At 37.9% G+C, this 288,358-nt stretch overlaps 1 long non-coding RNA gene across 1 annotated transcript; it reads right to left on the reverse strand.

The window, feature by feature from the left end:
* Positions 1-20,285: 20,285 nt before the first annotated feature.
* LOC119089003 lies at positions 20,286-177,283 on the reverse strand. The gene is made up of 5 exons (XR_005092779.1): positions 177,175-177,283; positions 171,034-171,164; positions 103,942-104,055; positions 48,307-48,425; positions 20,286-20,578 (listed from the first exon to the last, which is right to left on the reverse strand). It is a non-coding gene; the product is annotated as an uncharacterized LOC119089003 (long non-coding RNA).
* Positions 177,284-288,358: the final 111,075 nt, after the last annotated feature.

The following is a 288,358-nucleotide window of genomic DNA, read 5'->3' on the forward strand; positions in this document are numbered from 1 at the left end:
TGCAATACCCAAGGGGTAAGAGGAGAGAGATGAAGAAGAGTCTTTCACTTGGAATAGGAACATGTGTGCATGACTACGTTTAGCATGCATCAGGACATCCAGATCAGGTGTGAAATAGGCCCCAAGGTGTGAAGACATTATACAGATAACTGAGCTAGATGTAGGAACAGTCCATAGAGACAGCACTCACTAATACAGGAAAAGAATCTCAATTTTACTCAAAAAGAACAATATGAATTAAACTCACACTAAAATACCATTTTCATATTTCTGATTGGCAATGGTCTAAGAATTTTATAAAACACCATATTGGCCGGGTGGTGGTGGCGCACGCCTTTAATCCCAGCACTCGGAAGGCAGAGGCAGGCAGATCTCTGTGAGTTCGAGGCCAGCCTGGGCTACCAAGTGAGTTCCAGGAAAGGCGCAAAGCTACACGGAGAAACCCTGTCTCGAAAAACAAAAAAAAAAAAAAAAAAAAAACACGATATTGATGAGGTTTTGTGAATACATCAGATAATGCTATGGATGCAACCTCATAGAAAAGAATAAAAATATGTAGTGAAATGGTGTACAGTTATTCTTTTTTATGGTTTAGACAGATGTCTTCAAAGAGGCTGATGTATTGAACATTTGGTCCCCAGCTGGTGAGGGCAGTTTTAGAGGTTCTGGAAACTTTAAGAGATGGGGCCTAGATAGAGGAAGTAGGCAAGTAAAGTCGTGTCCTTTGGGACTGTTCCTTGTCCAGAAATATCTTTCATTGCCTTCCAAATCCTCTTTCCTCTTCTTTTCATGTCTCTTTTTTCTCTTCTCCCTCCTTCCCCTAACATCTATTTTAAGTTGAACAGCCTCATCCTGCACACAGTCCCTCTGCTGTGACATTCTGTCTTACTGTGAGCCTGGAATCAGCAGAACTAAAGACTCTGGGTTGAAACTCGTGAGCCAAAATAAATAACTCCTCCATTAGGTCATTCTGTCAGTTATTTCCTCATGACCAGAAAACTACACACTACCTTTTGACCTTCTGTTCCTTTTACCTCTCGGCAAACACTGCTAAGAACCTTGGTAAAATGCAGACAAATCTTTGTAGTTCACATGTGGGAGAGTCTAGCGCATCAACTCCTGGTTGGAAATGGCTTTTAAAAAGAGAAATTAAAATGTTAAAATTTCTTTCTGTTCTTTACAAATTATCGGCATTATTAAGTAGCTGATACCTTGCAGCATACCTGTTTAAAGTAACAAAGGCTCAGATCAATTAGAGTAAGTTAGAATGAAGTCATCAGGAAAAGGGCCATGCAAGAGAATGTGGTGTACACACCAGCTTGCACATTACTGCACAACTTTCTCCCACATGTAACCAGTCTTTCAGGGTTTATTTCCAAAGCAACTACTGATTTTCCCGTGAATTCTTCTTTTTCTGCTTTTCTGTTTTGATTCCCAGGTGATACCACATCCCGCTCACCTTCTACAAAGGAAAGCATTCTAATCTGTGGTTTTCTCTCCTTAGCATAGATTCCTTCTAATCCTCAACTATCTTCCATGCACTGCCTATCTTACCATAGCAATTTCTCAAAGGCAGATTCCAACCCACTTCCTTTTCTCAGCCCTGCATTTAAAGCAGACAATAAGGGTCCCATTCCTGGGCTTGATATATGGGGCTCTCCCGAGGGTTTTGTCTGGAGATATAGATATATAATTATATCTCTATCATCTATATCTATACCTATATTTATATATCTCTATATCTCTATTTATACCCATACCTATATTTATCTTTATTTCTCTCTATCTACATCTATATCAATCTGTCTATCTATGCTTTGTATGGACATTTACTAAAATGTGAGGGAATTTGCCCATTTGAAGTTCCTCTTTCCCTGCTGAGCCAGGGTTCCCAGTGCTGCTTTGCCCCTCATGGCTTCTATTCTATATCTCTCAGTTGCCTTCACAAAGACAGACTCTGCCACTTGACTTTGGCAGTTGGTAGAAGCAGTGAATACAGACAAGGTCTCCCACCTCTCGTTGCTTAAGAGGTGCTAGGCATGGAGTCTGAGTCAAAGGAAAACGGAAGCCTTTAAGAGACAAGAATCATTTGATTGAACTCTAGTTCTCAATCCGAAATGTTGGTAGCAAGTCCAACCAATACCTAATAGCTACTTGTATTTCCATGAACGACTATAGTACTTTTAAGACCAGCCACTCTTCAATAGAAATTTCATTTCACTTTTCTAGAGGTCTTGATTTCAAGAATGAACAACAGAAGAATGACCCCAAGTCTGAAGTAGCATCTGTGAGGTGTGGGTGAGAACATTCATGTGTCAGTCTTGCTGGTGATCTTTCTGCATGCTGATGTGTATAGCACAGTACTTTTTTGCAGCATACTATGGTACTGTGGTTACACTATTATTGGTAAGGTTTACATCTAGCCATTCATCTGATTCTCTGTGCTTCACTGCGGCTTAAAATATTAAACACTGCCTTTGCATTTATTGGTGAAGAGACATTATTATGCACACATGAGTTTTCCAGGCTAATCGTAAGCTATCTCCATAATATATTGATAGTTAAAGGTTGGCAAATTGTGTGTACAATTGTAGCTGAAGTTTTCCTGGTCCTGCCCGGCTCCCACAGCCCCATGGTCCTGCAGCCACTCAGACCCAAATGAACACACAGAGGTTTATATTAATTACTAACTGTATGGCCTAATGGCTCAGGCTTCTTGCTAGCTAGCTCTTACATCTTAAATTAACCCATTTCTATAAATCTATGCTTTGCCACGTGGCTCGTAGCTTACTGGTACCTTTTTTTTTCCTTCTCATGGTGATGGCTGGCAGTGTCTCCTCTGCTCTCTTTCTTTCTCTCTCTCTCTCTTTAGAATGTCCCACCTAACCTTATTCTGCCTCACCATTGGCCAAACAGCTTTATTTTCAACCAGTCAGAGCAACACAAATTCACAGCATACAGAATGACATCACCCATCTCAACAATGTACCCAGTTGTTAGGCTTTTCTGGCTGGATAGTTGTAGAGCTCAATTTTGGAAAAGCAGTCACAGACAGTATGTAAATAAGATGGCAGGTGGTTATGCTCTAGTAAAACAGGATTTTGTCTAAAGTTTCAGTTTTGTGTTTGTTTTTTTGTTTTGTTTTGTTTTATGATCTTTTGTTCTTTGTTAACTTCTGAGCTAAATTTCTTCTTTTTCACAAATACCTTCTAGTTATTCATGTTTTTCCCTCAGTTTCTGCATAAACACTTCTGAGTCATGTTCATTTATGAAAGTTAGCTCTTTCAATAATCTTCCCTGGGCATCCTAGTAAGGGATACTTTCAATATGTGATACATTGTCTGATATTTCTCTGTAGCTTGTCTTTTAATTATGTATTTCATCATTTCTTCATTTTAATAGCCTAAAGATAAGGATGCCTCTGTTTACCTTACAGCATCAGGTTATTTTTGGCTTAGTTTATTTTGTTTGAGATAGGTCTCACTATATAGCTCAGGCAGACCATGAGTGCACTGTGAAACCTAGCCTAGGCTTGAGCTCATGGTCCTCCAGTTTTAATCTCCTGAGTGTTGAGTTTGCCTGTACAAGTTACTATGGCCATTGCCTTTGCTTATTGAAAACTCTGGACAGAGGGCATAGTAGACACATACTACACAGGCCCATTGGGGGATACTCCATTGGCCATTCCACTGAAGGACCAAACCTCCCCTCAGCTAACCCCTATGTTTCAGAGTATCACTCCATTGATATAGTGGTGGATGGCTAACAGCTTGGCAATCTCTGTTTTTTTTTTATACTCAGAGATGGTCAGATAGAGAGAATGCATTATTTGATCAAATTCTTGAGCATTCACTTCGAACCACATCAAAGACTTATGCCCTTAGAGACGCTGGAGAAATTAAAGAAATGTATCTTATCAATCATTTCTAGCCTCAACAGTGTGTGACTTATTTCCTAGAATGTTCTGTCTTGGGTGAAAGTGATTATTTGGTATTCTTGACAAGCTCTTATGAAAATAAAACTTAGGTTTTGTTGTTGTTGATTTGGCCATCCATCCATTTGTTTGTGAGACAGAGTCTCATCTTTTCCAAGGTGGCGAAGAATTTTCTATGTAGTCAAGAATAACCTTGAAGTTATGATCCAGTTTTCATATCCATAGTGCTGGGATTGTAGGTATACACTACCATGTCCAGTTTTTATTCAAGTATTGAACCTAGGACTTCATATGTATTAGGCAAGCACCCTCAAGCTACACCCTCAACTTGACCTCTATTTTAAACTAACAAAAAAGGAAGGCAAATTATTTAATGAGTAGAAGCCAGAAAAATGACAAAATGCTAGTATACAAAAGACAGCAACTGTCTTAGACATCCCCTGACCCTAAGAAAACACACAATGAAGCTGTTTTTTTTTTTTTTTTTTTTTTTTTTTTTTTTTTTTTTTTTTTTTTTTTTTTTTTTTTTTAGTTGTTACTTTTAGCAGGATAAAAAGTGATATTTGTCCTTGTTCATTTTGGAATGGTTCATGTCTAAGAAAACTGTCTTACCATAAAAATCACCACCAAAATGGGAAGGTTGATACTGGCCAAATCATGAAACAATAGACATTTTTTAAAGTTATTTATCAGTATAAATGACCTTGTATATCTGACTTAGGCTTATGCAGAAAGTGCTGCAGTGATAGACCCTCAGATTTTGTAACATAGTACCTCCAAGCTCATGAATGTTCCAAAGTAGCTTTACATTTTAAGTGTTTGTGTAAAGTAGATAGTGCTTTTAAATGACAAATGGTCATTCAAAAAGTAAATGCCTAAATAAAAGGTGAGTTTTGTATGATAAATTTTTTTACATTGCTAATGAGAGACTAACACTCTTAAAATTTGAGGAGGTATTATTCTCTGAACAATATTGGATCCTAAAGCTTTTTCCTTTACTCGGTGATCTGTTTGTGAAGCTTCTAAGGGGCATCTCAAATGCTTTGCAGTCTTTTGTTGCTTATATTTGTATTCACTCATGGTTCTTTAACTATGAATACTGAAAGGTGAATCTAAATGGATAGTTCGTTAAGTTGAATTGACATTGATATCTCTAGTCATCTCTCTTTGCTTTTAAGAGCTTAAATGATTTGAACATAAATTTTATGCAGAAGAAACTTTTACTGAAGCAAATAAAACTTTTTTAAATCAAGAGTGACTTAAAAAAAAACATGGGGATAATTCCATTGTATACAAAAGAACAGAGAGAGAGAGAGAGAGAGAGAGAGAGAGAGAGAGAGAGAGAGAGAGAGAGAGAAAGAAGCAGAGAACCTTGTCACAGGGGATAGGATATAGGTCTTGGAACCCATACGTAGAATCAAGGCTTCTATTACGGTTCTGAAATGTACAGGATAGACCACAAACACACACACACACACACACACACACACACACACACACACACACACAAAACCCAGTTAACAATCTAATCTAAAATTTCTATGGTGCTGACCAAGCGTTGCCAAAGAGGAATTTAAAAATTCAACTTAATGAAAATTGCTGATTTCATTTTCTCACTTATGCTCAGCATGATTCTTTGTTCTTTATGAAGCATTAGCAGTTCTGGTAATGAAGCCTGGCCTTCCTTTCAGCCCTCCCAGCCTGACACACAGTTCCACTTGCTCCTCAACCATTACACTGCTTACTCAGTAGTTTGTCACTGCAGTTCAGACTGTAGAATTTATGAAGTCGTCAGACATGCTAATAGAGTCAGCTGCAGATACAGTATTTCAGCATCGAGATTACTTCCTTCCCAATCAGGATTGGAGCAACTTTCCTCTCTCTCTCTCTCTCTCTCTCTCTCTCTCTCTCTCTCTCTCTCTCTCTCTCTCTCTCTCTGTGTGTGTGTGTGTGTGTGGTGTGTCCATGCATTTAGGTAGACATACACTCATATGTATGTGGTATACCTGTGTGTATGTACATGTGTGTGCATGTAGTAGAATGAGATAAATGTTTGGGCTCTGCCTTGCTTGCTACTTGACCTTTTTCACTGAGGCAAGGTTTCTCAGTCAGTTTCAGAGCTTATAGTTCAGGCTGTTCTGCTTGCTCTGGGGAACTTTGGTATCCAGCTCTGTAGGGCCACCACATTCACTTGTACGTATTTAGGTTCTGGGGATCATAATTCCTACTCCCCTTGCTTGTGGGAACCAACAACTTTAACCATTTATCCATCCCAATGCCTGAAGTTCGTTCTCATATTCCTGAAATATGGAAACAATATCTATAAGCTGGAACATAGGATGAAGAGTATAGAAGATTACAATTTAAAAGTCTCTTCATGGCTTTACAGCAGTGTGTTCTGTGTGAAGATAACTATTATATGAAAAAGTGAGAAGCAATTTCCAGTTTGTTTCTGAGCTATATTGATGCTACCTGAATAGGGAGAAGAATATTTTATGGGATGTAGTAACAAAATGGCAGTTACTTTGAGGCCTAAAATATGATTTCAGTACTTGGCTCAAAGAGTAGCTAAATGTGCCATTTTACACTGGCTGACACCTCTGTGCAGGGTTCCAGAACAGCACCATTCTGTCACGGCTTTGGCAGATGGCTATCACCCAGAGACCTTTTTAAATAAGACTGAAGTTGAACAGTGCAATGTGAAACTCACCACATTATTGGATCACGTAGCTGTACCCAGTGGTCTGGAGCATTACAAAGTAAAACCCACTTCCAAGTTTAAATTGCTGCCACCCTGAGGTGAATGGCAAATGACCAACTAAGATTTTTCCAAGCTTAGAATGACCCTGTCTTATTGCAGAAGAATCAAAATGCATGCGATGTATTGTTGAGACTCAAAAAGAGTGCACAAGATATGATTGTGTAAGCAATAAAGAAAGCAAACCACCTTGATGTCAGTTTAAATTTGCATATTCCTGAGCGTCATCTTTCTGGAGAAACCACATTCCCAGAAGTCAATGGACCAAAAGGGAATCCATCAGTAGGATATTCAACTGTGAAAAAGAAGCTTTTACTCTACTGCAAGGATGCTAAGAGCCTAGAATTCACACAAACATTGCCCTTTGAACAAGACCTGAAAACACTAAGGTCTGAAGAGTGATGTGCCTGTTCTGAGTTAGTAGGTTATTTGAAACACTGTAGCATCTTTGTAGAGGAATTGAATATGTTTTAAACCCTACTTTGGCTTGTTGAATGTTGATTTTGAGTAAGAACCAACATAGTAAGATTCTTTCTTGAAAATCATGATTCACTCTTAATAGAAATGCAAAAGGAGCATGGAAGGAGATAGAAAATTTTGAAATGAAGGATTGATATATGAAGTTCTACATTTGAGCCATCTTGTGATGTTTTAGTCCCTAAACTTCCATAAATGCTGTGTCCATCATTTAGTGACTCAAACATCACTTAATTTTGGTCTCTTTTATCATAAAATATAACAGTGTTGGTTGTATTGTATGACAAAACTTTTTCAAACCATTTCCAGAAAAACAGGGTCTAGGCAGATTTTTTCTTTCCTGCTTGCCAGTTCCCAAATAATAGACACAGAGACTCAATATTAATTATAAATATTTGGCCAATAGCTTAGGCTTATTACTAACTAACTCTTACAACTTAAATTAACCCATTTCTATTCATCTACATGCTGCCACCTGGCTCCTGGTGACCTGTCCTCCAGCACGCCTTGCTCCATCAGCATCTCCTGGTGAGTCCTATGACTCCACCCTCCTTCTTCCCATCATTCTCTCTGACTCCAAATTCCTGCCTAACCATCAGCCAATCATTTTTTTTTTAAATTAACAATGAGATCAATACATATTTACAGTGTATAAAGATTGTTCCACTGCAACAAGGGGACTATTTACCTTAATTTTAGGGACTTTGAAGATAAACATTATTTCCCTGAAATCACTTTTCTTTCATATTAAAATCTGCTCTGTTTGTTTTTTGCTTCTACTTTCCCTGAAAACTTAAAATGATAATTATTGTCAGATCCAAAGCTCTCCAACTCCCATGCCTATGCTTGTGACATTGTCCTAAACAGAGGGACTTTGGTCAGGTAAACAAAAGAATTGTAATTGGGTAAATAAGCATAAAACTCACTTTTGTTGTTTGCTAGGAATCATCTCCAGGAACCACCGTATTCTTCCCCAAATGGTCAGCTGAGGGGAATGGATGCACATCCGCAGACAGCCTATAATCTGCTCAGATGTTCCACCTGATGACTGTCATATAAAAACTGTTTGCTTTGCTGCCATTTTGTTATTCTCTTTGCCTCCCCCTGCCCTCCCCCACTCCCAAGATAGCCTTGTCAGTTTGGTCTGCAATACACCTTTCTTTCTACCCACATCTGGCTCAGTAGTTCCTCTGCACCACTCATTCCAATTGCCATCCACATATTCCTCGTGTCTTTATTTAAAACCTGTATTTGGTGCTTGTGTCTTATATGTTAGATTTCTATCAGATGTAATTCATGATCTTGTATTTCCTCTGCCTTTTTAGCTGGAGATTAGAACAACTATGAGAGAAATAAATTTTAAACAGTAAAAATAGGTTCATGAACAATTCTGTTTCATATTAGAATTAACTATTCATCTCGAGTCTCTAACCCTGGTCCTGAAGTGTGAAATCCTATATACAAATGAAAGCAAAATAAGCCATTGCATGTATTTATTTATTCATTCATTTATTTGTTTACTTAAAAATATTATTAGTATTTGAAATATTAAAACACTGAAATTTGTATGAGGAATAATTCAAGTAGCAGTGATCATATAAACTGAAATGTATGAGTTACAGCCCTTGCAAACATTATGAGTAGGCCATATTTCTTTAGGGAATGTGAAATACCTAAATAAAATCAAAGAAAATAATGGAAAGGATAGAATAAGAAACAGAAGAAAAGGAAGGTAATGCAATAAAATGCCACATATGAAATATCAACTTATATTTTGTTTTCAATCTGATTTGTAGGAAAATTTATTGTCATTATTATTAATGTGCTGAGATTTAGACTCAGGGCTTCAAACATGCTAAGAATACACTGTGCAACAGAACTATAGTTCCAAGTCTCATGAATATATTTAATTTTTAATTAAAATACAATTATATCACTTCTCTCCTTGCTTTCCTCCCTCTAACCCTCCCATGTCCTCTACTTCTAAACTTTCCCATGTTCCCCACTTCCTCTCATATTTATGGGCTCTTTTTCTTCATTATTGTCACATATATACTGTTTTGTCCAGATTGTGGGGACCCCTAAAAGGCCACCATGGAGACCAAATCCCGTATGTAAAAGCAAAGAGCCTTTATTTTCAAGCTCAGAGCTTGGACTCTATCTGATGCACCAGTGAGAGCAGAGAGCCCAGAGCCCAGGTGGGGTTTTTATCATAGCAGAGGTTGGGGTGAGGGGATTTGGGAGTATAGGGAGTGTTTGGAATGTCAGGTATTTCCCCTTAGATGTAGGCCTCCCTGGGTAGGGTCAGCTTATGGCTTTTCCTGGGTCCAGGTGTTGCCTGCCAGAAGCTGTGTGGTCAGGCTCTCTTGGGCGCCCCCACAGTACATATGCATAAGTCTAAACACACAATCTGCTGAGTCCATTTAGTGAGGCTTCTATATGTATGATTTCAGAATTGACTACTTGATATTAGATAATCAACTTAGAGACTCATCCATAAGAGAGGCTAATTTTCCTTCTTTTAACAGTCACTAATTGCCTGTAGGTCTTTGTCTTTGGTTGGGAATCATATGAGATTTCCCCTTACATATTAGTATGTCTGTTGATATTGTCATTTCTTAGTTCTTTTATGGGCAGCCCTATTGTTGAGGTATCATAGGTGTAGCATTCTGTGTGGTGATATATTGTGTCCCCCAGTATATTATGCACCCTAATAAGCTTATCTGAGGATCAGAGGAAAAAGCCAGCCACTATATTAAACATAGAAGTCAGGCAATGGTAGCACACACCTTTAATCCTAGCATTCGGAAGGCAGAGATCCATGTGGATCTCTGTGAGTTCAAGGCCACACTGGGGAACAGAGCCAGGCATGGTGACACACATCTTTAATCCCAGCACTAACCATAGAGGTCTGTAGGTCTGTACAGACAGACAAAAAGTGATGTAGCTGGGCAGAGAGAGGAAGTGAAATGCACTACAAAAAGGCACATAGGCGTGGATGTACAGGAAGTAGGTCTCTTTGGATGAGGATCTCCAAGTAGTGAGAACGTGGCTGGCTTCTTTCTGCTTTTCTGATCTCTCAGTTTTTACCTTGTTATCTGGCTCCAGATTTTTGTTAATAAGACCATTTAGTAATTTGTTTTCTAATTCTGGTCATTTCTAGGACATAAAATCCCACAGACAACTTCAAGTTTTCTTTTATAATCTTTCTATGCCTCTTCTGTGATGTTTTCTGGGCCTTGGTTGCAGAAGTTGTGATTTAGATGCATATATTTTGGCTGAGCTCTCCACAATCCATTAATCTCTGTATTATGACCAATTGTGGTCTTCTAACTTCACCCTGAAAATCATCCTTATACCTACAGATAAATGTAGTTCTCACCTCTCATCAAAAAAAACTTCTGTTTTTAATTTTCTATACATTTATTTAGTGGGTTGTTTAGTGTGTGTAACAAGTCATGGGATGCAATGTGGAAGTCATAGGAAAACTTGTGGGAGTCTTTTCTCTCCTCTTGACATGTGAGGCCCTGGATCAAATTCTGATCTAATGGTTTAGTCTCAACCACCTTTACCCACTGATTTAGTCAATGTTCTGTTGTTCTGAAGAGACACCATTACCAAGGCAACACATATAAAGGAGATTATTCAGTCAGGGGCTTGTTTACAGCTTTAGAGGTTTAGTCCATTATCATCATGGCAGGAAGTAGAGAGCATGACAGCATGCAGGCAGGCATGGTGCTGGAGAAGTAGTAGAGAGCTATATCCTGATCCAGAGAGAGGAGAGAGAGAGAGAGAGAGAGAGAGAGAGAGAGAGAGAGAGAGAGAGAGAGAGAGAGAGAGAGAGACTTGGAGACTGGGGCTGGCAGGGGCTTTGGAAGCCCCAAAGCCTATCTCCCACAGTGACACATTTTCTTCAAAATAGCCATACCTACTCCAACAAGGCCACACTTTCTAATCCTTCTCAAACAGTGCCACTCCCTGGAGACTAAGCATTCAAATGTATGAGCCTATGGGGGCCATTCTTAATTCAAACCTTCATACCCACTGAGCCAGCCTTCAGGCCCATAAACACAGTTTTGATTTAAATATCTCCCAGTTATAACTTGGGAGAGCAGACTCTACACCTTGCCTGGACAGCACAATAGAGCTGACCCTGTTGGTGGAAGTGTGGGTGAGCCAGTGGTGATATGTGAGCATGGGAAAGCATCCTCATTACTCATTTGTCTTGTGGCAGCATGGGCCAGGGAGAGATGCCCGCCCCATTCAATGCCAGAGGCAGGTGGGAGAGCTGGCCCTGAGGTCAGAAGGAGGAAGAGCTGTCCCTGCATCCACCAGCTGCAACACTTGGGAGAGCAGGCTCTGTACTTTGCCTAGGTAACCCAAGAGAGCCAACCCTGTTGGCAGAAGTGTGGGTGAGACAGCCCTGAAGAGCCTGGGTGAGCTGTCCTCATTACTCATCTGTCTTGAGGTGGAATGGTCTGGGAGAGATGTCCCTGCCCCCCATCAATGCTGAGGCAGGTGGGAGAGCAAGCTCTGGAATCATAAGACCTGAGAGTTGTTCTGCCCCTCATCAGCTGCAGCACTCAAGAAAGTAGCCTCTACACTTTGCCTGGGCAACATAGTAGAGCTGTCCCTGAAGGTGTCAGTTTGGGAGAATCAACCCTCAGAACTCAGAAGCCAGAGAACTGGCCCTGCATCTTTCTCATCACTATAGGGTGAACTGTCCAGGATGGTCCTAGAGGGTCCACCCTGGTGGTGAAGGTAGGGCTGTGTATGGCAGAGCTGACCATTCTGTAGGTACCCAGACTCAGAGCCAGGGCTGTGTGTTTGCTCACCCCAATATCCACCCTATCTGTGACCTGCTGGAGAATGGGTAGTGGGTGTGTGTGTGTGTCAGTACTATAAAGTCAGGACTGCAGGATCTTGATGACACAGGGCAGCAATGGAATATCCAGAAAGAGCCTGGCATTGATGGTGCAGCAGAGACAAGGGACCTTGAACCAGACCAATGATTCTTTTCAATAAATGCCTGCATCTAAAAATATATGAATAAAGGGTTTTACTGTGTGACTCACTGGGTCACACTGCAGCTTCTGTGATGAGATTTCCCCTTTTCCTTTTTTCCTTTTCTTTTCTTCTTTCTTTTTTTATCTTAAATTTTATTTTGTTTGGCATGGGGAGGGAGATGGATTGGATCAGGAGGCATTATGTGAAAGACATAAAGAATAAATAAAAATAAATAAATAAAAATATTCCAATTGTAATACTATCAATCTGAAGATTACTATTTATTTAACCAATCATAGAATTAAAAAAGTATTAGAAATAGAAAGGCCTTAACCATGATTTCTTACCCAAATACCTTGAAGAAATGAGCCTGAGATTCAGTTAGCTCAGCCTTTACCACTAACAGGGTTTGGAATGATTCAGCTGAAAGCCAGAGTTGATGTTTTCCTCCAAATGAGTTACGCAATTTAGGAATGAGGAAACAGTGCAATGGGAAAAATGGGATATGTTGCTTGAGAGGTGGCTTGGTGGTGAAGAACGCATACCACTCCTGTAGAGGACCTACTTCGATTCCCAGCATTTAAATGAAGTGCCTTATAAGTACCTATAACTCTGTCTCCAGGAGAATCAGGTACCTCTAGCCTGTGTGGGCAACTGTGTGTGTGTGTGTGTGCGCGCACACACACACACACACACACACACACACACAAAGCCCCATTGTTAACTGAGGGTAACTGTAGACATTGAATGGCTTCTGGAAGAAGGAAAGCTAAAATTTTACTTTAAGGGTGTTGTTATAGTACACAGCCTTATCAAAATGTATATGGGAAGCACAAATGATTCCAGGGATTATTAAAGCATAAATAAATAAAAACAAGAAATACAAATAAAAGAGAAAATGAAGTTGGGCAGGTGGAAGTAGGGAAGTATGGTGGGTGTGTGGGAGGAGTCAGGAATGAAGATGATCAAAATACATTGTACAGCCTTCTCAAAGACTTGGTTTTGTTTAAAAAGAAAACTGAATAATCTACATGTGCTTGTGGCAAAGTAGGGATGAAAACCGTGGTGTACTGGGTATCGAAGATTATTTTTTTTATTTTTTATCTTTTAAAATTATTCTCTTACAATTTTATACATGTATATAATGAATTATGATGATATACACTCCTTTATCTCTCTCCCTAGTAATCTTCAATATGCCCCCTTCCAAGTTCAGGTGCATTATATACTTATTTATTCATTACATTTTATTTTATTCCACTGTACCTGATTTTATCCACATTGCCTCCACATTCATGGGCATGGAGTCATTCATTAGAACATGGACAATGTGCTAGAGGCCACATACTCAAAAATTTAAAAAATGACGATGACATTCCTTCCCTAACCCACCACCAACTGTCAATAGCTCCTTGGCTAATGGACAATAATTTAAAATGTAAAAGAATAAATTTTGCCTAAATAAAAGTATCATCAGAGTTTCTAGGCACTAATATCATAGCATGAATGATTATTGAGTATATTTATAAGGTGAGGAGTTTGAATTAGTTGAATGGCATTCACTGAGATGGAACTGGATTGGTGCTATCATCAAGAAAAGATGCTGCCTTCGCCACTATACAAAGAAGACAAACAGTAGGAAATAGTTCCAATACATCTATTTATAATGGCATTTGGCATTTGAAACAAACTTATTCAGATCAGCTGCAGTCATAACAATGATTCATTTCCCAACTTGCTAATAATTCATGCACTTTGGTCCAGAAAAATAAAATTTGTCTTTTGTAAAGAAATAATAAAGATGAAAACTGCTTTTGATTCCAGAGTGAGCAAGCATTGTGACAAATAGTTTTAAAAGAAATCCTCATGCCCGAACAAGACTCTGCATATCCCAGGCATGTGGAATAGAAAGGCTTTATTTACTAAGATACAAGCTGTACCTCAAAAATCAATATTTGATGTATAGCTATAATTTAAATGAGGAAACACAAATTTTCACTTAATCCGATATTTAGCACAATTCAAACAAAAATATCTCAGAAGCAAAGTTTCTCCAAACTTTGGAAATGATGACAGTTGGTTTATATCAATTCAGAAATAAATCTGTTTTACTCCAATCTAGGACAGGTACTCTTGGTTAACAACTGAATTACATCAGTAGTCCCAGTTAAGGTTACCAGAAATACCTGGGACCTACTCAAGCACCCAGATAATATTAGAAAATTAATCAGGATCTGAACCTGCAAGTATCTTGGTGACCCAATCTCAAGTGTAACTTTAAACAAAGTAACATTTCAGATAGACAATGACTCAATTATATTTTTGTAATATGAAATACACAATTTTTTGATGTGATTGTGAACTTGGTACCTTAGGGTTTCTATTGCCATCAAGACACACCATGACCACAGCAACTCTTATAAAAGAAAACATTTAATTGGGTGGCTCATTTACACTTCAGAGGGTTTAGTCCATGATCATCATGGCAAAAAACAAGGCAACATGCAGGCAGTCAAGATGCTGGAGAAGGAGCTGAGGGTTCTTACATCTTGACCTGCAGGTGACAGGAAGTAGTCTGGAGCAAAGTCATCCTGACACACAGGCATCGGGAAGTGGTCTAGGTCACTGGACATGGCTTGAGCATATATGAGACCACAAAAAGCATCTCCATAGTGACATACTTCACCCAACGAGGCCATACACACTCCAACAATGTCATACCTCCTAATAGTGCTACTACATTTGGGGGACAGTTTTTTTTTTTCAAACCAGCATATTCCATTTCCTGGCCCCCAATGGCTTGTAGCCATATCATCATGTAAAAATGCATTTAGTCCAAATTCAAAAGTCCCCATAGTCTATCACAGTCTCAACAATGTTTTAAAGTCCAAAGTTCAAAATCTCTTCTGCGATTCATGTAATCTCTTAACTGTAATCCCTTAAAAAATAAAAATAAAAAAACTAGATCACAAACTTCCAACATATAATGGCACATGATATGAATTTTGTTTTAAAAACATAGAAAAGGAAGCATACTGAGGAAATACTGGACCAAATTAAGACCAAAACCAGCTAGGCAAACTCCAGATTCTGTATCTCTCTATCTAATGTCACATGCTCTTCAGATCTCCAACTCCTTTCAGTTTTGTTGAGTGTTAACATACTTCTTTCTCTTGGGCTGATTCCACTCCCTGTTAGTAGCTTTCTTCAGCAAGTAGCCCATGACTCTGGCATCTCTAACATTTTGAAGTCTCCAAGGCAATTTATACTTCTCCTTCACAGCTTCACACCATGGCCTCTCTAGGCCTCCATTTGGGGACACCTCTGACACATGTCTGGCATCAGAGGCTTTCTTTAGTTATGGAGGCAAATTCCATAGCCCCTTTCTTCTATCCTTAATTCCAGACCATACATCTGGAATTGCCAAGTTCTGCTGCTGTGGCTGGAACATGGCCCCCTTGTTCAATTATGTTTTCATCATTTTTCAGTTTTCCATTGTTACATTCACTGCCTAAGCCTGACTGTCCTGAACCTGGATGTGTAGACCAGGGTGGCCTCAAACTCAGAGATCCACCAGCCCCTGACTCTGGAATGCTGAGATTAAAGGATTATATCAGGACACCTGGCTCTAAACTTTTCTTTAATTGCTTTTCACAAGTTGGGCACTTACCTAGGTGAGATCTTGCCCTGAAGTCACCATTTCCTTTCTTCCATTTCTTAATCTGTCTATCTCCTTCAACACAGGATATAACTCCATTCCACTTCCTGGTGCTCCTTTTCTCTTCAAATTGTTCTTTTTCATTATAAATCTTTATAAGCATGAACTCTTGTAACTACAGGATAGAGTCTATACTAGGTTGTTTTAGCAATGGAATTAATCCAAATCTCTTCATGTTAGCCTCAGGCAGACTCTGGACAAGGGCAAAAAAGCAGCCAATTTCTTCACCAAAACATCACAAGAACAATTTATGGGCAACATACTAAAATTCTTCTTTAGTGAAACCTCTTGATCCAGCTGCCCACAGTAATCAAATCACATTCAGCCCACTCTCCTCCATGTTCCTTCTAGTATGTGTAGTGGCTACCTGTTCCAGCTTTGACCTGGAATTACTACTCCCATTGAGGTTTCTGGCAACTGTCATGCCTACCTATGGCCTGCCCCTGAGGTGGGGCCAAGAGGGGAGCCTTTAAGACCCAGCATATGGATGTGCCACTCTCTTGGTTCCTGGTAATCCTGGATGTTGGATGGTACACCAAGCAGAGTTCTCCAGAAAACACCACTGGACTGCACTTCACCTCTCTGTTCCTGTAACCTATCCCTTTACTTGTTGTAAGTAAAACTCCCAAATAAATCTCCCTTTAACTATGTGGAGTTGCCTTAATACTTCCACCAATAAGTATGGCCCATTAAGCAGCACTTAATGCATTCAACTGCTTTTCTAATCCACAGCTCCAAGGTCCATATTCCTTCAAACAGAAGCATGCTCAGGTCTATCACAGCAATACCCCACTCCTGGTACTGACTTCTGTCTTAAGAGTTTTTTTATTGCTGGGAAGAGATACCATGACCACAGCATCTTTTATAAAGGAAAACAATTTGGGGTGGCTGTGGTGGTATTGTGTTCCCCAAAATATCGTGTACCCTAATAAACTTATCTGGGGGTCAGAGAACAGAAAAGCCACTAGATACTTAGGATAGGCTGTGGTAGAACACGCCTTTAATCCTAGCATTCCAGAGGCAGAAATCCATCTGTTCAAGGATACAGGCAAGCATGGTGACTCACGCCTTTAATCCCAGGGAGTGATGATAGAAAGCAGAAAGGTATATAAGGCATGAGGACCAGAAACTAGAAGCATTTGGCTGGTTAAGCTTTCAGGCTTTCAAGCAGCAGTTCAGCTGATAGCCATTGGGATGAGGATACAGAAACTTCCAGTCTGGGGAAACAGAATTAACTGAGGAACTGACAGGGTGAGGTGGCTGTGGCTTGTTCTGTCTCTCTGATCTTCCAGCATTCATCCCAATAACTGGCCTCAGGTTTGATTTTTATTAATAAGAACTTTTAAGATTCCTGCTACAGGTGGCTTAAATTTCAGAGGTTCAGATCATTATCATCCTGGTGGTACATGGTAGTATGCAAGAAGACATGGTACTGGAGAAGTAGCTGAGAGTCCTACATCCATGACTTACAGGCAACAAGAAGTGGTCTGTCTCACTGAGTGTGGCTTGAGTGCTGTGGGATGGTCCTTCTGTATGCTATCAATATGTATTTCTCTCATGGGTTGATAATATAGTTGTTTTGGCCTATGGCAAGACAAAATAAGGTTAGGCAGAAGAATCAAACTAGGACTCAGAGGAAGAGGGGTGAGGTAGAGACATGCTGCAAGCCACCTAAGAAGCAGGATGCTGGAGAACTGTTAAGTCAAGGACCATGTGGCAATAAATAGATTAATAGGATGGGTTAATTTAGGTGTAAGAGCTAGTTAATAATAAGCCTGAGCTGTAATGAAAGCTGAGCCTCAAAGGTCTCCCCCCCCTCTATCTATCTATCTATCTATCTATATATTGAGGGGTTCCATGGGGAAAACAGACTCACTGATATGATATAGGGTAAGGTAAATCCAGCTGGAAAGCTGGGGACCAATCACACACTGCCTAATCCAGTCTTTACCACCCAAAGGCTTGACCACCTTCTCCTCAGGCATCGAGCTGTCTCTGTCTTTTTTTTTTTTTTTTTTTTTTTTTTTTGCATTTTTTCAGAAGTTGCTTGCTTGCACTTCCTGTTTACTCGGGTAATATTATTTTCCTTCTCAGGATTTTGATGGGGTTGAAGACTAGATAGTTTCATTTACAATCCTTTCATGTCTCATCAGGTACTAGATTTAGAATCTTCAGAATAGGACAGCTATTGGAGTAATCTCTGCAATTTGCCATTTACCTATGGTCTGGACATTTAGTATGCGTTTCTTGCTTGATGTTGTTCTTGTTGGTTGTAGTTCCACTTTTGTTTATGTTATTACCCTTTCTTTCTCCTGGACAATACTTGATAATTTTTCTTATTGTATATAGTTTTGAATTCGGTTTAGAACCTTCTTATTTTGACAAAAGGGTCTCGGTCTCTTGGGTGATAAAAACCGGGTCAGGTGGAGTGAAGTAGTATGTGATCGGTCCCTAGCTTTCCAAGGACTGTGTAACTGGATTTACCTTATCCTGTATCAGTGAGTCTGTTTTCCTCATAATTTATTTCCCTCTAAATTCATTAGGTGCATAGAGTGGGAGATTTCTACTAGATAGATGCTTTCTTTATTTGCATCATCTCTTAAAAAACAGTGAAGAGTCCCACTTCTCAGTGAAGAAGGCATAATATTATGTGAAGTCAAACTGCAATTCTGTTGAATCCTCATCCTCCATAGCCTTGCCAGGTGACATAAGTTGTATTTGTTTCAGCATTCCATGAACTCTCTTTTACCAGTTCAGACACTAAACCTTTCCCTGCTTCTGTCTTTATGACTGATTTGTTTATATCCAGGAATTTAACAAATGAATAATTGTTCTATATGTAAGGTGACTTTGAAAAGAATTCATTTAATAAACATGTTTTAGGAGAGTAATTTGTGCCAGAACCTGATTTGTCCCATAAGTTGAATTTCTTTTATTAGTTCGTCATCCATTAAAGGTACCACAAATCACTTATTGATTTTTTTATGGACGTATAAGAAGTATCAGCTACCAAAATACAGGAAATGGGATGGTTCAATTATTTAGTATGAAATAGGAAAGATGTATTGTTGGCTGTTCACTCTGCCTTTTGCTGAGTTTACTTTCTGAATTGATGTGATATTCAAGTTAAAGAAAGGAGAAAGAGATAACTTAGTGGTTAAGAGCACTGACTGATGTTCCAGAGGACCTAGGTTCAATTCCCAGGTCATATGGTATCCAGTCACACCAGGCTAATTTTTTTTTTTTTTTTAAAGAAGCAGTAAGCAGGAAAGGGACTACGTGACCCCTCTTTCCTCTTCTTTTAAGAGGTCATGTACAAGAAGCACCACTGCCTCCCGTGGGCCCTGTAGCACAAGATCATGGGTGGAAGAAATACCACTCCAGCAGGACCTGCAAAAGTTCAAGCATTCTGTTTGTTTACAGTATAAAGTAAAATTGCCAAGAGCCCGAAGAGCTGGCATTCACTTGTGTCTCTTCAGAATATCACAAACCATCCATAGCTTTAGCAACTAGAAAAGTGGGGGAGGGGAAATTTGGTAACAGAAAGAGAAAAGAATTCTCAATGGGGTGGAGGGAAGAATAGCATATAAGAAAATAACGATGCTTGGTACTGTGTAAATGTGGAGAACCTCAGAATAGTATTTTAGACAGTGTGTTTACATGCTTTTTAGAGATACCCTTGAATTTTGTCAGAACTGATTGTTACATTTAAAAACTTAGCTTGCACATTTACATATATATTGAGGTCAGAGCTCTTGTTATGCCTCCATCCTATTGATGGAACCAGCTTTTAATAATGATTTTTGTACTACCTTGATAAGTATTTTTTTTTTTTGCTGATGAAGATTCAATTTGATTTAAACCATTCTAATTGTACAGCTATTGTTCCAGAGCAAGACTTTAATGTTGGTGAATATAATTCATAACTTCTTAGTGTTTTATGCAGATTTAATTTTTTTAGTGTCAATTGAAGAAAAGAAGCAAAGGCTTATGTATTCAGACCCTTAAGCTGTTTTCACTTATTAAGAAAATGTTTTTCTAAGTCAGGCATGATGATGTTTATCTGTAATCCCCATACTTAGGGTGTAAAGACATGAGGATCAAGAATTCAAAGCTGGATATCTCAAAATTATTAATAATAATTTTGTAGCTTGAGATAGTCTTTGATGCTATCATTGATTTTACTATGGCCAAATATAAAATTTACTTTCCAGGGATCTGGAGAGATGTTTCAGTAGTTAAAAAGATGCACAGCTCTTACAGAAGACCTAAGTTTAGTTACCAGTAGCCAGCCATGTCCTGAGGCTCACAACCATCTGTATCTTCAACTCTGGGCTGTTTGACAAGCTCTTCTGGACTCAGTGGGCACATCAATCAAGTCCACATGCACATAATTAAAATTTTTAAATATATTTAAAATCCACATTTCCTATAAAGGGGGACCCCTGGTCCTGGAGAAACAGACTGTCCCACGCTGAAGAGAAACTCCTTTATCATTGTGATCTTCAGGTGTCATTGTGGAGTGATTGTGGTTATAATCCAGTGGTTGTGATCTCAAATATCTCTGGCTTCCTTGTGCCTCAGCCTTTACATGTACTTGCTCTAAGTTGTGCATTATTGCTCTAACTTGAAAGTCAACACATTCTTTTCAAAATCCGTGACAGCAAAATATAGATCATTTCACCTGAAAACCAACAACAAAAAAGGACTTCAGCAACTCAAAACATCTGTGAATAAAGGAAGTTTCACCAAATCTTTATGGAGGAAGGGAGCTGACTCTTATCCTTACCTCCCCAGATTCTTGTGCATATTCTCTCTTCTTCTATATCCCTTGTGTGTGTATGGGGAATCAGCTTCTCACCTGGTATATGGCTTTTGCCCTCCTGCTTTCAGTGAGTTGTGGAATGACCTGTCTGGATGCTGATGAAGCTTAAGGAAACCTATACAGATTGCTTATTTATTTTTCTTGCTGGGTTTCAACCAGGAAGCTTCTAGAAGCCATGTCAAGAATGTGAAGATAGAAAACTAACTCTAAAGAAGACTCAAAAACTATATCCTGTGCACCATTCCAGAATGTCTAAAATCTGCCTATTGGATGAAGCAGTTAATTTCAGTTTTTTTTTATTGTGTTTTCTCTGAGAATCAGAATCCATACACACATAAACACACACACACACACACACACACACACACACACACACACACACACACACACACATACACATGAAAATGCCATCAACTGTGTGAGCTATAGTCCCATATATAGAATTAATAGCAAGATGCCCTGGAAGCAGTCTGAGGCAGAGGAAATGCTCCTTTCATGTTCAGCTTATTCTTCCTTAATTAAGGTAACTTGAACTAGGTGATACTCTATATTTCACTTCCCTCTTGGTTACCATAATTAAAGCCATAACTTAATCCTGTACCCTATTGCAATAAACATCTTTGCCTGAGTGGGAGTACAGTCATCCATCTACAATCTTATTTCCTCTGTCACTATATTCTGTCTTCATTTTATTTTATTTTGTTCCCACTGGGTCAATATTTTTTTTCACAGAAAACCATGTGAATGGAAAAAATTTAATTGTTCAAAATAAAAAGTAATAAATATTCAAGATTTACCTATTGTTGATAAAGAAACCCTGCTTTGGAAGTGCTATTTGCAATAATATCAAACTTCACACTGAATAATGAGTGTCTTAAATCAGTAAAATAAACACTAGCATAGAGGTAAAGTATATTACTGTGATTTTTTTCAAGATATTTGGAATTATGGAAAGGGTATCAATAAATGACTGTGTATAAAATTAGCTTATAAGTTTGAGTGAGTGAATCATTAATGGAAATAAGTTACCTAAATTAATGACCCCTTAAAATGTTATTAAAAATCTAATAATACAGCACACACTCTCTCATCCTCTCTCTATCTCTCTCTCTCTCTCTCCTCTCTCTCTCTCTCTCTCTCTCTCTCTCTCTCTCTCACACACACACACACACACACATATACACACATGCAGATACAGAATTATACACATTTAAATTGTTATATGTATGTTCATATCCACATAGGTAAATAGTTTTTATTTTTCAACCAATGAAAGAATAAGAACATAAATTAGGGAACAGAGAAGCTTAAAAGAATGTCTTATATCTCCACTGTGAGGGCTGTGCATAAAATCTTAAATTGAAGATGGATATGATTAAAACAACAGAAATAGTTTAAATAAATTTAGCACAAATGTACTGAATAGATGCTCACTGAACCAAAAGTCAGTCAGAACTTCATCAAAGCTGGGTTATGAAGACCAAGTAATAGAAGTGAATGGACACTAGGTTCGCTTGCAGATCTGCTGAAGGAATGAATGAGTGTCATTGACCTTCACACATGACCCTTGCATGTAAACTGATAATTCCAGACATAGTGATACCTGAATTTTTCTCACAACTGGGTATCAATATAAAATATAAAAGGAAAGGTGGTAAGGAGCTGGCCAGAAGAAGGGAAACGTAAAGTCAACTCAGGTCAAATGAAAGCTATCAATTCAAAGAAAACAATCAGCAATGCTTTATGTGCTCTTCTCCAGAAACACATCCTGAATTACCTTTTGTGATTGCATGTTTGTAGGGAGCAATTTCTAATTTGAGAACTAAGAGAAATTCTCTAAGTACTCATTCATCTTGTCCAGATTTGACAGACAGAATGCAGCCAGTGTCTTAAAACACACAGAGTACCACTGCGCTTCCTTCTTCTACCCCAATGGGCAAGCCAACACCTCTTTCTATGTCTAGATTCATGTCACTGTATCCTTCTCTTTTTAATCTGTATTTTATAAGGTATGGATTACTTCCACATCAAATTGTACAGATAAGGATATACATCTGATATCCAGTTAATTCTGTGAGAATAAAAATTACTTCAAAAATTTAATATAAACTGTTGTCTAAAAATCCATACTAATTAAATGGGAATGTAATATTCCAATGGAGGCTTGCAAAAAAAAAATGGATTTTAGAATTTATTTGAAGAAAGTACCAGAACCAAAAGTGTGTAGCCATGCCCACAAAGAGGACATTCCAGAAATATGAAGATCTATCCAACACAATTACTATTGGCAGATAAACAAAGAACATTAATCAATTAAGTAATGGATTTTTTCAGCTGCTATAGTGGCTCACATCTCTGATTCCAGCCTTCATGAGTTTGAAGCTGGAAGAATGTTATGATTTCAAGGCCATAATACATTATACCTTAAGTTTTATCCTGGTCAGTGTAGCATGAATCTTAAATGGTCTTATTAATAAGAACAAACCTGAGGACCAGTTATTGGGGTGAATGCTGGAAGATCAGAGAAGCAGAACAAGCCTCAACTGTCTCACCTTCCCAATTCCTCAGCTGATCCTGTTTCTTCAGACTGGAAGCCTCTGACTCCTTACCCAAATGAATCTCAGCTGAACTGCTTCTAGAACGCCTGAATGCTTAACCAGTCTAGTTCCTGGTTTTCGTGCCTTGTATACCTTTGTGCTTTCTGACTTCACTTCCTGAGATTAAAGGAGTGAGTCACCATGCCTAGCTGTTTCCAGTGTAGCCTTGAACTCACAGAGATCCAGGTGGATCTCTGCCTCTGGAATGCTAGGATTAAAGGCGTGAGTGCCAACATTTTCTAGCCTCTGTATCTAGTGGCTGTTCTGTTCTCTGACCCCAGATAAGTTTATAAGGGTGCACAATATTTTGGGGGAATGCAATGTCACCACAGGTCAGGGCTACAGAATGAGATCTTCTCTCAAGAAAGGAATTGTTTTAAATGGACTTTAATTTTGTATTCATCACAAGGGACAGAGGACTACCACAGTATCTGTTTAAAAGTCTTCCTAAAAGCAATATCAACCTCTTTAAAACATTGGAAGATGACCACAGGTCTATCACAAGCTAATAAGCATTTATTCAACAAAAATACTTGAATTTCAACAGAAACAGAGAGCTCTGTAGTAGTCCAACCTATTTCCCTTCTGCTCTCTCTACTTTCATGGTACTAGTAAAGCTAAAATCTCAACATCATGATAGTCACACAAAGTGCAGCCTAGATGTGACTACAAGGTCAAGGATGGGTTTAATGGTCCCCATAAGCCCAACCAGAGAGAACTACCATTTTCTAATATATTCAGCTGCTTCCTGGAAACCCTCACTAAACATGCATGCACATTAAAATTCACACAAACATAAAGGTGCATCATTACTCATAGGAAGTACAAATCTTGCCCATTCCAAAGTAACTATTTATAAAGTAAAAGCAGATAATGAAAAGCATTGTGGATGATACTGAGAAAACCAATCCCTTGTGCACCACTGGAAGAATGTAAAACAGCACACATGCTTTTGGGAACACTTTGGAATTTTCACTTTGTCATATCAACCTTGTCACTAAAAGCTTATAAACTTAGTATTCATAAATTGACGCTTTGACAAATAAAATAATGCTTTAGCATTATTTATTATTTATAATAATAAAATAATGTTCAGCTCTACAAGTGGAGAACCCACACATGACATGCACGGACTTGAAAAGTATATTAAGTAAGAGAGACTAGTTATAAAACTCCCATATTTTATGACTTCAGTTATAATTCTGAACAGACTCAACAATCCAGTTCTAGTTAATCCTAATTAAGAGAACTAGAAAATACAGTGAACCTTGCTAGGAGCTGGGCAAAGAAACCAGTCCATGGTTCTAAAGGAACTGTTAATATGTTCAGGGCCTCATTTTAAATTAATAGAAATATTCTAATTATAATCGGAAAAGAAGGAAGAAATGTTGAACACAACTATAGAAGATTTCCATGAAATGAGCCCAAGTAGATATTTGACAGCTCTTTTTATTGATTTTATTTAAATTACAAGTGTTTTTAATTCCTGTTCATATGTAATTATCATAGATGAATGATTCTCTTTATGGCTCTGGGGGAAAATCATGTACAATTATATAGTTAAGGACTTAAGCTTCAAATTTTGAATACAAATTCTCCATTTTATGCATAGTATCTAAATAATTAGAATTTTACTAAATAATGCAAACAGCATTGGGCATATGTCTGATTGCTTTACATAAGCATTCATTGAATTTAAAGATAATTCCCACTAACTGTGCTTCAGCAATAGATGTACATCAAACACAGTCTTCATTATTTCAGCAGGTTCCAATGAATGGTGAAAGAAAAGAGGATGTGAATGGTCTACGGATTTAATATTGTCTCAATGTGGCTTTCAAAGAGCTTCTTATTTACAGTCAGCACTTTGATCCTCATCTTATAAACATATGTCCAAAATGAGTAGGCGGCTTCCCGGAAAAGCACTCACATTCCTAACATCATAGCTTAACTATCAACATTTGTAAACTACTCTGAGATGCCCCAGCAAGAACTACAGAAGGTGTTTTCTGCAATCTTCACACTACGGTGGGAAAAAGCTTTATTTTAAGGCAGATTCTTAGAAATCGCAGTTTGTAATTTGTTTGGATTAAAAGTTCTACAAAAAGTTTAGAATGTTAAGATATCCCTCAGAACTTTCTGGGCTTTGTACTATGTTTTACCATCTGTCAAAAGTCCACTATCCTTACTCTTTTCCTGTCTCATTGTACTACTACTTGTCATTGTTAATAAATATTGTATGAAGCCTTTCAAAGCATTCTGGGTCTACTTACGAATTTTCCACATGGAGCCAAATGAAACCAGAACTCCATTGTTTGTTTAGAACAAGATATCATGTGGCACAAGCGAGCCTTGTGCTTGCTCTCCAACCTCCCCTGACCTTGAACTCTTGGACCTCCTGCCCCATCTCATCAGTGCTGTGATCCTGAGTGGGTACCACCACACCAAGCTTTGAACTTTTCTCTTGCTAAACAAAGATGCTTTTCTTAGCCTAAGACTAGTTACTTTCTATATTAAAACAATAGCAATTACTACCTCTTCACACACCTCCTTGCAGCCTTGGTAAATTATTTAATTCCTTTGTGTGTAGTTTCCAAGAATGCTAAACAAAATTAGTGCTAAATAGGAAAAAGCTGATGTTTTAAAAATAATCATAGAAGTTAATTATGGAAGGAAAGAGTAGCTTAACTTAGAGGCTGTAATGTGGATATTGAGTCATCAACCAGAGAAGGCTAACAGGAAGTCAGAGGGTAAGGGGAAATACCAGAAATCGATATATATTTATATAAATACATATTTATTTATAATATATCCACATATTTTTTCAACAGTATCTAGAGTGACTTTTCTTCTCTAAGGTGCCATTTTCAGGTGCATTTGGTCTAATTTTGATGGTCTCATAGGAGGGTCGACCCTGAAGAAATTGGCTCTAAAGACAAGCTCTGTTGGAAGATGCATCCTCCAATCCAGAGAAAAGAGTGGTAGGCAGTAGACTGGTCCCACCATACCAACAGCCTATAAAGCAGCAGTTCTCAAACAAAAGATCAAATGACCCTTTCATAGGTGCCATCTAACATCATCAGAAAGCACGGATATTTACAGTACAATTCATAACATTAGCAAAATTACAGTTATGAAGTAGCAACAAAAACAATGTTATGGTTGGGAGTCATCACAGCATGAGGAACTGTTTTAAACAGTTGCAGCATTAGCAAAGTTGAAAACCACTCCTTTAAAGAAAGGTTGAGAAAAGAGTCCCAGAGGGTGGCCTACCCATCAACCAAACAGACTATGGGGACCTTGAATCCAGAAATATAATGCTACATTGTAGATAAGGTTTCTGGTTGGTAAGCATTATCCTCTCTAACTTACTAGCTCTATGATTTTGGCTGAGGCTCACATTTTCTCATATAGAAAATGGAATATGTGCAATCAACTCATGAGGATTATTGTGAGCTTTTACTGGTAGTATATATGGAGATTATTTATCACAGTGGCAGGCACTCTATAAACACACATTGTTTATTGACATAGTAATAAACTATTACTATAAAGATTACTATGCATACACAGACTGCTAATAATGTATCTACAGGAAATAACCTTTGAAATACACCACAAAACTTGTTAAAGTATTTTCACGCTGAGATTAATTAAATGTTTGTTGCATCTATCTATAATTCCAAAATGTTTATGATTTAGACACATGTGAATTTATGTATCTTACATAAAGTATGTCGAGAGCAAAGTTCTGTTAAGTATTTATACTCTAGAACACATATTAAGAAGTAACTTTTAGCAAAGGCCAGAAATTTGTATTCAAATATATCTATGAACCATATGAACTCAGGGCTGAGGAGATGACTCAGAGGTTAAGAGCACTCATAATCACGAGAACCAAAGCTCAAGTCCCAACATTACACACATCAAGCTAGCTTCCCACAAACTCTGGTAATGACCACTATAAGAAATCTGATGTGTCTTCTGTTCTCCGTGTATACAGAAGCATATGAACTTGCATACACATGTGTGCATTTTCTTGCACATACATACATATACTCACACATGAAAAATAAAATTCTATTTTATTTAATAAATAAATAAAATCACTCTTTGCAAGTAGAGTTTCATAGAAAACATAATTAGATCCTACTTCACAAAAGCTGCCACAGTGACAAGGTAAATTAGGAAACTAAATGGCTGAAAAGCAGCTTGACATACCCATGCTTTCAGTAGGTGATAGCAGGTGACAGACTGAAATTAGGCAGAGCTGTCTAGTGTGTTCCACATTCTGCTCACAGTTGGTAAAGAAGTGTAGAGCAGTTTGATGCACAGATATACAGATTGAGATTAGTAACCTTTATTAAAGGCAGAATGAAGACCATATAAGTTTTAGAAGGAATTGCTAAGGGCTCATACATAAGTGATGAGACAGTTGATATGGTTCAGAGAAGGTTCTAGGGTGTCCTCCAAAGGAAGCAGTAAATGTATTAGTAGCATAGTTCCCAGGGTGATGATGCTGATAGGTGAGGCAATGTGGTGTGTGTATGTGTGTGTACTTGTGTGGCCCTCAGTGCACACTGGAGCAGATAACAGATTCAGGTGTCAGGCCTCATCTTTCACCTTGTTTAAAGAAAGATTTCATTGCTACTGTGCATACTCGGCTATGAGACCAGCAACCTGATGAGGATTCTGCTGTTACTGTGCCCAGCCCCCCATCTTGCCATAGAGCATTGGGTCATAGATGCCTACCACTATAAAATGCACTTATCCACTGCTCTTGGACCTTGTATGGATGACTGCTTTCTCCTCTGCCATGCTATGAGGCCATCAAGGGACCTTTATAGAAAATCAATTTCATGCCCTTGAGACTCCAGAACTAAGAACTAAGTATGATTCGACTTTTATAAAGAAACAGTATATTCAATTTGATTTCTATATTTCACCAGAGTAACAAAGAATGGACTACCACATGATCAGATCTGAAATCGGAAATAATTCTGATTTGGAACACACATATTTATAAATACATTTTGCATGTGCTGTGTATTTCTAACCTGTGCAGTCAGGAAAGAGCTCACTAGGTAAAATAAAGGCTGTTTAGGTAGACTTTAATTATTAATTAATAATGAACAGCTGTTATTCATAAGCTCTAATCAATATTTGAGACATATTCATAAAAATATTTTAATGCAAATTTGAAATTCAGATTTACTTGGTCATCTTTTGTTTTTAATTTGCTTAAACTAGCAACCCAGATATGTGGGTCATATTGACTTATGAAAGTTACAAATTATGACAAAATAAGGAAGTAATCCATTAATGTTAGGTTCCTCTTAAAAATTACTGATATCATTACATTTTTGTGAAGATATATACTTTATATGGAATTAGATATGGCATCATTTTCCATGTTTGATGGCATGATGTTCACAACTGGATAGGATAAAGACTATAACCACAGAAGAAATAACAAAATAAGCAACCCTGAAGGCATTTTCCCAAAGTAACCCAGTGATCTGATGCAGACCTTGGCAACAGAGAGCATGTGCCTACCCTTCTTGGCGTCAAACTTAATGCCTCTCCTATGAGAAATGATGGAGGAGAAACTGCCCACATGGGTTAGGATTTCTTCCCAAAGAGGAAATGCAGGAATTGCTGAGCAATCATGCAGAACAAAGAGTTTAGATGAGGAGAAATCTGTATATTACAGATGAAATGTATTATATTTCTCATCTCTCCTCCAGAACCCTGATATACATAAGGACTGAAAAAGTATGTATGCCTTTAATAATTATGGAGGTACTCTGAGTACTGCTAATATCAAACATGTGTCTAATAAATTTATAAGAAGGCATAAGTGAATGTCTAAGTGGATATATGTAAATGTTTATGCAGAATTTAACAGGAACATTGATTGAGCCCCAGTATGTCACAGGCATGGTACTTGGAATTTATAAATGTATTTTATTTGCTGTCAGCCATAATCTAAGAGATTTTTGTTTTACAAGTATTAAGCCTGAAGCTCAAAGGCACTAAGTAATTTGAACAATTCTTAGAAACTTGCAAATGGTAAGAGATGGATTTAAATGAGAGCCGCTCACTTCAAAGGAAAAGCTCCTTGTGATATCAGAGCACAACCTTTTCCCTGCTAAGCATCATCTGTTTTAAATCTCTGTTGGACTTAACCCTGGGCAGCCCACATAGATCTTATATGGACTTTCCAGTCGCTGCCATTTATATTTCATGAATGTAAGGCCAGCACTATTTCCTTAGAGTTAGTTTCTGCTTGCTTCAACAGCTTTGGGACAAAGAATATTGGCATAAATAATTTTTAACTTTCCACCTGGAATTGTAGATGCATAACATACATAAATATTTTATTCGCTGATGTAAAGGGTAAGATCTAGTGGGTTCTTACAAAAGCACGGGATTAGCAAAACCATCACTGGCAAAATGTCCCAGGAAGTGTCACTCACTGGATTCCTAGAAATGCATGTTTCTCCCATTGAAAGCAGAGAAATGAAAAATGTCTTTGAAAGTGGCGTTAAAGGGAAGCTCTATGGTATCCTCCCCTTTTCAAGTCCAAGAGATGTTGCCTAGTGTATAACTTTGCTATATCTGACTTAGTTCTGGCTAAATGTCCTATCTTTGAGGTATATTTCAGAATGTCTGTTAACTCTTGTGTTTTGATAGCAGGCTATTGCTCCAAATCTTGTAGAAAAGTAACAATGCCCAGGAATTATTTTCATTAGTTTTAGATATGTAGGGGATTTTGTACTACCCTTCTTTAGATAATTTCCTGGACATGTCATTGTGAACTTTGAAGGGAACATCTCTGACATTTTAGCTCATTGCATTTGTTTTCTGCAACTTTCACAGCTATTACCTTGTACTCTGCATTGAATGTTTCACTGCAAGTGCATTTCTTAATTAGCTCATGAGAACAGACATTCATTTTAAGAAATATTTGCCCAGAGAACATTATTTTAGGCTCATCGTTGCATATGAAAGTACAAAGCTCCCTACAGAATTGAAAAGAAAGAGTCTCTAAGATTATCATTTCAGTTAAGCATGGCTTGACAAGACAGATTAAACTAAATTGCTTACATTAAAGGAGCTCTCCCTTTGAGACTGAGGCTGAGAAATGGATCAATCTAGATGTACTGGTATAATAGCCACAAAATATAAATTTTATTGTGAGAAGCACAAAATCTTTATCATAAATTGAAATAATAATCTATGTTTCACATATTGCCTTGAAGGTATTTATGTATAATCTGTCTTGAAGCTGTATTGTCATGGATCTAGGAAAGTTCCAGAACACTAAAAAAAATACATTTTGTCTACAATAATTGTATATTTTAAATTAAAAGTTAGGGTGGGATACAAGATTGAAGGCACAATTCACTTGAGAAAAAGCTCATAAACTAGATTTCATTAAAAACTGACAATGTCTGTTCTATGAAAGGCACTGACAAGAGACTAGAAGAATGATCCACAGACCAGGAGAACCTTTTAGAAAGACGTATGTGATAAAACATTTTCATAAAAATTTTACAAGAGCATTTCAAAATCAAAAATAAGAACACAACTATCAGGGTTGGGTATTTAGCTCAGTGGTAGAGTGCTTGCCTAGCAAGCACAAGGCCCTGGGTTTGGTCCTCATCTCTGGAAAACAAAAAACAAAACAAAACAAAAGAAACCACAACTATCCTGAAGATAATCTGGACCAAAGGTCATGTCAAGCACCATATATATATATATATATATATATATATGAAAGCTCCTTGTGATATCAGAGCACAACTTTTTCCCTGCTATATATTATATATATGGTGAATGAGCATAAAAATAATACTATACATCAATGACATCAGACAAATGTAAATTAAAACAACAAAGGAGATAATGCTATGTAGCTTTAGGATGGCCAAAACCCAGAACACAGATCACACTAAATGCTGAAGGGGATACTCAGCAGCAAAAATTCCACTCATAGCTGGTAAAGAAACAGAGTGATACAGAATCTCTGGAATACTGATAGTTTCTTACAAAAGTACATATAATTTTATCAAACAACACAGGGACCATTATCTTTGGCATTTACCCGAAGATGTTGGAAAGTATGGCTCCCTAGAAACATTCTTATAGATTGCTACAGCATCTTTAGTCCCAATTGCTAAAATTATAGAGATAACCAATAAGTCATTCAGTAAGCAAGTTAATTAACTGTGGTATATGTTAAAAATAGAACATTGTTCAGTACTTAAATGGAATGAGCTACCAAGCCTTGAAAAGACATGAAGGAAACCTACATGCAAGAGAAAAAAGTAATTCTGGTAAGGTTTGACAGTGTATGTGGTGCTTTGAATGAGAATGGATCTCAAAGACTCCTAAGTTGATAACTTAGTCCCCATCTGTTTGGAAAGGATTAGAAAGTGTGGACATGGAGGAGGTGTGTCACTAAGGGTGGACTCTAAGGTTTCAGAAGACCCTCACCATTTTGAATCAGCTTCCTCTGCCTCCTGCTTGCAGTTTAAGATGTGAGCTCTCATCTGTTCCTGCCTTAGGTTCACCATCACAGGATCTGACCCTCTAGAACTACAAGCCCAATTACATCCTTTCTTTTATGAGTTGCCTTGGTTATGGTATTTTATCATAGTAATAGGAATACAACTGATATAATGTATAACCCTAACTATATAATATTCTGGGAATAAAAAGCAATGGATATAGTAAAAAGATTAATCGTTGTCAAAGATTAGTATGGAAGAAAAAAGGAAAACATACAACACAGAAAAATATTTAACCCAATAAAACTATTCTAACACTTTAGGGAGAGATATATGTCATTACACATTTGTCTAAGTCCGTGAAACATATTCTACCAATGTAACTCTAATGTAATCTGTGGATTTTAGATAATTATGGTATGTCAAGGTACACACATGGACTGGATATACGTATATATACATATATATATACATTACAACTCTGGAGCAGAATTTTGATGGTGGAACTGGGGAAGTGAAAGGAGAAATAGGAATTTTCTGTACCATCCTTTTAAATATGTCATATATTTTCTATGAAACATGAAAGTGTTTGCAATCCATCACATACTGGGAAAGAAATTGGAGGTGTCCTACTTCAAAGTCTAGATGTATCTTATCTCCTCTATTTAGAGTTTCTGTGGTTTTACTATAATCACTGCAGTGAGAAACACCTGAGAGATCAAATCGAAAGGAAGAAAGTTTTATTTGATTCACAGCTTGACCACAGAAGTTCAAGGTCAATTCCACTTCAGCTTGAGCCACAGTCCTGGGCCTTGGAAAGAAGGAACAGCTTGGCAGCAGAACCCATGGAAGAGGCTGCTCACTTTACTGCAGCCAGGAAATCAAGAGAGTATCAGGAAGGGCTAAAGAACCTGTTGCGCTCTTAAAGGCTACACCACAGGGACTTTTCCTTTAACTAGGCTTCCATTTCCACAATTTTACCACTTCTCAATAATCTATTAAGTTCTGAATCCATGAATGAAATAAAATTTACAGTCCCTTTGAGACTTGTGTCTGAAAACGCTATCCCAGACTACCATTCTGAGTCAGTGTGTGTATGTGTTTGTGTGTGTGTGTAGATTACTTTTATTTGTTTTATTAAGTTTGTTCTTTGAAAACATCATATGTGTATGAAACACATTATGATTAGTCTCTCCTTCTGCCCTCTTTTTATCTCCCATCTCAATGAGCCCTCCCTCCTCCCTATATGTCCCTTTTCTAGATTCATGACTTTTGAGTTTGTTTGGAAACCTATTTTATTTATTTATTTGTTTTTTTCGACCTTCCTTTTCCTCCATCTAAATACTCCTATACACCCTTCCCTACTCACCTTCAAATTCATGACCTCTTTACACACACACACACACACACACACACACACACACACACACACACACACACATTAAGCTCAGGGCTGTCTGTGTGACCATTGGGTTGATCTATTAAAGTGGGTACACAATTGAAGGCAATGACTCCCTTCTCCCTGAATGTACTGGGAACAAATATTTTAACCATGATGGATGGGGGCCCTGAGCCCCTTCTCCCTCCATACCTGACTGCTGATGTGTCACACTTTTGTGCAGACCCAACATTGGCATCTGCCAATCTGTGATTGTGATGGCTACTGCTCAAGACCTGAGATTCTGCCCTTCTCCCTGTCTTATAGCTCTTATGTTCTTTCCCTCACCTCTTCTACAGTGTTCTCTGAGCCTTAGTGGGAATGGTATAAATGCCTTATTTAGGAGGAAGTATTAATCTGTCACTTAATAACAGAGTCTTGTGCAGCCATGAGTCTATGCTTTTACTACTGTTTGTTGAAATGGCAGGCTTCTCTGATTAAGTCTGAGAGTGGCTTTTGTCTATGAACATAAAAACTTTTACACAGACTTTTGATGCTATGTCAATTTAGCTGAAAAACAAGATTTTCTTTACTCTCAGGGCCTATAGCCTCCATGGGTTTTTGACGAGGCTTTCAGGACCAGCCATCTATGTCCTTCCTGTGGAGTAGTCCTCACTTTCATAGAGTGGTTGGTTATCCTAATAGCAGGAGTACCACTATTACACAAGTGGACTCATCTTGCCTGGCAGGGTGGTCTCTTAGTTTACAGGGTTCACAGCTGGGTAAGACCATTGATGCTTTTTCTCCCACAACAGCCTGGGTGGCACCTTCTGGGACTATGGATGTTAGCTGCCTTCTTTCTAGTTCAGGATCCAACTCAGGGGGTCATGCTTAGGATGGGTTTTCCAACTCCAATGAACATAACCAGTATAATCCCTCATAGCTGTTCATGAAGGCTGTGTCCCAGGTGACTATAAGGTCTGTCAACTTGACAGTCCACACTAAAAATCAGTTTTCTTTCCCACATTATTGGTTTTCTGGTGATCTGTTCTCCTAAAGATGTTTTGTTTTTCTGCTTCCCTGAGTGCACAAAGGAGCACTAACCTTTCCTTTGTTGTTAAGCTTATTTTAAGAATTCATAGAAGTTATGAAATTTTATTCAAATTAACACATTGTACTCAAAGTAATTAAAGCACTTTCATTTTCAACAATACAACTTTAATAGCAAGATAATTGCTTTTGAGGTAAACATAATGTATTACAATTTAAGTAATTTAATTTCATCCCAACCACAACCTTGATATTCTTACTCATTAAGAAAATAATGTTTTTTTTTATTCCATTAAAATTATATTCTTGTTTTCAAAAGCTAAAAACAAAGATGTTGGTGTCTATAATAAGTTAATCTAAGAAATAATTTATCTTACACCCAGGATGGAAACACAAAGAGAATTTGGACATTCTGAAACAAGTTCAAGGAGCTAGCAGTGGGAAACCACATGAAAATGCACAGGGCACCTTGAAAAAATGTTGCTCTAGACTTTCATGGTAATCATAAAGAAATATAGTTCATATCATTCAAGATTTAGCTAGAATTATTTCGGTAGGGACCATGTCTTTATTGTACTAAAATTACCATTTCTTTTTTTATTAATTACAAAAATATATTTGACACCAGTGATTGGAAAGACATGGAAAGGTACCTCCATTTCAGTATAATCCTGACTAATATCTATGAGGTTCCATAGGAAAAGTCTAATATTAGAGGGAAAATAAAATTGTATGTTCCTGGCATAGGTTATGTTAAAAAGCAATGACACAGAAACTGTATGTTTTCAGTCGGATGTCTTCCAAATAATCAAACAATGTTAGGTGAATGCAGTCTGTACTTTCAACAGTAAATGCCTGGCAAATCAATCTATTATGAGTTAGTAACTGATGGATCATCTCCCTTAAAACATTAGTAGATAGACCAGTATCTGTCACTTTGAATTATTAACCATGCAGTTAGCATATTATATTACAAGTTCAAAAGTTGAGGGGTAAATATCAGCAAATACAGACCCAGCATTTGATATCTGAGATCTTGTGGTGAAAACCAGATAAAACAAAAATACCATGAAGAGAAAATTTAATAGAGTGTCCAGGAATTAAATGATTGGTTTGTAGACATATGAGTGTCTTTCTCACTTTTACCTTTAACTGGCTGTTAACATAGAAAAGTCATGCCCAAAGTGTTAGTTGGTGTCTAAGGCAACTTGTCTAGTCCTGTGGTACCCACAGAGGGCAGCAAAATTGGATGAACTGTCAAAAATAATTTCAAAAGCGAGAGTAGACTATAAGCTGTTTCAGGAAGACGTAAAATTCTATGACCCAGCTTGAACTCCACATGCTATGTTGTCATGAACTAAACTTACTCCTAAGTACTCGCTTAATGAAAATGTGGAGCAGTTCGTATTTTAGGGATGTCCTCCATCACAGGCCCACAGCTGTAAGAGAAAGGAAGAAAACAAACATAACAGCAGTATTTAGAGAAAAGAAATAATTCCTCTCTTAAACATACTATTCTGAGCATTAAATATCATGTATGTATAAGTATATGCACTTACATATACCTATAATATGTTTAAATGTTAGTCATTCTGTCTCTTGTGTCTTGTACATAAAAATATCCATTTGGGTTTTAATGGTAAAGAGTATATTTTATCAGATTGGTTCTAGTGTATCATTAAAAATTAACAGTGTTCCTCAAAGTTAACAGAAAGTTCTGTGATTGGATCAATGTGTATGAATGCACCTGAGTGTATCAGACTTAGTATGCGCATTGCTACTGCTTTTGATACTTTGATATTTTAAGTATATACAAATATGTACTTTTAAATCTTTAATTAGTTAAGACTTTCATAAAAACTTCTGGACTGATTGCTTTTAACCATGCAAACTTATCTTCTCGTGTTTCTGGAGACTACACACTGCTGTCTCAGCTTGGTTAGGGTATGGCAGAGACTCCCTTCCTTCTTTTCAAACAGTTGCCTTATTGATGGCTCACTCACATAAAAGAGAGAGTGGACTTTCAGATGCCTCTTATGAAAATGTTTATTGTTATCAGATCAGGACCTTCACCTTATGAAGACCTCATTTAATCTTAGTCATGCCATTAATGACCCCTTATCTAAATAGGTCATCTTAATGGCAAAGGCTTAAGCATAAGAAGTGATTAGAGAAACATTCAGTTCATAATAGTTATGGTAATTTTTGTCTTATTATGTAATGGATACAAAGTAAACGAAATAAAAGAATATGGAAAAAAAAAACATAGATGAGGGCTGGGAAAATGGCTCAGTAGGTAAAGTGCTCATTGCAAAAGTGTTGAGTACCTGAGTTCAGATCCCTAGAACCACATAAAGCTAGACTAAGTGGTGGGTATCCACCATCCCAGTCTTCCTAGGGCATATGGAACTAGAAGGCTCCCTAGCACTCCAGGGCCAGCTTTGTATCATATCTGCCAACAAAAGTCTGTGTCTCCACCAAAGTGGAAAATAAGAACCAACACTTAGTTTGTCCTCTGACTTTCACACATGCTCTTTGATATGAAGTTTTTACAATCACATGCAGGAATACAGACATGCACACACACACACACACATACACACACACACACACACACACACACACACATCATAGATGAGGCTAACCAGATGCTTAAATGAAGAATTATCTCAAGGAAATTGTTGATGGAGAATGCAGCGTCACATACCAATGGTAGACAAGTACTAAGCATCTATTTTCCACACTGGGGTGGTTTTAGAATAAACAGCATCATGAATAACAGCAGAATGTGCTGTGTGTGCAGACACATCAGGTATCTACCAGTCCTATGGAGTCATCAGTCATCTTGAAGAACACAGGTCTTAAGAATATGACAGAGAGGACTCCTTTGCGTGGAAAGCAAGGGGTCTGGAATCATACTGAAAATCCTGGAAGCTAGGTTGACTTCCCTGAACAGAAATGTCGTGTTCAAAGCCAGGCTTCAGTATGACAGATGGGGAAGGTGCAGAAGAGGAGTGGACATAGATGGTGATAGCAAAGACATAAGAGTTGATAGGAAAACGACAAGGAGAAAAAGGGAATGGATGCAGTCTGATGGCTGTGCAAGCAGATGGCTTAGTTCAAGAGGTGCTGTTTGCCTCTCTTCCTCAACACTATTGGTGCTTTATTTTTTTCTCTAGACTTAGAACTAAATATTTAAAACCCGCCCTTTACCATGAAGAAGGAGGTTTTCCATTCCACACCTCAGGAATTACTGTTGCCCGCCTGGAATTTTGTGTGGGCGAGCAGTTGGCTCAGATGTCCTCTCAGGGGTAATATTTTCTTATGCCGTGACAGCATATCTAGTGTGTAAAAAGGGGTACTATATTAAACACTGTTCTGCTTGAGAGGGCTTCCAAAAGTCTCCTGATATTTCCTAGCTGAGATCTCTCCATTCCTCAAAATTAAGGTAAAAAGGCAACACAGCCTGGGAATTGAAAGTGTTCCAAGATTTCATATGCTGCCCTTTAAGAGGAGAGTTAGGCAAGTTTTAGATAAGAAGTAATGAAAGGATATTGGTATAAAACCTAAACCATATGATTAAAAATAGCCTTCGTATTAACAGAAAGGTGATTGACTCCCTACCCTTCAGCTGCTATCCCCACTCTTCTCCAGAAGAAAAATAAAGTTTCAAAACTTATCCAATTACCTAGAAAATATTCAGTGTTGCATTTTTAGTTAGGAGAGAAAATCACATTGCCGATAACTTTACTGCCTAATCAGACCAAGGGTTATCTTTTGTTCATTTGTTTAGAGTAGCTGTGAAGTACTCATTCTCAGCCTTTCCATGAACTAGAATATATACTAGGTGTTTTTTTAAAATTTACTGCATGCCAGAAATATGCTTATTAATGATTTGTTTGGGTGATTAAGTTTATCCATAGACCTGCAAACAAAATCTCTTCTTCAAGAAAGAGCCTTTGCACTAACCATTTGTAGATTTTTCATAAGTTAGTATTTCTTTGTTAAAATCACAAGCTTCAGAACAATGTGTGGAGTTATTACTTAATTTTAACAATTTATGACAGTCATTTGCTACTGAGTCTATTGCTGTCCCCCAGTTATGCCCAGGAGTCATTAATTCTAAGCCTGTTGAAAGCTGCCTGACATTCTGCCAGAGACAGAATAAGTATGTCTCTTTGTTCTAGACTATGAATACAGCTTTCAGGCAATACAAGTGGGAAACATAGATAGGAAGAGAAAATAACTCGAGTGTAAGTCAACAAATTACCAAGAGCTGGAGAAAAACCTAAGTACTCGAAAAATTTCAGATCTTGCCATGAGACAAAATGCATATATTTAGAATATTCTGGGGATATTTGAATTTCAAATTTAATCACATAGCCATTAATTTCTTTTTAGAATATGCCCAGACAAACTTAGAGATCAAAGATCCAGAAACATTATAAAGTGATATAGGGAACTTTTAAAAAGCTGGAAATATAGTATTGATTCATATAAATATGATTCAGGATAACATTTTAGAGAGTTTTAGATTAAAAACTTTAAAATAATTAACATTTGCAAGGATGGGGAATCTTCTGGAATACAGGCTACCTTCTGTAAGATTTAGTATAATTAATTAGATGGAAGATCCAGTAGACACAGGACAAGTTAGGAATGGAACCACTTTTAAAATTCCAGGCAAGATGAACCAAGAGAAGAGAGAAGAGTGACCAGAATTTCCCTCTGAGAACAATTACAGCTCATGTCTAGTATCAAACCTCAGCTGGGAGTCTTAGAAGAGAAAGAGAATGGCAAAGACATTATGGGAACAAATAAAGATTTGTTTTCTGCATTCCTGAGACCCTGTTGTATGCCCATTTCATGTTCTTTGGAGTTGGATAAAGAAGTAAAGAGAGAAAAAAAAAATTCCCTTCTGCTTCAACTTACGGTATGCAAATCATTAAAGGAGGGGGTTCAGTGAGGAAGATGGTGGAAGACAGTGATGGTAGAAAGTAGTTTTCTTTACCGAACTCTAGTCAACCTACTATGAACTCTTAGGGTTTCTTTCTTCATGTCCACATTGTCCAATGGGATCAAGACTCTCACTAAATCAGTTTCATCCCATTAAGTTCTCATTCTCCATCGTTTCCATCGGAGCACCATGGCCTGACTCTATCAAGAATATTGTAAGGTCTCCTAGACCAGAAACACCCTACCTAAGATCCATCTGGAATGTGTCTTCCCTTAACTCACCCCTACCATCTCGCCATTACAGTAGCTGTCCTTTTGAAGAAAATCCAGCTTTCTGTTCTTTAAAAAACATCATAAATATATTTTTTGCTAATAAAACATACTACTGCATTTGGCAAGCTTTATCAGCAGGGTTTTTAAGAGCAGACAGAGGAAAGGCTAGGAAGCATAAAAGAAATATTGTGTAAGGCCAAGTTAAGAATCTCTAAACATCCCTTTGCACAGAAGATCTACCTGTACTATTTGCTAATTTAGCACATTTTATACTACCTGCACATTTACAGGCGTCACCTCAGAGATTCTAATTCAAGTGAAGGAATGAGATTAGCTTGAATCTGCTGTTTTTTTTTTTTTTAACAGTGCCACCCTTTTATATTGATGCAATTATTTTCCCAACAAATTTTTAGAAAATTTTGAAAATGAGTGGTGAAATAGTAAATGTATACAGTTTTTTTTTGGTGAAATCAAAAAGCATTCAGTCAATTCTTAAATGCCTTATGATAGATTATAATGTAATCCCAAAATGTTAAGGGGTTTGGAGACACATACCACACCCACCTGAAAAAGCAATGATTCACTGAAAGGCAGATTCAATTTTGAAAAAAAAAAAAAAGGCATCTATGGGATTAAAGTCAATGCCCATAATCCATTTCCGGCATTAAGATGGCAAGTTCTAGGCTAGCCTTGGCTATATACATATTGAGTTTCACGATAGTTTGGGTTGTATAGAGTGATATTATCCAAGAAGAAACCCTATAAAACCAAAACCAAATTATCTAAGGGGTTTATCTAAAATGTGGGTTCCTGGGCCTTAGTCCATATCTACTAATTAACAATTTCATTGGCTAGATGATAAATATCTTCTAAAAAACCTCTTCAGGGTACCCTTATCTACCCACCTAAGACTGTAAACTAACATTTCACTTATTTTTGAGGTGTCTCAATGTTGTAAACTGACAGTCCTTCAGAAAGCAAAGATCAGGTCTAACCAATAAATAAAATAGACAAATATACCAATAAAATTGGTAAATAACAGCTTCTATGATCACCCCATTTTGAGTATGAGTGTCATTATTCAAGCAACTACCCTGGTCTCCCCAGATCCTACCCTATGTAATATCTACCTCACCATATTGAGCAAATAAAACATAACACCCAGGAGAGCCCAGACTTAGGACCACATCCAGAGTCAAATCTGCTTTCTGATTGAACAGTGAACATGTCCTATGGCATGTTACCTTTTACAGCATCTTGGATGTGGTGAATTTCACGTGAGGAAGCTTTCAAAGGTAACAATTGCTAGACTCTTCTTTGGTGGAGGGTCTAATTAAGCACATCTGGCACATTACCACAAATTTATATTTTCCCTCCAAATTCCAAGAGGCTTTGGAGATGTCCTGGGTCAGAAATCCATACAACCTTCATTCTTCAAGTATAGTCTGGGACTAGCAGCAACAGAAGCTGAGGGCTCCCTAGGAATATCAGATCTGAGGCTTGAGCCCAGAGAAGCAGACTTCAGAAATATGCCCAGGTTATTGATGTTTGAAAAGGTCTGAGATCCTGTATTTCACAAATGTGTTGAACTAGGTCAGTCATGCCCACATAAGGACTTAATTGAAAAAGAAAAACAAGAAGCAAGAATTGAGCTAAGGACTGGGCCTATAGCTTGATGGAAAACAAGAGAAAGAAGGCCTGAAATGGCCTGCAGGGAACAATGTATTTTAGGTATAATAATTTCCTTTAAGATAGACTCTGGTCTCTGAAGGGCCTGTGGAAGGAAGGTTTATTTTGATTATACTGGGGTTGAGCTCCCACACATCATATTCTCCACTTGCAGTAAGGCATGAGTGCATGCCATCAAGCAGCTATAGATGGTTACCACTGCTTTACGGTCCTGCTGGAACATTCTTTGTATTTCTCTCCTGTTGTCTTTTTGCTGAATTGCAATGCATAGCTGGAAGCAGCCAAATGAAAATATGTTCATTCCTTATTTCTCTTTTTAGATGCAATCGGCTGGGAAGAAAGATTTATAAAATATAAAGCAGAAAGAGAAAAACACAGATGAACTTTTCAGCATCATCTTCACACTCCCAATATGTTCAGCTTCTAATTTTTGCACTTCAATTCAGTCTAGAAAGAGAATTGTTACTGCCTCTGGGGAAGATAGGTAAATGGTAAATAAGCACAGGGAATGTGAGGATTACCCTCCGTGCGTTAGTAGATTCATGACCTATGAGCACATGAAGGCATTCCAAACTATAAACTTAATCTATGTGTATTTTACTTTATGTAAACTATTAGAGCATGCATGCTGTAACTATAATTTGAAAATTGATACAATATCAATAAAATTATTCTTCAACAAAGCTGTTTTATAAAAATGAATAAAGAACACTTGAGTTGTTATTTTACTTTGTACATTTTCTTAAAAGTTTAATAAGGTTCATTACTTACTAGGTCGCATAACATATTTTGTATGAAATGAATTTAGTTGGCTTAATAAATAATTAAATTTCATATATGTGTACACACATATTAGTTTACTGATGTTTCAGTTATACTGTTGATTTCTTCTGACCACAAATAAAAAAACAAGAACACAAGCTGAGACCAAATTAGCCACACAGAGGTGGGATGAAAGAGAATTCAGCCACTTTAGCAAACTTAGAAATGTATTTTAATTATCGTACAAAACCAAGAGAAATTGGGTAATATTTCTAGCTTATGTAAATCATTCATCACTACTTATTTCATAATAGATACAACATGAATTATATTTTTAAAATTTGAATTTACTTTCTAGTTAAAACCAATTAAAAATTAATGTTCACCAGCTAAAAGCACTATAGTTAATTGTCCAAATTCACTTGCATTGTTTCTAATAAGTGTAAAAATGATCAAACAATAGTTTTATTTCAAGTGATTATCTGTGATGTCTTATAAAAACAGTTAATTTTAATGTCATACATCATTATGACTTATTTAATAACTTTATACCATATTAGTACAATTTTCTGCCATATTTTATTCAACCACAGATACCAGTGGTTGAAAGTACAAGTTTACTGTATAAAAATAGTTTTCAGTGGAAATCGGTTGCTCTAATTTGCACTTAAATATGACTTAGAGCTGTCAATTGCCCACCTATCTACTCTTCTTATGTCTGTTGATTAAAATTGTAGATACTAGGTATTGATACAACTGTTTCTTAAAGCAGTTGGAAAATACATATAAGTATTAGAAGTGTAGAAGCAGGCGAACAAGGCACCTGAGCAGTAAATACAGGCTTATCAGTAGTTCAAAGCCATCCTTGGCTACATAGCAGGCTCAAGGTTACCTTGGCCAATAAGACCCATTATCAAAAATACAAGAAAAGGAAAGAAAAAGAAAGAAAGGAAAGGGGGGAGAAAGTAAACTAAAAATGAAATTACATGGAATATGGAATTTACATGTAAATAATGTCTGGGTGATAGAACATAGATGATCATATAAATGTTGTGAGAATGACCATAAATGTATAAGTGGAGTAATGGACACACACGAAATTGGTATGTTGTTTGTTTGTTTTGCATATGCTTGAAGGTCATGTACTATAAACTGTTACATATACTTGTGTTTAAGTGCAAAGGTTGGTAAAAAGACTGAAGATAATCTTTAAGAACTGATGTATTGGGAGAAATTCTATTGAGAACAAAACTTATGAATCTATCTCATTAACAAAATATGGCACTGATATAAGGATAGAAACACATCAAGAAATAGTCCTGGAGCAATGGCTCAGTAGTTAAGAGCACCAGCTACTCTTGCCAAGGACCCAGGTTCAGTTCCCATCACCTGCATGGTATTCACAACCCTCTGAAACTACAGTTCCAGGACATCTGATACCCTCTTCTGATTTCCTCAGACACTAGGCACATAAACGCTGTACACACACACACACACACACACACACACACACACACACATACACACACACCCATATGCAGGAAAAATACCATACACATAAAATAAAGATATTTTTAAAAGTAATAGTACCAGCATGTACAGGCAATTAACACATGACAAAAATAATAGCACTGTACAGATGTGAGGTAGCACTCTGTTTTTCAATAATTGGTATCTAGCACGGTTTACTTAGATTTTCACATAGAAAAATTCAGATTTTACTCCTCTTCTACAGCAGACACAAAAATCAGTTCTAGAGAAAGAGAAATGGAAAAACTAAAAATAAAGATTGCAAAATAGAATATAAGAGGACAATATCTCCACAATCTTTAGGTGGATAATGATTTTTAATGGGTCACAAAAGTATTAGCACAAATGAGAAAAGCAGTAAGTCAGATGATTAAGGACATCTGTACATCAAAATCTACAACTAATGTATTGACTAATCAGACCTTGAGCAGTTAATCATACACAACACATAAATCAAAACTGGGCCCATAATAGGGCATATAAAAATCCAAAGAAAATAGCTAATGTAATAAAAGAATGAGCAAGATATTAAAACAGGAAGTTCAAAATCAAGATACTCTGATACAAGATCTATAAAAGCTGTTTGACACACATTAAAACCTCAATAACATGCTGGAGAAAGTTTGCTTGGTGGTTAAGAGCAGTTGTTGCCACTACAGAGGATCAGGTTTTGGTTTCCAGAACCCACATTGAGTGTCAAACAACAACCAGCAACTCCAGTTCCTGGGTATCTTAACCTCTCTTTATGCCTCAACTGGCACTGAATATGTGTGGTTCTCATTTAGGCGATCAGACACACATATCACAAAACATAAATAATTATGAAATCATCAATAAAACACCTTGACCTAGCTGCTGGAGTGATTAAAACAAAAACAACTAACCCAGTATTATGAAGTAAAGCGAATTTTAATATAATGTTAGTGAAACAGTTCATTGCTTTGTCCACTTTGAAGAAGACTATAAGAATCTACTGTGAGTGGATCTATACCCCCTTTCACTCATAGTCAAACACTCAAATAAAATATGAGCGTTAATTTATATATCCAAGTGTATATAAATGTTCATACCACGTTGAATAAAACATCTGAAGTTAAATAGGAGCTCGAATGCCCATCAGAATGAGCGCACATAAATGATCCAAAGAGTGGGCAGCAATAAAATTAATTCATTGCTTCAAACAACCACAGAGTCTCATGCTTACAGCTCAGATAAGTAGAGGCAGAAACTGTAGAGTGCATCCTGTTAAGGACTCCAGTTTGCACGCTGCTGAAACCCAGCAAGTGAAATGCAGAGATCTAGAAATGAGAACATTACAGCCATTAGAGAAGATGAGAGAGGAATTACTGGTTAGAAAGGGCCCCGACTTCCTGTGTACCAATAGTGTTCTAGTCCATGAGGGGAGGGGCAGTTACATGGAAACTTGTGACATGCTTGCTTTATGAAAATCTACTGCATTCTATGTTTGATGAGTTACTCAGCGTATTCTGTATTTTAAAGAAAAAAATATGCTTCATATAAACACACACACACACACACACACATTCATCCAAAATTCCAATCCTTTTCTCTTTCAATTTCAGGAAGTAAATACTCTTCTGGAGGAAGTGACAAAGATTGCCACTCTTCCGAATTTCAGACCCCCCAAAACAGAGCAAGTAGTTTGGGGAGGGTGAATACCCTACAGTAGATATTATATATTAAGCTATGGCAATTTGTATGTAATCCCCCTATTTTAAATGTAAATGTAATGCTCATTATCAAGTAGATCTGCTGGGCCCTAAGTCAAATAAGTCCAAAAAGGTCATGATCATAAAAGCAAGAGCTGATCAAGCAACAGTTGTATTTCTCTGTCCCTTTAAGTTCTCTCCCTGATACACTGCCTACCACCAGAATCCTTTAGGTATCTAAGAGGGAGAAGTTTGAGAAGCAAATGCATAGAATTATCCCCACACCAGGTAAACTGAGCACATGGAAACAGTTTTCTAAGCATGGAGCTGTTCTAACATTTCCCTTTGTGCAGGAGGAGGAGACCACATCCGGTTGGAGCAAGCAGGTCATTAAGCCCAAGCAAAATAATGCACTGAAGCAGAGGTGCCTGTTGTTTATCTCACAAAATAACTGGAGGGGTTTTCAAAAGGAGTGGAGCAAAGGGTACATTACCTAGTGGAAATGTCAGCAGGACAGGGCTGCACACTGGGGTCTTTTTCATGTACAATTCACAACAGCTAAAAATAAATTGAACCTGGCAATGGCTTCCCCTGTTCCTGCAGCTCCAGGGTGCTACTTTCATTTTAATAAATGATTGAACAAAGTGTTTAACTTCTTTCTGTTTTCAGACAGATATTTGGGGGCATAAGAAATGCATTATTGAATATTTTCCTCGCTCTGCCTTGGCTTCAGGTAGAAGGCCCCTCTTAACAAGTAGAACTAAAGAATTGGTCAGCTCAACACTAAGAGAACAGGAAATTTGCCTTATGTTACTATTGGAAATGAAGGCTTGTCTTGTGTGCTGTCAGTCTGTTTTAGCTTCTTGGGGACAGAAGTGAGGATAAGTCTTCTGGCTGAGGGAGAGTTTTATAGATTGTAATAATAAAATGAAATTAAAAATAAACAACACCTATGAGAAGTGGTTTTTGTGATGCTGCCAAACAGACATGAACTGGAAAAGAAATGGAAAGGAGAAATGAATTAATATTGAAAGATAATATTTTCTTAATGAGAAGCTGAAATAAAAAATGAATGTCAAATGCTCATGGGGTCTATTAAAAAAAGGAAAGCATCAGGACAATACAAACACAATTGATTTATGTTCCTTAAAGATAATGTCCATTCATTTTATTTGCATTTCCTTCCCATGGTGCTTTGCAAATTTATATCTTATGGTATTGGATAGAATCAATGCTTTATTATTTGATAAGCATTTTTATTATATTTTACTTAATTCTAGTATTGAGGCATACAAAAACTGGTATTTCTCACTTTATTAACAAAAGCTATGACCAAGACTTTATGGGAATACCTCAATTCCTACAATAATTCTGAAAATAGTACTATTCTTCAACACATGTTATAAGTAAGAAAAGAAAGTCAGAAACAGAAAATGACATTTTGAAGTTGTACAAGTGGTCAAAGGAAAAGCTGGCATATCGACCAGATCTCTTCAAAGACTCATCAAACACACACTCAATAGGTTCAAGTCTCTTGTTCTAACTGGGACAAGACACAGGGGCAACTCAACTGAACATGTCTGTTAATTCCTTTAGAACTTTTAACCAACATTCATCATAGAAACTGACCTGAGACCACTCGAATGCTGAGTTGAATACTTGGAGGAATCTAGCCAATCTTCTTCCTACATTTTAGATACAACAATTCCCCAAGAAAATACTAAATTGACATAATGGGGACAAGCTTTAAGTACTAGATTTGCAGTTACTTAATTTGCCATAACAATTTAGCATGGCTAATGGGGTCATTGTGTGTTCCTACAAAACTACCTGTGCTAAGCAATGAAGGGAGTTCAGATACAAAGTGTTCCTATGTTTACTATAGAGAGTCTTCAGACTGTACAACCCATAGGAACTTGGGCAACAGATAAAGTGAGAAATCCAGCTAATGTTGAAGTGCAGGTTTGCCTATTAATAATTTGTGTTTGATTTGGAAGGATATTTGAGTGAAGAAATACAAAAGACTCACTTAGGAAAGGAAAGCAACAAGTGTACAAACAGAAAATTAAATTTAGGAATTATTTTTAACCACAAAACCCTGCACAGTAAATAATTTGTGAGTGAGTTTTAGAGTTGGGCTTCTGTAATGTCTACCTGATTATAACATATTGTGGTTCCATATTTTGATCCAGAAAGTAACCCTGGATAGGAATGAAGAGTCCCAGAGTGGTAAAGCAGTATTAATTTAGGAAGTAGAGGACAGAATACTCATACATATATATACACATACACATACTATATATATATAGTATGTGGCTGATTATGTGGGTTGGATAGATGGCTCAGTAAAGTATTCACCATGCAAGTTTGATCTCCAATACTCATGTAAAAAGCCAAATGTGGTGGTGTGCACTTGCAATCCTAGTATTTGGGGGATAGAAACAGAAGGGTTCAACGCCTCACTGGCTGGCTAACCTAGACTAATTTGGCAATTCTTAGCTCCAGGTAGAAATGTCACCTTAAACAACAAGATAGACTGTGCCTAGAAATGATATTTGAGGCTAACTTATAGCCTACACACACACACACACACACACACACACACACACACACACACACACACACACACACACCTGGTTTGTGGATGAAAACAGAAATACACAGGAAAACCTTTGATTTCATTAAAAACTATGGGTTCTGTCATCTCACTTGCTAGTTGTACCTTTTGGCTAATTGTTTGGCTTTTCTGGACTTCTTTTTTCATATGTCAAATGGGAGTGGGTTTTTTTTTGAGTAATTTATATGACTCTTTTCAATTCATTCACACATACACAGGAGTAGCCAACAGAATTAAATGTTCTGAACAAGAGAAAGGAATCACTGAATTAGGAAACAAAGTCATAACATCTTCAAAACTTTCATTGAATTATAAGCATTTGGGATCATCTCTGAACTACAGTAGAGACCAAATCCATTGATAGGTCAGGGTGAAATCACAATCTAAGTCAAGAAGATAACCCAGATGCTAAGAATAAATATAATCATAGTCTAAAGAAACAAACTATGGATAATGAAGGCCAAGGGGGTAGGGAGATAGATGGAAAGGAATCCAACAGAGGAGCAAGGTATTTACTTGTTAGACCACAGCATAGGAACAGTCACATACTTGCACTCATGGCTTCATAAGAAGGACAGCTACTTCCCAAGACAGGCTTCTGGCTTAGCTAGCAAGTCTCTCAAGCATGCATTATTTGTCTTCTTACACAGCTTTCTTTTGCAGACAGCCTGAAACATAAAGAGAAACAGTTGACTACCAAGTAGAAAATGTTCAACTAGAAAGAAGGTAAGTTCTCAGCAGTGTGTTTAGTAGTGCATGAGGAAATGCAGATGATATTGTCAATGCTTTGCACCTGATAGCTTGTGGAAACCATAACAATAAGCCATGGGAAACATTATGTCTGTATAGAATCTTACTTATCCATCATGGCATGGCCCATAGAAAACAAGTACATTGAAGAACCACTAGATGACAAACCACTGTATCTAACTTTAAACATTGGCATCATCTCCTGCAAAATATACTGTAAACTAAATCCTCCCAGGATAGAAAACAGACATGTACATGTTAAATAGAAATACTAAATGATGTATCCCAATTCCTTAAGACAGAATAATGCAACAAATCTACTCTGGGAACAAACGGTATTAAGGTCATATTTTGGAAATGTTCACACTAAATTCATTTGTGGCCTGTAAATTATATTTAAGAAAGCAAACTTAATTTAGAAATTCTTTTAAGAATGTTCATTATTTTAAAAATCCATAAGGGAATGACCTTCAAATATCTGAAAATCAAATTATGTGCAACATATTATGATGAGCAAATACGATGGTGTCCATAAGATATGTCTTTCATGGTATAAAAATGCGATTTCTAAAAATATCACACACAAATTCACCTGGATTTCTTCACCCACAGATAAGTATATTGTTGAAAGCTAACCCGGTGCCTTCTTGGGTATTTTCTAATTATTATGCAGCTTTTTCTCTGCCTTCTGTGATAGTAATTCACAGGCTATTGCATACCGATTTCCATACGCATTTTTCCTGCTTTAGACCAATGAAGCAATAAATAAGGGGGGGGGGGAGGTAAGTCCTCTAAACAGCAACCGAGCAGTGGTGCAGGAAATAGAAAGGAACTCCCTGAAGGAGCAAATGCATGCATAGCAAATTCCACCAGCAACTGCCCTGGTATCATCCAGCTAATTATATGTAATTGTCCCCTATATTGAAACAATAAATAAAGAGAGAGGCTACTGCTTCTTGTTGGAGATTACAACTCCACATAAGCAGGAGGAAAATAAATGAAGAGAATCTGAAAATAGATAGCAAATACTAAAATTGTTGTCAGGGTGTTTTATACTACTATATTCCAGCGATAAATTTTCTACATGTTAAAAAAAAAAAAAGATAACGCACATAGGTATGCTCAAATCAGAAGGAGGGCTAGAGCAACTCTAAGTGTGATAACCTAATACGTGTAAACAGCCTAAACCAGTTAACAGCGTGGGGTTATTAACTTGAAAAACTTAATCAAGAGCAGCAAGATATGAAAATTTTGTAAGATACCTATATTATCTTAAAACTTTTTGAAATTATCATTGACCACTATCTCTCCACGATTATCACCAGAACATTCATTCCCTAGCTGGTGGCAGGTCATTGATACAGGCTAAAAAATATTTTTTTTTTTTTTTAAAAAATCACTGTTGATTTAGGGAAAAAAAGAGAAAGAAACAAACTTCCAAATGATAACAGCAAAGCCACTAGTTCAATGTCATTGCAGCAGTACTGATTATAAAGCACCAACCTTCCCCTATAATTTACCCCATAATGCCTAAGTCGATGTCTTTATGCACAGAGGAGGAGTTCTTCGTTGTCCTAAATTTTCAATTTATGCATAGGCATGTCTTTGCCTATTCATCTTATATCCACTTTTTTTTTTCACTTTGCTTAAGGCAAAAATTCAAGTCCTTTCTACCTGCTTAGAATCCCACCAGAATAAGGCTGAGATTATAACCTCACAGCTATTGACAGTTGTCCCCTCTCACAGCAGATAGAAAGTACAAAGAATTAAACTCTGCATGGTTTCATCAGTCTAGGCTTCCTGAAATTTTCACATTCACTTATCTATTTCTTTTTATAACTATTCTAATATGGTAGGTAGCACTAGGCTACACATAATTATTCATAGCAACACACATCTATCTACTCACTCTTGTATTTTCATTTTCATTCATAGATGATGCATTAAGTATCTCTTGGTACTAGATCTATGATAGGTTCTGGAGACAGAGAAATGAGTAAAACATGACACCTCTGCTGAAGCAGCTTTAGAAGAGTGAAAATGAGCAATGAGCCTCCTCCCCCCAGTAAAAATCCCAGTTGTCTAATGACAACTGAGAATTTGGAGGTAAGTAGAGGGTGTCAGTCAAAAGACAGATAAACCAAGTTCTGCATATTCTAAGTTCAGTTGTTGGTTGCATTGATGATAGAAGATAGCAAAGGAAACTATGGCATTGTGTAATAACGCATTTGTTAAATAAAATAAACTGAATGCTATTTTTGGTTGTTACCGGAAAACCTTTAAATTTTCAGTTTCACTTGAAATAATTGCAGGCATTGGGAGCGAGTCCTATTGCAAACATCAGTTCAGTGGAAGAAGCCACACTGTCCATGGGAAAGAACTTTGGGGATTTGTTTTCTAAGCCTTGATCTCTTACAAGCACAGCCTGGTTAGCTATTTCTCTTCTGAAAGCCTGCCCAGTAGTGATCACCCCTCCCCATGTGTATATCAACATATTGTCACTCAGTGCCTTAAAGATGTTAGTTCAAAATCTAGGCATACTTTCCTAGAATTTTCTTTGTTGTCAAATCAGCACCCTTCATTTCTAGAAATATTCTCTTCTTAGCATTGTTATGATAAGGCCTTGTCTCTTTGCCAAATTCTTCCTTTGTAACTAACACACTCAAAAGAGGTTGTGTGTGTGTGTGTGTGTGTGTGTGTGTGTATGTTTGTTTGTTTTATCATGTGCCTATGTGAATGTGCATGTGTCTGTGTGTGCATGTGTGAGTGTGCATGTGCCTGTGTGTGTGTGCATGTGCTTGTGTGTGTGCATATGTGTGAGGGTGCACATGCCTGTGTGTGTGTACATGTGCCTATGTGTGTGCATTTGCCTGTGTGTATGTGCATGTAAGTGTGCATGTGCCTGTGTGTGTGTGCCTGTGTGTGTGCATGTGCCTGTGTGTGTGTGCATGGGTGTGTGAGTGTGCATGTGCCTGTGTGTATGTGCATGTAAGTGTGCATGTGTGCCTGTGTGTGTGCATGTGCCTGTGTGTATGTGTGCATGTGTGTGTGAGTGTGCATGTGCCTGTGTGTATGTGCATGTAAGTGTACATGTGCCTCTGTGTGTGTGTGTGCCTGTGTGTGTGCATGTGCCTGTGTGTATGTGTGCATGTGTGTGTGAGTGTGCACATGCCTGTGTATGTATGCATATGTGTGTGAGTGTGCATGTGCCTGTGTGTGTAAGTGTGTAAGTGTGCACATGCCTGTGAGAGTGTGCATGTGCCTGTGTGTGTGTGTGCATGCATGTGCCTATGTGTAAGGGTGCATGTGTGTGTGTGTGTGTGTGTGCATGTGCCTATGTTTTTGTTTTGCTTTTTGTTTGTTTGTTTGCTTTTGTTTTTAGAGACAGATTTCTCTGTGTGAAAGTCCTTGCTGTCCTGTAACTCACTTGTATACCAGGCTGGCCTCAAACTCACAGAGATCCACCTGCCTCTGCTTCCTGAGTGCTGGGATTACAGGCTCGTGCCACCACCAACTGGCAGTGAAGAGTTGTGTTTTGTTTGCTCTGAGGGGCTGGGGCATTGTTTGAGAAGGATTTGAGGTCTGACAATGTAATTACATGTTTTTTTTCTAATTAAACAAAAATTTAAAAATAATTTTAAAAAAGATCTATGCAAGGGGAGACAGAGAGTAGGTAAAGAAGTATAAACATCAATTATGAGTAACAATCCAAAGCCTGTAATTCTATGAACAGTTAGATATAAATTATATTGGCATAAATTTCTGGAGGGGTCTTCTTCCAAACCTAAGCCCTTCCACACACACAATGCATATCTGCCCAATATTTACTTATTTATGTGTTTAACTCGTTTTATTTCCTTGTTATTTGTTCTCAAGAATATTTAGTTATAGAATGAAAACGAGGACCTATCTGTTTAAATGTGACTGTTTTTGAAGCCAATGACCTTGCTCCACTACCAGTTTATTTAGCCAAACCCTTTACGTGAGATCTAACAATAGAGTAACAAATAAAGCATACAGCTTAAGGATGGATGGTGAGAGGTCCAAAAAAATGACAGCAATAAACAAGACAGAAGAAAGAAAGCACGCCCAGTAGATATACACAAGGTCCTAGATTAGTTACATGGAAGGTACACAAAATACCATAGGCAGCAGGGTTATCCTTAGGAAATATTTCTATAGAAGATAGATTTGGTGTGTATTTTTGAAAGCCTGGGGAAACACGAAATGGTAGAAAGCAAAGCATGGGCTTTGCCCCATGGTGTTTTCTTTTGACACATGAGTACCTTTAAAAATAGCCTGATGGCCCCAAGCCGCAGGAACTAGCTGTTCATGGCTAATTATCCAAAGACTTGGAGAAGCCAAGCTGTGCAAAGTCAATTCAACTTTGCCTAGTGCAGCCGGAAGCTACTTTAGTTAAACCTTAGTCATGGTGTTTCTAATGAAAGAGGCAAAACACAATAAAAATTGCAAGGCCAGTTCAGTATAAGTGTATAAAAGTGTAACAGAGAAAAGGCAAACATCAGCCAATTACTAGACCACCAATGCGATCCCTTCTCTTGAAGCCCAGGCTACAAAAGGGACCAATTCTTCATATTTTTTCAAAGATAAAACTTGTTTAATTAGTATTCACATCTCCAGTTTATTGAAACTATTATTCTCCTTTGCTCATAGTAAAAACATGTTATTTTAAAGTAGGGGAGAATTAAAATAAAAACCTAAATGTCCACTGGCAGTAATGTGCTCCATCGTTTTATTTCTGGTTTTATTTATTGTGATCTGGAAAAATGCTTACAATAGACCACTAAGCAAAAATATTATAAAAAGGTTAAAAAAAAAAAACCTATACATTTGGCTGTTTTCTCTGCTGCAGGACTGTTCATCCAGCAGTGGTATTACCCATGAGCCACCAGGTGGTAAGATGATGGCCAGAGTCTTTCCTTGTTAAGATAGTAGTGGTTTCTCTATTTGTTTACCTTATTTGCACATAATCTTTATGTAGCTTATTTTTATTCTCCTCATTATGATACCATTTACAATATTCCTTCCAACCCAGGAAACTCACAGTCAACAAGGAAACAAGTTTGACAAGACACTGTCATAGAACTCATCACCTAAAAGCAGATGAGCAGAAACGACATGAAATGACCTGGAGAAGACCAGAGTCAACACCACTAAAGAAGAAGTGACCAGTTATGTGGATATGGAACTGGACACATGGCTATGAGCTCATGCTAAAGACATGGAGAACTTTGTAACATCAGTCAAGAGTCTTCTGTAGATCCATGTGTCTTCAAGGAAGGTTGTTTGCTGTGGAATAATGCTCTTGTACACTGTAAATATTTGTCACCTGAAATGGTTTAATAAAACATTGATTGGTCAGTAACCAGGCAGGAAGTATAGGTAGGGTGACCAGACTAGGAGAATTCTGGGAAGAAAAAGGACAGAGTCAGGGAGTCGACAGCCAGACGCAGAGGAAGCAAGATGAGAATGCTGCACTGAGAAATAGTACCAAGCCATCTGGCTAAACATAGATAAGAATTATGGGTTAAGTGTAAGAACTAGTTAGTAATAAGCCTGAGCTACCAGCTGAACATTTATAAGTAATATTAAGCCTCCCAGTCAATTATTTGGGAAGTGGCTGCTGGGTATTTGGGAACAAGCAGGCAGGAGAGAAGATTCTTCCTACAATTGTTCCTGTCTTCTGTCTATGTAGTGGGTATTTCTCAGGTGAGACTCTTACATTTCCTCTTTCATCTCTCCTCTCCGCATCTCCCTGTCCCTACCCATCTCCTTTGTAACCTCTGCCCTCTGTATTCCACTTTCCATATCACATGTGTTTTATTATCCCCTCTACCCTTCTCTCTTAATATCTCTTTAGTTGTCTTAGCACTCGGGCCCCTTTCTAGTTTCTTGGCTCTGCCCACACTTACTCCCACCTGGATGCACATATTTAAAACTCTGAAGCTATGATCTGCATATTGTAAAGTGCATGTGGTATTTGTCTCTCTGAGCCTAGGTTACATCCCACTTATTTTTTCTGTAATTTCATAATTTTATTTTGATTTACAGCTAGAGAAGATCTTGTTTCCTAGTTTAGGAGAGTGTAAAAAGGAACTCTTCTCTACATTTTAAGGCCAGTTTCAAGAGAGAAGGGATACTAGGTATTAAGAGTGATCCCTTCCTGTTTCTACTATCTTCTTAAGTTGCAAAGTGCTATATTTGGGTCAATGTGTCCAGAGTTGTGTAGTCAGCATTTGCTTATTCAGATACATTGTGCATGATGGGTCAAGGTGAAAATAAAGTAAAATATACTTGGTTTGAGTTACAGTGAACACACTGTACAATGTGAACAGATTATGGCACTTGGTCAGATTATTGCTGTGACAAAATGCCTGAGAAAAATCAGCTTAAGTGGAGGAAGGAGTAATCTTAGCTCATGGTTTGACAAGCATTAGCATATGATTTTTTGACCCTGTCAATTTTGGTCTAATTGAGGCAGACTATCATGGGAGTGACCATGTATAACAGAGCTACTTATGTCATGGCAGCTGGTAAGCAACATAATAAGGAATCAGGGCCCCGATGTCGACTGTCAGGACATACCCAGTGACATAACTCCCTCTTAATAGTTGGATTAACTGACTTTTCATTCTGTATCTCACTATTACTTGGGTTAAACCATACTATTCTTTGCATTTTTAAGTGCCTCTCAAGGACTCACGTGTTAAAGGGTTGGTCCACATCTTATGGCAACATAAGTATGTAGTGGAAACTTTAAGAGGGAATAAGGTCTGCTTATAGGAAGCTGGGTCATGGCAGTATGCTGTCAAAGACAATGTTGAAAATTGAGCTTTCCTTCTCTGTATACCTAACGGTTATAAATATTATTTATTATTATTATTGTATATGTATGATATTTGTATGTGATGTTTGTTTAGACATCCACATCATCACACATGTGTCGAGGTCAGAGGACAACTTTAGGGTGTCAGTTCTCTCGCTCCTCATTCAGGTAGGTTGTGGGACTGAGCTCAAGTTGTCAGGCTGTGTGTGAGCATTTTTAGACACAAAGCCATCTCACTGATCCTCTTCTTTTATCTCTTCATTTCCCAGATGCCAGGAGATGAACAGAATCCTGTGCCACATGCTCACTGCAATGATGTGAGGACCTCTGACATCCCAAAAGCAATGAAGCCAGTTAACTCTGGGCTGAAACCTCCAAAACTATGAGGGAAAATTTCATAACCTGATCATTATAGATATTTCTTTACAATGTGAAAAGTTGATTAACACATACAATAGCACATTTGGGGAGGTAGAATCAGATGCTGCATTTTATTTCAGTTTTATTAATGTAGAAACAATATACTTGTGAAATAAAGTATCTATTAGAATAAGTTATTCATTAAATCACTTATCCAAACTAAATTTTGACAGCCCAATGTGTGTTAGGCACTATATCACATACAGAAGGAATTATAGTAGGAAGAAGGACATTGCTCCTGCTTTAGGAGTGCTCACATTAGCTGCATAAAAATAACCAAAGATTGCTTTTTAGCGTGGTGTGGCCTGCTTAAAGTCCCTCATTTGAAATGGATCATAGAGCAGAATAATTTTTCATAGACAATTTAAAATGACAGATCACTGGCAATCTAATGTAAATTAAGCTGGTATTAGTAATTAATTCACACGTGTCACTTTTTATATACCAGAATGTATTTCACGCATTAACATGTTGCAAGTTTCCAAGAACTGTCTAGGTCTGCACACACTGTTTCCTCTGAGCTGCATCCTACCTTCATGGATACATTTCTTCATTCCTGGGAAAAACGGAAGGCAAAGAATAAACAAATTTATACTGGGCCGCTCAGAACACAGCATGCCTAAGCCCTATGCACTTTCTATTTGCAAAGTATTTCAATGCCTTTGCAAGAAAAGTGGTAAGGAGGAAGGACTGCCAGCGTCACTCTGTGCTTCCTGTTCAGCTGGTCAACCGAAAATCAATTTCCTATTTTAAAAGCAGACTCATCAAAGGCAAGTGTCCAATTTGGAGCTAAATTCGACAGTACTCTTTTGATAAAATGTCTCTCGGCCTCTTTCGCTTTTCTCATTTCAATGTCCTGTTACATATTTCCAGAAGCTTTGCTTTCAGACTTGCTGGATGCTACAATGGCATGGAATAAAAAGCCGTGAAAGGCCACAAAGAAGTGTCACTTGCTTCCATCTCTTGAGGACAGGGCCCTTTGAATTGTTGGTTCCGCCTGTGAAGCTTGATTGAGCCTGATTTCATCATGACTTGGTGTTGTGGGTTCGCTTGCTTTGTTTCCCTCAAATTCTTCTACATTTCAGGATGCATTGTGGGCCATTATCCGATTTTCATAGCAGCATGAGTGATTACCAAAAGGCTTTGAAAGAGAAACTAAAGCCTTAAAAAGACATATTCACTCAGGGCTCCAGGAAATCACACACCAATATCCTTTGCTGATTGTTAGGATTCAAAGCCACATGTTGGAACCATCCAAAGAATTTAACTTTACACAGTCTTATTTTTCTCCCCTTAAATACTTAGAGCCTTTGAGACAAAGTGTTTTCATTCATCTTACATTTTTACCATTGGTATTCTCTAATTATATCTGGAATGTGTTGTAGCAAACAGACCAGACAAAGACATTGGGTTTCATATAAACAACTTCTCTTAACATTGTAAATCACATTGCCCTTCACCCTAAGCATGTGTAAAAAGTGTAACTGAGAAAGCTATGAAGAAAGAAAACTGACAATGGTTAAGATCAGCTGAAAAAGGAAGGGAAGAAAATGGGAAGCAGGTGAAAAAGCACAAGGATGCTGTTGTCTGTGTAGAGGCCACATGGACAAGTATCAATACAGTTCTGGCAGCACCTGCTGGCTGGGTCCTGAAAACAGTACACTCTAAGTGATGCTCATGAAACACCTACAGTTTTCCAGACCCAGGGATGGGTAAGTGTAGACCCATGAACCAGACAATTAGACATGCTTCCTTCTCTGCTAGCAACTAGGAGATAATTACCTACATAAAATGGACATATGCAATAATAGAAAGGAAACAGTTTCTGAACTGTACAATAGGATAGAAGAGTCAACACACATGCTCAGGGGAGAAACCACACATGAAAGACCAGCTATTGTATAACTATGTTTATGTGCTATAACCAGAAAAGGTAGGTACGATGAAATAGAAAGGTGATCCACTTCCATTGGGTGTTGGGTTGGGATGTAGAGTAACTCTAAATACTGGGCAGTAGTGAGAGATGTCCAAATGTGATTTATGGCAATGGTTTATGGTGTCTAGTAAATGTACAAAAACCCACTGAATTGGAGACTTACTATGGTCAATTTTATGGTGTATAAATTTTACCTCAGTGAGGTTGCTTATAACAAATACCATGTGAGAAGGATATAGAAGATAGAAGAAGGGGAGGTATCTGGGAAGAACTTTGCATTGCTTTCCTGTGGTGGCTGAACGGAATTATGACAATCTTGTGTCTCAAAAATAACACAATTTTATAATTCATTTAGTTATGGAAAGCCACAGTATGAATCAACCAGTTCACCTCTATTGTCATGGTTTCCAGAAAATGAATGGTTCTTTTAATTTTTAAAATTAAATAACATATTCTATATACATATGCACACATATATACATATACTTATACATAAATGGGTGTTTGTATATACAAACAAGTAAAATGGGCCAGTGAGAGGGCTCAGTGGGTGATAGTATTTATTTGCTGACAAACCTGATGACCTGAGATTGATCTCTGACACCCACACTGTGACAGTTTGAAAGAAAATGGCCCCCAAAGGGAGTGGCATTATTTGGAGGTGTGGCCTTGTAAGAGTAGGTGTGGCCTTATTGGAGGAAGTATGTCACTGTGGAGGTGGGCTTTGAGGGTTCATATATGACCAATCAATGCCCAGTGAGACAGACTACTTCCTGTTGCCTGCATAAGATGTGTAGAATTCTGTTACCTCTCCAGCACCAATTCTGCCTGCACACCACTATGTCCCACCTGATTATAATAGACTGAACCTCTGAACTGTAAGCCTACCAATTAAATGCTTTCCTTTTTAAGAGTTGCCATGACCATGGTGTCTCTTGACAGCAATAGGAACCCTAACTAAGACAGAAACTGGGGTACCAGGGACTGGGGTATTGTTGGGATGGGCCTGACCATGCTTTTGTTTGAAGGAATATTGTCCTTGGGACTGTGGATTAAAAATGCAGTTGAATGCTTGAAGTGCTGCTAAATAAAGCTCCACCCTAGTAGAAGCACGGAAGACAGTGGTACTGTGTATGATTTGAACTATTGGTGCCTGGGTCAAGAGGTTTCAGTGGATAAGAACGGTAGTATGTGGTCTAGAGACCACCTTTTGATATATTGGTTAAGAATGTGGCTGCCTTTTGCTCTTGTCTGAAGAGTCTACCTGAGGCTCAAGTGAAGAGTTTTAAATTAATTCTGTTGGCAGAGAAAAACCCCTAAAAATTCCTAGTATAGATTTTGTATTGTGGTTATTAGTGGTAATGCTAATGAAGATTTATAACAAAAAGGAGCAAGCTGAGCAAGGTAAATAACAAAATGTAAAATTTGAGGAGAAAAGGAACACCAGGAATTGGAATGGAGCTAAATCCTATGTTCAACGAAATAAACAGATTAAGAAATGGAATAAAGTGAGTGGTGACCTCAGGGCAAGATACCATTCAGCTAAATTTCCAACTTGTGAAAAGGAGTTAAAGAAAAGCTTAGAGCTGGGTTGGTAGTACATGCCTTTAATCTCAGCAAAGAAAGGGAGAAGCTGGCAGATCTCTGAGGTTGAGGCCAGTCTGATCTACAGAGCCAGTTCGTGGACAGCCAAGTTTTGGCAGTGAAGGAAACCATGGAAAACAGAAGACTGGTGAAAATGTAATTGAACAAGGGATCATGTTCCAGCCCCAGTAAGCCACAGAACTTGGAAGCTTAAGTCACCTGGTTCTGGAATTAAGGATAGAAGAAATGGGCTGTGGAACCTGCCTCCTCAACTAAGGAAAACCATTGAGGGCAGGCATGTGTCAGGGGTGTCCCTGAATGGAGGCCTAAAGAGACCATTGCAAGAAGCTGTGAAGTTGAAGCATGGATTTCCTTGGAGACCCCAAGATGCTGGAGATGCCAGAACAATTGAATATCTGCTGAGGAAAGCTGATAACAGTGAGTGGAAACAGCCTAAGAGAGAGAAGTGTGTAACAGTCAACAAAGATGAAAGGAGTTGGAGATCTGAAGAGCATTTGACATCAGACATGGAGATGGAGAATTTGGAATTTGCCCAGCTGGTTTTCAGCATTTCTTTAGTCCAGTATTTCTTTAGTCCAGTATTTTCTCAGTCTACTCCCTTTCCTACATTTTGGAATGGCAATGTACACCTTGTGCCATTATATGTTGGAAGTATATGATCTGCTTTTTGATTTTGATTTTACAGTATATTACAGTTAAGAGATTGCTTGAATCTGAGAAGAAAGTTTGAACTTTAGACTTTTAAATGAGTTATGAGATCATGGGGATCTTTGAAGTTGTACTGAAATGAATTTTTGCATTATAATATGGCTACAAGCCTTTGCTGTCCAGGGAGTAGAATGTGGTGGTTTAAAAGAAAAAAGCCCCCAAAGCAGTAACATTATTAGGTGTGGCCTTGTTGGAATAGTTGTGACCTTCTTGAAGTAAGTATGTCACTGTGGAGGTGGGCTTTGAGGACTCATATATGTTCAAGCCACACCCAGTGAGACAGACCACTTCCTGTTACCTGTGCAAGATTTATAGAACTCGTTAATTAGATGTTTTCCTTTATAAGAATTGTGGTGGTCATGTGTCTCTTCCCAGCAATTGAAACGCTACTAAGACCCACATGGCAGAAGGAGATAAAAGACTACCACACTTTGTTCTCTGACCTCCACACATGTGCTGTGATATGCACTCAGACACGAGACACACACACACACACACACACACACACACACACACACACGCACACGCACACGCACACGCACACACAAACAAATGAATAAATGTAAACAAGAGAAGGAAGAATGAATCTGTTGGAATAGGATGTCAGCCATTAGCCTCACGTGTGTGACTCGAATCTTGCCTAGCTATGGCCATGTTCCCAAGATGGAAATGCCACCCAGTATCTGTCATTCACATATTTCATATTCATAGTGCTTTGTGTTTGCTGCCAAAAAGACTTATCTTCATTAATTGCATTTCTACAGACCTATGGTTGGTCTCTAAAAATGCATGTGAGGGGCATGGCATCCGAGGATGCCACCAAAGGCTGACATGCATATCCATGCACTTCACACATGCACACACACACACACATTAAATAAAACGAATGTGATTTTTTTCCATTTCACCAAATGTTCACCAAGCCTTATAATATAAACATTACTCATTTTCATGATACATGTTCTTATGCCAAAATTTATCATGAACAACTGAAGACAGAAAAATGCATAAAGAAAACTTATAGTCATAGTAAGTTTTCTTATAGAAATGACTTTTACTATAATATTTTAAAAGTTAAATAATCAGGCACTGTGATTCTATTTAACTCAAATTGCACATGCCATATTTTCTCGGAGTTTAATGATTTCATTTAAATTTTCTAATCACTGGCTCATGTGTAGACATTTAGATAATAGTAGTGAATAACTTAAGAATAAACACAGAGAAATGTATCAAATATTCCTACCACATCTCAATATGCAAACTTCTCTGACATTTCCAATCATAGCATTTTCAAGTCCTCATTAACTTGCTCTTTCAATATACATATAAGGCATTGTGTGTGTTATAACAAGATATAATTTCAGATCGAATTTTTGATCAATACAAAAAAAGATACTAAATATACTTCAGATAACTATATTTCAAAGTAAATGGTTCTCTATGACCAATGAATAGCCATAAACAAGTATTGTCAGAGGAAAAATGGATAACTTGCAGGTGAGGAGGGCTGGAAAGTATTAGTTTTTTTTTTTTCCTGTAGCATAGCTAGGTTCCACAGTCACTTCAGCATCATGCAGTGGAGTCTATTTTAACTACCCAAGCTTTCTGTAATGGGGAGATATGTTAAAATAGACTGGGGACAAATGCAGCTTAGCATTTCCCCTAGGAAGAGCTGGCTCAAGCTCAGGTCTGCCTAAATTGAAGCATTTTGATCTTTGTTCCACATTAGGTGGTGATCAATTATACACAAAAATCTAATAAGGTTAAGTGCCCAAGGTTTTACACAAATATAGTAAAGGTAGATAATATTGAGCACCTATTCTGGACAAGGTAACTATAGGCTAGACAAACTTGGGAATATACTCCCAATATTCTTAGACTTTACCCTGTAAGTGTGGGCTAATATAAAAAGAAAGGCTTACTGACATATGATGTTATCACAACCAAGTGAAGTTGAGTGTTAATGAGAATTACACCTAGGATGATCTCTCTGATTGGTAACTGAAAATTTCCAGAGAACTTCCTAAGAGAATTGAATTAGACATGAAGGGAATGATTGTTCAAGCAAAGACTAACTTGTTTATGCATAAAATAACACATAAATCTATTACTCGAATGTAGAATGAGGTTCTGAAAAAAGTGGATAACATCCTGAAGAGAATGGTCATTTTCAGACAATAGACTGTAACTATAAATCAAAATCAAGTAATTAAAATATTGAGAGAGATTACAGGGAGTCCCAGCATTTACTGATTAGAAGGTAAGCATAAAGCAGTAGGAAACAGAGTGGTACCTCCAGCTAAAATGTGCTCTCAAGGAGAGCAGGATGCTGGCTGCTAATGAAGGGCATGGAAAGCTTTCAGGGAGACAGTAACAAGACATTTGAAACATAAACAAGCTCTGTCTCTGGGTTTTGTTGTTTCAGGAAAGAGTTCCATTTACAGTGTCTTTGACCTTATGAGAACATTGTCAGTGGCCTCGGAGTAAAAGGAGCAATGCTCCCTTCTGATAAAAAGCCAAGAATCATGTTTCTGTGGGGAATTATAAAGCAAATGTCTGCCAAGGTTACATCCCAGAGAAATGGTTATTCAGCCACATTAGCCTCAGAGAAATATCTCTAGATGGACCCGTGAAACTGAGCTTCAAAGCTCCAGTATCCCCAAGGTAGGAAGACCTCGCTCCTCTTAAATCAACATATTTAGTAAAACTATCACTGCTTGTCAACCCTTTTGTTGTGAACTAAGAAGCTACAAGCAAACATGAAGGTGTTGAAGGAGATAAATTTTAATACACACTATAGGTCAGTGATTTTCCTTACAACTTCAAACATACACTCATATTTTATCTTGTTCCTCCTTTATGTCCCTTCTATGTGCACACACACAGAGACACAGACACAGACACAGACACAGACACACACACACACACACTGACATACAATCTACCCTTCTCCCATGATTCTTAAGCCTGTTTTTGTTCCTGAAGGCTTTGTAACTGATGTCTGTTAGCTCTATCCAAGCATCTTTATTTCTCTCAAAATGTTTACTAAATACATACATTTTCAAGTGCTGTTTAACAATGAAGATGTAGTCTGAAACACTGTTAGGCAATTTTGTTGCTCTGAGACTATCACAAGTTCAAAGCTACAGTAGAATGGCACATAACTGACCAATGAGCAGAATAGCAATCATTACTGATTCTCTAACCTTGGTTTCACTGATCATTTTCTATTTCACATGAAGATCAATCACATGGTATTGTCTTCTACTGAAACATTAGTAGGGAATTTTTGTACACTTAGCAGCCATTCTGAGTCACACAGCCCAAGATTAAATGAAGCACAGGAGAAAATGGTGTGACCAAGAAGCACATAATCAAAAGATGAATGAGGCTACTGCTGACACAACATGTCACAGTGTTCAGTAACATCTTTTGTATGACTGGACTACACTCCAAAATAACACTAATAGTCATATTATGGTAAATATAAAAGCCAGTAACACAGTGGGTTATTATTATTAGGTTATGCGCTACACATAATTAAATGTCATACTTTATGTGGCTGTCAGCACAGTAGGTTTGTTCACATCAGTGTCATCACAAACACATGTTAATGCATTTCACTACAAAGTGGTAGCATGGTTAAGATGCCACCAGGCCATTGAGATGCCTATTTCAACCTTGCAGGGCCACTGTCACATATATAGTCTGTCATTAATCAAAAGCTATGTATGCCTATGTCTTTATCTCTTAGTTTAATTTCTGCCTTTCATAGGCTTTTACTCCAGGAAAGATGAGCTCATGTCTCCCTTATATATTGCTGCATGTCAAGTGCCTGGCAAAGCAAGTACCCACAAAAACCACTTAATAGCTATTTGCTGAGTGATCAAATAAATGAGGAGTTAAATATTTCTTGCAGTTGTCTTATGAGTCACTCCCTGGATATTAAACAGATATTAGTCTCCTAAACTGAAGGCAAAGTAGGCTCAAAGAGACTTTAGAGATCTGATTTTGTCTTAGCTGCTTAATCTGGTTTTCTTCTCCTCTCGGGAAAAAGAACCCAGAATATCATTATACATGGAAATGAGTATCTGAAGTTCTTCTGCTGTTTTTGTAACATAGTGAGTAATGCTATTAAAGGAAGGTCTCCACAGTCCAGTATCACACACACACACACACACACACACACACACACAAAAAAAAAAAAAAAAAAAAAACCAGCTTTGGATATATACACGACTGGCATTATTGATTGCATATTTATTTGAATGAATAAATGTGTGTATGAATAAATGTAGAGTTATGGCTGACAGAACAATGCACAGTATCGGATGTCCTTTCTCTGGATGATGAATCAAACAACCAAAATGGAAATATGGAGATGATTCTTGCTTTGAATCTGGCAGGCACTAATTAATATTTATTAGATAGGGAGTGTAGTTTCTGGGTGGGGACTTAAATCAGCAAGCCAATGTTGTGTCTGTTGCTAAAAGTATAGGTAGGCATTGCTTAGTGCCGTTAGCAACAGTCAACTGCACTACTCTGTACTCTACTCGTGCTGTGTACATGTAACTGGGATGTTTTCCAAGAAGCTCTATCTGGAGAGGCAGGTTTGGGGAAGCATTATCCCATTTCTGGGGAGAAATAACCTGCAGTGACTCATCACAGCCTGGAGATATTTGAATGTTAGTTGTTATATTGACATGCAGGAAATCTCTGCTCTAAAAACTCATTTGTGGACATCACCATTTTAATCTCTATTATAAAGTAATGTGGTAGATGAATGAGCCTCCATTATGATTCAGTAGGGCTCATTAAGGCCTCCCAGGAAGACAAATGCACCGTGCTCCATTTTCTTTTTCTTTCTTTCTTTTTTTGGTGTTGTTATTGAGACAGGGTCTCTCAATATGGCCCTGGTTGTCCTGGAATTCATTATGAAGACCAGACTGGCCTTGAACTCACAGAGGTTCACCTGACTCTGCCTCCCAAGTGCTTGGATTAAAGGTATTTGCTATTATGCTTGGCATCATGCTCTATGTTCAATTTAGAATTAAAAAAAATATCTGATTATGTCTTCGATCCTTTGGCAGGCAGTAAAAATTTTATGTCTATTTTGATTGCATTATATACATAATACATTTTCATATACTATATAAAATATATAGTAAGCATTTAACAAATGTGCATTTCTATTTAAAATTCTTGAAAAATATAATTCACTCACAAACTAAAAATTATGTGTGCATCACTCATTATATTTGGGGTGTTATATAGGTGTTTTCATGCATTCTTTTGATTAACTTTCTCATCCTCACCTCATGACGTAGAAATGATGATTATGCCCATTCTTTAGTGTATAAGTCATTCCTTCAAGGTTACCACTAGTAATTTAAGTCCATCTTGTTTCAAATTCCATGCTAGCATTTACCTTAATGATTAAGTTCACTGTCTAAGAAGAATCAGTCTCTTTAAAGCATTATTCAGTGACACTCTGTTGTGACATACATATCTGAGCAAATGCATTTTTTAGGTAGTGGTGCACTCTGTATGAATAGCTGTTTTATTCCTGTATTTATTTTCGTATCCTGAGTCTTCATAGTCTTGAGCTATTACCAGGCTTGGTAAATGTTTGGGGTGAATGATACAGAATGACTTGCAAAGCATGATGCATCATAGCAGTGTTCCAGCAGAAGTAGGGTAGCCACCTCTTAAGGGTAGTCTTAGGGATAATTACAAAATCACCAGAGAAACTGTCCTTTGGAAGTCTCAATGATTCATACAAACTCCACAGTTTTTAATGTGTTTCAACCATGTCAGAGTTCTAAATCTTATTTTTCTCATCCAGTAGTTACTGTTGTTGTCATAAAAATTATGCATCAAATGGTAAGAGAAAAAAGAAACATTCTATTTCACCATCACTGCTCTAAAACTTAAGGGAATTCTTCATTTTTCTGATTGGTGTACATTAGTACACTTCCTCTGTGATCTTGAGATGTTTCACTCTACAGCCACTGTTTATAAGTGAGTTATAGACAAGAGTGTTGGGACAATCTCACGTTGCTTGGTAGAAGGATGCTCATGACATAGAAATTCAGAGGCCTGGACATCATTCCATCACCATGTTGTCTTAACGATCAATACACTCTGAAAATTACTGTGCCCAGATGACCTGACATAAGAGTTAAAAAATGAGGCTATATGTACACCCCACACAGAAGATCTCATACAATTGCAATCCTTCTGCTCAAGGTTTTCCAGTGAAACAGAACCAACAAGGAATAAAGAAGAGAGGAATAGGAAAAGGGGATAGTAGAAGGGAAGAGGGAAGAGAAGGGAGAGCTGAGAGAAGAAACCAGGAAAAGGAGATCAGTAACAGAGGAGACAAAGGAGAGGAGTGGGGAGAAAACGGCTTTGTTTATCAAGATTATGCTATTAAAGAATTTTATTTTATTTTATTTTTGTTTCCAGCATCCTTTTTAACAACAACAAAAAGTTGAGAGGACAGAAATACTGGCAATGGTAGAGGTAAAAGCCAAGGTTGGATAAAGCACAGGGACAAACAACCAAATGAATGGAAGCACAGGATCTATGAACCAAAGGCTGAAGGGCCCCCAACTGGATCAGGCCCCCTGAATGGATGAGACAGTCATTTGGCTTGATCTGTTTGGGAGGCAGCTGTGCGTTGGTGCCGGGTCCTGGGCTCGATGCATGAGTTGGCTGTTTGAATCCTGGGACTTATGCAGGGACGCTTGGCTCGGTCTAGAAGGGGGGGACTGGACCTGCCTGGACTGAGTCTACCAGGTCGACCCCGGTCCTCAGGGGAGACCTTGATCTGGAGGAGGTGGGAATGGGGGGTAGGCTGGGGGGAGGGGGGGGGGGCGAGAGGGGGAGAACAGGGTAATCTGTGGCTATTATGTTGAACTGAATGGTGTTGTAAAATAAATTAATATATATATATAAATTTACTTATTTTATATTCCAGCTGCAATTTCCCCTCCCTCTTCTACTCCCTGTCCCTCCACCCATCCCCCCATCTCCTACCCTCCACCCCCACCCTCCCCACCTCCCCATACTCCCACCCCCCAGCCCCCTTCTCTACCTCCTAATCCACTCTTCCATTTCTGTTTAGGAATGGCAGGTCTCCTATGAGTATCAACAAAAACATATCAAGTTGCAGTAAGACCAAGCACCTCCCCTTGTATTAAGGCTGGGCACGGAGACTCATTATGAGGAGCAGGGTCCTAAAAGTCAGTAAAAGAGTTGGAGATAGCTCCTGCTCCGACTGTTAAACAGTCCCACAAGAGGACCAAGTTACATAACTATAACATATATGCAGAGTGTTAGCATTCAGGCATCTACACTGGCCTGCCCTCAGGGTTCTCTACTGCAGCCACTAAGAGCACTGGCTATGAGCATGCACTTGTTAGTACTCAGGCATCTACACTGGCCTGCTCAGGGTCCTGACAGAATATGCCATCAGCTGTGGCCACTCACTGTACGCATGCACCACATCCCCTTATAAAAGGCAACCCCCTCCTGCCTTCCATCCTCTTTTTCTGCCACTTCTCAGAGGCTGGTCTCTGCCCCCCCCCCCAAGTAAACCTCCTACATGAGTTTTGTTGTATGGTGTGAGTTCCATTTCTGCCACCTGTGGTGATATTTTGTTTATGCTCTAACAAATAAAGCTTGCCTGAAGATCAGAATGTGGAGCTAGCCATTAGCTAACCATAGAGGTCTGGAAGTCTGTATAGACAAGACAGGAAGTGACATGGCTGGGCACAGAGAGCAAGTGATAAGGCAGAGTGGAGACAGGAGTTCACCCCCTTTCAGTCTGAGGATTGCTAGAGGTTAGAAGTCTCTCTAGGGGCTGGCTGCTCTGCTGCTCTGATCTTTCAGCATTCACCCTGATATCTGACTCCAGGTTTTTATTATTAAGACCAGTTAGAATTTGCACTACAGCCACTGTTAAACTAGAACCCAAGAGGGCCTAGGTCAGTCCCATGCTGGCTCCCTGGTTGTCGGTTCAGTCTCTCTGAGCCCCTATGAGCCCAGGTTAGCTGATTTTGAGTTTTCTTGTGGTGTCCTTGATTCCTCTGAATCCCACAATCCTTTCTCCCCCTCTTCTGTAGGATTCCCAGAATCCTGGCCACCTAATGTTCAGTTGTAGGTATGCAAGTGTTTTCATTGCTGGATGAAACCTCTCTGATGAAAACTGGGCTAGACGACAATCTGTTCACAGGAGATGGGTCAGTTCAGGCTAGTATCCACTATTGCTAGGAATCTTACCTGGGGTCATTCTTGTAGATTCCTGGGAGATTCCCTTGCACCAGGTTTTTTACCTGACCCTGAAATGCACCCCGCTTTCCAGTAGTCCCTTTCAGTATTCTTCCCCTCTGTACTCTACTCAGCCTGATCACTTGTGTTCCCATACCCACCTGCCCTCAGTCCACTCACAAAATCTCTTCTATTTCCCCTTCACAGTGAGATTCAGTTGCCCCTGCCCCACTGAATTCCCCTTGTTACTTAGTTTCTCTGGGTCCATGGATTGTAGTTATCTTTATTTTATAGCTAATATCCACTTAAGAGTGAGTACATACCATGTTGTCTTTCTTGGTCTGGATTACCTCACTCAGGATGATTTTTTTTTTCTAGTTCCATCCATTTGCCTTTAAATTTCCTGGCATCCTTGTTTTTACCAGCTGAATAATACTCCATTGGATGAATGTACCACATTTTTTTTATCCATTCCTGGATTGAGGGATATCTAGGTTGTTTCATGTTTCTGGTTATTACAAATAAAGATGCTATCAGCATAGTTGAGCAAGTGTCCTCGTGACATGATTGAGTACCTATAGGGCTGGAAAGATGGCTCAGCCATTAAAGGCTAGGCTCACAACCAAAAATATAAGGGTAATATATCTAAACAAATTAATTTCAAACTTACGAGAATCTAAACTTGTTCCTCAAGTCACTTGAACATGGTGAGTCTTTTTTCCCTCTTGTTCTGGGCAGTCACCATTACTGACAAACTAGAAATATGCAATAAAGAGATATGCTAAAAAAAAAAAAAAGTAGTCATTCCTCTCATAGATTGGCAATGGCAATCCTCTCGTATTAAAACATAGATCTAGGCTCTTTGACTTACTGAATAAAAGAATGATGTGTCCAGCACACATGTAGCCCACAAAAAAAAAATTGTTTGGGAATGACAAAAGCCAGAAAAAATCCACTCCATACTCATCCTGATTGCCATGACAGTTCTGTTACACAGTTACACAGCCAACTTCATTACCATGAAAGCCTCATTCCACACTCAACCTCATTGACAAGACATCCCTACCCTACACTCAGCCTCCTTGCCATGCCATGATAACACCCATCCATACTCAACCTCATTCCCATGATATTTTTTGTTCACTAGGTCCACATTGCACAGAAACTTTTATCCTGCCATTTACTCAGAGAAGAAATTAAGTGGCACTAAAATTCTGTTTCCTATAACACATGAAACTCTCCTTAATTGGCCTTTAGTGGAAAGCTATCAAATTTCCTTAACATATTAATGTTAAAGTGGAAATTTTTAAAACACATTTAAATCTTCATTAATATTTTGCATGTATTTGTCAGGTATCACAATTTTATCCCTTGCAATATTTTTTTCAAAACTAACCCAAATGAATTTTCATTTATGATAATTATTCCTTGGGGCATTATTTGATGCCTAATGTTTCCATGGAATTCTTTTTAGCCTAGAGCCTTGCTGTAGATGTGGGAAAACAATGTATGGAATTAGATTGTAGCTCCCTTGGCTGAACTGGATCAGTGGCTAAGAGCTATTGCTACTCAAGCATGAGCTTCAGATCCACAGCACATATGTAAAAGCCAAGAATGATCATGTGCCTCTATAACCTCAGTCTAAGGGGATGGAAGCAGCTTGATCCTAAGGATTCACTAGTCAGTCAGCCTAGCCAAATAGTGAGCTGCAAGTTCAGAAAAAATAATTTGAAGGGAATAAGGTGAAGAGTGAAGGACACCCAAAATCCTCCTCTGACCTCAGCAATCAAGTTTTCAAGTGCATACATCCCCCCCCACATGTGTATAACAGACACACACACACACACACACACACACACACACACACCTTTCAAATTGCTCTTTGTTGGTTTTGCCATATGCTTTCAAACTTACACATGCTTTGAGTGTTCAAATTATTTGCATATTCAAAGGTGATTCAAACAAAAAATGCACTTAAATTATGTCTGGAGGCTTGCAGGTAGAACTAGAGCTTCAATGTGGTAAGGATGGGATCTTATTTTCTGTTTTGAAAAGTTATAAACGCTAATGTCACTAAGTAAGAAAGACTCATGGCATGTTTGGTGATCATTTTCCAGTCCAGGTTACCTGATCATATAGAGTTCCTTTCCTGTCTCTCATGACAATTCAACTAAAGATATCCTGAATTAATCTGATGATTTTAGTATTGTTGCTATTATAAATAACACATCTCTAATTGTGCTAATATTCTTTCTATGATTCTGCTCACTGTTGGAAAACTCAGCAGGCATTGGACATATATCTTGGTGATCTTTCGTTACTAGGTTTTGTATATAAATTTAGTTCAGAATTGCTACCAATGAGTATAGACATTACAGTTGTTGGTGGTAAATAACAGTCACCTTCAGAATGTTCTGGAACTACTTTCATTCATAAAGCAAGTTGAAATTATTGAAAATTTAGAAAAGTTGCAATCTGTTGCCATTGGCTAAGCATGCTTTGCTTGATTTGGATGAGAATTACACATAGGCAAAGTGTAACTCTCTTGCCATCAGCATCTCTGGAGACACAGTGTCAGCACCCTTAATTCTAAGTAATCCAGCTGTGTTCTTAAGAAAGTGGCCAGGTACCTGACAGCTAATGTTAGAACTCTGAGCTTAGAGTGTCAGGATCCTCAGCTCTTTTTTTTTTAATTTATTATATAATTTAATTGAATTTTACATATCCGCCAGGGATTCTCCTGTCCTCCCTTCTCCAGCATCCCCTCCCTAACCCTCTCCCCAGCCCAACCCCATTCCCATCTCTTCCAGGGTAAGAACTCCCTTGGGGATTCAGCTCAGCCTGGTACATTCAATGGAGGCAGGTCCAGTCCCCTCCTCCCTTCACCCAGGCTGAGCAAAGTGTCCCTGCATAGGCCCCAGGTTCCAAACAGCTAGCTCATGCACTAAGGACAGGTCCCAGTCAAACTGCCTGGGGAACCCCCAAACTGTTCAAGTTAACCAACTGTCTTACTTATCCAGAGAGCCTGATCTAGTTGGGGGTTCCTCAGCTATTGGTTCATAGTCCTCAACTCTTAATGCTAAAGCACCTCGACAGCAAGAGCTAGTACTTCTCAGGGGCTTTCAGTAACTGGGTCCTGGACTAACTGTAGTTCTCATCCTTTATAGCCTCTCACTCTCAGCTCTTCAGTCTCGGCTCCTGGCTGCTCTCTCGAGCTCTTCAGACACTTTGATCATTCAACCAGTTACCTTAGAGACAGTGGTCCAGTATGAGTGAATTATGATACCTGTCAATCATACAGCAAAACTGATTGTGCCTGAGAGAGCATCAGTAGTTTAGAAGAAAAAAACAGTAAAAGGTGGTTGCTACAGACACATGTAATGGAAGCAATACTCCTTTGGGGAACTTTTATAACATTACTTCATCCCTAAGAAACTACCCTGAGAAGATTGAAGTCCCTAAACTCTTCAAATTATTATAATTTTAATTTTATTGTATCTCATATATGAGAAAAATGTTGAGTCAGTGATTTGTAGGTTTGTAAATACTGCAAATTCATAGCCATCATTTGTATTTTTGTTAGTATTTGTTATCTATGACTTGGAATGGTCTTCCCAAAATGTACAATGAAGTTGTGAGGAAATAGAAATACATTCATTATTTTTGCCAAAGCTCATATGTGGCAAAAATATACTCATCAGTAGTAGAAGGGACCAGCCAGTAGATGCTATTATAGAAGCACAATTCCAAAGCAAAGAAAGAACTCAATTACCTCACATGCTCATTTTGTCAGACACACTGGGATAAAGTTCACATTTCCTATGAAATATCATTGAATTGGATTTGAGAATTTTGCCATAAAAATATTTTTAATATAATATATTCTGATTATGGTTTCCCCTCTCCCAACTCTTCCCAGATCTTTCTCACCTCCCACACACTCAAATCCACACCCCTTTATCTCTCTCTCTCTCTCTACTAGAAAACAAACAGTCATTAATAATAATAATAATAATAATAATAATAATAATAATAGTAAAATAAAAACAAAGAATCCTGAATAAGAGAAAACAAATGAACAGAAAAAAGAGACAAATAAAATGAACAAGAAACACATATAAACATAGAGACACAAATTTGCACACGCACAAGACATGCCACAAAAGACACAAAATCACAAACCATAATATGTAAGAAAAAGACCTGTAGGATTTCTTAAAAAAAAAAAAAACTCAGACAAAGCATTATGAGATGTCGCCTATAAAACAAACAACAACAAAAAAAAAAAACAAAGATACAAACAAAAATACCCCCCCAAACAAAACCAACCAAACAAACAAAAAGCAGAAATATAACTCTCTTCAAAAAGTCCTCAAAAAAGGCCATTTTGTTGGCTATCTACTGATGTGCTTGAAGCCTGCACTTAAGTGCGGTTCATATACCCATTGAAACTCCCTTGGAGAAAACTTTTTTTTTTTTTTTTTTTTTTTTTTTTTGCTGTGGGATGGCTTCCTGTACGCTGTGAATATGTGTGGCTCCCATTGCATAATAAATAAAGCTACTTTGGCCTATGGCAAGAAAGCTTACAGCCAGGTGGGAAATCCAAGCAGAGATACAGAGAGAGGAAGAGCAGAGTGGAGAGAGACACCAGCCCCACTAAAGGACCAACAAGATGACAGCAGACTGGTAACACCATGCTATGTGGCATCATATAGACTTATAGAAATGGGTTTATTTGAGACAAAAGAGCTAGCTAGCAAGAAGCTAAAGCCATAGACCTTACAGTTTGTAGTTAATATAAGCCTCTGAGTATTATTTTATAAGCAGTTGCGGGACCATGGGTGGAAGAGATTCGTCTGGACCTTGGGGCTGGGCAGGACCAGAAAAACTTTTGGCTACAACTTCTTTTTTTCTTTTCAAGAAGTTATCAAAGTTATCAATTGGAGATAGCTTCTAAATTGGAGATGGGGGCTTGTGTCCACTTCCCCTCTCAGTGCTAGGACCCCATCTGGCTCAGACCTGTGCAGAGATTGTGCATGCTGTCATCCTCTCTGTGAGTTCATACATGCATCAGTTTTGTGTTTAGAAGGCCTTGCTTCCTTGGTGTCTTCCATCCATGTTGGCTCTTACAATCTTTCTGCTTCCTCTACTGCATAGTTCCACGAACCCTGAGAGAAGAGATTTGATGAGGACATCCCATTTAGGGCTGAGTGTTCTATGGTCTCTTACTCTGCAATTTGTCCAGGATGCTGCCTGTTAAGCCTGATAAACAAGTTACAATCCATACAATCAGAGGTTAGGTATAGAATAAGGGACTAGTGGGGAAAGAAGGGTCACCCTGAGGGGAAGAAATAGAACATCTATGGATTATGGGGGTATGGAGAGGGAAGACTGTAACTGGAGTAGCAAAAGGAGAGGGAGGGCTGTGAGAGGGAAGGTATTGAATACGGAGAGGGACAGCTAAACTAAGGCCCATTTGGGGGATCATGGAAACCTACTACAGCAGAAGTTTTAAAAATATATACATATATCAAAGAAGTCTAAATAGAATTGTTAAATAATGGGAGACACAAAGCCCCAACCAGACATCTCTCACCACCAAATGAAACCTCCAGTGGCAGGAATGGGCTATATCTAATTAAACTGTTGTGAAAGGGGCCCCATGGAAACCCCCAAACAACTCAGGCCTGATGATACACACTGGTGACCTGCCTGCAAGTTATGCTGCTGAAATAGTGGCCCAAAAGTTGTGGGAGAAACCAGCCTCTATCTGGTTGGATTTGAGGCTCACTCCATGAGATAGAACCCATGCTGGACACTGCTTAGGTGGCCAAGAACCTGACACTATAGACCATGGACCTAGGGAAAAACCAAACACTACTGTTCTGCTAAAGAAAAGGTGTAATAAAATGTATGATAATGACATTCGGCTATACTCAAAGATTAGTGTCTTGCTCAGCTATTATCAGAGAAGCATTCTTCTAGAATAAATGGAAACAAATACAGAGATTAATAACTGGACTTGAGACTTAATATAAGGATTTTACCTTGGAGCCTTATTTTTCCCCCTTTGATGTAAGGGTTACCCATTAGGAACAAGGAAAATCTAGATCAAAGTAGATCTTTTCCTCCTTCTAATATGCATACTTTCAGAGCCAATCCTTTCAAATAGAATAATTCCTTTCACTTTTGCAATGGGCTTCTGTTTTCCCCATCCTGGTAAAAACTGTGTAACATTTTGGGGAACTTGGGGTGTTGCTATTAGAACAAACAGTAACTACTGCATCTTAAAAGCAAGGTTGGCTGTTACAAAGAGTTAAAAATGAACCAACTTTTAAATAGAAATTCTAGGTGTTTTTCTAGTTCAATGCCAATGATTCTGCCTGGAAAAATTCTTTATTAAAATCTCTTCAGCTATTTAGATCATTGAGAAAAGCCACAGGGTATGTGAACAGTAAACATACTTCTGGCTAACAAACTCATCATCTTATTCTTAGATAAGTTTACCAAAAGTAGGTCAATACCCTGCTTTCAGAGAACATTTTTCCTTACTTAATATAAATTACAAGCGACCTTCCTAGAAAGTGCAATGACAAAATTTGGTGATATTTTTTTCCTTAAGAAATAGTGTTGATGCTTAAGCCTTCAACTGTGATAGGTAAGGCACTGTATTACTATACAGTTTTCATCCATGCAGGAACTTACTCTCTGGAACAAACCCACATGATCCCCAGATGCTGAGGTCATAGACTATAGAGGGTAGCAAGGCAGTGCTCACAAACCATGCTATTGCAGAAAGGTTAGGTCTGACCCAGAGAGGAGAATAAAAGATTGAGATCATTATTCTAAGGGAAATACTGAAATTAAGAATGTCTTCTTTTACTCTGTGCCTATTTCTAGATATAAGAGTTTCTGCAAACAGATTCAATTTAAACATTTAAATTTTCTAGTGTTCTAATTAATAAATTATTATTATTTTCTGTGTTTTCTACCTCTTCAAAGTGATTCAAAACAGTTTTTTTCTCAATGCTTATATAAAGCAATCTGAAAAGTTATCTGTTCGGGAGAGAAAAATGAAACATATGTGGTCTTTAAATGTGAACTCAATCCGTTTCTCTGGCTTTTCAAATAAAAATGAAATGAAAATTTCCATATTCTTTTTTCTTCATTCCATTTCTTAGTAATTTTCATATTATGAAATTATTCCTGGAAGATGTTGACTCTATCAATATATTATGGATGTCCTTAAGGAATTGTTATTTTTTTTTTCTGGCATTGCTACAGTTACTTACTAGTAGCTGTTCTGATTTACTGAATATTTATGATAAGCCAACATACAATAGGTGCCGAGCAATCCCTGTGTGTCAAATGCTGTTCTGCTGTCCTGTGTACTCTGTGTCGTTCCTATCTATTCTTCCTTTGCATGTGAGTGAACAGAAAAAGAAAGAGGGTTGAGCAAATGACCCAGGTCACATGGTGGGCGAAATATCTGCTCTCACATCTTGATCATACAAACCATGCATTTCCAAGCCGCTTTTTAGTTTTCCAGGACAGGATCTCATTATATATCCTGGACTGGATTGGCACTCTTCAAGATCCTCTTCAATCAGCGTTCATGGTGCCTGGTGACACAGGTAGGAACAGCCACCCCCAACTCCAGAACCAGGAAGTTCAAGGAAAAGATGGTGACTTGGTCCCTCTAGCTAGGCCTCTCCTAAAGCTTTCAGAATGTCACAAAATGCCACTGGGTAGCTAGAGACCAAGTATTTAGTACATGAACCTATGGAAGAATATTTCATAATGAACTAGTCACAGCTCCTTAGGTATTTCCGCTTATTTTTATGTGATTGATATCATCTGGATTACTTGTTAATGCACAAAGGCCAGCATGGACACTGGCCAGCACTTAATTGTGAAATCGAGCCAATAACAAATAGAAAGGGATCAGTGTAAACCAGGTCTCTTGAGATCTCATTGGCTAGGACTTAGTCACGGGGCCAAATATGTTTCAAAAAACTCTGAAAAAATATGCCCGTTAAGCTGAGCTCATTGTCTCTTCAAAGATGGAAATGTAGCAAAGCAAGGTACAGATAATATAGATTTCCTGGACAAGGATCTAAAAAGAGAAGATAGAGCAGTCTATAACAGTGAGATTATTTTAGACAAAAGACTGATTACTAATCATATACCTGTTAAATATAGCTTCATTCAAGTTTCTCATGTATAGTTCACAGCTAATCTTCTGAATTTAATTCCTCTCATCTTTCTTACTATTATCAACAAAATCTTGGTAAGACTGGTAAGGTAAATAATTGTTCTAAATGGCTCAAGATTGAGGCTAGAATCATTGCCTTCAAAACATATGGCATTTACATTTCCTGGGGCATTCTTTGCTTTTTGAATACCCTTTTCCCCAATTTGAATTTCTTTTCTTGTCTAGCTTTCTTTTCAGATGATAAATTATCTGGAAACTGAGACTTGTCAGCTTATACCTGGAATCTCTTAGGCATTTTTTTTTTAATTTCAAGATAATTAATCCCATCATGGATTGTTATTCATTGTTATCTGAGATGATGGACATATTTCACCTGAAGGCATGGTTCTAAGGCATAGATAGGAGAAGCATGAAATGTGCAACTCCCTTGATACACTCGTTTCATGAGTTTGGTGGATCCTGATATCAGCGTTCATAATTTCAACATTATAAGTGAAATGTGACTTGTGTTTTGCAAGCCATTTTGGCTTCCAATGGTTTCCTTTAATTATTTACGAGTAATAAGACGTTAAAGAGTTTGAAAATACTTATTCATGTGTAGCAAGCAGGGGTTTTTTTTAAAGGCAGAATGGAAAGTGAAAGTTAATACTGAAAAAGATCAATGAAAGTTATTTTAAGGAATCTATGAAATATTTTAGTCTATATCTAAAGTGCTCATTTCTAGCTTGAGGAAAATTAAAAAATTGGCAATGATTAAATTCAAAAACATGATCAGTGACAAAAGCTACTCTAATATCCCTCTGTATTTCTGTCTGTTTTGCTCCATTCTGAATATGGCCCAATATGTATGAATTCAGTGTGCTAGTACATCCTGCAGAATTCACATTTTTGTCTCCAGTATAGTCTTAAAAGTCTTATTTTGTCATCCAAAAGAACTCAATCTCCTTCTCAACCTATGCCAATCTTTCTTGGGAGCTGGAAACCTCAGTGATAGACTTGAAAGTAAAAAAAAAAGTTTTGTTTTTGGGTACTGGGAGAAAGTTTCTTTACTGGTGCATATTTCAACTATCTCAAGAAAAGACACTGAGATCAAAACACACATTGAGATCCTTCAGCAAAAAGCAAAGTGCTTGGTATGCAAATACTAACACTTCTCAGATCCAGAAGTGGGAAGTGATGCCTCCTGCCTTGAAGTCATTCTTATGGAGGAAAACAGTTGGAAGTAAAAAGGAGCCAACATATGGCAGGTGTGACCAGCAGAGAAGTGAGTGTTGCCAGCTCAACCATCCAAAATAGACTGCCCTTGCCTCTTGTCATCTCCTAGAATAGTCTTACATGCAAATCACCCATAACTATGTCAGCTCACAAGACAGTTGAAGCTCTATTTAATTATAGTTAGGTATAATCATAGCAAGCAGTACTTAGAATACAGTTTATTCTCATGTCAGCATGGAATACATTTTATTCTCAACCAAATGTTTTGTCAAACAACGAAGTGATCAAACTACAAAAAAGAAAATAAGTAACTAACTATGAAACAAGGAGTTTTTTTTTTTCTTACAAGTAAAATAAACTGTTGGAAGTATATAATTCGGAAGAAAAGGTAAAAGATTTACTGTTGAATATGTTATCTTATGCAAAATTCTTTAATAATCAAAATGAAGCATAGGAAGCATCTTATAGCAATGTATTAAATATATTCCTAAATTGGCATCAAATGATCATACTTTATCCATTCACCCATTCATTCACGATGAATAGTTAGACAGATAAATGAAAAGGCAGAGGTATAAACAGAGCATTTACTACAATTCCAGTGGCACAGTAGGGACTGAAAATCCAACCTAAACATAATGGATTTACTTGTCTTTTTTTTTTTCTGTGTCTGGTCTTATTTTTTGAGATTTGAGTAAGTTTTTAATTTTTTTTAAATATTTCACTCATATATATTATCCCAACCACATTTTCCCCCTCCTCCCCTCCTCCCAATCTCCCCCATCCCACATCCTTTCTCCTCTAGATCTGTCCTTCTTCAATCTCCTCTTAGAAAAGAGTAGGCCTTCCAGGGACACCAACCAAACACAATGTAATATGCTACTTTAAGAACAGGCACATACTATCCAATCAAGTCTAGATGAGGCAGTCCAGTAGGAGGAAACAAGCCCATAAGCAGACAAAAGAGTCAGTGACCTCCCCCACTCACACTGTTAGGAGTCCCACAAGAACCCCAAGCTACTCAGCTATAGCATATATGCAGAGATCAGGGAGCCTGTAGGGGTCTGACCTTGGTCCTCTGCATATACTTGTCAATTTTTAACAAGTTTATTATTATTTAAGCCTGGCAAGGCCAACATTAGTCAAAAGATCCTTTATTATATTTTCAGATCAGAAGAAGTACTTCATACCATGATAGTATGACAGAGGAGGCTACAGAAAGTGTATAGAGCAGGGAAAAATGTAAGCAAGGGGAACAACCAGGTCTTCAAAGACGAGTGTATGTGAAGTAGAAGCAAGGTTAGATTTAATTAGGTTGAATAATTATATCAGATTCTAGACACAAGGACCATTCATAATTACCAAATAGCTGATGTAGGAATGATTGGAATAAGCAAATGGTGGTCCTGAGTGTAATAACATAACAGAGGAAGTGGTATGGAATGCTGTGTATGGATTCATTCATTTGCATATGTGATGAGCTACAAGTAAAAATGTCTGCCCACCTATAGTGGCACACTAGTTCAATAGTCCATTATAAGTCAAAAATGATGTGAGTTGCAAATGCATTTAGTTACACCTATGCTACTGTACATATAAATTGATGATGGATATAGTGTGGAATCCACGTGGTTTATATACAATGGAGAAAGGAAGGTGATGAGTGGCAAACACCAGGTCAGCCAAACAGCACAGAGAGAACACAGACCCTGGCTGGATTTCTCTTTTCCTCTTTTTATTCTACTCAGTTTCCAGGTTTATAAAGTAGCACATCCAAATCCATAGTAAGACTTCCATTCTTAGTTAATTCTTTCTGATCATGCCCTTGCACACAGTTGGTGAGGGTGCCTACTAATCATCTATCCAATCAAGTTGACAATCAATATTAAATCATCAGAACCTCATAACTCTTTATATATTTTTTGAGAATTTCTTATGTTAAGTACTGTACTATCTTCCCCCTTCTAACTCTTCTAGTCTCTCCATCCACACCCTCCCAAATTCATGACCTCTTCACACACACACACACACACACACACACACACACACACACACACACACAACCTGCTGAGTCCATGCACAATTGGGATTTGATAACCTATCGGGGCATTATCCCTGGAAATACCTGATTCTTTCTTCCTCCGAAGCCATCAGTTACTAACCACTTTTGATCCATCGCTGGGAACTTTTAAGATTCTCCCATCCATGTTGGAATGTCAACACTATCTTGCAACAGGCATCCTCATCCTCCAGCTCTTACAATCTTCCCATCCCCTCTTCTGTGATGTCCCGTGAGCCTCTAATGTAGGGTCATGTTGTGAGTGTATCAACTGGGTATGAGCACCAAACAGTATACCTTGGGATAGCCAACAGCCATTCGGTTGTCGACATAGACCTAAGACATGCTCAATTAGAGAGAAGTCATTCCTGATACTATAAACCTAGTCAACTCCATGTGGCTGGCAATGCTATGGAATCTAGGGGAGAGCCTGCCACTTGTAGTTTCCTAAAACAGTATAACTCTCAGCTGCATTCTAAAGACATATACCTGTATTCATAGTTCAGAGTTAAGGAAAAACAGTCACACAGAAAAAAAATTTCTAATACAATTAACAACACACATTTGTTAGATTACAGTACAATTCCTGGTCTTATCATTCCAGTGGCATTAAATTTATTTTTTCTCCTCAGAGGAAAGCATTTCATTAGGAGTTCTTCAAACATAATCCAATTGTCTATAAGAGTTTGTGTACACTCCATCTAGGTAAATAGGGAGTGTATACTAGAACTTCTATGGTAAGCTGAGTAATTTAGGATTTCCAACCTGATAAATTGGCAACCCTGAGCTCACTATAATTCTTGATATCTACTAAAAAAAAAAAAAAAAAAAAGCGTGCACTTTAAAGCTTTGTTTCAGGCATTAAAATGACTCTCACCTTCAATTCCATTGTTCTTGGTGAAGTAACAAATAGCCAAATTATCATAAAGAAATATCAAATCCAGGAAGAGATCTATAATCCCTGTCACATGATAGCACTTGGTATGCCAAGATGCTAAGACACAAAGATAACATTAGTTACTATTCATGTGGGCTGATATTTTATTTGTGTTCTAACAAAGCTTGCCTGGGGATCTGAGGACAAAGCTAGCCACGATATTAAACATAGAGGTGAGGCAGTGGTAGCACATGCCTTTAATTCTAGCATTCAGGAGGCAGAGATTCATCTGGATCAGAGATTCATCTGAGTTCAAGGCCACACTGGGAACACAGCCAGGTATGGTAGCACATGCATTTAATCACAGCACTAGTTAACCATAGAGTTCTGGAGGCCTGTACAGACAGACAGGGAATGATAGAGCTGGGATGAAAGAGGAAGTGATATAGCTGGGCAGAGAGAGGAAGTAAGATGGCAGGGCACAGAAAGGTATATAGGTGTAAGTATACAGGAAATAGCTCTGTCTTGGGCTGAGGATTTCCCAGTGGTAAGAACTTGTAGCTGGCTTGTTCTATGCCACTAATCTTTCAGCTTTCACCTTAATATCTTGCTCTGAGATTTTTTTTAATTAATAAGACCATTGAGCAATTCGTGTTACACTTGTTGCTTTTATTTCATAGTAAAATACACTTTATCTGTTTTTAACTTACAATCATCATGTAGTGTGAAGGAAATAGATGAGGAAAATAGCAAAAATGCAATGAAAAGAACTAAAATGTTTAGAAAGTAATTTTGCTGCTCCAGCACAGTGCCAGCAGTAAATTCTTTTCTGATGCCAGTGATCTCAGCACCAAAAGTCTGACGAGGTTTTCAAAACCAGGCATGATTGCCTTCCCGTTGAGTGGGCTTTATATCCAATTAGACAGCTATTGGTTGCTACTAACATGTGAGTACCACTATTATAACTTCATGGATATCTTGCCACAATGGGTAATTATGGCAAGCTTCGTAAATACTTCTGAAACCATGGAATCTAGACCACAAGAAAGAGGTTCTCAGGTTAAATCCAGCTTGAGTCATCCAAGTCTTCTGTACTAAGTGTGCCATGACTTCAGCAGTAGGAGCTTACCTTCAACTCCTGAGACCCAACCAATGGCTACACTGCTAATCTATATTGTTTTTTTTGTTGTTGTTGTTGTTGTTGTTGTTGTTGTAGTTGTTGTTTTTTGGTTTTTTGAGACAGGGTTTCTCTGTGTAGCTTTGTGCCTTTCCTGGAACTCACTTTAGAGACCAGGCTGGCCTTGAACTCACAGAGATCTGCCTGGCTCTGCCTCCCGAGTGCTGGGATTAAAGAAGTGCGCCACCACCGCCCGGCTTAATCTATATTGTTTTGTAAGTCATTTGGATTATCCTGACCAACTTAGAAGTTTTTCAGTTCTGATACTGGGATTTTGTCAGTCTATGGATCTTGTGGGAAACCTTGACAGCCAAAGTGGCTTTACTTCCTATTTAACACACACACACACACACACACACACACACACACACACACACACAAACTTGTATATATGGTATATAATTTTAGGTAAATATAAAATGATTCCTTGAGACTTTATCAAATAACCTTGATGCTCCTTATCCACCTTTCTCTTCTGTGGTGACCTCTCTCTCCTTCCACAGCTGGAACACCAACTTCATATGACCTGTATCCTGCTCTGCAGCCTTCCACCCCAACCTATAATCCATTTATACTTTCCTGGTTTCTTTGATTATTCTATGTTGTACACTCACATCTGAGGATTTGGGGCTAGGAATGTAGATGAGACAGACCATGTGGCATTTGTCTTTCTGGGTTTGGATTACCTCACTTAGTATAATTTTTTCAAGGTCCATCCATTTGCCTTCAAGTTTCATTTTTCTTTATGACTGAAGAGCATTCTGCTGTGTATATGTACCACGTTTTCATTATCCATCTGTTGAAGGACATTTGGGTTGTTTTCATTTACTGGCTATTGTAAATAGGGCATCTATGAACATTGCTGGGCAAGTATTTGTGGAGCACAATGTTGAGATCCTTTGGGCATATGGTAGGCCAAGAATGTTGTAGCTAGCTCACAAGGTAGATTTATTTTTAGTTTTCTGAGGATTCTTCATATTGATTTCCAGAGAGGTTGTAGCAATTTGCATTTCTAAAAACAGGGAACAAGTCTTCCTTTTTCTCCACAAACAACACCAATATTTTTTGTCCGTTATTTTGTGATCTTATTCTTATACGCACAGATAAGTGTAGCTACCACTATTGATTAAAGAAACTTCTATTTACAGCAAATGGAAACCATTAGAGAAAATCACAACTGAACACAATGCAGAGATCAACAGATTGTGAGGAGACCAGGCCAAATGGATAAATCCATAACATAGCACCTGCATCTATGGCTCAGGGAACATCATGAAATGTGGACTGGAAATAATGTAAGAGCCAGAATACTAGGAAGCCTGCTGTGAAACAGTCTTTCCTAGAAACACCTACACAAACAATAGCAGTAATAATGACACATCAGTGTGGAAAGGTTTCACAAAGAACTACAGGCAACTAGTGACTGTGGGAAGAAGAGGAATTAGCCTCACCCCGAGATGGACCTCTTTATCGTTTGTCCCATGCAGAATTGTCAATCTTGAAACAAACAACAACAGACTCAGCAGGTGGTATTCTTGTATATGTGTGTATACACACACACACACACACACACACACACACACACACACACACACACAGTATTACCAAAGAAAAAGAGGCTGTCAAATTGAGGGGGCACAGGAAGGGCAACAGGGAAGACAGCTGAGAGGAGCTAGATGAGGAATGGGAGGGGGAAATGATGCAAACCTATTTCTTCTTTTTAGTAAAAATAGATTCTTCTCCCATACAATACATCCAGACCACAGTTTGGCCTTCTTGCACTCCTCCAGTTCACCTCTTCCCAGGATCCACTCCCTCTAGCTTCAGAAAATAGCAGGCCTCCAAGGGATAACAATTGAACATGACAAAACAAAATACAGTAAGACAAGGCAAAAGCCCTCACACTGATGTAGTGGGTAGCTGTTCCAGCTTTGACCTTGAAGCACTGCCCCTCTCCCAAATGTTTTATTTTTCTCAAGATTATGGATGGATGGTTGTAGGGTTGGGAATGAAACAATAAAATTTGGACTCATTATTCCTTAGAAAAAAGGAAATGGATAGGTATAGGCTGTTAACATAGGTTATTGTACTTACTCATAAACTAACTCAGTAAAATATCAGTCTTAGATTTTCACTAATATGGATTCTTGTATTTTGATACAAGTACAAAAGTGTATTTGTTGGATTGTACACATATTCCTACTCCTTTTTGAAATATTTTGTATATTGATACAAATGTAAAATTATATTTGTTATACTATATGTATGTTCTACCTCTGTTTAGGATATTTTTTATATTGATACATATTTAGGATTATTGTCATATTGCATATTGAACTATATATATATATATATATATATTCCTACCTCTGTTTAAGCTATTTGTGTATTGTCATAATTTTGAGGTCATTGTCCTTATACAGTACATCTGCTTACAGACTGTTTATCTTGTTAATGTGAAGCCTTAGTCTTTAAGATATTTTAGTAGAGAAGACTTACCAAGTTAGAGTCACTCATGCTTGTCATTTATATAGTTATGTTAGCTAGGTTCTCCAGACTTACAAAAACATATGTCAGATGGATAGGTAATCTTCAAACACTTCATGGATCTAGATAATATGACATTTAAATGTTTTGATAACTTAGAATTCCGTTGATGTGAGATACAATTATTCCTGGCAGCATCGATGTGATCCTGAGAGAATGTTGGGCTTCTGAGACATTTCTGTTTGGAAGTTTTTCTTCTTCTTGGCACAAAATGGCCCATTGTACAAAAAAATGCCCTTGCCTCAACTGCTGACAGTACATACACTATCGCTTCTGAATGAGCGGGACATAAGGAAAAATGACTATTGAACTGTGCCAAGACAGGGTAAGATAGTCTTTCCAAATATCTGCTTCTGAAAATGGTTTGACAGATTCTCTAGGCCTATAGCCAGTTTGAGTGCACCAATGATACTGAGAAACTTTAGGTGACTGTCCAGAATGCCAGCTGTCTCTGTTTACTCTCACAAGACTCCTGAAAGTTGCTTGAGTCCTTCTCCTGTCTCTCATGTATTATTATATTCCTCCTTAGGTCTTTGATGGGATTGAAGACTAACAGTTATAGTTACAATCTTCTTGTATCTTACCTAGAACATATTAAGTATTAGATCCAGGTTTTTCAGTATAGGGCATCTTTTGGAATGATTTCCATAACATGCCATTTACCTATGCTCCAGACTTCTCTGGATTTTAGTATGTGTCTCTGTTTGGTGTTGTTCTTGTTGGTTGTAGTTCCATCTTGTCTAGGTCATTACCCCTTATCCCTCCTGGACAATATTTGATAATCATGCCTATTGTATATAATTTCGTATTAGGTTAGAACTCTCTTATTTAGACAAGAGGGGGAGATGTAGTGGGTAGCTGTTCTAGCTTTGACCTTGAAGCACTGCACTCAGTGAGACAGCAGGTAATGGCCACACCTGCCTGTGACCTGCCTCTGGGGCATGGCCGAGACAAGACCCTTTAAGACTTGAGATACATGTGGCTCTCTTGGCTCTCTTGGTTCCTCGTGATCCTAGATGCTGGATTGCAGACCAAGTCAGAGTTCTCCAGAGAACCACGCTGGACTACACCTCATCTTTCCCTGATGCTGTAACAATCCATTGTTTGTAAGTTACTCCTAAAATAAACTTCATTTAATTGCCAAATAAACTACATGGAATTGCTTCATTAATTGATGCTATACACTGAGACTGGGAAAGGCAACCCAACAGTGGGGACAGAGACCCAAGAGCAAGCAGTAGAGTCAAAGGTACCAACCTTCTCCCACAGTTAGGAGTCCCCAAAAATACCAAGCTAACAGTCAAAACATATATGTAGATAATCTGGAGACTGTTGCAGGCCCTGTGCTTGCCTCTTCAGTCTTTGTGATCCCATATCCACTCTGCTTAGTTGATTCAATGGGCCATGTTCTCTTGGTGTTCTCCATCCCCTCTGACTACTACAATCTTTCCTCACTCTCGTTTCTGGGATTCCCTGATCTCTGAGAGTAGGGACCCAACCATAACTTCCAATTTAGACTCTCTTCAAATAATGTCTGGCTGTGGGTCTCTGCATCAGATATTGGTTGGTCACTCCCACAAGGTTTGTGCCACCATTGCCCAGCACATCTTAAAGGCAGGACAGATTGTAGGTCAAAGGTTTTGTTACTGTGGTGGTGTCCACATTTCTTTCAGTAGCCTGCAGAGTATCTTCCTGCACCAAAGAGATTAGAATGTAGGGGTGAGGGTTCCATGCAGGTACCAGCTCAACTTCTCTATATTCAATCAGATGTGTGGATGTTGTCCTCAGCAAAAGGGCCCCATTGTCAGTTTGTGGAGAGCAACCCTCCATCTTAGCATCAGCCCGGATTGTTTGGAGATCTCCACTGTACTCTATAGTAGCTGTACAAGTTTGCACTCCCATCAGCAATGGAGGAGTGTTCCCCCTACTCCATATCCAGCTCATCCTTGCCAGCATGAGCTGTCACTTGTGTTATTGATCTTAGACATTCTGAGAGGTGTACGGTGGACTATCAAAGTAGTTTTGATTTGTATTTCCCCAATGGTCAAAGATTTTGGACATTTCTTTAAGTGTTTCTCAGTCATGCAGGTTTCCCCTATTGAGAATTGTCTGTTTATATCTACATCCCATTTTTAAATTGAATTATTTGGTTTTTTGATATCTAGTTTCCTGAGTTCTTTATATATTTTGGATATTAGCCCTCCAACAGACATTGAGTTATGAAAATCTTTTCCTATTCTGTAGGCTGATGCTTTGTCCTATTGGCAATGTCTTTTGAATGAAAGATTTTCAGTTTCATGAAGTTCCATTTATTTTTAATTGTTGATCTTAGTGCTTGTACTATCACACAGAAATTGGCTTCCTGTGCCAATGCACTTAAGGCTATCCCACACTTCTATCGGGTTAACTTGGTGTTTGAGATGTTTGATCCACTTGGACTTGAGTTTTGTGCAGGGTGATAAGTATAGATCTATTTGTATTCTTTTTCATCCAGATAATTCAGTTTGACTAGCACCATTTGATGAAGACACTGTTTTTGTTTTTGTTTTTGTTTTGTTTTGTTTTTTGTTGTTTTGTTTTTCAGTATGTATTCTCGGCTTCTTTATAAAAAACACCAGGTATCCATTGGTTTGTGGATTTATGTTTGGATCTTCAATTTTAATCCTCTAGTCATTGTGTCTGTTTTTGTGCCATCATTACGTTGTTTTTATTACTATAGTCTGTAATACAGCATAAAATCAGGGATGGCGATATCTATAGCAGTTCTGTTAATATTCTGGATTGTTTTTGTTAACCTAGTTTTTTGTTTTTGTTTTTCCATAAGAAGCTACAGATTGTCCTTTCAAGACATGTGAAGAATTGTGTGGGAATTTTGTTGAGATTGCACTGAATCTGCAGATTGCTTTTGGTAAAATGGCCATTTTTACCTTATTTATCCTACTGATCCATGAGCATGGGAGTTCTTTCTACCTTCTGATATCTCCTTCAATTTCTTTCTTCAAAAACATGTTTTTGTCATACTAGTCTTTCACTTGAATGGTTAAGAGTTACCCCAAGATATTTTATATTAATTGAGGCTATTGTGAAAGGTGTTTTTTCCATAATTACTTTCTCAGTCTATACGTCATTTATATATAGGATGACTGCTGATCCTTTTTTTTTTTTTTTTTTTTTTTTTGAGTTAGTCTTTTATCCAGCCAGTTTGCTGAAAGTGTTCATCAGCTTTAGGAGTTCCCTGGTGGAAATTTTAGCATCAGTTATGTGTATGAGCATATCATCTGCAAATTATGATACTCTGACTTCTTCCTTCCCAATTTGTATCCTCTTGATTTCTAGATTGTCTTATTGCTCTAGCTAAAACTTCAAGAACTATATTAAATAGATTTTGGGGGAGTAGATAACCTTGTCTTATTCTTAATTTTAGTGTAATTGCTTTGAGTTTCTCTCCATTTAATTTTTTGTTGGTTATGGGCTCACTGGAAATTGCCTTTTTGAATGAAGGGGCATTGAATTTTGTCAAAGGCCTTTTCTACATCTGATGAAATCATCTTATTTCAATGAAAAACTTTTTTAAAAAGCATAAAAATAAAAGAACATAAAGGATCTAATCAGAGCACACATCTGCACTATTTATTTCTGGATTTTATAACATAAAATTGTATTGATTCATTTGGTTCAAGTAATGAGCTCAACCAGTAAGTGCAACTAGTGAGGTAAAAGCCTGACCAAATAGAGATGGGAGCCACATACTTTTTTCCCTCAGAAGGGACTTCTTGAGGGGGAAATTTAAGATCCTACAATCAGCTACATCTTCCCCTTACTCTTCTTCCTTCCATGTCTCATCTCACATACCCTTTACTTCTGCCACCTGGTATTCTCTTCCTTAGTCATACAATAGCAAACCATGCTACCCAAGGCTCTGTTTTCCAGAGAATTCAAACTATGAAGAACTCTCCCATGAATATCTTATTTTAGTTATTTAGACATAGGTGGCATGTTTATTGTTAGCCAAAGTATTTCAATGTAATATTTCACTAAAACTTTTAATACATGATTTTGGAATAAAAGTAAATAATTCACACCCATGATAAAGAGTACACCAATTATGCAAAATAGGCAACCTCAAGCTTTTTAGTGTTATGTATCTATAATCTAGATCGTTTTCTCCAGGGTTTAGCCACTAAGCCTTTCTTTTTTTAGGAATTCCGTTGAAATCTTGCCAGCCTGGTGTTTATAATAAGAATTTATGCCAATTTCTCATCTCTATTGTCCTTTGTCTAATCTTTTCTTCAGCTGTTTTTACAAGGAGTTTTTCCATTAATTTTTTTTATGTGTAACATCTTGGACACATTCTTAAGAGTCTTGTATGTTGGTCATGGCCATTGCTATGAAAATATCCACCTTCTCACTAATAAGATTTGTGACTTTGAACAGATTGCTTCCTGTTGCTGTGTCTTGTGTAGCTTGATCCTGGAAACCTATCTGATGCAGTGAGGGAAGGAAGAAAAAACAGACACTTATACCGAAAAGCCTTATCATGTGAGCCATGCTCACTCCACTGGAGCAACACCAACTAAGCAACAATCTGAACCTCAAGGGTTTTTGTTTGTTTCTTAGTTTGTTTTTGTACATCACAGGGAGGAGGGGTCAGATAGTCTGGCTAGGAGGTCTCTGTAGGGGATAAATCTCAGTTATCAGAATCAGCCTAAAGGAGGCATTTTTCTAGTTGTTGCATATACTGTCAACAGTCACACATAGACTAGAGGAAGGATTTGCCAATTCTGAGCCTGATCCATACAGGGAAACCTTCATCATTGTTAAGATTCTGAGGCATTTGTTCCTTGACTCTGTTCATGTCAAACAATACATATTCACTCAGTACTTCATCTACTCTTTACACACTTGCTCAAGGCTTCCACAGCTCCCCACGTAACAGCCCTCCTGGAGGTTTTAGCCCACCCATAAAGTTAACAAAGAAGTGATATAAATAGCATTAATACAAAGGATTTGGAGCAAATTTAATTAGAAAAATGCCTGGGAAATAGAAAACACATAATCATTTGTTTGTTGACTTCTTTTATTTTCTTGTCACATAATTGTTTGAAGGAAGGAATACGTAATTTTAAATTTGTAATCTCTCATATCATAACTTTATTATTTGACCTAACTGACTCCTTTAAATGACTCTGCAGGTCTATTTAATATCATGATTCTTTCGTGGCCTTCTGGGTATCTACAATACCTCACCTGAAACTCTTGGCATTATGATATGTGTAGTAATACAAAATTGGACATGTTTTCGAAATATAGTAAGGTACATGTACACAGTGCATTAAATATCACCCCTAATGAAAGACTAGAATAGTCCCTAAACATTAAACACATTATTTTTACTGAAACCCCTATGAAAATGGATATGAGGTAGAAGGTATCAAGAGACCTCAAGATGCTAAATTAAAATCATATCAGATTTTACCACTAAGCAAGCTTTCCATGTGTTTGCAATAAAATTTTGTTTCCCAACTCTTTATATTCCTAAATCAAGGCAAACGAACTGAGGTACTAAATTCCCAACAACCACCAGGAACAAGTCTTACAACTGTGGCTTGTCAGACATTGAAGGTGACAACTACCCTTTTCAATGCTTCTTTCCTTTCCATATTTCCCACGATGCCTATGGGCACAGGCATGACTTTGCACATGCACACTCTACTGTTCCCTGATGAGCATCTGCTTTCCTTTCCCTGTTTACTATCTAGCCCTAACATGGAGTTTGACCAAGTACCTAAGTACAGGAGGTAGAATACAGAATAAAATTAGAACAGAGTACATTAAGACACAAATTACCAGGTGGCAGAAAAACACGTATAAAATATAGATATGTGTTACACAATGTTGCACATGCCTCTCTTTCCTTGGGAAATGTAGAACTGGATCACTTGAGAAATAAAATGTTCATACAGCTGTCATGAAATGGTTGCTACATTATTACAATTTATTCTTCACAAACGTCCTAGAATTTCAAGCAAAGGTTTATCTCAAGGTTCTCTTTTGTAGCAATGTTTTAATACTATATTATTTATTAATACTACAAAATAATATTACTAACAACATACAACACAACTTTGGATGAGCTCTATTGTTTTCCTTTCTCTTGTTGACACTAAATCTTGCATGGGCTGATTTCCAACTCATGATCCTCCTGCCTCAGCCTCCCCAGTATGGAGATTAGAGATGATTTCTACCACAGTTTCAATTATTTCTTAGCTTCAACTTCTTGTGAGAGAAATACGTGGTTGTAATAGTTGCCATAATTGAAAACAATTTTTAATAGAACAATAGTATACAGATAGTATAAAAGATAATTGGTTACATTAACTATATTGAATATATATTTTTAAACACTTTTATTTATTTTTAATAAATAAAATAAATAACTCCATATGGGTATACAGTCTATTTTTATTATATCCATCCCCATTACTCTCATAAGTCCCTTCCCACTCCCATTTGAATCCTTTCTACTTCCCCCAAAATCCCCCTCTTATATTTGCCATTTAAAAAGTTCTTTTATTTTTAAGATTATAATATAATTATACTGTTTCCCCCTTTCCATTCTCTCTCCAAATCCTCCCATACACTTATCTTGGCTCTTTAAGTCCATGGCCTGTTTTATAATTAATTATTGTCTCACACACACACACACACACACACACACACACACACACACACACACACACTTTTCCTAAATACATAAATACAAACTGCTCAACGTATAATGTTACTTGTATGCATGTAATCAGGGATGACCATTTGGTATTGGATAAACAACTGGGGTGCTCTTCCCGGGAGAAGATGGTTTCTCCCAATCTCAGCATCCCTTAGTTGCCTGTAGTTCTTTGTGGAGGTCTGAGGCCTTACGGGCTTTCTCCTGTTCATTTTGGCTTGTCAATTAGTGTCATCCTTCTCTAGCTCATGTTCAGGCAAGCTTACTGATGAGACTTTATAGGTGTAGCTTCTGACATTAATGGAAGACACAATCTCAGTCTCTTACATCTTTCTGCTTCCTCTTCCACGATGATCACTGAGCCTTGGGGGCAGGAGTTGTATTGTAGATGTATCCCTTGGGATGGAATTCCACAACTCCTTGACAATTTCTTATGTGTACCTATTGCTTATATCGACCCCCAGTTACTCTCTGACCCCTTTCATTCTTATTGAAACTCTTATTTCTCCTTCAACTTTGTGCCTCTACTTTCATGTGTTTTTAAATAAGAATTATCAATCATTTAATAAATTTCTCAATTTGTGTAAAAAAAATCAGAAACTATACATTTATAATTGCTAACTCTTCTTCTTTGGGCTTAATGATCCTTACGTTGATCTGTGTGGTTTTTTCTTTTTTTTTTATGATCTCAGTGGTTTGTTTTTTTTATGATCTCATTACACAATGCATTTCCTTGATGTCTTTAAATAAACACAGAAACAGAAATTCCAGTTAGCTTAACAAAAGCATTCAAACCCATTGCTGGCATCTCTAAGAGACAGAGCATGGCCACTTGATATGGAATTAGCATACAATCTTCAGATCTCCACTTCTTATGATACAGACCCTTTTCCTTGGACAGGATTCTATTTTCTATTGCCTCAATAAACATTTACCTCTGTGTATGGTTAGCACCTCAGAGATGTCCAAATATTTGCTCCATCACCGTCAACCTAAGTTGTTATTTACTGAGCACACCACCTTGTCCCTGGCATGTCCCACAGTCCCTAGCATGCCTCACAGCTGGGCAATGGGACTCTCTTGAAGCATTTCCATTTCTCAACATTCACAGATCAAACACAAATAATCTTTGAAATCCCAGACTGATGCCATTAGCAAATTACATGTTCATCTTTGCAATATTTCATTTCCTCATCCTCCATATCACCCAATTCAAACCAGTTTGCTTTGGCAACCAGACTAGAAACGAACAGACTAGTCTAAAAGAAGCAACTCAACCGCATTTGCAGATGAAACAAAAACAATAAAATGCCACCACCGCATCACTTTAGAGCATTTTCTTGGGAAACTCAATTTAAAAATCTACAGTGCATAGACATGGATTGCACATTTTATTTGTTTTATACCTCTACATCAAGGTGATGCCCAGAGCAAATATTTAGTCAGGCAAATGATAATCTTATCAAAAGGAGGATTTAGAAGAGAAATACTAGCAGAACGCTCACAGTAATGAGATGGATGGTGTTGGTGGGGTAGCGATTTCTAGTCTTTGCATTGATAGTTGACAACATCCTCCTCGGCGACAGCTGCTTTATCACTGCCTTTAATGACCGTAAACCAGAAAATCTTGCATAATTCAGCGGGAATGTTCTGAAGGCCCTCCGTCTGTCTGAGGAAATCTGCTTGGCTGAACAAAGTTGTATCCCAGGGATTTCTTGACTAACAGGTGCTCCATTTCACACACCAACAACTGGCTGAGTGAGCGGCACCATAATTCAGTGTGTATTGCTGTATGATAACTACCACACAGAAATGAACTTCCTCAAGGAAGAAAAAAAAGTGGAGAAGCATTTAACTTGTCCAAATGCATTTAAGCTGATGTTTTAGGAAGACAATTAGAATTCTGAATAAGTGTTTGCAGTTCCGTTTCAATCTTCCTTTTGCAAGCTGGTGATGGTTGCTCACAAACAGAGCTACCCAGGGCAACATAGTTTCTTTTCCCTTTACAGTCTTGTACTAGTTTTAAATTAATACAGAGTGGGAGTTCTGCAATCCCTGATTCAAGTTTGATCTTGAAAACCTGTCCATTCAGCCAAAAAGAAAATGAAACAAAGTTTGCACCTAGAAAACTACCACGGCTGCAATATTAACAAATCAAACCTAGATTAAAAATGAAATGTTAGTTGGATGTGCAATACCTGGTCTCCTGAATGTATCTTATATCACTAAGATTTTGCTATTGAAACTTGAATCTGGGATAACAAAAGAATTATTTCAGCCATGTGTCTGTAGGGCATTTAGGAAGGAAGGAAGGGCACGAACATAGCACTTTGATGTGTGTGTGTGTGTGTGTGTGTGTGTGTGTGTGTGTGTGTGTGTGTGTGGTGTTTGCCCACAAAGGGCAGAGAATGACATTGACTGACCTATGATATCACTCTTAGCTTTATGTCTAAAGCCAGACTCTCCTATGGAGATAAGAATGGAGGCCAGCAAGCCCCAGAGATCCATCATCTCCTCCCTCATTAGCAGGATGATTACAGATAGGTAGTCATATCCAGCCTCTTATGTGACTGCCTAGACACAACTCAAATCCTCACATTTGTGTACCAAGTGCTTTTAACTACTGTCCTATCTCATCTCATCTCACCTACCCTGAGTGCTGAGATGTTTAAAGGTGCACAGAAATTATGGTCGGGAGACAGCCCGAACTGACCTACTCTGGTGATAGGATGGCCAAACACCCTAATTGTTGTGCTAGAAACCCCATCCAATGTCTGAGGGAACCAGATGCAGAGATCCACAGCCAGGCCCCGGGTGGAGCTCTGGGAGTCCAATTGGCGAGAAAGAGGAGGGTTTATATGAGCGAGAATTGTTGAGACCAAGGTTGGATAAAGCACAGGGACAAATAGCCAAACGAATGGAAACACATGAACTATGAACCAATGGCTAAGAGGCCCCCAACTGGATCAGGCCCTCTGAATAGGTGAGAGAGTTGATTGGCTTGATCTGTTTGGGAGGCATCCAGGCAGTGGGACTGGGTCCTGTGCTCAGTGCATGAGTTGGCTGTTTGAAACCTGGGGCTTATTCAGGGACGCTTGGCTCAGTCTGGGAGGAGGGACTGGGCCTGCTGGACTGAGTCTACCAGGTTGATCTCAATCCTCAGGGGAGTCTTTGCCCTGGAGGAGATGGGAATGGAGGTGGGCTGGAGGGAATAGAAGGGGGGCGGGAGGGAGGAGAACAAGGGAATCCATGGTTGATATGTAGAATTAAATTATATTGTAAAATAAAATAATAAAAAAGAAATTAGGCTGGCAGGTAGCACGTCTTAATAGATCAGAAGCAGGATCTGTGATCGAGCAGTACCAATAAAAAAAAACAAAAAAAAAAAAAAAAAAAAAAATAATAAAAAAGAAATTAGAATGGAGTGTAATACATCAATTGAACATACACATAATATGAAATCTTAGGCTATAAGGCTACCTGACCAACAAAAAGCCCACATCCAACAGATGAAGAAACTTTAGAATCATACCTTGGATTTAGTGATGATGGTAACAGCATTCTATCTCTCTCTCTCACTACAAAGATTTATAAGAATAAAATGGAACAATGTAGGATAACTTAGGAAAGTATGATGTACTGGATAGTTCATGAATAAAATCATCATAAAGGAAGAAGATATGGATGTTATATGAAGAAATGAGGTTGTTGTTGATGGAAAATTTTCTCTCAGATAAAGTCTCTCTTTACACAGTCACTTCTGTATTAGATTCTATCAGCCTCTGTACTGATGGTTCATGTTCCTTGATCCTCTTCAGTTCTCTAACACTTCCAGATATTACAAGCTTCAGTCAGTGAAGTTCAGGTCACTCCCTTCCATAAAACACTTCTGGAGACTTCCCTGTGCTAGGTCCAGCTGCTTAAAACTACAGAAAGAACCAATATGAATACTTCACCTCCGTGCATCCCAAACCACAGCAGTACATACCAAACTACAGCAGTGTATCCCAAACCACAGCATGGTTCTCAGACACTTCTTTGGCTTCTTCTCATTGATGGCCCTCAAACATTTGCTGTTCCTCGGTACTCAAAGTTTATTCTTCTCCTTAACATGACAGCTCCCTATTCTTAGGCAAGTTTATCTGTTCCCTCTTCCATTTTTTCTAGCCATTGTCATGTATCCATCCAAATTCTTGAGTGTTAATTCTTTATTTCTAAGGCTTTCCTAAATACAAAAATCACAAAACTTAATGCTTTTTTGGAATTTGGGCCAGTATCCTTGTTTAGAAAAAGTTTACACAGAGGCAAGAATAAGCAGATGTCTTAATCCATTTCGAGCTATTACAGAATGTCACAGACCCATATTTATCATAGCACTTATTTGTGATAGCAAAGAGATGGAAATGGTTAAGTTCCCATCAACTAGTAAGTAGACTGAGAAAGTGTGGTACATTGTTGCTGGAGGGCTTCTCTCCAGGTTCCCCAAGCCCCGCAGTCCCACAATCTACTTATAAAATAATTACTCAGACGCTTATATCATTTATAAACTGTATGGCCGTGGCAGGCTTCTTGCTAACTGTTCTTTTATCTTAAATTAACCCATTTTTATAAATCTATACCTTGCCACGTGGCTGGTGGCCTACCAGCATCTTTACATGCTGCTTGTCCTGGTGGTGGCTGCAGTGTCTCCCCCCTCAGCCTTCCGCTTCCCAGAATTCTCCTCTCTCCTTGTCCCACCTACTTCCTGCCTGGCAACCTACTTCCTGCCTGGTCACTGGCCATCAGTGTTTTATTTATATAGAGCAATATCCACAGCAGTACATATACATTAGGTCTTTGCAGATCCCCAAGCATTATCTACCAAATAGCCAACTTGCTTGAAATGAAGAATGAATCTAAATCTTTCTTAACGTCAGGCATCTCTATCCCTTGTAAAACTGTGGCAGGACATATTATTCAGTGAAGAAAGTGAGGGATATATTCCTCAGGACCATGGAGAAATGGTCTGCTGTATTCCATTAACTTCCCTGTTCATGTAAATATCTGAGTCATTTCCAAGATAATTTGGAAATAAACAAGTATTAAATTCTACTAATGGTAGTTACATTGCATCATTCTAATACTAGAGTATATATATCTCCAGGCATAATTTCATGTGAAAAAAATTTCAAATAGTTGCTTAAGGCTGGGTGTTTCTCAGTGTGGACATATTGATGAATGGCAGGAGCCTTTAGTGTGGCATGCATGCCTACTAATAAGACAGGTAACTGACTCAAGAGTATAGATTGATTCTAGTTCATAGAATCTTATCATATGCTCCAAAATAAAGTCCTTTTTTTTTTTAATCCAGGACAAGTAAAAATATAGGCTTGAAAGATAAAATTTTCTTCTAGAGGGAAAAGAATATGTATCTGTATATATTCACATATATAGACATCTCTATAAACACACACACACACATATATATATGTATATATGAAATATATAGTAATGTTAATACACTATACATTAGAAATAGTCTTCTCAGGAAGAGCATACCAATTGGTTATCCAATACCTAATGGTCATCACTGAAAACATACATACAAGTAACATTACACAGATGGAGCAGGTTATATTTAGGGATATATACATATTTACATACACACATATGCAAACAATAACAATAAAAAAGAGGACATGGATTTGAAAAAGAGCAATGAGTATATAAAGGAACTTGAAGGGAGAAAAGGGAAGAGAAAATTAGGCAATTATGTTATAGTCTCAAAAATAAATAGATTACATACACAACATCTGCTATGGCTAGACAGGTCATAAATGAAATTCATACAATTATCCTTTCTTCTATTCTTTGAGAATTTCTCATATGTACATAATATGCTTTGATCATATCAATCCCCATTTCCTCTTCAACTCTTCCTATACCTTTCCCTACAATTTTCTCTTTTTATAGCTCACAAAGTAGATGGCCCTAAATTCATGCATATAAAGACAGCATTGAAATGGTCCTTCCTTTAAAACAGCAGAAGATGCAGTCACACTGAAAGTTTCCACTGGAAGGTGAGGCCTATGAGAGTTTTTTCACTCCAGGACAAATGAAAACATATGCTTGAAAGATAAAATCTGCTCTGGAAGGAAAATGCACACACACACACACACACACACACACACACACACACACACACACACATACACACACACACAAACACATTATATATATAATAATGTATATATATATGCATATATACACAGCATGTATTCATATGTAAACCCTGATTTGCTTTGATGAAAACAAGTGTCTTCTATTGAAACAAGAACTTTCTCAGCTTTACTAGTTGGTAAAATTGTAGACTGAAAGTTAATTCACAAAAATATTATTTAGAGATCTATATAAAAGTAATCATCACTAAGGTCTGAGGACACTGAATTTAGAATTTTAGATACACTGTGTACTAGATATGAGGTACTCTGTATTTGTCAAAGTAAAATATTTAGGTAGTCACAGAAAATTAGATATTAAATCACTTGAAAGGTCTTTTTTCAGTTTTTAAAAATAATCCATTTAACAACAAAACTTGCATAATCACTTTAGTTATATAAGAAGTGTTTCAGAGCTTCCCACTCTGTAGTAGGCGGAATGCATTATAGATGTATTCTCAGAACAGAGGCGGCACTATTAATGCACAGCTCTATGATACCTTGTTGAATCATCATAAAACACAACATTGTTATTATTACCAGTAAGGACCGGGTATGAGTCACAGTCTATCAGAATATAGTTCCTTCAGGGGAGGCACCATTTTGGATAGATATCCACATACTCCAAATGAGCCAGTGCCATGTCTCCTACATGCTAAGAATTAGGGATTGCTGTTTCTATGATTTGGTAGTGGTAGTGCAGAATTCTCATGCCAGGTCACAAAGTTTCTGCCTAGGTATGAGAAACCCAGAGGACAGAAGGAACACTCATGGCTCTGCCTGTGGAAGTTGTTCAGTGTGGATGAGCATGAATACATTATGCAACAAGATGGCATTTTCTTTGGTTTTGATAAAGATGTGCACTTGAAAGGCCTAGAATACAAGATCTAACTACAAGGAAGACACATATTCTTGCTTTTCCCAATTTTCCAGTAGTAAAATCTCCTAGTGATGGGAAAGTACCACATTAATACTTAAAAATTTGAACTATAATTTTGAAGGCTCTTAAAGAGTTAATTCAAGGTATGTCTAAGGTAAAATAATCCATTGACAAACTATGATAAAGGCACAAATAAGTCCATGAGAATAAAGAAAATAGCACAAATTCAAGAGACATCTAGAAACCAGTAGACACATATGGAGAGACAGGACAGGAGGATGTTGTTGAATTTGAATCACGACCTTTCAGTTTGGGCACCCAGTACATAGTGATACACAGTCTATTTCCACAGGAGGGAAAATCACTTAGAAGAAAAGGATTAGAGTAGAAGGCACAAAGTTCATGCTGTCTACAATGCTGTTAAGCATGTTGAATGCAAAGAGAGTAATCTCAGGCCTTTCACGAATATGTTCTTTTTCTCTGTTTTGATTTTGATAACCAGTGACTTATTTTCAGAGTGAGTAATGTGGTAAGGTATAATCTGTAAAAATAAATAAATAAATAAATAAATAAATAAATAAATAAATAAATAAATAAATAAATAATAAACCAAAAAACCCTGGTTCTTATAGGCATGCAACCTGTTTTCCCTAACTCCCAGAATTCTTTGACTCTAGAAAACTATGAGTTGACATGAGTCCTTCTATGTGTGTATGTGTTTTTAGTCTTTTCAACTTATCTCATTTCCATCAGTATAGCTCATATTTTTTGCATACTTCCTGGGACAGACTTCTTTTAACTAACTACAGACAGCTTCCATTCCGTAGCATCTGGAAAATCAACTATAACACATTCATCTGATCCCAGAGCCTTACCCAAATGGTTGGCAATTATGAGAATAAGAACTTGAAATCATAAAGAATAAAAATATAGAATAGTGTGTCTTTTCCTTTGGAATTATTAAGTTAAAGAATTATATTCACACACTATTATGGAGGCCTCAAACTCTGATCTTTTCCCTGCACTTCAAACATCACAAAAGGAAACAGTGTGTGCGTCACAGATGAAGGGTTATCTGTTAGGCCCATATTTGCTTATCTCATTGGAATGTCACTGCTTGGTTATGGTCAAGGCAGAGCTACTCTGGCAAGAATTCTGTAGTCAAGTGTAGTGCACATGCCTCTAATGCCAGTGTTCTATACACGGGATGCTAAGGCAGGAGGATGATTAGGTTGAGACCAACTAGGGCTACATAGACAGTGGTAATGATCAAGGTGGCCTGGTGTGACTACATTTTATTCCTAAACAAAAGGAACTATTCTTTTGTGTTTCTCTTTTTAAGTAGAAAGATGCTATAATTGTTACTTTGGTCACTCATCTTTGGGAAAAGGTTATATACAGTTTCTAAGTGAAAGGAAATACATCAGATGTATAGAGCAGAATGATTTTTTTAGAACAAAAGAATTTAGGGAAACAGAGAAAGTGGGCAGAGGAGCTGACCTGGTAGATATTGAAATATCTTCATAGGAAGAAGACAGGAACAAAGATCTGTCACTAGAAAATATTCTAAAGAGGCAGGTTATTATTTATGGAAATGTAAATAACTCTGAGGTTATAGGAATGGACAAGATCACCCAGAGCTGCAAAGAATGCCCTGGAAAGAAGAGAGTTCACAATGAAATCCTGAATAATAATGTAATACCAACACAACCTCCAACACACAAAGAGAATCAGAATGAGATCACCAAGGAATGATAGAAGATGAGTGAACTGGTAGAGAGAGAATCACAGAAGCTAAGGGAGAGAGAATCATTAAGAGAGTCACAATCTCCATAGAAAGGAAGACTGCCTACTAAATTTTACATTTCTAAAGTCCCTAAATAATTTGTGGTTGAAATTATTATCATAGAAATAAAAAATGTACACCTTCTGATGTTTCTAGTCATAATCAGGATTACTGATGCTGCAGAAGGATTTGGATTTGAATAATGGACCCTGTTGTATAAAACATTTTGTTAAAGTAAAGAAGACAAGAGGATGGCAGCTTCAGAAAGATATAAAGTTATGCAGAGAATCTTGTTTTGAACACACATGCACGCGCGCACACACACACACACACACACACACACACACACACACATTTTAAATAAGAGGCAAAGATCAAAATTTTACAAGTAAGTAAATGTAGAGGGAGGGAGTAAGAAATAAGGGTAGGGCCCTGACCATGTTAGTTTGCTAGGTTTACCAAAGCAAAATGCTACAGAGTAGGTGACTTAATTACAGGGATTTATTTTAGGTTTATATTTTTAGTTCTAAAGTTTGGAAAGGCAAGCCCAAGGTATTCACAGAATTAATTCCTCCCAAGATTCTTTTGCCTGGCTACTATACATCCTCTTTCCCTGTGTATCATCAACTGGTCTATTGTTTCTTTGTGTATCTTAATTTCCTCTTCTGCCTTGGGATGGTCTGTATGTCAAATTGCTCTGATTGGTCAATAAATAAAACACTGTTTGGCCAGTGGCCAGGCAGGAAGTTGGTGGGACAAGGAGAGAGGAGAATTCTGGGAAGCAGAAGGCTGAGGCAGAGAGACACTGCCAGCCGCCGCCATGACAAGCAGCATTTAAAGACTCTGGTAAGCCACCAGCCACATGGCAAGGTATAGATTTATAAAAATGGGTTAATTTAAGATAAAAGAACAGTTAACAAGAAGCCTGCCACGGCCATACAGTTTATAAGTGATATAAACGTCTGAGTGATTATTTTATACGTGGATTGTGGGACTGCGGGGCTTGGGGAACCTGGAGAGAAACCCTCCAGCAACACTCTTCTTATAAGTAGACTAGTCTCTGTGGTTTTCCCCGTCGTGATCTTGACGTCACTTGCTCCTGTGATTCCCTCCTCCCTCCTTGAACTGAAGTCTGGGATTTCAGCCCAGTGCTTGGTTGTAGATCTCTGCATCTGCTTCCATCAGTTACTGGAAGTGGGTTCTATGATGACAATTAGGGTAGTCACTAATTTAAATATAGGGGAAGGTAAGTTCAGGTACCTTCTCCATTATTGCCAGGAGTCTTAGCTGGTATAATCCTTGTGGATTCCTGGGGATTTCCTGAGCACCAGGCTTCTCCCTAATCCCCTAATGGTTCCCTCCACCAAGATCATGATGGGGAAAACCACAAAGATAACTGAGCTAAGCTGGTGGGAGCTCATGGACTCTGGCCTGTCAGCTGGGTAACATTCATGGGGCCAAACTAGACCCTCTGAATATGGGTGACAGTTATCTGACTAGATCTGTTTGGGGAAGTCCTGGCAATGGGACCAGGACTTATCCCAGGTACATGAAATGGCTTTTTAGAACACATTCCCTGGGATGGGATACCTTGCTCAGCCTTGACATGGGGAGGGAGGGATTACTCTTGCCTCAACTTAGTATGCCAGACTTTATTGACGCCCCAAGGGAGTCCTTACCCTCACTGAGGAGTGGATAGGGGGTGGAATGGAGGGTGGGAAGGTAGGGAAGGAAAATAAGAGGGATTGGTATGTAAACAAAAAAAAACTTTTTAAAAAATAAGTAAATAAATAATTAAGTAGACTAGTCAAATTATATTAGAAAAAGTCCTACCATTCTTGCTTGAATTTAATTATTCATCTAAAACACTACCTCCAAATACAGTTATATCTTGAAACTCTAAGTATTAATACTTAAATATTTTATTTGGAATGATACAGCTGAACCCATGTTGCTGGTGGAAGAGAAGTTTGGGTTTGTGAGGATAGAAAGAAGCATTGAAAAGATCTATCTACTTGAAACTGATAAATAATAATCAGCTGCAATTATAGTAATATGCAATATAATAATATATGTAATAATATATATGAAATAAATAATAATAGAAATAACCACTTGAACTTTCCATCATTTCCAGTAGAGCAGTCTGTTCTCACACATAGGTATCTGGAATTCATTTCCATTAGTAACACCAAAGCCTTTTCCATCTCTTTTGTCTGAATCCATAAAGAATATTTCTAATTCAGTCAACAGATATGTGCCAAACACCTATCATATGCCAGGCACCAAAATATTTATGAAAACAGAGTCCCAACTTTCTTATAACATAAAAATATGTCATTAAGCTAAGCTTAACACTTTTAATTAATTCACCTTCTTGTATTCTCTGTTGTTCTGTGCTAAGCATTTTAATGCTTATACTTAGAAATTATGTCAAAATATTATGTCAAACTAAAAGTAAAGCATATGCTATGATTCCTTTTGGCAAACAGTAGACTACATTTATTTTCATTCTTGAATACTTGTTCATTGGTGGGTTATGTTCTTATTTGTATTATTTAACTAAGTTGAAGCCCTCTCTTTAAAAAGTTTAAATGTTTATTATTTGAGAGATGCTTTCATGATAATTAGGTATATGTTAAAACAAATATGTAATTCTAGTAAAAATATATGTGTGTATGTATATATGTATGTATAAGCATATATTATATTTCTGAGCTGTAGATGATAGGGATATATTTCTGAGCCGTAGATGATAGGGATATTAAAGAAAATTTTTAATATGGTAAGGTTTAGCTTCCTAGATTGAACATTATTAAGTTATACTCAGTATATTTATAACTTGAAATAACTAACAAGGATAAAATCCAAGTTATGTTATCTTTACCCTCTGTCATGAATCTTATAGACATTGTGAATTAAAAAAAAAAAAAACATAAATGGGATCTCCTCAGTAACTAAGAGTCATTAATTCTTTGTTAATGTAACACACTTTGGCTCTTTGGGCATTATTACAATGAAGAATTGTGTTTTACAAAGCAAGTCAAAAAAATACATTAAACCATGACCCCTGTACTTTGCAGGACTCTAGTTTAAATGCCCTGGAATGAACTTCTTACTTAATTAGCATTCCTCTGTTTGTCACTTTAAGTAATTACTTTTCTCACTTTAATTGAAGTGTTATACGTGAGGTGCTAAGAGCTTAAAACATAGCCACCTGATGAATTGAGTTCACTAGAAACAAAGCAGATAGTTGTCATCAGGAGTCAATGGAGTAGCCTGTTGGGAGGTGGAGAGGGGAAGCCAAGTAATGGGAAGAATTAACATCCCTTGCTCCAGTAATTGTGTTGGAAGGATGGGTTTCAAATATCCATTAATTTAAGTGGTCTTTATTCCATCATTAAGCAAACTGCATATTTGGCACTAGCTTTTTCATACATTTAGCACAAATAGACCATGGTGTGCGTACATGCCCTTGGGAGTCATTCTTACAATAAGCATCTGAAGCCTTTTGCATCTGTGCCCCTTGTGCCTGATGCTGATGTAACCAAGGATGGGTGATTACTGGGCAAGGTCTTAAGGGCACTGCTACTTCTCTGGAGAGTCAGAAATTAAGCTTTTCACCTCTTGGAGCTGAAACCTCAAGGTCTGTTTGTTCAAGGGTAATATGTCCCTGAGAAAATTGCTTTGTACCACTTAAGCCCATACAATCCTTAAAGGTCTAATTTAATAATTCAAAAACAAAAACACCATACTCTCCAGGGTTTCAGCATCAAGATTAGCCTCCTTGAATCCTCCTCTCTATATTTGGACTACTTCTTATACTTTCCCTCTCTAACATCTTGCAAAGACACTACTAAAAGACCAACGTGTTAATATTTGGTTAAGTCGCAGAGATTAAGAATAAATTATGTGCATCAATTTCCTGTGAGTACGCAAATGTGTTGTTTTTCTTACATACCCTCTGTTAGACGGCAGAAGAGGTGCCAGGTGATACTGTGTGTCTCATCTCCTCAGTCTTCTCCACAAGGAGTGCTAATATGCCACTATTCTTACTTGGATGAATATCAAGAATCTGAAAAATGCCAAAAACTGAATTTACTTATTCATTCACCTGACATAGTCAATCGATACACATTTTTTAGTAACTGCAATAGAAATAAATACAATAACCTAATGACCACACATGTATTGAACACTCATTTGGGCCAAGCAAGTAAAGAGGATCCTGGAAAATAATAGTCCTGTCTTCAAACACAGAACTATACTGACTCATAGTTTGGGCCCTGAGGCCATGCTGCTTTGAACTGTTAAGTTAAAATGAGGATGTTTTACTCTTCTGGCTAAAATACCCTCCACTGAAATAATTAGCAATATAAAAATCTACTGATCTGTATATAAATATCACTCAAAGCAAAGTGTGTATATAAAACATGGGTTTTTGAGTCCCAGCTTTACCCTGTAGTACTCAGGAATATTTCTTTGCTTCTGCTTCCTTTCTCCTTCACTGTTTTCTCATTCCACCCATTTGCCTTACCTGTTGCCCTTTACATATTGCATACGATTTACAGAGGGGCACCTTAGTTTATTTTAGAAATTAAGCAGGATATAAAGGTGTTCATTAAAAATTAATGACTGAGAAACTCTGCTGTGCTGGAGGACACTGCCTGTTAAGGTGACCTCACCCAGAGGACTGAGGTAACATCACCAGTGACAAATTATGTGGACATCATGTTCCCTTGATAGGATGTGATGAAATGGTACTTTACTTTCATGGTGTTCTCAAAGCCCATTACCTCATTGTAAACATGAAAGAAAACATCAAACAAGTCCTAATGAAAGGAGATTCTACAAAATAGCTGACCAGTAAGTACCCTTTTAAACTGCCAAATCTTAAAAACCTAAAACAAAGAAAATGTCTGAGAGTCTTTCATAGTCAGAAACAGCCTAGAAAGGTCAGATAACTGAAGACAGTGGGAAATCCTTGATGGATTGGAACAAGGACACAGGCAAAAACTAGAAGAATTTGATCAAAACATAAATTTTAGTTAATAATGTATTACTTCATTAATTACAACAAACTGTTGTCATTTAAGGCAATAATAATGGGGAAACTGTAGACTGTTGAGGAATTCTCTTCACAACATTCATGGTTATAAACCAAATAGAAGTGTCTATAAAAACAAACAATAAAGTCTTATAGATACAAGATAGTTATCCTGGATGTGGCATGGTTTTTGAATGAACAAAATGGAGTACAAGAATATGTTTCGTGTGTCTCTATGGGACTAAACCAAGTATATATTTTCTGACGAAAAAAAGTTGCACAACTAAACTAATTTAAAAAATGCTTTAGAGACTAAAATGAACAAAAGAGTTGTTCAGGTGGTACACACAGTTCAAGTGCTTATGGTGTGAAATTCCTTCCTAAGTATGATAGATAATTCTCTAATCAAAGAGCAACCAATGAACACTATCCTTTCCACTTCCTGTGCATCAAATTTCCTAACAAAGGCAAAATGCAAAACTCCAGTGAGGAAAGGGTGCTGTGGTCCAAATGATAAACACTCTAAGCATGGGAAATCTGCTCACTCTGTCATTCATTCAAAAGGTTCTCCTCCCTTATGGTCTTATTGTTGTTGTTGTTCATTCATTTGGTTTTTATTTATTCTTATTTATTTTAGATTTTTTTGAGACAGTTCTCAGGCACCCAGAACTTAACAGTGTAGTTCATATGATTTTCTCAACCTTCTGTTTTTTTATTCTATTTGTCTAGTTTCTTCAGTCTTCAAATTTCCATACTGTCAATCATCTCAGGAATAAAACTTCTAATGCATGCCATATTATCAAAGATTTTGATTTGGTTATGATAGACAACTGACATAATGGTAGCATAAACAGGAGAGTTGAGAAAAGAGTAGGCAGGTCTGGTATGATATTACTCCATTCAAAAACTTGGGACACATCTGGCTTTTCCAGATGGAGCTGTAGTCTTCACATCCTGTTCAAGGTAGAAGAGTGGATGAAGACAAGATAAGAGGCACAATTGATGCATGTCTTCTACTTTATAAAGAAAGTTTTGAGAATACAAGTGACCTCAGCTGAGGGAAGACCATCCATCCCTCTTCTTGAATACTGCATGGTTTGGCAACATTCTCTCCTCTAAAAGTAATGAAAAAAATCCATATTGGGACACCTCTCAGAGTCACTCACATAATGATCTTTTTCTTATCACTTAGAACATAGCTTTTAGGTATTACAAAACTGTGAAGATTTAAGCTCTGTTCACAGCTCCACTATATACTAAATATGTGACTTTGGTTCAATCACATAATCTCTCTGAGACAGTGCTTTTACAATAGCAAACTAAGACTAATAATTTATTATCTGTCATCTTTAAAGGATTAAATTAGATAAATGTATGAGAAAAGGGTCCTGGAATTGACAGTGGTAATGACTTTACAAATATAGAATGATATTACCATGATAACCTTTTCATTGCTCTGGTTTTTATCTATGTCCAGAAACCACCTGCCTTCCTTCAACAGGCACATAATTATTTATGAATGATACAGTTTTATAAATGCATATTTCCTTGACTCTAAAGTATAATCATATCAATAAAAGCCCTTAAAAGTGATTCAGTAGGAAGCCATAGTAGCATTTAATAGTCACTTTATGCACGGAATCCATTCTAACTTAAGAAACCACCACAGAATTAAATGAGTCAGCACTTGCAAAAGTAAAACTTAAGTTCAAACTAGTAAAAAAAGTTTTGACTACAAACAAGAGGAGATACACAGTAGTCCATTAAAGATCAGTAGTTTTCGAATTAGATGTTCAAATTTCAGTTCCTATAAGATGAATAATCTATTAAAGCATGGGCAATTTTGTTGATTTCTTAGGCTAAAATTTTGTGAGTATGTACATGTGTGCCTGTGGGTGGGTGTTTGAGGGTGATCAAGCTTGTACATGCACTTGCAGGAGCCAGAAGTCAATATTGAGTGTCTTACACTATCACTCTCCATCTTATTGTCTGAGTCAGGGTTTCATACTAAATGTGGAGTTCACCATTTTGGCTAACCTGGCTGGTTTGCAAGCCGCTATGGACTGCCTATCTGTCTGTCTGTCTGCTCTGGATTGGAGTCACAAGGATGCACTAGGGTGCCTGGCTTTTTACATACATGCCAGGAATCTGAATCCCCATGCTTGCCCAACAAGCACTTACCCCTCAGAACCATCTCCACAGTGGGAATTTCCTCATTGGGGAACCTTATAGAAGCAAAGTGAGGCAACTTAGGTGACAAAGCTGGAGAAGAGATCCCAGAAGTCAATGTAAATGTGAAACACTCCAATCTTCATCAGTTTCGCAAACCATAATTCACTGGCAGCAATTCAGAGATTAACAGATGATGAATTTACCAAAAATTAAAACCACAAAGGTACAGAGTTGGGGCCAGTAGAGATGCAAAACTCAGGGAGAATATAAATCTGTAAGAGATGCCTTTACTAGATAGCCCAACCATTGCCAAGTAAAATGATGATCATGGTAAAGTCAACAGTTCTGGTCTGAATAATATTTGGCAGCATCAAGACCCCAGTGAAACCAAAATTGGAGAGTATCTCTAAATTGGTTATTTGTTTAAATTGATTGTTTTCTGAATTAAATTTTAGTTAACTTGCCCATACCCCAATCTCTAACCTCCCAACCACTATAGTTTACTGTTGGACCAGTTTCTTGTTATATAGTAGATAGTAGTTCTGTTTTAGACCGATGCAAATACATATACATCTGTCAGTAATAGTGTAAGCATGTTATTGACCCAGAGAGCCCATCAGGGCAAAAGGGTCAGTTCCATTAATGATTATTTTATAGCTATGGCCATATTATAACATGCAAAAATGAACAACAGAAACAGTCAGTTTAAAAAGCTACTGTGGCAAGACCATGGAAGTGTCAGACAGAGTATGACCAGATGTAATCACTGGGCTGAAAGACAGAGGGCACTGATATTGGCCTGTAAGAGTCTGGCTGGATGAAATAACCAAAAGCTAGAGGGACCAAGGAAAAAGAAAGGCATTCATAGTCCCTGTCTCTGTTGTATATTAGTCACCACATCTGTTTGGTTATCAAGTAATACTGTTCCAATGACAATTTTGTCCCCAGGTAAATGTGCCAAACCTTTCACATCACAATACAACATTGGCATCTACAAGTTCAAGTTACAAACGTAAATGAAATCTCATGTTTTAGATACATTGATGATTTTAGGATAGCCACATTAAGAGCTGCCTTTGGACCCAAACAGAAGCAGGTCTGATCCACCTGACTACACTATTCAGGATGCAGTGTTCTTTTCCTTCACTTCTTTCTCTAGCCTCCACTTGAGCATTTTCTAGTATATAAACACATAAGTCAGACTTGAATATAATATGAACAATAATAATGTTGTTTACAGTTGCCCAGTGGGAAGTGAGATCCAACCTAATTCACCCTGATTCCATAGCTCATGCTTACTAGTGGTACAGGATAAGATAAAACATATCCTCAAGATAGCCAGAGTTCATTTGCTAAAGAGATACTGGTAGTTTTTTTTTTTTTAAGGAAATGTTTAAAAAATGCAATACTGTCACTTGCTCACCTCCATAAAAATAAATGTGTAGTCAGAGTTTTTACTGGTCACACACCAAAAAAGTGATTGGCATTGACATAAATTATTTATTCTGTTGCAATATGACAAAAACCTTGACAATCTTGAGACATGTAGCTCTACCTTTCAAATTAGGTACTCAGCTCATTTATTAGATTTTCATGGTTCCCCATTTTTTGAGCATGGAAGTCACACGTTTCTCCCTCACTGCAGCATATTTATTAGTTCTAATTTCTTCTGTATTTAAAAGCACATCTTTGTGAATGATCTCTTCCAAAGTACACAGGCATTTGCTGACAGGGTTCACGTTCTTTTCATTAATTGCTTTCTCCCATTGCTGAATTTGGTTTGATTCATTTACAAGTTCAATTTGAGGATTTGAAATGTAGGAACTGTAAAAGCAAATTAAGGCAAGGAAACCTAACAATATCTTTTAATAATCAACCTGGATGAAACATTTTTATTAAACAAAACATCTTAATGTTCATAATTCGTAACCAAACCCATTCCTTAAAGGAAAAATAATAGGCAATATTCTTTCTCCTTTCCAACAATCAAGTGAAATAATCTGACAGGGTTTTTGTTTTTTGTTTTTTCATTTTTGTAGAGAAGCAAGTGCCCCATCAGAAATAATTACTTTGGATTAGCATGGTGGCATATGCCTATCATCCCAACATCTCCAGCATCAGAACACCCAGGGAGGAAGCATCCCAGATCACAGCCTGAGCTACACAGTGTAACTTTGCCTCAAATTAAACAACAATAATAATAATTTTAAAATGCTGATTTTGCTCTCATACTCTTTGCTCTAGCTCAATTTCTAAAGAGCAGCCTTCTTCATCAACCCTAATGATCACATTAGCAAGATCAGCCAGGCATACTCCACAAGGTCACCACGAGCTCCAGTGGCTTCAACAGGACGAGGCTGGCATTAAAGACTGAAGTACAGATGGCTCCACCATGGGAGTCAGTGCTAGACCAGCTGCCACAGGAGGATGGCCTTTATGCCATAGGTAGACTGATCGCAAGGACTACAGTCGTGTTTCCATGCTCCCAGACACCAACTCCTGTGAGAGGATGTTGGACTGAAGTGTAGACTTTGGAGAGGACAGTGATTTTTGTAAAGAGCCCTCAGTGGCATTAGATTGTTTTCTTTCCTAAGTGTTCTTCAGCACATGCTTTCAGCTTGTTTGCACTTATTAAACTTAGTGATGATGATTCAGGCTGAGCATCAAATTTGGGTCTGCTCTTATCTTTAGCAATTTCCTCTGCTCTTGAGTCCTTAATGGGCCAGGTACAAATATGTAAATACCATGCTTTGTTTTGGTAATTAATTTCCTTTAGGTCAAGACTGAGTGATAAGAATGCTACCTCCACTTTATGAATAATTCATTTCTGCAGATGATCCTCATTCACTGGGAACTCATAGAAAGGTATCAATTTTTAAATACACATATCTATGCCTGAATCTTAGTTCTGCCCTGTGAGCTAAGTGAGTAGGCAATTTGTTTTAATCTTTCAGAGTCTCTCTGTCTCCATCGAAAAGATGAATTTAATGATGTTGGTCTCACATATTCATAACCAGGAGTTTAAATAAATATATACATGTAAATATCTATGAAGGATACATGCTGGTACATCATATTTTTCCTCTTTTTCATGCTTGAATAAAATAAAGCACTCCACTAAACCACAGTATTTTGATTTCTAGTAGTTTGTTTAAAAAATATTATGGCAAAACATAAATAATCCAGGAAATTAAATACATACAAAAATAAATGAGTAATAACCAACATTTTGCTTTAAAAATATGATGGTGGAGATATAAATCAACTTGGTGATTAAATAAATGAATAAAACAGACAAATAAATATGTAAATAGGGAGAGAAAACCACAGGAGCATGTAAGAATATTTGTAAAATGTAAATAGGCAGGGAAAACCAAAACAGCATATAAGCATATTCTCAAGATGTTAGGAGTCCAGCACATTTTATGTGCCCAATCCAGTGATAAATGCCTTTATGTACAGCCTTCTGAGCCTCTGAGCCTTCTAACACCCACTATGGGTATACTAAGACTTTCAGAGTTGGGAAAACTCAGGGAGTGCTATTACTCAGTCAGTTCCACGGGTAGTGTATTTCAGATTAAAGAGAACATCTACAGTGAATGAAGTACATGGAGCTTAAGCAAGCCCAGTTTCATAAGATACTTTAAAGACTTGGCAGAGACCTCAGCAATGGGTTCCCACAGAGATAGGCTTTTGTAATATACAAAAAGATGGCATCAGCTTCAGCAATGCAGCACACACATGTGCTACTGACCAAATACCTTCTCCATGAGGCCTCCCTAAGCTACCCTAAGACACCTACACATTATACCTTTTGCTTGTTTCCTCCTTGCCACTCCTCATGATCTAACATAGTATATATGCATAGATATTAATTTACATTGGTCATTGAGTGGATGAGTAGACTGGCATTCCTCGAATTACTATTTTTTATTTAAGAATATATTTTATGTTATTTTTAGAATTTGTCTTTCCTTTTATTTTTTAATTTTATAATTTAATTTTACATATCAGCCATGGATTCCCTTGTTCTCCCCCATCCCACCCCCTCCCCCACCTTTCCCCCAGCCCACCCCCCATTCCCATCTCCTCCAGGGAAAAGACTCCCCTGAGGATTGAGTTCACCTTGGTAGATTCAGTCTAGGCAGGTCCAGTCCCCTCCACCCAGGCTGAGCCAAGCGTCCCTGTATAAGCCCCAGGTTTCAAACAGCCAACTCATGCAATGAGTACAGGACCCAGTCCCACTGCCTGGATGCCTCCCAAACAGATCAAGCCAATCAACTGTCTCACTTATCCAGAGGGCCTGATCCAGTTGGGGGCTCCTCAGCTATTGGTTCATAGTTCATGTGTTTCTATTCGTTTGGCTATTTGTCCCTGTGCTTTATCCAACCTTGGTCTCAACAATTCTCACTCATACAAATCCTCCTCTTTCTCACCAATTGGACTCCTGGAGCTCCACCTGGGGCCTGGCCATGGATCCCTGCATCTGGTTCCCTCAGACATTAGATGGGGTTTCTAGCACGACATTTAGGGTGTTTGGCCATCCTATCACCAGAGTACATCAGTTTAGGCTGTCTCTTGACCATTGGCAGTAGTCTATTGTGGGGGTATCTTTGTGGATTTCTGTGGACCTCTCTAGCACTTTGCTTCTTCCTATTCTCATGTGGTCTTCATTTCATGGTCTTTTATTCCTTGTTCTCCCTCTCCTCAGAATTATAATTCTAGCACCGAACTCTCTGCCCTTTAACTCAGAGAGTGTCATTCTGCCTCTCTCGGGGAGAGATGCCTCTTGCCATCATAAACAACTCTTCTTCCAGGTGCACATGAACCAAAATCTGACTTGAAGAACTTTAAATTGGCTCTTAGATAATGATGAATGTGTTGCCATTTTATCTGTGTCCAGGAATTATGAGACAACATTAGAGACCTGGCAGGTACAGAGCAACAGACAAAGTCCAATGAAAAGAGAACCCTGGTGCTGAAGAAGAGGCTGACAGTGGGAAATTAAACATGAGAAGGGTACAGTTTCCCATATCTGGGCATGGTTCCCAGGCCCAGGGAAATCAGAGTTTGAGTAAGAGATTTGCTTGAAGACACTAACTTTGACCTATGTTTCACCTTCATCCTCAATGAAGAAAAAGAACGGATACTTTAACTTAGAAAACCCTTCTTGTTTCCTGTCTGGCTTTATCAGGAAACACCCATCTCACAGCATCAAAGTGTAAGATAGCCACATCATAGAGATCAACCAACTCACACTCTGACTCTCCTTTAGTGTGGACACTTGAAAGACTCTGTTTGTTTGTCAAAATCCATGCAAGAAAGCATGACGACAACACACTTTTATATATTAATGGTGTGAATTAATTACCTATGCTATGAAATTCTGATGAGCTGAAAACTCCATTAAAGAATTTTTACTCAACAAAAAGAACTATAAATCTATACTATTAGCAACTTGTACCTAATGCTTTAGTGATTTTTTTTTGTCATACTGCATACATATTGGTGATATGATGATGTCTCATTCATAATCTGCTGGGTTAAAGACAAAGGTTTAATCCTGCAGAAATCTGAATAAAAATTGCACATAGATCGATCCTGTGAATTTGCTTTCCACATCCACAATACTTCATCACAAAATATTTAGACCTTAAAGGCTTTATTTCCCCAACTTTATAGATGATTTTAAAAACAAATAAAAGGTAAATATAAATTTCACTTTCTAACATTTCTAACAAACTTTGAAGTTCCCCCAACCCCAGCCACCTAATGAACTTCTTGAACCACTCCTCCCTGCCACTGAGTAACTTTTCCTAGCCTTGTCCAAGGGTAGCCTCTGGCAATAAAAGAAGACCAAGTCCAATAAAAGGGAAACACATTTTTCAGCCTATGTTACATGACTGAAAAGCAGACAACTGCTGTGAGATAATCCTTTTATACACTGTGAATATTTGTTACTCTCATTGGTTAATAATAAAGCAGTTTGGCCTATAGCAAGGGCCTGATAAAGTTAGGCAGGACAATCAAACTGAGGACTGGGAGAAAGAAGGGTGGAGTCAGGGGAGACACCAGCAAGCTGCCCAAGAAGCAAGGTGCTAGAAGATTAGTAAAGCCATAGGCCACATGGCAATATATGGATTAATAGAAATGGGTTAATTTAAATGTAAGAGCTAGTTACAAATAAGACTGAGCTATCTACCAAGCATTCTGTAATAAATATAAGCTTTTATGTGCTTATTTTTGACATGGTGGTCAGGACAGAAAACCTCTGCCTCTGTTTACAGACAACACCATAGGTTCACTTACTTCCCATCCTACTTAACCAGGAAAGGTAGATCATAGAGATGGGAATGATTTCTGGAGAGGAACTACCCATCAAGCTACATGCAGTGTGGAAGATTAATTCCCAATGGGTCAACGTCAATCCATGGAAAATAAGAGATGAGAGAGACAAGAGAAAATAGTTCCATTCTTTCCTCGCTCCTATGGACTGTGTATGATTTGGGCGTGCAGCCTGTCTGGTGGAGCCCCAACAAGTGTGCCTACTCACAAAGCTGTCATGTTCCTTTCTAGCTTGACCTGAATTGGCATCAGCCTGATAACCCTTCATTTTTGCCTTGTTAGTATGATAGTTCATCTTGATTGCCAACTTGCTAGGGTTTAGAATCACCATGGAAACAAATCTCTGGCCATACCTGAAAGAAGTATGAGGTTAAGTGAAGTATGAAGAACCATCTTAAGTGTGAATAGTTCTATTCTGTGGACCAGTGTCCACAACTGAATGAAAAGATCACATGAATTGAACACAAGCATTCATCATTTCCTGCTTCCTGACTGAGGATTTAATATGACTAGCCTCCTTCCTGTCCTAGCCACCAAGATTTCCCTTGAATTATAAGTCAAAGTAAACCACTTCTTCCTTAAGTTGCTTCTGTGGGGTATTTTATCACAACAAGAAAAGTAACTAATACAACTTGCTATCTTTTTTTCTCCTCCATCTCAATCCTCAAGTCCCTAGGTTTCCATTTCATCATAAATCATAGTTCCAATAAACTTATGCTAGGCTCTGTGTGCAAAGAATTTTTTGTCAGTTTTAAGGAATGTTATAAACTGAAAATTTGTATCACCTGAGGCACATATCTTGAAATATGAGCCTCCAGGGTGGTAGGATGAGGCATTTTGGAGATAATGAGATCATAAGGACAGATTGCTCGTAAGTGGTATTTTTGCATTAAAAGGGGGGGGGGATACACAGAACTCCTTGACACTTTCATTATATAAATCAACATCAAGAAGGTAGCAACAATCTTTAAATCTTTGTTTTAAAGACTTTAGACATCAGAACTACATGAAATAAATATATCTTATTCATAAACTACCTGGTTTATGGTATTTTATTTTTTCAAATAACCAACAAATTAAGGCAAGGCATGTTTTAAGATTAGAAACATTTTCAAAAGAGAAAAAATTTATTCCTTAAAGTATTTTAGGAAATATGCTATTAAGCTAATAGGATAACATGGATTCCCTCCATCTAGACTATAAGTAAGGCTCATCAATAAAGACTATATAAAAAAAATAGCTACCAAGTCAACCAAAGTAAAAGAAGAAATCCTCCTTAAAGTTGATGGCAATGTAACACATGGGAGATATTAAGAAGCTATATTAATACAAAATACGTTTGGAAGAAGTATATTGCTAGTAATTTATGTCAATTTTCCAAAATATAGATTGGAATGGATTGGTCCCAGTAACCTGCCTGTTCACTTGTTTCCTTGCCAGAAGAGCCAAAACAGACAATCAAGCTTACAATATCACTCTGGGATCCTCAGAACAAAAGGCCTATGTAGTAAAAAGATAAGGCTTATAGATCAGGCCTCTAAAAATGTACATTCCTAATTGACACAAATCTCAAAGTAATTTCCTGAACTATATTTGGATCTAGATGTCTTGATTCTGTTAGTGACAAGTTATTTGAAACTAGGAAAGGCATTTAATTTCCTGGCTTCATTTATACCATTGAAGGCTGTTTTCTTCATTAGATCCCTTTGTGAATACACATTTTTAGAACTGCTAATACTTGTATAGGAATATGCATAGGAAATCTTATTCAAAATTGTAACAAGCTGTAAGGCTTGCTCTGATTCCTCATAACCCATCTATCATCCCACACCTGAGTGATGGTGACTATTCAAATGAGCGGAAAAGAGCAAGGGGCTGGCAACCATAAACATCCAAAGTAGAATAACATGTACCATCTTTAATCTAGTTTTAGCCCCTTAGTGGGTGAGCCTTTGGGGGCGGGGCGGATGAAAATGAAGTTACTGAAGGCATAGAACATAAAGGCTACACAGGAGCATCCTTCCAATGGATGAGTTCTGATGTCAAAGATGACATCTCAGGGCTTCACAAAAGGGTTGATGCAATTCCAAAGACTGCTATTATTCTCTCTGTTCTCCAGAGTCATTCTTTGTTACCAAGAAAGAAAGCTGCAAATCAAGTTAGGTAAAGTCATAAAATATCCCTATTTGTTTAAGTACCTGTGAATATGTTGTTGTTGTTTGTTTTTATTTTACCACCAAGCATCCATATACCTGTCCTGATTTCTACAGTAATAACAAATTCATTCTTCTTCATTACACAGACATGAGGAAGAGAATTCCAGCCCCAGGAGTTTAGGAATAAGGATAGAGAACAGGAAAGTGACCTAAACTAGGGCCAGCAGACATCTTCCTGCCTTTCTGTGGCCTTCAACTCCCATGTGTTCTGCAGTAAAGATAATGCAATGTAGGCAGACACTGAGGCTGTCAGGTTAGAGACATAGGACATGTTTCCAGGCATCCATTTTCTTGCTTTTTAGAGAATCACAGGGTGTTTTCCATTGCTTAGTCTGAGTTGACAGTTTTCTAAACTTCCAATAATCTATCAACCAATCACCTGATGCTTGAGCTAGCATTGTTATTACTCATAACCTAGACCCTTAATTAAAATGTCCTTTTGGGGGTTCCACAATCAACAGCACTCGCTGCTGTCAGTTTGTTGGCCAGCATTCAGAGCTCAGGTCCCAACATCAGAGGCCAACAGCCACTTGTAACCACAGCTCCAGGGTATCCAACTTCCTGTTCTGGCCCCAGTGGATACCTACAATGATCTTGTACACACACACACACACACACACACACACACACACACACAACTTCAGTAAAAACAAATCTTTAAAAAATGATGTGTAGCATAAAAAGCATATGCCCAACTTTAGACTAAGATTCTGAGCTACATAACAGTGAGCAGGCTATACATTGCTAGCAACACTCGCTTTACCTATGAAACAGGAATTGTTCCTTTCTCTCAACCACCCTGTGGATGATTTCAAAGAGAAGAGACCATAGGACCGCAAATGCATTCTTTACTGTGTAATCTCCTCAGAGAACCAAGGCATAACATGACAGCTCTCTGTAGAGGGACTTTCAAAGAGTAATATATTAGAGTTGTCTTGTTACTGTATTTCTGAATCAAGCAATTGTTATAGCAATGGCTGCAAGTCCTGATCCATATATTTCAGAGTCAGCAGACAAAAACGTCCAATTAAATGTGAATCTCAGATAAATAACAAAATGTTTTGTCATAGTATGTCCCAGATATTGGGACGGGTTCACTGATGCTAACACATTCTTATTGTTGATCTGAAATAAAGTTTAACTGGGCATTCTGTACCCTTATTTTCTAAATGTGTCTACTTTAATTTGAGATTATGTGAGTTCAGGAATTCAAAAGAACTACAGATAAATTAGGGAAAAAGTAATATGTATTAATGCTTAAGGTATATAAAAAGTTCTGAAAAAATAATAAAGTTTATAAAATCCCTGAGTAATCAAAGAGGTTATCTTCTTTAATTAAAATGGAGAAATTGTAGTATATTCGGCTGTTAAGTTCAGTCCATTCAGTTGAATGTTAGATAGACATAGGGGAAAAGATCATGATCAATGAGATAATGAAATAACATAGCTTAGAGGCAAGGATACCTCAACTAAATGCACCAGGCTTTGCTGACTCCCCATGGGAGTCCTTACCTTTTCAGAGGAGGGGATGGGGGTGGGTTGGGGTAGAAGGCTGAGGAGGGAGCTGGAGGAGGAATGAGAAGGTGATCTATGGTTGGTATGTAAAACAAATAAAAAGTTTTTTATTCTTTTTTTTTTTTTTTGGTTTTTTCGAGACAGGGTTTCTCTGTGTAGCTTTGCGCCTTTCCTGGAGCTCATTGGTAGCCAGGCTGGCCTCGAACTCACAAAGATCCGCCTGCCTCTGCCTCCCAAGTGCTGGGATTAAAGGCGTGCGCCACCACGCCCGGCTAAGTTTTTTATTCTTAATAATAAAGAATAATAATTATATTTTTATTAATTAATTAATAAAAAAGAATAGAGAGAACTGAGTCAAAAACAATGATTAATGTATGTTCATAAATATTTTTCAAAATTTATATTCATTTTATTTTTATACTTCTCTTTAAATTTTTTTCATACAATGTGTTTTGATCATTTTCCCCTCCTCAAACTCCTCCCAGATCATCTCCACCTCCATATTCACCCAAATTCATGTTCTTATCTATCTCTTCCTCTTTCCATCTGAACTTGTACAGGTCTTGGGGCCTGCTGACTCTTTCAAATCACACACACACACACACACACACACACACACACACACACACACACGTAGATGTAACCAATCATCTTATTAAAATAAGAAACACAGAGCCAATATAAAAGAGAAAGCCGAGAGGTCAGAGCTCAGAGCTAAAATCTTACCTCCTGCAGTGCTCCTAGCTTCCCCGAGAGAGAGCTTCTTCCTGTTTGTCTGTCTTTAAATAGTCTTTGTGTTCTGCCTTCTCATTGGTTGTAAACCCAACCACATGACTGCCTTGTCATTGCCTGTAAGTACCGCCCTCCAGGTCTTAAAGGCATATGTCTCCAATACTGGCTGTATCCCTGAACACACAGAAATCTACCTAGCTCTTCTAACCACCACGCTCTTGCTATGGCTCTAATACCTCTGACCCCAGGGCAACTTTATTTATTAACATACAATTAAAATCACATTTCAGTACAAATAAAATATCAACATATTTTCCCTTTTCTATTTTAATAAAAAGAAAAAAGGCAAAAGATTATAACTAACAAAAGAAAAACTATACACAAAAGTACAATAACTATGTACAATATATACAAGTAACAAATACCTAAACGATGTCTAGTCCATTTGTATTTGACAAATCAGAGAAAATAATTCCCTTATCTATCGTATTTTAGTAAGTCCAAAATGTATCTAATTCACTTTCTATCCTAATTAATCTTCAACTATAACTAACTAATCTTCAACTCCCTCAGAGACCCAAGAAGGAAATAATATTAGCTAACAAAAATAAAAGCAGGAAGTGCACGCAAGCAACTTCCAAAAATTTTGTGAGTTGACAGAAATAGCCAGCTGCCTGGACAGTCACCTGAGGTTTCTCCGCAGTGTTGGGGCATCATCTTCAGCCTATAGGCTTATCGTATCTGACAGACTCATTTGTGAAATAGGTTGTACACAAGGTCAACAGTTTAACCTCACATTGGGTGAGAGCAGTCCATGTACCAGAAACACCTGAATTCCACTAGTGTCATGTCATGATTCAGGATTTTAAATTCTGGAAATTGTTGACAGTTTTTTAATTCAACTGTCCATTCTTCTTGGCTGTGTATATATGGCTTCATCTCAGCATCCCCTTCTTCTCCACATCCCTCTATTAAATGCCAATCTACTATTGAGAGGCGTGAGCTTTCAGTTGCTGTTCCATTACACAACAGAAGCCATCGGCCCACTGCCTGTTCAGCTGCCTTTGAAGAAAAGGGCACTGTACCTTTTCCGGATTGTGAAGGCCACTTCAGGGATGGGGCCATATTGTCCTGGCCTCAGAAGATGCCTTTTGATAAAGCCATAACCATACTTATTTTGGCAGGAATCGGTAGTCCTTTGTTTCGTGTTCTGTCTGTCCATTTTGTCCTATTGATTCGAGGATACTTTGTTGTCCAGTGGCTAACTTTTGCCACAATGAAAATTAACTCCGTATGCAGTTTCTTCAATGCCCATATTTTCTCTGAAGTAGATTGGTACTGCCAGGAGCCAACATGTCTCAAAAAAGAAAAATTTCTAAGTTATTAAAACATTTTAAATGCCATATTCGGTAGATCTCTGAAGGGTTTGAAGGTGACCTGTCTAAAATATTATAACTGCTCAATTTTTAAAACATATCTAATATGACTGCAATTTCTATTGTAATGTCTAACTACTAACTTTCATTTCTTTATATCCTAATAGTTGGTAATAATGTAAAGTATTTAAAACTAGTAATTGTCTTTTTCTTTTCTTTTCAAGAACCTTAAATCTAATCTCCTTTGCTTAACCTTTTTCCTAACCCTTGACAACAACTTGTAACCAACCCCCCTAAATAATGAAAATTATCCCAGACCCAAAACCCATTAAAAAGAACCAAAAAAACCACCCGCCCCACACCACCTCTTTGGGAATGTGGGCATCATATTCTTAAAATTGCTTCCTGCTGGGTATGGGCGAAGTTATCTTTATCCTGAAAGAAAAATTTTAGGTTAATTGTCAAATTCTAGGAAAGGTAACTATATCCTTCATTATTATCCAGTCTGTGTATAATGCCAAAGTTCAGGGTTTATCTCAAGTCCTTATTCAAGTAGTCTTTGAGACTGGATCATCTCAGCTAGTCATCTCGAAATTGCTCTGAGCACCTTGTAGTTCAAAGCTGATCTGTAGATGATGTTTGTCAGCTTAGTGATATTATTATTGTCCACGTGGAATTGTTGTTGTTGTGGGGCCCCATCTTCTTCCTGGAGACTTCAGTTGATGTTAGGCCTGGCCTTGGGGTTTGAAGAAGACAGGTTCTCCTGTAGGCTACTTATCCTACAGAAAACTGATAAGAGACTCGAACACAAAGACATATATATGCAGCTAATTGAAGCCTTTTTCTACAATTAGTTAGTACTCTATATGACCATTCATATCTTAACAAAGTTTAAAATGTATATATATATATATATATATATATATATATATATATATATATTAATCTTGTAAACTTTGATATAAAATTTATACTTTAAGAAAAGCTTAAAGAATCAGAATAGAACCAAAGAGTTGAGATTAGTAATAGAATAGTCCCTTAATTAATTTGGCTTTTGTCCTGTCCCATAGCACACACACACACACACACACACACACACACACACACACACACACAAATAAATAAATAAAAATAAAATCAATCAAAATACAAATAATACAAAAAGAGTCAAAACAAAACAGAAAAGTCTGCAGAAAAACAAACAAACAAACAAAAAAGAATAACCAAACAACAAATAAACAAAAATGTGGAGTTGCTCTTGTATTGGACAACTACTCCTAAGCAAATGGGGCCTGCTCTGGAATGTTATTGACATACTCGGTAACACTCCACTGGAGAAAACTTCCTTCCCCTTTCCAGTGAGTATCAATTGCAAGTGGCTTCTTGGTTGGGGTTGTAACCTTGTGTCCACTTCTCCTTTTCAGTGCTAGGACACCATCTGAACCTGTGTAAATCTTGGGCCTGCTGACACCGGCTCTGTGGGTATATCTGTGCATAGTCCTGTTAAGATAGTATTTCCTTGGTGTCATCGGTCACCTCTTGCTACCACAATCTTTCTGCCTCCATTTCTGTGTAGATCCCTGAGTCTGGAAGAGAGGGCTTGATAAGGAACTCAGGCATGACATTGCTAAAGTGGCCAACAACCTGAGGCTAGATGGGTTATTGGCCTACAGGAGAACCTGTCTTCCTCAAACCCCACTCTACTGTTATATGGCAATTGACAACATCCTTGGACAAAGCTGCCACCTACAGAATAGGGAAGATCTTTACAAATTATACACCTAAAAGTGGATTAGTATATAAAATATATAAAGTTTTAAAAATTTCTGAACATCAAGAAAACAAACAACCCAACATAAAACTGGGGTATATAACTAAACAGAGAATTCTCAAAAGATGAAACACAAATGACTGAAATACACCCAAAGAATGTTCAACATCCTTAGTCATCAAGGAAATGCCAATTCAAGTACTTTGAGATTTCATCCTATACCAGCCAGAATGGCCAAGATCAATAGACAAATGACAGTTACAGGCTGGCAAAATTCTGAGAACACTTATTCACTGCTAGTGGGACTACAAACTTGTACAGCCACTGCTGCAATCAATGTGAAGGTTCCTAGGGAAGCTGGGAATCAATAGACCTCAAGTTCCAGCCATACCACATCTAGGTCATCTACACAAAGGACTCCTACTACAGCAATGCTTGCTCATTCATGTTAATTGAGGCTCTCTCTATTCATGACAGCCAGGAATGGTAAACAGCCTTGACCTCTATCAACTGATGAATGGATAATGAAAATGTGGTATATTTTCACAATTGAATATTAGTCATCTGTTAAGAAAAAAAATGAAGTTTACAGGTAAATGGGCAACAAAGCTAGAAAGAAACTCATCCTGAGTTGAGGTAACCAAGACCCCAAAAGACAAATATTGTATGCATTCTCTTCTATGTGGGTTGCAGTTTTAAAATTCCAACCTGTGCTATAATCTGAATAACCACAGAGGTTAGGTACCTAGTACAGAACCAGAGAGGTGACAATTATCTCCCAAGGAAAGGGGAAATAGAGTATAGTGTTAAGGAAGACAAACGGGAAACTAGAGTAGAAGAGTATAAAATAGGGTGGGAGATAAGGAAGATAGGTAAAATCACTATTCTTAAATGTAGTGATGTCAGATTAAATATTACATGTACTTTAATTTTAGCAGATGGGGGAACTAGAAATCTAAAAATAAACCTTGATTTGTAATCAAAGGCATATTACATTTTGCTGACAACTCTTCCTAGAGAAATGCCATGTTCTACTTTTATTTGTAGTTGGGATTTCAAGACTCCAGAGACCATACTTTTATGATCTGTCTGCAGTCTTGAAAGAAGATAACAGAACTCAAATCTCAGCTGCACAGCCATGTGATTTAAATGACTTTCCCTACCCAGACACTCAATGTTAGTTATTATAATACCTGTTATTAAAACTAAGAAAACACATATAAGGGAACATCAGCTAAGCATTTTATTTGGGATATTTTTTGACATATTTTTCTGCCTCTTTAAAATTTTACTTCTTTTCTGAATTTTTAATACATTTCTACCCAAGGAGATATCCTTTTAGTAGTTATTTTATAGACAAGTGGGTTCTCTTGTGTTCATAGCTTAGAAGTATTACAATAATAAATATAAATATTTAATTATACTGTAATAGAGCAGTATCAGGAGCTACTATTATTGCAATGATGAAGCATAGACACAGTATCCTTGTTCATCAACTACAGTAAAAAACAATATGTTAACTGTATGGCCTAACAGAATGTGCTTCTCCTGGTTCGGGGACTGTGAAGTTCAAGGTTGAGATGCTGGCAGATCTGGGATATTCTGAGGTTCTGATTCCTGCTTTGCACTGGAATGTCATCTTGATATTTTCCTTTAAGTCAAAGAGTCCAGAGGAAGTGAGCAAGTGCTTTTCTTCATCTTCTTGTAAGGATACCAATCCTATAGAGAGGGCATCACCCTCATGACCTAATTACTTCCCAAAGTCCACAGTTCCAAATGCCATCCCATTGTGGAGTTTGCTTTGAACATGAATGTTAGGGGGACAAAACAGTTAGGTCCACAGCAAAGCCTGACATTTTTAGCATTGGAATCCAAAAGGGAACACACCAGGTCAAAAACAACAATATTTGAGATATTAAACCGTGATTGGATAGTGATTAGTCAATGCAGTCTCGATTCACTTCTGGGCAATAATTAATAAACTATGGATCAGGCACTCTGAATAGGTGAGACAGTTGATTGGCTTGATCTGTTTGGGAGGCATCTAGGCAGTGGTACTGGGTCCTGTGCTCATTGCATGAGTTGGCTGTTTGAAACCTGGGACTTATGCAGGGATACTTGGCTAGTCTGGGAGGAGGGGACTGGACCTGCCTGGACTGAGTCTACCAGGTTGATCTGAATCCTCGGGGGAGGCTTTGCTCTGGAGGAGGGGGAATGGGGGGTGAGATGGGGGGAAGGGGAGGGGGGCAGGAGGGGGGAGACAAGGGAAACCGTGGCTGATATATAGAACTGAATGGTATTGTAAAATAAACTAAAAGGGAATAAATAAATAAATAGATCACTAAAAAAATAAAATAAATAAATAAATAAATAAATAAATAAATAAATAAATAAATAAAATTATGTAGGGAAGGGCTGAGATAGAAGTGAGTCATAGGGGCATCATAAGCATGTACAAACCTTGAGTTCTATATTTGACACAAAGGAATGAGAGAGACAGAGGAGAGAGAGAGAGAGAGAGAGAGAGAGAGAGAGAGAGAGAGAGAGAGAAAGAGAGAATGAAAACTAACAAGAATAAAAGATTCAAAAATATTCTGTCTTACTAATTAAGGACCATATTTGGTTTTAAGCATGAAACTAATTGAGAAAACCTCTAACCTTAAACTTTTGTTATAAGAGAATGAATGGCATAATTGTTGCTTTGAAAAAAATTGTCTTGAATAAAATTTAAAATATAAAAGTAAGAAGTGTTAACACTATGTCACTAGGTAGTTACTAAGACCACTGTTATTTCTCCTACAAAGGAAAGACTTGGAAACCACTAGGATTCCTACTCCATACCGAGCACCTCACAAATGTCCTGAAAGAGTAAATTGTAAATGAATATTAAGCCAGTTTTGGTTAGCTCTAACCGTCAGTTTGAACAAGTCCAGAGCCACCTGAGAGGAAAGCACCAACTGATGAATTACATGGATCCGATTGCCTCTGAGCTTCTCTCAAGGGGATGGTCAGGGTTGTTACTTGATGTAGGAGGCCAAGCCCATTATGGAAAGCATCATCCTGAACTGTATAAGAAAGCTAGTGAATATAAGCCAGCCAGTTAGGCTGCTAGCAAAACAGAGAGACAGAGAGGGGAAGAGAGAGAGAAAGAGAGGAGCTAGAGAAGAGAGAGAGGGGAGGAAGGGAGAGACAGAGACAGAGAGACAGAGAGGGGAAGGGGAGGGAGAGGGAGAGAAGAGAGAGGAGTAAGAGAGAGATGCTATGGATATTGCTCTGTATAAATAAAACAATGATTGGCCAGTGACCAGGCAGGAAGTATAGGCAGGACAAGGAGAGAGGAGAATTGGGGGAACAGAAAGAAGGAGGGGGATACACTGCCAGCCAGTGCCAGGACAAGCAGCATGTAAAGATGCCTGTAAGCCATGAGCCATGTGGCAAGGTATAGATTTATAGAAATGGGTTAATTTAAGATATAAGAACAGTTAGCAAGAAGCCTGCCACGGCCATACAGTTTATAAGTAATATAAGCATCTGAGTGATTATTTTATACATGGGTTGTGGGACTGCGGGGCTTGGTGAGACCTGGAGAGAAGCCCTCCAGCAACAGAGAGAAGAAAGAGGGAGGGAAGAGAGAGAAGGAGAGAGAACTATATTTCTTTGGCTGTTAAGTGACTCGTGTAGCATTGTAGGCAGGCATGACTTCAAGTTATTGCCTTTACTGTCCTCATTTAAAATCTGCGACTATAAATGGAAATAAACCCTTTCCTTCCATAAAAAAATAAAATGAAGATATTTCTATTACCCCTTCCATTCCCACCACCACAGCATTTTTGAAATGTCTTGCTATTGTGTTACTTTTCTTCTTGCTGTGATACAAATTCCTTAACACAAGCACCCTAAGGGAGAAAGCGTTTATTCTGCCTTACAATTAGAGGGAATTACTCCATCCTGGTAGACAGGGGGAAATGCAGTGGGCTGGGAAGTCACTGTGTCATGAACACAGGTAGATTGATCACATCGCATCATAGAAAGCAGATAGAAATGAAAGGTTTTTGCTCAACTAGCTTTTTCCTGTTTAATGTAGTACATCATCCTGGCCCATAGAAGATGCCACCCACATTTGTTGTATGTGTGTGCGGGGAGGCTTTCCATTTCAGTTACCATAATCAAAACAATCCCTCACAGGTGTGCCTGAAAGCTTGTCTCACGGGTGACTCCAAATCCTGTCAAGTGAAAAATCAATAGAAAGTATCACAAGAATTTATGTCATCCTTCCCATCATTTTGTCAGACTAGAAATAACTAAAGGTTAGGAGGAAATGGCCAAAGTTAAACAGGTATTAACAGGAATTGCTGAGAATTTGCATAGCTCTATCTGAATGCCATCTGTACAGAAAACAACCAGGAAAAAAAGTAATTATTCTTGAATTATTTCCAAAATGGATTTATGAGTACCCAAATGCTAAAGTGATTGCTAGATCCAAACCCAGTTATAGTTGAAAACCATTACCATGAGTTAGGAATGATGGATTTTATCTCAAATTTAAGAAACTGATGATGAATGCCATGTCCAAAATCATCTGAGTCACACATGGAAGACAACATTAATATGCGGGGGTATTGTCTCTGTCCCCAAACCTCCTATACTACAATGCAATCTTCTCAGGGCTTTGAGCAAAAACCCAAGCCAAAACTCCACCAAGAACCATTCTTTGAATTGCAGTAAAATCCTAGTCTCAAACTGTTCTGATATTTTCATTTCTTGATTCTAGTGAGGTCAATGCCTTGTTTGTTTTATTATGTGGAAAGCATATGGTATTTGCAATGGACAGCCAAAAGGGAAGAGTCTTTGATCAATAAGTGAGGATCGAGAAAGGGCCTGACTTCTTATCCCAGCACTTTTGACAGTCAAGTTCAAAGGCGAGTCTAACACTGGACTTAGCTCACAGGTGGAAGCAATGGCATTTGCTTGATCTGCATTGATCACTTGAGAGTTGTTTTTTTTTTTTTTTTTTTTTTTTTTCTTTCTGGCTCTGACTCTCAGCATGTGACCTTGGACAAGTCACTTAACCTGGAGCGCTATTGGTTCTTTCATCAAGTTAAAGGGAATTCCATGCCATTTTCTCCTGGGCCCCTTTCCATGATGAAAAGATATGTCTCATTGCTGGAGCTTTGGCAGAACTCATGCTAACACCCTAATTTGGTCCTCAGAAAAACCTGTCTTTATTATGGAAAAATTATAAAATTCAAAGGAGAAGAGAACTTGGCTATAAGCCTACCCACACACTACCTTTCCCAAAACGTAACTTGAAAGAGCCAGTCTTCTGAGACATAAAGCAGACAGGCACTAAAGAACTGAGCGGAGCAGCCAGGAAAAGAGTGCTTATCTTCAGCTGGGGCTTCTTTCTCAAGTGTGCTATGCAAGTGTTAGGAGTTCAGTTGTGTCTCCTCCCCTCCCCTCCCCAAAGAGAAGAATATTATGAAGTACTACCCCATCCAGTGTCTCGGCATGTGATTTTTTTTTTTTTTGGAAAAAAAATGTATAATTATTGAAGTATTTGAGATAAAATGGTGCCATTAGCATGGATTCAATCTATATGACTATTATCATTACAAAAAGTGGGAAATTTCAAATTTTTGATATAAGGATAGTTACACATGGGGGGGGGCAGAAAATGTAAAACACCTTAGGAGAAGATTGACATATTGATGTAGTGGTCTATGTACAAGCCAAGGAAAAGAAAGGATTGGCAGCAAACACCAGAAGCTGGAAAAAGGGGGCGGCCTTGGAAAATTGTCAGGAAGAGCCAGGATCTCCAACTGTCTTGACTTCAGATTTCCAACTTTCAGGACTGTCAGAAAATAAATCTCTCCCATTTTAACCTACACGTTGGCTTTCCTTTGTTACATCGATCCTCGGAAAATAATACAGCAAGAAGGTCCAGGTTTTTTAAATACATCTATGTTGCACGAACAGCTGAACTTAAAGGGAGCAGGTCCCACTTTCTATGGTTCACTGTGAACATGCATGTATGTCTACAAACATGTGTGCTTATTCACATACATGTGCAGTCACGGTCTTGCTTGGCAGGCCAGGCTGGCCTCAAATTCATAGAGATCTGCCGGGCTCTGCCTCCTGAGTGCTAGGATAAAAGACATGTGCTACCACCACCCAGCTAAGTGACTTCTTATAAGTTTTGCACAGTGATTTTTGCTACTACACAAAAAATAGCAGCTATAGGATTCACTCAAGTTTCCTTGAAAACAGCCCATAAAGCTTCAACATAAGGAAACTGAACAACTATAATACATCATATCATAAGAACAGGAAGCATGCTATTGCCCACTTAAGGTTGTACTCTTTCTGCAAACTTCAATATAGAAATATGTAGATGATGGTAATAGCAAAGGGAAACAAGTGTGCCCATGCTGCCTTTATGCTACCTGCTAGCTTTCACCTGATCTATATAATTCTGGAACTCTTGCCTAGGAAATGGTATTGCCTAAAATACACTGGGCCTTCCTATACTCATTAACAATGAAGACAATCCCCAAGAGATGGTACACATACATGGCTCACAGGACAACTTGATCTAGGCAGTCCCTCAACTGAGGCTCCCTTCTCATGATTCTAGGCTGTGACAACTTGACTTTTCAAATATAACTATTCATTATGTTTCTTAAATGATACTTCTCTAAATCTGCCTATTTTCCTGGAATGGAATGGAGAAGACTGAATGCCTGAATGACCTATTGTGTGGTATGGTTTGCATATGGCTTTTCCTTCAAGGACATACATGTTGGAAGTTTAGTCATTAGTGGATTGGAAGTTTAGTCCTTGGTATGAAACATTAAGAGAGAGTGAAGGCTTTAATTTGAAGTTTATTTTGTTTGATATTAGGATAGCTATACCAGCTTGCTTCTTAAGTCCATTTGGTTGGAAAGTCTTTTCCCAATGTTTTACTCTGAGGTATGTTTGTCTTTGAAGTTGAGGTGTGTTTCTTGTATCCAGCAGAAGGATGGATCCTTTTTTTTTATCCATTCTGTTAACCTGCATCTTTTTATAGGCAAACTGAATCCATTGGTATTAAGGGATATTAATGACCAGTGATTGTTCATTCCCAAAGAAGGGAATTACACACACACACACACACACTACCACCAAAAAAAATAACAGGAATTGAAAATCAGTGAAGCCTTTACAAGCTAAGGCCTAGTGAAAGTAAGGTTGGTTACTGAGGATTTCTTTTGGAAGGGAATGATGACCTTGGCGAATGAGTTTGTTCTTGTGGGAGCAACTGCTGTTAAAGAATAAGCCTGGCCCCTGAAACCCTCCGCTTTCCTGCCTTTCTTCTGCAGTTCCTTCTGCAATTGTGATTTCATCTACCATGAGGCATCATTAGAGATCAACAACAAAGTCATCTCACATAAGATTTTCAGCCTTCAAAGCTATAACCTAGGAGCTGGGAAGATAGCTCAGTCAGGAGAGTGTTTACCACCCAAGCAGGAGGATCTGAGTTCGATCCTCAGAACCTATGTAAAAGGGAGGCATGGTAGCATATTCTTGCACTCTCATTGCTGAAGAGGCTTAGACTCAGGTCTTTTGGGCTCAATAGCCTCATCCGTGGGTGCTAGGTCAAAGAGAGTAATTTAATAAAACCAGTTGGATGGCTCCTGAAGAATGTCACCTGAGATTGATCTCTGTACTCCATACATACCCCCCTACACATACACATGCATACACAAGTATACACCCACATGAACAAACATATAAATACATATCCTCTCCCGTAAAAGCTGTGACCTAAATAAGTTATTTATAATAGTATTTAACATTGTATATTTCATTATAGCAACAGAAAATGGACTAACAGCAGGCAAGGAAGAGTCAGATCAGAATCATTACAGTTGAGTTTGAATGATCACCAACTCGGCATAGGGGTCTGGTCCCCAGGTGAGAAGAAAGATGTTTTTTTCCTTCTTTTCTTTATATCATGAATGGATTAGTATTCTCCTTTCCCAGGCTCAGGGGAAGGTTAAGTAAAAAGAGTTCTTGTTGCACAAATGTGAGGACCCAAGTTTAACACCAAGAACTCATGTGAAAAGTTGGGCAGGTTTGCATGAACATGTAAAAACCTGGGATGTGTGAGAAGGAGGGAGTGATAGAATCTATATTGCTGGACAGCCTTCAGCCTTGCACAAGGTTCTCTAAGAGTCTCTGTCTCAAGAGAACAAGGAAGACAATGGTAAAACAGGACACCACCTAGCTTTGTCTTTGGCTTCTGCACATGGGTATGTGCTCTCACTTACAAGGACTATACCACACTCACATGTATGCACACATATATTTATACATATACATACAAGGATAGAAAGAAAGAAAGAAGGGAGGGAGGGAGGACAGAAGGATGGAAGGAAGGAAGGAATCTAGATAGCTAGCTCCTTGTCTTCTGCATATACCCTCAGAAGTTGTGTCTGGCATTCATACTGTCAGTAGTCCCCAAAAGTGATCCTTATGCAAACCAAACTGTGGCTAAAATAAGAATGGCCCTAGTGTACAGAACAGGGGAGTGGGTGCTGACCCCATAGTCTAATGAGTTCCTCATTCTGACAAGGCATCTTCCTCTAGATGAGGTCTTGAATGCTGAACTACCCTGATAACCAAATCCAGTACCCAGTAAAGCAATCAGCTTAGCTCCCACCTCCCACAACATTTATTCCATTTTCTTTCTTTGGATAGGCTTGGGTTTGGCTCATTAAGCACAGTCTTGGTTTGTATTTTCATTAATGTTTAAGCTCCCTTAAATCCTTTTTGGAAGAAGGCAAGAGCTGAAGCTTAAACAAACAATGGGAAATGCTCAGACTTCAAAGAAGCATTACCTTAAAGAGACTAGCCAGGCTGTGGAATGTTAAGCTTCTGCTTGAGCCTAATTAGCCCTGGGATCTGGCAAACCCATGCAACTCAAATGTGCTCAGCAGAGGCCTTTGGCAAGCTTTCCCAAGGACCCTCATGCCTGCCTGGATCATCATCTGAAGAGAACACTCCTTCCTATTCCTGTTGAGGTCTGCACTCATTTTCTTTCTGCTTATCTTCCCTTTGAGTCCTGACAAAAATCAAGGGCTAAGTCTTTGCCTCAACTCTAGGGCTCCCAGGCTCATGACTCTATCCTGTAAGTGAAGCAAAAGAGAAACACCATCAAAACATCAGGGAATATGAGCTCTGACTGTGACTCTCTCCCCTGGGACACCCTGAACAGCAAAACACTTTCCAATTCACAAAATACAGGCAACAGAGCTTGCCATACCCTCAGCTAGCCAGCAATAGACCTGCCTTGTAGGAGCAGAACTCAGGCTGTCTTGAGAAAAATGACCTTGCAAAGGCAGAAAAGAGCCAGAGAAGGCTAATTACCTCCGATATTCCCTATCACACTTCCATTTTTTCCCCAAAGATGTCAACTCTTCCAAGTTTTTTCTATTGTTGCTGCCACTGTGAGACAGGTAGTCCAAGGGACAGCAAGCTATAGCTCATGGGCCACACACAAGCCAACAATTTTTAGTGAGGATGGACTTGTATTTATTTATTGAGTAATTATCTATGCTGCTTTCATATAGCACTACCAACACTGAGCAGTTGAAATAGAGACAACATTTGATTGTAACAAGAAAAATGTCCACATATCACATACCCTTTCTCCAAGTCTCAGAGAACATTATAGAAGAAGCAATGAAAAGATTATAAGAGCTAGAGGTCAAGGAAGACTTGGGCAAAACTTTTTGTCTTCTGGATATAATAGGACTAATACCATGATCTGACAGGAGGTGTGGCTATTTCCATAAGATCTATATAAGACTAAGCCAGTCAACATTCCAGCATGCAGTGTGGAGGGGCTCAAGGGTCCCCACTGCAAGCTGAGAGATGGCACTGCCAATTGATGGCTGATAGGAAGGGACTGTCAGATTTCTGGAGGGTGCGGCTTCTGACAAATGAAGCATGCTTCAGTAGATGACCCCATTCGTAAATGGGCAGCACAAATCGGACTAGGTGAGGGATAAAAATAAAAAAGGAGGATGGAGGAAGGATAGAGATTAAGGTGAAGGGAGCAGGTCTAGGAGGATTTAGAGAGACAGGAGGAGGGTGCATATGATCAAAATGCACTGTCTGTGTGCACAAAATTCCAAAAGATTAAACTTATTGTATTTGAAGGAGAATGTGAGAAAAAAACTTGTAGGGATAATGGGTATAACAGGGGTGAGGGTGAAATAAGAGAGAGTAGGGTGAGACCAATCAGGATGCACCATGTACATGTATGAAGTTGTTAAAGAACCAATGGAATCAGTTTTTTTTTTTTTTTTTTTTTTTTTTTTTTACAAACCCAAAACAGCAAATAAATGAACCAAGAGAGATGCCACAGTGGTTAAGAGCACTTGCTGCTCTTGCAGAGAACCTAGGTTCAGTTCCTCTCACCAGTATCAGGTGATGACTCACAGCCACTGACACCCTCTTCCATCTTCTGTGGGAACCAGCACACAACATGGGCACATATACCCCATATACACACAAATAAAAATAAATTTAAAAAAACGTACCTTGAGAAATCAGAGTGCAAATGGTCAAACAAATCTATAAAAAAAATCAGCAAAAAAAAAAAAAAAAATGGCAGTGGATAAAGGGAAATTAAAAGACATGCATGATTCCAAACTGCCATATAATTTCCTCTTCCTCTGGCCTGGGTCAATTATTTTCTCCATAATTTCAAACAGAGAATAAAAATCCTTTCAAGAAATATACCCATAAATTGACCTAGCTCCAATTCATAATAGTTATTCTCAGTAAGAGATGCATTTTCTAAGAAAAATTCCCCATGGAAATTATATTGCAACAAATATAAAGAGAGCTAAGAGGTAGCATGATTTTCATTATGCTAAAACCAGATTCATTTTTGCTTCTCTGCAGGTTTCCCAGCTTGAAATGAAGTCCTCAGCTACTTACTGAAAGGAATCCCTAAAGCATCCTTTATGAGATCACACACTATGAAGCAGGCCTCCTCTAAACTCTCACAGAGAAAACACAGCTACAAAGGGGCTGTGGGAAATACATAAGAGTAAAATCGATGTGGATCTCTGTGAGAGATGTACGTTCTTCAGAGAGAATTACAAACCTGTTGGAATGCCTGTCCATGCTGCCCGCCTGTGCAGCACATTTAATTATTCATTTTATTCACCTGACTGACCACTTAAAAACTATGTAGTCAATGCTTCAGCAATAATTTCATTTCTAAGTGTTCCGCCTGGTTATTTTTCTGTGTGTGCACACTATTAATTAATGACTATGGAGAAGTCCATAAATTTTAGCATTCAGTCTCAGTGGAGCTTGAATCTATTACCCATGAAAGCCAGCGTCTACAGTTACTGAGTAGGCACAAAGAGATAAGTATTGATTTTGTTTTTGACTTTTAATTTTTTTCTCATTGAATCTAAATGAGTAGCTTGTGTTTGAACAACCTTCACGGTGCCATGCAGTACATCACAGCTCACCTACCTGTGCAGTGGGCACAGCCTAACCACTCACATTAAGAGGGATTGTGTGTGCCACTGGTAGAGAATGAAAAACCATGTAGGGCCCTTTAAAAACTCAGCCAAATCCTCCCTGAGTATTAGTGTCTTACTAAATTGAGACAAAAGGATTATGGGCTTCCTGTATTCTAACCCCAAGTCCCTAATAAAACTTCTGACATGATTGCCTTTAGTTGATTCAGCTTCCTAGAAGACCTCGGAGATGACATTGATAATACAACAGAAAGCAGCCTCATGGAGAGTAGGGATATCTGGGTACCAGCATGGGACAGGGCTTCACTGATGCAAACAACAACAATGCCACATAATGAGGTGAGCATTTGATGGGTCACAGTGTCCCATTTGTTTACTAGAGGGGCTGAAATCCAGACTACCAACTCTGATATTTTATGATTTTTCAACTTGATAGGACCCCGAATCACCTTGGAGCCAGATCTCTAGGCATGTTTGTGATGGATAATAAAAGTCAGGTTAATGGAAGTGTGAACAACTATCTTAAGGGTGTGTGTGTGAGCCACCCTTCCCTGGGCTGGGGACCTGGCCTGGATGAAAAGGAGAAAGAAAGCCCAGCACCAACATTCACGTCACTGTTTGCTGACTGTGGATGCAATGTGCCCAGCAGACTTGCTTCTGCTGCATACCTCCCTTATCACAACAGGATACATTTCCTCAATGTGTAAGCAGCAATGAGCCTTTCCTTAAATCATTTCCAGGTATTTATCTGTCACCAGAAAAGTAATGAACACTACTCTCTGCACCAATAGTCATAGAAGAGCTGAAGAGACAGCTTGCATGGTCAAGTCTTGTCCTACAAGCATACGGACATAAGCTGAACTCCTAGAACCAAGTTTTCAAAAACTTGCTCAAGGTGGTGAGCATGTGGCATCCCGCCATCAGGAAACAGAAGCAGGCAGACACCAGTGGCTCACTGGTCAGCTACTCTAGCCCACGTGAGGAGCCCGAGAACAATGAGAGACACGGACTCATAAAACAACAACCAAAACAAGGTAGACCATTGAACCCAAAGTTTTTCCTCTGTCTGCCACATAAAAGTGCACGTGTGCACATGAACCTGCATCCAAATACACACAAACATTTACACACACATGCACACAGACACATAGATAAAAGATCCACATAGATAATTTATAAGAAAATCATCCTAAATTTTTTAAAAGTGGTAAAGTTCTTACTATGAATTCTGGATATGAGACACAAATAAATATTTATTAAAAAGAAATAAAACTGTAGAAATGGCTCAGCAGGTAAAATGCTTGCCATACAATTGTTAAAATTGTAGTTCTGTCCCTAGCAGCCAAAAGAACAGAATCCATAATGTGCCTACCTATAAAAATCAGTTAGGCAGAGTTACCTATCTGTAATTCCAGGACTCAGAGGCTAAGATGAGGATAGGAGACAAGAAAGCAAGTTGGTTACCTAGACTATCAGTATTGGCAAGCTACGAGTTCTCTCAAAAGACCCTGCTTCAATGAAAAAGGTAGAGACTTACAGAGGAAGGCACCCACGGTTAACTTTAGGGCTTCTGCATGCACATGTCACATGCACACACCTGTGCCCACACAGTTCAGCATGCTTATGCATACATATGCAAATTTTATTCATATACACAGGCAAAAATGGAATGGTAGAATGAAAACAACTTTATTATAATGATAGGGAGCCAAAAAATCCATAATCATTAGACCAAAATGTATTTTTAAAGACTTTCTATATGCTGGTGAGGTAAGTAGTTAGTTAAAAACGAATGGGTTTAAATCTCATAACGGGAATTGCACTGGGCATTATGATTACCATCTCTCCACCACAGATGAAGACATAGGTTTGTAAAATTTAAGCTCCCAAATAAAGTCACATCATCAGTAGTGTCCCCTACACTCTTCGAATGTGGATACCTATCACTTATCCTGAAGTATCTTCTGCCACTTAGACTGTCTCTCAACTTATTCTCTGCAAAGAGAACTATAAGACAAAAAGTATTGGACCTAAACATGATGGTGAAACTAATTAGCTATGTCACCTTGAGCAAGTGCTTTACCACTCAGAACAAAATTAGAATCACCTAGAGTGTTGTTTGGGATTTGTTTGCTAGTTTGTCTAATTTCAAAACAGTTTCTAAGACTCCACTTCAGACTCCCTGATGCAATCTCTCTGGGAGTAATTCCTGAGAAACCTGCATTTTTCAAAGCTCCCCAGGCGAATGCAACCTGGGGAATGCTTGAGAGTCACTGAAGGTTGACTCACACAGAGAGTTGCTACAAACCTTAACTACTTTCAAATGAATCTAGTTCCTCTTCTTCTTTCCTAGCCATATTCTCACTTCTCTATCTGTAAAATGATGGTATTGTAGTCATATGTGACCTCAATAAGATTTTTGTAACCTTATGTATGGTTATTTCCTTTTCTTAAACAGAATTTGAGAAATTTATACATGAAACTGGCATCAACATTACCTCTGTCTCCCCAATTCCTCTTATTCCTTCCTCCCAAACTCATGGTCTCTTTTAAAATTAATGTTACATGTGTACATACATAGCTATATATGTAAATACATTTATATTTATGCACACAGGTATACATAATCTATTGAATCCATTTAATATTGCTTGTATGTACAAGTGTCCAGGACTGATAACTTAGTACTGGACAACCTATGGGAAAGCTCATTCCTGAAAGAAAAATGATTCTCTCTCTCTCAGCAACCATTGACCACTTATAGCTCTTCACCTAGGGTTGAACTAATGTGGAATTTTCTGTTTGCCCTGGCATGTCAATTGTGGTGTCATTATGCTGCTCTTGTTCAGGCAACTATAATGTTGAGAGTTCATGGGTGAAATTTTGTCATCTCTAGGGGACACTAACAGCAGGCACTCTAGGCCTCTGGCTCCTACAATCTTTCTGCTCCCTCTTCTGCAATTTCTCCTGAGCTTTAGGCACAGGGACTGCTGCAGATGCATCATTTGGGTTTCGGCACCTACAGTCAGTCTCCCCATAATCACTCAGTCTCTGAATTTTGAGCAGTTATGGATCTTTGTAATATTCATTTTTGGAAAACAAGTACTTCTTTGATGACTGAGAGGTACACTTATCTGTGGGTTAAGGCTAAGTATTTAGAATACAGTTTAAAAATATATTGGATGGCCGGGCGGTGGTGGCACATGCCTTTAATCCCAGCACTCGGGAGGCAGAGCCAGGTGGATCTCTGTGAGTTTGAGGCCAGCCTGGGCTACCAAGTGAGTCCCAGGAAAGGCGCAAAGCTACACAGAGAAACCCTGTCTCGAAAAACAACAACAAAAAAAATATTGGCTTAAGAAAGGCAGTAATAGGTTCTCCTCCTACAGTCTGTGACCTCTCTAGCCATGAATAGTTGGGTAGATTTGCAATACTAGATTTGAATTTCTTCCTTTTGAGTGGACCTTAATTCTAGTCAGACAGACATTGGTTACCAACATGATATACATGCCACCATTGTACCATTGTGGATATCTTGCTGGTTCAGTCGTTGTTGTGGTTCATATGCTTTACTGCTCAATAATAATACAATTACTTCTTTCCCTTGACAGCTTGGATACTGCCTTCCAATAATATGAAAGCAAGATTTCAGAGAGGAGGATTTTAGGTCAGATATAGTTTGACTCCTTCAAATCCTATGTCTAAAATGTATGATGTCTTCCTTAATATTCTTGGAGGCAACCAAGGGAAATAAAAATAGCCTATACTGTTTTTTTGGATTTCTTCGACTTCCCTGACCAACAAGTTGAGTGGAGATTTCTTGATGGTACTGTAATTTTTTTGTTAGTCTATGGCTCTTGGAGGGAATCATTATCACCCCAGTAGCTTATTTCACATGTAATTTTAGGTAAACTTAAAAAGATGATTCTCTATAGCTTTTTCAAAGATCCTTAGTATTATTCATCCATCATTCCTCCCAACTTCCCAGGTAAAGGCCCCCTTCTTAGCTCCTGTGTCCTGATAGTCCCATCTAGAGCTCCTTCTCTTCCCTCTCTCCCTCCTTGGTCCTTTTTTTACTTTCCTAATTTTTGCAGTTTCTCTAGGTTATCTACTAAAATCTAAAGAATCGAAGGTAGGAACTACAAATATGGAAAATATGTAGCATTTGTTACACTATAGCTAACTAACCTCATTCAAGATATTATTTTCAGTTCCATAGATTTATCTACAAGGTTCATAATTTCATTTTCTTTACAAGTTAATAGAATTCCATTGTGCATGTGTATATAATTTTCATTATCCATTCTCAACAGATTTCTTGAAAAAGCATAAAGACTAGAATTTTCCTGTCTGGATTTTGAGGAATGGGACAGTTGTATGACAAAACATCCTTAAAGAATTATTCTACTGCTGATAAACAAAGCTTTAAGAAAGAAAAGAACAGATGTCTTTGTTACTATAGAAGTTCATTTTTAATGACTATAGCAAAGTATCAGCAGAAGTGGTAACCATAAAAAAGAAATAGGAAATTGTTTACTTTGCTCACAATTCCAAGGAGCCCTTGCATGGTGCAGGCATCAGATTGACTGTAGTGAAGGCTCATGGTAGATAGAATGACAATGACTAGAGGGCATACAAAAGAATTAGATCACTTAGTTAGAGAAGAGCCATAAAGTGATAAGGTGTCAGGCTTACTCCTGTAACAATTTAGTCTCAAAGCTGTCTTGGTGTCCTGTGAGAACTATCTTAATGCCTTCTGAGGGTATGCCTCAAGTGACCTAACAAACTCTCAAAAGACATTGCTTCCAAATGTTCTCACCACTATTGCTACCCTAAAGACCAACAGAAGAATGTCTATGGGAGAAAAATCTATCTTAACCAAAGATTCCTCTCAACCCACAGACACAAGTAAGCATCTTGAGGATGCCTCTCAACCAATAGCTTGTTTGATGCATCTGCTCACTCAGGGACCCAAACTGGAGCATGTCTAATACTTCGGTCTACAAAATCATTCAGAGGCTTGGTTTGGTTTGGTTTTACAAAATGCTTACAAAATCAGTCAAAAATGTGATGGAGAATAGCTAGAATTATTAAAAAATAAATTCCCATCGTGATTTGAAGTATGAGAACGTATGACTAGAACTTAGCACTACAAAGACCAGTGATTGAATGCTGATTTTTCTCAGAGCAGATGGGCAAACATTAAATGCTGAGAGTGTACTGGGAGGCTTACAGCAGATCTCAAACACAAAGCATCCCTGTTAACACTCATCTGCACCCGATGGGTTTAGACAGTTAAGTGTCTCACATTTAATGAAAGATTTTTCAAAGTTCCATTAATGCTTGTAATGTGGACTTCTATTTCTTATCAAAATCTTTATGAAATTTTAAAGTCTGATACTAAAACTAGTTAAACTTTTTTTAATATCCTTAATCTTGACAGTTTTGACTAACCTTCAAATTTCCAGGGCACAAAAGGCATATAAAGTAACCAAGAATATGTTAAAACACATGGTAATATTGTTTATAGTTATGACAGAAATACCTTCAACTTTTAGATAAATTAAAAAAAAAAAACCCAGCAAATATAAAAGGTGTTTTGGATCAAATTACTTCTAGTACAAATATGAGGTTTTTGGTTTTTAACCCCTTTAAGCTAAGCATCAAAAAATATGATTCTTGTGTACTTGTACATAAAAACAAAATTATAACTGAGTAAAAAGAGATTTAATAAATGAAAATATCAAAACTGTCAAACAGTATTAGGCCTAAATATGGCGGAGTACCCCTTGACGTCATGCTGGCAGTTTACATGTCATGGGGCAGAACTCAGCAAGCCCTTGGTTTCGGATGTTAATATGCGACTTCTCGGTGTAAACAAACATCTCACTTAACCTCACTGTGCTCAGCTTTGAAAAGAACAAAGATTTATACCTCTGTACATGTGAATAGATTTAAGTGTCCCGTTTTGATACTAATTTTGAAAGTTGTTTAACTTCTCTTGATATCTTGGTAAAAGTGGCCATAAGATAAATCATTTTGATATATTTGATTTTGTCATAACATTTATAAAGTGAATGTTTCCCATTAAAAAATAAATAAATAAATAAATTCCCTGTGTGGGAATGTGTCAGTAAACAGAAGGATTAGGCACTGGAGAAAAGGAAGAGTGTAGAGTCCAAGAATTAGATTAAGAGAATGTGCTGCTCTCAGTGTCTTTTCCCCAAATGAATACAATGAATACAAACCACCCTGCACACACACAAGTTAACATGCTTTGCTCCCGGTTTTATTTCAGAAATACCCTTGACCATTTCCTACTGATATGTGAGTAGGCAAATTCTGTGATTCTCATGCCTACCCCTGCCTGCACCAGAATGCCCTTTTCCAGAATAAATGAATTATTATTTTCTTCTGAAAATGAATTCACTTTATTTGTTTAAGAAATTGTTGTATTACATTTTCCCAGTCCAAGTATTTGTTTGGATTAGTCTTGACTTAGAACATCTTTATGTGCACAAACTATTAACAAACAACCCAGGTATAATTTAATTCTCTGTTTGTTATGCTCCTGAATCAGAGCATTTGTCTGTGTGCTCTTCAGGGTGTTTGATGTTCTTGGAGTGTGGTTAACATGCTAATATTTTTAATTACAATAGACCAGAAATGTATTTTCCTACCATTTGTATTGATCCTATACATGTAAATGAATACATGCATTTAAAATACATACACACAAATTTACCATGACACATTTGTGTAAATACATGCATGCAGAGTCTCAGCCTGCTTTAAGTTGGATAGACTTCTATACTGCTCAGTAATCCAGAGACAGACCCTAAACAGGCCTTGTATTCCTTGCAATTCCATAACTTATAAAGTTACATACACACCTGGCCTCTCAGTGTGCCATGAAATAGCTGTGGGATGGGAAGAAACCTAAATATGTTGCCTGAAGTCTCCAGCACTATGTGAATTCAATTTCTCTTTGTAAGCTAGATGGTTTATCATTTTGGACAGCAGTCCAAATGGACTTAATTTGATAAGGAGTAAATTCAGATTCAAGAGAGAGGCATGCATTGGATGCCTACAGGAAGAAGGTGAGAACCAAGGAGACCTGTGTAGTGAGCAGGCAAAGGTAGTGGTATGTGGAATTCAAAGATAATGAATTAAATAAGTCTGTAGAAGGTATGGTCTGGAGTGTGAGTGAGGAGAATAAATAAGTAGGTAGAGGCTTCAACTAGATGATGACCTGAGCTATTCAAAATTACAAGAAAAAGACAGCAAAATGCAACTCTTGTTATTTAAAATAATAACATAAATTCTATTCTGGTTAAATCATACTGGAAGCAAAATGTTTACATTGTAGAACAATCTTTACCTCTGAGGCTTTTATGTTGTTGCTGTTTTTTTTTAATTGACTTTTATTTTCTTGTAGTAGATATCTACAGTTACTATAATAAGTAGCAATTGGTGGTAGAATATGGACAGTACCTTTGCATCAGCAAGAAATAAATTTTAAACTTTTTCTTTCTTTGAAAATATGTTACAATTTTATTTTTGGACCACAGTCAATATATTTCAATTAAATTAAAATACTCCAATGTGGCCCAAAATATGTATAGTTTTTTACCTAGTATGTTAATAACCCATTCCTTGGCATGTAGGAAAGGTATAGAAGTAAGAAAAACATAGAAATATGAGCAAACATGCAGAGAGAAAGATATGGTTGACAAAATCAGATGAACATGCTGAGCAAATGGGTGTATTAATAAGTGTCTAGGACAACAATTCAGAAACTTCTGTGGTGTAGACTGACACTCCTCTCACTATGTAATGGAGAACTCAAATCTGTCATTTCAAGAAAAGCTCAAAATGTGAAAATCCCCAAGCTGGTGTTAGGATTAACTACAACAGTACCCACAAGAATACTTTCAGCCTGGAGAGATGACTTGTTGTGACAAAGGAACAGCCCTTTATCTCCAAGACAGGAGGCTAGGACCCAGCTTTAGCTCCTCCTTCTACAGATATTAATCTCATTGTGACCTGAAGAGACAGGATAACTAAAGAAACGTTACAAAATGCACCGAGTTTGTTCTATCTAAGGAAAGCATGCTTGTTTTCCATCCATCTAATACATCTTGGTTGCTAAAGCGCTAGACAGTTGAGAGGGCTCAGCGATTATGCAAGCCCAAGTTTCACAGAGATGATAACGTAAGTTGGTCTGAGACTCACCCCACAGCCCCTTTCTAAGTGTACACCTCTAATCAGATCTGCAGCTAATGCAAGAGTCAGGAGAGCAAAGTAATTGGGGATTAGGATGGGCCCATTCCCATTCACACATCTCTCCCAGAACCCATGAGCATGAGTACACTTCCATTTAAAAATCAGAGAAGGTATTTGATTCCGGTTCACTCTTCCCTGCCATTCTAAATGAGAAATTGAAATGAATGCCTATGTAATTTTTGCCATTCTGGAAATCATAGCTTTTGGGTAGCAAATTTTTTTGTCATTTTCTTATTAATAACAATTTCTGAGGTAAACCATCCTATGATATGTTTAACAGGTCAATGGCCAGAGTAATAGAGAAACTTTAATATATCCATTTCATTTTGCATTTGGAATGAGGAAGCTGAATGTCACTCTAGCAATTCGAATTCTCTAAGAGAACCTACTGATATGCAAAGTCCTCATTTAAATAGTCATTCTTATGGAAAAATATATTTTAATGATTTGATTCCATTTATTTGTAATTATAATTTTATGTCCTAAGGACTACATCCAATGAACTTTTAAACTTTTTTCTTATATCCAATATAGCAAAATTTCAGCTATGGATTATACAGTATTGTGAGTGCACAAAGATGCTCACTTAATTGTAAGGTCTCATGGATTTGGAAGATAGAATAAACATGTGGGTTTCAATTTTGCATGTAGTTTTCTAAGTAAACTAGGTAAAATCTTGATGGGTAAAGTTAGCCACATCTGCTACAGACCTTTTGGTTAATACAAACCAATAGTGCCCAGTTAGTTTTATTTGCCTGGAAGTAAAATAAAAAGTAATATAAAGTTGGTTTCAATATTATGATAAGCCATATATCAAGCTGAAAAAAATCAAAGGGACTTCCTCTTAATTAAAGGCAAAGTATATTATTGCTTTAAGTTCTCTTCAAAGACTAGTTAGGGAAGGATGGAAAGGAAAAAATATCAAGGAAAAGATTGAAGACTCACAAGAAAACCAATCATGTAGAAGAAAATAAAAGAACTCACATGTATGTGAACTGTGAATGTATTCTGTATAGAACACCTCACAATCTGAGGGGTTTTTTTTTTTGTCATTTTGTTATTAATAACAATTTCTGAGGTAAATCATCCTACGATATGTTTAATAATTTTTAAGTAACTCTAGTGGTGGTAATAGTAATCACAGCCCTGTGTGAGATAGTAGGCCATGTAAAAGGAAGTCACCATCACAGATCCTGATTAGAAAGCCTTTTGTTGGGTATGGTCTCTTGCTTTAGGCCACTTGGTCTCATAAGTAATCCTGTAGATCCGCTATAAATTCTCCTCTCAACTTTGATTAGCGGAACTTTAAAGCAAATCAAAACAACTATCTTTTTCTCTAGGTCTACTGTCGTGGGAATTTGATCCATTCAGCCAATGGCTTTTGGGTAACAAGCCCTAGCTCATGGTCTTGTCTGCATACATGACTGGAAAAAGAGTTCAGGAAGAGGGGTCGTGTGCTCTCTTGGGTGGTCGGAGCAGGAGCAAGTGGCAGAGCGTGGCTTGTGGTTGGTCCTCATCGCCCTTGGGGAGAACAGCAGGACAATTGCAGCTGGATCAGCAGCAGCATCTTGTTCTGTATTTGCCAGTCTGTTTCTTCATTGCACCCCTTAATAAATTATTGACCAGACTTTTATGGGTTTTCACTTTGCCTCATCTAACTTCACATGTTGGGTGCTAGGTGAAATGAAAACCCAAAGAAGTCTGGCATCCAATGTGTGAAGGGTGGTGAGGATACATGACAGCTTTTCCTGAGCTCTTATCCAGTCATGTCCACAGGCAAGACCACCCCCTAGGGCTTGTTACCCCAAAGCTATTGGCTGAACTGATCGAATTCCCACTACAGTCTACTGGTTGAACTATCGGTAAGGAGAATCTTTCTTATTAAGGTTCTGGGCACCAAAAACCATTAATTCTTAAGTTTTCAGAGGTTATTTGGGCAGATTATAGGGAGAGCTTCCAAATTCACTCATCAAGAAGAAACATTTCTGAGGATCCCAGTCAGTCAACTTAATGAGAACCTAGTGTCACACCTTGAACTTCTTTGGTACTCAAAACCATGAATTCACTATTGCTCTCTTAGTTTCACTATTGTTCTGTGATGAAGTTTTTGTAACCAAAGTCCATATTCAGTCTCTGAATTGTTAGAATTAGGTAAACGTCTTGATCATGAACTTCTTTGCCTTTGAAACAAGAAATAATTTCCTGCTGCTTATAAACTATCCCATTATAGTAGCCCAAGTGAATTGAGACAGAAAAAAGGTAACAGTAAATTTAGGTGCCACTGTAACAATATTTTTAAAGTGAGGATAAGCTTTGGAACTGGGTAATAATAGGGTAGGGGTAGGGAGACTTTCAAGGTTCATGCTAGAAAAGGCCTTCATTACTGTGAACAAGCTGTATCTTTATGCTAGCCTAGAATGGTATACAAATCCTCTCAAGTAGGATCACACTGACTCACCTTTCTGCTATTCCTTTATAAGGCAGGGTTGCTGCCACTAAACAGGAATTAATCCATTTCATAGTTGAACTGGTGTTAAGAAAATGTTTGAGGCCTCGGTACCTTCCCAATCTTTGTTTAACTAAGGTATGACACGAAGAATGGGCCTATGGCCTGCAAGGGGATGAAAGATGCAGTTTCTAATTAAGGGTCCTAATCTTTTCATTAAGAGATAAGCTAATTTTCATCAGTAGAAACAATGAATGAACAGGCTCTGGAGGAAAATACAGTAGATAAAGCTGGCTATTATTATTCCTTTGTGATAGGATCTTGAGTAGCTGTGTGTGTGTGTGTGGGGGGGTGTTGGTCAGAAAACAAGACCAAAGGGAAGAAAATAACCTAAAATGTTTCCTTTTCAATAAACATCATAATATTTAAATTATACAAGGTAGTTGTGAAGATTAAGTAAATAAGGAAATAATACAAAATAGCAAAAAATAAAAACAAAAACAAAAAACCTAGTTTACATTGACCATTTTTGTGATATCCCCTGTGTGTGAACCAGTGTGAATACAATTCTTAAAGAACTTCAGAAGTCTGCTTTTATATTTGTCTGTTCTGGTGGTATCAGTGGAGGCTCTGCCCATGTTTAGTTTCTGCCTATATATCTCTGTCTCGAGTTAAAAAATTTGCTTCCTTCTCTATTGCCTTTATTCAATTGGGGTTGAGTGGGGAGTTCAAAACACCCTCTCTAAGATAAACAGGGAATAAAGGCCAAGTGAAACAGAGGACATCAAGGGGCAGGCTTATTTAGGCTGTTGTTTAGCTAGATAATGCAATTTTAATAGTTTTATTACACAAATTTTACTAGTTTTTAGAGATGTGGGAAGGACAATTGGTTTCAGGCTAAAATAAGTCACTTAGAAAATTCTGCTTTATGCCATTAGTGTTTCTGTCCTAGTTTATACAATTTAAAAGTAAAGGGTCAGTCAGTAGAAGTCATATTGAAATATTGGCTCAAATTGAGTTATATGAATTCTATCATCCATTAGACAAATCTAGAGTGGCTTTATGAGCAAAAGAAAGTGTGTGACAGTCCTAGTATAAGTGAATCCTTAAGGCTATTTTAGGCTAGTCTATAAACAGCAGTGTTGGCACATGAAAGTTAATAGTTCCCCAAACATAGTCCCAATCCCAGTCAGCTAAACCATCCTGTTTATTTCTCCTGTCTGACAACTGTAAGTTCTGTGTTGGTTGGAGGCAGAGCAGGCTCTATTTACACTGGTATAGAAATTACAGGGCTTCCCTGGCCATCCAGGCATCTACACATTGTTTTAAGCATAGAAGAAGAGCACATCAGTTATTTTCATCCCACTTCCATTAGCTATTCCTACAGCTCCACATTGACTCAGGAGCCTGGAAAACATATCATCAGTTTGGGAAACAACTGTACCCAAGAAAGGTACAGTTTACTAAGTAATCTTTAAAAAACATTTCACTGAGTAATTACCTGTTATACTACATGCTAGTAATGATTCTGGAATTGGAATATATGGGGAAAAGATTTGATGGCTCATGCAGTAGGCTTGATCTTATTTATTTCTAGCTTTAAAAAAGACAGTGTGATGTGGTCAGAACTTACAAGATAAACTCAGAAAAATGTTTTTGCAGAGGTGAATGTTCCTGATAAGTGTAAGTGGGGTTGCTGTCTTCTGGCTAATGGTAGCAGGACACTGCATCACAGGTGACCATTTAACTGCTAGGCTTCTTCCAGAATGCTGAGGTTTTCAGGAAGTGCACAATAATGGCAAAGGTACAAAGACTGGTCTACAAAATAATGAGCAGGCAGTGAAGAGACACTCCAGAATTACCACTGAAATGAACTCTTCCTCTATCTATAGGAGAAACTGTTGACATTTCTTATCATTTATAACCAACTCCCAATCATGTGGGACTGCAGAAAATTTTCTTTCCTTTGTTCTTTCTAGAAAATGCTAGAACTCATCATTAAATCTCCCTAAATAATGGGCTTTACTTCCTAGAATATATCATATTCATTTTTATGTTTTAAATATTTTCTTCAGTACGCTTGCCAAGAACAAAACTTACTTCTGTGAAAATTATATCATGTAAGTCCATGCATTCATTCCTCCATTTATGCCATAGTGCTTATTGATCATCTATTACATGCCTGTCACTGCATTGGTGTTGGGAAATAATGATACTGATAGAAATAAATCGATACTAACAAAATCAAAGCCAGTACTTAAGCATGACTTACTTTGTGCAAGGCAGTTTGTTAAAAATGTTGTGAATTATACATTTGGTCTTAAAGACTATTACTTTTCTTTACAACCAAGCTTTAATGAGGTAAAAGGATATATATAATCAGAAAAAAATAGAATTTAGAGTCACATCAGTTATGATCTGAGCTTCATAATCTCTGTCCAATAATCTGTCAATAAGCATTGACCAAAGAAAACAATTATCCAACATTAACTGACAGTCTACAATTAAAGAATACCAAAAATAATTCTTGTTTATCCATACAAGGTTCCATTGGCACTCGATCTAAAAGGTAATTAGGATATAAAGCATAATAATATACTTAGGATAATTGCTTTGTGTTTCCTGTGCATATGTCTATTTCACTGAATCTGCTCACATTTGCTTAACAATGTGTTTACTAGTTTGGGTGCAATAGACACTCAGTAGATGATTAGTGACTGAATGGCAGAATTGTGACTGGGAAAACAAAGGAAATTAATCAGCTCTGTGTGGATGAAGAAATCTCCAGAGGTGAGATTTTTAACATAGTGTTTATGGATGAGTAGTATATAAAACAAACTACATTCATGATGTTGGGAAGGTAGAAATGAACCTTTTAAGTAGAAGATCAACCGCATACAGAAAGCACGGTACTATAACAGTGCGTGGTGAGCCTACTCTACTAGTATAAATAAGTTGCAAAGGACTAGCTATTAACATGAAGATTGGGGCTTGGCTTAAAAATCATGTGACGTTTCAATTAGCATTAAATGGCAGAAGCACAGAAAACAATGTCAGGAGATAGGGGCAGAACAACTGTTGTTCTTGATGAGGCCAAAGGAACAAAGCTTGGAGCATAAATATAGATGGGATTCAAAAAAAGTATGTGTCGTGTTCACTCTAATGGCAAGATCAGAGGCAAAATTACATACACTAAAGAAGGCAGATCAGTGTGGTAGTGGATATTTGTGTTTCTTGTTTTATTGTTTCAATTTTTCTTATTTAACTGCTAGGGAAGCCAGAGGAATGATAGTGTTCAATGTATTCGAATGAAAAAACCTTAGCAACTGTGTAAAAGCTGAGCGTGATGATACATACCTCTAATACTGTGAGGAGAGAGACTGATACCCAGAACTCACTGGTCAACCAGTGCTGACAGCTGATGAGCTCAGCAGTTAGTGAGATATTCTATCTCAATAAACAAGGTGGGGCACAATAGAGACAGACACCAGATAGCAACCACTGATCTCTGTCCCAAAACCACAGAGATAAAGTACAGAATAAAAAAGAAGAGAAAGGACAAGAATCATGTACCTTTTCCCCTACTATGGGGTAATCAAGTGGTTTGTGGCAACAAAAGCAATCTTTTAGCCAAATTCTTCAGCATATTATTTATTAGCCAAAAGGTTCATAAACTGGACTTATTCTCATAAACTTTCAAAACTCTCATTCTTATATCCCTGGAATGAAAGTTGCAACCTAAAAAGATTCAATGACCCATCTTCTACAGGTAGAGTTAGCTCTATTTGCTAGGTGAAGCTATTATGGGGCCATGAAAGCACTGAATCTACACAGGAGCTTCTTAGAAGGCATTTGTCATGGTCTACCTGAATATTTAACTTTCATTTTCATGTAATGATAGTAAGCCTTAATAACTCATCCTAGTCAAGTACATGTTTTTCATGTTACTTCTTCTTTCCAATATAAATTATTCCTAATAATTCACTTAGCTAAAAACAAGCCATCTCCTACAGAATAATGATGCATCATTTGTGAATATTGTAAGAATGAAGAGTATTAAGATTTATCCAATGCTGACAACTTGTGAGGAATAGAGTCAAGTTAACAGAAATACATCCTCTCGTTTTTTACAATAGTGGAGTGCAAAGTACTTTATAGAAAATATAGGATATCAGTTTAAAATATTTACATATACTTGATATGAAATATTTTCTTATGAGGTCAAAATTAAAATATCATAAGTAATATTAATAATTATTTACTATACTTCAATAGCCGATCCATCTCTAATTTTTTGATGTCTTTTGTCTTTATTCTATGCAACCAAATCTCTATGTTGTTTCTTGTATTTCTCCCAAGGCTTGGCAGTCCTTTGGTTTTGATCCTCTGCTTTGATGAAGAGTACAAGGCAATTGCTTTGTAGGATGTTCTAATTTCTACATTTTCCGGACTAGTTCCCTGTGGTATCACTTGGCTTCTGCTAGCTACTGCTGTGTAACAGATTCTCCCAACATATTTCATCTTAAAACAACATTGGTTAACTCAGATTCTTTGCAACAGGAATCTGGACGAAAGCTAGCGGGGTAAGGTTTTCTTCCAAGTAAGTCCCATGAGTGTTGGCAGGATTCAGTTCTTCATGGAGTCTTTAGCTGAGGTTCTCAGTCTTTAGCAGTTGTGTACAGGGAAATTTGCTATGTTTTTTTGCTGCGTGAGATTCTTCACTTACAGGCCAATTCACGACATAGCAGGTGGCTTCCATTAGTGGCACGGAGTGACAGAGCAAACAACAAAGGGCAGGAAAGATGGGAAGCAGAGTATTTTTTAAAATCACCTCTCAAAAGTTGCAGCCTGAGATCTTTGCTGAATTACACTTGAATAAGTGACCAATTCACCAAGTCCTGTGCCAGGAGGGCATGAAGTGACAGTATGAGTACCAAATGCTGAAAACTCTGGGGCGGTGTGATGGCTGAGAAGGCAAAGAGCTTGCTGTGTGAGCATGAGGGCATGAGTTCAAACCCCCAGAACCCACATAATGCCAGGCATGGTAGCATACATCCATCATGCTAATGATCCTATGGCAAGCTGGGAAGCAGAGACATGTGGATTGCTGGAAGCCTGAAGCTCATCTAGTCTCCTGTGCACAGTGGAGAACAACACAGAGGTGCTGCCTGAAAAAACGGAGAGAGAAAGGAACAATTCCCAAGATGGTCCTCTGGCCTCCACAGGCACACTAGCACATTTGCACCCTCACTCACAGAAACACACACACACACACACACACACACACACACCCTCTTCTCTCTCTCCTCTCTCTCTCTTTTCTCTCTCTCTCTCTCTCTCTCTCTCTCTCTCTCACACACACACACACACACACACACCCTCTTCTCTTCTCTCTCTCTCTCTCTCTCTCTCTCTCTCTCTCTCTCTCACACACACACACACACACACACACACACACACACACACACTCAATGTAATAAGAACACTGGGCATTTTTTTTTCTGTATGATATTTTTGCATCTACTACAATTCTTGTAAGATGAACTTTAAAGACAGAAATGTAATTTAAATTAGTAAATATTTTAATAGAAGCAAATACAAGGTGATGTTTTGCAGTTTACATGGAATGCCACCATGGTTAAATACATAGCCATCTCACTGTAGAAATCTAGTACTGATCACTGAACAAAGATCCCTCTATGATAAAACTGTGCTTTTCTCTTTCAACCAGAGTTTAATTGTTGGGTATTATTTTAGCATCACATATATTTCATGCCACATAATGTTTTTACCAATATATGCCATTGACTATATTTTCTAATTTTTCTGTTCACTTACTTTATACCACTGAGTTTTTTCTTTTTCTTTTTCTGTTCTTTTGTAACAGGGTTTCATGCGTGCCAAGATACCTTCAAACAGATAGCCAAGGGTTACTTGAACTTCTAATTCTCCTGCCTCCAGTCCCCAAGTCCCAGTATTATAGGCATGCGTTATCACACGCTATTTCTGGTCTCCTCTAAAGCAAAATTTTCTCCCTCAACAGTTACACAACTGAAACATACCCACTGAAAACACAGGACAGCTGTCAGAGTCACTATTTAACTACCCTGAAACTCAGTTTTCAGTCCTCTCTTTATTGAAGTCTAGTCAAATTTTACATCTCCAGCCAATGTTGTCCCATTTAAAACTCTCACTGGACCTGTTTTATGATTACTATCTAGGAAAAGTTAATTATGTTTATCATAACACTTTCTTTTATTTTATAAATCAGATTCTTCTCAATATCTGTGTTCCACAGTCAGGTTTCTTACTGAGAACACCTTCAACACAAGAAGTTACTCAGTACATTAATCCTTCTGCCACTGTATTCCCAAGCTCTGTTTTAAACATTTCAATTATGGCATTTATTAGAACTTAATTGACCCCCACAAGTTTATAACACCCGAATCCCAAAACACAATTGCAAGTTTCTCTAATATTCCTATATATATATATATATATATAGACCGGCAAACCATACACTCTTTTCTATGGGCTTAAAAATAATTTAGACAACCAATGCTCATTAATGTACGAAAACTGGGAATACACCATTCATGCCAAGAAACCATCACAATAAAACTTCAAGATGGCCGGTTATAAAATTGCCCTAAATTTTTCACTATCTAAGCTGATTGTCAAAAATATTAATCATTTTGATTTCTGGCGATTTGCTGAAATCCTCAGTATGATGTACTCTCTCCAGATGCACATAATACTTGAAATGCATTATGGTATGACAGGCAGGTTCTGAGCTTAAGACAGTTATTACAGATTCTCCCCATGTTGGTGGCTCTTTGTAGACAAGTACTGTGATTGTCAACGATAGAACTTGACAGGTGGCTGAGATTTCCAGGAAGTTAGAACACCTCTTGGTTTCACTCTATCAAGCCATGTATCATGGGCACTGCTAAACGTTATCTTCAAAACAGAGGTTAGAGATCTGATAAGGCTTTGATTGTTAGGAGATTAGAAGACCTGTAAATGAAATAAATGTGCCTATGTCTTATACTGTCTTATACGTGCACTAAAATCATAGAACTCTGTAAATCTTAGCTGCACAGGACCCATCCATACGGGCATTTTAATGTAAAATGTGCCCTTTATGTCTAGTCAGTCTTAAAGGTCACCTAGTCCTGAAATGCTGCAGTAATGTTTTGTCAGATATGTTGATGGGGATATCTACAGCATAAGACTTGCACAATGGTTTTCATATTCATGTTGAATGCCATCCAAATGGTGGTTTTACATGTTAAGTTTAACTTTTATTTTCTCACTGCAAGTGGCATTATCAGAGTGGGAAGTAGAGGACACAGACTTCTGTCTTTCAGTTTTCCTAGTTGCTAACTGCTAGCTAGCCATATTGCCATCTCAGACATCATATTTTACTGGGAAGAAAAATCTCTTTTATTTCCACACATGTGCCCAGATTAAGTTCCCATGTTGGAACTACTATCAGGAGCATCAAGATGAAATAATCAGAGTCTGAGTCTTATGTTTAAGATGAAAAGCAAATCTTTCCCTTTTCAATATCCTTGCTCATTACTTTCCAAGGAGGCATTTTAAGACCAGGATATTTTGAAATTTTATCTACCAACTAGTAAGGTAATTAACACTAGTGAGTATGGCTCCTATTTCACATAGCTGTGAGTGCACTGAATATCTCTCCTACTTACTAGGATATAATGTCAATTACAGTAGGGATTTTTGCTTTCTACTACCTATATGTTCCCAGTGCCCTAAAATAGTGCTTATATGCAGTTAAAATGCTACAGTAATTGTTAGAGTCCAGTACTAAATGGGAATCCCTGAAAACAGAGAGATACAAGTAACATTGTGCAGACATGTTACAACATTAGACAAGTTACATTACATATATACACACATACATTTACATATGTAACAACAATGAAAAACAGAAGCCATGAATCTGAAGGAGAGCAAAAATAGATATATGAAAGTTTCTGGAGGAAGGAAAGGGGATGGAGAAATGATATAATCTCCAAAAATAAAAATATAAATGAAATTGAAAACAAAATTTTAAAAACCAAAAAAAAAAAAGACTGAGCAACAAAAATAAGCATTTGACTTTATGTTTTAATCAGTGAGGTAGAAAGTTAACATATGTGCCTATGAAATCTACAACCAACTGAATTGTTTTCATTTTACTGTTCACTTGTAAAATAAAGGCTGGAGGTATTTACGCATAACACGTCTGACTTAAAAAGCCACAGTAGGGTCCTGGAGATTGCTGAGCTGGTAAAAATATTTGCTGCCCAGAACCTTTGACAACCTGAGTTCTATCTCTGATTCCATATTATAGAAGGACAGAATTGACTCCTGCAAGCTGTCCCCTGATTTCTGTGTGTATGCATACCTTAATACACAAACAAATACAAACACACACACATAAACACACACACTAGAAAAAATTTTTAAAACCATAGTACAAAGAAACTAGCCTGGGTAATTATAAGCAGTAGACTAGACTCCTCCCCACCTCTCTGTCTTTCTCTGACTCTCTCCATCTCAGTCTCTGTCTGTCTGTCTGTCTCTCTCTCTCTCTCTCAATCTATCATCTATCTATCTATCTATCTATCTATCTATGCATGTGTGTGTGTTATGTATATATGTATGTATACACACACACACACATATATATATGTATATATATAAAACCCATTAGTCTAACTCATCTCAAAATGCTGAAACTTTCCTAGTATATCACAAAGTTGTTGGTAAGAGTTTGAAATACTACAGCTATTTTCAAAGTCAGAGTGCAATTAACCCATAAGAACCATGTCAAATTTATTCATCTAAAGGTCCATTTATCCTTGACTTGATACCACCACATCATAGAAATGCCTGGGTTCAGTTGGACATGTTATTTCTGGTTTCCTCTGTGCCATCATTTCCAATTCCTTGTAAAGTATTCATTTTATGAGCTTGCATACCAGCCTGCCAGCATGAATCAAAGCTGGATCTCTCTAGTTATTCTTTCTCTGTGTGGAAGTATCTCTGATACTCTCAGTAGTCTTGTTGAATGCCAGAGTGTGATCAGATGATTAAATCTCCAACCTACTTCTTCTTTAGTTGAAAAAAAATTCCACTTAGTTATGTTAGCTCAAGAAGGAAATCACAGCCAGGCAGTGGTGGTACATGTCTTTAATCCTAGCACTCCTGAGGCAGAGGCTGGTGAATCTCTTGAGTTCCAGACCAGCCTGGTCTAGAAAGAGAGTTTGAGGATAGCCAGAACTACATAGTGAGATCCTGTCTCCAATACAAACAAACAAACAAACAAACAAACAAACAAACAAATAAATAAATAAGGAGCTCATCTTTTACAAATTTCGACAACTTTATGGGCCTTGTGGCCACTGAAGAAACTTTCTAAACATGCCCACTTAGAATTCTTCTGACTGTCTCTATGGATATTCTTACTTTGGGCATTGAAATTGGTACCATTTTTGGTGAATTAACATTTAAATTCCTAAGATAGGATTGAAACAATTTACCTATTTCCTGGTAAATCAAGACCCAACTCTTTTAACATATATTTCAACTGAGAGATGTCCTATAGCATTTGGAAAGCCTACTGACTAAGCATGATACCCATTTTACTATATTTATTTTATGATACACTGAGCTTCCTGGTTGATTCTGAGTTCTGGCATCCAAGGTTCCATGTCTTACACGTTTTTTTTCCACTATTTTTATTAGATTCTGCTCATTCACATTGAGGAACATATGAGCCAATGACAGTCAGAAAACAGGTTTTGGTGCTTTTGACCAAGGTTTTCTGTTACATCTATACTCTTACCTTCACATCCATACTCACACATGCACATTCACACTAACACACTTATGTGCATACCCAGGTATACAGAATGGTGCTCAAAAGGCCAGCTCTGTCCTTGCCTTCTGTCTTATAAGTCTATGAAGGGAGCCTGTGGTGGCAATATATCCACTTAGTCTATGACAGTTTCGGGGATTTGCTTGTAGCATATTTATATTGTACATTCATTGATGTGGAAGTTCCTGCAATTACCATTTATTTCAGAGATTTAGATCCAAACTTGCATAAGTAAGTCACTCTGTTTTTCCTTTACCTCTCTCTTCAAAACCATTTTTCTCCTGATTATAAACTATGCCCAATTACCTGGCCATATGGAAAGTTCATTAACCTACCATCATCTAAAGTATAGAAAGTATGAACTTGGACAAAATCTCAAACCTCTGCATGATATTACCATGGAGATTGACTGGAATTCAGGATATTGATGGCTAATCAGCCTAGCTTTGTCCAGTGGTGGGCCTCAAAATTAACTTCATTACTATAATAAATAGAAACATGGGAATAAGTTCATCTCTTTCCTCTTCATTCAAAATGGTCATGTACTATAGAGAGGTTAACAACTTACTTCATTATGTCATATCACACAGGAGAGTCTCAAAACGACCCAAGGACTCAGGGTGAACTCTAGATTTCTATGCTTAGGTTCACAGAAGCATGGATAGCTGTGTGGAATTATGATGACTGGCCCACAAGAGAAGGATCTAATTTTAATTATAGACTGAGGAAAGAAATCTCCTGCAGAAGCCAGCTTCATATTTTGAGAATGAAATACTTGAGATGTCATCTTAAGAGGAAGCTATATACCTCATGGTTCCAAATATTTTAGTTCAGTATTGGGTAGCCCCATTGCTTTGACCTTTTTATCTGGGCTCCAGACAGAAGCACTGACAAGGGATTCATGGAAGACAAACCTATTCACACCATAGTTTAAAGTGAAGAGACTGAATAACTAGGGCTCCCTAAACCATTTTGAGGATACATCACCAATGTTGCAAGGCCTTCTAATAATGTGCCACCCCCTCAAGATCCACAACAACTCTTACCAAGATATTAGCACATGGACCTTTAAGGCAATATTACTCATATTATATTATATATTAGTAATATATATTTATGCACACCACACACATACACACACTTGCCTATCCAGATTCTTGTCAATCTGTCTGAACAACAGTCCTTCTTCCAGGACATGAAACAGGGTGGTTTCTGGAATAAAGATCTTATGATCTATTATCAAGTAAGATAATTTCTTTATGACTAGCTCTAAGAGAAAAAGATGTTAGAAACTTCTTTGGCTTTATTACTGCAACGTAAAAAGAGTTTTCTTATACAGATGGGACATTGGCTTAGTAAGCAAGATTTTTGTGTGGCCTTTCTAAGTCTCATGGGAATTTCAATTAAGAATATTTAACTAATTTTTTACTTCACTGATATAAAATATACTGTTTGTTTAAATAGCACAATGCCCAGTGGTTTATTGATTTTTTTTTAACAGCACACATTTTCTGCGTGTGGCTACTTTCTGAAATACCAACCATACTTCACTAATTGAGATACATGCAGAGGATCCTCTTCAGAGAGACCAGGAGGTAAACAATCCCATCTGGCTATTCGAAATTCTTGTCATTTGGACATATATGAATATTCTACTAATCTGTAGTTTCTGAGGGCTCACATTATTTTGGAAATTGTAATCCAGGTACAAATGTTATGCTGGATAGTTTTATGTCACCTTTACACAAACTAAAGTCATTTGAGAGGAGGGAACCTCAGTTAAGAAAATGCTTTCATAAGGTCAGGCTGTTGGCAAGCCCTTATGGCATTTTCTTAACTAGTGATTGATGGGCAAAGGTCCAGCCAATTGTGTGTGGTGCCACCCCTGGCCTAGTGGTATTGGGTTCTGTAAGAAAGCAGTCTGAGTAAGGCATGATGATCAGGCAGCACTTCTCCATGTCCTCTGCATCAGCTCCTGCCCCCTGTTCTGGCCGAGTATGAGTTCCTGTCCAGACTTCTTCAATGATGAAGAGCAATATGAAAGTGTAAACCAAATCAATGGTTTCCTCCCCAAGTTGCTTTGGTCATAGTGTTCATCATAGGAATAGTAACCCTAACCAAGGCAAATGTCTAACTGACTTGTTTTAGCCAGTATAACACACACACACACACACACACACACACACACACACACACACACACACACACAATCTCACTGGTGAGAAGCAATTTCCTATCTGATTACTCAATAACTACTTATGATCTCAAGTGCAAAGTCCAAAAGGCTAGTTGTTCTAAAAAAATTCTGTGCCTATTGAAACTGGTACTAACTCATGTAATATTATTTTGCTGTTTTCATTTATTTGAATTACTTTGGTCTGTAGATTATATTTTTTGCCTATCTATTATCTAGCTAGCTAGCTAGCTGCCCATTTTTCTATTATCTGTTTGTGTCTATTTATTCATTTGTATGTTCCATAGTTAATTGGTATAAGTAAAATATTCATGGGACATGCTTCTGTAACTTCAGTATTTAGTTTTTATCTTACTCCTCTTCTTCCTCCTACTTCTCAATCCAAATCTTTTCCTTAAAAGAGCAATGACCATTTATTATCTCTCTCGCTCTCCTTGTACTGTAAATTCAGGCATGGCTCAGTTGGGCAGTCCTGTTTCCTTATCTCTCATGAGATTGCAATCAAATACTGTCTGCACCCATGTGAATGTTTGGTGGAAACTGGAAGGAGCTCACTTATGTGGGTAGAAAATTGATATGGCCAAATTAGTTACACTCCAAGTGAGTCTCTCCCCAGTGTTCTATTAGGTGTCTTCACAGCATGGCAGCTGGTGTTCCTCTGAGTATTATCACATAAATTTATAATCAGTTTCTTCATTTCTACTGAAAGAAAAAGGCTATTAGGATTTTAATTAACATGCAGATTACATTTTAAACAAATGACCCTTGAGTATGTTACATCCTCCACTCCATACTCATGTCATTCATCTCTTATTTCTTTAACCTTCGGTTTCTCACAACAAACTTTTCGAGTTTTTACTGTACATGATTTTCACATATTTTGTTAAATTTACTGTCATGTGTTTATCTCTCTCTTTCCAGCTCTACTTATGGATTTCAGGATACAGGTTACAAACTTGGACTAAACTAGTTCAACAGCTATCTTAGTTATGGCTTCTATTACTGTGAAAAAATACCACAAGCAATAGCAAGTTGGGGAGAAGGGGGTTTATTTCACTTCCATATCACAGTCTATCATCTAAAGAAGTTAGGGCAGGAATCAAGCCAGCAACCTGGAGGCAAGAACTGAATCAGAGGCCACCGTGGCAGTTGTAGATTCTCCTTTAAGGTATATGACTTTACCAGCCCTGAGCTAGGTTTCTGGCACCAGACATAATTTCCATCTTGTTGAGCAGGTCTTAAGTTCAATAAGAAAGAGATTGGTTATCATTGAGTACTGATCCTTGAGGTTATCATGCCATATCAGTCATTGTTGTGTCTCAACCCTAGACAAAGAACTATTGGCAATTAAGGAATACTAGGGAGGAATAGTCTTTCCTAGAGAAGTGTTCACCAATTGCTTATCCAATACCAAATGGTCAGCTCTGAAAATAAAAATACAAGTAGCATTAAACAGATTGAGTATATATATAGTACATAACAACAATTAATGAAAAAAAGAGTCCATGAATTTAAGAGAGTGGTGCCATGTATGGGAGGGTTTGGAGGGAGGAAAGGGAAAATTATGTAATCATATTAAAATCTCAAGAAAGTAGATAATCTTGTAAAAGTTTCTGTTTCATGTGAACAGAAACCTTGCAGGATATAGAAGTTGTCACCTATACTTCAGACAGAAGATAGCTAGAATATTTAAAGAACTACAAAAACTAAACACTTAAACAACAAAACTGCCAATCAATAAATAGGCCAATGAACCAAATAGGAAGAGATGTTTGGACATCTGAATTTATTGATGCTCTATATACAATATCTATACACAATATGAGGCTAGATGTCTGTGAACAAATTAATGAACAATGAAAATATGTCACATATACCTAATAGAATTGTATTTAGGGGTATAAAAATGAAATTATGAAAGTTAGAGGAAAAGTGGATGGACTTGTAAATTATTTTGTTAAGTGAGATAACTCAGACTCAGAAAGAAAACTAGAGGTGGAAGAGTAGAACCTGGGGATGGGCAGATGGGGACAATCAACTAAAGCAAAGTATGCTAGGAAGACCCATTTAATTCTGTCATGGTTTCTTATTGGGTCCTGGCAAGAGGAATTATTTACAAGAACATTGGATTCCTACAATTGGTTGCACCATGAAAAAAAAAAAAAAAACAAAAAAAAAAAACTCTTCCTTCCCTAGCAACCATCAACTGCCTACAGATACTCAGAGAAATGTGGGACCTAGTTGAGTCTCTCTCCTCTACCATTATCTGCTTGAAAATCCTCAGAAAGAGGGGGTGGCCTCAAGTGACTTTCTTCTTTCTTTCTACCTCTCTTCCTACATGTGCCCTGAGGCTGGGAAAGAGTGACATAGAAGTCTCACTAACAGCTAAATATTCAACAGTCCTTTATTCTTATCACCATGAACAGGCAAGAGTCTTGCACCACTGTATAATGGAATTTCTCTGACCAGTGCTGATGGGAAGCACTACCAAAAACAAACAACAAAACTTAGTAAAGAATGAGAACCACCTGAGACTAAGAGGGCATCAGTGGGAGTGGGAGAACAAGACAGTCTAATCCATGGTACATAAACTTTAAACATAATAAAAATATATTATGCATGCATATATGAAAATGTCATAATAGAATGTGTATAATTGATATCTATGAATAAAAAAGTGAGAAGGGAAAATTATTATTTGCATGCTTATTTTAAATCAAAATTCAGAAGCAAAAGGATTTACCTCAAAATATTCCTTCACTAAGCATTTAAGGTCATGGCATACAACTTTGAATTCTCTTTGCATACCTATGTTTTTCTAATTTAATCTCAATTTATGTATACATTATTTTATCACACTAATTTCTGCTTGATTACTAACTTTATGCAACTTTAAAGAATTCTATATTTCCCAGAAAAGTCAGTGTATATTTAAGATTTTTGCCAGTTTATAAAAGAATCTTGAGGATGTATATATACGAGATTTCAAGATTTTGTAAAGTAAATTTCGGGTATAATGCCATAATGAATGTAGAGGGCTTCTATTCTCTAACTCATCAAACCACCAGATCCTGGGCGCTGTCGTTGGAACTTGGTATGTGGTGTACAGTATTAACTGTTTCCCAAACATGACTGGAATGGTGAGGCTAGATGGGCTTACATGACAACTTAGTTGACTAAAAAAAAAAAATCCTAGAATTTCCTCCCTCAATCTAAAATTACCTTCAGCCCTTCGTATTATTTTTCCAGGACCCCATTTCCTGATAATTCTTTAATTTAGAATTTCATACATGATTCCAATGTCCTCTGACCATATGTATTCCTATGTCCCTTCTCCAATACCTCTTGTGTCCCCATAGCCTCCTCACAAAGTCATGTTTTCTTCAATAATTATTATTGTGATTATATACCAATTGAGACATGTTAGTTTTGCCTATAAACATGGATATAGGACTGACATGTAGGCATGGGGAACCTAACAGGAGCTGATCTTTCCAAAAATAAATGAAAACTGACATTTCTACATCAGCAGTCACTGATTGCTTACTGCTCTTCAACTATTGGTAGGGCCTTGTGAGGTCTTCATTCATCTATGATGTAGTGCTGCCTCGTTTAAACTTGTGTTAAGTTTTGTTCATTCAAAAGGTCATGGGTGTAAGGTCCCTGTCATGTCCAAAAGACACTACCTTGCAGCAGTGTTCCTGGTCCTCTGGCTATGAAACTCTTCCCTCATTGTTATCCTACTTTGAAACTTTTTTTGAGTTTTGTATTTAGAGATGTGTTATAGATATCTCACTTGGGGCTGCTTCAATGTGTTACCCCATTACTTCAGTTGAGCAGCTGGGGCTGAACTCATCTCAAGTAACTAATCCCAGGACTCATGTTATCATCTGGGATTTATCAGCATCCCAAATGTTCATCCTTACTTCTGTAGGAGATGGTTCCAGAAGCCATGGGACTTCAATGCCTTTCCCTGGAAGGGCTTTTCCTAGAGACTGATCCACCACTAAAGTTTTCTGTCTCCCGATGAGCCTCTCAAGCCATTAGTTTCTTCTTTAACAGTTTTCTCTAATATTTGTTGATCCTTTTTCTTGCTATTATTGGTTTTAGCTGTGGGTCAACCCTTTTCACTGGCCAAGAAGTATTTGTTCCTTCTTCAGTGAGCTCCCCATGTTGGTGTAGATCTTGTACTGGAAAAAACTAATATTCTAAGTTGTTCACATCTTTTTGTGTATATTCTGAGACAGGAACTATTTTTTTGTTTCTGTTCTTATTTTTTTCCTGATTGCCTAGTCTGGTTTGGGACTATTTTTTGTCCTTACTCTACAGTTTCCCTTCTGTGACTAATTTATGTATTCTCTGTATATAGCATTCTTCTGGAGGGTTGGCATTGTTAAAATCCCTGGGCAATGGATCACTGTGTGGGGATTTAAAGGATATTATCCTTGTAGCTGCTTATCATCTAGGTTTGAAAAGAGCTATTTTTTCCTTTTCCCTTTTCCCTTTCTATATTTGAACATTTATCACTCCCTTTTCTATCTTTTGTCCTTAAATTTTAAACAAAGAAGTACCTTCAGCCTTCAAGGTGATTATTAGTCTCTCAATGTCAAGCTTGCTCACTACTTACTACACTTTATATGTGTCTACCACAAAATGTAGAAGTAGTTTTAAACAATACACATTTCTCTTTCATGATACACAATTTTAAGCAGAGACAAGGTGACAAGCCCACAGGGGAGTATGCTGGTTTAAATAGGAATGGGCCCCAGAGACTCATTTGTTTGAATGCTTGGCCCACAGGGAGTGACACTATTAATCCCAACACTAGGGAGGCAGAGACAGGTGGCTATGTGTGAGTTCAATGCTGATCTACAGAGTGAGTTTCAGGACAGCCAGGGCTACACAGAGAAACCCTGTCTCAAAAAAGTCAAAACAAATAAACACAAGACAAGAAAGGCTACCACCTCTTTGCTGGATGAAAGCAAAGATATTGCTCCAGTTGTTCATTCTGCACAGATAATGGGAGGCTCTATTCAACCTTGATTTCTTCGTATAACTTTTATAAACCGTGGAAAAGCAAAGGAAGCTGAAAATCATTTCTGTCAAAGCTGTTAATTTTTTAAAAGTGTTTTATCTCCACTCTAATCATAATGCAGTGTTTTAAGACACTAGTGTTAGTGTGCTTCTTAAAAATATATTTCTATAACTGAATCTCACACACATCAGAGATTTCTAGTTTTCAGAAGTTTTTACTGGGAGGTCATTTCAGGGGACAAAAGTTCTAAGCCAAAACCGCAGGTATCAGAAATGATGTGTTACTTCATATGAAATGTCATTTAGAATAATGGCCTCTGCCCTTTATCTAAGGCAATACATTGAGAAGATAAGCTTTAACTTCTACAATAAGTTTCCAAAATAGCTTAGTATTTTTTTTTTTTGGTTCTGATCAAGGCACATAAGAACTCTTAAATTGTACCTAATAAGAGAAAACCAAAATGATCCTTTGTAATCCTTTAAAAGAGCACACTGCTGCCTTATGTGTGATAGTTACCCATAAACTACAAATTATTTTTTTACTGACATAGTTCAATGCTCCATGGAAGTCATTACTTAAGATTTTTCACTGATTATATGTTATTTTAAGAAAATAGAAAACTGGAGGAAATGAAACCCTGGTAACTCATATAAGACAGATAAAAGTTATATGTCCACATTAACCTACCAGAAACTACTGTCTTAAATTAGAATTTCTATTGTTGTTATAAGTTACCATAACTAAAAGTAACTGAGGGAAGTCAGGGCAGGAACTCAAGGCAGGGATCTGGAAGAAGAAACTGAAGCAGAGGTCGTGGAGGAGTGCTATTTACTGGCTCACCCCTCAGTCTGATTTCTTATATTCCCCAAGACCACTTACCTAAGGACAGTACCACATAGTAGACAGGGTCCTTCCACATCAATCATTAATCAAGGAAATGCCTACAGGCCAATCAGGTTCCTTCCACATCAATCATTAATCAAGAAAATGCCTACATGCCAATCAGATTGAGGCATTTTATTTCCTTCCTTCTTTTTTTTTTTCAATTAAGATTTGTTTCTTCTCAGATGTGTCTAGAGTTGTGTTAAGTGAACAAAACCAACTGGCACAAGAACCAAGAACCTACCTGTGTCATACAAAGATGTCTTTGTTACCACTTCCACCAATGGAGAACACATTGGTAAAGGAACCGTGAGTAAAGGAAACATGAATGGTTATAAAGATCTGATGTGAGGTATATGGCTTGGGTTCATGGTAGTTCAAGGAAGAAGTGCTTTGTTATTGAATCACAATTAAGGAAGGTAGTAAAATATGCAATAGGCTAAACAGCCTTTCTCCAAGATACTAACCCCTAGAACCTATAAATTATATTTTATATGAAAAAGGAGACCTGTGGTGATATTGTGTTCCCCAATATACTATGGACCCTAATAAACTTATTTAGGGTCAGGGAACAGAAGAGCCATAGACAGACATAGAGGCCATAAAATGGTAGCACAGACACCTTTAATCCTAGCATTCCAAAGGCAGAGATCCGTCTGGATCTTTGTGAGTTCAAAGCCACACTGGAAACAACCAGGCATGGTGACACACACCTTTAATCCCAGGAAATGATGGCAGGAAGCAGAAAGGTATATAAGATGTGAGGACCAGGAACTAGAGCCTGGTTAAGCTTTTAGGCTTTTAGCAGCAGTTCAGCTGAGATTCATTGCTGATGAGGACTCAGAGGCTTCCAGTTTGAGTAAACAGGATCAGCTGAGAAGTTGGTGAGGTGAGGTTAGCTGTGGCCTGTTCTGTCTCTCTGATCTTTCAGTATTCACCCTAATAAATGGCACTGGGTTTGTTTTTATTAATAAGACCTTTAAATATTCGTGCTACAGAGGAGACCTTTGAAGATGTAAGTCAAGCACTTTGAGATACAGGATGATTTTGGATTATCTAGACAGGCTCATAATGGAATCAAAGGAAGATGATAACAGCCTGGGGAAGTGGTTCAGTAAGTAAGTACTGGCCACACAAGTGTGATGCCTTGAATTTATATCACCAGAACCTACATAAAGCCAGATACAGTAGCAACTATTTGTAATCTATACATTCCTATGGTGAGATGGACAGAAGAAAATCCAGAAGGAAGATCCTGCCTCGAACAAAGGTAAAAGAAGAAGACACAAAGTTGTCCTGGCACCTCCACATTCATGCTGTAACACATGTGTGTTTTTGTGTTCATGCATATACATGTGAACATATAGAAAAAAGAGGAAGTGGAAAATATGACTAGCCATAAAACAAAGAATGCCACATGAACACAGAAGGAGAGATACTGAGCCATCAGAAAGGAGTACCCTCAGCCCACAGAACCTGGAAGAAAGAGGAAGGGATTCTAAATATAGGATGTTTGTTGTCTAAAGGTTTTATGTCTAGGAGGGATAAGAAGAAGAGCAGAACTGAAAGCTGTCATTGGGAAGAAACAGTAGTTATAACAGTTAGATCAAAGATGGGACATATGGACTCTGCTTTCCATAGTGTTTACGTTCTGTCTTTGCTCAGACATGACTATTAAAAGGTCTGCTTTTTGTTTCACTGAGTGTCAGAACGACCTTGTGTGGTGTTAGATCTTACTAAACACTTTATATTCAACAGTAGAAAAACCAAGACCTTGCGGCTTGTTCCAGTTTCCATCTGACAGCTGTCAAGACTGTTTTCCTTTCTCATTACTAATTTGATGAGTGATGCTGGTATTGCAGTCCTGCTCTCTACCCTTTATCCACCATGATTGACTTCTATCATCCCTCATTAAGGCAACAAAGAAGGAGGCACATAAGGAGGTAACACGCCAGTTAATGGTAAGTGTTACAGGAAACAATAATTGAGAAATGGGGCAGGGATATGTTAGAAGGGTTGATGTTCTAAAAAGGGCTTGGAGAGGTCTCACAGGCAAGGTTGTATTTGAGGAAAAACACCACGCAAATGGTGAAGAAAGTGAAGGAAAACATTCCAAGCAGGGAATAGATAGGCACTGGGGTTCTTTGGCTCTCTTTAACTGAGAAAGCTGCTATAGTGAGGGGAAGGGTGAGGTTATAGGATATTGGTTTCTGGGGAAGGAGTTTTTAGAGACCATTGATATGATGGAGAGAAGGCACTGGTGATAAGGATTAAGCAGAAGAATGACGTAATTCAACTACCTTTCTCTGTAGAGATAATTGGATAGAAGGTAATGATAGAATATCATGTTACAAGCTATCATCAAGTAACTGCTTCACCATAAATTCACTGTTTTAAATGGAAGTATAACTTTCTATGCAAGATAGAGCAAACATAACCTTACAATCATTGATCTGAGCGACATCTTTATAACCAAAAGATAAAAAGAGAAATCCCTCTACAATAGCAGAAAGACCACTGATGGGAAGAAACATAATCTATATACAATAGTACCTCTGATGTTTTATTGTCCAAAGCATTCAACATGAATCAAAGCAGACACAGAAACTGGCATCTAGCATTCAGGAAATCTATGGGAAAACTGTAAGTGACACCATAAATTAATGGTTAGATAAATTTAAAGGGTGGGACATTTTATACAACAACTCCAGCAGTGATCATTTAATGGGTCAACAGCATCTGTACAAACATATGGGACACTCTATGTTGTTAAAAAAAAACTTGAGACATTAAAGATGTAGAGTTTTTGTAACTGTAGGCATAAGGCATACAGGATTCTCATTTTAGTGAATATCAGAAACACTAAGAGGACTTATTAAGAGTATGAAACATTGGTCCTTAATTATCATTTTTCTCTGATTCAATAACAACTTGATTCTGAAGAAATGATTTCTTGTTCTCCTACAAAGGGAAAAGTTTACTTGCCCTTTCCACTGAAGTTATATATGAAAGTCATCCATTTCAAAAGCCATAAAGTAAGTGGTTAGGGTTTACACAGCATTAATTTCTAAGAACCTGGTAAGCAAATCTTGAGCATCTAAGGCTAGACAAAATTAAGTCCCCAAACCACCCATTATGTCAAAGAAAAGCAAATATATCATTGCTTATAGAAAGTAGATATTGCTGGGTGGTGGTGGCACATGCCTTTAATCCCAGCACTTGGAAGGCAAGGCCAGGAGGATCTCTGAGTTCGAGGCCAGCCTGGGCTACAGAGTGAGTTCCAGAAAAGGTACAAAGCTACACAGAGAAACCCTGTCCCAAAAAAAAATAAATAATAAATAAATAAATAACCAAAAAGAAAATAGATATACAATTCAGTAAATGTGGTAGTGCAAGCTGGTTGAGGTATGAGTTTTTATCTATGTAGAGAACTTTCTGTCCTGGAGTCCTTTTTCAGAGGCCAACTCTCCTGTGACCCATGCTGTTAGATATCTTCAAGGTACACTCTTTAGGAACCAGGTCCTCTTTGAACTTCAATAACTAGACCTCTTGACATGAGGTGCAAAGATGACCCATATTCTAGTCTATTCAATTTCACAAGAAATAATAGGGTCATGCTATGGAGTTTTGATATATTTAAACAGACTGATTGGTTCACAGTCCTGCTTTAGTGTATAAAGTAATATTGGAAAGAATATAGGTATAGAATTAGAAAGTCTAAATTCATGTTGATATGACTAAAGCTGATTATAATATGCCTTCTCCCCTCTGTTATCACTTTTTTGCCTGCAAGTAGAATACGCCACAGCTCAAGTCATAGAGCTGTTATGATGTAGTTAGCATTCTTAGATGAGCATGGTTAGTTCCTTTTGCTATACTATGGATTTTACCAGTGAACCATTCTATTGGTATATATCAACCTTCTCGTTTTGTTGGAACTAGCAAGATAATTGCCCCATCTGCCTGAATAATGATGATATGATACCAAGTCACTGTTGTCCTACTCCAGGTTTAAAGTCGTGTAGATGAGTCATCCCATGGGGTACTCATCAGATGAATTAGGGAAGAATCCTGCATCCTGAAGCTTGTTATTTAATTATTGGACTACTTTCAAGTTTTTGTATTTGTTAAATTTCAATGGTCTTCAGTATATCTCAGAATGACCCATATTCTATTCTATTCAATTTCACAAGAAACAATAGGGTCATGTTATGGAGTTTTGGCAACACTGACTGCTGCCTTATCTTTGAACTGAATTGCATCAAATTTTCCAAGTGTAAAAATTATGATCATACTCATTAAATTCGTAACGAAGCCCTAAGCTGCCAGACCTTGATATAATTTGTTGAAATTACCTGAGACTGCCATAAAATTCCAATACTTTTCAACTACTGCCACTAGGTCTTAGTTTTCTTCTTTTAAAATGTGACACAAAATAAAAATAAAAATATATTAAAACTGTTATGTTTATAAAATATTGAAATGCAAGAGATAAAGAATTGCTATATGTGACATTGGAATATTGATCCACACACAATTTTTAATCAATATGATGAAAATCCTAAACTGGGTTTTGTAAATATTATGAAGAGTTATTAAAAGTAAACTTGACCTACTTTCTGGTCTCAAATATTACAAGTGGAACTATAGATTGGTTATTATTTGGGATCTAATTATATTTGTTTTATTCAAAATACTTTTTAGAGGCTAGAGAGATGGTTCAACCCTTGAGAGCACCCATTGCTCCTATAGGGGACCCAGGTTCAGTTTCTAGCACCCTCTCCAGGTGGTCCACAATGGCTGTAATTCCAGTCAGTTCTAGGAGTTCTGATACCCTCTTCTGGCCTCTGTGGGCACTTACATGCATGCGGTACACATAAAATCTTACTGCCTCTTCAGTTCCCTCCTCCCCCCTCACTCTCTTACTTTCTTTCTGAGACATACATTTTAATAATATGTTTGAAAAAGAACATCCAAATAAATGAAGTAATGATGAATGGATGACTCACAAGTATCATCTATCCCATCAGCTTACTCGAAACTCCAGTATCTCCTAGTTAATCACCCTCTCAGACCTCCAAATGCCTTGTAATCTCTAAAAAGAAAGATATTTTTGTATCTTAGGGAATTTTTCAGAAATTGAGTCTATTTCACTTCTCTATCTGTGGTTCTGTGGGAGACGCAGTGGGTATAGGAATCACCCATCTCAGTGAGTGCAGCAAGCTATGGGACTCACTGTGTTCTGAAGAGCACAGAAGTCACATCTTGACTTCTCCACAGTATTTTTGCTACTCCTGAGATGCCATCCTAACAGAGACAGACAACCTAAGCTGCCGACCTCGACCTTACTCACAGACTGTCCTTGTCCTCAACTCAGCCACCCTCCTCTATATTTCTAGGATTCACTTGACTGGAGGTTCATGAGCTTATGAAGCCTCCATTTTCTCTAGTGCCTTTGCCTGAACTTTCTTTCTACTTCTGGAATCAAAAACACTTTAGACTCTATGGAATTCATCATTCCTTGGATCCAGTTTTCTGTTTTTGTATTTTTGTTTGTTTGTTTGTTTTTGTTTTGTTTTGTTTTGTTTTTTGGTAAAGTCATACTGACTTCCTTTCAAGTTTTCTGGTAAAATGCTGTCTTAGCATCATATCATATTTCCAAACTCTAGAACCCATTATTTTACTGTGACTATAATTAGACTAATTCTTTAGAGACCAAACAAAAGTAATCTGAATACTGAAGATTTCATTTCATCCCAGGTTTATGAATGGACTTCTGACATTGCCAAATTATGGGGATGACGTGAGTGCTAATGAAAATATTTCTCAGATCAATGGTGGTGAGAATGAACTCCAACTCCTTCCAGGGTCCCATCCCTATACCTCTACTTCAAACACATTATTTTGGAAATATTAAGAGTCATTCAGTTTGATGCTACCAAGAGTCACACATTACTCTCCAGGACTCAAGATAATAAGCTTAATAGGTTAATGAAACAATTATATCCACATCACTCACCATAATTCTGTTCATCTACAGACTTCCAGTTTACATGGAAGCATATATGAGTACTGATCTATTTTTGTACTTTGATATTTTAAGAAACAAGGCCATTGTACAATAAAAAAAAAAAAAAAAAAAAAAAAAAAAGAGCCGGGCAGTGGTGGCACATGCCTTTAATCCCAGAACTCGGGAGGCAGAGGCAGGCAGATCTCTGTGAGTTTGAGGCCAGCCTGGGCTACCAAGTGAGTCCCAGGAAAGGCACAAAGCTACACAGAGAAACCCTGTCTCGAAAAATCAAAAAAAAAAAAAAAGAATGTCTAATTGGTATCACACCATCGTTTAGAAACAAAGTGTACTTGATAGCAGAGAAGTAAGTCCACATGCCTTTTTTGAATGGAAGGAGATGTAATGTTTGCTCACAAAGAGAAGTACAGCAGAAAATGAACCAAGTAACAGACACATGCTAATAACCTTCACCAAGCCTGCGGAACATCCCAAGGAAATTATAAGAGATGAAATACTTATGCTTCTCAGTGTCGAAAAAGGTTGCAATCTCTGAAGCTTACCAAATGTGAACAGTAAGCCACCTTCTACCAGGCCTTGGGGACAGCTTGATTGCCTGCCTACAAAGCATGGGAATAATGACTGAGGGAGGCCCAGGTCTCTGAGACACGCTCTTTAGTTCCCTTCTTCATAGATTTCACATATATATTTATTTTTCTTTATCTTGCCAATCCTGTGAAGGAAACTTCCCAGGCTCCCATCTCTCAGTAACTCTTTGAATGAGTCTGACTGCACTTGCACAATGGCCAACATGGGTACCAATTAATCTGTTCCCTTGAAAAGAAAATTGGAACAGGTAGTTGGAGTCAGGCTTACAGACAGGCATGGGAGTGAGGATCATTATTCTGAAATAATCGCCTACTTATCGCAGTTATAAACCAGCAAAGATTTTTTTCTCTCCATGGAAAAGAATGCTGAGATAATAGTGCTTATTTATCTATTTAATGAAATGGTGAAAGGTTTATTTAGATGTTGTTTGTAAAGTATGTGGGAATGAAATCTACTATCTAAGTGCTAAATATGATTATTATCCACCCTAGCACTTTTATGTGAACATTCTGTTCTGTTTCTTTCTCAAAGAAGTCTATTTCAGGATAGCTAAACAGTTTACCCAGAGCTCTGTGAAAGGTTTCCATGCTGAGAGGATGTAGAGAAGCCAAAATGTGCCTGATTGCTACAGACAAGACAAAAAAATTAAGTCATTGGTGTGATTCACAGACACATGAAGCTATTCTCAGAAAACTTCATAGTACAGAACAGGGGTTTCGTTAATGAGAAAAATATCAGAGTAAAATCAATGACACCATCAAAAAGCAGAGAAGTGACTAATGCTGTGGGAGACAGGCACTTCAGGAGAGCCATAGAATCCTGCATTGGCCATGCCACCAAGCCACAGGAAGAAGTTACTTTACTAGGAAAAGACCATGAAAAATTAAAGTCACTGGGGCCTGGAACTATCCACCCAGAAGACTCTAAACTTTAAGAGGTTTAGCATGGCCCTGATTATCCCATTTCACACTTAGTATGAATTTTGGTGAGTTACAAATCCACCCTATATTTTTCCGAGGCACAAATAATGGAAAGAGAACTAGCCATATTTGTAAAACCCATCTGCCCATGTCACTATAGATGAACTCAGAGTCTGAACCCTGAATATGTTGAAGGAAAAATGATGCAACTTGAGCATCCTTTAACTGAAATCATTAGGACCACAAATGTTTGGATTTGAGATTGTTCAAGGCATTAAAATATTTGCAGGTATGCAAAGAGCTTTCCTTGAGATGAGACTTAGGTCTAAGCACTATTACATTTGTGTTTTCTATATCCCTTTATTCATAGCCTGAAGGTAATTTTATGCTATATTTTAAACCATTTTGTGAATGAAATGAATTTTCATGCTGTGGAACTTTCCATTTGAGCTGTCTTGTCAATATCTAAAAAGTTTCAGATTTTGAAGCATTTCAGATTCTGGGCTTTTAGAATAATGATGTCTTAGCTCATGCCTGTCAAGAGCCAAAGGACCTGTAATACCATTCAGGAAAAGAGAATCACTTGATATTAGAAGGACTCTAAAGAGGAAAGATTGGAGTAAACTTACTAACAGAAAGATCATGGTAGTGAAAAAAGTACTTCCCACAGTTGCCTTTAAATACAAAAAGAAGCTTCCCCCTACAACCCCCCTCTACCCCAGATTGCTAGAATTCCTTTAAACAGAAGAACTTGTACATGTATTCACTGGAACTATAATGAAAGAATGGCAGAGGCCCAACTGGTCTTCCTCAATTCTAATTTCTACCAGTTAGAAAGTCTGAGAGAGAGAAAAAAAAAAAATCCAGCACTCATTGCAATCAACATCAGCTGCCTGCAATCAAGCTCAGAGCTTTTGCAGGTGTTTGCAGGACCTGACTGAGGAATTTTTGACATTTCTATATAGCGTGTCAAACAAGGTCAGGAGTTGAAGGAGATCAGAATGAAGCAGTGTGCACTCCTTGCACTTGGCTGATACTATAGCCAATTAAACAAATAGCAGATGTTCCTCAGAAGCACAAGCATTGGATAGCCCAAAATAAAAGAAAAATAAGCGGAAGTCTGGAAGATTGGAGGTTGTTTTTGCCTGTGTGAATATGCTCACGTTAGGGAGATGTGTGAGGTTGCTCCATGCTTCTAATCAGACCCGTTGGAATTGTTGTTTTGGAGCAAAGATGTCCTGTTATGATCTGTATTAAAACGTATCTGTGTTTATGGCAATTACTTCATTTTTTTTCTACAACAAGATGTACTAAAAGCTGATTTATTGTACAGATTTAATAAGCATTTTTTTTTAGTATGGAATTTAAGCTGGCAAAAAAATTTCCACAGGGGTTAATTAGAAACAGCTACAAAGGCAAAAGGCAGCTTGAAGCCAAGGCTATTTGCCCTGGACACCGTCCAGTCACTCTCCAAAGTTTTTGCTATAAAAAGATAAGATATTTTAAAGATAAAACCATTCCCATTCCAATGCCTTCATCCAGTTTTAGTAGCATGTGCATAACTGTCTGCTTCTTAATGATATAGATTGCCTAGAATGAGCAGAATGTTAAATTCTTAGTAGCTCCAAGTTCATATTTTCAACAATCATAAGCTATAACTATTCTTTAGGGAATTTTTGCTCTTCCTAAATTTTCTTCTATTTGTCCCAAACTTAGAAATAGTTAAAGGGATTGACATCAATCAGTTTTGCCTTCACTTTTGTCGGTACTTTTAGTATGTGGTTCCTGGTATATTATCTAGATCCTGGTTTGCTCAGAGGCTTTAGAATCTCTGGAGTCCTATCCTGCTGCTTCTAGACAAGATGTTAAATAAATGTTGGGATATATGTATTTAAAACATATAAGATTAATATTTTTAAATTACAGACAGCTTTGGAACTAGAAGGTCCTTTCACATTATTCAAAGGAATTCAGCAGACATAGGTGGAGTCTGTCCCTATGTGTGATCCTAAGAATTGATCTCAAGTGACATTAAAACTACACATTAAAACAGATACAAAAATACCTGTTGATTGTATTTTCTGTTGCCTCCTCTTTTCCTCCTCTTGATTTTCATTCTCTGGTGGGTCTTCATCAGGTCCACTAATATTACTGGATCTAAAGTGAATTTCTTAATCATTCTCATTTATCTTGTCTCTGTAAAAATGAACACAATGGACAGAAATTTATAAAGCATTCCACACCCCATGTAGCGAAGGATTTGTCTTGGAGATCTACAACGGCACTAGTGTTGAAATTGTGTGATAGAAACTTGGTCTTTTTGTGTCTACAGTGGAGAAAACTCACTACCTCCCTTGTGTAGAGGTAAAATATTTCCTTAACTATGAAGAGCATTGATAAATTACAAACTCTCTCTCAAAACAAAGAGGGACTGTTCTGATTAAGTGTTTGCATGAATGTAATACTCCCAGAGTCCCAGAAAAATAAGAAAACTGAATTTATAATACCTTAAGAATGCCAGGTATTTAACAAAAAAAAAAATCTAATTTTTTTTTTTTTTTGGCCAAAAATAAAATCTCAGAAATACTTTTCATAAGAATGTAAGTCTATATAATCAAGATGTATCTTTGGGTTAGTTTTGTAATATTGGTTTAAAATAGCTATAAATGTGGTATATAATGCAAGTATACATTTCATGTTTTTATGTTTTTTAATAAGTTTTAAAACACTGTAGGATTCAGTTTATTTTTCTTTGAAGAGATTATAAACATGAAAGTTTTAAAATTTTTATATTTTCTCAGTGATCACAGCAACCTAATAGTATCTTCATAAACTATTTTGACTAATAAAATATTGAATTATATTTTTAATTAGGATATGCTTCTGATAAATATTTTAAATTCATAATATTTATATTGTAATCTGTACCATGACTTTAAGACCTCTGAGTTTCAGACACTAAAAGTATATACAGAGCCTGCATGGGCCAACACCAAGTCCTCTGCATATATACTATGGCTTCCAGTTTCGTGTTTTTATGGGATTTCTGAGTAAGTGAATGAATGAGTGGGTTTCTGATTCTTCGGCCTTTTCTTGGGCTCTTTTCCTTCTGTTGGTTTGTCTTGTCTAACCTCAATGTGATAGGTTTTATTATATTTTATTTTTATCTCTTAGAAGTCCATTGTTTTCCAGTGAGAGACAGAAAAGAAGTGGATCCAACGTGAGGAGAGGTGGGGAAGAACTAGGAGTAGAAGAGGGAAGAGAATCATAATCAGGATATATTATGTGAGAAAAAAAAAATGATTTTCAATTAAAGGGGGAAAAAAGACCTGTGATACTAATAGAGGAAGACCTTGGCCTAAAGTTACAACAACAACCCCTCCCCCAAAAAAGACAACAAAAGACTAGGGGTTGGAGAGATAGCACATTTGGTAATACCCCTGTTGTGCAAATACAAAGCACAAAGTCCTGTGTTGAGAGCCCCAACACTTACATATAAAGCCAAATGCAGGACTGTGTGTCTGAAACACCAGGGTTTGTAGTTCATAGATAAGGCAGATAGAGCTCTGGAGCTAGATGGACTGCCAGTCTAGTGGAATCAGTAAGCTCTGAGTTCAGTGAGGGACTTTGTCCCAAAAACTTAGGAGGAGATCAATTGAAAAAGACACCTAATATCTGTCTACCTACGGCCTCCATATGTATCTGCACACATGGACACATATAAACTTGTACAAACACATCTCCCCTCCATACAAAAACTGCATCCTACTAAATACTATTTCCAATATATTTAGTAAACTTGAACCTTCAACCATTTATGTAATGGAAAATGATGTTACTGGTGAATCATCTTCAAATTTGTGTATATTCTTGAAAACACAGTATGTTGAAGTATATGATGTGTGAATGTGTATGTGTGCCTGTGCTTGTGTGTGTGTGTGTGTGTGTGTGTGTGTGTGTGTGTGTGTGTTTCCTTTCATTGGAAATGTACTTTCTTCTTGCCATTATTTGCTCTTCCTTTTTATCATGATATAGTTGAATAAATTGCAATAAAGAATATACCTGCAGTAACATATTGGAAAATAAATCTCACTGTACTTAGAGATGACAAACACATCATTAAGGAATTTTCATCTTATTTCATATGTGGGACTGATGCTCATAAATCACCAAGGAAATGGGGACAATCAGAGTACACTCTGTCATACAGGGTCTCAGCCTTTAACAAGCATGCTGAACCTCCTAAGCTCTGTTAGACCAGCAGGAGGAAATAATTCTCATACAATAACCAGGAGCAGCCTGTAGCTATGAGTGTCTCAGGCTTGGGTTTGGGTTATTAGCCTTAGACTAGATGATTCAGAAGACTTTTAAAAATCCTTCAAGATGCACTGAAGATATAATCTTAAATGTTTTTTTAACCTGTCATAATTGCATTCTCTGCATACTTGGCCCTCTAAGAAACTTGAGAATAGACAGAGATAAACTAATTTGTTTGTATTTTTTTTTTTTACAAATAGTCTTACTCTGTAGCCTAGGCTGTGTGGTCATTTGCATGAGAACCCACTAAGCATTCCACCCCAGAGTGTTTCCTAGGTGCTTTCCAGACTTCTGATTCCCTCATTAATAGTTAAAATTGGACATACATTCATCATATATGAAATTCATGATGCCAAGTCTATACAAAAGGTACTCTGTACATATATGAGCCATGCTCTCCCACTTTCTGGAAACTATACCCTCCCATTTACCTCTCTTTATCAGAAGAGGAATTGAAAGTACTCAGACAATCCACCTTTCTCAGAAAAAGTCATTTCTTGGAGGTACTCAGAAAGCTTTTGGTTCTAGTTAAGTTTAAATAAACATCACCCCTCCAAACAACTCCTTTAAGCTAATTTTTATCCAAGTTTGGTAATAGACACACCTGTAGGCCCAGCACTCAGGAAGCTAAAGCAGGAAGCTGACAAGTTCAAGACCATCCCTAGCTGTAAAGAAAGTTCGGGATCTGTAGCTCAAAACAATTAACAATTGGAAAGATAACTTTAAACCAAAATATATCTCTACGACTAACATCCTTCAATACACTAAACTGTTTATAAGTTTGTTTACTTTCTGTAAAAATAGAATGGAAAACTAAGAAGTGGAGAGACAGATCATTATCTCAGACATCACATCAATATAAAAGAGGCTGCTATGTAAGATATCAGTGAGCTTGGGATTTTCTCAAAAAAAAAATAAAATTATTACTTAGCTCAAGACTATTTCTGAGAGGAAATGTCAAGTCTCCTAACCTTAGAAGGGGCAATGATATTTTAAATGTCCCAAATTTTTTCTTTAGGTTACATTTTTATAGCTTTATTAACATAAAGGTCCCTCCCCCTCAATTTTACATTAAGGAACTCAGGTTGAAATGTACCAGAAGGATGTGGCGATTCTGTGGGGTCTGAAATAAAGCCTATTCTAAAAGCAAATAAAGAAAAAACATGCCCATTTATTCCATCCCACTGCCACTTGGCAAAACCAGCAGGAGGCATCCACATGGTAAACTGACCTGGCCACAGCGTATGATCTTTCACATATTCACGTGTAAACATAATCATAAGGAAAGTTTGATTAAGACTGGGCATTATGCTCCCTGTAGTTTCAGTGACAAATCAGTAATGGGTATAAATCACCTTAATCATTCCAGGCCTACTTAATTCCCATAGGAAATCCTTAATGATACATTTGAGAAGTACGAAAGCAACAGAATGTGAAGAGGGCTCTAGGGGTACAGGGGAGGCATGTTGAGAGGGAAAGAACACCCACAGGCAAACACCAGTCTCCTGATTTAGCAAAGGCACATCCATGAGCTGCCCCATTATCTATGTCATCACTGTACAATCTTGAACACACAGATGCCATCATCCATCTCCAGAAGGGACCTCTCAGATTAAAGGAACACAACTCGTCACCGCTCATTCATGCCATTCAGCTTTTCCTAACCAATTACCCAGAGCTTCATGCACAGACTTCTTCAAGGACCATGTGCCAACAACATGTGTGGTACCGAGTTACAAGACACAAGAAGATGACACAAAAGTGGATGCATATCAAGGATGCTAGGAGCCAATTTCAAACATGAAGCAATCACTAGCTATCCAGACTTCCTAAGCAGAATCCAAAGACCTCTTCCTTTGCCCAATACATGATTGAACATTTCTCATAAAATAAAGACTTACTAAATGCAGAAAATAATTACCATGTCTAAGATGTAGACAGATGACAGAACACCTTGTGTATAATCACATTTAATATTAAATGATGGGATTGCCGTTTCTGCCACTGTATTGCTTTTTACTCTAATTCTAGAATTGCCAATATTGTTACTAATCTTATTAAAATGATTATGATTACATAAATGCCCTTTTTTTCCATATTGTCTTAGAATACTGACACAGGTCAGAAAATGGAAATGGCACCTGTAAGAAGGAAATAAGTTTACACAAAGCACACAAGGAGTTTGCAATCCCGGTGCACACTCTTTCTATAATCATTGATGCTATTTATCTGCCCCTTATACTGAATCTTAAAATTTGCCATTTTTCCTCAAATTCTTCTCAAATCTGCATACCTTAAATCAAGTAAATGTTCAATTGAAGATAAAGAAAAATCATTTCAGCCCACTCAGTAGTTTTTCTTGTTTCTCAGTTGTTTTATGTTTGAGATGGGTTCTTATTCTCATGTTGCCATGATCTTTGAAAATTCAAGTACTAGGAGATTTTTGTTCATTCTTTAAAACCATCACACTATAGTCCTAGCTGAACTAGAACTCACCATGTAGCCCAGGATAGCCTCAGAATCACGGTAATCCTCCTGACTCAGCCTATCATGACTGTTTTGGTTTTTGTTTGTTTGCTTTTTAAGTTTTTACTGTTCTTACAACTGTGATGTTTATTTGTCAGAGAGAGAGAGAGAGAGAGAGAGAGAGAGAGAGAGAGAGAGAGAGAGAAGGGAGGGAGAGAGAAGAGACAGAGACAAAGCCAAAGAAAATCTTCTATTTTATATTTTTGTTTGTTTTGTTTGAGGGTTATTTGGTTTTGGTTTTTTGAGATAGTGCCTCATCTTGTACCCCAAGCTGTCTTGTAACTCAATATGTAGCTTGAGTTGCTCTTTAACTTTCTTTAACTTATGACAAGCTTCCTGCCTCTGTGTCCCTAGTGCTGGAGTTACAGACATGAGACACCATGCCTGGCTGGCCTGAGATTGTCTCTATTAGGCACTAAGTCCATCACAAAGAATCCACACTTATAACTGATTATCTCCCTAAGGATGGACACCAAAGTACCATCAATTTTCTAATTAAGGCTTCAACACAAACCCTGGGACTACAGGACACATTCATTCCACATCACTTACTGAAGAAAATATGGCAAAATTTTACAGTAAAAAGCATGTATAGCAGACAGTGTCATTGTGAACTAACTCTGAACACTGAACTTCTGGTGTAATAAATTCTAACTGGAGTTTGAGAAAATGAGTCAAGGAGTTCCTGTGTATTATGCCTAAAAGTGGAAATTTTTTGAGTGCCAAACATCTATAAGCCAAAGATGACATCATATAACATTTGGATCAGTTCCATAATCATTTCCAGGTTGAGATTTCTTGATACTTTTGAAAAATAATGTGAGGGGCCTGGTGAGTTTTGCCCAGTGGTTAAGAACACTTACTTGCTATTCTGGCAGAGGACTAGAGTTCAGTTCCCAGTACCAATGCAGTATTTCATAGCTACCTGTAACTCCAGTTCTTGCCTGGTGATACATGTGTACATGTGTAGATATTCACATATACACATAAAATAAAAATAATATGAGAACTAATATTGGATGGCTAATCTTTCTGTCTGTCTGTCTTTCTTTCTTCCTTCTTCCTTTTTTATTTCCTTCCTTCCTTTCTTTTTTCTCCAGAAAGGGTCTCACACTATGCTTAGGCTGGAATTCATTATGTAGTCCAGGATGGCCTTGAACTTGTACAATATCTTTAGAGTTGTAATTATAATATGAACCTCCATTCCTGTCTAAATTATCAACTTTTAATGTTACTACAAATGTTCAATGACATGGTACCTGTCAACTCTTAATCACTGAGAAAGTATCCTATATGAGTCACAGGAGGAAAGAAGTTTATTTTGGCTCACCGTTTTAGAGGCTTCAGTCCACATTCAACTCACCTGTTGCTTTGAGGCCTATAGTACCATGATGATGGGCAGTGTGTGATACACCAAAGCTGCACAGTTTCTAGTATCTAGGTAGCAAACACAGAAAGGAAGGTGCTGAGGTCATAATATACCCTTCTAGAACACATCTCCAGTAACCTCCTGCCAATAGGCCCCACCCCTTAAAGATTCCACCGCTTCTCAGTAGTGTCACAGGCTTTGGAACAAGCCTTTAGCCTGTGAACTTTTAGAGAAGACTTCAGATCCAAACTCTGCAGATAAACATAGATCCCATGCAAGCATACATGTACACACAACAGGTCTAACATCATTTCACTAAAGAATCAGCACTTTTACCTGTAACTGTAAGGAGTTATAGCACTCTGGGGTACATGTAACCAAGAAATAAGAACATTTTTTTTTTTTTTGCAGTGTGTCCAACTGAGTCTCAAACTTCTGGTGGTTCCCAGAATCTCAGAATGAGACCTTGTTTGGAAATAAGGGTAGCAGATATCTGTGCAGTGGTAATTAGGGATGAGATGATGCTTGATTAACATGAGAAAAAATTCTACAGTAGTATCTTTATAAAAATAAAAAATAATTAAAAATATGAAAGGGAAACAGTATGAAGACAAAGCACAAATTAGGGATTGGAGTGATTCAGCCACCAGCCAACAATGCTTGGATGGAACCACCAGAAGCTAGAATAAGCAGAAAAAGACCCTTTCCTTTGGATGGGGAATAGTTGGGTGCTTATGACCCATTCAATTAGGATTTTGAGAACACTTCTCATCTAGAACTTGAGGGAATAATGGATGATATGTATGAAAATACACATTTTCAATTAGTTACTTTCAGTAGTCTGGGGAAGCTAATTTCTTATCAATAAAACATTCAAATTCTGTCTATCTGTCTGTCTGTCTCTCTCACACACACACACACACACACACACACACACACAAACTATTGTCTTACTCTTCCTTTGTGTAATTCTACCAAATTCATCCACTGTATCTTGTTTTGAAGATCAGCTTTCAGCTTTGTTTATTACAAACTATAACATCTCTGTTCAACTTTTCAGTAAAGGAAGACAGAAAGCAAATCAGGTCATAAAAAATGTATGGGGTTATATCAATGCTTTCTGTTGCTATGATAAAGACCATGACCAAAGGTAACTCAAGGAGGAACTTCAGTTTACAGTTTATAGTACATCATAAAGGGAACTCAAGGCAGAAACCCGAAGGCAGGAACTCAAGCAAAGACCATGGAAGAATGCTATGTTAGTTAGGATTTCTATTTCTGTGATCAAATACCATGACTATAAAGCAAGTTGGGGAGGAGAACATTTATTCAGCTTATACTTCCACATTGCTGTTCATTACTGAAGGAAGACAGGACAACAGTTCAAACACGGCAGGAACCTGGAGGCAGGAGCTGATGCAGAAGCCATGGAGGGATGCTGCTTATTGGCTTGTCTTCTCCAGGCTTATTTCTTATAGAACCCAGGACTACCAGCCCAGGGATGGAACCATCCACCATGGGCTGGGCCTTCGCCCATTGATCTCTAATTGAGAAAATGCCTTAAAGCTGGAACTCATGAAGGTATTTCCTCAGCTGAGGCTTCTTCCTCTCTGATGATTCTAGCTTGTGTCAAGTTGACTCACAAAACCAGCCAGTACAAATGCTTATGGGTGTGCTCATCATACCTTAGCTTGATCTTTTAAACAACCTGGGACCACCTGCCCAGGTGGGATATCACACACTGTACACTGGGCCCTCCACAGAATCATTAATCAAGAAAATGCTTCTACAGACTTGCCTACAGGCCAATCTGATAGAAGCGTTTTTCTCAATTTGGCTCTCTTTTCCCAGATGACTGGAACGTGTGTCAAGCTGACAAAAAAAAAAAAAAAAAAAAAAATCCTACCACAGCACAGGTCATTTGAAAGCTCCTATATGTGGATGAAAATTCAAAGTACAAAGACCTTATCTTGTAAAGTGCAAGGAGGGGGTGGAGGCTGCAGCAGGCATCAAGCAGTTTATGACGGGCTATGCACAGGGCTTTTCATGGCCCCCCAGGGATGGTCTTTCTGGATATCTATTGTGAATAGGTTCATGACTCTGCTTCAGAACCTTGTCAAGTAAAGTACATTTGTAACACCTGGTGGATGCAACTTACATTATGTAATTTTAGCCTTTTAAAGAGGAAGCAATTGTTTGAGGAAGTAGCCCTGAAATTGGTCCCAACTTGTTATTAGAGCCAAGGAACTCTGTAATATCACAAAATAACAAAAGGATCCTTTGAGCTGGGGTGAACAGGCTTGATGTTGCAGCCCTGGAAGCTACCTCTAATTAGAAATAGAAAAGCTCCAGGCTGGAAAGATTCATGCTTAACATATACACAGATTTATTTTTAAGTCCCCCCCCTTCCTCTTTTCCCTTTCACTTCTTTCTCCTCCAGCGCTTTTTTCTCTAAATCTCTTTCTCTCACTTACTCCCCCCTCAAACCCGCTGCTCTTTCTTTCTACCCCTTCTTGTCTCCCTATTGTCTTCAGTTGACTTGTCCTTTCTCTTTCCTTCTTCTTGCATGTGGTTACTTTGCCAACAGAAAGGTTCAATAGGTGGTTTTTTCTACCGTTGATAAAGAAGCCAACTTAAGGTTGTCTCTTGGATGAATTTCACTAGGAATAGAAAAGTTCTGTGGTCCCAGCAGGTGTTTTTTCAGCAAGGTGCTGGCCAGGAATGCTGAGGCAAGATGGTATCTGTTCTAAACAAAAAAAAAAAAAAAAAAATTCAACAAGGTGTGAACATGTTAGTTAAAACAGAAGATCATGTAGCTAAACTTTCTGGATTTAAATCTTAGTTCTTCAGTGTCCAGCTCTGTGAATCTTGATGTCTTATATAACTCTCCACTTAATTCTTAATGGATTATGATAAAGTAGCCATGTATAAGGATGATACAAACATGAAGACAGTTATCACTGTGTTATAATTGGAACAGCCAGTGTCCCCCAAAGTTCTTAAAGTTTGCTTCCCAGGGTTCTTGGGGGGTGTTGGAATCTATAGGGAGGTCTCCAGGCCTTTGGAAGCATGTGCTAGGTTGTTCAGTGGACCGCAGCCTAGTTTTTGTCTGTTTTGCTCTTGAGACATAAGGTAAGCACCCCTGCATCTCCACAGGGCCTGAAGCAACAGGATTCCCAGATTGTTCTGGTCTCCAATAACAATCAGAAGCAACTTGGGGAAGAATAAGATTTTTTTGACCTGTACGTCTAGGCCCCAATTAACCATGGAGGGAATTCAGGGCAGGAACTTGAGGCAGAAATCAAGGAGGAAAGGTGCTGTTTGCTAGCTTGTTCATTGACTCTTCCATGGGAATAGTGCTACCCACAGTGGCCTGGGCTCTCCTACATATATTCTCTATTCACCCCTAGTAGGCCAACATACTCTAGGCAATTCCATTGAGGTTTTTTATCTCTCAGATGAATATAGGCTGTGTCAAGTTGACAATTGAGACTAACCAGGCCACAAACCATGACGTAAAAAAAGCTTTTCTCTTTACATGTTGATTTTCTCAGATATTTGTTGGTAATAGAAAGCTGACTGGCACAACTAAATAACAGACATGGAGCAATTGTTCAATAAATGTCAGTACGTTTCCAGATCTGGACAGAACCTTAGGATTTGGTTCTGCAATAGTCAATATTTTGGAACTAGAGAGCATAGATTCCAATTGACTAAAAAGATTCAATTTTTTCTTAATTGAAATAAATTTATTATGTTATTTGTATCAATGTTTGCCAGCATTTATGTCTATATACCATATGCATGGAGTGCCCATGGAGGCCAGAAGAGGGTGTCTGTTCCCCACACACTGGAGTTACAGACTGTTACTATCATCCATCATGTGTGTTCTGGGAATTGAACCCAGGTCCTCTGGAAGACTAGCTAATGTTCTGACCACTGAGCCATCTCACCAGCCCAAGATTCAGTTTCTAAAAACCAGGCACAGGGGCTAGAGAGATGGCTCAGTGGTTAAGGTGTTTGATGTGCAAGTCTGAGGATCAGAGTATGCATCTCCAGAAGACTACATAAATACCAAGTGGGTGTGTATGGTAGCCTGCCTGTGGTAGCCAGCCTTGGAAGATAAAAAACAAAAAATGTTTTTTTCAAAGCGAGCTGCTATGTAGACTAGCCATATCAGTAAACTTTGGATTCAACTGAGAGACCCTGACTCAATGAACAATAACAATAGAACAATAGAGGATGATTCTTGATGTCGATCTTCCGCCTCCTCATGCACAGGTACCAAAATATATGCCTACCCCACACATGAATACACACACACAAGCATAGGTACTTACACTCATGTAAAAATATAATAAGAAAAAGAATTTTTAAAAGTAAAAATAAAGACGGGTATATTTGTGTACATTCTTTATTATAAGAAGAATTCAGTAATGCTTTTTTGATTTTTAAGAACCAATTATATTTTATTTGGTGAGAATATGATACATACTTTTTCATTTTCTTTTTTATTAATCCAAACAATAGTATATCTATTTTTAGGTCACAAAACTGTACTAAAATACTCATGAAGGCAACCATCTTGGGTAAAGTAAGTCACCTCTTTGAGGTCTAAAAGGCCTCAAAACAGGACAGGAAATATTTTAATGTATGACTATGACTGGCCGGTTCACATCTGTGGCTAAAAACAACACTGAGGTTGGATTGACATCTGTCCTGGGCCGAGGACATGGAGCACTCTTGGCTACCATCTCGAGTATGCGAGGCTATTTCCAACTCATTCCTTGGTTTGAAGTTGGATTAAACTCTTATTTGAATAGTCTGCCAGCTGGATCCTTGGAATGCAGATGGCTTTTTCCAAGCCCAGTCATGTTGGGACATCTGGCACAATTTCAATCAGGGTTGAAATATCCTGTTGGATTACAGTTCTTTTCATCACGATTCTGCTAGTTATTCCTACCAGAGTCTCCCCTCTCTTCTCGCAGCTACCCCATGTCAGCTTCCAACACACAGCAGGCTTTCTTACAGAGTCATTATCCTATTCTAGCCAGTGTGGTTTTTTTGTTGCAATAAGCAAAACTCCAGTGGGTGGATATGGAGTCCTCCAAGACTTCCGCACAAATGACCTGTGCCAGTTACTTGATATCAAGTATGAGTCCTAGGGGGCAGGCACTGTGAACCATGCAAAAGCGAAGTGCGTAACAATGTCTGAGTCTGATTTCAGCACAGGTGCTGGCTGAATGCTAACAACTTGCAGCACGTTCTGTCTGACATGAAACTCTATGCAACATTTAACAACTTTGTCATGTTTCTGCTTGAACATATTCCTACTAATTCAATGTAGATCCCAATGCAAAGCCCTTTGAAATTGACCACAGTGCACAGAGGTTTCTATCCAATATGTTCTTCTGTTACTCTCCCGGGAGACCTCCAGAAATGATGGTCTGTGACACCACTTGTCATTAACCTGTTAGCAATCTAAGCTGCCATCAGTCAGCAGCTAGTGTCAGGGGTCAAATCCAACTTTCTTTTAAAGAAATTTTTATGAATAACGACCATCCCTATTCACTTATTCATTGTCTGTAGCCACTTTCACAGAATCATCTAGAGCTGAGGAGTTGCTTTGGAAAGTTGCAACAGACTTGAAAATATTAGTACATAATCTGTTATATAAATAATTTACTCTTAGGTCGTCTCACATAATGAGATTTCTTTACTTTTAGGATCAAATAGTGTACCTATGCTATTTTTAATGTTTTTTGAGATTATATAAGTACTGTGTTTATAAAATTCCCATTCCTTTCTCTCTAATTTATACAGTGTTCCTTCCAACTTCTTCTCAAATTTATGACCTCTTCTAGAAAAAAAATCATGGAACTTTTCCCTAAAGAGAACTATTACATGACCAATTTGTTAATCTTTGTCTATAATTTTCCAATGTGTCCAGCCTCTATACTTTATACAGGTTTCTGATGGCCATCTTGAGAAATCCTTCATAAAAACTATGTCTAAGACAACAGGAAAATAGGAAGGAAAGAAGGGAAGGGGAAGTCAAGAAGGCTACAAGACAGGCAGACAGAGAAACAGGAAGGAAGGGAGGGATGGAAGAAAGGAGAAAGAAAGGAAGGGAGAGAGGGAGGAAGGGAGGGAGGGAGGGAGGGAGGGAGGGAGGAGGGAAGGAGGGAGGAGGAGGGAGGGAGGGAAGGAGGGAGAGGGAAGGGAGGAGGGAAGGGAGGGAGGGAGGAAATATTAAGGAATTAGGGACAACATTCCATGGCCAAACTTATAGTCATGCACTTCTGCTTTCTTCTGGGTCCATCTGTGCACATTTTAGTGTATCCAGTTTTCACTTAAACATTAAGAACTCCCCATTGGCATGGAATCCTCCCAAGCAATGAATTCATATAGTTATATGATTTTCTGTGAGTGTGTATGTGTGTGAGTGTTCATGTGTGTGCATTTATGTGTTAAAGCAGGTTGAACATATAACATGGTACCCATGTGAAGGTCAGCAGACAACTTCGGGTGCCAGTTCTTGCCTCCCATCTTGTTTAAGGCAGGGTCTCTTTGTTGTTTTGTGCTGTGTGTGTCACACAAGCTAGCTAGCTTTGAGCATCCAGTGATTCTCCTGTCTCCATCTCCTCTTTCACCACAGGAACCCTGGGATTACAAACACATTGCTCTAGCTTCTTTTGTTTGTTTGTTTGTTTCTGTGATAAAATACCATGACTGTGGGGATCCAGACCAACCCAAGCCTTTTTCCAGAGGCCCTGATGAAAGGACAAAGAGAAACTTAGTTCTGTGTCTCTGACCAGAAATTGGCTTGGCAAGGTCAGCCCAGTGGCAGAACCAGTGCCTCAATAGAGGACCAGTTGCAGTTTCCTGGGATCTGACTCTTTCCCACTGGGCAGTGGTTATCAGTCCTAAGGAAGTTGTATTGGAAGTACCCTGTGTACTATTTGCCAACATTGTCTGACTTAGCTCTCTGCTGATTTTGGCTGCTTCCCCAACCCCTGCAAATGGTATATAAGATGCTGTACTTCCTAACAAATTTGTTTGGCATAAGTCATCAGCTTATGTGAGATCTCTTGGTCCCAGATATTGCTTATGTCTTTTTAATTCTTATCTTCTTTATTACTCATCTCCAGTCCACCCATATAGCACGTTACAATTCTGGGCCCTTATTCCTGTTGGTTCAGGTCACATGATCAAAATCAACTTGGGGAGGAAACAGTTCATTTCGGCTACAGGTTGCAGTCCATCTTTAAAGGAGGCAAATCAAGTAAAAGATTAAAGCAGAAACCACAGAGGGGCACTGCATACTGGCTTGTTCTCTCTGGTTTATTTGGCTACCCCTCTTATACAGCTCATTCCTATCTGCCTAGGTATGACAACACCCACAGTGGGCTAGATCCTTCTCCATCAATTAGCAATTAATAAAATGCTTGAAAGACATGGTCATAGACCAGTCTGATCTGGTCAATTATTTATTTGTTGTTCCCATCTCCTAGGTCACTCTAGCTTTCTGACAAGGTGACAGTTAAGGCTACTTATGATACATGTAGTATCAGAGCCAGCTTTACATGGGTCATGGAGATCTGAAATCAGGTCCTTATACTTGCATAGAAAACAGTTCAGGCAGTGAACCATCTACCAAAACCACTTCTATGTTTTGATAAAACTATAAAAGAAAGTTACATGAACATCAATCAGTTAAAACCACTAGAAAATCTGTTGTCTCTATACCAAAAAAAGTAATAATAAAATAAATTATACTTCAAAATTTTATTGTGTGAAGAAGACATTAAGTTTAAGGACAACAATTAAAAAACCATCAGTACAGAAGTGTGAAATGCAGTCATTTAATTGAGGAGAATGTCATGTCAGTAATTTTGGGGTGTTTGTGCTCTTGACAACTTTTCAAAATTTACAGTTTGTTGTGAGTATTTTTCTTATTTCAAACACTGACTTTCACACCTATTTTTAAAATAATTCTTATATTATTTCTCTTTGAAAAGCTACTTGTCAAAGTTTGTAGAAACTTCAGGACCATAAAAACTAGACCAACCCTAAATGGAGTGATTCTTTTCAACCTTCTCAATACTTATCACAAGGACTTGTCATTAACTGAAAGAAAGACATGTCTTCTAAAAGCCAGAGCAATGGGTACTAATAAGGCTGAATCTTTTCATTATAATTAGGATGTTTTATAAGACTGCAAAATATCTCAAAATACACCATATATCCTATATATAAAAAACTGATAAAACATTACTGTAATTTTATTCATATTTACTACATATCACTTGTATTACAGAAAGAAAATCTATTTGATGAATCTATATTATAACTATTCCAAATAAACTAAACATTTAAGTTCATCTTATAAAATAGTCAATATAAATTTACCAATTAATACCAAAGAGGAAAATTATATGTGAGGTCAGATAATCTCCAAAAACAACTAACATTCACTGAATTGTAACAAAAAATTGCTCAAATTATGCTTCTAATATTTTCAGTTTTAACTTTATACTTCCATTATATTTATTCATTTCTAGAAGTTAATACAAGTGTCAGATAAATAAACATTCACATTAACCAAAATTATGGTACTTTTCAAACTTGTCACTTCTTAAATAATCTTTCGTTATACATATGTAACATTATTATTTAATTTTTAATAAGAGACATACTAGTTCATCTCCTTTTATGTTATAAATGGATAAATCCCATTCCCTTGGCACTTGTCTTAATTACATTTAATAGTCCATGCCATTGTATTAGTTTTAAAATTAATCTTTTGCTTTTATAAAATGTCTTCAAAACATTTTACTTTTAATGTAAAGTGAAAAAGTCCATAATTTCAAACAAAAAGTAAATGAATTTTGAATGCTTTGTTGAACCAGTTTGGCTGTGGAGAGTCTTGGTGGAGAATCTTCATGAGTAGAACCAAAGTTGAAGCCCAAAGTTTAGACTAAGTTATGTTGAGAACTGCCACAGCTGGGATCCTGCAAGGTGAGCTAAGTAAGGAGTTTGGGCCTCCATGAGGACAGGTACTGTCCAACCAGCAGTGCACCTGAATAGAACAAGAGCGTAAGAGAGGCCACCTGCTCTCTTCTGGAGCATGGGCACACAACTGCATTCCTGGTAGTCAGAACTCCAGGCTTCTGGCCCTTATACTCAGGGAAGTACACTAAACCCTTAGATTTCGAGCTCAGATTAAGAATGACACAGTTGACTTCCCTGATTCTGAGAGAGCTGCAGTTAAATTGCACTACACAAGTAATATCAGCATCTCCATTTATAGATGGTCTGTCATGCCATCTCTCATCTTCCACTACCAAACAAGAAAAAATTATTCCTTATCTATAATTCTGTCACCTATATCTGTCTGTTCTGTGGATTTTCTCTATGGAGTGCCCCTACTAATACAATGACCTTCACCCATCTGTATAGAGAAAAGAGCAAACAATTACCACGAATGATAAACACTAAGGGTATTTTTTTTTTCATTATTTTAAGTATGTCAATCAACAAGAAGTCTTTGCAGCAGCTACCCACTCTTGCCTGTCCATTATGTAATGTGTTAGAAATTGCACTATGTACAAACTAATCAGTGTAAAGAATAGTTCTAGGAAATGACTCAGATTTGGAGAGCTAGAAAGCATTTTCTGGCTTGGCAATTAGAATCCAATGTGTGTTACCAGGCTTACCCACTAAGAAGACATCTACCAGTATGAGCTCTCATCCATAGACTATATAAAATATGAATAACTATGCATATATAAACACACTATATATATTATATAAAATGGATCATACTTCACACACATTCACACTTGAACACACACACACACACACACACACACACACACAGCCTATATTCTATTCTTTAATCAATTTACTAGAAGAATGGACTTCAATAAAGAGTTTTCCACTCTCTTGTCTAGCTGGCTTTTAAAATCAAGTCACCTTTTTTTGCTTTAGCATTATGTTTCTTAATTGGCATGTTGTGTGGTAAGCTTCTGGACCTGTATCTAGCAATATTGGCTTACTGATCAGATATGGGAAGTACTTTTAGAAGGGCAGGTCATTGAGAAATCAAGGGTGCAGCTAGAGGTGGTATGCTAACTGAATTTCCTTCAAGGGGTTGCAAATCTCTGTGTCCCCCACAATAGGACCCAACAAAAGGCTTTTATCAAATGAGGAGGAAATGTGTTGGCAAATATCTCCTCAAAAATATGGACAATAAAAGCCCATGTCCCAATTTATAACATGCCTGCTTGGTTAAGCAAGGTCCTCTAGTGAAAGATTCACAGATATAATTGTCAACTGACAAGACTTAAGGAAGTCTTTTTGATGTAAAGTAACAAATCCTTTAATAAGTGAAATGACTTGCATTTTTACCTCTTGCTTTCCATAATGGAAAACCAAATTTAGTGACAAGCTGGCATAGAAGATATTTAGAGGACTACATACTATTGGGTTTCAAGTTTATCTTTTACAAGAAGATCTGAATGGCATTACTCTATCAAAATCTTTAATATTTTTTCCAAGATTTGTGAGGCTAGGATTATTGAGTGATTTCATCTACAAATGTACAAAATATGTTTTAAATGATGTGATATTTTAATATTCTTTCATACACATCAATGAATATGAAAATGAAATCATTTGTTTATTAAATCTTCATTTATTATTAAAACATTGCATAATGAACAGGACCTTTTAAAACTATTAAATGTTAAAATTTTTAAATGATATTTATGATAAGCATAGTGTTTAGATCAAATGTTTACTAACAATTGCAATGATATATAAGACTAAAAGCTCTTAGCTCATGAGACCTCAATCCTAGACAAAAACCTACTGGCTACTAAGAGAAGCTGAAAGATGAGGAAAAAAATCTTTTCCACTGAAGAGCACTACAATTGTTTATCTAATACCAAATGGTCATCCCTGAAAACATGTACATCAAGTAACATTATACAGACTGTGCAGGTTGCTTTTATCTCTGTGTATGTGTGTATCTATGCACATGCATATATGTATATGTATGCAACAACAATTAAAAAGAGATTGTGAATTTGAGAGCGAGCATAAATAATACATTTGATGAGTTGGAAGGAAGAAATAGAAGAAAGTGATGATGGAATTATACTATTATCTAAAAAAGTTTTAAAGTTTTAGAGCTTTGTAATCATAGAATCTTCAAAGTATCCTAAATATTTTAATTTTACATGTTTTCCAGATTAATAAAATTTTAATGAATAAAAATAATATGTTAAGAAAATTTTTAATTGAGAAATGGTAAAAATAAGACTTAAGGAAATATTACTAAAAATTAAAGTAAACAGGTGTTTAAAAAGAAATCCTTTATTTGAAACAAATTGTTGGAAGTGTGTGGCAATTTGGTTTGGTTCCATTTTATTTATTTTAAGAAATAATATAATAATTTTATTTTAAAATGTTAGTACAGGGATGGAGAGGTGGCTCAGCAATTCAGAGCACTTTTTGCATTTTCAGAGGACCTTAGTTCATTTCCAGCATCCATGTCAGGCAGCTAACAATCTCTTATCCCTCCAGCTCCAGAGTGTCTAGCACTCTCTTTCAACTCTGAAGATTCCCCATGGAACACATGCAGACACACATACACATAAGTTAAAATAAACATTTAAAAATACTTATACTTCAACAGAAACCTATACTCTTTGAATACATAAACTATATGTTTATATGTTTAGCGTGTTGGGGGATCTAATAAAGAAACATGCAAAGATTAAGTAAATACTCTTCCACTGATGCAAATTCCCATACCTCCAGGTAAAAATGATAAATTGTGAAGGTCAATTTTTATATATAAGAGGATGTACAAGAATTTTTAATTTTTAATAGAAGTATTATAATACTACTAAAGGATGGATTCATTATTATTTATCATCAGGTCTCATTAGACATCCTTTAGACAATAGGACTCCATGACATCTGACCTGTCTATCATTTTATAGGTCAGGAGCAACCCTAAATGACCAAAAATATGGGATCACCACCCACTATTCCCTACTCCAGCAATATTTATAGAATCATCACTAGCTGAGTTCCAGTATAGTTATAAACCTAGGCACAATCATGCATCAAGTTAATTTAATTGACAGGAATGGAGGGATGATCTAGTATGTTCAGACATGAATGAGTTTGTATCACCTCCCTTTTTAAGTGTTGATCTGTTTCACCTTGAATGAAGTTTGAAGCAAGCAAAATAATAGCTCTCCAGTGTGTCTGTAACCTAAGCCCAGGGACCTGTGGTTGCATTACAAGGGATTTCACAAGTGAAATTAAAATTATAGATTTTAAAATAGAAAGGTTATTCTGCATTATCTGAGTTGATCCTACCTAATCACAAGAGTCAAAAGCAGAAACCTTTCTCCCATTGGAAGCAGAGAGATGCATCTGAAGAAATCAGAGAGATTACATCAGTTTGAGAGGGACTTGGTAAGTCATTTATGGTTCTGAGAAAACAGCAACTAAATACAAAGACTAGAGAGAGGCTCCTGAACACAGACGGCTTCCCCCAAGTCACATTCAATAAGAAATGGGTGAACTCTGCCCTTCAGGTGAAAGGAACAAATTTCTGCCAGCAACATTGATGACTTTGATTTAGATTATTCTCAAGAGACTCCTCTGAGGATCCAGCTAGTCAATCTTTGACTTTGGTTTTGTAAGACCCAGAACAGAGGTTCACAGTCACCCATACTTTGCCTGGATACCCCCAAAATGTGGCCTATGTACACATAAGCGTAAGTGAAAACAATGAATATTCATGTAGTGGTTACCAGAAAAGGAACCCCCTATGATAGAATCAATGATTACACCCAAGTCTAACTTGGTAAAACAATGAGTTTTTATTGGAGTTACTAACAGGAGTATGGGTGGGCAATTACTTACTGGAGCAGGGATGCCTCAAATATAAGCTTCAGCATCACCCAAAAGCCCACCCCAACACAGGTATGACTCACGAAAGCTGTACCCCTGGAACTCTCAGTGCAGTTTGCAAGCAACTCAACAGCCCAAGAGATTTCTCTTCAAACTCCACTGTTCGGAAACTCCTCCCCAACAGTGTTTACTACTATTAGCTAGAGAGGAGTCTTTGGGAATTTCGCAAGTTTCTGATTGCTAAGACATCAGGTGTTTTATTCTTTACCTAATATCATAAGACTCCCCATCTCTCCTGTAAGGACTATTTCCATTGGGAGGTGACTGAATTTAACATTGACTCACTTAAATGGTGACATAGTCAATGGCTATTTTGTTAAGTGCTAAATTGCAGGTGGCAATAGCAAACAAAATTGGTAATATAAAATCTGCAGAGGCCTGCACGACCAAGCTCCTGACTACCTCTTCAACTTTATCTTCTGCATTATTCCTTCATTATTCTCTCACGCCTGTCTTCTCTCTGGGTATTGAACTCTGATGTTTCCTAGAATTCCCCAATCTATTCCCCCAATGTTCACCATTGCTATTACCCTTGGTACACTGGGATATATCACCTTTTACAATCTCAGGTGGTTGGCCCCTTCTCACATTAAACACCCTCCTCACTTCCAAGAGGAACTACCTTCTCTGTTTATAAGGCATTTCTTCTCTCCTGCATTTTGAACTTCACAGAGAAGTGCCAATGCCTGCTTTGTGATACATGACAAATGGAAACTTTACTATGATATCATTTATTAGTAAACATTTAGTCAGCAAATTAATAAAAACAGTGGGTTTTAATATTGGCCATCTTGGTCTCTAAGGAAAAAGGCCTTGGTAAGAGCCCATGGAGGAGACTATAGCATGAGAAAGACTCCAACTGTTTGTTCTTCTATGTATATTTTTGCTTGGGAAAAAGAAAAAAAACTAATTTTACTATATTTTCTGTCTTCATGTATTTTGTGCTACTATATCAGAACATCTGAGACTGAATAATATTATAAAAAGCAAAAATTTATGACTTGAGTTACAGAGACTGAAAAGGTCAAGATGGAGGGGCAGGTACCTAATACAGATCTTTCTGCATCAACCTTCTTGTTTTCCTTGGATGCCAGGAGAGAACATTGGTGAGGAAGAGAAAGACACTGAACTCACAGCCTCAAGTCTGCTATCATTGACATTCATCCTATGAGGGTGGAGCCCTAATAACCTAATGATCTCTCACTAGACACTGTCTCCCAGTGCTGTTGTATGCAGCATTAGGTTTCCATTACTGGGTTTTAGGGGAATACACTCAAACTCTATCATCATCTGTATGACTTCTTAGGCTTATGGAGCATTACTTCGGAGTAATCAATTGTTGTTGTTGTTTTAATTTTTTACTTTTTGTGGAGCCTGCCACCCAGCTCCCAGGTAAATACATGGAATCTTATTATTACTTATGAATGCCCAGCCTTAATCTGGCTCTGTCTAGCTAACTTTTCTTAACTTAAATTAGTCTGTCTACCTTTTGCCTCTGGGCGTTTACCTTTTCCTATCTCTGTATATCTTTTCTTTACTTCCTTCTCTGTGTCCTGCTGGGTGGCTGAGTGGCTGGGTGGCTAGGAGGCTGGCCTCCAGTGTTCTCCCCCTTCTTCTCTTTCATTCTTAGATTTACTCTTCCCATATTTTTCCTCCCATTTATTCTCTCTGCCTTCCAGCCCTGCCTATCCTTTCTTCTGTTCTGTTATTGGCTGTTCAGGTCTTTATTGGACCAATTGTTTAGATGTTTTAGACAGGCAAAGTAACACAGCTTCACAGAGTTAAACAAATGCAACATGAAAGAATGCAACATATCTTGGCATCATAAAACAAATATTCCACAGTATAAACAAATGTTAACACATTTTAAAACAATATTCCACAACAATCAATACTGGTTATTATTTAAGTCTCAAAATTGTCTTACAAAGCTAATTATTTACACTCTATTTTTCAATTATTTCTTTTATATTTTGAGATTATAATATATCATTTCTCCCTTTCCTTTTCTCTCCCCAAACCCTTCTATATACCTCTCCTTGTTCTCTTTGAAATGAATGGCCCCCCCTTTTTTAAATTAATTGTTGTTATATGTATACAAATAGATCTACAAAATAGTGACTATACTTAAGGCTCAGGGATCACTGCAGAAGAAGTGGAGGGAAGATTTTAAGAGCAGATGATCAGGGAGTTTGCTATGAGACTCTGTCTCCTAGGAATGTCAGAAGCTACACCCACAAAGTCTCACCATTGTGACTACATAGACATTAGCTGAATAAGGACAATAGACCCTAAGTCGATGGGGAAAAGACCAGGAGACCTCAACTATAGACAAAGAACTATAGGCAACTAAGGAATACTGAACACAAGGAGAAATAGTCTTCCCCAGGGAAGAGCATGCCAATTAGCTATCCAATACCATATAGTCAGCCCTGAAAACATACACATAAGTAACATTATACAGACTGAGAAAGTTATATTTAAGAATATATGTGTATGAGCCCTACTTAATACATGGGTTATGACTGAGTTTCTATAGTGAATAGGCAATGAAGATGGGGGATGCTTTGCATTTTTTCTCATGAGCAGAAAATATATAAATGGTTCTTTGAAACTCGAGTAAAGAACCTGGATGTAAAGTGATCATAATGATATGATTTGTGTTGCTAAAGATTAAGAAGCAATTTTAAAATAACAAAGCTCTGTGGCTAGACACATGTTTTTACTACACTTCTTTTTCTTGGAAATTCCCCAGTTCGTTATTCAACCTTCGATCCTACTTTACACATAGCAACTTACATTGCTCTAGAGATGAAAATAATGAAAGTACAAACTAAATCACAAACAGCAGATTATAAGTGCCTAAATTGCTGAGAGAGCTCCCTTAATGTTTTGCTCTTAATAATAATAATAATAAAGGAAACGTCAAGTGGTAAACAACACAAAATTGTGTGTATGAGGGTTGTTCTGGCAAGCTTCATCTCAACTCTATACAAGCTAAAGTCATCTGGGTGGAGGGAATATCAATGCCCCCATAAGATCTAGCTTTAGGGTACAAGTTTTTAGGACAATCTCTTTTTTGTTTTGTTTTCATTTGTTTGTTTGTGTTTTTCAAGACAAGGTTTCTCTGTGTAGCCCTAGCTCTCTTGGAACTTACCCTGTAGACCAGACTGGCCTTGAACTCAGCGATCTGCCTGCCTCTGCCTCCAGAGTGCAGGGATTAAAGGTGTTTGCCTACCACTGCCCTATTGGGGACAATTTCTAAATTAGTGATTGATGGGGGAGGGCCCAGACAATTATATGTGGCACCATCCTGGCCTGCTGGCTCTGGATTCTATAAGAGAGCAGACTGAGCAAGCCATGAAAGGAAGGCCAGTAAGCAGCACCCTCCCATGGCCTCTGCCTCAGGATTCCTGCTGTTTGAGTTTCTGCCCTGACTTCCTTCAGTGATGAACTGTTATATAGAAGTATAAGACAAATAAACCCCCTTCTTCTCCAAATTGTTTATGGTCATGTGTTGGAACACAGTCAAAAGAATGACATGGTGAACAATGCCTTTGGGAACTGTGAGAAGGTTCTAGGGGAAAAAAGGCAGAGGGCCTTTTATCTCAGGTGCATTTTGTTCCCTGGATTTTGTGCCTCCTGTGTTAAACATTTACATTCAATTTATAAGGCATGTTTATTCTTGCTGGATGTCAGAACACAGCTGTAGAACCTAATCTGGTCAGTGTAACCTGAATCTGGATAGGGCCTCCTTCTTCCTTACTTTCATGATTTCCCAGATCTAATCTCTAGTACACTGCAGGCAATTGTATATAAATTATCTGTCCTGAGAAAGTTCTTGGAAAGGGCTGCTCTGTTAATATTTAGTATGTGTTTCCTGGTGTTTATTTACATGTTTTTCTGATTATGTTTTCTGAACTCACACAATCTTCCTTGGATCATTACTTTCTTTATTATTTTTGTGTATAATAGTACACTGACACTGAAGTAAAGATGTCTGCAAAAGTACACTGTCGTGTGCCCCATTCTTTCAAGTTTTCAAATCCCAGTCTCACAGACAAATCTGCATAGGTCAGCAAACGTTGACAGTCACATTGTTTCTCACCACAATAGAAACTCCAACTAAGGATTGGTCAACAATGAGTCAGATGCCCAAAACCAATCTGAGTCTTGAGAATGTAGGAATTTTTAATTAAAAGTCAACAGTTCTAACAATGACCAATGAGAACAATTTGAATTACAAAAGTTATTTTTTCAATTATTTATAACTTGTTCTTTAGTTTATCATTGGAAATTTTAGTTTTATGTTTTTGGGGGTGGGCAGAGGATTAGAATATAATTGTAACATTTATACTTTCCCTTTTCTCCCTCCTTATCCCTTATATACCCTTCCTTGTTCTCCTTCATATACATGGCCTCTTTTTCATTAATTGCTACTGTATGCATATATGTATATGCATATACATATACATTCCTAAATATATCATGATCAGTCCATATAATGTCAGGTTTATATATGTTTTCAGGACTAATCACATGATATTTTGATTCTCAATCTAGTAGACTAAATACGTTTTGGCCTGCCCTTTATCTAAATAATACAATGGTATTTCTCAGTATTATAAACTAAAGAGATATCCATAACTAAGCCTTAAAATTAGTGAGTGCTTTTTCCATTTTTTTTACAAAACAATTCCACTACAAACTCACAAATATATCTTCACTGACTCTAGTGGGAAAAAATATGCATTTTAAAAAATTTATTTGACCACAAAAAAAATAAACAAAACTATTTTTAACTATGATGCACTGATATAGCACTGGTAGGAGTTCCTATCACAACCATCAACTGCCCACCAAAACTACTATGGAATGTGTTGATAAAACTATGTTGCCGGGTGGTGGTGGCACATGCCTTTAATCTCAGCACTCGGTAGGCAAAGGCAGGTGGATCTTTGTGAGTTCGAGGCCAACCTGGTCTACAGAGCAAGATCCAGGACAGGTGCAAAGCTACACAGAGAAACCCTGTCTCAAAAAAACAAAAAAAAATTAAAAAATAAATAAACTATGTTAAGTCTGTGAAATCTGCTGCAATAGCAACACCACCCTGCAAGAGTTTCAGTTATGTCTTAGAATGGAGGGATATAATTATGGGGCATCTGAGATAGGGACTTTATATACTCATGGAATTGAATAAAATTGCTGACCTGATGACTATGAATTGGTTGGCATAGCATGAACATGATCTTGACAGAAGATACTTAACAGAAAATAACTGACCTGTTAGTCTTGATCACTAAACTACCTGATTTCCTACAGCCATATTAATCAAGACCAATAATTATTGGACAAATAACAAACATTGCAGGCATGTCCAATCTGTAGCCCATGGGTTGTTTGCATCACAACACAGCTATGAATGTTGCTCAGCATTTGCATACTGACAATATTGTGGCATGAGGTAAAAATTTTGGACACTATTGACTTCCCACTTGCTTTTAATCTAATATTATTCTAAGTATCTCTTAATTCCATTTATTTTTTCTTCCCAACTCCACCTGCTTCATGAGATGAAACTTTTTTCATAGACATCCAAGCTACTTCTGTCTTATGTGACACATATTAGCATGATTTTCTAAGCAGCAAAGTTCCTTACAGACACACAACTTGTATCAGTCTCTATAAGATGACTGGAACTCAAAATGTAGTCCCAGATGTGCCTATCTTGACCCCTTTGTGAGAAAGAAATATGAGGTAACAAACTCACACTGTCTTTTCAGGGGGTGAGCCACTCACCTCTCATTGCTCACTTTTATCTCCTTCTATCTCACCTCTAAAATCAAATACTTAAAAGTATTCCTTCTGCTTATAATATCTTTTCTTTAATATAAAAAACAAAATCAAGAAAAGATGATAATTTGACTTTTGTTAATAATTTATCCCTTAAGAACTACTTGTTAATAATTTTAATAGATTTGTATTATATCAGTTTTAGTCTAACCTTCCTACTTGGCTGTGTAATCATGATGAATTCTGGTGTCATGCTTGCTTCAATTTTCTGAAGAGAAGCACAGGTATTATTTCACCTTACATTTCATATGTGTTAACCCAGTGGCTAAGAGGACTATGCTGGTCTTCCAGAGGACCTGGGCTCAGTTTCCAGCACCTACATGGTAGCTCCCAACCAGCCTTAATTGCTGTTTCAGAAAATCCAATGTCCTCTTCTGACTTCTTTAGGCACTCAGTGCACACAGGCAATGCACATACACATTCATGCAGGCACATACACATACATATAAAATAAATACTTTTTAAAAATAACTTGATATCAGAAAATGTATTTAAAACACTAAACGGAAGAACCATTGTATGCTATATGCTCAACTGATTCCATACATGTTAAAGTTTTGTCTATGTGACTCACCATTGATTCTCACACATTAAAGTGTCTAGGACCAAAAAGAAAAAAAAATGGCAATCTGAATATTATAGGAAAAGGTAACTAAGTTCTAAAGTTTTGTAGTTTTCAGACATTATATCTTAATAATAGTAATAAGTATGTGCAAATTAAACCTAAGAACCTGGATTTAATCACACACACACACACACACACACACACACACACACACACACAGCCCACACTGAAACAAATAGCTGGACACAGTGATAGTTATTCTCTCAATGTTGAGGAGGCTGAGACAGAGAAGGAAGGATCCCAGAGGCTCTGTGTCTGTGGCCATCCAGTTTAGCCTGCTTAGAGACTTCCTGACCAGTGAGCGGCCTTGTCTCATTAAAAAAAAAGGGGGGGGGGTGCTGGCACCTGAGGAATGATAGCTTGTGCACACACATGTATTTAAAAAAATCACACACACACACACACACACACACACACACACACACACACACACACAGAGTATGTAAAAAAAGGAGATCAGAACTAAAGGAAGGCACACACCATGCATAAATGTCACCTATTTCTCCAAGTGCCTGTGAACGCGCTCCAAAAATATAATCAGATATGCAATGTCACATGTTTTCTCTGAACAGGCTCCCTGCCTGTCATTTTCTTCTTGACTGGATTTTTTCTCATGTTGTTTACTTATTTTGACATAAGCAGAAGCAATCTTGCAAGATAAATATTGTGCCATACAAACAGAAGGCTGTCAAATTTAAAAGGGGAAAAAAAGAAAGACAAGACAAGACAGCTCTGAGGAATCCAAGCCCCCAACTCGGCAGCTCTGAGAAAGAGGCAGCTTCTAGCCAAATTCCTCCCATAGTTCTCTGCACTCCCTTCCAGATTCGTCAGATTGCTTTCCTCATGGGGACTGAAAAGGAAGATCACATTCTGTATCGGGAGAATGGTTAACATGCAGAGGCCATGCTGATAGACATTTATTCATCTGCTGGCCGAGTTGTCTCAGCTGAGACACCGTTAGAGAACTGGGTCAAAATAACCAGGGTTACAAATAATAGGAGTGACTTTAATTATCATGGCTTCAAAGACTGACATATTGGAAAAGTTTTCATGGAAAAACTTGGGGCCAGCAGTTATGGGTACTTCCCACCTTAGATGTGAAACAACAACAAAAAAAATGGGGAAATGTCTAAACATGGAGCCACTTATGATTAAGTGCTATATAAACACCGATCCTTAGAAATGTTTGCTTCTCGTGTTGCATAGGCTGTTTGTCCTGTTGCGAGGGCTATTTTTATGCATCAACTTGGCCGAGCCAAAGGGTAACTGGATATTTGGTTAAGCATTATTTCTGGTCAAGACATGAGGTACAGTTTAACCTGCAACAAAATTCCTCTCCTGCTATGAACCTAGGAAACCCAGGCAAGTTTGATGACAATAAATACAGTCTTGGGGTAAGTATAGGATAGACATCTCACTCAACAAAGAGAGAAACGGGAAAGAAGAAAGGACTGACAGGTTCAAAGTATCTTTAAAATCTAGTAAAGAGATCCATGAAGTCTCAACTTTGTAGAATAACTCTCTTTAGTCTGGTGTTGTGGCTTCTCTGCCTGTTGGGTGAGCAATTCCATTCTCTGGACCCACTGAGATGGAGGTACCTTATCCTAGGCTAGTCTAGATAAAGGTTATTGCTTCAAGGTTCAGCATGGCCACAAGCATCTTTGAATTACTTTCAATATAGTTTTTCTTCCCTATCTCAGATAATAATAAATGTATCTTCAGAGCCAAATAGCTGTACAGACCCATGACTGAGTCCTATAGGACCTGAAAAGTCTGACAGTCTTCCTTCATTTTATCCTGTTTGCTGTGACCTTTGCTTTAAACTGGAATTACTTTGGCTGGGATGCTGAATTGGGGCCATGATTCACACCTAAACTAACTTTCCTGTAAAGTGATTGTGGCATTATATTTTTGAAATGCTGCTATGATAAGACTCTTCAAATTCTATAAAGGTATGCTTCCTTTCTACTCAAGTCTTTCTTTTTGATGTTTTTTATTTAAAAACAATTTGCAAATAAATATAAATATCACATACCAAAATTAACCATACCCAAAGTTTATGTAACTTAATGAGCTTATACACAGTTTGAAATGGCATTAGGAATGGAATCTGGGAAGCTTCACACTAAATGTTACTACTTAATTCTTTCTTCAACTCATCTTTCTCTTTTCATGTCCTATTAAATGCAGACAGAAAGAGAAAGTGAGATGTTCCTCCCACAGTTCCTTTATGTATCTCATCAGTTAAATATACAATTTCTTTTATTTATGTTCTACTTTCCACAAGTCACTAAAACATCAGCACAGCTTAGCCAAGTTATTGTGGCTTTACGACAAGAATTGTGCTTCCTGTAGTATCCAATAACCTACTCTCACTTTTGTATGAAGCATTACCCAAATGACCTCTGACAACCATATTTCTACCAATGTTCTGCTCATGACTATTTATGTATTTATTAAATAGAATTTTTCTGTTATCCTGATTTCTGCTTTTGTTTGTTTTGTTTCTATGCTGGTAGTTACTAGAACACCCTAACTTGTTTTCATCATGAACCTGAACTTTTGCCCAACCTATACACATTGGCTTTTTCCAAAGCTGAATCCACGTTTTAGGTATTTGTTGTAGCCACATCCGAATTCTCTGTATCTGAATATACCTTGGGGCCAGGGAGGTTGCTCATCAGGTATAGGTGCTTGCTGTCAGGTTTAAGGACCTGAGCTTGACTCATATGGTGAGAGAAGAGAAATGGCTCTGGTAAGTTGTTCTTTATTTTCTATGATTTGCCTGAGATTCTCAAAGAACTCAGTTACAATTAGAGGGAAATAAGGTGATACAGTCATTGTTCTTGTTAGACACAGTAAAGGTTAATAGAACTGATCAGTCATTTTTCTTATAGTTACAATAGGCTGTTGATGCTGGAGGAACCAGGGGATGAGAGCAAGAGAATCTTCCTAGTTATCTCTGACATGTGGCCTTCAAAAGTTTATTTTCCATGTTAATATTACATCTGCTCACTTGGAAGTATGAATATACACAGGAGAAAGGCTTTTACTTATGAGGAGGGATGGAGATTTCAACTTACACTAGAAGCTGGCTATTCTGGATGTTCCATTAGCCACTAGGAAGTGTTGAGAAATAACTTCTCATAGCACTATCAAATAAACACCAAATTTTAAACTTCCAGGAGCAAAGTCAAAACATCATCTAAAGTAGACTGATCATCTATGACAATCTAAATTCTGTGGAGACACAGAAGGAGGAACTCAAGGAAAAATATGTATATACAGTTTGATGGTTGAGCTGAAAATAATTTAAAATTATTACTACATTTCATTTACTTACTTATTTGTGTGTATTTGTGACTATGTGCACACCCACACAAGCATAAACATGTGAGTACAAGTGTATTGAAGTATACACATGCTACAGTAGAACAGAATTGATTTTCTCCTTTACCATGTGAATTCCAGAGATTGAACTAAAGCTTGAATTCAACAAGCACCTTTACTTAGCCATTTCATGGGATCTAAGACTAAGAGACTCAAAGCAACTCGAAGAAAATTGGTAAAATGTGGACAAAAATCATGTCCTGATAATTTGGAATTGGTAGACACACTGGAGGTTTTTAAGACAACCTCATTCTTACCCTCACAGATAAGAATGTACACAATACTAAAATTCACAGTACTCCTGCTTCAACCTCCCAAGTGAGATGACTCATAAAAAGCAAACCATGATCTAATAAAAGAGCCATGAGATCACATGGCTGGGCTGTTTTGTTTGCAAGAACTTTCCAAAGGAAAACGGAGTAATTTACACAGTGCTTCTGCTTTATTAGAACTCCCTGGTAAATTTTTCAATCAAATCCTCAAAACCAAATCTAAGAAAAACTGAGCAGTGTGTGGTCATGTGTACCAGTAATCCTAGCAGTTGAGAGATTGAAGCAGGAGCATCAGGCACTCAAGACCATCCTGGGCTACCTGAAACCCTGTCTCAAAAATAAATAAGCAAATAGGCATATATACACCAAAAATAAAAGAAATGAACACATGCTTCAGATAATGGCTGAAGTGAGAGGTCTTAGGTCATGGACTAAATTATGCACATATCTTTCGTATATTGAGGCCTGGTATAGCTTCAGATACTGGACACTTAAAAGGATAGTTAACACTAATGGAGGTCCTTAGTCTGACAGGGCTGGTATCCTTATAAAAGGAAGCAATGGAATTGTATAACAGTATCTTTCCTTCTGAGGGCACATAGAAGAAAAGGAAAGTCCATAGGAAGAATGCTTTCTACAAGTCAGGAAATAAGGACTCATCAGAATCCAGCCCGTGAAGGCACGTTGTTCCTGGACTTCTAATGTCCCCAATATAAATATCTATTGCTTAAGCCATTCATCCTGTTATGTATTCTGGTGTGGCAAGCTGAGCAGATTAATGCCCCTTAAGTATCCACTGCAGATAATGTTACCACTGTGAAATAAAGAGGCAGCAGTAAGAATGGAACCCAGGGAGAACTGAGTTATAATAAACACTTAAAGACTAATGAAAATTGCCATTCTGAAACACTTAAAAGGAAACCCAGGGTTTCATTATTAAGCAAGTTTCCCAACCAGCCTCATTGACCATCAAAAGGAAAAGGGAAAAAAAATAACAATTGATGATAATGGACACCATAATCGGCTGAAAGAACACATGGTTCTGCCTGGAGCAGTCTCTTTCTTCTAGTAGGAGCAGATCAAGTAAGTGTTCATAAAACTCACCCTATCTTAGTGTTTCTTATTGGTTAGTGTTTTTAAAGTACCGATTCAACTTCCAGTGTCTTGGGAGTAAAGACGTTTGTCATAAGTCCTTGTGGAATGCTCACGAGGCTTCAGGTGAGTGAAAACTTTATGTGCAGTCAAACTCCTCTGAAAAGTCCCCTAGGTTTCCCAGAATGTTGCAGCATCTTGCTTAGATACTGCTCTGATATATATATTTGTATCTCACCTTGTAAGAATTCACCCCAAATGACTAGAGAAAACAAATGGTTTTCTCTCACTGTCTTCTGACTATTTCTCCCAGAATAGTCAACTCATAACCAGAGCAATAAAAGTAAATTGACTACTCCCCAGAGCACATGTCTATAGCAGACTCCAGTAATATACTGACAAGAGCATTCTTTAAATGCTGATGTCTTGCCTTTTCATGCTTTTATAGGTTCTGATATTGATTTGTTTATATCCCATTTGCTTGTTAATGGTTTAGAAATATACTGTACAGTATCTAACTTGCCATTATCTTATTTAACTCCTAGCTTATTTTCCCTTTTATTTGTGGCAATATTTGGAATTGCTTATGAAGAATAAGATGAGAATACAAATAGTTTATCTTCCACAGTGATGAAGATGGATATTTACTACAGTATATAAATGGAAAGATGGAGAAGCTTAAATGTTGAGATAAACTAGGATTTAAGCCATTGCTTTAGACAGGCTATAAAAATGTTATTAGGAATTTGCTGCAGAAACAAAAGAAAACTGCTGCTTCTAATTCTTTCTTGGCTTAATCATCCAAAAGTTTAATAAGCTGTGTGCCTAAATGGGAGATGGGACTTTACAATTTTGGAATAATGATATGTTTATATATTCCCTTCATACTTTCTTTGCAACTGAAACTAGAGACCTGTCATTTTAATTGCGATGGAGATGGACACAAATTCTCTCTTTACAAATCGATCCTTTTATGAACCAGGTGAAGCTATCACCTTGCTTGCATGGATGCTTTTCACTCACTCAAGCATTCATAATAGGAAGGGCCTGAAGCATCTCTTATTTATTCTTTTTTTTTCACCCTTCACTCACCCACCTATGGCACCCTAACTTACGTTTCAGAAATGTAATTGGATTCTTAGAAATGGTACCTACACTTAGTTAAATTTTAAAATGAATAGGTTTTTAACGCTTTAAAAACTAAATGACTTACACCTAATTAGCACATTTGCCCCCCAGATATATTGATTAATCATTTATTTCTTTGATTGAGGATAAGTTAAAGTTTAGAGAGCAAGGAACTTGGAAGTATAAGAGCTCCTTTGGTTATTACTGTACAATCTCATGAACAAGGTGAGACAGTACCTAACATCTTTATTTACATTTTCATGTAAGTACTACTTTCCAAGTCCTTTTTACCCACTGGACACTGTGCTAAATTCATTCTTGAGTGGAATTTTTAAAAGTTTAGTTAGGATGCTTAGGGTTTTATTGTTGTTCATTAGCTTAATTTGGATTTCAGTAAAGTGAAAAATCATTCCTCATGGTTTTATTTTATTTTATTTATTTATTATTTCTGGAAGAATATTGCATGGAATTAGCAGTTACCAAACCATCCCCTGCTCATTTGTCTTGAGTACTGACCTATGGCTGTTGGTATGAATGCTCTGATCAACAAGTTTTGAAGGACTTTGAAAATTTGCACAAATCTTTAACAGAATGCCTTCATTGAGCCCGAGAAGGACCCAGGACACAACACAAGGTCTGGCTTCCTTTCCTTTCTTTCTTCTCTCTCTTTGTCTCTCTGTCTCTCTGTCTCTCTGTCTCTCTCTCTCTCTCTCTCTCTCTCTCTCTCTCTTTCTCTCTCTCTCTCTTTTCTGATACATTCAGACTTGGATTTTTTCTCTCTCATATATTACATCCCAACTATAGTTTCTTAACCTCCGTCCTCTCCTCCCAGTCTCTCCTCCAACCTTCCCTCTTTCCCAGATCCTCTCCTCCTCTATTTCCCTTTAGAAAAGAGCAGGCCTCTCAAGCATATCAACCAAACATGGCATAAACAAGTTACAGTAAGACTAGGCACATACCCTCATTTCAAGGCTGGATGAGGCAACCCAGTAGGAGAAAAGGGTCCCAAAAGCAAGCAAAAGAGTCAGAGACAGCCCTCATCCCCACTGTTAGGAGTCTCTCAAGAACACCAAGCTATACAACCATAACATATATGGAGAGGACCTAGGTCAGACCTATACAGGCACCTTGATTGTTGCTTCCGTCTCTGTGAGCCCCTATGAAGCCTGGTTAGATAATTCTGTGGCTGAGTTCTTGTGGTGTCTTTGATCCCTCTGACTTCTACAATCCTTCCTCCCATGCTTCTGTAGGATTTCTGAAGCTCTGCCTAGTGTTTGGCTGTGGTTCTGACTTTCTTAGACCTCCTCAAGAGAAGAGAATAACTGAGGCAGCTATGGTCTGAGTAGGATTTAGGACACTAAACAAGGTCAATGCTTCCCAAAGCTGGACAAGAGAAGAGAATGCGCTGCTGCCTTATGGAGCACCAGGACTGCTCACCCACGTGGGTGCAGGCTTGTGAGCTATGCTTCACCAGATGTAAACTAGTAGCTTATGACATTTACATTGGCCAATATGAAATACCTATGATATCTATGTAAAGTTGGGAGTATTTACCTCCCATCCTTTTCAGTTGTCTGTATTGTCTTTGCCTTATTACACTTGTATTCAAGTGTCCTGAGAAAATGACAGATGAATATACCCAAAGGGATTGACCCAATCGCCTACTAAATGCATAAATCTACCATGCCATTCATTTCTCACTACTCCAGAATTAGGCTACTGTGGATGGGTTCCCAACTATACAACTTGATACAATCTTGCAAGCCATTCAACCCTTCTGTATCTTTTTCTAATATTTGTTCTAATAATATTAACAAATTATTCAATCAAAAGGAGAATCATTTATTTCCTTTGGATGAGTATAAGGATTAAGATGTCACAAAAATAGCTAAATACATAGATAGAACCTAAATTAAAAGTTCTATTTGGAGCTGAATATGATGTTTTAACATATATAATCTCAGTAATTAGAAGGTTTAAGCTACAAGTTCAAGGCCAGACAGGGCTACAAAGTGATTTCTATGATGCCTCAGTGACAAAGGAAGACCCTGTCACAGAAGGAAACAAGCATCAAACAAACAAACATTTAAAAGTTTAATTTTTAACTTAACACAATTCCCTAAACATATTTTAAAGGGTCTGCAAAGATAGCTCAGTTGGGAAAATGCTTCTACTTGGACATTAAGACTTGAGTTCAGATTCCCAGCACCCATGTAAAAAGCCATAGCATGGCAACCTGTGCCTCTAATCCAAGTCCTGGGAGACTGAGAAAACTGGATCCCTTGTAGACGAATTTCTAAATGGTCTTACTACATAAAAAACACAGAGCCATATACAGGGATGAAAGCCTTAGATCAGGGAAATAGGGAAAGCCACCAGCCAACCTTACCTCACCAACTCTGCAGCTTCCAAATGAGAGCTACTTACTGTCTACCCACACCTTTATTGCCTTGCTGTTCTGCCCTTTCATTGGCTATCTTAGCCCAGCTACCTCACTTCTCTTCCTACACAGCTCTGCCACTTTCTGTCTGTCTGCACAGACCTCCAGGTCTCTATTGTTGGTACTGGAATTAAAGGCATGTGTCACCATGCTTGACTATTGCCTAGTGTAGCCTTGAACACACAGAGACCCTGCCTGCTAAGTGATAGGATTAAGGGCATGTGTTCCCTCACTTCTTGTTTACTTAAAAAGGCTGTCTATTCCCCCTGATCTCCAGGCAAGTTTTATTAAAACACAAATAAAATATCACCACAATCCCTGAGGACTGTAAGGCAACCAATCTATCCAAGTCAGTGAACTCTGACTTCAATGACAAACTCCAATGTGGGGCCAACAGAGGCTCCCTAGTAATATCTTACTCAAGGTCAGAGAATCTAAGCTTGCTTTACCCAGCAGGGCTGCAAAATGGGATGATCTGGCCAGGGGCATGGATACCAAGTGTTTTGAAGGGTCTACACTTGGCTGTATGTTGTGCTTTGATCTTGAAAGGGGGAGGTCTTTTGCCTCTCCTCTTGGTAGTGTGTAAAAAGCCCATTAGAATAAATCTCAAGGCAGCTGCGTATTGACCTAGGGGCCTCATGAAGCTATCCTGTGTCTCTGTCTTTCTTGTCTTCTCCTATATTTCTATCTAATACTTCCTCATTCCTCTCTCCTCCCCACAAGAACCCTTAGAAATGTTGGAGCTGGACTCCTACACTCCACCTCAAAAAATAAGGTAGGGAGAAATTGAGTAAGACATTGGACATTGACATCTGGTCACCAAGCCCATACATGTTCAGGCACACCTACATAGAAACACATAAAAATATACCACACACAAAAAAATTACATTGAAGTATTGGTTTATTAAATTATAGTTTAAAACTGAGTGCTGTATTAAAATCATTAATGGAGAAAGAGATGTAGATCAAGTGAACTTGAGAAAGTGACAAAAACCTAAATGTTAACTGTGTAGGAAGCACACAAAAGATACTTCTGAAGAGTTCTAGACACGAATGAACTAAGTTATTAGAAAGTTCCATTCAGATATTAATTATTTAATCTTTGGATTTATAATATGTTTTCTGAGAAAATCTCCCAAACAAATTGAAATGTAATATATGTTGGCTCAGTATTGCAGGAAATGTCATAAAGTGCTAAATTGTACTAGAATGGTGTTTTTAAGGTGACAAATTCCCTTCTGATGAACAGATTTCAGTAGAGTCTAGAATAGTATCCATCAGGAGTACTGAGACCAGTTACATTTTAGCTAAGATATATTCTTAATGAGATATTTTTATATTTCTGCATAGCTAGTTGGAGAATCGATTCATTATGCATTCCATTTTTTTGCTATGGTTCACCTACATTCTGCATTGTTATTCAACATTGGCTTTTTACACGACTCTTTCACAAATCTGAGGGGTTGGTTCCAGGAATCAGAGATCATATCTAATTTAATCCCCAGAATCTAGAAATGTGCTTGGCACACTGTTTGGGATCAACGTGTGTTACAAAATGAACAAATGCCCAGATTTACCAGAGAAGGTGATGATAGGATACAAGACAAACTCAATATGCATTTTACTCAAGTGGAGAATAATGAATCTGATTATTGAGTGGATGGGAAGAAACTCACAACAATTCTCCTTTAAAAAATATCTATTCTTTCCATTCCCAAATGTTTCACCCATTTTCTTTCATCCTGGTTTATGCTCCAGGGAAGCAGAGACAGCCTAAGCACAGCTCTCTGTAAATGTCTCAGCCGGGCCTGCCTATTAGCTGTTTACTTCTGTGAAGCTACAGTAGAAAGAGTTCACTGCTTCTATATCTCAAGACATTCTGACTGTGCCCCGGAGTTTCCACTGCCCTCATCTGTAACTTTCATCACTGCTCAATCAATAAACAATGTCAATCTCCTTATATTTTACCCAAGGTATTTTCTTTTCCTCCCTGCCCATACATCATGTCTAAGGAATTATTCAGTTCCTATGTATGGCCTTCCTATAACTTATATGAGAGGAACTAACCAAATAACACAAAGATAAGTCATCAATATCTGAATGGGACTTCCTAATAACTTAGTTCATTGGTGTCTAGAACTCTTCAGAAGCATCTCTTGTGTGCTTCCTACATAGTTAACATTAAGGTTTTTGCCACTTTCTCGAATTCACTTGATCTTTATCTCTTTCTCCATTAATAATTTTAATACAATACTCAGTTTTAAACTATAATTTAATAAACCAATACTTCATTGTAATTCTTTGTGTTTGGTATAGTATCCATCAGGAGTACTGAGACCAATTACATTTTATCTAAGATACATTCTTATTGAGATATTTTGGTTATTTCTCTCATTTAAATGCCTGACTAGGTAAAGAAGTCATAGGGTCAGGAAATACAAAGTATCCTACCATGACTGATAGAAAAAACAAAATCTGTTTACTGTGATGATATATATATATATATATATATATATATATATATATATTACATAATCACTGTGCCATTGGGCTAATTACTTTATTAAAATAAAATGTATGTTTGCTTAATTGATGTTCTTTTCTGTACTAATTCATAATTAGTTTTTTTTTTCTTTTTCTAGCTACAAGAAATGAAGGTAGCACCCTGTTCCCCCAGATCCAATTCCCCAGCCTCATCCCCAGCAGAACACATCTGGAAACCTTCCCTGCACCCCACCTCTTGTGGATTCTATAGATCGTCCTTTTCTGTCATCCCCCAGTTTGTTGCTTTGCTCCAGACCCCAATCCCATCAAGCACATCCTGTGATCCCAAGAGCCACTCCTCCCAGGGTGACAAGTGGGCTGAAGGCTGCCCCATGCCTCTCCTACAGCTCCTGAGATCCAACATCCTGCCCCTCATCTCATCCCTAGCTCTGTATCAGGAAACCTGATGTGGTCTCCCTTCCCACCCGGACCCCATCCCCAATAGAGCACAAAGATCTTCTCCTAGTTCAGTGGAAACTTCCTAAAATATATGAAGGTGATCCCAATGAGGACTCCTATTAATGGAGTCTCAACAGGCCATCTGTTGTCATCAGGTGAGGCCTCCAGTGGCTGTACTGGGTTGTATTCAATTGAGTTGTTGGCCAAGGGGTCCACATGGAAATCCTCAAACAATCCAGTCTGCGGCTAAGACAAGCAGTTGATCTCCACAAACTGACAGCTGGGCCCTATTTCTGAGGACAATGCCCACATAGCTTATTGAATATGGAGAAGTTGAGCTGATGCCTATATGGGGCTTTCACCCTCACATTCTAATCTCTTTGCTGAGTAAAGATACTCTTTGGTAGCCACCAAAAGAGAAGTGTGGAAACCAAGCCAGCCACAAAAATCTTCGACCTACAATATGTCCTACCTGAAAAATATGCTAGCATAATTTGCCATGGTATGTTATTTTAACTAAAAAAGGATGTGTTACATTTGTTTATGCTGCATTTGTTTAATTATGAAAAAGATGTGTTGCTATTTTACCTTGCCTGACTAAGGCACCCGATTAGTCTAATAAAATGCTGAATAGCCAATAACTAGGCAGAGAGAGGAATAGGCTGCGCTGGTGGGCAGAACGAAAAAATAGAAGGAGAAATCTAGGCTTAAGGAGGGAAGAAAAGAGAAGGGAAGGGACAGGAAGGAAAAGAAAGAAAAGGGAAGGGGAGAGGAGAGAGGAGATGAGAACAAGGAGAAAGAGGGTGACATGCCCAGGGCCAGAAACCAGGCAAGTGCCAGTTAGTGAGACATAAAGACTGCAGGAGAGTAATATATACAGAAAGAAATATAAAAAGCCTGAGGGAAAATGTAGATAAAAAGAAACAGATTAAAAAATAGCTAAGATAAGGCCAAGCATTTTAACTACTAAGAAGTCTCCTTGTCATGATTTGGGAGCTGGTTGATGTCCCAAAAAGAAAAGGCCTAATATAGCAATGGTGGCACAGAACTTGTGTGAGTAGCCAAATAATGTCTGATTTGACCTAAGGCCCACTCCATAAGAAGGAACCCATACCCAATACTGCTTGGGTAACCAAGAACCAGAGACTAGATAGCTCAGAGAACAAGGGTAAAACCAAGCACTGCTAGTTGTAGCATGAATCTTAAAAGTTCTTATTAATAAGATCAACCCTGAGGCCAGTTATTGGGGTGAACACTGGAAGATCAGAGAGACAGAACAAACCACAGCTACCTCACCTCACCGGATCCTCAGCTGGTCTTATTTTCTCAGACTGGAGGCTTCCGTGTCCTCATCCAGAATGGGTCTCAGCTGAATTGCTGCTTAAAAGCCTGAATGCTTAACCAGCCAAATGCTTCTAGTTTCTGGTCCTCATGCCTTATATACCTTTCTGCTTTCTACCACCACTCCCTGGGATTAAAGGCTCGCTTTCTGAGATTAAAATCATGAATCACCATGCTTGGCTGTATCCTTGAACAGAATGGATTTCTGCTTCTGGAATGCTAGGATTAAAGGCGAATGCTATCACTGCCTACCTTAAGTATCTAGTGGCTTTTCTGTTCTCTTACCCCAGATAAGTTTATTAAGGTACACAATATTTTGGGGAACACAGTACCACTACAGCTAGTCTAAATACACACACAAAAAAATCAATAAAGTGACTCCTAATGATAATCTGCTGTACTCATAAATAAGTGCCTTATCCAGTCATCATAAGAAAGGCTTACCCTGGCAACCTATAGGAACTGATGCAGAGACCACAGCCAGACATTATATACAGAGAGTCTAAATGGAAGGTCTCCATAAAATCCCTTCAATAAGATCTCACAGAATCCTTGGAAGAGGAGGCAGAAAGATTGTAACAGCCAGGAGTCATGGAGGAAATCAGGATAACAAGACCCCCTGAATCAACTTAGCCAGGAGCATATGAGCTCACAGAGACTGAGGGCCTACATGGGTCTGCAGCAGGTCCTTTACATATAGCTACTAGCTTAGTGTTTTTATGGGAGTCTTGGCTGTGAGAATGAGTGGGTCTGTGTTTGGCTCTTGTGCCTGCTCTTAGGACTCTTTTCCTCCTGTTAGGTTGCTATGTCCAACATGATAGTTTTTGCTTCATCTTATTATATTTTGTTTTGTCATGTTTGGTTGTTTTCTCTTGGAAGCCTGTTCTTTTCCAATGAGAGACAGAAAGGGAGTGGATCCAGAGGGCAGGGAAGGTGGGGAGGAACTGGGTGGTGGAGTAGAGAGAGGGGAACTATAATCAGGATATATTGTATGAGAAAAAAATCTGTTTTCAATAAAAGGAGTTTTTTTTAAAAAAAAGAAAATAATAAAATGAAAGTAACTCTCATTTGATTCATAACTGCTCTACTTTGAATATATTTCTTCCATTAGCTTGCTAAAAGTACTATAAAAATCATTTTCAAATGGAAAGCACAGGTTCTCTTATTTTCAGACTTCTCCAAACAATTGTAAGGGGGAGCAAGAAAGAAGGTTAATGGATGATATTGCCAATCAATATCAGAAAAAAATTAAATGTTATGTTGAATATTTGTTTCTGATACTTTTGAAAGCCACAGATTTAGTAATATTAAAATGAAAATTTAATATTTATTAATGATAACAAGGAAAATTAGATATTCATGTTTCACAGTCCTAAGTCCTATACATATAATCTTAGGCATAGCTACAGAATCATTATTATTATTATTATTATTATTATTATTATTATTATTACTTCTAATAAAGAAAATGAAGGGATGGAGTGATGGCTCAGCTGTTGAAAGTATGTGTTGTTCTTTCACAAGAGCTGAGTTGGTTCCCAGTGTCCCTGTCAGGTATCTTACAACCTTTTGTAAAACCAGCTCCCAGGATCTTATACTATCTTCTGGTCTATGCAAGTACCTACATTCACATGGCATAAACACAGAGAGACACATAAATTAAAACAAAATGAAATATTTTTAAAAAAAAGAATATGAGCTTTATTGTGCTTATGTGACTCATTAGCTTAAAAAAATTCAGACTGTTCATGCCAGTTGTCACTAGATTAGAGTTCTGACATTAACAACTGGAGGACCTGCTTACTGTGCAGTCACAGGAGGAAAGACCATGCCCGATGTGGATGCTTCTGCAACCTTTTCAAGGCCTTACAACTCGAGGCAAACATCAGGATGCATTAAGCAAACAGGAACAAAGGAAAATAACTTCATAATGATACCAAAAAAAAAACTTAGCTAGTTGAAGTTTTGATTAAGATTAAATAATGGGTGCTGTATTTAGATTAATTAGGGAGAAGATCACAGTAGGCAATAGGTAACTGCAAGACACCATCTGTTCCCTCTTCCAGTTGTATCTAAGAGCTATGCGCTAGCATATCAGGGAACATGGAGAATTAATTAGGCAGCAAATGAAATCTCCTCCCAGATGGCACCCATTTCCTTCTTGCAGAGGCAAACCAGCAAATCTGCGTGACTTTGGATTCATTCTCTTTGCCCCCTTGAAGATTTGAAGGACCATTTTTGTCTGACCATTTTATCTGCCCCCTTTTCAAAAGTGCAGAGGACCTGGAGAGATTGCTTAGCAACCAACTCTACCTCCACAGAATCTGACACCATCTTCTGGACCCCCACAGGCCCCCACATACATGTGGCACACACTCATAGATATATACACATAGAAATATATATATAATATATATATATATATATATATATATAAATAAAAATAAAAAGTAAGTAATTTCAAAGCATAGAAATGGAGGAAAACTGTGCAGAGGTGAGCTTCAAAAGAAAATCCTTGCTTTGAAATTCCACTATGAGAGCTAAACATGAACTTGATATTCCACATTGATAAGTGTATTATTTTTGTTTGTTTTCTTGGTTTTGTTTTTTGGTTTTTGTTTGTCTGTTTGTTTGTTTGTTCTTAGACTTCCTAATATCCGGGCTGTCACAGGAACATATTGGTAACTAAGGAAGTGGGTCTATTTCCTTCAGCTATTTCTTCACAAAATACCTTCTAAGACCTTCCTAGAAGTGTATCTCTTAGTTGATTTGAACTCATATTAAATTTACAGTCAATATTAATCATCATGGCAACATGCCCTTTGAGGTACACTGGCAAGGTCTTCCATATGTAGACTAGGTGAGGAGACCTTTGAGATTTGACCCTTCATGCTGCAGAGGAAACAGTGTTTTGGAGTCTGAAAAAGAATCAGCCTAAACCAAATAGTGTAAAGAAAACTGACACTATCAAGGGCAAGGTAAGGAAACGAGAGGGACACTATCCTCCTAAAAGATAAGAACCCATGTACCTCAGAAACCCACCCCTCAGCATCTGAAGACTCTATCTGCTGGGCTTTCCTGCTTTCTGACTCCTACTCAGAAACCATAACTTTCTACTCTCCCCTTCCCATCTTTCACCTGGCTACTACTGAGGCTGCAAGCTTGCCTACCTTGAGCCTCTCTGACTCCAATATACTATCCTGGAGCTGAATGCCCTTCTGTGTCCAGGTTCAAATGCCTTTACTATGAATCCAACTACCTGGAGTGGGGACTCGGTGCCTCAGCAACAAATTTTAAATGTCTTTGTTTTTTTTTTTTATGAAGCAGTTTTATAAGGTAGATACACAATTCCTCTAAGCTCAGAACACCATTCTCTGCTGTGTACCTCTTACCAACTCAAGGGGTATTTTTTTTTATTTCTATTGATCTTGCCTTTCAACAGTCCCTTTAATTCATGTAGATATTAGGAAATTTATCACAGTCTTAAAATTCTAAAGGCAAAACTTTAAAGATATCCCCCAAAGACACTTGTCTCCCACTTATTCAGCCAAACACTATTCTAAGTAGTACAGTGAAGGGACTTTGTGGGTATAATTAAGGTCATTAATCACTAACTTTAAAAATAGGAAGATTGTCCTTTATTATCTGGTGAATCTGCCATCGGAACTGGGAGCCTAGGAGGGACTTGGTCTGCTGAGGATAGAATTCGAGAGTGGACAAAAAGGATCAGATTTATTGAAATGAGAGATAGCACACGTGCACTCTAGAGAAGATTTATCGCAGCGACAGGAAGCCAACCCATACTGCAAAGACACAGGAGCAAGTTCACCAGAGACATAGGTGGGAGCAAAAGACTCTGGGTTTGTTAGTCCTACAGTCCCTTAATGAATATTTCTGAGATGGGTTGTGGATTCATTGTATAAAAGTGACTGTTTCTAATCTCCCATAGGATGATGGACCAGATCTTCCTTTTATATTATTCTTTGCCAAGATTTTATTGAAAAGTCCACAAGGAGGGTCAAAAGAGCAATGAAAATGATTATAATGAAGCTGGTTTCTTCTGAGGACGTAGAAGATATGTATGTGTCATGGATAAAGAGACACCCCACCCCACACCCATACCCACCGCTTTAGCAGGAAGATCCTATCAGAATCTTCAAAAGTGTTTAACCACAAAGGGAGTAATTGTAACTGACATGAGGGTCAACTGCTGTTTCCTTGGGTACCCCACATCTAACTCCTTACCCAACCAACCCCATGTCCAATGTGTTCACAACAGTTCTGAAAAGCAGAAAACGAAGAACAGACTCAACGATGAAGAAGTGGTTGGTGAGAAAGCCCGGAGCATGCCACAGCAGAAGGGACATTGGAGAGTTACCAAACATGAGAAAGAATCAGTCTCCCCACTGTTGGTCTTAAGATCTAGGGAGTCTGTGTGCTCAGACTTCAGAGAGACTCCAGAAACTACAATATCCCTCCATAGAGAGACAGCAAGGAAAAGCAGACCCAAATTCTACTCTCAAGGAACTGTACTCTACTGTGAACTTGAATACACTGAGAAATCAAGTAGGGTGGACAGCAAACACCTTGGTTTTAGTCCCCTGCAACTCAAATTTAAGTCAAGCCTATGCTTCTGACCCTCAGAGATCGTTCTGAGGTACCAGATTTGTGATACCATGTTACTTCACTAGGCTTTTGCCCTTGATCATGAGAATGTCAATGTTCTGATAAATAACCTTCAACTTTAATCTAAGAATGAATGGGACATGGAAGGAGGTGATATTCAACTCAAAGGCCCTTAGCATATATGTAAGAATTAAATCATTATCACAGGATGATATTAAGCATTAGAAAGCATTTATTACTATATCAGACTCCAACATTTTTCTGTGTCCATTGCAATTATAAATATATGCATGCACACATATCTACATGCATACACACTTATGCACACACATATACACATCACATTAAAATAATCACTCAAAAACATATATTTAAAATGTTTTATTTTCACTCTTTATTTCTTCATACACTCGGTACCAGAATCATCATTTTATCCCAAGAAGGTTCCCAACCCTCCTGAGCTAGGACCTGGAGATGGTTTTGCCCTGGAAGTCCAGGAGTGAAGCACTGTATGTATTTCGCCTGTCCTTCTGTCCCCTGCCCCATTTGTCCTGGGTGCTCATCAGCACTCCACTTTGAGTCTAAGTAGAAATTTATCATTTCCAAAAACTTTGGCCTTCTTAGCTCAGATCCTGCCTGTCTCTCCCAAAAAGAATGGCCTGTTTTTCTCCAACAGAGTTGGGTAACATTGTCCTAATGTGCTGGTTTGATACCTTTTGTCTAAGTTTACAGCTGGAGACACAAAGGGCTGAGGCAGGTTGGAAGACTGAGACTGCTCATAACACTCCTAAAATGTTTTAAAAGTTTCCAGCCAGCTCATCAACACAAGTCATACTTTCTTCTCCTTTCCCTCCGCCTCTTCTACTTCCTCTTATGAGGTTATAATTATTATGGATGGGATATAATGGCTTATAAACAATGCTCAAATTCCTTGATCCCAGAAACTAATTTTTCTAAGATAAGCATCAAAAGTAAAATGATCTTTAATGACGCCATTAAAGAAGGAAATCTATCTTTTATAATTTCTTAACACTACTTACTTCCCAACATCATTAACTCTCCCACAAATGAAACATAAACTAAATTATGTTTAGAGTATTATTCTGCAGTACCATTGCTAAAATGCAATGCATTAAAAATAACAAACTGAAAATCCAAGGGAAATGCTTTGCAGAATTTCAGATATGTGTATGGACAATTTCATTAATGCCATTGATGTGTTAATTATCAAAGGTATCTTTTTCTTTCATTTAATTATTGATTAATTTTTCCTGGTTTCATCCCAAACACCAATTAATCCATGTAACTTGGACAGAAAGAATAAATACATTAATTCTAGTTAATTTTTTATAAACAGAAACACTGTAAATCTACCTAATTTCTACATTAATTTAATAAAAGATTGGCATATATAATATATATGCTGTAAAGAATTTTTAATTAATTAAAATTAATCAAAATTTAATTAATGAATTAATCAAAATTTAATAAGTTGCAAAAATAGATTTTAGACAGTCTAAGTATTTTCTCAATGTTATATAGTTTTAAATTGCTTTATGTGGTAAAACGTCAGAAAACTGATCTTTACAACATCCATCAGAAATCAACTAATAGGGATCTGTGAAAAATATGCTGGAGTTATCAGTCATGTTCTACTCACAGAATCTTCTCTGTCCTATCTGTGGGTGAACATCCTATTAGCTGTTTCCATTATAGACATCTTTATGACATGTGGTAAACCATAGCAGCTTCTGTTAGAAATAGTTTAGACTTAGCTGTTATTAGGGCATATTCCTGAAGACCTAACATTCCAAGATGCTCAAAACATAAACAAGTAAGGTAACCCAGTTCTGCCAGTCAATTACCTGGCCAAGGGACCACCCCCTCAGGAAGGTATGACCACTCCTAGAAAGGCTTGCTCATTTTAATGCATGCTAAAGAGATATGTGGAATAGTTACCCCTTTAATGAGCTAATGTTACCTTCTTTTGGGATCTCTTTTCTCCCTCCCTCCATCTCTCTCTCATTCCCTCCCCCTCTCTCCCTCCTTCTCCCACTCTCTCTTCCTCCCCCTCCCCGCTTATGTCTGTTTTTCTGCCTGCCTGTCTGACTGTCCTAGTTTTGTTTTTATAATTAGGTTAGGATATGGCTTGTTACCCGCTCCCCACCCCACCTCCCAGCATTCACGTAATGGAAACATGGCAGACAGTGTGATTAAACAAGGAAGTGCCCTAGACCTTTTAGAGGTAGGCCTAGAGGGAGGTCATTAGGATCATTTGGAATTCTGAAGGGATTGTTATGGCTGTTCTGGGACCCTGAGTTCTCCTGAGAGTGGGCTAGTCTAAGAGTAACACCAAACTCCGTACTGCCTTTTGACTTTGTGCCTTGCAATGCCTAAGGCAGATGGGAGATCTGGCCCTGAGATCATAAGGGCAAGAGAGCTGTCCCTGCCCCTCACCAGCTGCAGCACTCAGAACTTCGCCTGGGCAACCAAGTTGAGTTGGCCCTGACAGTGTAGTGGACACCTACACTGTCAGGACCAACCCAGGGGACAAGAAAGCAGGAGAAGTGGCTGGAAAGAGTGAACTTGCCAAGGAAATGCAGGAGAGCTCACCCTGGCGATGAAGACAAAGGAGAGATGGCAGGCTGACCAACCCTGTAACTACCCAGACCCAGAACCAGGGTTACGGGTTGGCCCACCCCAACATTTACCCCATCTGTGATCTGCTTGAGCACTTGAAGGGACCGTTCTACAGACCCAAAGCTTCAGGATTTCCACAACATGGGGCAACAGCAAGATGAACAACAGGAATTCCAGTGAGGACCTAGCATTGATAGCATAGCAGAAGCCAGAGGCCTCAAACTAGACCAAGAACTCTTTGCAGTGAACACTTGCAGGTAAAGATATATGGACAAAGAGTTTACTGTGTGACTCACTGTATTGATGTAACTAACCGTCTTATTAATTAAGAAACACAGAAACAATGTAAAGGAGAAAGCCGAGAGGTCAGAGCTCAGAGCTAAAATCTCACCCTTCCTCCTGCTGTCCCAGCTTCGCGAAAGAGACCTACTTCCTGTTGGCTTGTTTTTTTATAGTATGTTGTTCTGCCTTCTCATTGGTTGTAAACCCAAACACATGACTGCCTCGTCACTGTCTGAATGTACAGCCCCCTAGGTCTTAAAGGCATATGTCTCCAATGCTGGCTGTATCCCTGAACACACAGAGATCTTATGGGATTAAAGGCGTGTGCCACCACCGCCACACTCTTGCTATGGCTCTAATAGCTCTGACCCTGAACACACAGAGATCTTATGGGATTAAAGGCGTGTGCCACCACCGCCACACTCTTGCTATGCTCTAATAGCTCTGACCCCAGACAACTTTATTTATTAACATACAATCAAAATAATATTTCAGTACAATTAGATTACCACCACACTCACTGTGTCACACTACAGCTTCTATGATGCGATTCCCTCCCCCCCTTTTTTTTCTTTTCTTTTTTCTCTTAAATTTTACTAGAGGGATTGCAATGACAGAGGGTGGATATGCAGAGATGCAAAATGAATGGGATCAAGATGCATGATGTGAAAGACACAAAGAATAAATACAAGGGAGGTTTAAAAAAACAAACATCTATGTAATTAGCTTTCCCTTACAATCTTATACCTGGGTTCTTGGGAGCATAAAGATTTGCTTTGTATCGCCAGACTAAGCAGAGGTAAAAATGATCCTTCTGATTCCATTTCTGTCATTTTACTTAAATACTATTTAAATATTCATTTATTAATAGGTATTTTTCAAGTTACTATTTGAAATGGCCTCTTAGCAAAGAAGACATCAAATACCTTTACTTACAAACAGGCAAATATATTAAGATGTTGTCTTAGGGTGTTTTGTTGCTGTGAAGAGACACCGTGACCATGGCAACTCTTGGAAAGGAAACATTCAATTGAGGTGGCAAGTTCAGCACATTATCATCATGACAGGAAGCATGGAGGTGTGTAGGCAGATGTGGTGCAGGCTACATCTTGACCAGAAGGCAGCAGGAAGTCAACTGACTGTCACACTGAGGAAAGTTTGAGCAAGAGATCTCAAAGCCCACCCCATAGTGATACACTTCCACCAGCAAGGCCACATCTCCTAATAGTGCCATTCCCTTTGGGGGCCATTTTCTTTCAAATCACCACATTCTACTCCCTGGCCCCCAAAGGCTTATAGTCATATCATAATACAAAAAATAAAATAAAATAAAATACATTCAGTCCAACTTCAAAAGGTCCCATAGTCTATCACAGTCTCAATAATGATTTAAAGTCCAAAGTCTGTTCTGAGATTCATGCAATCTCTTAAGTATAATCACCTTTAAAAATCAAAATCACAAAGCACATCACATACTTCCAACATATAATGGCACAGGGTATACACTACCATTCCAAAACACAAGGAAGGGGGGCATAGCACAGAAATGGTGGACCAAAGCAAGACAGAAGACCAACTGGGCAAATTCCAAACTCTACATCTCTTATGTCTGATGCCATAATGCTCTCCACATCTCCAACTCCATTCTCTTTCTTGTCTATAACACATTTCTTTCTCTTGGGCTGGTTTCACTCCCTGTTGGCAGCTCTCCTGGCAGGTATCCCAAGACTCTGGCATCTCTAACATCTTGGGTTCTTTAAGGCAATCCAGGCTTCAACTTCACAGTTTCACTCAATGACCTCTCTACTAGGCCTCCATTCAGGAACATCCCTGGCAAATGCCTGGCCTCAGTAGCTTTAATCCATAACTCTTTTCTTGGATCCTTAATTCTAAAGCCAGAATCACATGGCGGAAGCTGGCAAGTTCTACTGCTTGCTGGGGATGGAACTTGGCTCCTTGTTCAAGTACATCTTCACCAGCTCTCTGTCTTTCAATGCTTGAGTGTCCTGAAACTTGCTCTGTAGAAAAGGGTGGCCTAAACTCAGAAATCTGCCAGCCTCTGCCTTCTCAGTGCTTGTATTTAAAGTGAGCACCACCACATGGCTCTAAGCTTTTCTTTAGTTCTTTTTCACAAGTTGGAAACTTAGCTGGTTAGGATCTTGCCCTGAGGTCACCACTCCCTTTATTCCATTTCTTAATCTGTTTATCTCCTTGAACACAGGACTTAGTTTTATTCCACTTCCTGGTATTTTTTTTTCTCCTCAAAACTTACTTTTTGTAATTTACCCTGCTCAGCTTGCTCCTTTTCATTATAAGTCTTCATTAGAGTTATCACTAATATCCACACAACAGAGTCTATAGTACACTGTTTTGAGATTTCTTCTGCTAATGGAATTAGTCCTGAGACTTTAGCCTCAAGCAGACTCTTTGAACAAGGGCAAAAGGCAGCAGCCACTTCCTTCACCAAAATATCACAAGAATGATTTCTAGGCAACATACTAAAGTTCCTCTCAGAAACCTCTTGAGGCAGCTGCAGACATTTCAAATCTTTATCAGTACCACTGTCCTCCATGCTCCTACTAGTATGGCCCATTAAGCAGCACCTAAAGCATTCCACTACTCTCCTAACCCAAAGTCAATATTCCTCCAAATGAAAACATGGTTAGGCTTATCATAGCAATACCCCAGTCCCTGGTACCAACTTGTGTCTTATTTAAGCTTCTTTTATTGCTGTGAAGAGACAACATGATCACAACAACTCTTACAAAGAAAACATTTAATTGAGGTGGCAGCTTCAGAGGTTCAGTCTTTATACTCTGAGTTTACAAGAATTCTTTCAAAATGGTATTATTGAAAATAAATAATTAAGCTGCTCAACTGATATTATCATTTGATATTATCATCACTTTCTCCATGATAGTAGGGTCTATGGATTTTTTTTATTCAGCATTACATTAAGTATTGATCCCAGTACCTAGCAAGAACTCAATAAATACATGTTGCATGGATAATGACTAAGTCAATAAAAAATGCATTAGCATGTGTTGATCGGTTTATATATCACAGCATTAACTATATTGAGGTCATGTGAGTTTTCTACCCCACCCTATTCACTGGGCCATAAGGTGGTTCTAGTGGGGCAGAACCCTCTTCCATTTATCTTTGTAAACTCAATTCTTTGGTAGTGGGAACTACACAATAATTATTTGTTAAATGCATAATAATTTTCAAAACCATGGCATACAAATAATGTAAGCATGCCGGGTATGGTGGCACATGCCTTTAGCCCAGACTCCAAATGCTTTGTTTGTTTTGTTTATGTTGCATCTCTCACTAACATAGAATTCTCCAGGTGGACTGGCCAACCAGTCCCAGGATCAACACTGTCACTCTGTCCTGTGCTGAGATTATAACTAATTTCATTGTACCCAGCTTTGTTTACTTTTGTTCTGGGGATCAAACTCAGATTCTCATGCTTACAGGGCAAGCACTTTGACCACAGAATCATCTTCACAACCTCTCTCTTGGTTTTATGTGAGATTCTCATTGCATAAGCATGTATTAAAGTGCATTAACATAATAATATTTCAGTGTGTGAAGTATCAGTCAATTTATCTGTTGGTTTATTCTATGGTTCTTTTGCTAAACAAGGGGTTGAGATGAAAATTTTATTTACCTAAACAGTAATGACTCAAACTCTAGGGAAGTAAAAAGACTTCATTATACCATGTCATTGTATACCATTTAATGCGGTGGTTTTGCTTATCTGTATCCACAGAAAAGTATGGTGTTTTTGATAAGAGGGAGGTGATATTGTATTCATCTGTGAAACTCCACACATTGCATGTATTTAGCATGTAAGTATTAATGAAATAACTAGCATTGGCATGGAAGAGAAGCCCTCTTAGAAATGACCTCTGGTTAAGCACTGAGAACACAATGATTTTGTCTCCCTATATTACAAATAATATGCTTGGTAAAAATAAAAACTAATGTGAGCAATGTGTAAATTGCTATAAACCGTTAGATTCCTTATATCAGTATGAAACAGAAGTCTTATTCTATACATTCTTTGAAATATCAACCATACTTAGGAAATTTTCATTTTATAAATAATCCATTTTTTTCAGAGAGAGAGTCAGATATGGATGTTTGGGGGTAGTATTATTTTAATACTTAGCACCTAAAAGTCACTGAATTTCCTTCCATTATAATTTTAGGTATTTTTAAAATTATGTTTTGTTGTACAATAAAATACTATTTTAATGATAAAATGTGGCCTGTTCTTAAAGATTAAACTATCTTGAAAAATACATCTAAGATTACTTAAAAAATAATAGTTATCCAAATAAAAAACATAACATTTCATATTTTCAACCCTATCTTTGTATTTTAAACCAGATACATGTTAATGTAATTGAAATTCTAACATACTCTGCATAATATTTACTTTGTTAATATCTGACTTGAACAAATTGTTTAAAATGTAATGTTTTGGGTGGTGGTGGTGTTTGGGTGCTGATTTGAATCCCAGCACTTGCTAGGCAGAGGCAGGTGGATCTCTGGATTCAAGGCCAGCCTAGTCTTCAGAGTGAGTTCCAGGACAGTGAGAGTTATACAAAGAAACCATGTCAAAAAAGAAAAAAGTGTAATGCTTCCTAACCTAGTTAAAAGATACCTTAAAATGTAAACTCTGCTAAAATACATGTTTTTGTAACATTTTGCTTCTTGTTTTAGTGTTTCTTTGTTTAGAAGGTTGGTTATTTTTGACACAGAGTCTCATGGAAACCCACACTGGCCTGGAACTCATAATGTAGTCCAAGCTCATCTCAAACATACAGCAATCCTTCTACCTTAATTTTTCAAGCACTGAGTTTACAGGAAGAAGCCATCACAATCAGCTTTACTGTTCCTAACCTTTTCTTTTGTTTTTGTTTGTTTGTTTTGTTTTTCGAGACAGGGTTTCTCTGTGTAGCTTTGCGCCTTTTCTGGATCTCGCTCTGTAGACCAGGCTGGCCTTGAACTCACAAAGATCCGCCTGCCTCTTCCTCCCCAGTGCTGGGATTAAAGGCGTGCGCCACCACCACCACCACCACCACCCGGCTGTTCCTAAATTTTTAATGTAATAATCTAGGAATATCAAAAGAAACCTTGCCTTTTTTGGATTGTAAGAGATTAAGCAGGTCCCCCTGTATTCTAGACTGTGTTCTACCACTGAGCTGTATCTCCAAACTTTCTGTTACATTTTATTTTTTGATACAAGGTCTTGCTTAGTTGCTCAGGCTAGCCTTGCCTTGTCACCCTTCTACCTCAGTTCCTCAGAGGTATGTAATATATATATTAGAAATATATATATATATATATATAATATATATATATATAATATTTCTAATACCTTATCAAAACAAATATCCTAAAGATGTTTGTTAATTTAACACTTCAAGGTTCTGATATATAGAATCAAATCACCCAACATAATTACTTAGTCACTAAGTAGTTCTCAACTTTCTTAATACTGCAACACTTTAATACTGTTCCTCATGTTTTGGTGACCCCCAACCATAAAATTATTTTTTGTTGCTATATCATAACTGTAATTTTTCTCCTGTTATAAATTGTAAATATCTGATATGCAATCCCTGTGAAAGGATCACACCCACAGGTTTAGAACCACTGACTTAGTGAATGAATGCCTGTTTCTCTGCATTGAAGAATTTCATTTCCTTAAAACTATTTGTAGCTGGAGGGCTTCTCTCCAGGTTCCCCAAGCCCCGCAGTCCCACAATCCACTTATAAAATAATCACTCAGACGCTTATATCACTTATAAACTGTATGGCCGTGGCAGGCTTCTTGCTAACTGTTCTTTTATCTTAAATTAACCCATTTCTATAAATCTATACCTTGCCACGTGGCTGGTGGCTTCCCAGCGTCTTTACATGCTCTTCTCCTGGTGGTGGCTGCAGTGTCTCTCCCCCTTCTTCATGTTTCCCCAATTCTCCTCTCTCTTTGTCCCGCCTATACTTCCTGTCTGGTCACTGGCCATCAGTGTTTTATTTGTATAGAGAGATGTCCATAGCACTTCCCCTTTTCTTCTTTTTTTTAAAAAGGAAGGTTTTAACTTTAACATGGTAAAATTACATATAACAAAACAATTATCAAGCAAGAATTACAGTTACAATATTAAAGAAGATGGCCTATCTATCTTACATTTGTGAGTTTAAGGTTTTATATCTAACTTATCTGTTATCATAACTGAGGAAATTACAACTATCTAGTCTTTAACCACATCAAAGACCTGAGAAGGAACATAATGGTACCTGAGAAATGGTAGATGGATGCAAGCAACTTTCGGGAATCTTGCAAGAGTAGACCAAGACAGCTGGCAGCCTGGAGAGTCACCTAATGTTTCTCAGCATTGTTGGTGCATTCAAATTGGATAAAGGCCTAGAGTATCTGACAGACCATTTTCAGAAACAGGAATTCTGAAAGACCATCTTACCCTGTCTTGGCAGAGTATAGTGGTCGCTTTCCTTGTGTCCCACTTGTCCAGAAAGGACAGCATTGCATTCATACTGTCAGCCATCAAGGCAAGGGCAGTTCTTTGCCCAGTAGGCCATTTTGTGCCAAGAAGACAAACTTCCAAATGGAAATGTCTTAGAAGCCCAACATTCTCTTGGGATCAAATTGGTGCAGCCAGGAGCAATTGTGTCTCACGTCAACAGAATTCTAAGTTATTTAAATGCCATATTCTCCAGGTCTATGAAGTGTTTGAAGATTACCTATCTTTCTGAAATATATCTATGTATACCTAGAAGACTTAACTAACATGGCTACAGATATGATTATCATAGATGACTAATTATTAATCTATTTTTTAATTATCCATTACAATTTTAAATGAGTTATATAAACATAATACCTCAAACAAGAATAGAAATATATATATATATATACAGTATAACAAAATTAACTTCAAGTTTGTATCAATGAACTAAAATTTATACCAATGTAAAACATTTTAAACATAAACTAAAATCTATACCAATGTAAAACATTTTAAACAAGTTATTCTTTAAAAGTAGGTTCATTAATCTACCCTTTAATCTTATCATCTCCATATCCTATATATCCATATCATATCCCTTTTCTTTTTTAGAAAGAGATCATATTTATAATCAACCTGTTTTAAATAAAAATATTGGTTTTTCTCTGTCCCACACCAGAGGGCTCTTCTGATTTGGGACATAAGAATCTCTTAACCATTTTTTTTTTTTTTAAAGCAATATGTCTGGGTTTAGAGGGGGAGTGAGCCAATTCCACCTCTAAAGCCAGCTTGGTATATTTGGGAATTTGGGCGTAGCATCTCTTACTGCTTCCTGCTGGAGGGGGGCGCTGTATCTTATGGGGACGCAAAGAAAATTTTAGACCTATGGGGTAGTCCGTGAGGCTGTATTGTGTGAACCAGTGCCTTGAAACCGATCTGGATGTTGGATCATCTGGGCCATGGTGTCATCGGAGTCCTTTCAGGGGGTCTTGGCTGGTGAAACCTGATGTATCTTAATCTGGAACAAGTCCACAGCCTCTGGCTTTTTGTGGAAACAAAAGCAGAACCTCTTTTCCAAAGTAACATATCCTTATATCCAAATTTTGAAGTCAAGGTACCTTTAAAATATACATTTTGGCATAACTCAACAGCTTTTGTAATCAAATGTTTTTCTTTAGTTACGAATATCAAAGAGAACATAATCCAGATTCTCTGTGTGGTAGCCATCTTTACGTGGCTTATTTTTTATATCACCTTGAGCCTAAACCCGCCAGGAACCCGCCAGTGTTCAAACCTGCGTTTTGTGCTGCCCGTATGAGACAAGAAGCAGGAACCTGGTTTTGGCTCTGTTTAGAATTGGTTATTAAATATTCTCAGGTTTAAGGTGGAAACTCGAGCCGTTGGGCGCCATTTGTAGCTGGAGGGCTTCTCTCCAGGTTCCCCAAGCCCCGCAGTCCCACAATCCACTTATAAAATAATCACTCAGACGCTTATATCACTTATAAACTGTATGGCCGTGGCAGGCTTCTTGCTAACTGTTCTTTTATCTTAAATTAACCCATTTCTATAAATCTATACCTTGCCACGTGGCTGGTGGCTTCCCGGCGTCTTTACATGCTCTTCTCCTGGCGGTGGCTGCAGTGTCTCTCTCTCAGCCTTCCGCTTCCCCGAATTCTCCTCTCTCCTTGTCCCACCTACCTCCTGCCTGGTCATTGGCCATCAGTGTTTTATTTACATAGAGTGATATCCACAGCACTATTTCTATATAAATAAGTAACATGTTAATTCTAATAGAAAATATAAATTGGTAAAACGCCTACTCATTTCATATTCAAACTCCATTCACTGTCAAAATTTTTTTAAGGATTTATGTATCCAATAATTGTCTATGGAAATGTATCTATACATTAATATATGCATACATAATAATATACCCATAATAACATGTATGTTGTTTGTGTCCTTATTATAACAAAAGAATAATTATTTTCTCATCTGATCTGTTCTCAATAATATATTTATCCTCCTACATCAGCAAATGATATGTCTCATTCTTAAGGGATTTTTTTAATGATACATCATACTTTCAAGCTACAAAATATTTCATTATAGACATAATTTAGAGATTTCTTTATCATGAGGATTTGAAATGTTTTAAAGACTATTATTAAATTATTTTAAAAATATTGAGGGGGGTGGAGAGATTCCTCAGCACTTAAAAATACTGGCTCTCCTTGCAGAGTATATGGTCCTGTTCCCAGGACCCACATGACAGTTTACAACTGCCTGTAACCCCAGATCCAAAGGCTCCAGTGCCCTCTCCTGGGCTCTGCAGACAATAGCCACACAGAGAGAAAACATACATTTGAGCAAACAAGAAACTCATACACATAAAATATAGAAAATAAATCTTTAAAAACACTTTATAATTATATATGAACGACAATAAATAAGTTGGCAATAGACTGTGTTCAAGAGTGTTAGTCATAAGACTTCTGTTGTATAGATACTAAATCCTTTGTATTGTGTACATACCTTTTCTCTGGCTATGTAGCTTGGGCTGGCTTTAAACAATTGATCCTCCCAGTGAAATTTTTAGTTCAGATACAACATGGATGTGCCATCATATGCAATTTTTTATCTAGTTATTAGCTATTTCTTTCATTTTGATGTTTTATCTATATTTATAATAACTTTGCAAATTATAACTCACATATAATTTATCATTCATCTTTACATCCATATCTTAATGAATTATATATATATATATATAACATACATGTATATACACATATATATTCCACTCAGTATTTTACCTTTTTTATGAAAACCTTTTCTACATAAATATTTAGATAGTCATTTATTGCTTGTGGTTGTTTTATTAAAATAAGCAATTAATTTGATTTCATAAAAAAAGGCACTTTTCTGGGCTTCTGTGTCATGATATAGAATTTGCTTCAAGATCTTGGAGCATATCCTATTGACATAAATGGTAGGTTTCATGCTATGAAAGAGGTCACAGAGATGCCACCATTCTTTATTGTGTGTTTGGAATACTAAGTCCAATATGCTCTTTATTGTTTCTCTTTAAAAGAGAAAAGTGCATTTAACCATTGGAAGGGTCATGTAATTTTAAATGGGGAAGTACATAGTCATGTGCAAATGCCAGCTGAAATAATTGCATCCTACATATAGGCAGTAGTTGGGTGATTTCAACCAGAATATCACAAAATGGACTGATGAAAACCTAGGTGTCTGAAACCCAACCAGGTCACTGGAAGATTAATTGAGACCTGTAATTAAGAACATGCTTGGAAGTAAAGTTAATTTTAGACTATTGCCACAGCCAAGAAATGCCTGTTTCTAAGTTAGTCATATATGTAATAGAAGGAAACCTTGAGGAGGGGGAGGACAGAGAAGTGACAGATTATAAAAAAGTAAAAGTTAAACATGTACAGGTCAATATCATAATAGACACTGTCCTGAGTGGTTTTTATGTACTGAATCACAGAACACCCATATTGACAAATCTGGTGAGAACATTTGTCATCCCTGTGACATAGATAATGACAGACTTGGTTAGGTGATCAAAACAGTTATGTGATCACTCTAAACATACATCAGTTCCAAAGCAGAGGTGACAGTCAATTGCATGATTCCGTCACCATTCCTTGAGCTCATTTATCTCCTAAGTCCTACTTGTCCTCATCTCTCTAATAACATCTCTGGTAGAAATTCTTGGAAATTGGCCCACAATTTTCCAATCATCTCTTTATTTCCTTAAGCATTCCTTAAAGAAGTTATAAGGCATCTAAATTTTATCAATGAATAGAAACGTTTTGTGTATATTGGACACCGATTGTGTTGTAGACACTTTGTAAGGTACTGGAAATGCAAAACTGAGCAAAAGAGACCAAACCTCTAAGACAAAGCCTTAGAGCTACAGTTGAGGCAAACAGATGCTGAAAGCAATATTTCACATGTTATTCCCCAACTCTTGTGAATCAGGTCATATGAAGCAATGCAATACATCTTGACGATATGTCACAGGAAGACCTCATCTTGAGCAAGCATGAGACCATAAGTCTCAGAACTAATCCGAAAAACCGGAAGTGATAAAGAGAAAGCTGGGGTGAGACCCATCTGTATGAATGGAAATGAGCACAAAGGTCCTGATGGAGAAGGGAGACTTGCACACTGGGAGGGCTCAGGAAGGATCTTTGTGCTCCTCAGTCAGTTCATATTAAACAAAACTTTGATTGGGGAATATGAGAAACACTTTATATGGAGACCCTATGGTTCAAGGACCTATCTCCTCCATTTTATTTATTTGTTTGTTTGTTTGTTTGTTTGTTTTGCAATACACAGTGGTATTGACTGTTCACATCTGTCCTCACCAATCTTGATAGTGCTCCCTCCAGATGCCAGGTTGGCTTCTAACTAAATCTGCTCCCTACCCTGTATGAGTTGACATCTCCCTTCCAAATCTCACTTCCCCCTCTTCTCCTTAGGCTCTGTATATTGTGCCAAAGGATTCTATTACTCTTTTACCTTCACTATATCTTCCTGGCAACACTCACATGTTCCCAGGTAGTTTGATTTCTGCATTGAATACAAGCTCCCCAGGGCCATCTGAGTGCCTATTTAATAGTGGCACCTCAACATGTCAATGCCTGGCTTCTATCATTCTTTGTTAAACTTTCTGCTTCAGTTTTAATTGATGGTACCTTCAGTTTCTAAGACAGTCACACACACACACACACACACACACACACACACACACACACACTTCCTTCCATCATGATATATATGATAGAAGGAAATCTTGAGGTGGGAAAGGGGGAGCATAGAGAAGTTTCTCAAACCAGAAATCCAAGAATTATCTCTCACTTTTTCCTCTCTTGTATGTCTAGTCACTGAATACAGCTGCATCTGCTTTAATATTATCTCCTAAATATCTTTACTTCTGTCTAGAACCCTCACTTCACATGCTCCTTATTTTGCACCCTTGCTAGTGTACTAGCCACCAGTAGTGGCTCTCATGATCTTTCCCTCCTAACCCCATCAGAGTGATCATTTGTATCTGTGCTGTGCTCACTGTCATCCTCTGTTTAGAAATCCATCCATGACTCCAGCTGCCTGCTGCATATTGTGAAGCATATGGCCTTCAAATGTTAAGTTCTGCTTTTCACTTTCTACCCACATTTCCAGTCACTATTTTTTCTATAAACTTGTCTCAATGAGAAATAGGTGGGTGCTGGCACATCTATGATCTTTTCATCTGGACTTTCAACAATGTTCCTTGGTCCTTCTCAACAGTCAATGGGCTAGCCTTTACCATTACAGTGCATGCACTGTGAGTCAGTATTGGAATCAAACACCATTCTTCATTGTAGTCATGCACATCTTCACTCTCACATGATATCTTGAAGGTGCTTTGAGTCTCTAGCTATCTCTGTTAAGCAAAACCCATTGTGAGCCACCATGTAGGTACTTGGAATCAAACCCTGGTCCCCTGCAAGAGCAGCCACATCAAAATGGTGACAGTAACTGAACAGAATCTCAATAAAGTTGTTACACGACAAACAAAGGTATTCTGAAAATAAAGTGAAAGTAGATATAATCCTTGAGACCTATTGCTATACTGAGTTCTGGAAATTTTACCAACATTATCACCCAAGAAGGGAAGACAAATACTTAGCCATGAAAACTTTTGTGAAATTCTATTACTAGACTGAAAACAAACTCACCAAGTAAAATTTAAAAAATGAAAGTCAGGCCAGATGTGGCACACACCTTTAATAGCAGCAGGGAGGCAAAGGCAGGTGGATCTCCCTGAACTCCAAACTTCAAAGCTAGTCTGGTATATATAGTGAGTTCCAGGATAGCCAGGACTAAAAAAATTGAAAAACACATAGGCAACAAAGGGCTTGCCTCCACAATATATTAACTCTTAATTTAAATGTTAAGAAAATAATCCAATCAGAGAATGCAGAATGGACATGAAAGCGGAAAATGTAAAAGAGATTTAAAGAGATGTTTTACTAAGAGAGCATAGATGTTAACTGCAAATATGAATATATATATATACATATAATCCCTTATCAAAAAGTAAAAATTAAAACAAAAAATAACAGTTTCAAAATGCCTTGGTTCTCTCTTTGCTCTATTATACTGATATAAGTGGTCACAGTTGTCCCTGATGAGAACCAGGGATATGATCCACATGTAGACCTAACATTTTGTGGGAAAACCCATTCCCATGGATCCTGGCCTCTCCGCTATGGAATGAGCTCTAAGCTGAAAAGTAGCTTTAGATGTGAAATTTGCCATAAAGGGAATTCATAACTCTGAATCTGATCATACATTGTTTCCAATATGCTCCCAAGTTTATCACTTCTAACATTTCCAAATGTATATGGCATTAGTTGCATTTGCTAATAAGAAAATTAAAACTCACTGGGTGACAGTGGCACACACCTTTAATCCCAACATTCAGGAGGCAGAGCCAGGCAGATCTCTGTGAGTTCAAGGCCAGCCTGATCTACAGAGAGAGATCCAGGACAGGTACCAAAACTACACAGAGAAACCCTGTCTCAAAAAACCAAAAAAAAAAAAAAAAAAAAAAAAAAGGTTGAACTACAAGGACACTCCATTATCTCCAAAATTTCATTAAAAAAAAACAATTAGCCTGAAAATTTATTCATATTCCCTAGGGATCTAACTTGACTCTTTCATTGACATGCAAGACCACTCTGATTTGAATTCCCATTATGGTTTTGTTAGCTTTATATCTTAGGTAAACCATGGCTCTATAATCTAGCTTTCTCACTTCTAAAATATCAATGCTAATAGAACATTTATACTAGAATCATTACAGGATTGAATAAAGTAAATTACAGAGTTTGAGAATGTTGTGTTTGTAAAAGTGGTCATGCAATATTAGCTATCATTTGTAGTGTAGTGTTATTGCTCTTATCAATAGTGATATGGGGATGGGGACACCAGAAAAATGGATCAGTAGTTAAGAGCATTTACTGTTCTCACAGAGAACCTGGGTTCAGCTTCTAGCATGCACATCAGACAGCTCAAAACCACCTTTAACTACAATTCCAGGGAATCCAACATCCTTTCTGAACTCCAATAGGATCAGGAACACACATGGTTCACATACGTACATGCAGACAAACACTCATACACATCTAAAAACACATTAAGAAAAGAACTGGACAATATATAAATGTCCAATAAAATAATACTCAGCATAAATTTTTTAGCTATTCTTCTTGCTGCTAATATTTTATGAGTTCAATTAGCAGCTTTTTATTATGTATATTCTTTTAATTTCACCAATATTACAAATAAGATATTGTTTGATATTTAGAAAGGCATAAAACAAAAAAGCACAAAATGAATAGGTAACACTGCTTTAAGACACATGAAGATAGCCATAAAGATGGCCGAGCTGGCAATGTTACTTGTCAACAGGTCTACTGATGTGGATTTGATTTCTAGGAGATGTAATGGTGAAAGCAGAGAACCACCTTCTTCTGCAGGTTGTCCTTAGACCACTACTCCTCGGCAGACACATGCTTGCTATGGCATAGTCATCCACATTCACATGCACAAAATAAATAAATAAATGCAAAACAAAGATATGAGAATTGCCTTTTGAAGTATCTTTTAATGCCTGGTTTCAAACTAAGTCTAACTTGATCATTTCCTTCCAGGATTTAGTTGTATATATTACATCATCAGGCCAGGCTGTCTCCAAATATTTAAAATACCATATGTATAATTTTTTTCCTTAATACATTTTTTTCCTAAGTGTATACTTCAGTTTTTATTATGTAGTTTACAATGTGTTCTAGATCTGGTAAAATTCAGTATTGTCCCAAGTGCCTGGAATGTGATATTGCTCCCTCACATACTTTACTGTTCCAAGGCTCTGACCTGCTCCTCTGCGGTTGGTCCTGAATCCTTCAAACAGAAACTCCCCTTCCTGTGCTCCCCCTGAATCCATACCATTTTCCTGTGCTGTTAAATCCCACTGATGTGTTTAGATGCTCATCTTTTCCTTATGTGGACTCCCTCACAGCACAGATCAGTTCGTATGTTTGAAACATCACATGAAAACTACAGATCCATTCTTTGTTTTTTGTTTTTGTTTTGTTTTGTTTTTATGTTTTGTCCTATGATTTGTGCCAGGCCCTATGCTGAGTTCTGAGAAAAAAAAAATGTCAGGTTAGTCTTGGCTTCCTGGGGTTAGATAGGAAGGGCCCAAACTAGCCTCACGTGCTGAGATCAGGTGGAGTGGAGTATAGTGAATAGGTTTGTCTGAGATAATAGAGTTTGAGACGTAGCAATAACTGGATGAAGAATATATCAGTTGAATGAACTCAGAAGTTGAATTATTTATTGGTAATATCCTTATAAGGTATGAAAAATTCATATTTGTTCTAAATAAGAATGATTTATAGTCCTAAGCTCAGAAATAAATATAAAAGTTAATTAGATACAACATTTTACTGTTATAAAACTGTATTACTGAGAAATGGGTTACATGCAAAAAAAAAAAAAAAGATTGTAAGGAATGATATCCAGACTTTGATCAAAGTGACTCATGGAGGCAGTCAGTCATGAAGTGTAGCAGGCTTTCTCTTGGGCCACCAACGAGCTCCCAAATCATGACACAGAGACTTATTATTAGTTATGGATGCTCTGTCTTATCTTATGCTTGTCCCACTAGCTCTTATAACTTATTTTAATGTATTTGTCTTCATCTACATTTTGCCTTGGGGTTTTTTACTTTCTTTTCTTCTATATGTCCTACTCTGTGTCTGGCTGGCTGGTGGCTGCCTGACTGGCAGAACTCTTTTTCCCTCGTTCTCTCCTCTTTTTTTTCTCCCTCAAACCTAGATTCCTCCTCTTATTTATTCTCTCTGCCCACCAACTCTGGCTATCCCTCTACTGCCTAGCTATTGGCCATTGGTTGCTGGAGAATTTCTCTCCAACTTCCGCCACCAAGTCTTGCCAGTCCCAGAGCCCACTTATAAAATAAACACAAAGACTCATACATTATTTAAACTGCTTGGCCATTAGCTAAGGCCTATCATTGTCTAGCTCTTACTCTTATATTTTGCCCATTTCTATTAATCTTTACTTTGCCACGTGGCTTGTGGCTTACTGGTACTTTAAATCTTCCTTGTCCTGGTAGCGGCTCCAGGTGGTCTCTCTTTCCTTCCTCCTTCCTCAATTCTTCTCTCTCCTTGTCCCGTCTATACTTCCTGCCTGGTCACTGGCCAATCAGTGCTTTATTTATATAGAACGATATCCACAGCAGCAATTCAGCTTTTTATTAGACCAATCAGTTGCCTTAGCAGGCAAGGTAAAACAAATGCAACACATCTTCACATAGTTAAACAAATGCAGCATAAACAAATGTAACACACCTTTGCATAGTGAAAGTAATATTCTGCAACATAAACAAATATAACACATCTTTATATAGTTAAAGTAATATTCCACAAAAAATGAAGGGAAAAATCCCAGAAGAAAAGTACAATTACTTTATGTTCTTGATTCATGTTTGGAGATGTGAGCAAATAGCAGGGGAAATGGAGAGACGTGGGCGACAGAGGACACAAAGAGCTTAGGGAGCAATTTGTAGCTTTGTTTTATAAGAAACACCTTAACTCTCTAGTTGGCTAAACCACATGTTGAAGTAGAGACAGTATATCACAGAGCCCTTAAGCCTCACTCTTAATGTGGAAGTGAACCCCAAAGGGAAGTCTCCAAAGAACCGTCCTAGTGCATTTGATAATTTCTACTAGGAAGGTTGAGTACCCAACTCAACAGTCTTAGGACCTCGTCTGCCACCCTGTAGGTGAAGATGTGTTAAGGCATCTAGGGGCAGATAAGATGTTCCAGAATAAATACCTGTGAAATTCAGACATCAAAAAACTGACCTATCCACATCTTAATTCTCACGTTTACCAAGTTTTGACTGTTGAGCTCTTGCAGGTCCTGTCAATACATAGTTTCATGAGATGCAGACATGCACACATTGTAATGGCACCTCAGCACTGTGTGAGAGAAATTCAGCTTGCTCTGCAGCTTCCTACTGTCACTTGGAGTCCTGAGAGAGATGTGATAGAAGAGAGAGTAAGTCTATGAACAAGCCCCAATTTCTTTTACTTTTTTGGCATTTTGTCTCAGTGCGTGTTATTGTCTCTAGTCATATTTATAAAGGACACTATTCTTTAGAATGAGGTTTTAGGTTTCTGTGGGGTTTTCTACAGCTTTCCCCCAGCAAACCCTTTTGAGAGAAGACAGAAGTGTGTGGCACTTAAATCAAAGGACTCAGTTACTTTTATTGAGAATATTTTCATAAGTATCATTAAAGACTTTTTATTTGAATGCAGAGTCAATGACCCAAAATGCAAACAATATTAATTATTGTATACATTGGTCCTTACTAATAGTAAGTACTTGTGCATTAATACTGGATATAACAATGACAAATAGCATCCAATTTAGATTTGCTGATAATATATCTGATCTATGAAAATCTTCTAATACATATTGAAAGAAATATATAAGGTAATAAAGCCCATGGGATATCTATGACCAGAATGGTTGATATCTTATAACACTAGAAAAAGAATTACCTGAATTTAGAAAGACAAAAAGCCTTTCATAAAATAATCAAAATAATTTTGAAAAGTTTTGTCCTTTCATGACGTTTTTAACAGAAGAGGAGGAAAAAAGTCAACTACTGTCATGAAAGCACTTATCCATTAACACAGCTAAATAAAGGATACTATCAAGCAAGGATGGGGAGAGAAGAGCACACCACATTTGTGAAGCAGAATAAAGAATAGGTAGGTGTCAAACATGTCTGCATTGTAAAAATTAATTCGCAGAGTGAAGAAAGTACTCTAAAAATAGTCACTAATAAATTAAGTCATTAAATTTAACAGTGACCCGTATTACCTTGCTCCTTTCCAAAACTGACATCCATTCTGTCCTCTTTGGTTCCTCTGATTAATGCAACATTTATAATACATGGAGAGAGAATGGATGTACAGCTCGGCAATGAACCGAGGTGCCTAAATCTTGTAAAGAGTCTAGAACCAGCAGTTGAAACTAAAATTGGATGAAATCATTTAACTCCGAATAACGCAACTTCCCCTAACTACCGTCCAAAACTTGGCTTTTAATCTTGGGACCAGATACAGGGATTGCTGCTTGAACAGACGGTTCCTCCTTGACTGTGGCATTCTCAGTGGTACAGTGAATTTTATGGTGATTTTACGGTAGAATTTCATTTACTTCTCTAATGATTTCACCCTCGAGGGAAGAAGAAATTCAGAATGCATAGTTTTGTTGTTGCGTGTTATTATTATTTGTTGTTGCTGCCTTCTACCCTTTTTGATGGATTTTCTAACAGGGCAGGCAAGGAGCATAGTGCTAAGGAGATGCCTCGGTGGGTAAGAGTGCTTGCCCTGCAACCTAAGGACATGAGTTCGAATTCCTAGCACCCATGTAAAAAGACAGGCCTAGCTATGCACGCCTATCACCCCAGGATGAAGGGGCAGACACAGGAAGAGCCCAAGAGCTTGCTGTCCAGCAGGCATAGCTAAAGTGGAGAGCCGCCTACTCAGTGAGAGACTTGGTCTGCATGAAACACGACAGGGCGCAAGCAACAGAAGATGCTCAGCATCCTGATCTGGCCTCTGCAAGGGCAACTACGTGCATGGACCATATGAGCCATGAGCACACAGATACACACCACAGACATATAAATAAATAAATAGACATTATTTCTGACCTTTGCATAAAACTGTCATTAACTGCGTTCTAAAGAGGTCAAAGAAGCACCCAAGGAGCTCTCACGGTAATACTTACTTGAATTAATATTTGTTTTCTGTTCTGTTACGTTTTAAGCCAGCATCTTGCTAGACAGTTCCAGCTGGCTTGGGGCTTGCTATTAGACCACAGTGGCCTCAAACTTGGGGCAACTCTCCTCTCTCTGCTTCTCGTAGTGGGTTAACAGGCCTGTGCCGCCATGCCCCCTACCTCAGTTCTTCCTTACACCCATCTTACCCTCTTCTCTACTCTGCATCTCCGAAAATCTTTCAGAATTTGTGTGGATACCGAGTAAATGAACACATGTGCAACCTGACTTCCTAAATTTATAGCATTAGATACAGAATGGGTCACTAGGTGTGGATGTTAGATAAACAAGACTAAGTTTTGAGCCGAAGTTTGTCTCATGTAGTACTGGAAATGCACTACATTAAAAAGGAGGTTGTTTTCCTTTTTTTTTTCTCTGAAATCCAACTTAGCTTGGTAACCTGTGTTTTTATGTGTTAAATCTTGCAACACTGCTAGCCACATGGATAATAAAATGTGTCTGCACAGTTGGCAACAGATTAGTCTGAGGTACGCCCACACTGTGATTGCCTCCCCATGGTAAATATATTGCTTTGTCTACAAAAGCAGAGTGGATTCAAGGGCAAATTATAAGTGAGTTTTAAATTACTGTGCATTTTTATATTATTCATATAATTTTTCCCTCTATTAATTCAGAAAATAAGCAGCTTAATCCTATCTGATTTCTTTGGTTGGCAGGTGTTGGTGTGCCTAGAAACATAAGACATTGACAATGACTCAAAGAAATTGTAACTAGTATCATACATAACTTCAGAATTTATAGACGGGACATGTCCCCAACCTCAGTATTTTTATTATAATTTCTCTGTTTCTTTGCAAATGTCATCGTACCTTAGGTCAGAGAGAAAGATGGTGTGCTTCACCTCAGGGGTCATAAAACTTTCATTTCGCAATAGGAAATGCAGCCATGAATCATTTATTAAACTTTAATAAATCTCTTTCCCACAGTACACACTGCTCCACTGGTTAACAAAATCGTGTAACAGTTAATTTGGGATTGTGAAGGTTACATGTTTTTCAGCCCAATAACTTTAAGATGCTAAACAAAAGATCAAAAGATTAGGCTTAATAAAATTCAGTAAACTGAAAAGTGTAAATAATATGGGTGAAGATGCTTCAAAATGTCAATATGGTTTTTATATGAGATTTTTTTTTTAACTTCTGTCATAGATAAACAAGGAAAGGAATTTAGGCAAAGACAATTTTTACTTATATTTGCCGAAAATTTCCCTTAGACTCAAGTGATGGCATGTGATACATGTTGCTATTACATCCCAAAGTGCAACCCTTTAAAATATGGGTGCACCATTATGTAAGTTCCCAAGTAATCTTCAGTGTCTTAAAAAGAAATGTGTCAAATGCATCATTTAACGTACATAAAGTAATGACCTCCCATCATGAGCTGATAAAGACAAGTAGATCAGAAAATTTCAAACAAAAGCAGGAGCAGGTAAGTCAATGTACAAAAAAACATTAAGTTGAATTTTGCCTTCTAATTACAAAGCCAACACTTAAGGAAAAAACGTTTTGAGCTGGAATTTAAATAGGTGAGCCACAAATACCTGATAATTCTCTGTAAATGGATGGTCATGCTGAGCACAGCTTTCTACCATGCTGGCCCCAGCTCTGGGAGGGAAGGCTAGGCTACACTTATCCACTAGCAGGTCACACTTCATAGCCTACTCAATTCTTGCTGACACAATAAATATGCCTCCTTCTGGGGCCAAAAGCCATCTGAACTGAGGCCAGACATGTGAATTACAGTGAAGGGCAACTTCCCTGCTTAGCATGGCCAGTCAGTGAGAAATAAATAGAAAAGGAAGGAAGCCCCCTTCTCCTTAAAAGCATGAATTTATTGTTCTGTTCTTTTTTGTGTTTTATGAAAGAAGCCCTCCCCTGGGTGCCCTTAACATCATCTCACTATCTAAGCCCTTGCCTGTGCAGAATTCCCTAAGTCTGCTTCCACAAGCACAGTAAATGCCACATGCCTATGAGTGGCTAGAGATTTGGTTTCATGTCTGAGAAAGAGACTCAACTCCACCTATAGAATATTCTCATGGTTTCAAACTCTTTCTCCCTCCTCGTTTTCTGCTAAGTAAACATTCTCCATGTTAAGTAAGTAAAAAAAAAAAAGTAAAAGATCTGAAAAAAACTTCTATTACTAAACTTAAAAATTTTGATATTCTTTCAAAATGTATCTTATACTTTAAGCAAATGTGGTATTATGATACTGTATTGAAATTACATTTTTAATTTTTCAAAATTACAGTTACCTATTAAAAGAGTTCATTACATTTTCCTTTTAAAATAAAATCATATTGTCAAGTTTTAATTAACTTTTTGCTTGTTTTTTATCTCCTTGTAATGAAAGAGAGAGAGAGAGAGAGAGAGAGAGAGAGAGAGAGAGAGAGAGAGAATTATTTGACTAACTGAAAGGTATTTTCCTTTCAGTTTCTCATTTTCCTGAAATGTAGAAGTGTCCATATATAATTTAAAACTTTATAAAACTTCACCTTGATGCTAAAAAATGCCCAAAGTGATTCAATATACACATATAAATGGCATGGGTCAATTGCTATTTCAATTTGTATTAATTTATCATAGATAACTTACTACATAGTTTCAAAATAAATCAACAGGGTTTGAAAGTAACTATGAATATATGTAAAGTTTTGATTATCTACGATGTATACAGGTTTCCTAAGTAAATCCAAATACATCAAGGGGGTGTGGTTTACAATTACTGTCAAGTTGACAGGTTCCAGAATCATTTTGGAGATCAATCTCTGGGTAAATCTTTGATGGAGTTTTTTGTTGGGTTAATTAAAATAAGTTGACCCACCCTAAAAATGGTACTCTGCTATAGGTTGAAGTCCCGGACTGAATCAAATAGAGAAAGTATGCTGAGTACCAATGTTCTTCTCTCTGTATGATGCCATGTGACCAGCTGCCTCATCCACTTGTCCCCAGGCCTTACCTGCCATAATTGACTATAACCTCAGACTGTGACCAATATAACCTCTTCTCTCACTAAATTGCTTTGTTTGGATATTTTATCATAGCCACAAGAAAATTGGCTGATCCTGGGAGTTTCAGAATAAAATGACACCACTTCTGGGATGGGAGGATTGTTCAGTAAGCAGAAGTGGCTTGCTTGTACAAGCATGATGTCCTGAGTTAAAAATGCCAGGAATGCACAAAGAGCTGGACACAGTGGCACATCTATAATCCCAGCCTGCATTCCTATGGCAAGATGGGAGATGGAGACAAGAGAACCCTCAAAAGATCGCATGCCAGCTGGATTAGCATATGCTGTAGGGAAGAATGGACCCCGTCTCAAACAATTGGAAGGCAAAAACTGACTCTCAAGGATGCTTTCTGGCTTTCACACATCACATGTACTATAGAACCCCCCTTCTCTCTCTCTCTCTCTCTCTCTCTCTCTCTCTCTCTCTCTCTCTCTCTCTCTCTCTCACACACACACACACACACACACACACACATTGTAGGGCCTCAGAAGGTGATTTGGTGAGTGAAAAGCTTGCCATATAAGCATAAGGAATTAAGTTTGGATTTCCAGCCTACTGAAAATTGTCTGGCGGTGAGGTATCCTGCCTGTAACACCAGTCCTCAGGAGGCAGAAGCAGGGAATCCTTGGAACAAGCTCTCTACACTAGGTGAATCAATGATTTCTAGACTCTAGTGAGAGAGCCTACCTCAATACAACAATCAAGGAACACACCTGCTATCAATCTCAAGCCAGGGCACACATGGGCACAAACATTCACATGCACCGTCACATGTGTTTTGTTGTGTGACAAGACTTTTCCTCGGGAGACACGACACTCACATCTACTCACCTCAGATTGGGAATCCATGACTGACCAAAGTGTGGATACCACAAAAGTCCAGCTTGGTTAGTGAATGAGGTTTTGGTGGGTTACTTAAAGGAGTAATGAAATGACTCAAAGACAGCTGCATCACCAAAGCCCACCCCAGCGTGGGTGACAGATCATAAAGCTGGGAACCTGAAGCACACTGAATAGCTTTCAAGTGCATGAACAGGTACTTTGGTTGGTCTTAACCTCTTCCAAGCAGCTTGGCTGGTTTCTGCATCTTCTGAGTAGCTGGTCTGGTCTGACAGTCTTCTTTACAGAGTGGCTCTCTCTTCTAAGAGACTCTCAGCTTATATTGCTTACTCTGGCAGGGAGGGACCTGGTGAATCTGGTCAGTTTTAGGGGACTTCCTGAAGTTATTTTGAGTTAGTTACCTTCTTGCTTACACACATACAAGCAGACATACATAAAAAGTGTGCACCGGGCACACATACACACAAAATAATAAAATTAAGAAATTAAAGGTGATTGATATGATTTCCAATGGGATTATACATCTTAAGAGTTTAATGCTTTGAAACCCCAACATTTCACAACTACAAGGATAAATATATTTACACAAGCAGTTCAAATATATGTTGAAAGGGGTTCTGGAAAAGGTGTGTAGAAAGAGAAGAGCTGAGGTTGTTACAGTGAATGGGATGAAATAAGATTTAACATACAAGTTGCTAAAAGACTCTGAAGGACCCATATCAGTTTCCTTCCATCTGTTTTAGTCAGCCATTTTAAAAATTCTGTTCAACCTTGGTGCCCCAACTAAGCTCATTCTTTTCATGATGAATTTTTCTATACTGTCTGATCAGGTCTATTTTTTTTTTTACTCAGACTGCCCTACTCACATGATACTTATGCTATTGGAGTTCTGGAAAATGTATAAATTACAAATCTCTGCATCTCCTACAACTCCATTTCTCAATACCTTGTATATAGTATAGGCTAAAATAATAAACATTTTGGCATCCACCCGTTTAAAAATCATCATTTAAGCTATCCACAAACCACTTTTAAAAATCTAAGGCTCAATATGGTAAAGTGGCATTTTGATGGAGTCCAAATTCTAAGTTGAGGTGTGTATGGTTCACTTGGCCAAGGAAGGACTTTAGGAAACTACAAGGCAGCCCTGCCTCAGAGCCCTTATGTAAGTCAGCTTTTGGCATTCACTCCTTTTATCATGCAATTTATAGAAAATTATGAAATTGACAAAGTTTGAAGATTTCCCCCAGGATATATTCTTTACACAAGTCCAAAGCCCTCCATAACCACATCCACTGTTAAATTACTACAGCTTTACAAAGTGTATTAGAGATATAACATTGGAAATCTTAAACTGATTCTATGTGAATTTTTAACATGAATACTTGGAGATGTGAGAAAATAGGTATTGGCTTCCTTTTGCCAATATTTCTTCCCTGAAGATGAAAAAGGAAATGTTCTTTGTTGGGCCAAGAAGTCTACCTTTCTAGTATATTTTAAGTTAAGAGTACTCACTTAGTTAAGGTACCATTTTTGACATATTGTCAAGCCAGAATTCAAAACCAGTTTAAAATCCAAACACAATGATAAACTGTTCTTTGGAATTTTTTTTACTATATCCAGAAAAGCTAAAATGATTATTTCAATATAAATATCGAGTCACACTAAAAAAAATTGGAAATCTCTTGAATGAAGCATAGTACATTATACATTATATCAGATAAAAACAAAAGAATGATTAAGGTTCTATTCATCTGTTCATACCTCTTCAACCTAACAAAAAAAAGTATGAGTAACATAAAGAAATGGCTATTATAAAATATGTAGAATGGTAAACATCTATTAAAATCTCAAAAGCAAATAAAATGGGTTTTCAAAGAGAGCTTGGGGAGGAGGTTTTGAGTGATGGTTCATTTGCAGAGTGAATGACACTTCACTAAGGCAACAAAAGACCTAACACAGGAACACTCTCATAGTCTATTTTGAACCTTGTCTGGGCGTGGAAACAATCAATGATTTTCATAACCTCCCTCCCACAGTGAAGACGGCACCAAGTTTGCTTCAAGGGTACACTAAAGCACCACCACCACTGTCTTAGTTAAGGTTTCCACTGCTGTAAAGAGATGCCATGACCATGACAACTCTTGTGAAAGAAAACATTTAATTGGGGTGGCTTATAGTTCAGAGGTTTAGTCCACTATTTTCATGGCAGGAAGCAAGGCAGCATGCAGGCAAATATAGTGCTAGAGAAGGAGCTGAGAGTTCTTACATCTTGACTCACGGGCAACAGGAGACGGTCTGAGACACTGGGCATGGCTTGAGCATATCTGAGACTTCAAAATCTGCCTCCACGGTGATGCACTTCCTCCAACAAGGCCATCCCTACTCCACACAACAACATCCCCTAAAAGTGCTACTCCCTCTGGGGGTCATTTTCTTTCAAATCACCACAACCACTTTTTCTTCCTAAGTCCCAGGGGAGCCTACACTCAGGAATCTCACAGGAGCCATGCGTTCCTTATAGACATGAACATCGGTATCTTGTCTCTCTCTTTTTTGTTTTTGATACTTCCATTATAATTCATGATCAACTATGTAATGAAAAATTTAAGTTATTTATTTTGTACCTTTAGCTACTATCAAGCAGGTGAAACTGGAGACAGGATCTAGGCAGACGTTTCTACTGAGGATACCTGACACTACAATATTACATCTCATGGGCAGCTTATGAATCAGCATAAAACATGGCTTGGAGTTAGAAAGTGCTGAGTCCTGAGATGTGACCTTGAGCAAATCTCATAACCTCACAGAATCTTAATTTTGCCATCTACAGAGGGGAACAATAGTACATACATTATAGGCTCAAAGCACTGAGCTCTGATGGCCAACTGCTTTAATTGTTATGAAGGTCACATTTTAAATATTTTTACATGTGATAGTAAAGAAATAATCATAAATGACTGCTTTCAAATATGGTGGATGTATCATTATTATTGAGTTCAGAAAGGATAAATTATGTTGAGGTTTCAAGTAACTGTTGCAATACATTACCACAAATATTCAAACAAATGTCTTAGATGTCTTAAACTTCAGCTTGTGGTCCGTCTCTAAAGGTGCTTTTCTTTATACACTACTGAAGTTGAAAGGAGAATACAGATGAAAAAGGTTTTATGCTGGCTCAAAGAATGGCTGGCTGGCTTTTCAAACAGGAGCCCCAAATGGATTTTCTATATGCCAGCCTCTGAGAACTAGGTTTAACTGTTAAGCTGCCCAATTCAAAGATAATTAAAAGTTATCTCTTTTCTACCGATTTTCAAATTGGAAAACTTGTGTAGCAATACTTGCTAACACAACCCATGTCAAAGGTTTTAAAAAGTAGAATACAAAAGCCAGCTGGATTTTGTCAGTCAGAGTAGGGCTACAGTGCTAGCGTTAAGGTGCACTGATATTAGCCTTTGATTCAGCAGCATTGGAAACCTCTTGAGAGAAAGAAACAAAACACAGGGCCAGGGGAAAAGTGCAACTGCACAAAAAAAGAAGTATAAACAGAAAGTTAAAAAGAACTGACTCTGGTAGCAAAGTTTGGGGTTCATTATTCAAAGTTCAAAGTTATTCAGTGTAATTCAAAGTTATTCAGGAATAGTGACGGATAATTTGACTCATCCATCTATCATCCATCCATCTCTCCACTCATTCATGCCACCATGACTAAGAATGGATTTAGGACTGGGTGAGCATCTAGGAGATATGTGTCCTCATGTTCCAGACTGGGAGAATGCACCAGGCTTATGAACTCATGGTCAAGAGGCATCTGCTTCGGCGATTCAGGACTGTTATGTCAGTTCACATAAAACATCTTGATTAAAGTAAAACACTAATCCCTCTTCCATCCCACAAAACTGTGTACTTAACAGCACCATTCAGTGATGATTAAAGTTCTTCTCAATGTCTTCTTCCAAAGAATGGCAGAGGGGACAAATGACTGATTATGTCATAAAATCCAAAACCACCACCTGCCCTAATTCATGAAAGACAAGTCCCCCGAGTGTTTTCTAATCCAGTGTGAATGGAGCCTTAATAGCTTGGAGGATGGAGTTTCTACCACTTCCCTTGCATGATAAACCCTAGAAATAATGTATTTTTAAAGCCAGGAAGTAGATCCTGATATAAATCTTCATTAAGTTTGCTTTGCTTTGCATGAACTTGTGAGCACATGAATAATGCATTCTTTTGTCTAGGGATACATAAGTCTCCATCCACTCCTTTCTGAGTGGAACAATACCAGTCTACTCTCTAGTAGGGATTAGGCAGACTCAAATAGCAGGCACTACAAATACAGTTAGTCTGACCTCAGGCTGATTCATAATTAACTCTATTTGTCCTTGTAGTCCTAAATGTAAAACTCTGTTAAGTCCATAGACTTTAACCTTTTTCAGACCCATACCTATGAAGACAGACACCATAAACCTTCAGAATGAAGAGAACACATTTCAATGAGCAACTTCTATGTTCACATTACCCTGATGTATTTCATTTAATTACAGGAGCTATTAAACTACCATGCATATTGGCTCATATTCATTTGTAATTATTATTTGATATTATTAAGTGTAAACAGCATGCAACCTCATGAACCTTGGAGTATGTAAATAAAATGTTTTAACAAAGGTTAATGTAAGTATTTGTAAAATTATGATTAGGATAAGGACTTCAAAAGCTAAGAGATGGTCTGGCATAACAAGGAGGGATTATTTCAGTGCAGGATCTCTAGGAGGGGCTTTTAAGGTGAGCAAAGCCAGATGGACACATAGGTAGAAGAAGGAGGGTAGATAAAAAGAAATGAACAATTCAATTAAAGAGACCAGCACTTACAAATGTCCTGTGAGTAGAGAAGGGACAACTCTGAAGCTTCAAGTCATATGTCTACACTGTAGAGTGAGTTGTTGCTTCCAACATGTCCCATGGGTGCCCTAAAATGGAAAGTGTCCATATTTGCATCCTTTTCTTTCTTCTATAGGTATGTGTTTGCACATTTGAAGGTGCATATATATGGTATCATACATCTATGGGTGTGTGTGTGTGTGTGTGTGTGTGTGTGTGTGTGTGCACTTCTGTATGTGGAGGCCAAAAGTTGATGTCAGGATCCTGGATCTCTCTCCACCTTCTTCATTGAGGCAGGCTCTTTTAATTGAACCTACATCTTGCAGATATAGTTAAGCTGGGTAGCCAGTTTGTTTCAGGGATCCTGTTAGATCTAAGCACTGGGATTACAAGCAGGTCACCACATCTACCTGCTATGTGACGTAGAGCTCTGAAATCTAGTCCTAATGCATATGGCAAGCACTTAAACCACTGAGCCACTTCTCAGCCCACTCTTGCATTCTAAATAGGCCTTTTTTATTATGATGTGGAAACCATTTGAAATCTAGGAGAAGTTCATTTGATTATAGAACATAATTTAGGAGTTCGTTGCAATAGCTCAGCCAAGCCAGGATGGTGACCATGAGGACAGCAAAAATAATTACAGAAAGCGTTCACTGAAAAACTGCTTCATATTCTGAAAAGCCATTGGGTGCTTTGAGAACACGTTAGATGACATGATGGCAGGTCATCTGATACATTGCAAACGGATGGCTGAGGAGGAGAAAGTGTCCACACAGCTGATGTATAGGCCTGTATAATGACTACAGTTATTGAACTGGGATCCACCAGTGTGATGAGGCTTCTGCTCACCCATATGATAAAAATCCTTAATATCAAACAAAATGATGTTTTAAAACATGTCAATAAAGGGTGCTGATTATTTGTCCATACTTCAACAGCAAATGTTCACTTTGGTGAAGTAAAGAAGTGAGAAGTCATGATATGATGTGGAATTTCTAGACTTTCTAAATTTTCATTAGTATCAATCATAGTTTATTCCTTTTCAACAGTATTGAGTTCTATAAAATATGCATATTTCCTTAAATATCTTGTGATATTACCAACAAAGCAAATATTTTTATTAAGTACTAGGTAAGTGGGGTTTTTTTTAAAGGTTTTCTAAGTGAGAAGACTTAAAAACATTTTTTGGTACAAAACGAAGGCATCCCAACTGTTTCCATTAGTTTGAATGTGAGGTGCCTGGGGTTAATCTATCTGCTATGTTAAGTCCAGGGAAGAAAGGTTCTGATACCTAAACCAGCACAGCAGCCTTTTCCTACCATTAGTTTGCATGTTGGTGAAAAATCACATCCCCAATGGAATCAGCTATCCCTACTACAAACTGGGATCTCTCTGGAGGTAGCTGTTCCCCCTATGTCACAGCTCTTCACCTATGAAAAATGAATAGTAGGTTTGACAATTAGACGATGGAATATGACTTTTAAGGTTGTGTGCCAAATGCTAGCAGCAATAATGCAAGATGCTCATGACAGTGCATTTGAAGACAATGCATATCGTCATTTTTATCATAAACATCAGCAAGCAAGCAAGCAACTCAACACATCTGTGACCCAAAACCCTCTAAGAGATGATCTAAAGCAACCTGTCTTGAAAGAGGGTCTCACTGGGTAGCCCAGGCTGGCTGAACTGAAACTGCCAATCCTCTTGTCTTAGCTTTCTGAGTCCTGGGATCACAGGTATGCACCATTATGCTTACAGAAATTCTCTCTCTCTCTCTCTCTCTCTCTCTCTCTCTCTCTCTCTCTCTCTCTCTCTCTCTCACACACACACACACACACACACACACACACACACACACACACACTGAAGAATTTTAAATTGGAGATTGCATGCTAAGCACTTAGATTTCTGTCCTCTCTGGAGGATGAAATACATTCAGGTTGGAGCTCCCATCCTAACTGTCTCCTGGCTACTCCTTGCTTAGGAAGGCTTACACTCCGGTTCCTCAGATCCTGGCTGGAGTTACTCATGATCTTACCTGAATGCTGACCCTGGATGCCTGAGAATGAGACCTGGGATTCTGAGATCATCATGCATTAGGGCAGTAAACTTAAATGACAGAGTCAAGAGTTGCATTTCTTTAAAGATTTTATAAAATGACAGAAATAAAGACAGTTCAAATTCAAGATAAAAGGTTATATAGTAACATACAATGTGGAGTTGATTACCTAAGGCTCCTTCTAGCTTTAAATTTCTACAATTTTATATGTGAAAAAGAAATTTAATGGGGTAGGTTTTTAAGAATTATTAAAATGTGATCTTAAATACATACCATCTTCCTTTTACAACATCATAAAGTATTTATATTGCCTTGCCAACATCATGAGACTAATTTATGGGTCTGAAATGCAGAGAATATGCATAATATTTTTGTTCTACTTTATTTTTACTTTAAAGTGATAAATCTGACTAGTATGTTGATCTCAACTTTAGGTATAAATGCAAAGTTTCTTGCGACTACTTTCTTGTGTCCAGAAGAGGAGATACTAAAGAAAGGGTGATGTCAGGGAATTGCCCAATGGTATTTTTAGATGCTGCTAGATAGAAAGGGGTGCTGGGATGGAATGGGGTACAAACAGAAAACAGCATGCTTCCTTTACTGAAATGACAGTATTGTAGAATCTCATCCTAGCAAACAGATTGTCTGTGTTGTCCTTGTATGGTACCTTATCTTTTAAAAATATCACTCAACCGATACAAGTCTATTTACTTGTATATTTTTGAGACAGGGTCTGCTATAGCCCAGGCAGTGCTCAAACTCAGTTGAACTTCTGACCCTCCTGGCTCCACCCTTCTCAGTGCTGGGATTATAGGTACGGGCCACTGCACCCTGTTTAATAACTATCTTCCAAAAGAACTTTCATGTGGCTGCTATGGTGAAATAAGTTTCACTCGTTCTTTTTTTCTCCTTTTATTGTTGTTTGTTTTGTTTTTCAAGACAGGGTCTCTCTGCAGCTTTGGAGCCTGTTCTGGAACTCGCTCTGTAGACCACGCTGGCCTGGAACTCACAGAGATCCATCCGATTCTGCCTCCTAAGTGCTGGGATTAACGGCATGCACCACGATCACCTGGCCAAGTTTTATTCTTAAGTCTTTTCAAATGTCACTTTCTAAAAGTCAAACTATAGGAGTTAATTTCTAAGGAAAAACTTGAACATAGAAAATAAATTATATTTGAATCATTTGAACTAAAATACTAAATAGTAATAATTAATAGTGAAGTATTTACCTGAGAGTCTATGAATTAAAAAAAAATCCTCTGAAGAACTATAAACAACTTTCAGTTAAACTACAGCATAAATATTTTTTACTTAAAATATTTGCTTCATACATATTTCAAACTTATTTAGGAATGGAAGAAATGAATTCCAATCATGAAGCTTGACTATGCATACTTAAAATGAAACATGAATAAGATAAATATCTGCAAATTTTTCTGAATTTCCTCCCATTTAGGATCCCCATCTTCAAATCAGCCTTGGACTTACAGATATGACTCTAGGTTTTGCTACAGAAAGTCATTGGCATTGTCATCAGGAAGACTGGTAATAGATTTTCTTCAAGGATCCATTAAAAAATATCTAAATCTCATAGTGCTGATTTCCAGCTGGCATGTAGTTGTATAGAATTAACAACAATTTTGATTCCTACTTTGGGCATGTTCTGAACTTGTCAAGTATCACACTTTCTTCCAATGTTTGTTTCCCAGGATTTAAAAAGAAAATAAAACAAACAACAACAAAAACAGGAAAATGACTTCACAAATGAGGGGGGTCTCTGCAGGTGTCACATGGGAAGCAAATTTAGCCAAGAGATAAGAATGAAAACCCAGCAGAGCCTGACTTTATCAGTCTGGATCAGACTTTGGGGAGTCTCATGCCAGGCCGTCCATTGTCAGCATATTTAAAACACAGTACAATTTTGGAAAAGGTTTCCAGGCAACAATTAGTCCAACAATTAGTCCAATTTCAGGTGCAAAATAAAGCTTAAGATGTAACTACACCGAGACTCTTTTCCAGAGTACATGTGACCATGAGGCTGGGTTCTTCAGCTAGAAGACCTAGAATCTAGTGTGGTCTCTGACTGATAGCATAGAGGTCAGCAGGGGATAGGGTACATGTGACACACTCCCAAAATGGGTAGTGGTCTAGGGAGGGAAGAGTCTGAGATAACCATTTCGGGGAATTTGGTTGAGGTCTGCCTCCACAGCCAAAGGTGGGCGAGGTCTGCCTCCACAGATAGCAAAAAGGTCACCAGGCCCTTAACAAAATCCACTCTCAGCTTTCTGGATGGAATGCAGGTATTTGATTTTGATCTTCTCCACTGAGGAAACATCCTTGCACTATTAACATTCCTGGTTCTCTCAGTGCTTCTCTGTGAGTACAAGGACCTCTGTGACCCCAACACACAAGTGTCTTAAAGTTATTGGCATTTATTAAGCCAGGTTGACTTGTGTGGTTGACAGCCAATCTCAAATGTTGTCTATTTCTGGACATGCATTGATCCATGTTAAAGGTGGGGTGTGGGATGTAGCTCATGTTGGATTCCTAGTCCTGCCATGATAACATACCAAAACAAAAGGACTTCATTAATACAGTTCTGAAGGCTGACATGCTCCCTTGGAGACTCTGGGAAAGAACAGATGTGTTTTCTGCTGTGTTGTAATGGCTGCTTGCTCCTTTAGTTGCTCACTGCTTTTGGACTCACTGCTCCCACCTCTGACCCCATCATTGCACAGAATTCCCCTCCTATGTCTCACCCTTTTTTTTTTTTTTTTTTTTTTTTTTTTTTGCATGACCTCCTTATGAAAATACTAGTCATTAGATGGAGCACCTAAGCCTATTTGGAATGACCTCATCTTTGCAAAAGAAATCTTCCCAGAAATCAATTTCGCATAAAGATCTTGCAGGTGGAAAGAAACTTTTGGTGAACAACACCACTCTACAACCCAATATGATGTATCTCAGAGTTAATGAAACACAATTATAAGTTTTTATCTTTTTAAAATACTCTAATAGTTATAAAAGCAGCTGATGACATTTTCACAATGCACAGGGGGGAAAGAAAGTAATTTGGAGGGGCTAAATTCCTTGCCTAGCATCACCCTGTTGATCTTGTCAAACCCCAGACTCAAATCTGTATTTACTTGGCACAGTCCATCAGCTGAGGCTTCCTTCTCCTATAATGTGCTAACTTTCAGAATAGGGCTTTTTGTTTTCCATTTCTCACTTACCCCATGTATCAGATACACTGGTTGCAGCTGACTCTGATTTCTATAGGCCGTATTATCCGAAAGCTAATTTCTTATGCTTGCTTCCAGTGAGGTTTAAATGGTGGTGGGAGGCACCAGCAGGCTCACAGAATGGTGGGAGCAAAGGTTGGCTGGAGTAGTAACTCCTCAACCTTCTATTCTGCGGGACCTCAAATGGGTCACAACTTCTTGAGACTTTTAAAGCTCTTATAAAGTTCAATTCCAACTGGGCTGTAACTAGCAGGTGGGCAGAACAGAGAGTAAGGTCAAAATTAGCATATGAAAATGTTCTCCAGAGAAAAGGACTGGGAAGCTTCCCCAGCATGGCTACCACGTACCGGACAAAGCCTGCACAGTAAAGGAACCCTATACAAATGGTCTATAATAAAGATCCCAGTCCATAGGACAGAGGCACGATTGAGCTGCCAAGCTTTTCTCCCAGTCAAGGTTTTGTTTCCTAGTAAACTGCCCCCACTTCTAGCACTATCCACATATCTCTGTCCAATGTCTTGTTCCGGGGCACATGACACTGGAAATCCTACCAGGTGTCCACCAGACCCCACTCTTCATTTCTTACAAGTAAAGACTTCTTGGGTCCTTGATGTTTCACCTTAGGTTAGATTCTGGGTGCCTTTCAACCCCTAGTTTGTCCCTTGCCCTGTTCACGGCATTATAAATCATTCTTTGATTAAATATTCTTCATTCATGCCTTGAGAATACCGTTCTCTAACAAAAGCCTGACTGATCCTGATGTCACAAACTGTCAGGAAATGGGAAATGTCATCGGCTCATTTCTCTGTGTAGAGCCCCTTTCAACTTTACTAGGCAAAAAAAAAAAAAAAAAAAAAAAAAAAAAAAAAAAAAAAAAAAAAAAAAGGAACAAAAATCAATTCATTTTCCTGGGGAGATAAGAAGGCAGAAATGCTAGGTCAAAACTGGATTGCCTAAGGAGTAGTGGCCAGAGCTACAGATGAGGGATTGAACCTACATTTCAAAGACAGAATATCTAATAGTATTTTATCTTATAACAACAGTTACTCATTTTTTCACTTTTTAATGCTGCATAAATACCTGTCCTAGAGTTATGATTGCTGTGATAAAACATCGTGACCAAAAACAACTGAGGGAGGAAAGGGTTTATGTGGCTTACCCTCTCACATCCCTGACCATTATCGAAGGAAGTCAGCATAGAAACTCAGAGCAGGAACCTGGAGGCAATAGCTGATGCAGAGGCCATGGAGAGGTACAGCTTACTGGTTTGTTCCACATAGCTTGCTCAGACTATTTTTTTTTATAGAACCCAGGACTATCAGCTCAGAAGTGGTAATGGCTGGGCCTTCCCCTGTCAATCATTAATTCAGAAAATGGCTTAATTTTCTACAAGCTTGCCCTCAGCCCAGTGTTATAGAGTTAGCTTCTCAACAGAAGCTCCTTCCTTCCCAAAGACTCTAGCTTGTGTCAAATTGACATAACACTAGTCAGCACAATTTATCCCTTATCAATTTGACACACAAACACATCACTGTTAAGCCATAACCTAATATTTCCTTTATTGTTCAGCTCCAAGATCACACACTAATAAAGACATCACAATAGAAAACATTTTACCAAACTTAAAAGTCCCACAGCCTTTAAAAATGCAAATACTTAAAAATTCAGTCTCTAAAAGATTCAGTCTTTTAAAATCTAATGCTTCTCAACTGTGGGCTCTGATATAATCAACAAGTAAATGTAATAACTTCCTTACTTCAAGAGTGAAGAACCACAGCACAATCACAATCAAATCAAAGTAATGCCAGACTACAACAGTGTAAGTAACTCAATATATAGTATTTGAAATTCACTCAGGATCTTCTGGGCTTCTCCAAGGCCTTAGCTCTCTTCTCAAGCTCCTCCCTTCACAGAACACACAGCTTGTCTTCTAGGCTCTGGCTGGCTCTATTCTACCAGTGCTAAAGTTCTTGGTGGCCATCTCATGGTTCTGGCATCTCCAAAATACTGCTGCAACTGGCCTAAACTTTCACCAATGGCCTCTCATACGCTCTTTTCAATGGCCTCTCCTGCCTCTCACGGTGCCAAGGCTCAGCTGCTTTCCATGAACCTTTCATGCTTTCCAACCCGGTACCACCTGGGTGACTCTTACACTGCCAAGTTCAGCTGTAAGCTCGAGGTACAACCTTAACCACCTCTAGAACACAGCCTCTGTGTGCTCTGATTTTGAGGAAACACTTCCTGTCAGATTTTGCCTTGGTGATACTGTTCTTTTCTTAGTCATCACTAATTTCTCAGTTCCAGATAATCAGCATCAGTTGTTCTGATAACTAGTAATGCAAAGGTTTCACTTCAATAGTGATGGTCTCTTGTTAATCATAGCTGATTATTCATATCCATCTGATCAGAACCACGGATTCTTCATCCAAAATATATAACGGCCCTGGTAGAGTCTGTAAGTGACTCTCAAACTTCCCTCTGGAACTTCACAAGCCAGACCTCCATCTTTTGCATTCCTCTCAATATTTGTTTATTCCTCCCACCTACAGAACAGCTCACCAAGACAACTGAAGGCATTTCCAGAGCAAAGTACAAAAGTCCTTACAGTTCTCCCCAAAATACGTGGTCAGGTTTTTCAGAAGAATACCCCCACAATCCTGGTATTAATTTCTGTTCTAGTTAGAGTTACTATTGTTGTGGTAAAACTTGAGGAGGAAAGAATTTATTTCACTCATGGCTTCATATAACAGTTCATAATAAAAAACACTGAGGGAAGGAACTCAAGCAGGACAGGAGCCTGGAGACAGGAGCTGATGCAGAGGCCATGGAGGGGTATTGCTAACTGGCTTGCTCTAAATGGTTTGTTCCATCTGCTTTCTTATACCCAGGACCACCAGCCCAGATATCTCCAACTGCAATAGATTGGACCCTGCCATATCAATCACAAATTAAGAAAATGTCCTCCTGGCCTGCCTATACCCCATTCTCATGGAGGTGTTTTGTTTTTTTGTTTTTTTGTTTTTTTTTTTGGTGGAGATACCTTCCTCTTTGATGACAATAGCTTGTGTCAAGCTGACATAAAAACTAGCCAACACAAAACTATATCATAAAGATGAAGAATTTGAATGGGTACCACTATTGATTTGCTTTTCTGATAGCCAACCAAAAACATTAAATTAAGTTTTTGTAATGCAAGAAAAAAACTATGTATTATAACATCCTAAAGCCCAAGGTATCACAGAAGAAAAGATTTGAAAACATCTTAGTCACTGATGTTCATTCTTTCTGCCCTTGTTCAAAATCTACCTTGCCTCATTTTAAAATGCTCTGTAACTCTCTGATGGAATTGCAAATTGTTTCCTTTTTTTAACAGGTAGATTTTTATAAGGTAAATTCTGCATATGGTTTCCTCCCTTGTCTCTTCCCAGATCCTCCTCATCTCCCCATCCATTCAATTTCTCTCTCTTTAGAAAACAAACAGGAAAAAACAGAATAAACAAACTAATAAAAAATAAAAAAAGTATGAGAAACACATACACATGCTTCACACACACACAAACAAAAACAAAAACAAATAAAAAAAACCATAGAAACACAAAATCAGAAACCATAATAGATAAGCAAAAGACAAGTAAGGATTAAAAAAAAAAAAAAAAAAAAAAAAGCCCAAGCAAAGCATTATGAGACAAGACATTTCTAAAAATACCTCTGAGTTCCTTTTGTGTTGGCCATCTACTGTTGGATATGAGGCCTCCCTTAAATGTGGTTTGTATATCCATGAGCCTCCAGTGAACAAAACTAATTTTCCTTTGCAAGTGGTTGTCAATTGGAGATAACTTCTTTGTTAGGGATAGGGGTTCACATCCACTTCCCTTCTCAGTACTGGGAACCCATCTGGCTTAGATCTGTGCTAGCCCTGTGCATGCTGCTACAGTCTCTGTGAGTTTATATGTGCATCGGTCGTGTTATGTCTGGAAGGCACTAATGTAACTCCAAGGGATCTAAGCTTGGAGACAAACACACTGATATTACACTAAGAGTTACTTGTTAATTTACACTCGGTGCATTCAAATTTTCTTTCTAAGGTGGTTAAGAATGACCTCACAGTGCCAGTCATAAAGAAAGGGAAATGGGCCATAAATGGTTTCACTACTCAACCTTTCTGTGAAGCTATTGACTCCCTCTGCATGCCTGGATCAAAGGCAGACATTTAAAGGCATGGCATTTTCTATTCCAGAAAATGTTTAGCCTCAGGTAGATAATATCATCCCAAAGACAGATAGATTAGACATCAATTTCTAAAGGAAAATAATTCTATTGCCACTTTTTTAAGACAGCGATTTAGAAAGGTCTTTCAATACAAACGATTTCCCAAATTACCTGAAGATTATCCAAAAGTTGTTCGCAATATACAGTGCATTGGAAGCATTTGAGGTTTAGGGAGAAGATTCAAGGGAATTTCAACTTGGATTGCTAATACTTTGGGTAAAGTTCTATTTGGAATCTGCTTGCAAAAGTTTAATTAATTAGATGTCACTTGAAACTAATGCATGAGTTTCACACATCTGTTTTTAAAATTTTAATGTGGGATGTAATTAGAATAAAACGTGTTGTTTAAAAACCAATAAACCCTCTACAGGTGTTGAACAATCATCTAGGTTCACTTGTGTACAGTTGCTCAGGAAGGAAGGAAGTTAAATTCCTAAAATTAATTGTTCTTCTCCTTTAGAGATTAGAATGATGTAAAACAAGGAAATGCCCCACAATGCATCAGGACTTGGCCTAGTGTCAAGTGCTAACTTTCATAAGAAGAGGCCCAATCCCAACAGAGTGCCTACTGTAAAACATTACCTAAACTTATGAAGTCTTTTACATTTTTTGCATGGAGCTTTGCTCTAGGATTCCTACCCAGATACTACCTCAAGCTTTCTTAGAACCTGTTTCCATGACTGCCATTGTCTAATTCGACCTGACTTGTGTGATGACCCACACATATCAATATTTCATAAATTTGAGAACTTGGCCTCATCACCTGAGCCTATGATAAGGACCATCATAGGAAGCCCTAGGTATACTTTGTCACAAATATCTTACTCTCCCGTGAAATTCAAGACACAAAGTTATACCAAGCAGCAGAATGCACTCCAATTCTCTTGCCGAGCCAAAATATCTGTGTATGGATTCTGCTGCCGCTTCCAACTCAGAATAAGAGTGTCAGGCATAGATAGCGAAGAAGGAAGCTTAGCTCTGGCTGGCTAGGAGCGGGAGCCCTGCTTCCTATTTTCTATTTATGGCCTTGACCTACAGCTCATGATAGCTGCAGCCTTTTCTAGAACAGTAAAGTATCATGATGAAGTAGGCTGGCATGAACAAGTCTATGCATCTTTTTTTAACTCTGAGGAAGAAAAGAGATAGCCTGAATCTGAAGAACTGGAAGAACCAGTTCCTTTCTCTGATTCAGCTTACATGTGAGTTTCAGTAGCATTAGGTCTTTGTTTTTTTTTCTCTACCTACTTTTGTGGGCTTGCTTCTGATTTCTGCCATCGCTGGAGTACTGACTACAAAAAAAAAAAGGGACTGTTTGTCCCACCACACACTTTAGAACGTGGGGGAAAAGGTGTCACAGCAAGCAAAGCATTAACAGAAGATAATCCCAGACTTGCTGGGATTCCCTTTTTAATTTTTTATTCGGCAACTACAACTCTGAAAATTGTAAATGAAACCTACAGAGATCATACTTTTACTCGGGAGTTAGATTCTGGAAAAGATAATTGCCGCCAGTAGAATAAGCAACTTAGAGTATGTGTTGATGAGAAATCACATCTTCATCAAGGAACAAAACATCTAAACTAATCTACCTTTGCTGAGCATACAATACCGAGCAATAGAGACTGCAGAGTATATACATGCCCCCACATGATATATGGCATAGGGAAGAATATTGGGGTCAGGGGTATTTCAAAAAAAGAAGAAAAAAGAAAACACCAATTTCAGCAATTTTTGTGTTGTTAGTGTCTGCACACTTTGTTTTGGTCATTGTTTTAGAATTCTTTAAAAGATATGTTTGCCTACATAGCGTATTACATAACACAACAGAATGCAGCAAAACTCCATGAACTAGGGCATTATTGTTTTTCTGTAGTCTTACACTTGTCTGTGCACAGGACTAATAACATGTCTAAATAGCTTCACACTGGTTGTATGGTATGTTTCACCCTAGGATCAGTTAAGATAGGTAGATTTCAGATTAAGGGAAATTTAATCTGCTTCAGCAGATGCTACAGTAGTCACTAGGTCACTGGCATTTTAATTTCAGAACATCTTCTGTACATTAGACAATTATCATAAGCACTATAAGCATAATAATTTTTGGAAAATTTTGCTGAGGAAGTAGAGAATGAGATAGGTCAAGTTCAGCCAGATGGTAGCACAATTGCTTGGATTTGTCACTCCAGATTCTCCAGTCTCAATGATAATATACATGGTACACCGTTGCTCTATGTCATTCTAGAGATAACTGCTATAGAGAGAGAATGGGAAATAGAGGCTTAAAGAAGTAATGTAGTGGTTTGAATAGGAATGGCCTCCATAGTCTCGTGTATTTGAATGCTTGGCCCATAGAGAGTGGCATAGTAGGAGGTGTGGCCTTGTTGGAGGAAGTGTGCCACTGTGGGGGTGGACTTTGAGTATGTTCATATGTTCAAGCTACATTCAGTGTAGCACACACTCTCCTTCTACTGCCTGAAGATCAAGACATAGAACTTTCAGCTTCTTCCCCACAACTATGTCTGCCTGTACACCATTATGTCCTGCCTGATAATAATGGACTAAACCTCTGAAACTGTAATCCAGCCCCAATTAAATGTTTTCTTTATAAGAATTGCTGTGGTCATAGTCCCTCTTCACAGCAATAGAAACCCTAACTAAGACAAGAGACTTATGCTTGTTCTTTAAAAACAATTGCTACAGTTCTTGGCACATAATAGTCACTCATATTTATTAAAGACATTAATTGGTTAACATCATGTTAAATTAAATCTTAATGCTACTTTAAAGTAAGTTTCTTTGATTAGCACACATAGCATAAATGCCACCTATGCAGCAAACAAAATCCCTGCCCCAGGTCTCATGCCTTGAGATGCCCACATCACAGAGCACCTGCCTCAAAGCCAACTAAGTCCCACTCCTGGGCCTGTGATTAACTTGGACAACCAGTCACAAATGTGACTCCCAGAACTTTGTTACTATAAATTGTTATAGTTCAAAGTCATCTTGTGTGTTTCAGTCATAGATTTTGGTCAAAGAAGTATGAGAAACAGCAATGGGGAGAAAGCAAGTGATTGAAAACTATTAGAAGAAAATGTTTTTTCAAATGTTCTATAAGATGACCTTCATAGAATCTTCAGTCTGAGGACCTGGGCTCTTATCTAGTGAAGCAGGGTGTTTCTTATTTTTGTTTGCAAAAGGAAAGTGATGAAAATTTAGTGTTTCAAAAGACTAGCTAGGTCTTAAATGAACTGGCTAATATTCCTATAAAACAGAGGTCCTTCTCTCTAATTTCCCAAGTTTAAAGAAAAACACAAATTAGACAACTCTGATTAGGTGTTTAAAAAGAAACTGTAAGAATTTCAAATAGAAGATAATAAGATTTTATTCTTATAGATTAGCATGCATTAATTATGCAAATTAAAGGATTTCATTGTAATAGTTTCAAATACATATATAAAACATATTCAGAATATTTATCATTAATTAGTGCTATAATAAGAAGTCACCTTATAATTTGTATATTTAAAGAATTTTGGTTAAAAATCCTAAACTTAATTTAGAATGAATTAAAAAACATATATGTTGAAAACAATGCTTTCTTTTGCAGACTTAACAGTATTCAATTCTGCTAGAATCAAATGAAAAAAATAACAAGGAAGTATTTTATAAAAGTTGATCTATTAAATGTTGTATTAAAGTGAATTTTATGAAGTTATTTTAAAATCATGTCCATTTATTCTCTAAACTATATACTATGTAAGCCACATTCTCTTGTCATTAAAGAGTAGGTATTTCTCAGGAATGTATTCTAAAGTTTGCCAAACCTTGGTTCAAAACTAATTATAGAAGAAAGGTGAGTTTTCTTTATATCCTTTAGAGTCTGTTGTACATGATGACTCCTTATGAATAAAGAGCTAACCTTCACACATTACACACTTTCAATATGACAGGAAAGGAAGCAAATGCAGATTTGTGCAGCATGTCTTGACATTTCCTTAAAGGGTTTTAAAATGGAAACTCCTACCATTTGTCTATATTCATCTTATTGATAATTTCAGTTACCCAAAAGAACAACCACACAGTCTTGAGGCTGCCTATAGATGTGGGTGACATTCTTTGATGGATGCCATTCAAGGGAATATATGTTCCCATGTAAGTACCAACCACTATACCTCTTTAAAATTATAACGGAGAGGCTTTGAATTTGGGGAAGGGATAAATTTCAGTGGAGATGACCCTCCCAGCCATATCTGGAACAGCTAAGGCTGAATGTCCCCAGGGTGTGATATGGACACGGTACTCTGGGGGAGGATTAATTCTGCCTTAAATTAGGAACAGTAACTAGTTGCAAGAGTAAACAGATTTAACTGAGACAGTTTACCATATGCTTATCTGGGGCCTTGTTGATGCCCCACTTCCTTTCTGCCCTCTCTTGTCCTTTCCTTACTCCCCCCCCAATCTTCTTGTCCATCTATAAGAGACCCTCTCACCCTCTTCTTTCAAGTCATTCTTATTCACTTCCACAAATGAGAGGAGAGATGGGATGCATATCATTCTATGTCTAGTTTATTTTGCTCAACCTAATACTGTAGTTCTTCCATCTCTAAAATATGACGTGACTTCACTCATTCATGTAGCTGAGCAAGCTATTGCGTGTGTGCATGCTTACACTGGGACTTCACTGCATACACATTTTTTTTCCTAGGTTAATATTTTTGTCAGTGTCTTGAAGATACTGCTCTCATTGTTTTCATATGTCTATAATGATTCATTGAGAAATCTGAACCTGGTTTATAATTCTTTTGAAGATAAAGTACTCGTTGGAGTTCAAGATCATCTCCTATTTTTTTTTTGTTTGTTTGTTTGTTTTTGTTTTTCGAGACAGGGTTTCTCTGTGTAGCTTTGCGCCTTTCCTGGAGCTCACTTGGTAGCCCAGGCTGGCCTCGAACTCACAGAGATCCGCCTGGCTCTGCCTCCCGAGTGCTGGGATTAAAGGCGTGCGCCACCAATGCCCGGCCAATCTCCTATTTTGAGAATTAGGCAGTTTGACTATACATCCACATATGCGTGTATATATTAGCAAATGTTTGCTGTTAACTTCAATTAATTTCCACATCTAGACTGGGAGGTTGGAGCAGTGAACAGAACATATTAAAACTCTGTTTTTACAAAGCTCAGATGCTTGTATAGAAAGATAAGCATAAGCAAATAAAACGGTAATTAAATTTTTAAGGAATGCCATGTTAAGAAAAGCATCTATGAGAGGAGAAAGGTGAGGATCATAGTTTTTCATATTTGTAGTTAAGGAATGCCTGAAACAGAAGGCTGGATAGAGGCTCAAGGAAGCTGAAGAGAAAACCATGCGCTGATGTCTGAGGAGAGGGTTCTAGACAGAGGAATTATCAAGCACCAAGGTCCTGAGCAGAAGTTTCATCTGAGGCCTTATGTGTTTTAACCATTTCTTGAGTGTATTGTCCTTTCAATTTGATTTGGAGTGGTGGCATTTTTAAGAAGAGCAGGAGCATAGCATGCCAAATTCAGATACAATGGTTCAGCAGAGGGAAACTTCAGAGAGGCAGATGGCCACTGCAAGAGAGAGAGATGAGGCAAGACGGGAGGGAGCTGGGGTTCAGAAACAGAAGTGAATGTTGACTGGAGTACATGCTTTCTGTGAGAGGAGGGGGAAGCAGAAGCCATGGGTCCTGATCCGGATATGATGAGAGAATTTGTGATGTGTGTATGTGAATCCTCTGCTAAAGAAGTGTATGTTCTCAGTGAAATGAAGCAAGCTAATTAGTTGCATGTGAGAAAAGGGCTATCAAATTACAGAACTAGGTGAGAATGGGGTGAAATGATTAATGCCGAGAGTCGAGTGTGAAGTTGGACATTAGGCATCCAGGAGCAGAGGCTCTAATTCTGCTTCCCTCCCACTGAGTCTGTCATTCTTCTAAGCCACAGGAAGGTGTGACTTAAAGTTGCTCAGTCTGCCACCTCCATCCCTTGCATCTCCCCAGATAGATTCTCATAGCCTCCGGTTCATACTGTGGATGGATTATTTCTAAATACATTTCAACTCTTTATGTCACCAACTCTATGAAGGTAGGCATTTATATAGTATTAATTCTCTTTAATTTAAGTAATTATAGATTTTCCAAGATTTATATTGGTTCCACACAACTCTTTCTCTACTTATACATATACCTGAATTAGGTACCTAATTTCATGCCTTAAAAAAAAAATACTATTTTTGTATCTGTCTTCTTGATCCTCCTAAACGAGGACGGGTTGGATTGCTGTATGAATTGAATCTCATCAGCAGTGATCAAATTCTCTTGTTCTCTTATTGATTGGCTATTCATCCTGATGTAATATTGCTGGATTCTTGTGTTTTTTTTTTTTTTTTTTTTTTTCTTTTTTTTTATTTGGTCTTTTGTATCTTATGAGCAGCTATTTTGGATCTAGTGTCTATTTTGATGAGTCTGATCTCTCCGAATTCTCAGCCTGTGCCATATAATCTCCCTCTTCTTCTAGTTCCTGGTCTCACTTATATTTTTCTTTTACATTATTGCTCTTTTTTTTTTTTTTTTTTTTAATAAATTTTTTTTTTTTTTTTTTTTTTTTTTATCTGTCTTTCTTGATTTTTTATTAGTACACTTTTTTGAACACTCCACCCCCCCTTCATTATAATCTCCCTTCTTCTAGACCCAGGTCTCACAAGATATGGTTCACAGAGCTCTGCCCCTCACCAATACTGGGAGCACCAAAGGTACTGTGGTCACACCATGAGTCCACCCACCATGAGAGTGCCTTGTCCTTCTCCACATCTCAGGCTGCAGCTTCCTCTAGAGCTCAAGCAATGGTTTCTGCACCTCCTCTGGTCAATAACCATATGGGCAGTGGGACCGTGTCACCTGCCATCCTTGTGATGGAGTAGCAAGCATGATTTTGTCATTGTGTCAAGAGGAGATATTTTAAATTCCCTTTAATTGACAGGAGCTGGTCCTCTGCCACCATTACTTTTTTTTTTACCAGCACAGAAGGCAGCTTGCTCAGGCCTCTCACCACTTTACATCTAGCTCTGTGTCTGTCCCAGAAAAAAAAAAAAGTTTTCAAGATTCCCCGTATGCCCCTAATAGCTCCCTACTGGCTCTCTGAATGAGACCGTGGACATCAAACTAGGAAACATACCTTACCAATTTAACTTGATGTCAGTTTGTTTAATACAGTGCATAGTTATCAGAACAGAGCAAATGAATTAAAGTGCTCCTATCACATTGTCTTTCACACATAAAAACCTAGCTCCAGGAAGAATCATTCAGGCCAATTCCTTCTCCTTCAATACCTAACAGTCTATACTGAGTTTGCCTGTCTATGCAGTTGGAAATTATATATTTACTCATCCATTCATTTAATTATGAAAAAAGAAACTTCTAGAAAGCAGTTATGTATACTAGGTGCTGGTGATGAGACAATAATGAAAAGACATCGGATGTCTGGCTGACCAGAAGTCTCAACACAAACAAAACCTATGAGAATTTTCCCAATAACAGTATTGAAACGATAGCTAATGCACACTTTATTTAATACATTTTAAAGACTCATTATATACCTGCTCATATTTATTCATAGGTAATTTAACCAATACAGGAATTTCATGATCCAAATGCTGTTATTATCCTCATTTTGCACACTAATATTCTGAAGCAGAAGGTTAACTAAATTGTGTAGTCACAGAGCTAGTAAACGGCAGAGAATGGATTTGACTTACATAATTAGGCTTTGGAGTTTCTGTGGCAATAACTGTTCATTTTGACACAGATCTGTGGAAGCATGCTGGGTGTAGACATTCAGAATTCACAAGGTACTTAGCTTATTCTCCAGGGCCTCTTGAATCTTCCATCTTCCCTCTGAATTCATTTTCTACTGATTCTGTACAAATTTCCATAATATGAAGCTGAAAGCAACACAGGTGTGTTAACTCTACAGTTTTACAGATCAGGAGTCCAGTCGTCTGGACTGATACACTTAAGCTCCAACTCTGTCTGAGTTCTTATCAGAAGACTCTAGGGGGAACCTGGATTCCAAGCACTTCAGATTGCTGATAGGATCTAGTTCCTGGGGTGAAGGTTAAGATCCCCATTTCTTTGAAGGCCAGAGATTTTTCTGAGCTACTAGATGCCTACCACTTTCCATGTCTCATAGACCCTTCCCTTCATCTTCAAAACCAATGACAGTGGACCAATTCCCTCTTGGGTGCTAAGCCTCTGTCATATGCTTCATCCTTCCTCCCCTCCAGACCCCTCACATTCTCCTGTCTTCTCTCTGGCTGGTTGCATTGGACTAGCCTAGATAATCCAGGATAATCCTGTTTTAAAATACAGTTTTGATTACCACCCATAGTTCTATCTAGAAAATACCTCCAGTGAATATTTCACTGAACAATGAGGATATGGGCCTTTTAAAAGGACACATTTTCAATTCTGCCTATCACACTCCCACTTTGAGAACTCTCAGTATATGTCAGCTCCTCTGACACCACTGCCTGGTCTCAGCAGAAACAGATATTCTGCAGAAGAAAGTCAGGAGATCTTATGTGGGCACATATACAACACATTTGGTAAAGAAGACAGGACAGAACTGGTATTAATTAAGTGATGAGAAAGGATCAGAGATGCCCTAAGAAAATTGGAAGTGTCAATTCAATGAACAGAATCTGGAAACTGAGAAGTATAGGCACTTCTGAGGCAGAGAGATCAAACACACCAGTAAATTGAATGAGCTCTTCCCACCTAGACTTCAGACGTAAGTAGGGTGTTTCTATCAAACTGTTATCAAACTTAGTAGCACTTTTATCTTGGTGGTGACCAACAGCTGTCTATTTGGACTTAAGGACCAAAAGGAAAGGGTGATTCAAAAATGAGAAAATCAAGGCTGACAATGGAAACCTAGCCAACTACCCATGACTAGTGGGACCATGGATCTTAGAGGAGAGCCTGCTACTGCCACTTAAGTAAATCAGTGTAATTCATAACTGCATCCTAAATACTTATCCTTATACCCACAGCTAAGTATAGCTCCCATTCCTCACCCAAAATGCTTCTCTTAGTAGCAGACAGAGCCCACTACAGAAATCCACAACTGGTAAAGATGCAGAGAATGGCTGATCACGGTGTACCCATCCCAACCAATACATCTACAATACAGCTGCCACAACCAAGGCTAAGGGGACATCCTGGAAATGGAGTTGAAAGACTACAAAAGCCAGAGGACCAGGAAGCCTGCTGGGAGACTGTGTCTTCTACAAATAAAGCTACACTCATGATACCTCAACAATATGACTGCTTAAAAAGACCTGAACAATACAGAACCAACTGACAAGCTAATACGGAAGGGTGGACTACCATAGGACCCCATCTCTAGACAAAGAACTGGTTAACTAAGAACTTGTATGAGAGGAAGAATTAAGTCTTCCTCAGGGAGGTAGTTCCTAATTGGTTATCTAATACCAAGCAGTTGGCCCTGAAATAACATACATACAAGTAACACTAAATGATCTTAGGAGGTCGTGTTTATAAATTTAAGCATATGTATACATGTAACAATAATAGAAAAAAAGAGACTATGAATTTGAGAGAGTTCTGGGGGAGATATGGGAGAAGTTTGAGGGAGAAGATGGCAGATGACACAATTATTTTAATTTTAATTTCTAAAATTCTAAAACCGTAATTTAGATGAGAGAAAAGCGAAGCAAAAGAATTTCGTGAAGAAATTCAGTCATACAATGGTGCCCCTTGCACAGCCCTTCTTCCAACTCTCTTCTATGAGGTTTTTGTTTGAAGGACATACATTATAATGGAAATTGATTGGCATTCAGTCAATATCTCAGTGTAAGTTAATAAGGAGCAGTTAATAATCACTAGTCAAAAACTGAGACACAAAGAGCGAGGGAGAATGAATCACAAGGAGAGGGAAGGGATAATTCCCTTCCTAGATCCTCAAACACTTCTCCTGAAGAGTAGGAAAGGTCTCTTTGTGTGATTTACACTTTCACTATTGTAACACTCCAATAGTGGTTAAATATGCACCCTCTCCCCTTACCTAAGGAGTGTATTCATAGTGTGTAGTCTCCCACATAGTCAACACTCAGCAAATACTTGCTAAATGAATGCATTTCTGATGCATGATTGTCATGTACAATCTCCAACAAAATTACTCAGTTTTTACTTGAATTCCTTGAATCATCTTATTTCCACACCAAGGACACCTAAAACTATAAAAGACTGTCTGCCACATCTGAACTGTCAGGAATGAACCTGGGCTGTTAGAGATGCAATGGCTGCCACTTGCCCCTCCTCCCTGTTCATTCCTTGAACTTCCAATCTTCAGCATGATAGACTTATAGTAGCAATTACAACAGGAGGATGAAACCCCGGTGATGAAATTAATGTGTTTGGATCAAGAGATGGGGAAAAGCTGCCTCCTAGCTCTCCGGTCCCCATTGTATGAGGATGGAGTGAGAAGATGCCCACCTGAAAACTAAGAAGCAGGCCCTCCCTCCCAGATAGGGATCTGGGAATATCTTAACTGTGGATTTCTCAGCCTCTAGAACTTTGAGAAATAAGTGCCTGTTATGAAATCATGTTTATATTCAGCCTAAACTAACCAGAACACTGAGTCCTCTCAAAAATCGCACTGTGTTGGCCTTCCTTGCTCTGTAGGTCAAGAAGTGACAAGTGACCCCTCATTTTAACTTGTGAGAATTCAAATAAATACTAAGGGTAGCAGACAGGGGCTCAGAAATTTATAGATGTGTGTTTAGCAATAGTTTTGTCTTGTTTTGCTTCACGTTGGCCTAATTGACTATGAATTCCAATACTTTCTACAATGTGTCCCATTCTCCCAAATCCTTATTCCTCACAGCAGTCTGACTTTCACTTTTCTTGCTGTCTACTTGAACCCTATAAGCATTTGTATTTATTTCTCCAGCTATATACCCTGCCTCCTCTAGAAATATAAACCCACCAACTACTCAGGTATAAGGATAAAGGTACCTGTAATCCCTAGCTTTAACCTTCCATCCCAACTCACTGTCCAGCTTCCTGGCCTGGCTTTATATCAATTAGAATTTCAAAAAGGCTTATCCCAGCTTTGTTTCCCCCTTATTAGTTCTTTTTTATTCTTAAATTATTATTATTATTATTATTTTATTATTATTATTTTATGCATGTTGTGTGTGCAGGGACAAGTATATGTAGACATGTAGAAACTAGAAGTCTGCCTCAGGTATCCTTATTCAGAAAGCATCCATTATATTGAATTATTGAAATAAGTCTCCCATTGGTCTGGAAGCTGGCCACTGAGACTCAGGAAGCTGTCTGTCTCTGCCTCATCAGTGCTGTGATTATATGTTTATTCCATAACCCCCAGGCATTTTTTAATGTGAATTCTGGGTGACTGAACTCAGGTTCTTTTGCAAGGCAATTACTTTACTAACTGGGCTATCAGCCTGTAAATATTTTCATTAAGTTTTAAGCTTGGCTACATATCTTTCTTTCACCTTCCGACTATTTCAAGTTGCTGGGACATTGACATTTCCTGGTCCAACTTGTCATTTGGGAATTAAAAAAAAGAGTCAGATCCTTTTTCATCATCTGAGAGAATGAGATTTTAGCTTGATAACATCTGCATTTGCTTCTAGCAAAACAGATACAGATGTCATTAAGCCAAACCATCTCCTTCATATTTGTTTTGATTCACATTTATGTGGTCCTGTTTACATCCCGGTCATAGTCAGGATAACAAACACTGTAGTATGTACCCCTTTCATAGGTGAAATGACCATGTCTTAATAATTACCATCTATATTAATGCATCATGTCATAAGTAGCACTTCCTCCCTGCCCTTCAAACTATCTTTGTCTGAGCAATACATCCTATGTATACTGCTCCCATTAGTCAAGTTGGGGAACTGTCCCTATAAGAGCTCCAGGATGTAGTACTTTCCTTGCTAACTATGATTTGTGATACCATAAGGTGAGAAAGAAAAAGAAGCCATTCTTTTCTGGATCCTGTCTCCTTCCCAGCATGACTTATTTTTGTTCTCCTTGATGAAAGTCTCAAGCACACACCACCCCCCCTCACTTCTCACCTGCTCCTCGGGTACCATTTGTTCCCCTATAATTTCCCCCATTGTAGCTCGATGGCCTTTCCATTATCATGCTCTTAAATCCACCTGCCACACACATATTGATATTTTGTTATTTTCTCCACACTTCAGGATTATGGGTTGCTCTTTCATCTTGGTTTTGAATTAATACACCCTTCAGAAGGCTTCAGGGAAGCTGAACTCCTGTTAGCCCTCATTTCTGAGTCCATTAGAGCTTATTCACTGATCCCTTGTGTTGGTCTAACTCTGCTATTCATGGTTATTTTATCCTTTCATTTCTGGCTCTTCCCTTTTCCATTCTCAGACTGATAAACTCCATTATTTTGTGATCAATTGCACTTCAATTACCACAGCTTTTAAGACTGGCTTTGAATGGTCACACTCTGCATCTCTTCACTTTCATACACAGTCTGCTTTTGACTGAGTTTGTGATTATTACACCAGCCTCTAATTGGGTTCAATTTTATTTCTGAGAGTTGTTTTAATTCGGGGGAATAAGCTCGGGGCATCCTGAACATTCTGGAATAGAAAAGAATCCTCAGATCCTGCCATATGTAGTACCTGTGGTAGATTAGCCAAATCATAAGTCATTGTGGGTATAAGGGTGGTATATCTATGACTTTAAAAGGAAGAAACATAGGACTTTCCCAGGCCTACACTGTAAAATTCCATACTTAAGCTGTCTTCCTATTGCAATAAATAAATAAATAATAATACATTAGCAACTCAGGAAACCTATTTCCATACCTACCTTCATGATAGCTCAATGATAAACACAAGTTGTGCTGGGGGGAAAAAGATTATTTCTTGTCTAGACATATTTTTAAAATTACAGGCATGTGTGTTTAAATACATGGGTCCCACTAAGAGATAATGAATCATCAAAGAAGTAACTGCTGCTGGAATATGAGCATTTATAAAAAAAAATCATGTTCAATTTACATTGAATATTTCTTCTAATATATTAAAATTCAGCAGAGTCCAAAAATAAAAATATAAACCTTACTGAGACTATTATGTTATAGAGGTTGTTTTCATTTTATCTTTTGTTTGCAGTTGTTTAAATAGCTCACACTAGTCCAAGCCTTGTCTGGGTCTATCAGTATCCAAATAGGAAAACAGAAACCACTATAATTATTCTAAACAGATAAGATTAAATGCAGGACTTGGTTGCAGCTATAGTTAAAGCACTGCTGAATTACTGAGCACTCAGAAAGGATTCCCACCAAGGCATATTCCAGAGGATAGGTCATCTCACCGGGCTTCTAAGAGTCTAGGAATCAATCACCTCTGCAGCCATCCTTTATGATTGCCATTCCTCTGTTGGGCACACTATCATTTTTAAGGCATGTTGTCATTCCAGATGTCACATCGGAATGTATGGCTGGCCTTGCTGCTCAGGTTGGGCCCAAGAGCTCCTAACTTTGTCCAAGGGAAGCAAGGTATTAGGTTGTTCTCATCCTATGTACCTAACATGTAGGTAGTGGGCCAAATGTAAGACACTTCTTCTTCTCCCCAAGTCGTTTTTGGGTTTATCATAACTTAGTCAGAGACTCTGGATAAAGCCAGCAGTTTCACTGGTGCTGTGTGTCAAACACTACAGCAACCTCAAATGTCAAGGTATCCTTGGGTCAATATTCATCAGACAGAAAGAGTGGAGGTAAGAAAGTAAACGGATCAAGTCATGAGGAGCAAGCCAGCAACAGCACTCTTCCATGGCCTCCTGCCTCTATCAACCACCAGCTTCTGCTTAGTCCAGCATAGACACCTCTTCACATAAGGTCAAGCCTCCAGAGGTGATTAACACGGTGATCATCACGTGTGATCATCATCCCGGACCACAACTTAACCTCGTATTCTGACTGAATGGAGGAAGACCCAGGCTGGCTGGCCCTCCCCTGAGTTTCTCAAGCACTGCTGTCAAACTTCAGTCGGGTCCTAGACACAGTGTTAAAAGTATCTGTCTGGAAGTATATCTCTCCTAGAAACCCATGCCTCAAAAAGTGGGAACATCATATTAAATTCTATATTCTTCTATATCCTTGGGATATGCTCAGTGCCTGCCAGGCTCCTCTGAAACTTTAAAATCAGCCGATAGCCTTCTATTAGTTGCCCCCAATAACAATTTTTCCTTCATTTTATAGTAATAGAATGTCAGTAGAAGACATTGCTGCCCTAAGTCAGATTGCATTTCCCAGCCTTTTTTCCCCACATAACTACAGGCTTGAGACTGAGTCAATGCCCTTGCCCTGTGAGTAGACAGGATGAGTGCTATTCTGGGGTCTTGGACTTGAAGGCATTGAACAAGAACTCCAATGTTTGCTTTATTTTCCTTACTACTGATGATGGGAGACAGTGAAGGCAGCACCAGCTAACATGACTCCTCTCTCTGGGTAAAGAGGGCACAGATACTTATTAACTCTGCACTGCTCAGTCTTCTGATGGCCATGTGAAGGACAGATAAATCCCAGTTATTTTTAAGGTGCTGGATATTGTACCCCCCAGTTGACTTACCGGCCATCTAACAACACACGAATGTTCCAAACTCTAAATGAAAATAGTGTCAGTTAGGGATAATCAGAAGACAAATGAAATAGAGACAAAGTAGAATAACTCAGGGAAGTCTTGTTTATTCACTGGTTACTAAAAGGCTAAATCATCAGTAGGAATAAGAAGAAAGTACAGTGCCCCCAGATGGATAGTATCTGAATTATTGACATTTTGTGCCCAGAACTGAGTTAAGGTAGCACTTATTCACACTTGAGGGACACATGAATCAAAGAGTCAAAAATCTATAAAATCTTTAGACAAGATATCCCCATACCAGACACCTCACAAGGGAAAGCAACATCTGACCTGGATGTCAGTTTTTTCCATCTCCAGGACTCTACACTACAGAATGGGAATTCAATAGGAAGCTTAATACACAAACTACTAATGTATTTTCTTAAGGTTTCTATTGTGATGAAAAAATCACTAAAAGCTACTTAAGGAGAACAGGGTTTATTTTGCGAACACTACCATCACATACTCCATCATGAGCAAGGCCATGGAAGTGTGCTGTTACTGGCTTGCTCCTCATGACTTGATCAGTTTACTTTCTTAAATCACCCAGGACCATCTGGGCTGGACCCTGCCACATGCATCACTAATCAAGAAAATGTTCCACAGGCTTGCCCACAAGCCACTCTGATGGGGGTATTGGCTCGATTTTTGTTCTCTATTCCCAAACGATGGAACTATGTCCACTTGGCATAAAACTAGCCAGCAGATGTTTCCTTCAGCTTCCTTGGGTAGAAGCAGCCTGAAGAAAGATTACTTTTGAACAACCACACGGAAGCTTCGTGTTTAAAGGCCAGCTCTGATAACTAAATGAGGAAGACGCAGGTACAGTGAAAACAGCAGCACTTTCTTTGCCTTTTCTAGATTTAAGGGTAAGTTTTAAGCTGCCTAGTTTGGAACAGAGTGCAAGCTGTTTCCTGCTGTGGCTGAGGATGTAATGTCCCAGCCAGAGAACAGTGAAAGGCAGGTCCCTCAGACATCAACAGTGTCTCAGGCACAGTGTGCTGCCTTGTGACTGGATTCCTATTTTTTTCTTAATTTCTTAAAAGAAATTTTTTACTCATTTGACATACCAATCACAGATTCCCCCTCTTACCTCCTCCTGCCCCTCCAACCTCCCCCGCCCAACCCACCTCCCATTCCCTCCCACAAAATGGTAGAACTGATTGCTGGGGAATAACTGGATTAAGTACAGTTCTTGTTTTGTGTTTTGTGTTTTGAATCTTCACCAGCATTTTCACTCAAGATATCCTTAGTGGTTTATGCCATTCCCTCCATAATGTTGAAAGAGATGAAGCATGATGGTGGCAGCTGTCCACATGTTTACTAAACCCATACTTTGTTCATTTCAGGCCCCTTGAGACAAACGTTAGTATCTGCCAATGATATGTGGAAAATAATCAGCAAAAAACAGACCAAGCTGTTGATGCAGAGTTCTTGGGAGAAGCTAAAGGAGGTCTAAGTCATACTGTGATAGAAATCTTTGCAGATTTCTGGTAGCAAGCAAAAGAAACTACATTTGGCTATTAATAAAAAGGAGACTTTGGGACCACCAAGATGACATCTGCAAGTGATATCATTTACAACTCAAGCCTGGTGACCTGAGTTTCATCCCCCCAAAACACATAAATGTGAGGAGAGAGAACTGACTCTACAAAGTTGTCCTCTGACCTACACATATACACAGACACACACGTGCATGCACACACACACATCACACACACACACACACACACACACACACACACACACACACGAGCTCCTGCATCAGGCATTTACATAAACAACAACCATAAGAATGATAATAATTAATATTTAAAAAAAATACTTTACAGGGGTGACTCCAGCAATGTACAGAATTGATGAAGTCTGTAGGGTGAAGCATGAAAAAGATGGAAGAATCTAAGTTATTAACTAGTTTGCAGCAAAGCCACTGTGAAAAAGAGGCCACATTGTTGTGAAATTCATACTTTAAGACATTATTCTTAGAAAAATCACCAGTCTAGAGATCTTGGTGAGACCTTTCCAGGAGGCCCTGTTCCCTTCCCTCCTGCTTTCATCTACTAAGATGGACTTGTCCCAAGTAAAGTTTCCTTGTTATAATGACCTCATTTATAACTGTATGACATTATATGGACTTAACAGGTTAGATTTAGAAATATATGTGTATGTACAGATACATATATGCATGCAATAAGAATTAATGAAAAAATAAAGAGGCCATGAATTGGAAGGAGAGATGGGAGGGACTTATGAGAAGGTTTGAAGGGGGAAGAAAAGGAAAAGGAGAAATGTTGCAATTAAATTCTAATCTCCAAAATAAAAAATAAATTAAAAGAACATCTACTGAAAATTGGCCCCTTGGTCTTTATTTCATCATGATAATAACTTAAGTGAGATATTTTCCTGTACACTTTTAATCTCAGCACTCTGGAAGTGAGAAGCCTGAATATTCGTGGCCAGTCTAAGCTACAATGCTAAACTCTATTAAAAAGAATGAATGAATAAATAAATAAATAAATCTTTTAAATGATACTGCATGAAAGGAAAAAGAAAAGTTAGATGTGACAAGGAAAAGACAGTGAACTTCCCCATAAGGTCTTCTTATTGCCCATTGTCCAAAATCTAGTTATCTGCCTGCACTTGACTACAGGGAAGAATGGGCACTTCAGATGGAAACCATCAACATTCGTCTTGATCTGGATTTACAAAAATGAATAAGTACATGAAAAACAGATATTCTGAAAATATTAGATGTCTCAGTTATATCAAGAGAACCCCAAAAAGGTCCCCAAGAAGGAGGAACTGCAAGCATTGCTCTGTAGACTTAAAAGGATCCCTTGTTCTTCCTTGTTCTACACCTGTCCTTAGAGCTCTACGGAGTCTACTGAAGTTTCAGAATCTCAGAAAGGAGTGTCTCATTGAAGAGTGTCCACCCCACACTCGCTGGTGCAAGAAGAAAGGGCCATCATGTCTGCCAATTCCATCATAAGAATCAGCACTAGCCAGGCGGCGGTGGCACACGCCTTTAATCCCAGCACTCGGGAGGCAGAGCCAGGCCGATCTCTGTGAGTTCGAGGCCAGCCTGTACTACCAAGTGAGTTCCAGGAAAAGGTGCAAAGCTACACAGAGAAACCCTGTCTCGAAAAACCACAAAAAAAAAAAAAAAAAAAAAATCAGCATTAGCACCTACCTCACAGACACAATGAGCAATGACCAAATGAAGTCAGGAATGAAAGAATTCATACAGGAAATCTAATGCCTGCTCTAAACCACATCATTGCAGAGAAGTTCTTGCTTTTAAATTTTTCTCTGAATATCTTCTCATGTACTTCCTTCCTTCATTCTCACTTGATGCAAATCTAAATTCTGATTTAATAGAATCACCACGCTAGGAACCTCATTAAAAATTCTTGAACAAAATTTTTGATGTCTGTAAAAGGAAAGACGTGATAATTCTGGTGAATCAGTGAGCGGTCTTATTAATCTAATAGCATCTGGCTTAGAAATATTAATGATCCTCAGCCAGTGCAGCAGGTAGGAAAGATGTGATTTTGGAAGTGTGGAAGAAGTTTGTCTCTTTGAATTTTGATTTCTTGCCTTTAAGATGAGAATAATCTTTCTACACAGGGTCATTGTAAAAGCTCATCTAGAACATAATTAACAGCTGCTTCACATGTGGAAGGCACTCAGCAAATTATCATTTTCATAGCCTGCCACTTCCATCTCCCAGGCATGCTTCATTTAGTTGACATGATTACTGCTTTAGGGATATAACATATATTCTAGTTATAAGGCATAATTTCTGGCCAGAGAACATGTAGGCCTCAAGAAATAATTTGAATTACATAGGCAGTTTCCTAATGAGTACGTCTTCCTCATCCAAATTATGGTTTAAGCCTGTCTGGAGTTCTAAACAATTAATGGAATAATCTGATTGATTTCAAGAGGTGGGTTAAGCAAATGTTGCAATGATTATCTGTCTGATTCTTATCTCAAAATTATTTTCGAAACTAAAAGCATGGTTCTTAAATAAATAAAGGCTAACCAATATACCTAAGGCTTTATTCAAATCTTTAATTAAGCTAATGGAAGTACTTTAAAACATCATAGGGAAAATAATATATCTAAAATATATCTAATCAAAAGAATGACAAAATTAATTTGACAGAAAATACTAAATCGATTGTCATATAGAGCAGTAGCACAATAAACTTTTATTTATTTATTTTTATATGTTTTATTAAAGGGACATATACTGGTTAACATGTAACTTCTCATAGCTGGACTTTAAACAGTAAAGGCAAAGTCAACAAAAAGTGTGTTCTAGGAGAGGCAGTTAAGAGCGTCAATTCCTAGTCAAGGAGCTATTGCAATTCTTACCTGCTGGGAAAGAAAGAAGTCAGCTTTCTCTAGAAGTGTGGCTCCTAACAAGTTAATCACACTCCAGGGGAAGCCCACATATCCACGAGTATTTGGGAAATACAAATTGGCCTTGGTAGGGAAAAGGTGGATACAATTATCGAGCAGGAGGGAAAGGCGGTAGATCTGGGGAAAGTGAGGCAGGGAGTAGAATATGATCAACACATGTCAGAAATCCTCGTACTTTTTAAATAAAGAAAAATAATTCCAGTGAAAAGATTTACCATGTTTTCTTTCTAAGTGTGTTCTGGATAACTAATTAGATTTCTGAGTCAGGTAAAAAAAATACTTTAGTTTGACAGTATGAGGACATGGAATCATCTTTAAATAAAAAAAAAAATAAATACTCAATTCCTATGCTTCAGGTATTTTTTCTTTTCCTAATTAGAGTAATTCCCTTCCCGATTGCCTTTGGCACTTAAATATTCCTACTATCAGTCTTAGTTTTTTACATATCGCTATTCCCAAATTTGAAATTTAATTGAAATACTTTTATATTCAAAACATCACATTTAATGCTCAAACAATTTTTCTAAGGATTACCATAAGCTCTCTTTCACTTTGTTTTTATTTCTTGGTCATAATTCCAACTTGATTAAAAACAAAATGATATATGTAACAAGTTTTTTGAGACATCAGCAGAAATTGAATTTTTTCACAGTTGTGAGTGCTAGACGGCCCTCAAAGTTATGTGCAGGAAAACTAGTATCATGTGCCCACAGACATTGTAAGTAAAGATGAAGTATAGTTGTAAGGCTCATATCTGCTTAAATAAGCCACAGATCCAGGTTTCTAGTGACAGACTGTCTGGTCGCTCCAGGGCTGGCCTGAGGCAAAACTATAAAATCTTCCAAGTGTGAATTCTCAGTTCTACAGTGCTCTCCCTGGGTCCTCTCTACTTTCTTCTACCGTCTGTCCTTTCCAATACTCACTGATTTGGGCTTTGTGGTCTACTCTCCCATGATGCTTCACTCTGATCTGCCCTTCTAAGAAAATGTCTCATATATGGGAACATTTGCATCTGTGGGAATAAGAAACGCCTATGCCTCCGTATTTCAAGGCATTGCAACATATGCAATAAATCCTTCCCGAAATAATGTTTTCTGCAAAATATAAGAAACTGCTTGGGTTGGTGCTGACATATCAACTGATTCCTTGTCTAAAATAATTATAGTATGTGGAGGAAGTGTGTGCACATGTTTGTGTGTGTGTGTGTGTGTGTGTGTGTGTGTGTGTGTGTGTGTGTACCACACATCTGATGGTAAGGGGTTATAGATAAGGTGACTTCTAAAAATCCAAACCTGTGAGCAGGCCTATTGTTGTTGCCCTTATTAAGTGATTGCTGGAGTTCAGTCTAACGCTGCCAGGCACCTTCATTGACAATGTTTTCACTATCCCGGATGTCTGACAAGCTGTCAAATATCTTTTCTTTTCTTTTGCCTCCTCAGACACTGAAGATTCCAGAGACACAAAAAATTCTTTTTAAGGAGAGTGACTGGAAAATATAATTTAAGAATGACCTATAGCTTCAAAACTGAGTGGAAAATTTTCTTTACACCTTAGAACTAAGGCATGTCCCATCACCCCCACCCCATGCCAAGTCTCAGTGTCTACTGCTTGTGATTTTTTCCCTTTTTATGATCTGCTATGTACTTGAGGAATTTCAAGTGAAATAAAATCATGCTAACATAAACTCATTACCAGGATTTTGAGCACAGGTATTTCAAGGAAGAAAGCATCTTTTGAATATAATAGGAGGTACTGGGCTCACTACAAGTTACCCACATCACCCAGCATACCAAAGGTCACAGTATCCTTAGCCATTCCTTATAGTTTCTACTGTTACAGCCTTGCTTTGCGAAGAGAAATTTAACTAGGGAGGTCCAATCAGATTAGTAAATATTTACATCATAACATATCCACTTGGAAATTTTATACATAGAAATTGAAAAAGTGACATTTTTATGTTGTTATTTACTAATGAGATGTATATGTCTGTGGGGCACTGCTTAGATTCTCAAATACTTGGATCAAACTGGAAATGCTACCTTCATTTTTTTAACCCCATTTTACTCTAACACAAGAATATAGTCTCAAAGCAGCATCTTCAGAAAATGTGGCATCTAGGAAAAGAATGCAGTGTGGTCTACCATTGAAACTGTGAATCCCTTTCAGTTCATAGTACATTATGATGACAGATGACCAATATTTCTCATTAAAACTTTAAATACCTGTAAACTCATTTTACTACCCAAAAATGCAATAGTTCACTGTATACTACTATTTAAGTTTTCAAATAATTTTCAGTTTATTAACTACTTCTAACTTTAGTAACAGTAATGAAATAGAAAATAAATTCAAAGCCAGCATTTAGAAAGATCATGTCTGAGTATAAAAAACAAAAAGGGTATTTTGAGAATTCTGCAATTAGTGTGTCATGTTTTGGAGAATGTCAGTAGGGCTGACACCATTTCTCTTAGCAGAAAGGAAAATTCTGGCGGCCAGGAAAGAATCCAATGACATATTTCAAGTACCAAAATAAAAATCTAATAGACCTTCAAACATCACAGGCCATTTTGATTGTTCATGCTTACCCTCTAGAACATGACAGTATTATTCTATTGCTTAAGATACCACATACTTGATTCATAAAATGTAAAGAAATCAGACTGATACTAACAAGTAAGCTTCATCCGTACTGCGTGCCTTCATATGTGGGCAAGGGTTAAACACTCCAACAGAAGGGAAAAGTAACCATCAAGCACACTCAGCTGTGAACACAGCATGCTCTAAGTGATGACTGACCTATCAAGGCATGCTGATTGGTGCAATAATGACACTAACATCTCAGGAGTAACCAGCCACAATCTGATTAGATTTGTCCCACTCTGCAAGAAACTACTCAAACCTGGTACATTTGGGGGCCAAAAACACATGAATATACAAGTCACCAACCCCAGAGAAGAACCTACTACTATTATTCTACTAAATGGTCCTAAGTTATTTAACATTATATCCAGAGATAAATTCATCCTCCAACCCTCATCTGAGAAGCTTCTTTTCACAGTAGATGGTGGTTAATACAGAGACCCTCAATTAACCAAAATGCAGAGAATGAGAGACTGAAGAACACACATCCCTAAATGGAACACATATACCATATCCCTCCATCCAAAGCTCAGGGAACATTGTGGAAGAGGAGGCAGAAAAATACATAAGAGCCAGAGGTGGTGAATTACTATAGGAAAGAGTCTTCCCTGTCTGGGCCCAGCAGGAAGCTGCACATATGAATTCCCAATGGTTGTGAAAGCATTCACAAGACAGGTAGAAGTCCAACCCAGACAAAATCCTAGCATGGGAGCTGAATCCCAAACCTCACACATAGTCATGGAGCTATTGGCAACTGTTAGCTGCTAGAAGAGGATAAGAGAGCTTTCCTAAGAATGCAGTTGCTGGTAAGTTGATCACACTTCAGTAGAAGGCTCCACATCCAAAAATATTTGAGCAGTACAAATTTGTCTGATGAGTTGAAAAATCAAAATAAAATAAAGTACACAAATTTGAGTATAGTTGGAATTTTCTTTGGACCACCAACAAGCTCGCAAATAAAAATATAGAAACTTATTAATAATTATGAGTGCTTAGCCTTAGCTTAGACTTGTCCCACTAGGTCTTTTAACTTAATTTAGACTGTTTTCTTCATCTACAGTTTGCCTCAGGGCTTTTTACCTTTCTTCCATTTTGTATGTCCTACTTTCCTGCTTTCTCCGAGTCTGGCTGGCTGGCCCCTGGCATCTCCCTGATGTCTCTTTTTCTTTCTTCCATGGAGCCTAAATTCCTCCTCCTACTTACTCCCCCTTCTCAGAACTCTCACCTGTAGCTCCTCCCTCTCTATTGGCCATTCAGCTTTTTATTAGACTAACCAGGTACCTTAGGCAGGCAAGGTAAAACAGCAACACATTCTTACACAATTAAATAAATGCAACACATCTTTACATAGTTAAATAAATACACCACAACATAAACAAATGCAACACATCTTTACACAGTTAAACAAATATTCTGCAACATTTGAGTGGATAAGAAATGAGGGTGGATCTAGAAAGAGTTGAGTGTTGAATATGATCAAAACATATTGTACAAAATTCTCAAAGAACTATTAAATTGTTTTTAAAACAAAGAATGTCATTCAATGATTTTATACCAAGCCAAGCTATCATTCAGAAATAGATGAGAAATTAGAGGAAATTAATGACTGATAAGTTAACAAAAGGCATGCAAAGTAGCACTTCATCCATAAACAATAATTCACAATGTTTAAAACTCACTGGTAAATTAAATGTACAAAATAGAAATAGAAAGTAGGGAAGCATCAAGCTTCATTAATACTAAAAATACCAAATCACAAAGTTGAAAACAGAAAAGATACAGCACACAATATTCCAAACAAATAGAAAAATAGGATAAAAATTACTGCAATAAGTCCTTAAATATCTGCAGTGACTTTGAATGTACAGATTAAAATCTTCAATTAGGACATATAGAATGGGATGAATGGATACAAAAGCAAGATCCAATAATATGCTGCCTACAAGAATTCACCAGCAAAGAAACATGAAGAGTAAAATTGAAATGATGGAAAAATATTTCACACAAATGGAAACCAAAAACAAATGGAAGGAGCTAATTCATCAGAAAAAAATTAAGGATGTGAACTGTGAAAGTTGGAGAAGGCCACCATAGAATAATCAAAGGGTCAACTCAACAAACAAGACTCAACAATTATAAATCCATATGTACCTCCTTCCAGAGTACCTAGTGTTGTAAGATATTATTAAACTTAATGTCAGAGAAAGGACAGTGCAATCATAGCAGGAGATGTTAAGCCACTCACATCAACAGACTGTCTGGATGCAAGGTCAACAGTGAAGTAGAGCTGCATTACACTACAGAGCACATGAACTTGATATTACAGATATTTTCATGCAGTTGCTACACAATACCATTCTTATTCTTACCACCTGAAACTTTTTTGTTGTTGTTGTTTTGTTTTGTTTGGTTTTTTTTTTTTTCTTCAATGTTGGTCCCTTTTTGCCATTTTTTTCCTTTTATTTTATTTTGCAATACATTCAGTTCTACATATCAGCCACAGATTCCCTTAGTCTCCCCCCTCCTAACCCCGTCCCCTTCCCCCCAGTCCATCCCCCATTCCCACCTCCTCCAGGGCCAGATGGTTTGGTTTTCAAGACAGGGTTTCTCTGTGTAGTTTTGGTGCCTGTCCTGGATCTCACTCTGTAGACCAGGCTGGCCTCAAACTCACAGACATCCTCCTGGCTCTGCCTCCTGAGTGCTGGAATTAAAGGAGTGCACTACTGCTGTGGGATGGTCTCTATGTCAAATCTGTTGCTCTGATTGGTCAATAAATAAAACACTGATTGGCCAGTGGCCAGGCAGGAAGTATAGGCAGGACTAACAGAGAATTGAGGGAACAGGAAGGCAGAGAGAGAGACTGCCTGAAGCCTCCTAGAGGACAAGCAAGATGTAAGGTACCAGTAAGCCATGAGCCATGTGGCAAAGTATAGATTAATAGAAATGGGCTAAATATAAGAGTAAGAGCTAGACAATGATAGGCCTGAGCTACTGGTCAAGCAGTTTAAATAATGTAAGTGTCTGTGTGTTTATTTTATAAGTGTGCTCCAGGACTGGTGGGATTTGGTGGGACCTAGAGAGAAAAGCTCTCCAGCTACACACCACCGCTGTCCACCACTTGAAACTCTTTCCAGAAAAGACTATATATTAGTCCAAAAAGCAGGTCTTGCTAATTAATAAACATTAAAATTATGCCATGTATCTTCTCTGACCATAAAGGGGAAAAAATGAAACTTCATATCAGAAAAAAAACTTTAAAAAATATGTAAAATCATAAGGATTTAACAACTTGAAACAAATGAAAATAAAGGTACAAAAAATATGAGATTCAAGAAAAGCAGTACAAATGAAACACTTACAGCAATAAATGTTTCCCTCCACCTTCAAAAAAAAATGAGACTGGAAAGATGGCTAGGACGATAACAGCACCTGCCACACAGCGGAAGAAGAGAACTGCAAAAGTTGTTCTCTCAGTTACACACTTACACCATGGTACGAGTGTCCCCCACAACAATAAATCAAGTACATTTTTTAAAATCTAAAGGCAGGGGATATGGATTAGTGACTACAGTGCTTGCTGTGTAAGCATGAATACCTGAGTTCAATACCAAGAACCCATATAAAAACCCAGCATAACCTGCATAATGACAATAACCATCACAGTCATCTCACAGGGCCCCAACCCCAGATGAAGAACTATACGCAATTAATGACTGCTGAGAAAGGGAGAATTAGTCTCCTCCAGAGATGAACCCACTAATTGGTTATCCAATAGCATATGGTATGCTCTAAAATCATACATACAAGCATAACTAGCCGGGAGGTGGTGGCGCACGCCTTTAATCCCAGCACTCGGGAGGCAGAGCCAGGCGGATCTCTGTGAGTTCGAGGCCAGCCTGGACTACCAAGTGAGTTCCAGGAAAGGCGCAAAGCTACACAGAGAAACCCTGTCTCGAAAAACAAAAAAAAAAAAAAAAAAAAACAAAAACAAGCATAACTAAACAGATTCAGCAGGCTATATATATATATATATATATATACACATGTGTGTGCGTGTATGGTGTATAACAATAATAATTAAGAAAACAAGAGCCCATGAATTTGAGAGGGAGGGGGAAGAAGCTTATGTAAGGGTTTGGAGAAAGGAGAAGGTGGAGAGGTGATATAACTATATTTTAATGAAAAATACTTTTAAAAATGCAAGTATGGTGGTACACACCTGTGATTCTAGTTCTGAGGTATTAAGAAAGGGGGACCCCTGGGTCTTGCTGGCTAACAACACTATCCAAAGTGAACTCCAGGTTCACTAACAAACCATGTCTCAAAATATCAGGTCAAAAAATGGTGGAGAAAGACACCCACAATTGACCACTGGCCTTCTAGAGGCACATACATTTGCTACAAATCATTATTCTTTGTAAAAATTAGATTCAAATTTTCTCATTGGAATATTAACAAAACATTCAACAGCATGCAAAAATTCATTCACCAGAATCAAGCTGGGTTTATACCAGCAATATAAGAATACCTCAATATATGAAAATAAATGAATGTACTATATTACATCACCAGAATGAAGAACAGGAACCATGTGAGCATTTTAATAGGTGAAGAAAAATAAAATCAACACCTAAAAAACAAATTTGGTATAGAATTGTATTTTAAAATAACTACAGCTGTAGATCCTGCAGCCTACAGTCAATATAATACTGATTAGGAGAAGTTGAGAACCTATCCCCTTTAGATCTAAAATAAGAGAATAATTTTTACCCACCTTTTATCCACTATAGTACTGGAAATTTTAGCCAAGGCAATCAGGCAATCAAAAGAGATATAGAATCCACAAACAGTAAGAAAGAAAATCAAGCATCCCTATTTATAGATATGATTCTATATTTAGGAAGTCTACAGATTTCATGTGAATGCTATTGGAACTAACAAATGAATCCTGTAAAGTTTGAGGATCTAAAATCTGCACACAAAAGTCAGGGGCACTTTCAAACCTCAACAATGACCATTCTGAGAAACAAACAAACAAACTATGAGTCAATCCTATTTATAGTAGTCACAAAACTAAGTCCTCATAAATAAATTTAGCCAAATATAAAAGGAACCTCTAGAATGAAGACAGAATCTTTAGCTCTCTCTCTCTCTCTCTCTCTCTCTCTCTCTCTCTCTCTCTCTCTCTCTCTCTCTCTCTCTCTCCCTCCCTCCCTCCCTCCCTCCCTCTCTCTATCTCTTCTATCTCTCTATCTCTCTTCCTCCCTCCCTCTCCTTCACTCCATCTTCCTTCCTCACTCCATCCCTCTGTCCGTCTCTCTCTCTCTCTCTCTGAAGAAAATTCCATTTTTGAATTGGAAGGATTAGTTTTAAATGTCCACACTATGAAAATCAATATAGATTCCATGTAATTCCCATCAAAATACCAAATGTACTCTTCACAGAAGCAGAGGAAACAATCTTGGAATTCCCATGGAAGTATAATCAACTACCAAATACCTAAAGCAATGTTAAACAGAAAAGATAATGTTACATGTACATATTCTTGATTTTAAGATATCCTGTGGCACTATATTAACAAAAAGTACATGGTAAAGGCAACATATTGACAAATGCACATAACTGAGAGATATAATAATAGATATTCCATTTATATACAGTTAATTGTGTGTGTGTGTGTGTGTGTGTGTGTGTGTGTGTACACACACACATACGCACGCACGTGTGTGTGCGTGCATGCCACAGTGCTCATGTAGAAACCAAAAGACAAATTGCAGGAGTCAGTTCTCTCCTTCCACCAAATAGGGGCCCAAGAATCAAACTTAGGTAATCAGGCTTAGTGGCAAGTGACTTTAATTCCTGTGCTTTTTAACCATCCCTATAGCCTAACGAGTTTTAGCAAATTCTAAGACATGCAGGAAAACAGCCAAGAATTTAAGACTTTTTTTTCCTCTCATCTTTTTTTCTCTTCATGATGTACAAAATTCAACCAAACATTAACCAAAGAAAATGTAAGACCTGATATTACTAGAAGAAAATATGACAGAAATATCTCAAGACATTAATTAGTAAAGGCAATGACTCTTGAATATGAGTCCAGAAGCACAGAAAACAAAAGAAAAATGTAAAGGCACAGGAAGTGAAACTTAAAACACACAGATGTGATTGTGCTAAATCAAAATGCATCTGCAGGGAGAAGGAAACAATAAATAGAGTAAAGGAACAATCTGCTGACTAGAAAAAATAATGATGCTTACCATAAAGAAGTAATATCCAGAATACACAAGGAACTCAGTGAAGAACAAAAATAATTTCACATGATTTAAAAATGAACAAATGCAATGAATAGACATAGTTCAAACAGAAACACAAATTTTGGAGAAATACAAATTGAAATTACAGTGAGATACCATCTCACCACATTTAGAGTGTGATGGTTATAAAAATCTCTGAGAAGAATGTGGGGACAATAGAAAATTCAAGCACTATTAATGGGAATATAAATTAGTACAGCCATTACAATTAACAGCAAAAAACAAAACAAAACAAAAAAAAAACAACTTCCCCAGAATGTCTAATAATTGATCACTTATTGATGCATATGTCTTACTCTCAGGAATGTATCCAAAGGATATAGCATTAACATACAAACACATGCCTGCCTGCCCATGGTTATTATGGCACCATTCACAACATCAAGGATATGGAATCCACTTAAGATTCCAATAGATTAATGGATAAAGATATTATGTCACATATATGGAATATTATTCACCCACAAAGAAGAACAGAATTTTACCACTTTCAGGCAAATTGATGGAACCAGAAAACATGTTAAATAAAATAAGCCAAACTCAAAAAGACATGTTCTTTCTTAAATGTAGAAACTAAAGAATAGCCAAACATAATACAGAATGGAGATTCCTGGAGGTTGAGAAGGGTTTCGCAGGGAGGCTGGAATTTATTAGAATATTCTGTATTCCTGGGATAGATTATCACCAGAAACTCCATTAATATGTATTATCAATACACTAACTAAAAATAAAAATTTAATGCCAGTGTCTAAAGGTAACTACACTTTATTGAAAATAGTTCCCCTCATGTCTTATTTTTTTAAGCATGTATTCCCCCAACTAAATTAGAATCCATAATAAGCCTGGCATGCGTTTATATGGCAATCTTACTTCAGGGCAGAGTTCTTGCTAGATTAAAGAGTTTCAAGATATCATCCTGAATAAATGTCCATGGAAATGACAAATCTGGCCTTGGGGATTACATTTCTGAGAGCCTGAGTAAGGGACGGCCCTACAGCTCCAGGGACATTTTCCTAGTGTGTGCAAGCCCTGATGTCAATACACCACCACTAAAAGAGAAAAAGAAAACTAACTTAAGTCTCATTAGTAACAGGCACTGTGACAATTAAACTACTCATGGATCATTTCAAATTACAAATAGGCCAATAATGCCTGATCTCTGCAGCCATCCATGAAAGACTTACTGACTATATTTCTTTTGGTATTGACAAGAAACTTAGACTCAAGGACTTCAAGTGGTGGCAGACAATGATGGGAAATAAAAGATGCTGTTGTCTAACCTGGGGCTTCTAACCTGAATTTTATATATTGTCTAACAGGCTGCCACAGTTGAAATAGATGGCATACCATCACTGTGATTTATGATGTTCAATCACACTTGGCAGACAATAGATACACGTTGCCTCTGCTGCCAAGAATCCAAAGGTCTACCATCTTGACCATTTTCTCTCTCAGATTCAATTATGAGATTCCTTAGAAGTGGAAATGTTAACTTGGTTGGAGACCATATAAGTGAATGCTTTTAACATACTTTCTGACACTAGGAAGCAGTCGATGTATGCTTTTTATTATTTTTAATGAATACATTAACATTCAAACTATTAGCCAAAAAATCATCCATCAAATTAATTGACATTCAACAGAGTAGAAACTGAGGAAACAAGACAAAGAGAGATAAGTATGATTGAGAAAGGGAAAGAAACAAAGGACCAGTGTCATACTGCACACAGGCTCAACCACGCTGGCTGCTGGGCAGCTTGCAATAATTATATTGTTAAGGGGAGAGTAAGACATTTTAGCCATTCTGCCTTCCATAGAGTTTTTCTTCTGGGCAGTCATCAGTATTGTTTTCATTGTGCTATTTGTGCAGTCTCTATACAGCATTCTGCCCTTGGCTACTAGGCTACAGTAATTACTAGAACTGTTTAATAAAGGAAATGCAAGGATCAAAAATTAAGCTGCCAAATTCTAGCTTTCCGTTGGTCTGAAAATGTGACCTTAAAAAATGGATATACTATTTCAAAGAAAGAATGAGAGGAAAGAGAGAAATAGTGGACAGAAAACAAGGAAGGAATGAAAGGAGGGAGGGAGGGAGGGAGGGAGAGAGGGAGGGAGGGAGGGAGGGAGGAGGGGCTGTGAAGTTTTGTATGAGTTCAACTTTGTCTTTCTTTTAACAACGTAGCTATGTAAACTCCCACTGGCTCTTGCTTTATGAATGTTTTCTGAGGGAAATCCATAATCCATCTTCAGTCATCATCTCTTCTGGGGCTTATATTTCCTCTCCCCTACTAGCAAGGCCATCTGCCCTGCTCCCTCCGCCTGAGGAAGCACCCTTCATGCCAAATCTTTGTCTCTCCTCCTCCCACACCTCACTCCAAGGAAAGAGCATACAGATATAACTCTGAGTTGGCAGGCAACATGAAGACACTAGAGTTTATAATAACTCTAGATAATACATTCCAAGTCTGGTAGATTTCAAATCCCACAGAGCCAGAAGAACGATCAATGACACAGGCCAAAGTCATAGTTTACAACATGTCAAATCTCCTGCAGACCTAACATTACAGACAAACCTTCATAAAAATGGATGGCACTATCATCTTGAAGAATATTGCTATGTTCTTTCTATCAAGTTCATATTAACCAACCTTTTCCCAAATGGATCACCTCACTAGCTTTACACTCACTGTGAACATATGATTAGAAACTGTATTTTCTAGAACTATCATAATCTCATTCTCCTCAAATGCATTCTGCCCCTCAGTGCTTTTAAATACTTGTCTGAGTATTCATACCATGTCTGTAGATGAGGAGGTATTCATAAAATGTTTAAATTAATGATTTAAATGAAAATTGAGCATTTTACCTAGAAATTTTATTGCTCACATTGATCACCATAAATTAATGGATATAAATAGAAGAAAAATCAAGCCGAAGATCCCATTCAGACACACTTAATTTTGAAATCTCCTGACATTTTTTTAAAATTTAAAAAATGTAAATACTTGGATCCTAAGGAGATAAACATGCTTGTAATCTCATCCATTGGGGGAAGAACAAGTGGGTCTCTGCAAATTCCAGGACACCTATGACTGTATAGTGAGACCCTATTTTATAATTATAAAAACAAAATACCCCCACAAAACAAATAATTTCCCGGGCCCTTATTTAAAGGACTATAATCAGGGGAACTGAATAATGATTCTACAAACACCTAGGTGATTACAAATTTAGCCAGTATTGAGAACTGCTGCCTCGGGGTGAATGACTTCTGCTATCTTCCTTTCCTCCAGTGGTAGATGGATACACACCAGATCGTTGCTGCCATGCTACAAACTCAGAAAAATGTAAGGAAGTTAGGATGTGCACCTACTATGTACACAGCCCAGCAGCTGAGCCATGTTACCTTGCGTTCCCCCATTTCTTTCTCATGACAATCCTATAAAGACATTAAGTTGCTATTTTTCAAATAGTAAAACTAATATGTTCTTGTCACAATGACAAATTATCAGGAACTCTTGGCTGCTTCCCCTCAAAATAAAAGGCTGCAGGAGCTACTGAATCAAAGAGGGATTATGGACCTGAGGAATGAATAACAAAACCGCCAGACACTCTTGGGAAATCTGAAAACTCCTGTTTCTGGGGGATGTCTACAAATACTAGAGGGGCTGTGAGATGGAGACTAGGGGACAGAGGGTGTTAGGGAGGAGAGCATCAGGAGGAGAATTCAATTATACTTTTTGCTCTTTGTCAGTATATAACCAGGGAGAACAAGTACCACTTACATCATCACCCCACAAAATTCACAGTCAGTATTGTTCACACTTTTGGGATGATAGAGTGATGCAGCAGATCTTAGTGGCCAGGCATCCTTGCATTTCCCCACTTCCAAACTTCCAGGGTAGCATGAAGGGATCTTACACCTTTCAACACTGAATCTTTTAGAAATACAACGTGAATTCACTCTTTGAGTAGACACTCAGTGAAAGCCTGTAGATGAGTACTGTCATTGGTAGCCTGTGATGATCTAAAGCTCCTGAGGGTTCTAAACCTGGAATTGAGGCCATCTCAGGATTCTAGCAGTACCCGTGACTTTATCAACAGCTTGATCACAGATATCTTATAAAAGCTGCTGAAGACCAATAGCCCTTCCTGTCATCATCCCTTCACAGCTATAGCAACTGCTTCCTGTATATATCACTGCAAACTACCTTGATGTATTGATAAAAACACATCATTAATTACAGTACCACACAATCTGTATTTTATAACAGTTTTGACACAATTGATCACCTGAGAAATCATGTTCATTTTCTTTCGTTCATTTAAACATGTTGTCTTGACAAGGATTCTGTGGGCTTTCTCAAGTTATTACATGGGTCACAGTGCAAGAAGGATGTAGACCCTGATGTAATATTACCAGGGGGAACATAGATGGGCTCTTGAGTTTACCATAACTCATGTGGGAAAAGGATGATCTGACACATAGCCTTCACTTCTGATTCCTCCTAACTGCTCTTCCTGTACAGCAATTAAATGCTAGGAGCCTACACTGCCCATGCTTCCAGCAACACACTTGATAGGTCAGATTGTGCATTTGTGTGCATGCACAGTTGTGCGTTTCTTTATCTACCATAATCTGCATATATCTCTCTCTGTTTATGCATAGTCATTTGTGTATAGCTATATGAATATGCACACAAACATACACACACACACACACACACACACACACACACTGCTATTCAGAGATGAGCCTCTCTATCCTCTTAGGAATACATAAGCCTTCTAGGCCCTTCTCACTAGAAAATGTCAGTTTTCTAATTTTTTCCAATCCAATAGGGGAAATAAATCCAATAAAGAAAATATATTCACCACTGGATAAGTGGATATATACTAAAATATAGTAGTGATGTGCAATAGAGTAAGGTTTAGGTTTCTACACATACAACAAAGATGGAAATTATAAAATAGGTTGTTGTGAATAAATATAAAAATGAAATTCATTGAATACTATGTGCAAATTAGAACTATATGCAAACAAAACAGTGATGTGTTTTACAAGAACATATATTGGTAATGGCACATATAAACACATTTAAAAACTAGAGTTGAGTTAGCAAGATAGGTCATCAGGTAAAGTTGCTTGTACATGCTTGAAGACTGACTCCCATCTCAGGAATCCATGGTAAGAAAAAAAAATACAGACATAAAGTTGTCCTGTGAACTTCACAAGCACACTGTGGCATACCTGCACGCACACACGCATGCACGTGCGTGCGTGCGTGAATACACAAACATACATACACACATAAGCACACTCACAAAATAAAAGTCTTAAATATTTTGAAAAGCTGAATAGTATAGATGAAAATTCAATGTATGGACATAACAAAAGGATCCTTGAATTCACCAACTGCAATGGTATGCAATGAACTAAGGAGGTGATTAATCCAGTCTTCAGTAGCAAATTGAATCCCTCCATAAGAACAAAATAACTCAAAGGGTAAGCAAGGGTCCCACATTCCAGTAGGTAGCCAATGATAGCTGTGTCTCAAATCTAGATCCTGCTTCCCATATCACATTCAGTAAGAGAACAAAGGAAATACAGTTGTCATTGGAGCTGTCTCTCCTCATCTTCTCAGCTTGGTGTTGGAATTGCTCCCTGAGGTATCTACACAGGCTTCCCTAGCTTCCAGAGACAACAAGGAGATTCAGAGGTATCACGTGTGTACACAGTCTGGAGTACAAGTCAAGGTGCCTCTTGGCTTCAAAGCTCATGGTTTCTTACATGCATCATGAACTCAATGAATGCTTACCCTGGTATATTCACCATTTAGTTTCATTAATTTTTATATACGGCGTGATGTTCCAAGTTGCTGCACTGATAATTAAGTTCCTATAGACCCATACAGTCAACACAGGCCATAGTGCTGTTCTTCATCTCCAAACCATTCATCAATGGTAAGAGGTCTTTCTTTGTATTCCATTGTGGAGCATAACTGCCAATCATGGTAGGAAAAGCATTTGTTTAAACTCTTCAGTTATCTCCATAGGCTTTACATGACCATTAACCTGAGAATAGTCAGATGTATTTGCAGAGTGCTTGGGGAAGGTTTGGGATGTTAATATAGAAACACTCACTCCATTTAATATAAAATATATTTTAAAATCTTTATAAAAAGAAGGAAATGATCAAAAGTAGCTCAGAAATTTTAGGAGTGTTGTGGAGATATAAAAGAGCAAGGGATAATGATAGGGAAGCAAAAAAAAAAAAAAAACCCTTAATAATTTTTTAAATTAAAAATGGTCATTTGGGAAATTTAACTACAGGGACCTGATGGCAAAATTTTCAAAACTAATGAGGCTCTTTCTGAACTAATTGCTCTGCGCAATGGGACACTCATCTGTTTGCGGATTGCAGTCTGCACTGTTCACAGGAGGCAGGTGGAGGCAGAGATGTTTCCAGGAAGAGACTGAATGCCACTGTTTTATTCTGGAATTAATTGAAAGATGGAGACAATAGCCAAATCTTGAAGGAGTAAGGGCAGTGTCATCCATGTAAGAAGCAACCGCCTTCACCTGACTTTAATAAAGATCATTTCA

This window comes from Peromyscus leucopus, chromosome 14, assembly GCF_004664715.2.
Source record: "Peromyscus leucopus breed LL Stock chromosome 14, UCI_PerLeu_2.1, whole genome shotgun sequence".
Lineage (NCBI taxonomy): Eukaryota > Metazoa > Chordata > Mammalia > Rodentia > Cricetidae > Peromyscus > Peromyscus leucopus.